At 42.7% G+C, this 206636-nt stretch overlaps 1 protein-coding gene across 1 annotated transcript; it reads right to left on the reverse strand.

Annotated features, from left to right (window-relative positions):
• Window positions 1-26743: 26743 nt before the first annotated feature.
• On the reverse strand, window positions 26744-156494 carry LOC109865239 (arginyl-tRNA--protein transferase 1-like). Its single transcript, XM_020453349.1, has 6 exons — window positions 156441-156494; window positions 143214-143395; window positions 136327-136426; window positions 70732-70874; window positions 28633-28897; window positions 26744-26785 (listed from the first exon to the last, which is right to left on the reverse strand). The coding sequence occupies exons 1-6, from the start codon at window positions 156492-156494 to the stop codon at window positions 26744-26746; spliced, it is 786 nt and encodes a 261-aa protein (XP_020308938.1).
• Window positions 156495-206636: the final 50142 nt, after the last annotated feature.

Genomic DNA, 206636 nt, shown 5'->3' on the forward strand with positions numbered 1-206636 from the left:
AACCCCAAACAGCAAGCAATACAGATGTAGAAGCACGGTGGCTAGGAAAAACTCCCTAGAAAGGCAGGAACCTAGGAAGAAACATAGAGAGGAACCAGTCTTTGAGGGGTGGCCAGTCCTCTTCTGATCAGGGTTACATAGCCTCAGGCAGAACAGTTGAAACTGGAGGAGCAGCACAACCCGGTGGACTGGGGACAGCAAGGAGTCATCAGGCCAGGTAGTCCTTAGGCATGGTCCCAGGGCTCAGGTGCCCTGGGAGGGGAGGGAGAGAGAAAGAATTAGAGGGAGCATACTTAAATTCACACAGGACACCGGATAAGACAGGAGTAATACTCCAGATTTAACAGACTGGCCCTAGCCCCCTGACACATAAACTATTGCAGCATAAATACTGTAGGCTGAGACAGAAGGGGTCGGGACACACTGTGGCGACGCCCGACAATACCCACGGACAGGGCCAACCAGGCAGGATATAACTCCACCCACTTTGCCAAAGAAGATCTCCACCATGGCACGAACCCGAGGAGGTTGCCAAACCTAACAGGAAGATCACATCAGTGGCTCAACCTACTCAAGTGACGCACCCATTCTAGGGACGGCATGGAAGAGCACCAGTAAGCCAGTGACTCAACCCCCATAATAGGGTTAGAGGCAGAGAATCCCCGTGGAGAGAGGGGAACCGGCCAGGCAGAGACAGCAATGGCGGTTCTTCGCTACAGTGCCTTTCCATTCCCCGTCCACACTCCTGGGCCAGACTACACTCAATCATAGGACTTACTGAAGAAATTATTCTTCAATAAAGACTTAAAGGTCAAGACTGAGTCTGCATCTCTCACATGGATAAGCAGACCATTCGATAAAAATGGAGCTCTATAGGAGAAAGCCCTGCCTCCAGCTGTTTGCTTAGAAATTATAGGGACAATAAGGCCTGCATCTTGTGACCATATTACTCAAGTGCTAGCCTCGTAAAGATAGGTAGGAGCAAGCCCATGTATTGCTTTGTAGGTTAGCAGTAAAACCTTGAAATCAGCCCTTGCCTTAACAGAAATACAGTGTAGAGAGGCTAGCACTTGAGTAATATGATCAAATTCTTTGGTTCTAGTCAAGATTCTAGTAACCGTGTTTAGCACAAACTGAAGTTTATTTAGTGCTTTATCCGGGTAGCTGGAAAGTAGAGCATTGCAGTAGTCTAATCTAGAAGTGAAAAAGCATGGATGAACTTTTCTGCATAATTTTTGTACAGAAAGCTTCAGATTTTTGCAGTGTTACATAGATAGAAAAAAGCTGTCCTTGAAATAGTCTTGATATGTTCGTCTAAAGCGAGATCAGGGTCCAGAGTAACGCCGAGGTCCTTCACAGTTTTAATTTTAGACGACTGTACAATCATCAAGATTAATTGTCAGATTCAACATAAGACCTCTTTGTTTCTTGGGACCTAGAACTAGCATCTCTGTTTTGTCCGAGTTAAAAGTAAAACATTTGCTCCACTTCCACTTCCTTATGTCTGAAACACAGGTTTCCAGGGAGAGCAATTTTGGGGCTTCAACATTTTTAATCGAAAAGTACAGCTGTATATCGTCCACATAGCAGTGAAGTTAACATTATGTTATCGAATGACATCACCAGAGGCAAAATATATAGTGAAAACAATAGTGGTCCAAAAACAGAACCTTGAGGAACACCGAAACATACAATTGATTTGCGAGAGGACAAACCATCCACAGAGACAAACTGATATCCTTCTGACAGATACGATCTAAACCAGGACAGAACTTGACCAATTTGGGTTTCCAAAATAATGTGGTGATTGACTTTGACTAGGCCATTCCAAAACTTAAAATGTTTAGCATTTTAGCCATTTTCATTTAGACTTGATTATGTGTTTTGGATCATTGTCTTGCTGCATGACACAGCTGCGCTTCAGCTTCAGTTCACAGACGGATGGCCTGACATTCTCCTGTAGAATTCTCTGATACAGAGCAGAATTTAAGGTTCCTTCTATTAAGACAAGTCATCCAGGTCCTGAGGCAGAAAAGCATCCCAAACCATCACACTACCACCACAATGCTTGACCGTTGGTATAAGGTTCTTACTGTGGAATGCAGTGCTTGGTTTTCGCCAGGCATAATGGGACCCATTCGACATGGTACAGTGGGTTGCGGTTGGCGATGGAGAACACAGAGCCACCACATCTGACCAGCAGTGAGGAGTGGGGTTACAGGAAGGACAAAGATGAAATGTTGACTTAGTTTACACAGTTCCATGACTCTCATGAATTAACAAGGTCAGTTGATCTCACCCTCCATATGCAAAGCGTTTTTGTGATGGTCCCTAAACATGCCACAGGGACATGGTAACGTCATCCACCACATACCAAACCCTCTAGAGAGAGACACATATCTCATGCATGTTTACAGGCCTCCTGGGCCATATACAGTGTTCCTCACTGAATTCCCTGAATTCCTATCGGACCTTGTATTCATAGCAGATAATATTCTAATCTTTGGTGACTTTAATATTCACATGGAAAAGTCCACAGACCCACTCCAAAAGGCTTTCGGAGCCATCATCGACTCAGTGGGTTTTGTCCAACATGTCTCTGGACCCACTCACTGTCACAGTCATACGCTGGACCTAGTTTTGTCCCATGGAATAAATGTTGTGGATCTTAATGTTTTTCCTCATAATCCTGGACTATCGGACCACCATTTTATTACGTTTGCAATTGCAACAAATAATCTGCTCAGACCCCAACCAAGGAACATCAAAAGTCGTGCTATAAATTCACAGACTACACAAAGATTCCTTGATGTCCTTCCAGATTCCCTCTGTCTACCCAAGGACACCAGAGGACAAAAATCAGTTAACCACCTAACTGAGGAACTCAATTTAACCTTGCGCAATACCCTAGATGCAGTTGCACCCCTAAAAACTAAAAACATTTCTCATAAGAAACTAGCTCCCTGGTACACAGAAAATACCCGAGCTCTGAAGCAAGCTTCCAGAAAATTGGAACGGAAATGGCGCCACACCAAACTGGAAGTCTTCCGACTAGCTTGGAAAGACAGTACCGTGCAGTACCGAAGAGCCCTTACTGCTGCTCGATCATCCTATTTTTCAAACTTAATTGAGGAAAATAAGAACAATCCGAAATTCCTTTTTGATACTGTCGCAAAGCTAACTAAAAAGCAGCATTCCCCAAGAGAGGATGACTTTCACTTTAGCAGTGATAAATTCATGAACTTCTTTGAGGAAAAGATTATGATTATTAGAAAGCAAATTACGGACTCCTCTTTAAATCTGCGTATTCCTTCAAAGCTCAGTTGTCCTGAGTCTGCACAACTCTCCCAGGACCTAGGATCAAGAGAGACGCTCAAGTGTTTTAGTAATATATCTCTTGACACAATGATGAAAATAATCATGGCCTCTCAACCTTCAAGCTGCATACTGGACCCTATTCCAACTAAACTACTGAAAGAGCTGCTTCCTGTGCTTGGCCCTCCTATGTTGAACATAATAAACGGATCTCTATCCACCGGAAGTGTACCAAAATCACTAAAAGTGGCAGTAATAAAGCCTCTCTTGAAAAAGCCAAACCTTGATCCAGAAAATATAAAAAACTATCGGCCTATATCGAATCTTCCATTCCGCTCAAAAATTTTAGAAAAGGCTGTTGCGCAGCAACTTACTGCCTTCCTGAAGACAAACAATGTATACGAAATGCTTCAGTCTGGTTTTAGACCCCATCATAGCACTGAGACGGCACTTGTGAAGGTGGTAAATGACATTTTAATGGCATCGGACCGAGGCTCTGCATCTGTCCTCGTGCTCCTAGACCTTAGTGCTGCTTTTGATACCATCGATCACCACATTCTTTTGGAGAGATTGGAAACCCAAATTGGTCTACACGGACAAGTTCTGGCCTGGTTTAGATCTTATCTGTCGGAAAGATATCAGTTTCCGTTTAGGACCACTATTGTTTTCACTATATATTTTACCTCTTGGGGATGTTATTCGAAAACATAATGTTAACTTTCACTGCTATGCAGATGACACACAGCTGTACATTTCAATGAAACATGGTGAAGCCCCAAAATTGCCCTTGCTAGAAGCATGTGTTTCAGACATAAGGAAGTGGATGGCTGCAAACCTTCTACTTTTAAACTCGGACAAAACAGAGATGCTTGTTCTAGGTCCCAAGAAACAAAGAGATCTTCTGTTGAATCTGACAATTAATCTTAATGGTTGTACAGCCTGGCCGGTTCCCCTCTTTCCACTGGGATTCTATGCCTCTAACCCTATTACAGGGGCTGAGTCACTGGCTTACTGGGGCCCTCTCATGCCGTCCCTGGAAGGGGTGCGTCACCTGAGTGGGTTGATTCACTGATGTGGTCATCCTGTCTGGGTTGGCGCCCCCCCTTGGGTTGTGCCATGGCGGAGATCTTTGTGGGCTATACTCGGCCCTGTCTCAGGATGGTAAGTTGGTGGTTGAAGATATCCCTCTAGTGGTGTGGGGGCTGTGCTTTGGCAAAGTGGGTGGGGTTATATCCTTCCTGTTTGGCCCTGTCCGGGGGTGTCCTCGGATGGGGCCACAGTGTCTCCTGACCCCTCCTGTCTCAGCCTCCAGTATTTATGTGTCAGGGGGCTAGGGTCAGTTTGTTATATCTGGAGTACTTCTCCTGTCCTATTCGGTGTCCTATGTGAATCTAAGTGTGCGTTCTCTAATTCTCTCCTTCTCTCTCTCGGAGGACCTGAGCCCTAGGACCATGCCCCAGGATTACCTGACATGATGACTCCTTGCTGTCCCCAGTCCACCTGGCCGTGCTGCTGCTCCAGTTTCAACTGTTCTGCCTTCTTATTATTCGAACATGCTGATCATTTATGAACATTTGAACATCTTGGCCATGTTCTGTTTTAATCTCCACCCGGCACAGCCAGAAGAGGACTGGCCACCCCACATATGCTCTCTCTAATTCTCTCTTTTTTTTCTCTCTCTCGGAGGACCTGAGCCCTAGGACCATGCCCCAGGACTACCTGACATGATGACTCCTTGCTGTCCCCAGTCCATCTGACTGTGCTGCTGCTCCAGTTTCAACTGTTCTGCCTCATTATTATACGACCATGCTGGTCATTTATGAACATTTGAACATCTTGGCCATGTTCTGTTATAATCTCCACCCGGCACAGCCAGAAGAGGACTGGCAACCCCACATAGCCTGGTTCCTCTCTAGGTTTCTTCCTAGGTTTTGGCCTTTCTAGGGAGTTTTTTCTAGCCACCGTGCTTCTACACCTGCATTGCTTGCTGTTTGGGGTTTTAGGCTGGGTTTCTGTACAGCACTTTGAGATATCAGCTGATGTACGAAGGGCTATATGAATACATTTGATTTGATTTGATTTTGATTTGATTTGATGAGGTAGGTAAAATGGGGGGGCTATTTACCGATAGACTATGTACAGCTGCAGCGATCGGTTAGCTGCTCAGATAGCAGATGTTTGAAGTTGGTGAGGGAGATAAAAGTCTCCAACTTCAGCGATTTTTGCAATTCGTTCCAGTCACAGGCAGCAGAGAACTGGAACGAAAGGCGGCCAAATGAGGTGTTGGCTTTAGGGATGATCAGTGAGATACACCTGCTGGAGGGGGTGCTACGGGTGGGTGTTACCATCGTGACCAGTGAACTGAGATAAGGCAGAGCTTTACCTAGCATGGACTTGTAGATGACCTGGAGCCAGCGGGTCTGGCGACGAATATGTAGCAAGGGCCAGCCGACTAGACAGGTCACAGTGGTGGGTGGTATAAGGTGCTTTAGTAACAAAATGGATGGCACTGTGATAAACTGCATCCAGTTTGCTGAGTAGAGTATTGGAAGCTATTTTGTAGATGACATCGCCGAAGTTGAGGATCGTTAGGATAGTCAGTTTTACTTGGGTAAATTTGGCGGCATGAGTGAAGGAGGCTTTGTTGCGGAATAGAAAGCCGAGTCTAGATTTGATTTTAGATTGGAGATGTTTGATATGAGTCTAGCCAGACACCTAGGTACTTATAGATGTCTACTTATTCTAGGTCGGAAGCATCCATGGTGGTGATGCTAGTCGGGTGCAGGCAGCGAACGGTTGAAAAGCATGCATTTGGTTTTACTAGCGTTTAAGATCAGTTGGAGGCCACGGAAGGAGTGTTGTATGGCGTTGAAGCTCGTTTGGAGATTAGATAGCACAGTGTCCAAGGAAGTGCCGGAAGTATACAGAATGGTGACGTCTGCGTAGAGGTGGATCAGGCAATCGCCCACAGCAAGAGCAACACCATTGATATATACAGAGAAAAGAGTCGGCCCGAGAATTGAACCCTGTGGCACTCCCATAGAGACTGCCAGAGGACCGGACAACATGCCCTCCGATTTAACACACTGAACTCTGTCTGCAAAGTAGTTGGTGAACCAGGCAAGGCAGTCATTAGAAAAACCGAGGCTACTGAGTCTGCCGATAAGAATATGGTGATTGACAGAGTCGAAAGCCTTGGCCAGGTCGATGAAGACGGCTGCACAGTACTGTCTTTTATCGATGGTGGTTATGATATCGTTTAATACCTTGAGCGTGGCTGAGGTGCACCCGTGACCGGCTCGGAAACCAGATTGCACAGCGAGAATGTACGGTGGGATTCGAGATGGTCAGTGACCTATTTGTTGACTTAGATAGGCAGGGCAGGATGGATATAGGTCTGTAACAGTTTAGGTCCAGGGTCTCCCCCTTTGAAGAGGGGGCCGAGAGACTGAAAAACAGCTTCTATCTCAAGGCCATCAGACTGTTAAACAGCCACCACTAACATTGAGTGGCTGCTGCCAACATATTGACTCCACTCCAGCCACTTTAATCATGGAAATTGATGTAAAAAATGTATCACTAGCCACTTTAAACAATGCCACTTAATATAATGTTTACATACCCTACATTACTCATCTCATATGTATATGTATATACTGTACTCTGTCATCTACTGCATCTTGCCATCTTTATGTAATACATGTATTACTAGCCACTTTAAACTATGCCACTTTATGTTTATATTCCCTACATTACTCATCTCATATGTATATACTGTACTCTATACCATCTGCATCTTGCCTATGCCATTCTGTACCATCACTCATTCATATATCTTTATGTACATATTCTTTATCCCTTTACACTTGTGTGTATAAGGTAGTAGTTGTGGAATTGTTAGGTTATATTACTCGTTGGTTATTGCTGCATTGTCGGAACGAGAATCACAAGCATTTCGCTACACTCGCATTAACATCTGCTAAGCAAATAACAAATAACATTTGATTTGATTTGATAAGTCTGTGACCCCTTTATAAATACCTGGATTTCTGCATTAATTGGTCAGGAGGAATTTTGGACCATTCCTCTTTACAAAACTGTTTCAGTTCAGCAATATTTTTGGGGTGTCTGGAGTGAACTGCTTTCTTGAGGTCATGCCACAGCCTGTCAATCAGGTTGAGGTCAGAACTGACTGGGCCACTCCAGAAGGCGTATTTTCTTCTGTTGAAGCCATTCTGATTTACTTTTGTGTTTTGGGTCGTTGTCCTGTTGCATCACCCAACTTCTGTTGAGCTTCAATTGGTGGACAGATAGCCTAACATTCTCCTGCAAAATGTCTTGATAAACTTAGGAATTCATTTTTCCGTTGATGTTAGCAAGCTGTCCATGCCCTGAGGCAGCAAAGCAGCCCCAAACCATGAAGCTCCCTCCACCATACTTTACAGTTAGAATGAGGTTTTGATGTTGGTGTGCTGTGACTTTTTTTCTCCACACAGTGTTGTGTGTTCCCTCCAAACAATCCAACTGTAGTTTCATCTGTCCACAGAATATTTTGCCAGTAGCGCTGTGGAACATCGAGGTGCACTTTTGCAAACTTTGTTTGGACAGCAGTGGCTTCTTCCATGGTGTCCTCCCATGAACACAATTCTTGTTTTACATATCGTAGACTCATCAATAGAGATGTTAGCACATTCCAGAGTACTCTGTAAGTCTTTAGCTGACACTAGGATTCTTCTTAACCTCATTGAGTATTCTGTGCTGTGCTCTTGCAGTCATCTTTGCAGGACGGCCACTCCTAGGAAGAGTAGCAACAGTGCTCAACTTTCTCCATTGAAAGACAATTTGTCTTAGTGTGAACTGATGAACATCAAGGCTTTTAGAGATACTTTTGTAACCCTTTCCAGCTTTATGCAAGTCAACAATTCTTAATCTTAGGTCTTCTGAGATCTCTTTTGTTCGAGGCATGGTTTACATCAAGCAATGCTTCTTGTGAATAGCAAACTCAAATTTTGTGAGTGTTTTTTATAGGGCAAGGCAGCTCCGACCAACATCTCCAATCGTGTCTCATTGATTGGACTCCAGGTTAGCTGACTCCAATTACCTCCAATTAGGTTCACATACTTTTTCCAGCCTACACTGTGAATGTTTAAATTCAATGTAGACAACAAAAATAAAATAATTGGTGTGTTATTAGTTTAAGCACACTAGTTTAAGCACACTATGTTTGTCTATTGTTGTGACTTAGATGAAGATCAGATCAAATTTGAAGAGCAATTTATACAGAAATCCAGGTAATTCCAAAGGGTTCAAATACTTTTTCTTACCACTAAGTATTCAGACTCTTTGAGATGAGACTCAAAATTGAGCTCAGGTGCATACTGTTTCCATTGATCATCCTTGAGATGTTTCTACAACTTGACATGATTTGGAAAGGCACACACCTGTCTATATAAGGTCCCACAGTTGACAGTGCATGTCAGAACAAAAATCAAGACAGGAAGGTCGAAGGAATTGTCCGTAGAGCTCCGAGACAGGATTGTGTCGAGGTACAGATCTGGGGAAGGGTACCACAACATTTCTGCAGCATTGAAGATCCCCAAGAATACAGTGGCCTCCAAATTTCTTGAATGAAAGAAGTTTGCAACTGACCAAACTGATCAGTCGGGAGGGAGGTGACCAAGAACCCTATGGTCACTCTGACAGAGCTCTAGAGTTCCTCTGTGGAGATGGGAGAACCTTCTAGAAGGACAACCATCTCTGCAGCACTACACCAAACAGGCCTTTTTGGTAGTGGCCAGAAAGAAGCCGCTACTCAGTAAAAGACACAACAGCCCACTTGGAGTTTGCCAAAAGACAGCTAAAGACTCTCAGACTATGAGAAACAAGATTCTCTGGCCTCAATGACAAGCGTCACATCTGGACGAAACCTGGCACCTTCCCTATGGTGAAGCATGGTGGTGGCAGCATCATGCTGTGGGGATATTTTTCTGCGGCAGGGACTAGGAGACTAGTAAGGATCGAGGCAAAGATTAACCGAGAAAAGTACAGAGAGATCCTTGATAAAAACCTGCTCCAGAATGCTCAGGACCTTAGACTGGGGCGAAGGTTCACCTTCTAACAGGACAACGATCCTAAGCATACAGCCAAGACAACGCTGGAGTGGCATCGGGATAAGTCTCTGAATGTCCTTGAGTGGCCCAGCCAGAGCCCAGACTTGAACCCGATCCAACATCTCTGGAGAGACCTGAAAATAGCTGTGCAGCAACGCTCCCCATCCCACCTGACAGAGCTTGAGAGGCTCTGTAGAAAGGATTGGGAGAAACTCCACAAATACAGGCATGCCAAGCTTGTAGCGTCATACCCAGGAAGACTTGAGGCTTTAATCGCTGCCAAAGGTGCTTCAACAAAGTACTGTGTAAATGGTCTGAATACTTATATCAATTAGATTTTTTTTTCTTGCAAAATCGGTTTTGCTTTGTCATTATGTGGTATTGTGTGGATTGATGAGGGGGGAAAAACAATGTAATACATTTTAGAATAAGGCTGTAATGTAACAAAGTCTGTAAAAAGTCAAGGGGTCTGAATACTTTCCAAATGCACCGTATGCCAATTGGTTATTAAAGGGGCCATCTGCTGGTTCAAACAACGACAAAGCCACCATCCTGCCACTGATTTGGTAAAAAGATGAGGAATTGAGGCGGGAAAATGGACCTAAAAAAATGGACCTAAAAAAATCTAAAATGTATAAATGTCTCAAGAACATAGCACACCTGTCCTACTGTTCTACTTTACCAGGACTACATTCCAAACTATTTGAGTAGCAATTGAATTACACATGTTCATATCAAAGCAATGGAACATAAAACATTAAGTTTTGTCATACATTTGGAATTTCAATTTCTATAGGAAATATATATCTTAAAGCTGATATACTGTACCATAATTACACTGTATCTCTAACTTTCATTAATTTGATTCCATAAAGCCATACTGTAATGGATAAACATAAATCACATAGGAGTCAGTCTACCAGTATGGGAAAAGCACCAGGTTTAGTAATTACTGTTGGCAGTGAAAGTCAAGGAGAGACACCTTGTAAATGAATCCCTGAGAACAGCCACTTTCACATTGACCGACTCTCTCTCTCTCCCTTCCTCTACCCCTCTACCTCCCTTTCCCCTCTGGCCTCCCTGCAGTTAAGGTTGCGAGAGCACCACTCCCCCTCACTCATCCCTCCCCTTCCTCAACCCTCCTCCCCCTGGTCAGGACCCACCGAGTGAGAGCTGTCACTCCTCCAGTGTGTCAGAGTAATTTACTGTGACAACAAACAACTGGCCACACCACAGAACAGCCCATGATGCTTCACATCAAACTGAGAGAGAGGTGCTGATGGTGTGTGTGTTTGTGTGTGTGTGTCTGCGTGTGTGTGTGTCTGTGTGCGCTTGTGCATGTGCGTTCAGTCAGGAGGAATGGAAGAAATGGGAAGAAAAAGGAAAGGGCAGAAAGAGTAGAGGTAAAGGGACAAAGGAAGGGGAAGGCTATTGCACCTGAACATACCCTGTATCTATTTTAGTAATAATAAAAAACTCACTTTGATATTTTCCATTCCAATTTAGTGTTCCCAGTTGCACTGCACCGCTTGGCCGTGCTCTGTGTTATAAATAGGGGCTCCAGAGTAGTGCAGCGATCTAAGGCACTACATCTCAGTGCTTGAGGCAACACTACAGACACCCTGGTTCAAATCCAGACTGTATCACAACTGGATGTGATTGGGAGTCCCATAAGGCGGCGCACAATTGGCCCAGTGTCGTCTGGGTTTGGCTGTTGTAGGCTGTCATTGTAAATAAGATATTTTTCTTAACTGACTTGCCTAGTTAATTAAAGGTTAAATAACTCGTGGAATAGAGAGTGTGGGAGGGTCACAGTTTAGAGTTCTACCTGCTTGTTTTTAGTCAAAGTGAGGCTCAAAGTAAAAGTGTCTCCATATCTCTCCATCCCTAAAACATGTACAGGAGGGAAAAGGAACAGAAAGGGAAGCCAAGTAAAGTTATTTAAAACCTCTTTTGGCGCATGAACCGCTAGCGGGACACCTACGACAACACCCAGTGAAATTGCAGATTGCGAAATTCAAAAAATAGAAATCGTAATATTAAACATTCATGGAAATACTAGTGTCATACATCATTTAAAAGCTTAAATTCTTGTTAATCCAACCGCATTGTCAGATTTTACAAAGGCTTTATGGCGAAAGCATATCATGTGATTATCTGAGGACAAGGCCCACACCAAAATACTTTTTCAACCAGCACAGGCGTCACAAAATCCCAAATAGCGATTAAACAAATCACTTACCTTTGAAGATCTTCCTCTGTTTTTAATCCCAAGGGTTCCAGCTACACAATGAATGTTCATTTTGTTCGATGAAGTCCTTCTTTATATCCCAAAAAGTCTGTTTAGTTGGCTCCAATGATCTCAGTAATCCACTCTTTCAACATGCATACAAATGAATCCAAAAAGTTACCAGTAAAGTTTGTCCAAACATGTCAAACGATGTTTCTAATTAATCCTCAGGTACTCTAATATCTAAATAACCAATAATATGTAAGACGGAGAATAGTATGTTCGATAGGGAAGATAATTAACGAAGAGCGCACACCTCATTCACGCACCAACAGGACTACATCTCTAATGAGAGACACCTTGTAGTTTTTCCAACTACTTGCTTATTTTTCAAGAAAAAAGCCTGAAACCCTTAATAAAGACTGTTCACATCTAGTGGAAGCCATAGGAACTGCAAGCTGGGTCCTATCTATTTGTATATCCCGCAAGCATTGAAATGTACTGTGACCTCAAACATTTTTGGGGGATTTTCCTCTGGTTTTTGACAGCAATATCAGTTCTGTTATACTCACAGACATTATTTTAACAGTTTTAGAAACCTCCATGTGTTTTTTATCCAATGCTACCAAGTACAGTGCCTTGCGAAAGTATTCGTCCCCATTGAACTTTGCGACCTTTTGCCACATTTCAGGCTTCAAACATAAAGATATAAACTGTATTTTTTTGTGAAGAATCAACAACAAGTGGGACACAATCATGAAGTGGAACGACATTTATTGGATATTTCAAACTTTTTTAACAAATCAAAAACTGAAAAATTGGGCGTGCAAAATTATTCAGCCCCTTTACTTTCAGTGCAGCAAACTCTCTCCAGAAGTTCAGTGAGGATCTCTGAATGATCCAATGTTGACCTAAATTACTAAAGATGATAAATACAATCCACCTGTGTGTAATCAAGTCTCCGTATAAATGCACCTGCACTGTGATAGTCTCAGAGGTCCGTTAAAAGCGCAGAGAGCATCATGAAGAACAAGGAACACACCAGGCAGGTCCGAGATACTGTTGTGAAGAAGTTTAAAGCCGGATTTGGATACAAAAAGATTTCCCAAGCTTTAAACATCCCAAGGAGCACTGTGCAAGCGATAATATTGAAATGGAAGGAGTATCAGACCACTGCAAATCTACCAAGACCTGGCCATCCCTCTAAACTTTCAGCTCATACAAGGAGAAGACTGATCAGAGATGCAGCCAAGAGGCCCATGATCACTCTGGATGAACTGCAGAGATCTACAGCTGAGGTGGGAGACTCTGTCCATAGGACAACAATCAGTCGTATATTGCACAAATCTGGCCTTTCTGGAAGAGTGTCAAGAAGAAAGCCATTTCTTAAAGATATCCATAAAAAGTGTCGTTTAAAGTTTGCCACAAGCCACCTGGGAGACACACCAAACATGTGGAAGAAGGTGCTCTGGTCAGATGAAACCAAAATTGAACTTTTTGGCAACAATGCAAAACGTTATGTTTGGCGTAAAAGCAACACAGCTCATCACCCTGAACACACCATCTCCACTGTCAAACATGGTGGTGGCAGCAACATGGTTTGGGCCTGCTTTTCTTCAGCAGGGACAGGGAAGATGGTTCAAATTGATGGGAAGATGGATGGAGCCAAATACAGGACCATTCTGGAAGAAAACCTGATGGAGTCTGCAAAAGACCTGAGACTGGGACGGAGATTTGTCTTCCAACAAGACAATGATCCAAAACATAAAGCAAAATCTACAATGGAATGGTTCAAAAATAAACATATCCAGGTGTTAGAATGGCCAAGTCAAAGTCCAGACCTGAATCCAATCGAGAATCTGTGGAAAGAACTGAAAACTGCTGTTCACAAATGCTCTCCATCCAACCTCACTGAGCTCGAGCTGTTTTGCAAGGAGGAATGGGAAAAAAATTCAGTCTCTCGATGTGCAAAACTGATAGAGACATACCCCAAGCGACTTACAGCTGTAATCGCAGCAAAAGGTGGCGCTACAAAGTATTAACTTAAGGGGGCTGAATAATTTTGCACGCCCAATTTTTCAGTTTTTGATTTCTTAAAAAAGTTTGAAATATCCAATAAATGTCATTCCACTTCATGATGGTGTCCCACTTGTTGTTGATTCTTCACAAAAAAATACAGTTTTATATCTTTATGTTTGAAGCCTGAAATGTGGCAAAAGGTCGCAAAGTTCAAGGGGGCCGAATACTTTCGCAAGGCACTGTATATATATACCATCAGTGAGCTAATAAAGCCACATACAAACTTGGTCTCTTTTTTCTTTCTTGAGTAAGTCAGCTCCAAAATGCAGGTGTTTCAGCCTAGCTCAGTGCTTTATGTGGTGGTGGGGCAGCCAGCGGAAAATACGGAGCGTAGGGGTTGGTAATGTTCTCTAGTTGCGCCGTGATTGGCTCAGTTGTCTGTCACTGATGGGAACACTACGTCACTGCAAAATTTAAGGGTAAAGCTCGAAAATTCAAGCCCCTTGCGTGCTGCTATAGAGTTACATTAGAAGTGCCCATCCAAGAAGGTCATTGGCCACAGATAAAATTACTTCAAATCACGTTATATCTACAGTAGCTTTGATTGGACTGATCATGTCAACATCATACTTTCAAAATCTTAGCTAGCATGAATCAAGTCGACAATCTGACAATCTGACAATCCTTTTCGATTCTTGTCCATAAATTCTAGATAAAACGCATCGGTGCTCATCGGCCATTGGACATAATCATTACACAAGTTGGAAATTGCAAATCAACAATGAGTGGTTTGGAAGGAATCAGTGGCTAACTGCAAGCACTGCAAACCAATCACTAGCCTGCTATTCAGTGGAGTTGGTGTGTGGTCCCAAGTCTGGGTCTTCTTAGGGCTAGGTCCCTTTATCCTCAATTTCCGCCTGAATGACGTGCCCAAAGTAAACTGCCTGTTGCTCAGGCCCTGAAGCCAGGATATGCATATAATTGGTACCATTGGAAAGAAAACACTGAAGTTTGTAGAAATGTTAAAATAATGTAGGAGACTATAGCACAATAGATATGGCAGGAGAAAATCCAAAGAAAAATCAACCAGAATTTTTTTGTTGAGAGAGACCATCCTCTTACAATGATCATACTGGAAATGAGCTCCCTGGATGCAATTCCTATGGCTTCCACAGGGTGTCAGCAGTCTGTTCAAGGTTTCAGGCCTGTAATTTTAAAAACGAATAAGAATTAACAGATTTAGTAGGACACCGTCTTGGAAATGTGTGTTTGTGCGCTCCATGAAATCGGTTTCCTATTGATATACTGCTTTCCGTAAGAAATATTATAGTTTGATTACATTTGAAGGTATCTGAGGAGTATTTAGAAACTTAATTTGACTTGTTGAAACAAAGTTTTGGGGAGATTTTCGGATTCCTTTCTATGCATGTTGAACGAGTGAATTACTCAAATCGATGGCTCCAACTAAACTGACTTTTTGGGATATAAAGAAGGATTTTATCTAACAAAACGACACTACATGTTATAGCTGGGACCCTTTGGATGACAAATCAGAGGAAGATTTTCAAAAGTAAGCGAATATTTAATCGCTATTTGTGAATTTATGAAACCTGTGCCGGTGGAAAAATATTTTCATGTGGGGCGCCGTCCTCAAACAATCACATGGCATGTTTTCACTGTAATAGCTAATGTAAATCGGACAGTGCAGTTAGATTTAAAAAAAAAAATATCTTTCAACCGAGGGTCTCTATTCTATTAGCTTAAAATGATAAACATTCAACATTGGAAATGTTGTCAATCTAGCATAACTTCTGCATGCTCAAAACAATTGGAAACTTGGAAATCTGACTGCAGTGCGTTCAAAACAACTGGGAATGAGCTCCAAGTGTAATAAACACGATAGGAGATGAGAGCTGGTTTCAAGTGCAGAGTGCAGCAGGTGTTTATTGGAAGGTGTTTATTGGAAGGGACCATAGGAGGAGGCAGGTAGCTGGGTAGGTCCAAAATGGCAACAGTACAGGCAGGGAAAAGGCAAAAGGCGTCGTGGGTGGGGCAAGCGAAGTGAAGGACAGGAAAACAGGAAAAAAGCGCCAAAGCTCCAAAAGAAGTGTCTCAAAACAAACAATACCTCATGGTGATGGGTTGCAAGGTACTGAACTAAATAGTTTGGGATGATGACATCCAGGTGTGTGAACAGATGGTTAGATACCCGGTGATTGGGATCTGGAGAGTGAGCTGGAAAGTGGACTGCGTTCCGGGGATCTAAGTGTTTGGGAGTGTGAGTTGGATGCAGACGTTACACTGAGTGGGAAAATACGTTTGAACAGTCATCCAACTCGGAATTGCAAATCGGGATCTCAGGCCTCTTTCTAAAGCTCCAACCTGAAGATCACTGACGTCATCATGATTTGACCATGTTCCCAATTAATCCAGAGAATGCCAGACTTTGATGACAAAATTTGGCCACGAAAGACTGAAGTGCCACCTTCCTGTTCAAGTGAGCACAGCACAATAAGGTGAGTCCAAAAATGCATTGTATGCTGGTGCAAAAATAATGTAATATGCAAGGGAGAATACTTGGTGTACAGGGAGAATACTGTAACAACGGCCCGTGTTCTGAATTCTGTCGCTGTGCTGAACAAATAGTTATATTGACTATGTCCATTCTAGATCGCTCATTTAATGTCTTAATCAAAATTACGCATGGCCTCTTATCCGCTCGTCTTCCCCTTTTGCCATAGTTTGTACATCTCAATTGTCAGTAGAAACCACATTAGCTTAAGCTTCTCAGCCATATCGGCTATGTTTTTTTTAAAGGCAGTAAATGAGGATTAATTAACTGTTTAGCTGCCAGACAAGGCTCCGCTGATAGCCAGGTGTAGCGGTGGTAAGGTGATGGGACTCTGCTGTTGAGTTTTTTTCACCATTATAGTGCAATTAATGTATTGTTTAGTGTGGTGTTGTTTAGTGGCTTTGCTGGCATGCATATACAGTACCAGTCAAAAGTTTGGACACATTGATGGGATGGCGTATCGTTGAAGAACGCTGTTGTAGCCATGCTGGTTAACTGTGTCTTGAATTCTAAATAAATCACTGACAGTGACAGCAGCAGGGTTACAGGACCCCCTCCACAGGACCCCCTCCCCAGCACCCCCTCCTCCATGCTTCATGGTGGGAACCACAAATGCGGTGATCATCTGTTCACTTACTCTGCGTCTCACAAAGACACGGCCGTTGGAGCCAAAAATGTTGGACTCATCAGACCAAAGGACAGATTTCCACCAGTCTAATGTCAATTTCTCGTGTTTCTTGGCCCTAGCAAGTTTCTTATTATTATTGGTGTCCTTTAGTAGTGGTTTCTTTGCAGCAATTTGACCATGAATGCCTGATTCACACAGTCTCCTATGAACAGTTGATGTAGAGATGTGTCAGTTACTTAAACTCTGTGAAGCATTTATTTGGAGTGCAATCTCAGGCTGGCAACTTTAATAAACGTATCCTCTGCAGCAGAGGTAACTGGGTGTTCCTTTCCTGTGGCAGTCCTCATGAGAGCCAGTTTCATCATAACGCTTGCTGGTTTTTGCTACTGCACTTGTTCCGCATTGACTGACCTTCATGTCTTAAAGTAATGATGGACTGTCCTTTCTCTTTGTTCATTTGAGCTGTTCTTACCATAATATGGACTTGGTTTTTTACCAAATAGGGCTATCTTCTGTATACCACCCCTACTTTGACACAGCACAACTGATTGGCTCAAACGCATAAAGGAAAGAAATTCCACAAAATAATTCTTAACAATGCACATCTGTTAATTGAAATGCAATCCAGGTGACTATCTCATGAAGCTGGTTAAGAGAATGCCAAGAGTGTGTGAAGTTGTCATCAAGGCAAAGGGTGGCCACTTTGAAGAATCTCAAATATAAACTATATTTTGATTTGTTGAACACGTTTTTGATTACTACATTATTCCATATGTGTTGTTTCATATTTTTTATGTCTTCACTATTATTCTATAATGTAGAAAATAGAAACAATTAAGAAAAACCCTTGAATGAGTAGGTGTGTCCAAATTTTGGACAGGTACTGCATACTGTAAATATATATTTTTTGTTTGCCCCACCAAGATTTACATGCTAAAATTGCCACTGAGAGCCTAACTGGCATGCATAAGCAGCGTGTGAGTTTAAAGTTTTGGCAAGATTTTTACCGTAAAAATGCACCTTTCTAATAAAAGCATTACATGCATAATCATATTTGCTGTCACTTTTGATAATTGTGTTTTTCCGCAAATGGAGCATTCTGTCACGCCCTGACCTTAGAGAGCCTTTTTATTTCTCTATTTGGTTAGGTCGGGGTGTGATTTGGGTGGGCATTCTATTTTTTCTATTTCTTTGTTGGCCGGGTATGTTTCTCAATCAGAGGCAGCTGTCTTTGTCTCTGATTGGGGATCATACTTAGGCAGCCTTTTTCCCACCTTAGTTTGTGGGATCTTGTTTTTGTGTAGTGCCTGTGAGCACTCCAGTCGTTACGTCTCGTTTGCTGTTGATTGTTTTTGTTGGTGAGTTTCATTTTAATAAACATGTGGAACTCTATGCACGCTGTGCCTTGGTCCGCTCATTTCAACTAACGTGACACATTCGCACTTACCCCCATGGCCTACTGCCATGTGCGCATTGCTGCGCTTATAATGTGAAGAAATAGCCTAATAGTTTATCAACATTTTAAGTTAAACGTTCTGATCTGTTGCGTCAGCCACATTGCGTAAAAACTTTTTTTTGATGCTCGTGGTTGTATTAATTTGGGATCTATCCCACAACTGTCCCAAACTATGTTTGGAATATACATTTCTCGCACAGAATGGAATAGGTTGACTTTTGTACTATGGGGGATAGTATATTGACATAGGCTAGTGCTTGTAGTCTAAATCAATTGTAGTCTTCATACAATAAAATAAAATGAACTGTAGCCCAAAGAAATTTGGCAGCCAGATCAGGACCTAACATAACTCAGCCTACAAGCCACTGATGCAGACCTTTGGAACATCTACATTTTAAAAAGTCTAATAAATCCATGTAATATAGCCTACACCTTCTCAATAAATCCATTATTTATTTTAGACAGGTGTAAAGAAGTTCTATTTAAGAAGAACAGAATAGCATATTATATGTGTGGGAGCCAGGAGATGTGTTTACCTTAATTAACAGTGAATTACCATGAGACCGACAGTTATTTGCTTGTGACTCCCACAGCCCTGACTGTAAACAATAACCAGATTGAGGTGTGGATTCACTCACGTGTCGCATGAGCAGCCAGGCAGGGAATGTTTTTATCTACCTTAACATCCCTTGAACGAAAACACTGATAGGACAAACTTTTTACCAATTTTCTGACCAGAAATCTCTCAGGAATTACCAAACATTGACCAAACGTGGGGGTGGTGTTCACAGGGCACAAAGTCATCCTCTGATTGCGCTTGTTGTCACTGTGGTCTCCGGTGGTGAAATAGAACGTGTATAATGTGCACTGTGTATTTTCAGAAATCCTATCGATTACAACTGAACTCCTCTGGAGTTAAAGAAAAGAAGGATATTCCAGGACTGATGATGCTACTGCATACTGTATGTGCCAAGGTCAATAGAATGAACGCACATTATATTTTCACTACAATGTCTTGCAATGTGTTCTTTGTGTCTGTTCCCATTGGTTACCGATATGTACTTAATGACTTTAATATCCCCATTTGAAATGTTGTTTTATGGCTGTAAAGTTGTTTATTAATAGGATGTGTAAGTTGTTGGCTTATTGGAGGGGTTTTGCATGTTACGCGTGTGTGTGTGTGTGTGTGTGTGAGTGAGTGAGTGAGTGAGTAGCTTCCATCTGGGTATCAGACAGGCTGGCTGATGGGTAAGGTGACCCTGTGGTGTGGAGGTCTGTCAGGGGTTGTGGGGCCATGTGTCCACCGGGGGGGGGGGTCCTGGTGGGCTCTGCAGTCCGTGATCATGAAGACTGTTACCCTCAACCTCCCATCCCAGACACTTGCATTTAAACATACAGACATACATAAGTAGATACAAACACACACACTCACGCATGGAGGATGACCATTATCTTTTCAACCTCAAATTTCAAAAGAACCTGAACTGCACCACAATCTAACTTTACATCAGACACAACATGATCAATCCCCCTTTATTACTGTGGAGAATACTAGAAGTCTCCACGCTGTACTTTTGGAAGTGGAACGATCAATGTGAAACTTTCATAAGGCTGATGTAGTTGAGGCATAGAGCCCCCACAGTGGAGCTGTCATAATACCCATAAAACCTAGCGGTCAAACAGGGAAAAGGTTCCAATCGTTTTTCCACCATTCAGTTTTCCCAAAGGGGATTTTAGAAACATTTAAAATAAGGGCTGTGTTTTGTGTAGTCTTACCCTGGTGTGACATTTTGATAACCATGTAAATCTCTCTTGGCCAAGGTGACTTTTCTTAATATATTCGACTCTATTTACTCTCAGATTCGAAAATGCTAATCAGTATCAAAGTAGACATCATGCAAAACTACAAATCCGTGCAAGCTCCTGCACGTCATCTCTAGCTGACATCTTTGTTAACAGTTATTGTGTCAATAAAAAACTTGCACAAGACAGTTCACAGAATTATCAATTTAATTAAATGTAACCAATTTATTAATTCCTACATTTAGCTAACATTAGATAGTTAATCCATAGATTCTTACCTTTGCCTCGATTCGGCAGTCTCATCCAGATCATCATGGCATTTGTAGTTCTTTATGGTAGCCACATTAGCAGCTAATTAGCGTTTCATTTTTGGGGGTAAGTACAGGGGAATATATTGATAAAAGTCACCTTGTTCTAGAAGGATTTACACCGTTATCAAAACGTTGCGCCAAGGTAAACCCAACTTGAAACTTAAGTGTTTCTAAAACCCCTATGGGAAAAAAATGAATGGTGGAAAAATGTTTGGAACCATTTCCCTGTTTGACCGCTAGGTGCGCTAGGTGTGATGTTACTTGTTTACTTTCTTGAACTCTGTTTCTGATAACTTTGTTATTGATGAGCATCATGATATAAAGTCCATATAAATTCCAATCCCACCAAGCAAGTGAAGTAAATTAAGCAAGTGAGACAATTTAACATGTTATAGAAATCAAAAGGGAAGACTTATTTAAGAATATCGGTCCAGCTTTAAATGACATTCAGCTTATAAAGGCTTAATAAAGGCTTCAAAGCCTTCATAATGCCTTCATAGGCACTACATAAATGTGTTACAAAGTATCTATAACCGTACGTCATGCTTTATAAAGGGTTCATAAATGTGCCATAACTGTATGACATAATCACCAATGTCAAATGTGCCATAACCCACTATGTCAAAAATGATATAAACATGTGCTTTATAAAGGGTGACATGTTGGGTCGAATGATTGGAATACGCTCTAAAGTGAAGTCATGTTAGTCACATTACACCTAATTGTCACATCCTGATCTGTTTCACCTGTCCTTGTGATTGTCTCCACCCCGTTCAGGTGTTGCTGATTTTCCCCAGTGTATTTATCCCTGTGTTTCCTATCTCTCTGTGCCAGCTCGTCTTGTATGTTTCCAAGTCATCCAGCGTTTTTCCTGTTCTCCTGCTTTTTGCATTTCTCCTTTTTATAATCCTCCCGGTTTTGACCTTTGCCTGGTTCTGAACTTTGTACCCGCCTGCTGTACCATCCTGCCTGCCTTGACCACGAGCCTGTCTGCCACTCTGTACCTCCTGGACTTGGATCTGGTTTTGACCTTTTCCCTGTCCACGACCATTCTCTTGCCTACTCCTTTTGGTTTATTAAACATTGTAAAACTCCAACCATCTGCCTCCTGTGTCTGTATCAGGGTCTTTCCTTGTGTCATGATAGTACCAACTGGCCATGACAGACCCAGCAGACTTGGACCAGCTCCGCCACGCTGTCTCCCTGAAGGGAGCCACCATTAGGAGACATGAGGAGTTGTTACAGGGCCTTTTGAAAGGGCTCAGGTCCTTGACGGAATGCCACGACCATGGGTTAAAGGCTATTACGGAGCAAATCAGGGAGTTAGCTCAGCCTGCCACCTCTGAAAAACCCCAATCACCCAGTAATTTTTCCCTATCTGTGGTGAGTTTGTACAGCCGGCTCCCCGAGAACCCCGCTTACCTCCTCCGGAGCGATATTCAGGGAATCTTGGTACCTGGCAGGGTTTTCTTTCTCGCATATTTATGAGGTACATCCATCTTCGTTTCCTTCAGAAAAATTGAAGATTGCGTATATTATTATGCTAATGTAAGGAAGGGCGCTCTCCTGGGCTACGGCAGTTTGGGTGCAACAATCTGCCATTTGTGGTCATCTGGAGGAATTCATGGCAGAAATGAGAAAGGTATTTGAGTCTCCGGTATCCGGGAGAAAGGAGGCCAGTAAACTGCTTGACTTACGCGGTGTCACGTTCGTGTGTATGTCATCTAACACTTAACTAGCTACTTCAAACTCATTTAAATGACAATAAATCAAGGTTAACTTACTTGTTTTTCGCTGTCCGGTGGCATCACAATTGGGCATTTGATTTGCAATCTCATCATATGATCAGCATCTCATCAGCAACACTAAAGAAGTACTTCCGGGTTACAGAATTTATAACATTTTCAAAATAAAAGCCCCACGTAATAGTATAAAAGTGTCAATAAATTGTATTTATTCATGAAATATGAAAAAATATTTCCTAAACATTAGCAATGATTCATATTTATTCATATTTAACTCACATTTGCATTAAATGGCTGCGCCCATTGCCTGAAAAATAACTTAGTTTGGCCACTTCAGCATATTACAAATCTTCGATGTACTTAGTGCAGTGTATACACGAACTGGAGCACATGACTTGACAAGTCGTTTACAGTTTTTGACAAATCAACAAAGCAAATAAATGTTGATCACCACGCCAAATAAAGCCTAACTGTAGAGCGAAAGCTAAACAGGGTTGCCAGATATGGTTTTAACCATCTTGGATGGGTTTGTGCTGAGGTTAATTTAATTTGTGGGGGGGGTTTCAAGTCCATGAGGGGTAGAAATGAGGGAAGGTATTGTTACGGAATATGATGCAGGAAATATTACTATGATGGGGGATTTATCAATAAATGAGGGGCAAACACATGAGAAATTTACAAGCTAAATAAAAATAAAGCCCCTTCAAGCTGGCAATCCTGAGGTACCATAGTTACAATCTGATGCCGTGTTCAAACAACTGGTCATTTCAGAACTGGGAACTCAGAAATCTCAGACCTCCGACTTCAGTGCGTTCAAGACAACTGAAAACTCTGGGGGAAAAAAGAGCTCCAACTGGGAAAGATTGTTTTGAATGGTCATCCAACTCAAAATTCCAACTCACCAACTCGGGCCTCTTTCTAGAGCCTTGACTTTCCGACCTGAAGATCGCAGATGTCATGAGCTGACCTGGTATTTTTCAGAGTTCACTGTTGTCTTGAAAGCACCATAAGTCAGTCGAGTGAACCATCCATCCATTCACTTTGTTTTGTTATAACATCTTTGGTCTGACAGACGCTTACATGACAACCAGAATGCATTATATGATGTCAACGAACATGGCACCACACATAGTTGGCAAATAGCTCATCATAATCAGTACAACCTCCAAAAAAGTATTTTACACACATATGTGTCCATTACAATCTCTGCAAGAATCAGAAGGCATGATTTGTTACCAGTACTTGAAAACATGAATAAAACCGTAAATACATTATGCTCCATACATAGACTCCATATGGTATGCTACAGTAGAAGCAATACCACATACAGAAAATAAGGAACTTACTTTGATAGGAACGCGCACACGTCCAAAGTTATTATTTGTAAGGAAAACCAGAAAGAAGGAAACGCGGGCGCCAGCCAGAAAATGTGCCAGGGGTAAAAAGTTAGTGCAAGGCCTGTTCTGATGGAGATGCACAAATGTCTGCATATTTGATCTGGGAAACATTGGGGAAGTGGGCTTGGGCTCTTGTCGAAGAGAGAAGTTTGTCTGGGCAGTAGTAAAGCCTCAAACATGTCCGGAAAAGTGAAATGGGCTACTATGTGAATTAATGAGGGGGCTTAGTTCAAACTGAAAATAAAACTTGTAAAAAAATCATTTGAATTTGACAAGTTGAAATTCTATAATTATTAGGCAGCGTGCCTTGGTTTGAGGGCAGCGTGTGTTTACTGTCCAGTTGCGTAACAATCACATTTTGTAACAGTGAGAGCATTCTGACATCATGCGTATAAAAAAACTCACGCTGGGACGACCGTTAAGAGAGATTTTGACTCGCATGTGAAAAAGTTCAAATCAAATAGCAAAATGATCCTTGGTATGACCTTCTTAAAACAATTCCATATAGCTTAGTAGAACCCCCCCCCCCCCCCCTCCCCAGCATAGACAGGGCTTAGACTGTTTAGTGTAAAATTTAAGGGGATAAATATCAAATCAAATCAAATCAAATTTATTTATATAGCCCTTCGTACATCAGCTGATATCTCAAAGTGCTGTACAGAAACCCAGCCTAAAACCCCAAACAGCAAGCAATGCAGGTGTAGAAGCACGTCTTTGTCTTTATTAATTAATTAAGACTGTACTGTCTAAGGACACACACTGCTATCAAAACATATCAGGAGAAAGCATGGACATTTTATAGGAAAAAAATTAAACATGAATGTGGCTGCACAAATACATGTCTTTGTTAAATCTATCAGATATAGGAAACTTCAGAACAAACTTCCTCTTGATTTTTTTTTTGGGGGGGGACTATCTGTTGTTCCCTGTAGGGAATCTGTAAATCAATGCATTTGTATGGGCGAATAGCAGTAAGGCCGCCCCCCGGCTTAGACAGGGCTTAGACTCTTATGGGTTAAAGGACAGTAGAGAGAGCAGGATGAGGAACGAGTGGCAGCCAGGGGGGAAAATGACTCAGCCTACACTCAGCATGGGCTTGTGATATGCGATCATGAGAGATCTTTCCATATCTGCTTTATCAGTAGCGAGTGTGTGTGTTTGTGTGTTTTCTTAGCGAGCACCACTTCCTCCTGATTCAGCACATACCTGCCGCCAACTCGGGACCTCTGCCTTGCTAGCACACGTGACCGCCCTCCTGAAACGGCGCCACGCTAAAAGCTAGCTATTCGCTGGTGAAAGTGGAGACACTTGGCTGAGGAGTAAGTTTCACACATCCCCATGTACTACACGTGTGTGTTTGTGCGTGTTAAAGAATATACTATATGGGGAATGTACTCTCCCTCTCTCTTTCTCTCATCCAGCTCTCCCTTCTCTTGGATTGAGCCTGTTCAGGTCGTAAAAGGGGCCCAGAAAGAGGAGGACGTCGAACCCAGACACCAAGACGGACCCCTGGCCTCCCCCTCCACCGGCTAGACTCCAGACTGCAGACACCCCTGCATGGACCAGCACAAACCAGACACAGACAATACCAGAGCAGCTCACTTTCACAGCTTTGATTTACGGAGTTATATAGAGGCCAGAGGTCACCTTCATATAAGACTGCCCATTCTCATAACCTCACTGCCCAACACTTTAACCATGTAAAAATGTCAATGTAATGTAATGCAACCCCAGTCACTTGCTCAAAACAGTCCACTCTATGGGGAACAAAACATATATCTTTATAGAGTGAGTCATGTCCCACTTAGTCCTTCAGAGAATCTTGGTTATCCTTTGGTTTACCATGATTCTACCTTACCCTCATAAGAACGATTAACTCTTACTGACCATAGAGATATACACTGAGTATACCAAACATTAGGAATACCTTCCTAGTATTCTAGGGTAGTGTAATAGTTGTGTTACAGTGTGTAAAGCCAATTTAAGTAAGTTGTGGGCCATTCTGGATCAGATCAAGCTTACTTTACTGTTAAGACAGAGTAAGGTTTGTTTGAAGCCTGTTGTGGGATAAAAGGGAGGTATGTAAACTGTGGATTAGGGTCATTTTGTAGAGGGATATAACCCCCAGAATGAGATTGGAATTTGGTTTTGGAATTTGGTTTTGGACAGGCATACCTGCACATGCTAATATGTCTGCATATCAAATGAGCACCCTATATTCCCTACACAATGCACTACTTTGACATAATACAGGTAAAACCCTGTCGGCGATTCTCCATCCCTCTCTCCCTACATCCCTCTTTCCTTCTCACGCCCATTCCTCTTGCTAACTCCCCTTCTCTCTCTCTCCATCACTATCTATTCTGTCTGTCTCTGGGTGCCTCAGCTGAGTAGCTCAGTTGCTGCAATGATACATGATCTGGTTTTCAATGCTAGAACAGTGCTGCTAGTTAGAGGGGGAAGGAAGAAACACTGTGCTATGGTATGGGAACTCATACCATAGCACAGACAGACAGCTATCTACAAGCCCAGGATCCACCATAGAGAGAGAATACATTTTCTTCCTTATAATGTATACCCTCCCCCCAAGTAGACTTTCTTCAACACACCACCATCTCCCTCCTCCAACTCATCCTTGATCTTCTCCCCATTTCTGGGACCCAGAGCCACCCTGTAACCCCGCAGCCCCCTTCCCATCCCGCCCTCTGCATCCCATAGCCCCCTGTATCCTTCCCCTCTCCTCATTCTACAACCCAAAGCCATGCTGTACGCCCTTTCCTTCCACCCCCCTTCTGCACCCCAAAGTCACCCTGCACACCCATCCCAACCCCCTCTTCTGCACCCCTTTGCCCCCCTCCTCCTCAGTGCCATGTTCTCTCCGTTCATCTGCCAGTGTCCTTCCTGTCTGTGGGGCCAATGAGGTCAGCAGTTTGATAAACACATAAAGCAGCCATGCTACACCATGAAGGCCCCTGATGGCCCCTGGTGGCCCATGACACTAGTTCCCACAGCCGGCCTGTCTGTCACTCCAACTGACTGACAACAGTCACCCTCTTCACACCCCTCCCACCCCTTCATCCCCATCCCTGCCCCCCACCCTGGACAGTTGACAATCCGTTAGAGAAGGGATGGGCGTCTCTTTCTCTCCCTCTCTAACTCACTCTCGATCTTCTCCCCCTTTCTGGCCCCCAGAGCCACCCTGAAGAGCCAAAAAAGAGCCAAAAAGAAATCAGATAATTCTGGATCCTATTTTAACATCAAAATATCAATCATGCATTTCCTGGATATGTTAGATGAAATAGCTTACTTTGTGAATCATAGGCTCACATCTCAGTTGTCCTACTTGGTACTGGAATTTAAAAAAATGTAAAGTAGGCCTACCTGTCCATACAAAATGTATATATTGTTGTATTTGTTGTTGTTGTTGAGCAAAGTAGTTACATTTATCACAATATCACTTTTTCTCCATAACGCCCAGCTCTAACACCTCCCCCCAAAATGACTTATGGTAATTGTTCGCTGATTTATCATTGTCACAAAAAATGGGTAGATTTATTACGATATGTTTTTTTGTCCATATCACCCATCTCTACCCTGATGCCACCCTTCCACTTGCAAAATGACACAGATGCTCCTGTGAAGCCAGAGCCCTATACTACGAATCAGGTTTGAGGAGTTAGCGAAGTAACTTTGGTCAACTCTGAATTCAACTCGGGATAACAGGTACCACAAAAGTGGTTAAACTTTTAGCCAGGTACCTTTCTATGGCAACCAATCCTTCAGAACTAATTTGCTCCAGGGCAGGCTAACTCAGGGCTAACTCCATTTATCCTGAAGGAAGTGTCTGAGCTGCGAGTTGAGGACCAATTAAATCAGATTCAAGTCAAATGTTTTATTTGTCACATGCGCCGAATACAAGCCCTTAACCAACAATGCAGCTTTAAGAAAATAAAGTTAAGAAAATATTTACTAAATAAACTAAAGTAAAGAATATCAATGTAAATAGTCCGGGTGGCCATTTTGATTAATTGTTCAGTAGTCTTATGGCTTGGGGGTAGAAGCTGTTAAGGAGCCTTTTGGACCTAGACTTGGCGCTCCGGTACCGCGTGCCACGCGGCAGCAGAGAGAACAGTCTATGACTTGGGTGACTGTAGTCTTTGACCATTTTTTGGTCCTTCCTCTGACACTGCCTAATATACAGGTCCTGGATGGCAGGAAGATTGGCCCCAGTGATGTACTGGGCTGTACGCACTACCCTCTCTAGCGTCTTACGGTCGGATGCTGAGCAGTGAGCTGTTACCATACCAGGAGGTGATGATTTCTGATTTCGGCACAAATTAAAATGTGGCAATGACACAACCATGGATTGATGTTTCAGCATTGTCTCAATGAAGAGTTCGGCATTCGACTAGCCTCGTGCAACATGCACGTGCAGTTACAAGCCTGCTAGAGTTAGCGACATGCACGCACAGTTACAAGTCTGCTAGAGTTGGCGGCAGGCGGACAAGCAATATCCACCGTCATAGTACGGATGAAGCCTGCGCTGGAATGTGAAGTTAACTGAAGCTGGCTAGCTTTAGAAAACGCTGAGTAAATCTAGCTTCCTTTGTAATATATCCCTCTGGCAAGGTCCACCCAGTATTGTGGAACCATAGAAAAGTATTTTCTGGGTGACATCCTGGGTATGGAAAAATTATGAATGTATCCCTTCAAACTGTCTGTCAGCCCTGTGTAGTCACTCACTTCACAGCAGCAGGGAAATTGATTTAGTCACGCTCAGTCAGGCTGTTTCTCAATTCTTATTTCTGCAATTCCTCACATCCAGGCGAGGGCCTGTTTATCAACCATATTAAAGGAGAAGGTCCCTCCACTCTGACCTTCATTTCCAATAGGTTTTGAGAAGGAGGTGAGGAGAGAGGATACTAGGAATTGAGGAAAGATTCATTGAGAAACTGCCTTTACTTCCCCTTCCTCCTCAAGGTTGAAGGTCAGTATAGCACTACTCATTAAGGCCATTCCCAGCTCTTCCCCACTTTCCATCCTCACCTCCAGGCCCACGGCACCACGACCCTGGCTCCCAGAACCAAGATCCTGGGCCTCACAGCAAGAAGAGGCAAGGTCTGGCTCCAGACACCCATCTCCACCTCCAGGCCTATTGCACCACAGCCTCATCTCGCCCGTGTCCCAGCCGAAAGATGAGGCCTGGTCCTGGGACTCCCAGCCAGCTGAGGCAGGGCCCGGCTCCAGACAGCCATCAGGGTAATGCACTGACGCTATTGTGAAGGCCAGAACCTTGAGGAGCTGCATTAAACTGAGGAGAATTAGGAGTAAATTTAGGAGGAGAAGAGAAGGCGGTTTGACAGGAGATGAGATAATGTAAAGGAGGGCGATAGCTTCAAAAACACAAACTCATGTTCTCTGGGTGGAAAATTGAAATTTTATTGGAAAATCTTGGGTTGGTTATCTTGGTTATTTTGGCTATAAGCAGTTTGGGGGTTTTATTATCTTATAATGTATGTTTCTTTGCCATGACAGGCACATATGCATTTTAATCAGTAGTTAGATGTAATGGCTGTTGGAAGGAGAGGACCAAGGTGCAGCGTGGTATGTGTTCATACTTTTATTTGAACTGAACACTGAATAACAAAGAGAACGAACTAAACCGAAACAGTTCGGGCTGGTGCAGACACAAAAACAGAAAACAACTTGCCACAAGACACAGGTGGGAAAAGGCTACCTAAGTATGGTTCTCAATCAGAGACAACGATAGACAGCTGCCTCTGATTGAGAACCAAAACCGGCCAAATACACAGAAATAGAAACATAGAAAACAAAAACATAGAATGCCCACCCCAACTCACGCCCTGACCAAACCAAAATAGAGACATAAAAAGGATCTCTAAGGTCAGGGCGTGACATTAGAACTATATCACTTTTCCTCGTCAATGATGACAGATGGATTCCAGCGTTATGAATTAACAACAATAAATGCTAGTCTAACGCAGGACGCATGGGTTGGAAAAGCGAACCAAATGTCTCAGTGTCTGTGTTGCAAATGGCATCACTCTCCCCCTTTCATTTCCTGTCTCTTGAGGTAATTTAAAGGCAATTCTAATTCACTTACAGAACTGCGGTGCGGTGTAGAGGGGAACTGTTTGGGGGTTTGAGTAAAGCTGCTGGTGTTTTAAGTGCGCCACAAAAAAATCACTGACAAATGTTGGGTTAACATTTACAAGGCACACTGTTGGCCAAAAGCTGAAAAAAATATAAAAAATAAGAATAATATACAAAACCCTGATCTGCAGTATTGTGGGAAAGGAAGACGTTTCGGGTCTTGTCGCTTATCATTATGATGATTTCTAGACGAACGGGGAATTCTAAGGGAATGTGGTGCGTTAGTATGGCACCATTGTGGTCTGGGGCCTTACAGTTAACAGGAGAGGAGAGATGGGCTCTTACAGCACAAACCAATGGAACTAAAACCCCAGTGCAACTCAATATTAGGAAGGTGTTCACTCAGTGTATAAGGAAAGGAGAATGACACAATGGTCTACTACTATCATACCGGCAGTAATTTACATAATGGGCTATTCATAATAAGAAAAAGTAGTACATTATGTGTAGGGAATATGGTGGAGACTCGCTGTTCCCTCTGCTGTGTGTGTATGTGTGTGTGTGTGTGTGTGTCCATATTATGGTAGACCCACTTGTTCGGTTACACCCAAACGCTCACTGCTTGGGCTCGCAGAATGACCAGTCTGGATTCTACTACTTTGCCTACTCTACAGTATGCACGGCTACTACAGTCTAGATTAAGTAAAATGGCAAAGCTAGTACTGTACTTGGGGAGTTTTCCTGCACATACGTTTTTAATTTAACCACTGTTTTGGTTCCATTGGTTTGTGCTGTAAGAGCCCATCTCTCCTCTCCTGTTTACTGTTAAGCCCCAGACCGCAATGGGATCATACTAACGTACCACATTCCCTTAGAATTCCCTGTTCATCTAGAAATCATCATAATAAGCGACAAGAACCGAAACGGCTTCCTTTCCCGTAAATCTTCAGATCGGGTTTTTGTTATTCTTAATGTTTTAGCTTTTTTTCAGCTTTTGGCTAACAGTGAGCTCGTAAATGTTAACCCAACATTTGCCCAGGATTTTTTGTGGCGCACTTAAAACACTAGCAGCTTTACTCAAACCCCCAAACACAGTCCACCTCTGCACTGCACCGCAGTTCTGTTACGGGCTTGTACAATTGCCTTTAAATTACCCCAGAGACAGAAAATGAAAGAGAGGGGGAGAGCAAGAGAGGGGGATAAATAGAGAGAGGGGGAACGACAGAGAGGGAGAGAGAAAGGAAGGAGAGAGGAAGATAATGAGAGAAGGAAAGAAAGAGTGAAGGAAGAGAGGGAAAGGAAGGCTTTGGGGTTGTTTCTGCACTTCTGAGGATTCCTGGATAATGATCGGGCTGTAACCATACAGGCTGCATTCCGCCAAATGAAACAAGGGCACCTGCCAGCTCCAACTATGTTTATTTTGTCATATCCCTTTTTTTCACTTGTGACATGAAAAAAAGCCATAAATACAGAATCTGCATTTAATTTGCATGACAGACCACTATATATTTCCCTCTCTTCTTGTCTGCTCGTCCCTCTATTTCTGCACATTCAGCATGTCAGCTGGCCAAGACAGGGATTTGTGGCTGGTGTTGCTCACTCACCAGCGGAGGGGAATATTTTCGGAGAAACTGCTCTTGCCAACAGCTTTTTGTGATGCTGCAGCCTCATACACTGACCTGAGCAATCAGCTGCTGAACCTACACACAAAGACTTATTCACTCATGCTGCAGTCATTGTTTAGTAGCAACCCCTGTTCCAAAATTGCCCCCTGAAGCGTCTAGAAATGCAGTCAGTCACTGAAATGAAGGAAGGCCCTATGTCCTTAACAGAAGAGAAAACTATGTGGGAGCAATCATCAATCTTTCCAAAATGGCTTCCACCCACGGTATTGGACTCAAGTAGCTGGCAGTACTACATTTTCTTTTCACTGTAATTGTAACCCTCATATCGGTAAGCATTGTAGAAAAAGACAAGATAGGAGGTGGAATCAAAGCAGGTAGGACAGAGAGTTGTTGGTATGAGGCCTCTGGGCTGGGTTAGGTCTGTGTGTGATGGGCTTTGCTTTGGAATAACCAGTAATAAGCTTCTGGAAGAGGCCTTAAGCCTGTCACCTCACGCACACACTGCGAACCCAGAATGGACAGGGGAGACGGGGGAGAAAAAGTAGTCATGTCTCCTCCTAATCAAGTCTCAGAGCCACTGATGGGCCTTGGTCCAAGAACCACACTGGCTGGAGGCCGGAGGAAAAACAGAGGGGAGAGTAATCTAGGCTGCATGCCGACAGGGATTTCTAGGTTTACTGAATCTCCCATTATGTCTGAAATGTGGTTGGGAGGAGTCTCCATTTTGGGAGTGAAGATGGGAGTTAAAAAATGCTGCCCCATATTTGTTTGGATTTACAGGTGCCAAGTTGTAAACATAACTCTCCACATGAACCACACCTAGGAACCTATTTGAGGTGTAATCAGTGGGCATATACAGTATTCTGTATGTGCTTGTTGGGTGTTACTATACCAGCATAGCCCACTAATTACTAAACACTTAAGGTAGCTAGGCCCCATGAACCATGTTTCCCTCCCTGTTCAGTCAGTAATTAACTGAAATCATGGTAACTTCTACTATTATTATACAAACAAGGAGTGATGATGTTACTATTCACTGCCCAAAGTGAACTGGCTTCTGTTGGGATCCATTTCGTGGTGGTCTTGGATGAGGCCCTTGGATATGGGCATGGTGCCATCAATCAATCAATCAAATGTTTTTAGAAAGCGCTCTTTACATCAGCAGATGTCACAAAGTGCTATACAGAAACCCAGTCTAAAACCCCAAACAGCAAGCAATGCAGATGTAGAAGCACAGTGGCTAGGAAAAACTCCCTAGAAAGGCAGGAACCTAGGAAGAAACCTAGAGAAGAACCAGGCTCTGAGGGGTGGCCAGTCCTCTTCTGGCTGTGCAAGGTGATTATAAGAGTAAATGGCCATTTAAGGCCAGATTGTTCTTCAAGATGTTCAAACGTTCATAGATGACCAGCAGGGACAAATAATAAGCAATGGTTGTAGAGGGTGCAACCGGTCAGTACCTCAGGAGTAAATGTCAGTTGGCTTTTCATAGACGAGCATTCAGAGGTCGAGACAGCAGGTGCGGTAGAGAGAGAAAGAGAGAGAGTTGAAAACAGCAGGTCCAGGATAAGGTAGCACGTCCGGTGAACAGGTCAGGGTTCCCTAGCCGCAGGCAGAACAGTTGAAACTGGAGCAGCAGCATGACCAGGTGGACTGGGTACTGCCAGGAGTCATTAGGTCAGGTAGTCCCGAGGCATGAGGGAACATATTTAAATTCACACAGGACACCAGATAAGACAGGAGAATTACACCAGATATAACAGACTGACCCTAGCCCCCCGGCACATAGACTATTGCTGCATAGATACTGGAGACTGAGATGGGTGGGTCGGGGGACACTGTGGCCCCGTCCGACGATACCCCCAGACAGGACAACCAGGCAGAATATAACCACACCCACCTTGCCAAAGCACAGACCCCACACCACTAGAGGGATATCAACAGATCACCAACTTACTACCCTGAGACAAGGCTGAGTATAGCCCACAAATATCTCCTCCACCGCACAAGCCCCAGCTGTCCCCCTGTCCACTCGCACATGCCAGGCAGACAGGCCATTACCACACCCTCTCCAGTTGCTGAGGGCCAGGGCATTGGGGCGCCTAATGGGCGTTAGCCAGAAATGAAAATATTTATCTTGCTAAGCATTTCTGCAAATGGTTAATTGCCCCATCTCTGGGTGATAATCAACTGGGTGCAAGTGGTACAGTCTTGTGCACCAGAGAGAGGATGTGAAAAGGAGAGGACACAGAGACGAGAGAGAGAACGAGAAAGACAGAGAGAGAGAGAGAGAGAGAGAGAGAGAGGTAGAATAATTAGTATCACAAAGGATCAAATATTCTGCTCACTAACCCCTTCACCTCTGTGTTTGTGAATTAGAGAACTCAAACAGAGGGTAGCCCATCACATGTCAGGGACCAAAATGCATTTCAAATGTGAATGTCATATTATCAAATAAATAATTTAAAAAACACATACAAAACCCAAAACAATTTGAGAAAAGTAAGTGAAAAGTTGGGCACAATAACATATAAATGTAGCTTGGGCCCAAGCTTAGATCCACCTGCTAAACAAATTATGCCCATGGCTTGCACACTCTCTCTTGTGAACTCTGAGCCAATGATTACTGGTCTTTTGCATTCCTATAAATGTCGGACTAGAGCCGAGAAACGGTGCATGAAACATTTCTGATATTTCGCAAATGTGTGGCTAATTAGGAATGGCAGTACACATCTGTGGGATTCTCTAAGTGGGAAAGAACTAGTGGGGTGAGGGAGAGAGAGAAAAGGGGGAGGGAGTATCATAGAATAGGTTTATTACATAGGAAATATGATTATATCATTCAATATGCCAACATGTCTTTTGATAGGTATATTAGGGGTTAGTAAACTCAACACCTTCATAATGTTCATCATGTTGTGAATCCTAAAGTTGTTGAACACAATGTGCCAAAAACCACAAGCACCAATGACATGTAATTTGGCCACTATAGATGCATTTCATTCTCACAGTCACTCCCTGACCTTAGAGAGCCGTTTTATTTCTCTATTTGGTTAGGTCAGGGTGTGATGTGGGGTGGGCAATTCTATGTTTTGTTTTTCTATGATTTTGTATTTCTATGTTTTGGTCGGGTATGGTTCTCAATCAAGGACAGCTGTCTATCGTTGTCTCTGAATGGGAACCACACTTAGGTAGTCCTTTTCCCTCCTTTCTTTGTGGGAAGTTAACTTTGGTTGTGGCACATAGCCCTTGAGCGTCACGATTGTTTTTGCATTGTTTTTGTCAGCGTCAGCCTAATAAAAAGGAATATGTACGCTTACCAAGCTGCGCTTTGGTCTTCTTCCAGCAACGGCCGTGACACTCACTCACTTTCTTGGATGGAAATGTATACTGCACATGTGATTATAGTTCCACTATAATTAAGGTAGATGTTATAATGACATAATGATATAGAAAGGTTAGATAAACTGTACATTTTCTGGTGATTTTGATTTGAGTTAACAAAACACATGTTATTTTATTTTTTATTTACTCTTAATTTAACTAGGCAAGTCAGTTATTTACAATGAAAGCCTACCAAAAGGCCACCAACGGGGACGGGGGCCTGGGATTAAAATAAATACAATATAAATATAGGGCAAAACACACATCACAACAAGAGAGACAACACAACACTACATAAAGAGTGACCTAAAACAACAAGATAGCAAAGCAGCAACACATGACAACACAACATGGTAGCAGCACAAAACATGGTACAAATATTATTTGGCATAGACAACAGCACAAATGGCAAGAAGGTAGAGACAACAATAGCAGCCACAACTGTCAGTAAGTGTCCATGATTGAGTCTTTGAATTAATTGATTATTTTTTGAGTTTCAATTTACAAAAGGGAAATACTGTAAAATTACTTAAGTGAAACATAATCTGTAGAACAATAGCTGCCTCTTGGAAAAACTGTCTATTAAATTATTATGGGCTATTAGTGGGAAAAATGTTAGCTATATTGGATAGATATGAAAGCCATCTGAATTTACCACATTAGATAAGGTGTCAATAAAGCAGAAAATTGAAAGAATGAGGGCTGAGGTACGTCTTTAGTAGACAAACTAAATGTACTTGACTGAAGAGTTGTACACTTGTTGCTTTTTACAATGAAGGTAATGATCTAAAAGTGTACATCCACAGGACCCTTGCTAAACAACTGAGCTTGAAATGCATAAAAACAGAGTCTCGCTGCATAAATAAGGAGACTACACAGTAACACTGTTTCCAACAAAACTTCACAAAACAAAGAAAAACACCATTAAGTGGTTTCCCATAGAAAAACAGTCCTCTGAATCACTCAGTGTGCTGCTAAAAGTTAACATGCCCTGCCGGGCCCGTGTAAACCTGGGCAAACTGTAAATATAGCAGTTTTTATATTCTTAATTATACAGACATTTTTCTGTTCTGTTCCCTGGGCCAGCTCCCCCTCAGACCCAGCAGGGTACCGCAGTAATGCCAAGCACTCCCTCTACAACAACAGCCGCATTTACTAGTCCAAGATTTGGAAGCTCTTCAAATATAGACTCCTATTTCTGCAAATATATTTTCTCTGCAAAAGTATGGAGGGGGAAGGAAGAGAAAGAAACAGCATGAGGAAAATTAAAGGAGGTTCGGCCTGACAAAAAAATGTAGATTCTTTAGAGGAGACAGCATACATATTTGAAAGACGGGTAGTTGGTGACCCCATCTCCCCCACCTTAAAACTCAGTCCATTCACTCTGTCCCATTAGTATTATAATGCCACTGGGAATATGTATGGACTGCCCGGAGAAAGAGGTGTGCTGCCCTGTGCCAGAGGGAAGGAGAAAAGAAGAGTGAGGAGAGGGAGGGGTAAGTAGAAAGTAGTGTGGTCGAGAGCTATAAGAAGGAGAGAGAAAGGCAAAGGAGAGGGAGAAAGAGAGGGATAAACATACAGGGGGGACGCGGAGAGGGATTTCTAAATAGGGGGCTCCGGGATACGTATAAGGAGACCATTTTACAGCCAGGGAGGCATTGTCTGTGTCGCCATGCCAACCGAGTGGCAGTCTTACTAAGCCATGAGGCTCTCTCCATCAGAAAGTTGTTTATTTTCCCTAGTTCTTTTTCTACATTAGTTTCATGGTTTTACAGCGCACTGATTAAGGAGCTGGGCGATTTTCATACAGTTACAATCTTAACCAACGTTCACTACACAGAAGAGAACTAGCCATGTGTCTAGTTACAGTACATTTTCTCATCAATAAACCTTGCTCTGTCTGGGGAACTAAGGCAATGATTGCTTTAGCAAGCTGCTGCTTTTTACAAAGATAGCCTAAAAACACTTAAGGACAGTTTTTCTTACATTAAGCTTAGCCCTGGACTAAAATGTTACTTGAATAGACATTCTCTACTGAGCATGCTTTTTAGTAGATGAGTAGGCTTATTCTGAGTGCAGGAAACCAGGGAGAGGCCAATTTTTTTTCCGAACATAATATTAAAATCTAACACTGATATTGATAAACGTGATAGCTAGCTACCACCATGTCAAAGCGCATTTTCCATGCTTCTGTAATCACTCTGACAAATCACTTAAACATTGTCCCATTAAGTGACAATGCAAGAGATGCCGGTGTTTGGAGGATATATTGGCACAGGTGTTGTTATGCATTATCACTTTTATACAATGGGTTACCAACATATTCAAATAATGATTGACATATTTCATTAAAAACATTATTTTGATGAATGTATTCATCATCCAGTCAAAAGTTTGGACACACCTACTCATTCAAGGGGTTTTCTTTATTTTTACTATTTTCCACATTGTAGAATAATAGTGAAGACATCAAAACTATGAAATAACACATATGGAATCATGTAGGAACCAAAAAGGGTTAAAGAAATATATATTTTATTTTTGAGATTCTTCAAAGTAGTCACCTTTTGCCTTGATGACAACTTTGCACACTCTTGGTATTCTCTCAACCAGCTTCACCTGGAATGCTTTTCCAAAAGTCTTGAAGGAGTTCCCACATATGCTGAGCACTTGTTGGCTGCTTTTCCTTCACTCTGTGGTCCAACTCATTCCAAACAATCTTAATTGGGTTGAGGTCGGGTGATTGTGGAAGCCAGGTCATCTGATGCAGCACTCCATCAACTCTCCTTATTGGTCAAATAGCTGTGAATGCTGTGTTGCTGTGGTAGACATGCTAGTTAAGTGTACCTTGAATTCTAAATAAATCACTGACAGTGTCACCAGCAAAGCACCCCCACACCAACACACCTCCTCCTCCATGCTTCACGGTGGGAACTACACATGTGGAGATCATCCGTTCACCTACTCTAGGTCTATCAAAGACAGGGTCGCTGGAACCAAAAATCTCAAATTTGGACTCATTAGACGAAAGGAGAGATTTCCACAATGGTCTAATGTCCGTTGCTCGTGTTTCTTGGCCCATGCAAGTCTCTTCTTCTTATTGGTGTCCTTTAGTAGTGGTTTCTTTGCAGCAATTCCACCATGAATGCCTGATTCACGCAGTCTCCTCTGAACAGTTGATGTTGAGATGTGTTTGTCACTTGAACTCTGTGAAGCATTTATTTGGGCTGCAGTTTCTGAGGTTGATAACTCTAATGAACTTGGTGTGTCCAAACTTTTGACTGGTACTATAGTCCCGACACAAATCTAAGGTTGCTGGAGATGCCACCCAGTCATTAATTTTTTTGTTACGTATCTATGGACGTGACCCAGTCGTTTGTTCTAAATTTCCATTGACATACTGGCTGGCAACGTTCTTATCCCTTGTTTTCTAGCTAGACAACTTTGGCTAACTTACAGATACTAAAAAAGTGCAGCCAGAATAACAGCAAAGTAGCTGCATTTGCATAAGCTGTTTTCTCGTGACATTTATTTGGATACATGGATGCACATAAGAGGCACGATTTTGCCTGGCTTAGAAAATGTGCTCACTTGTCAGGACACTGTTGTTCAGAGAAGCTAACCAACAACACAGCTACTGTAACACAATCACTTCAAACTGAAGCTGGAAAGACTGCAAATTACCTGCGTTTCATTTGACCTTTTTTCAATGTATATTATTTTGTATATATCCGTAAAAATGATGCCAACTGATTCATGATTTTGACTGGCTGAGAAACGCTGCCTGTCTGTCTCATCCAGACTCGTTCATTACTATGGGACAGCAGGAGATCAAATTTGAATATTGAAACAATGTTACAAATGTCGGAGATACAAATCTTCGCTGTTGAAAACAAAATGTTAGTCCAAAAGAAATGTGAAATAATGTCTAGATGGTTTTTATAGTGGAGATCATGTTTATAAATTGCCTGGCTGGGCTGATGAGACAATGGATTGCACAGTCAGATGGAACAGAGTAAATAGGCATTTTAACATCATCGACCAGCTGGAATGTGGTTTTTAACCAATCAGCATTCAGGATTAGACTCACCCGTTTTATAATTATGTACAATACAGCCACTCATCATGTCATGTACCCTAGAGAGACAGATAGAGGCAGCGAGCTCCGGAGTCCGCGAGCTCTGAGGATGCTGATAGTGGTGTGTTGAATCTGTGTGACAGAGCCCCAGTGGGAGTGGGCGCCCTCCTGTCCCTCTGTTAATCCCCAGCAGAAAGGGCCTGCATTTTGGCTGTGATACGCTTAATCCAGGGGCCTTGTTCACAAAGGAGCCCAGCACTTCCTCTGACATGGGAGCTTCCGCTGGGTGGCTGGGGCTGGTGTGGGTTGCCAGTACAAACATGCTGCAAGCATGAACCCAACACGTCCACAGAGGCCGGGATTGAACAAACACTGTCTACATATGCGCAGGCAGGTACTGTACGCACAGACAGACAAACACGGAGCCAACCACACACACGCATGCATGTATACACGACAGACACACACTTGTGCATTCATACTGTCCTAATGTGGGAGCCAATCAAAACATGCAACAAGCTGCACACATACATGAGGGCCAGAGAGAGTGAAGACAATACACACACACACACTGATTACTTACTAGATACTGCCCCCAGAAAGCCTGAATAGACTAAGATAAACTCAGAGGACAGAAAGAGAAAGAGAAAGAGGGGGAATAAGACCAAACAGTATAGTGACCGTGATACTGTTTACAAACATTATCTCTGTGTGCCATTTGCGATGCCATCAGTGAAAAGACAGCTTTTCTTTAGCCAACTATACAGATGTTCCATGGAATTTCCAGGTTGACTTTCATACTGTGTACACAGTGTGTGGGTAGGTGCATGTGTTAAAGGACCTTACTGGTGGATGACGCGCTCTCCTGCTATCCCACGGCTGACCTCTAAGATGCTTTTGTGACCACTCAAATGTCAACTTTTATTTTGAAAAGACAAATCCCTATTCTAAACTACAACTAGGCCATAAAAACAAAGATAAAAATATAAAAAAGTATGCTGGCTCTTTATTCTACTTAGAAATAAACAATGCTAGCAGGAATAAGGCTATGTAACTCTCATAGTGTCATGCCCTGACCTTAGTTATTTTTGTTTTCTTTATTATTTTGGTTAGGTCAGGGTGTGACGAGGGTGGTATGTGTGTTTTTGTCTTGTCTAGGTTTTTTTGTATATCTATGGGGTTTTGGTTTGTCTAGGCAAATGAAGGTCTATGGTGGCATGAATTGGTTCCTGGATTGGTTCCCAATCAGAGGCAGCTGTTTATCATTGTCTCTGATTGGGGATCCTATTTAGGTTGCCATTTTGATGTTGAGGGTTATTGTTGATGTGTAGTTGCATGTCAGCATTCGGTTTATCGTAGCGTCACGGTCGTTTTGTTAGTTTAAGTGTTCTTCGTTAATTAAAGAAGAATGTATTCTTATCACGCTGCGCCTTTATTTCATACAGTATGAAATAAATATAAACACAAAATAAACATATCATTCTATTTGATGCAGGGAGAAGAAAGACCAAACTTGGAATATGGGAAACCCCCAGGTCTGTATAATGTATAGATTTCCTTGTCCCCCCACCCTCCGATTTCCTTCCCATCTTATTTCATGCCTAAACACAACTATCAGTCCCAAACTTGCAGAAGAGAGAAGGGAGCGGGATAACCCAAACACAGGAGCCCTGCAGACCTGCATACAGCAGCAGCAATGTTCAGCTAGGCCTTTTGACTTTCTTGATAGCATGGTCTGTCTGGAAGTCAGTCAGCAATGGGTCAGGCCCAGCACGGGGCTCTTAGACAAGATAGACAGAGAATCACTGGAATTGACTTAGGAGATAATAAGTTATGTGATTAAATGTATTATGTAAAATGAGATCCATATTGAGGTTATTGACCCAGATAGAGGTTATAGGTTTTATAAAAACATCTATGTCTGTAGACAGGTTATCTATAGTGCACCCTATGGCAGGACAGGATAAATTGTAGGTGGTCCAAATATACGAGTAACTGCCTTAACTCCAATTACTTTCCATTCAACCCCTGCCGGTCAAACAGACATTGAAATACCTTACAATCTTTTCCAACTCATATACTTTCCTCAAAAGATAATCGGTGCGGCAGGTAGCCTAGTGGTTAGGGCGTTGGACTAGTAACCAAAAGGTTGCAAGATTGAATCCCCAAGCTGACAAGGTAAAAATCTGTCATTCTGCCCCTGAACAAGGCAGTTCATTCACCCACTGTTCCTAGGCAGTCATTGAAAATAAGAATTTGTTCTTAACTGACTTGCCTGGTTAAATACATTTTTAAAAGACTGAACCATAATTAGAAAAGTTATAGAGGAGGTTGTCTTTCTGTGTTATGTGGATTTAACAGAAAATGGTGGAATTTAGACAGACGGGGAGGCCCCCGCATCGTCGTGTTGGCATTGGCCCTCGTGGTCCAACCAGGACTAACTCATGGCAGGTCCAGGAGTGTGAGTCTGTGTCTTGGACAGAGAAACACACATGCACACACAGACAGAGAGACACACACACACATGGGATGGGGTATTGAGGGAGGGAGGGATGTGGGTAAGCGTGGCTAATGTGGGACAGGAACACTTGGTCCAATATGGCTACAGTCAGCGCCAGTGTTCCCTTCCTGGATAATTATCCTGTCACTCTATCCTACTTCCCAACAACACAGTCTGTGTGTGTGTTCCAAATAGCACCTTATTCTCTTTACTGAGTGGTTGTGGATCCAACTTTTTCCAGATCTTTAGTGCACTGGACTAAAGATCCGGAAGCTTCTGGCATGTGCAGATGACATCCTGTTCATGTGTATATTCCCTACTTAACACGCAGCGAACAGGCTTCTCAGTCGAATGGTGCTTGTTTAATCAAAGCTTAATCAATGTCTGCAAGACCACATAATGATAGTATTCTACATAACAGAACCTAATATAATAGCATAGTATAACTTTACTGTGACAAAATCACCACTGCATTTTTCTCTCATGTGGCCAAAACTCAACAGCACACCCCACTAGGCAAAATACACAGGTAGGCTATGCTACAGTTTATCTGCTCTAAAATTCACTCACTGAGCATCATTCAAAACAACACTTTAGGCTACCTCGAAACAATAATGTACAACTCAAGAAGATCTAAATGAATATCTCCATGAAAATGGTTGGTATGCAGATGCAGCATGGTTTTTTCACCAAGAATTATCATTCACGATTGAATGTGGGGGTGTTTTTGTCTTAGTAACTTTATACTATGCTATATTTGGTTCTGTTACTTAGAATAGTAACATTATTTGATCTTGCAGACATTGATTCACCTTTGATGTAACTTTATTAAATTAGCACCATTCGCCTGAGTAGCCTGTTCTCTACACGTAAAATTAAGAATATAATATACACATGCGCAGAATGCCAGAAGTTTTGGGATCTTTAGTCCGGCAGACTAAAGATCCTGAAAAAGTCGGATCCACAGCCACGACCTCCTCTTTATAGTGCACTTGTCACGCCCTGACCTTAGAGAGACGTTTTATTTCTCTATTTGGTTAGGTCAGGGTGTGATGTGGGGTGGGCATTCTATGTCTTGTTTTCTAGGTTTCTTTATTTCTATGTTTTGGCTGGGTATGGTTCTCAATCAGGGACAGCTGTCTATCATTGTCTCTGATTGGGAATCATACTTAGGTAGCCCTTTTTCCCCTCCTTTCAGTGTGGGTAGTTAACTTTGTTAGAGGCATCGGAGCCCTGTTAAGCTTCACGGTGGTTTTGTATTGTTTTTGTTGGCGATCTTCTAATAAAAAGGAATATGTACGCTCACCACGCTGCACCTTGGTCCGCTTCTTACGACGTCTGTGACAGCACTACTTTTGACCAGGGCCAATAGGGTAGTAGGGTTTTGTTAGGAGAGATGAGTTTGTAGCCTTGTTCCAGATCTGTTTGTTGTCTTGTCAACTCCAACAGATATGGGACCATGCTAGGTTTTTCACCTTTTGTTTTAGTGGGAAAGGTGATTGTTTTTCAGGCTTGGCTGCAGACAGGGTGGCTGAAACAGCCTCTGGAAAACTCTGTGGAGACCACAACAGCCAGAGCTGAGCAGGCCTGCTAGACAGATCGATATTGTCCAGGATCCAACTCACGACTGTGGTTCTGTGGTTACAACACAACTGTTCTGTGTGTGTATGTCTCTGTGTGTGCACGCGTGTCTGTGTGTGTGTGTATTACTCCAAGGCTGACTGAAGCTCCTGTGTGAATAGGAAGGCCACCCAGCCGTTGCTCAGGTTTAAAGATACAACAGAAATGATCAACTGTCCCAGCAGCAGGAATGACAGGAACCCATCTGCCTTCTGAATGTTCACTTCGATCAGACCTGCAGGCTGAGTGTGTTGGCCCTGTCTGTGCATCCTCCTGCCTGAGATAGCTCAGACCTGGGTAGTGTTCACTAGGCACCAAACAGAAAAAAAGACTGATTCTGGGAGCGAATTTCTGGACTCGTCCAATAACACCACACGTTTTTTAATTTTTTTATTGCAAAAATGTTTATAACATTGTGCCTTAATGAACACAACCCTGGCCCAGTGTTAGCCTAGGGCCTAACTCAGACCTGGAGGCTAGCCTGCTGACGTGGGTCTGGCCTGCCTCTGCTTTGGCCTGGCTTGGAGCTGCTAGGCTGGCTGCAGTTGACACGCTTTTGGAAGGCTAGAGGCCATTTGCATTCATGTTCTGCCAGCTCACATATCTGACACCTGTCGTCTGGCCCAAATCAAACAATCCCCGACTACATCAGAGTGTGCGTGTGTGTTAGTTTTATACAGTGTCAGTCTGTGCAAATTTACACTTCTATTTGTGTTTGGGAATGAGGTTGAATTCACAGTGTGTGCTTTGGAATGGATTGTGTGTGTGTGTGTGTCTGTCTGTCCATTCAAGGAAATGCCCCTAAAACCCCATTCTCACGGTTCCTTGCAGGCTAGTCTGTAACATTATTCTCTCATGTAGCACATGGGGATGTGTGAAACTTACTCCTTAGTCTTAAATGTCCCGCTTGCGTCACATCATTAGCTAGCTTTTGAGGTGGCGCAATCGGCTAAGATGCTTGAGGAGGGCGGCCACGTGTGTTTTGTGTGGCAGAGGTCCCAAGTTCGCGGGCACGTATGAGCCGAATCGGGAGGAAGTGGTACTTGCTAAGCAAGCAGTGTGACATCCTTTACACTTCGAAAGACAAACTAATATAAGAAATGCAATACTTAATTTATTTTAAACCAAATAATAGTATCAATAAAAGAAGCTCAAATAAAGCTATACAAATCAGTGACCGAAAAAACGAGCATACCATGCACACAGAAATGTTTGCTTCACAGGATACAACCAGACCATGTTAATTTCAGTGTGGTTTGTGACCTGGCATGTATGAGCCCAATCCACATAGGAGTGAAGCAGCAGCTTTCAGATTCACCTTAACTTCACTGATTCTAGATCAGTACATACTGTAGTCAGTATATAGCAGTGAGGATTGGCAGCTAATATCCTCCCTATCTGATCTCAAATCAGTACTGTGGACAACCATGCCGTGTTGGGTTGGGAGGCCCTGCTGTAACATAAGGTGATGGCTACTGCTGCTTCAGTGTGGAAAGAGTGAAAGTCAAACATCATGAAATCAAAATTACACTGAAATTAATCTTCCCTGTAATCAAGACTTCCGAGTCTTAATCAACGGTATTGATACTTCACAACTAAATAAAGAACAAATGTTGTTAAACTGAAACCTTTCGTATTATGGCTAAAATTGACATTATCAAACATGATTCAGATATAATAGCATCGACCAGGCCGGCAGGTGAGTGCAATATACTTGAGTGCGCTGTGTGTTGTAGAGCTAAGCTTTGTGAGGCTATTGTAGAGTGAAGCAACGGATAACACTTACAAAGACAGCGGGACAGACAGAGACACATGAGTCGTATTCATAAGGGCAGTCCATCGCCAAAACCTTTTGCAATGGAAAATGAAAACGAGCGCTTCCTATTTGACAAGTCCCTTTCTGTTTCACTCCGTTTTCTTCCGTTTGGTGCCTAATGAATATGTCCCTAGACAGACACATTGCTGGTAGGTGTATTTTGTTGCAAAGTGGATCACAGTGCTGGTGGCGCCCCCGGTGGGTTACGCCCGCTATAGCAGGCTCCTCTATCGTCGTTGGAGCCCTTCCGTTTTTGGGCATAGGTGGCGTAGGGCAAGACTGTCCGTACAAGCACCAGAGCATGACCCAGGTCCTTCAGTACTTGTGTGTGTGTGTGTGTGTGTGTGTGTGTGTGTGTGTGTGTGTGTGTGTGTGTGTGTGTGTGTGTGTGTGTGTGTGTGTGTGTGACTGACTGACTGACCTTTATACACTATTTATAAAGTATGACATACTCTTATAGATTTGTGAAGCATTTATGTCGTGCTTATGAAGATTTTATGTATGCTATAAAAATGATTTCTAAGTTTCTTTAAAGTGGGACTGGAACATTCTGTAACGCTACATCCTTATGAACAGGCTCAAACCAATCACAAGACATAGCCAAATGCAGACACACAACACACTCGTTTCAGAGAACTGGGCCTTTGACTTCGCTGCCTTCTCTCATACACCTCTGTTGGCATGGACAGGTTGTTAGACCATGGTCAATCATTCCAGGAATCCAGGAACCATCACACCAAGAGCATACATAACACCCAGTTCCCCATACTCCTAAACCTGGAGACACAGAGGCACGTTGGTCTGAGTTTGGGTTGTTTACAATGCCTCGCTCCTGGCAGGAGTCTCATTAGGTGCTCAGTCATAAGGCTGCTAGTGAGTTCCCCGAAGACCATTGAGGAAAGTACTATTTTGAAAAGTAATAACTTTCGAAGGGCTAAAAATGGTCCTCGGAGAGTTGAGTGGAAAAAAGGGTGAAGAGGTTGGTAATTCCTGCCAGTTAACGCACAGCAGTGCCAACAGTCAGAAAGGAGGCACAGGGCATTGGGGAATATCATGTCACCTGGGTTTACCTTTCTACACACGCATTAAGGGCCATATTGTGACTTCAGAGACATGAAATACAACTAGATCCAGAATTTCAAGAGGTCCAAGAACAGTGACTTGAGGAACCCCTTGACTATTTTTCCCCCTTTGCAAGTACCCCATTGACATCAATGAATGATATACGCAAAATGTCTAATTGTGCACGCTTACTGTATCTATAGGAATCAGGCCGATACTGTACAACCCTCACACTTTGAGGGCCTAAATCCGTCTATCAATCAGTAGACCACCAATGGCCATTTCACTATCAAGTTGTGGTGTAGACTGACCATTCAGCCACATGTACTGTAGCACCAGCCAGAAGGAGGGAGACAAACACGGATTCCACACAGGTGGTGCAGCCCCGTAGCAACACATGAGTGAAGCAGGAGAGTTATGATTGCAATTAACAGATGAAAAAAACTACCCACCACCCTCTTCATTACTTTACTCTCCCAGCTAGAGATAGGCCAATGTGGTGCCCAGGTGACTGAATTTCTCAAACTATCCACCCAACTATGCGCCACTAAAGCCCATCTCTGTTGTCCAGCTGAAGAGTTATGAGACAGAGGGAGATGGACAAACAGAGAGATGTAAAATACTACTATCATACAGTCGTGGGTTAAAATATTGGCACCCTGCACTTTTCTAAGTAACTCACAATATTTCCTAAAAATAATTTGAAATTGCCAAAGTATTTGTTCTCCACAAATCTTTATTACACAACCTTTGTTTTTTTTTTATATATCCATTTCAAATCAGAAAATTAACAGAAATGGGAATGACATTATTACGGACTTAATATTAGGTAGCATAACCTTTGGTCAAAATAACTGCAATCAAGCTCTTCCAAAATCTATCAATGAGCTTCCTGCATCTCTGTACTGGCAGTTTGGCCCACTCCCCTTGTGCAAACTGCTCCAGTTCTCCCATATTTGAAGGGTACCTTCTCATAACTGCTGTTTTCAGATCTCTCCTGAAGTTTTCAATGGGATTTACTGTAGATCTGGACTCATTGCTGGCCACTTCAGAACAGTCCAGCGTTTTGCCTTGAACCATTCCTGGGCACTTTTTAAAGTGTGTTTGGGGTCATTGTCCTGCTGGAAGACCCATGACCTTCGACGGAGACACAGCTTTCCAACACTGAGTCCAACATTGCGCTCCAAAATGAAGTGCACCAGGCCCTCCTGCAGCAAAGCACCCCCACAACGTAATGCTGCCACCCCGGTGCCTCACGGTTGGGATGGTGTTCTTCGGCTCGCAAGCCTCCCCCTTTTTCCTCGAAACATAACAATGGTCATTATGGCCAAACAGTTCTATTTTTGTTTCATCAGACCAGAGGTAATTTCTCCAAAAAGTATGATCTTTGTCTCTTTGTGCAGTTGCAAACCGTAGTCTGGCTTTCAGGTTATGTCGATATAGGACTCGTTTTACTGTGGATATCGATACTTTTGTACTTGTTTGCTCCAGCATCTTCACAAGGTCCTTTGCTGTTGTTCTGGGATTGATTTGCACTTTTCGCACCAAAGTACATTCATCTCTTGGAGAAAGAACGCATCTCTTTCCTGAGCGATATGACGGCTGCGTGGTCTAAGGGTGTTTATACTTGCGTACTATTGTTTGTACACATAAACTTGGTACCTTCTGGTATTTGGAAATTGCTCCCAAGAATGAACCAGACTTGTGGGGGTCTGAGTTTACTTGAGTTACCTGAGTTTGAAGGTAGGCCTTGAAATACATCCACAGGTACACCTCCAATTGACTCACATTATGTCAATTAGCCTATCAGATGCTTCTAAAGCCATGGTATCATTTTCTGGAATTTTCCAAGCTGTTTAAAGGCACAGTCAACTTAGTGTATGCAAACTTCTGACCCACTGTAATTGTGATACAGTGAATTCTAAGTGAAATAATCTGTCTGTAAACAATTGTTGGAAAAATTACTTGTGTCATTCACAAAGTAGATGTCCTAACTGACTTACCAAAACCATAGGTTGTTAATTAACAATACTTTTGTGGAGTGGTTGAAAAACCATTGTTAAACCAAGTTTTAATGACTCCAATCTAAGTAAGTGTATGTAAACTTCCAACATCAACTGTGTGTGGATACCAAAATAATTTCAAATTTCAACAGTTTTTTGGAAGAAAAAAGTGAGAGGGTGCTAATATTTTTGGCCATGACTGTATATAGTCTTGGCATGTCATGACTTTTGATAACCTGCCCACTTACTTTTCCACTTGTAGGGCATTAGTGTGATCTAGATACAGAGCCCTAACAATCCTTTAAATTCATTGACAGTCCATGATAAATATTATCAAAGGAGTGGAGAAGGGAGGGTGCCTAATGGCCACTCTGAATGCTTTTTGACTTCTGTCAACATGTGTTTCTTCCACAGCTCAGCACATGTTATTCAATAATATTTCCACTGGGTCATTAGGGAGGCACTGGAATTAGCTCTTGGGCTCCCAATTTCTATTTATTTTGCTCTCCCTCTTATATTTAGAGTGAGACATTGAATTCACAGTTTTGCTTCATGTTTTATTTAAACACTTGGTTTTCCTCTCAGTTTAAAAAAAATCTCCTCTAAAATGCTGATTTGTTGAAATCTACTACATCATCTTCAACTTTTAAAGAAAAAAAAAATCTGCAATATCTCACTAATATGTGTGCCTGTGGCTTCACAAGAGTAAATAAGTTATGTAACATTTTCATATTCACATTAACTCCCAAAATGAGACAAAGACGCTCATGTTTGGGATGACTGACTGAGGACACAATGCAATCAATCTATCTATTGGTACTACATTGATATTGATTACTGCATTGTTTGGTTTAGAGCTAGCAAGAAAGGCATTTCACTGTACTTGTGCACATGACATTAAAGCTGGAAACATATCTGAGCCTGTATTTAAAAAGGGCCTCAGAGTAGGAGTGCTGATGTAGGATCAGTTTTTTAGATCATATTGAGTCAGATTACAGTGGGTTCGGAAAATTATTGACAGCTTTGATAAAGAAGAGCAAAAATGACTGTATAAAATAAATTATTTCCCTATTTTTTGAGCATACAATATAGCTCAGTATTTTAATTATTTATTTTGTGCAGTCATTTTTGCTCATCTTTATTAAGGGTGTCAATCATTTCGGGCCCCACTTTATAGGGACATGGTGGGGACTTGATCCTAGATCAGCACTTTTTTTTTTAAACGGGTCCTGGCATTGAGGACAGGATGGAGCTCTATGGCACTGTTAGCAAAATGCTATCTGGCATTGAAAAGCGGATGGAGCTCTGTTAGTGATTTTAGCGGGGACACTGTGTGACATTCCTGTGCCTGTCTATCACAGTGTTGACAGCAGAATGGAGTTATTTTGCCAGAGGAAAGCAGAGACGAGAGAGAATACTAAACAGTGTCTTTGCCCCAATTGACATCCTATTCCCTATATAGTGCCTTACTTTTGACCAGAGCCCTATCAAAGATGGTGCACCATGTTGGGAATAGGATGCCATTTTGGACTCAGACAGCCAGTCATAAACAGAGCTGGAGGATAGAGGCAGAGGCTTTTAGCTGCCGAATTAACCTTGCCAATAACACTGAGCAGAGCTGTCACAAGAGAGAGGAGACCAGGTCTCTCTTTCTCTCTCGCTCTTCCCATCTGTCAGACAATCCAAACATCCGCTCCTCTTATAAACATCTCTCTCTCTCTCTCTCTCTCTCTCTCTCTCTCTCTCTCTCTCTCTCTCTCTCTCTCTCTCTCTCTCTCTCTCTCTCTCTCTCTCTCTCTCTCTCTCTCTCTCTCTCTCTCTCTCTCTCTCTCTCTCTCTCTCTCTCTCTCTCTCTCTCTCTCTCTCTCTCTCTCTCTCTCTCTCTCTCTCTCTTTCTTTCTTTCTTTCGGGCTCCTGCCTGCTGAGCTGCCAAACACCCTCGGTCCGTCCGGGCCACCGGACGTCCACTGCCAGGGGAGTGAAGGAAAGCTGCTTCCAGGTCAGGGGTATAGAGGGGAGAGTAGTGTCTCTGGAGTGAGAGGGTCAGGACGAGATGAGGTGTTCTGGGACTTTTGACACTCTGACACTCAAACACACGCTTTCAATAAACAGCACAAATTAAAGCCCAGCAAGACCACAGACACTCTGCTGAGAGAGAGGAGTGTTTGTGTGCTGGTCTGCGGCACTTAAAATAATACTTTGGGATTGTGTCAGTGAAGCCCTTTATCTACTTCCCCAGAGTCAGATGAACTCGTGGATACCATTTTTATGCCTCTGCGTCCAGTATGGAAGTTTGAGGTAATTTTGTGAGCCAATGCTAACTAGCATTAGCACAATACTATGGTAACAGCTAGAATGCTAGCTGTTACCATAGACTTAAAGTCATTGCGCTAATGCTACTTAGCAATTGCGCTAAGGCTAGTTAGCAGCTTCCTTCCAACAGCACGTAGAGACCAAATTTTTTTGAATCTGGAGAAGTAGTAGCAGTATCCATTTAAGGGTCCCACACTCTAACAAGGGTTTATCCTGTAGAGAGGGTAATTTTCCTATGTCCCTGTCAAGCAAACAGAGATTATGACAGTGTATGCATGCGAGTGAGAGAGAGAGAGTGAGAGTGAGAGTGAGAGAACGCTCATGTGTGTGAGCCCAGTGTTTAAAACATGCCTGAGGTCAGGGAGAGAAAAACCCAGGTTCTCTGTGCGGTCGGTTTCAACACATCGGCATAAACTTTTAGATTAGTACTTCACACACACTTCATTAAGACAGGGCCTACAGCCTGCACATCCTGACAACCAGAGATCCCCCAGCAGCTCTCCTTTACCCCACACAGAGCAAGGCTTTAATCTCAGAGGGACATCAGGGAATGCTGTGTTTTTGTTTTTACAGAGAATTGCCTTACAGACGATACACCAGACTCTGCAATTCAACCAGACGGCTTTACCATTTTCCATATGGATTGAGCAGTGGCTTCTGGTAGGAGTAGGGGGTAAGGGTGTAATGGCACATGTATTCCTACCGAACTGTTTGGTTTGGTCCGCACTGTGAATCCGAATGAATACATACAAAAAATAATATGCCTCGAGTAAATCGGAACATTTCGGGCTATTCCATTAAAACTAGGGCTGTGACTGTAATTTAATAACTGTGTAACTGACGGTTATAGATGAAGACCATCATGATATGGAAAATATGAATCTCTCTTCCTCACTTTTCATGTCTCTCTACCTCCCTCACTCTCACTTCTCATCTCCCTCTCTCCAGCTCCCTCCCTCTCTCACTGCCGCTCTTAAGACACCAACACTCCTTTCTCTCTACCTACCTCACTTTTCCTCTCAATCTTTCAATGCCTCCCCGCTCACTCTCCTGTGTCCCTTTCCCGCATTTCACCTCCCTCTCTCCACCAAATCACCTACCCTCCTCTCGAGAGAGTAGACCTTTCCCTTTTTAAACTAACGGTCCTATGCACTGCTGACAGTGTCTCTTCCATTACACCCTCCATACACATCCACTGTTCACACACAAACACGGAAAAGCATACACTTACATACCCACGGGGAATGCCCCTGCATGCACTCACACACACACACACACACACACACACACACACACACACACACACACACACACACACACACCTGCCAAGATCAACGCTACCACTTGCCCCTACTTACAGTCCCCCCTCTCTGAAGACCTTCAACAAAGAAACTTGACAAACAGTACACTGTTCGCTTTCTCTTCATATTCGGGTAAGATGAAAAATGAAGGCATGACAATGTTGCAAAAGCCCTGCACTTTTAAAATGGCCGTGTTCCTATGGAATTGCCCATGTTTTGAGCACCTCCATTAGGTAAAATAAATTTGTTATTTTCGTAAAAAATAAGGGAGTGTTGTCAAACTATCATGTTTTTTCTTTGGGGAGAGTTATGTTTTTTTATTGGGCACAGGGTTCACATTCACTCTTTTGCAGGTTTTACTAAAAGTATATAATTTCTTCCATCCTAGCCAAATTTCCTCATCTGCTTGCATGCGCCTGCCCTACACAGTGCCATCGGTATTCAGACCCCTTGACTTTTTCCACATTTTGTTACGTTACAGCCATAACCTAAAATGTAGAAACATCAGCAGTGTACACACAATACCCCCTAATGACAAAGCGAAAACAGGTTATAATTGTTTTGCAAATGTATTAAAAATAAAAAACAGAAATACCTTACAAAAGTATAGATACCATTTGCTATGAGACTCAAAATTGAGCTCGGGTGCATAATATGCCCATTGATCATCCTTGAGATGTTCTCCAACTTGATTGGAGGCCACCTGTGGTCAATTCAGTTGATTGGACATGATTTGGAAATGCACACACCTGTCTATATAAGGTCCCACAGTTGACAGTGCATGTCAGAGCAAAAACCAAACCATGAGGTCGAAGGAATTGTCTGTAGAGCTCCGAGACAGGATTGTGTCGAGGCACAGATCTGGAGAAGGGGTACTAACGGATTTCTGCAGCATTGAAGGTCCCCAAGAACACAGTGGCCTCCATCATTCTTCAATTGAAGAAGATTGGAACCACCAAACTGAGCAATCGAGGGAGAAGGGCCTCTATGGAGAGGAGAGAATCTTCTAGAAGGACAGTCATCTCTGCAGCACTCGACCAATCTGGACTTTATGGTAGAGTTGCCAGACAGAAGCCACTCCTCAGTAAAAGGCACATGACAGCCTGCTTGGAGTTTGCCAAATGGCACCTAAACAAGATTGTCTGGTCTGATGAAACCAAGATTTAACTATTTGGTCTGAATGCCAAGTATCCCATCTGGAGGAAACCTGGCACCATCCCTATATTGGTCACATACACAAGCATGGTGGTGGCAGTATCATGCTGTGGGGATGTTTTTTAGAGGCAGGGACTGGGAGACTAGTAAGGATTGAGGCAAAGATGAACGGAACAAAGTGCAGAGTGATCCTTGATGAAGTCCTGAGCCCTCTGGGGCAGATTCTCAGACTGGGGTGAAGATTAACCTTCCAACATGACAACAACCATAAGCACACAACCAAGACCAAGCAGGAGTGGCTTCGGGACAAATGTGAATGTCCTTGAGTGGCTCAGCCAGAGCCCGGACTTGAACCCAATCGAACATCTCTGGATAGACCTGAAAATATCTGTGTAGCAACACTCCCCATCCAACCTGATAGAGCTTGAGAGGATCTGCAGAGAAGAATGGGAGAAACTCCCCAAATACAGGTGTGCCAAGCTTGTAGCATCATTCCCAAGAAGACACGAGGCTGTAATTGCTACCAAAGGTGATTCAACAAAGTAGAGTAAAAGGGTCTGAATGCTTATGTAAAACATTTCTTACAACCTGATTTTGCTTTGATATTATAGTATTGTGTGTAGAATGATGAGTTTAAAAAGATTTAATCCATTTTAGAATAACCTACATTTCTGAAGGCACTGTATCAAGATGTTTTGGTACTTCCCTTATGCACTGCTTTCCGTGTGCAAACTTTTACTATACCACAGGTCTGTATAGTCTAATGGTCTATACTGCACTATATCACTCTATTCATAGTGACAATAGTGGTAGGTGGATATTTCGTCATACCACACAAAAACTTTCAAAGATGGGTAAATGTTTAATATGAATCGACAAGAACAAATAGGAATAGCTGATAGGCAGCAGAGGCCACCATCATTGAGCATGAACGAACAGTGAAGACAGACGCACAGCTCAAAAATCTCCACTGTTGATCTTGTTCAAATCAAATCAAATGTATTTATATAGCCCTTCGTACATCAGCTGATATCTCAAAGTGCTGTACAAAAACCCAGCCCAAAACCCTAAACAGCAAGCAATGCAGGTGTAGAAGCACGGTGGCTAACAAAAACTCCCTAGAAAGGCCAAAACCTAGGAAGAAACCTAGAGAGGAAACAGGCTATGAGGGCTCTACCCTTAACCTTGTTCTGAACACCTCCAAATCAAAGGTCATGTGGTTTGGTCATGCCTCTTCCCACAGGTATTATTACTACCTCTGAGGGTTTAGAGCTTGAGGTAGTCACTGCATACAAGTACTTTAGAGTATGGCTAGACGGTGCACTGTCCTTCTCTCAGCACATATCAAAGCTGCAGGCTAAAGTTAAATCTAGACTTGGTTTCCTCTATCGTAATCACTCTTCACCCCAGCTGCCAAACTAATCCTGATTCAGATGACCATGCTAGATTACGGAGACATAATCTATAGATCGGCAGGTAAGGGTGCTCTTGAGCGGCTAGATGTTCTTTACCATTCGGCCATCAGATTTGCCACCATTGCTCCTTATAGGACTCATCACTGCACTCTATACTCTGTAAACTGGTCATCTGTGTATACCCGTCGCAAAACCCACTGGTTTATGCTTATTTATAAAACCCTCTTAGGCCTCACTCCTCCCTATCTGAGATATCTACTGCAGCCCTCATTCTCCACATACAACACCCGTTCTGCCAGTCACATTCTGTTAAAGGTCCCCAAAGCGCACACATCCCTGGGTCGCTCCTCTTTTGATTTTGCTGTAGCTAGCGACTGGAACGAGCTGCAACAAACACTCAAAATGGACAGTTTTATCTCAATCTCTTCATTCAAAGACCATGGACACTCTTACTGACAGTTGTGGCTGCTTTGTATGATGCATTGTTGTCTCTACCTTCTTGACCTTTGTGCTGTTGACTTTGCCCAGTAATGTTTCTACCATGTTTTTTTGCTGCTTTCATGTTGTGTTGCTACCATGTTGTTGTCATGTTGTGTTGCTACCATTCTGTGTTGTCATGTGTTGCTGCCTTGTTATTGCCTTAGGTCTCTCTTTATATAGTGTTGTGATGTGTGTATTGTCTTATATTTATGTTGTTTTTATTTTTTTAATCCCAGGCCCCTGTCCCAGCAGGGAGCCTTTTGCCTTTTGGTAGGCCGTCATTGTAAATAAGAATTTGTTCTTAACTGACTTGCCTAGTTAAATAAAGGTTAAATCTTTTTTAATTATAAAATAAACTAGCCTACAACACCACAATGCAATGAATAATTGCATTATTGTTTTTAAGTGAGTACAGCCTACTCTTGGCTGAACTTCACAAGGTGGTGAAAGTGCACAGTGATAAGGTTGATTCTTCTTTCAATAAATATTAAGGGTCTTATTCTGGTGACAATGATTGATGCTTGGCTGCCATTTGACAAATGAAATATTGCACTTTTGTCCATAATAATCTTATCATGTAGTAGGCTATACCTGCACTGTATCTGCAAGTTATTGTCTGGAGGGCACGTGCCAATACCAGAATGGGCACAATACCAGAGCGGGACTCTAACCCGGAAGCTTACATGAAATCCCGCTATGCCCTCTGACGAACCATCAAACAAGGCAAAGCGTAAATACAAAGTGTCAATACAAAGTATCAGGACTAAGATTGAATCGTACTACACCGGCTCCGACGTTAGTCGGATGTGGCAGGGCTTGCAAACTATTACAGACCACAAAGGGAAGCACAACCACAAGCTGCCCAATGATACAAGCCTACTAGACGAGCTAAATTACTTTTATGCTCGCGTCGAGGCAAGTAACACTGAAGCATGCATGAGATCATCAGCTGTTCTGGACGACTGTGTGATCACGCTGATGTGAGTAAGATCTTTAGGTCAACATTTACAAGGCCACAGGGTCAGACACATTACCAGGACATGTACTCCGAGCATGCGTTGTGTCTTCACTGACATTTTCAACCTGTCCCTGACTTGAGTCTGTAATACCAACATGTTTCAAGCAGACCACTATAGTCCCTGTGCCCAAGAACACGAAATGACTACCAACCCGTAGCACTCACGTCTGTAGCCATGAAGTGCTTTGAAAGGCTGGTCATGGCTCAAATCAACACCATTATCCCAGAAACCCTAGACCTACTCCAACTTGCATACCGCCCCCAACAGATCCACAGATGATGCAATCTCTATTGCACTCCACACTGCCCACCTGGACAAAATGAACACCTATGTGAGAATGCTATTCATCAAAGCTCATCAGTAAGCTAAGGACTCTGGGACTAGACACCTCCCTCTGCAACTGGATCCTGGACTTCCTGACAGGCCGCCCCAGGTGGTAAGGGTAGGTAACAATGCATCCGCCACGCTGATCCTCAACATGGGGGCCCCTCAGGGGTGCATGCTCAATCTCCTCCTGTACTCCCTGTTCACTCATGACTGCATGGCCAGGCACAACTCCAAATTACACAACAGTGGTAGGTCTGATAACCAACAACAATGAGACAGTGTATAGGGAGGAGGTCAGAGACCTCGCCGTGTGGTTTGGCATGGATCCTCACATCCTCAAAATGTTCTATAGCTGCACCAGAGAGCATCCTGGTTGCATCACTGCCTGGTATGGCAACTGCTTGGCCTCCGACCGCAAGGCACTACAGAGGATCCTCTCTGTAGTGTAAATATTGTCAAAGATTCCAGCCACCCTAGTCATAGACTGTTCTCTCTGCTACCGCACGGCAAGCGGTACCGGAGCGAAGGCTTCTTAACATCTTCTACCCCCTAGACATAAGACTCCTTAACAGCTAATCAAAGGGCTACCCAGACCTCTCTTTCACGCTGCTGCTACTCTCTGTTTATTATCTATGCATAGTCACTTTAACTCTACCTACATGTACATATTACCTCAATTACCTTGATTAACCGGTGCCCCCGCACACTGACTCTGTACCGGTACCCCCTGTATATAGCCTCGCTGCTGTTTAATTATTTGTTACTGTAATTTTACATTTTTTACCTAACACTTTTTCTATTAGATTTTTTAAACTTTCTACAGGACAATGACCCAAAACACACCTCCAGGCAGCGTTTTGTTGGCATTTACATATGTCCCCATTACCAGTAAAACATAATCAAAACCTATTTCCTTCACTTACTTGCTGTGCTGTTTCGTTGCTCATTTGTTCAGTCATTTCATTCTCAACCAGGATTGCTATGGAACGCCGTTTGGTTCTTTGCGTATCAAAAAAGATACATGTCAAATAACACTATTTGACGTGTCAAATAACACAACCTAATCTGTTTCAGTAGCTTTAGTTAGCTAGCTAACTATTTAGCTATGAGTCATCTAAAATAACTCTAATTTATAAGACAGTTCTTATTTGATTAATGGTGGTAGGACTCATCTATGTGTGGCTAGCTACAATAAGGATTAGCCACATTCCACTATTGTGCTTAATCCTTATTGTGGCTAGCTTCACAACACATAAACCGGTCCGGTCGAGCATCACTAGCCAGATGAAGCTAGATGGCTGATTATAACATTAGCTTTGGGCAACAGGGTAAAGTAGCTAGCTGGCTATTTATTTTCATGAACTGAAATTGTGTTCCATGGTGTTTTATCACTCCCGGAGACTCTGTGCCACCAGAGACTCTGGGTTCGAGCCCAGGCTCTGTCGCAGCCGGCCGCGACCGGGAGGTCCATGGGGCGACGCACAATTGACCTAGCATCGTCCGGGTTAGGGAGGGTTTAGCCGGAAGGGATATCCTTGTCTCATCGTGCACTAGCGACTCCTGTGGCGGATCGGACACAGTGCCCGCTGACCAGGTTACTAGGTGCACGGTGTTCCTCCAACACATTGGTGCAGCTGGCTTCCGGGTTGGATGCGCGCTGTGTTAAGAAGTAGGAGCGGCTTGGTTGGGTTGTGTTTCGGAGGACGCATGGCTCTCGACCCTCGTCTCTCCCGAGCCTGTACGGGAGTTGTAGCGATGAGACAAGATAGTAACTACTAACAATTGGATACCACAAAATTGGGGAGAAAAAGGGGGGAAAAAGAAAGAAAAAAAAGAATGCTGTGTTGCATGTGTAGCGCAAAATTTTACATGGTGTAATTACGTCATGTACCTACGTTATATAGGTATGCATGACAGCTTTGACATCGGTTTTTAACGTTGGCGTTAAACTAGACATCGGGCCGATACCAATGTTGACATTTTTAGCTAATATCGTCCTATTCAGATATGCTCACCAATATATCGTCCATCCCTAATTATTATTCATTATTTATAACCTTGTCAAAGTCTTGACTATATTTCCTATTGTAGTGACCGCAATTTCCAGTCGATTTCTCAGCCAAACGTGAAGAACAAACGGAGGTATTTCGAAAAAAGGAACATTTGCTATATAACTGGGAGTCTCATGAGTGAAAACATCTGAAGCTCATCAAATGTAAACAATTTTATTTGATTGCTTTTCTGATTTTCGTGACCAGGTTGCCTGCTGCTAGCTAGTCATAATGCTATGCTAGGCTATCGATAAACTTACACAAATGCTTGTCTTGCTTTGGCTGTAAAGCATATTTTCAAAATCTGAGATGACAGGGTGATTAACAAAAGGCTAAGATGTTTTTCAATATATTTCACTTGTGATTTTCAATATTTTCTAGTAATATTTATGTCCGTTGTGCTATGCTAATTAGTGTCAGTTGATGATTACGCTCCCGGACCCAGGATGGGTAGTATCAAGAGGTTTTAAGTCCAGTCCAACGTACATGTGAGTATGTGCAACAACATGGTAGGCCCTACTTTGCTGAACTTCCATTTGAAGTAAAGACACAAGAGCTTAGTGTTAACCCAGCTACATGCCACAATCAAGAAAGTAGCAAACAACAGAGCATGAGCAGAGGCTCTCTGTTCAAAAGAAAGGAACAACAGCATGGTGGAAATGGAAAACAAGCCCACTTCCAGTCACACACACAGAACCTCCCTGAGTCACAAGTGGCACCAGACCTCATCAAGTACCTCCTACGCCGTGAGATGGTGAGTTTCGGACTCCTGAAGTTTGACGATCGCCCTGAAAATTATTGGGCATGGAAAGCATTCTTTCTCAATGCGACCAGAGACTTGAATTTATCAGCCAGGGAAGAGTTAGATCTAATTACCAAGTGGCTAGGGGCAGAGTTGTCTGTGCAAGCAAAGAGAACTAGATCTGTCCATATTTTCAATGCAACAGCAGGGCTTAACATGGTCTGGCAACGACTAGAAGAGTGCTATGGTACACCCGAAGTGATCAAGAAAATGGATAGCACAGGGATCCAAATACAAGGAGGACTATCGTGTAGCATTCCCACCATTCTCGTTCTTCTCGAGATCCATCAGGAACGAGGCGAAAATGAGAAATTACACCAGTTTCACCCTCTACACCTCAGCTACCCAGGTATCTACGAAAAGTGAGAAACCTGCAAGGTACAGCAGCAAGACACCTGGTGACTGTATACAAAACAGACATGTCATCTGAGCCCTCAGACCACCAAAACAAACCTAGTAAGACAAAGGTTGAATGCCCTGACCATCACTGCTCAATACATAACAAGCCTCATCCTCTTTAAAAGTGTTGTGGGTTTAGATACAAAACTCTAGATGAGCGCAAATCATATCTCAAAGAGAATGGCATTTGTTTTCGATGTTGTGGGTCAACTCAGCACAGAGCTAAAGACTGTAAGGTGTAAATGAAGTGCTCTGAGTGTGACAGCGACAGACATCTTGATGCTCTGCATCCAGGCCCAGCCCCTTCAAATACAGACACCGCTACAGCAGAAAAAGAGCATGGCGGGGTGCAAGGTGACGATGCTCTTATATCTGTCACCTCAAAGTGTACCGAGATCTGTGGTGAGGCAGTCAATCCAAGATCATGTTAAAAAATATGCTGAGTCAAAGCTTATCCAGCTGGGAAAAGAGAGAAAGCTATCAAAATGTATGTAGTGCTTGATGAACAGAGTAACAAATCTCTGGCCAAGACAGAGTTTTTAAATCTCTTCAACATCAATGACAACTCTTCTCCATACACCATAAAGATCTTCAGGCAGGAGAGCCGTCAACTTCATGTTGGAGTCTATAGATGGACACATGCAGCTCACTCTCCCTACTCTGATAGAGTGTGATATGATGCTAGAAGATAGGATGGAGATTCCCTCCCCCGACATTGCGTAGTATCATCCCCATCTACAACCAGTGATGGACAAAATTCCAGCTGTGGACCCAGACACTCCCATCCTCCTGCTCTTAGGACGAGACATCTTAAGGGTACACAAGATACGAGAGCAAATCAATGGGCCCCACGACACTCCTTATGCACAGCGACTCGACCTCGGGTGGGTCATCGTGGGTGAGGTCTGTCTGGGAACGGCTCATCGACCAGCCAGTCTTAATGTGTTCAGGACAAACATACTTCAAAATGATCGCACATCCTATCTGAGCCCTTGCCCTGACATCATCCAGGTGAAAGAGAACTACAACAGCGTAGCTCAGAAATGCATCTCCCTCTACAGTGCACTCGAGAGATCCAAGCACAACTGAACACAGACAGCCTGGGATGTTCCGTGTTCGACAAAACACAAGACGATGATGAACCAGCACCGTCAGTGGAGGACAATGCCTTCTTGGTCATTATGGATGAACAGGTTTTCCAGGATGATGGAAACAACTGGGTGGCTCCACTACCCTTTCTCCCCACTAGACGTCACCTTCCTAATAACAGGGAGCAGGCCATGAACTGTCTTACATCACTTCGCAGGACTTTAGACAAAAGTCTGACATGAAGCGTCATTTTATTGACTTCATGCAAAAGATGCGACCAAGTCGAACCTTCTCCACCACTAGAGGGAGACAAAGAACGCTGGTATCTGCCAATATTTGGTGTTTACGATCCACAAAAGCCTGAACAAATAAGAGTAGTGTTTGACTCCAGTGCTAAGTTTCAAGGTGTGTCACTTAACGACGTCCTGCTCAATGGTCCAGAGTTAAACAACACACTCTTGGGCGTCCTAATGAGCTTCCGCAAGGATGGAATTGCACGTGACGATCACAGAGTTTACTTAAGGTTTCTCTGGTATGAAGACAACAACCCAGATAGAAACATAAATGAGTACCGGATGAAAGTCCATGTATTTGGGAACAGCCCTTCACCAGCCGTAGCCATATACTGTATGAGACGAGCAGCTCTACAGGGTGAGAAGGAACATGGGTCAGAACCTAAGCAATATGTAGTGAGGAACATCTACGTCGATGATGGTCTGACATCAGTAGCTACTACAGTAGCAATACAACACAAGCAATGTTGGCGGAGTCCAACATGAAACTACACAAGATTGCATCCAATAGCAAAACAGTTATGGAAGCCTTCCATATGGAGGACCGTGCTAAAGACTTAAAAGATCTGGACGTCGGAGTGGATCCTCTCCCCTTTCAACGGAGCCTGGGACTTCCCTGGAACCTGGAAACATACAGCTTCTCATTTCAGGTGTCACACAATGAGAAGCCTTTTACACGGAGAGGCATCCTGTCCATAGTGAATAGTCTTTATGACCCCCTTGGGGTCGTGGCTCCAATAACAATGCAAGGTAAAGCCTTAATCAGAGAACTCTCTTCTGATCAGAGTGAGTGGGATGTCCCCCTACCCACAGAATTAGAAGAGGAATGGAAAATGTGGAAGGAATCTTTGATGGAGTTGGAACATATGTATATTCAGAGGACCTACATCCCAGCCTCCATGTCTACCACTCAAAGAAGAGAATTGCACATCTTCTCGGATGCCTCTACAGTAGCCATAGGAGCGGTAGCCTAAGGTCAATGCCATGTTGGATTTGTCATGGGGAAATCAAAATTGGCCCCTTGACCGGCCATGACTATCACACGCCTAGAACTGTGTGCGGCTGTGCTAGCTGTTGAGATGTATGAACTGATCAGAGTTCTGATCAGTTGTCTTATTGAAAGACAGTCAGGCACACAGAAATGACTGGCCAGTCGGGCTTGTGGTCAAAACCTTTCCCAGTACTGACAAAAAGGTTAGGAAGGTAGAACAAAAAATTGTCAAGTAAGGAGCTGCTAAGCTGTTTCTGAGACCAATTTCAGAGATAGTTCTTCTTCTTTCTGAAGCATCCTAGAGACAAAAGATGAGAATAAAAAGCACATTATTTGTTTATACATGTTTTATTTCATAGTGGCACAATTTCATTATACCAGGCGGGGAGTGTGCTGCCATCCTGTTAGAAGGTAACAGATTATTTTATTATGATGGTTAAGATCGATTTTCATTGTGTTCCATGGTGTTTATAGCCCCCTAGTGGAGCTTTCTGGTACTTAGAAAGACTGTACGAAAACAGGAAGTAGAGAATTTGTTCTGCATGCATAGAAGCAACTAAAAACCATACTTTCCAAATGCACTGTATATTTCTTAACAACAAACCATGGGTGACCAAATAATTGAAAGTGGTGCTTTTAACAAGATGAAACAGTACTATACATACTGTATCCAGACAGCTGCCAGAGCCAATTCCCAGGGCCCCACCTGATCAAATATGCTGACAATACTGCTTTGGTCAGTCTTCTTGAAGGGGATGAGACGGAGCACAGAACGGCTCTGAATGATTTTACTCTCTGGTGTGAGCCATCCCATCGAATATTGAATACATCAAAAACTAAGGACATGGTGATTGACTTTTGAAGGAACACTACCATGCACACACCATCACTGATAAAGGTGAGCCCATTGAAATAGTGGAGTACAAATACTTTGGGCTAGTCATTGATAACAAGCTGTCCTGGGATCGGTGTACTGACACTATTTTTAAGAAAGGCCAATCAGAGAATGTATTTCCTATGGAAACTTCACTTTTTTTATGTTGATCTAACCATCAAGGTTCTCTTTTATAAATCATGAATTGAGAGCATTCTGTCCTACTGCTTGACCTGCTGGTTTGGGAATATCAAGGTTGCACAGAAAAATATGTTGGGCAAGATAGTCAGGGCAGCAACAGCAAGAACTGACCTGAGTAGAGCCCTCCATAAGGTGAATAAAATAGTCCACCCTGAATTCCAGCTCCTTCCCTCTGGTCGCAGGTACAGACTACCTAAGGTAAAAAAAATAGGGCTAAGGAGTCTTTTATTTCGAATGCCATTCTGCAACTTCAAATGTTGGACTAATTGCACTTACCCTGCCTATTTGTTTGTAAATATCCTTTGCTATTTATTTGACATGTTTTGTTTTATGACTACTGCAAGATTAATTGCCTCTGAGGACATTAAAAGTTTTCTGAATCTGAATCATATAGTGGACACAAGCCTATAGGTCTATGCATGAAATGCCCTGATGCATTCAGTGCTTAAATCTCAGACAGCTGAACCATGAGGTTCAATTGTTGTTTTAGGAAAGTAGCCTAAAAATATCATATAAAGTTTTGCATATGTTACAGATTGAAACACAAGGAATAGTGTTTTTGTAATTTGTTATAGGCCATTTTTAAGAACGAGTAAATGTGGCTCATTTGGTCAATATCCCTTGCTTAATGATGGCGCTGCCTGAGCCAAGTTTAATCTGAATCTAAATAAAAATATTCCCGGTCACGTTGTCGAGCACCAAATTTTCCTAATGGAAACCCTGAAATGTGCATATTGTTTTTATGCAGATTTGATAATGTTCACATTAAAATCTGTCACTAATTGGATGGAAACCTATAGGCACCCTAAAGTTCAGTGGCACTTTGATTATGTCTGCACATCATGGTTCACCAGTAGCCCCAAGCATCTAAAGAATAAGCTACAGACTAGGGTTGAATATTTTCCTTGTGTTTTACAAATGTTCCATCCAGAGAATAATCACTTGTCTCCCGGGAAACCCGGCATTCGAAATGTACACTATGTATACAAAAGTATTGGACACCCTTTCAAATGAGTGGATTCAGCTCTTTCAGCCACATCACTTGCTGGCAGGTGTATAAAATTGTGCACACGGCCATGCAATCTCCATAGACAAACATTGGCAGTAGAATGGCCTTACTGAAGAGCTCAGTGAATTTCAATGTGGCACTGTCATCGGATGCCACCTTTCCAACAAGTCAGTTCGTCAAATTTCGGTCTGGCTAGAGCTGCCCCCGTCAAATGTAAGTGCTGTTGTTTTGAACGTCTAGGAGCAACAGCTCAGCCGCGAAGTGGCAGGACACACAAGTGCACAGAATGGGACCGCCGAGTGCTGAAGCGCGTAAAAATCGTCTGTCCTTGGATGCAACACTCCCTACAGATTTCCAAACTGCCAAACAACGTAGCACAATAGCTGTTCGTTGGGAGTTTCATAAAATGGGTTTCCATGACCGAGCAGCCACACACAAGACTAAGATTACAAAGCGCAATGCCAAGCGACGACTTGAGTGGTGTAAAGCTCGCCGCCATTGGACTCTGGAGCAGCGGAAATGCGTTCTCTGGAGTGATGAATCACGCTTCACCATCTGGCAGTCCGATGGACAAATCTGGGTTTGGCAGAATAATGATCTGGGGCTGTTTTTCGTGGTTTGGGCTAGGCCCCTTAGTTCTTAATGCTACAGAATAAAATGACATTCTAGACGATTCTGTGCTTCCAACTTTGTGGCAACAGTTTGGGGAAGGCCCATTCCTGTTTCAGCATGACAATGCCCCCGTGCACAAAGTGAGTTTCACACAAAAATGGTTTGTTAAGATTGGTGTAGAAGAACGTGACTGTCCTGCACAGAGCCCTGTCCTCAACTCCATCACGCATCTTTGGGATAATTTGGAAAGCAGACTGCGAGCCAGGCCTAATCGCCCAACATCAGTACCCAACCTCACTAATGCTCTTGCGGCTGAATGGAAACAAGTCCCCGCAGAAAATGTTAGACAAGCAGGTGTCCACTTACTTCTGGTAATGGAGTGTACAGTTGAAGTTGGAAGTTTACATACACCTTAGCCAAATACATTTAAACTCAGTTTTTCACAATTGCTGAAATGAAATCCTAGTAAAAATGCCATGTCTTAGGTCAGTTAGGGTCACCACTCTATTCTAAGAATGTGAAATAAGAATAATAGTAGAGAATAATAGTAGAGAGAAGGATTTATTTCAGCTTTTATTTCTTTCATCAAATTCCCAGTGGGTCAGAAATTTAGATACACTCAATTAGAATTTGGTAGCATTGCCTTAAAATTGTTGAACTTGGGACAAATGTTTGAGGTAGCCTTCCACAAGCTTCCCACAGTAAGTTGGGTGAACTTTGGCCCATTCCTCCTGACAGAGCTGGTGTAACTGAGTGAGGTTTGTAGGCCTCCTTGCTCGCACATGCTTTTTCAGTTCTGCCCACATATTTTCTATAAGGTTGAGGTCAGGGCTTTGTGATGGCCATTCTAATACCTTGACTTTGTTGTCCTTAAGCCATTTTGCCACAACTTTGGAATTATGCTTGGGGTCATTGTCCATTTGGAAGACCCATTTGCGACCAAGCTTTAACTTCCTGACTGATTTCTTGAGATGTTGCTTCAATTTATCCACATAATTTTCCTTTCCTCATAATGCCATCTATTTTGTGAAGTGCACCCATCCCTCCTGCAGAAAAGAACCCCCACAACATGATGCTGCCACCCCTGTGTTTCACGGTTGGGATGGTGGTCTTCAGCTTGCAAGCCTCCCCCTTTTTCCTCCAAACATAATGATGTTCATTATGGCCAAACAGTTGTATTTTTGTTTAATCAGACCAGAGGACATTTCTCCAAAAAGTACGATCTTTGTCCCCATGTGCAGTTGCAAACCGTAGTCTGGCTTTTTTATGGCGGTTTTGGAGCAGTGGCTTCTTCCTTGCTGAGCAACCTTGTTTTACTGTGGATATAGATACTTTTGTACCTGTTTCCTCCAGCATCTTCAAAAGGTCCTTTGCTGTTGTTCTGGGATTGATTTTCACTTTTCACAACAAAGTACGTTCATCTCTAGGAGACAGAGATGGACCAGCAAAGGACCTTGTGAAGATGCTGGTGCGGCAAGTAACTTACTGGTTAGAGCATTGAACTTGTAACCGAAATGTTGCAAGATTGAATCCCTGAGCTGACAAGGTAAAAATCTGTCATTCTGCCCCTGAACAAGGCAGTTAACCCACAAGGCTGTCAAGAATTTGTTCTTAACTGACTTGCCTAGTTAAATAAAGGTACAAAAATAACAAAACAGAACGTGTCTCCTTCCTGAGCGGTATGACGACTGCGTGGTCCCATGGTGTTTATACTTGTGCGCTATTGTTTGTACACATGAACATTGTACCTTTAGGCACTTGGAAATTGCTCCCAGGGATGAACCAGACTTGTGGAGGTCCACAATTGTTTTTCTGAATCTGATTTCTTTAGATTTTCCCATGATGTCAAGCAAAGAGGCACTGAGTTTGAAGGTAGGCCTTGCAATACATCCACATGTACACCTCCAATTGACTCGAATTATGTCAATTAGCCTATCAGAAGCTTCTAAAGCAATGGCATCATTTTCTGGAATGTTCCTGTTTAAAGGCACAGTCAACTTAGTGTATGTAAACTTCTGACCCACTGGAATTGTGATACAGTGAGTTATAAGTGAAATAATCTGTCTGTAAACAATTGTTGGAAAAATTAATTGTGTTAGGCACAAAGTAGATGTCCTAACCGACTTGCCAAAACTATAGTTTGTTAACAAGAAATGTGTGGAGTGTTTGAAAAACAAGTTTTAATGACTCCAACCTAAGTGTATGTAAACTATCGACTTCAACTGTATCTAATGAAGGTAGTTTACAATATATGTGGCAATATAATTCCACCAAAGGGCATCAGATTTTAACAGGTTAACAACGATTTTCTCTTTCTCTTCGCTTGCAGGCTACTATACACACAGGAGACAAAGACTCAAACTCAAAGATCTGCTAGCTGTACAGATTAACATCTCACCTGTATTTTTGTTTCCTTAGCCAGATCAGTGAGTAGAGTTGAGATTCTCATAGACACAGCCAGGCTCATCATGAAAGAGCTAAACGGCTTTGGAGAGGATTACTATAGCCACTGCAGTGGGGGTAAGTGTGTGTGCTGATATAGAACTCTAACAACTCAGAGGAGAGTAGAGAACTGCACAGTCAGCAGAGCAGGACATAGATTGGAGAGGGAGAGAGAGGGGACTGTGTGTGTGTGAGAGAGAGAAAGAGTACTTTTAAGTACCCCACTAGCCAGTTACCTGCAATGAACCCTCTCTCTCCTTCTCCTCCTCTCCAACCGCTCTCTTCCATCCGTGGCGCCTCCTGGTCGGCCCAGCTTTTATCACTGATATCATTATTCTGGAAATAATAACACTGAGGCTGCATCCCAAATGTCACCCTTTTCCCTACATAGTGCAATACTTCTTACCAGGGACCCAGGTCAGGGTGCCATTTGGGACGCAGCCCTGAGTCCTCATTAATGACAGTGTCAGCTCTCAGACCACAGTGGAGCCAGTTGAGCTAGCACACAAACTGACCTGGGTTCAGGGACCGCTCTGTGTCTGGAGCCATCCCAGAGGTTTCAACATACTGCACTATCAGACTCAGATCAGTTCGGTTCACACACGGTTCATCCGAGCACATACGCATCCAAAACAGCTTGAAAAATGTTTAATTTCTTTTTTTTAAGTAGGACCAATGTGGTAGGCTGCATTACCACGGGATATCCATGTGATCTGCGGGTCCTGACAGAGATTACTGTGTGGTCAGAAGGTGGGAGCAGGTGGTGAGACAGACAACTTTGGGATTATTTGGAAACTAAATCTTTCTGCTTTGCATGCATTAGCTTACTACCTATTGTATTAAAAGCACCTCTTTCTCGCATTATTCACACACTCAGCATTCGCAACTTCAAGTTCAGTAGCCTACCTCTCCTAGTTGTAAATGCGAGATCAAGTGGCCTATATGCTTGCACTGCAAATGGTCCAGCTCCTAAAGGTAGGCTTCATCCTATATGCAAAACCTAAAGAGCAAGTGTCCGCACATTGTTTTTTGCTCCTTCAAGTTCAGTAGCCTTTGGCCTACCTCTCCTCTTGGGCATGCCAGATCAGGGGCGCGTGCATGTGGTCTCAATTAAATAGAGTAGTCTATATGCATGGGTGGAGAAGTACGGGACAGGTATCTTTCCAAGGAAATGAACTTCTAGATTGCCTGGAAATAAATATTGATCACCCATATCTCTGTCTGAAAATCATTCCGCTCCTAAAAGGTAGCCTATCTGCAAAACACAGCTCAAGAGAAAGTGCAGGTGTCTGCTCTCTCTCCAACTCTGCTCTCTTCAAACAATGTCTATCCTAATCAAATCAAAATAAAATGTATTTGTCACATAGACATGGTTAGCAGATGTTAATGCGAGTGTAGCGAAATGCTTGTGCTTCTAGTTCCGACAATGCAGTAATAACCAACGAGTAATCTAACCTAACAATTCCAAAACTACTACCTTATACACACAAGAGTAAAGGGATAAAGAATATGTACATAAAGATAGGAATGAGTGATGGTACAGAACGGCATAGGCAAGATGCAGTAGATGGTATCGAGTACAGTATATACATATGAGTAATGTAGGGTATGTAAACAAAGTGGCATAGTTAAAGTGGCTAGTGATACATGTATTACATAAAGATGCATTAGATGATATAGAGTACAGTATATGTATGTATTTATATATATATATATATATATATATATATATATATATATATATGTGAGATGAGTAATGTAGGGTATGTAAACATTATATTAAGTAGCATTGTTAAAACTGGCTAGTGATACACAGTGGGGCAAAAAGTATTTAGTCAGCCACCAATTGTGCAAGTTCTCCCACTTAACAAGATGAGAGAGTTCCTGTAATTTTCATCATAGGTACACTTCAACGATGACAGACAAAATGAGAAAAAAAATCCAGAAAATGAGATTGTAGGATTTTTAATGAATTTATTTGCAAATTATGGTGGAAAATACGTATTTGGTCACCTACAAACAAGCAAGATTTCTGGCTCTCACAGACCTGTAACTTCTTCTTTAAGAGGCTCCTCTGTCCTCCACTCGTTACCTGTATTAATGGCACCTGTTTGAACTTGTTATCAGTATAAAAGACACCTGTCCACAACCTCAAACAGTCACATTCCAAACTCCACTATGGCCAAGACCAAAGAGCTGTCAAAGGACACCAGAAACAACATTGTAGACCTGCACCAGGCTGGGAAGACTGAATCTGCAATAGGTAAGCAGGTTGGTTTGAAGAAATCCACTGTGGGAGCAATTATTAGGAAATGGAAGACATACAAGACCACTGATAATCTCCCTCGATCTGGGGCTCCACGCAAGATCTCACTCCGTGGGGTCAAGATGATCACAAGAACGGTGAGCAAAAATCCCAGAACCACACAGGGGGACCTAGTGAATGACCTGCAGAGAGCTGGGACCAAAGTAACAAAGCCTACCATCAGTAACACACTACGCCGCCAGGGACTCATATCCTGCAGTGCCAGATGTGTCCCCCTGCTTAAACCAGTACATGTCCAGGCCCGTCTGAAGTTTGCTAGAGTGCATTTGGATGATCCAGAAGAAGATTGGGAGAATGTCATATGGTCAGATGAAACCAAAACATACCTTTTTGGTAAAAACTCAACTCGTTGTGTTTGGAGGACAAAGATTGTTGAGTTGCATCCAAAGAACACCATACCTACTGTGAAGCGAATGGGGCCATGTATTGTGAGATTTTGAGTGAAAACCTCCTTCCATCAGCAAGGGCATTGAAGATGAAACGTGGCTGGGTCTTTCAGCATGACAATGATCCCAAACACACTGCCCGGGCAACGAAGGAGTGGCTTCGTAAGAAGCATTTCAAAGGTCCTGGAGTGGCCTAGCCAGTCTCCAGATCTCAACCCCATAGAAAATGTTTGGAGGGAATTGAAAGTCCGTGTTGCCCAGCAACAGCCCCTAAACATCACTGCTCTAGAGGAGATCTGCATGGAGGAATGAGCCAAAATACCAGCAACAGTGTGTGAAAACCTTGTGAAGACTTACAGAAAACATTTGACCTCCGTCATTGCCAACAAAGGGTTTATAACAAAGTATTGAGAAACTTTTGTTATTGACCAAATACTTATTTTCCACCATAATTTGCAAATAAATTCATTAAAACTCCTACAATGTGATTTTCTGGAATTTGTTTTCTCATTTTGTCTGTCATAGTTGAAGTGTACCTATGATGAAAATTACAGGCCTCTCTCATCTTTTTAAGTGGGAGAATTTTCACAATTGGTGGCTGACTAAATACTTTTTTTGCCCCACTGAGCCGTTGAATTGCGACTCTACTTTGACTCTATACTGGCGCTTAGCTTGTTTCATTGCCTTGCGGAAGGAATAGCTACACTGTTTCCGGTCACCTTTCCCTGGTTAAAAGAAGTGGTTCGAGCTTTCAGTTTCACGTGAATGCTGCCATCAATCCACGGTTTCTGGTTTGGGAATGTTTTAATCGTTGCTATGGGTACGACATCGTTAATGCACTTTCTAATGAACTCGCTCACCGAATCAGCGTATTCGTCAATGTTGTTGTTTGACGCAATACGGAACATATCCCAATCCACATGATCAAAGCAGTCTTGAAGCATGGAATCAGATTGGTCGGACCAGCGTTGAACAGACCTGAGCGCGGGAGCTTCTTGTTTTAGTTTCTGTCTGTAGGCAGAAACCAATAGCCTAATATAATGGGCCAAGTGAAAAGCTCTGGTAATTTAACACATTTCTTAGGTCGTTTTTACGCATTTTGATATTGCCTATAGGGCACAAAATAGCTGGGGGGCCTGAGTGAAAAAGTTTGGGAACACGTGGGCTAAGGGGATGATTGGATGAGTGGGTTGTCAGTTTTCAGTGTGCGGAATACAACATTGTCCAATGGGAATTGGAAATGTGCTTTTTATTATGTCTTATGATATTCCCAACCCCAACCAGTTGTAGAGGTCTTAGTGCGTTGCTTACGGGCACAACGGCATTTTCCCCCGGGCATCCGAATCAACAACCCTCCGATTACTGTCCCAGTCCCACTTCTCTAATCTTGAGGCTATTGCCGACCAAGAATGACTGATAGGTCAGTGTGCTGATTGCTGTAGGTTAGTGTTCCTAGTGTACAGTAGGGAGCTGTGTTCATTACCTGCGTCAGGTTCCTGGTTGAAGCGGGTGTAGTGGGTCTTCTCCAGGCTTGGGATGCAGCTCTCTATGGGCACAAAGACATACGTCTCTGGGCACAGGAGGTCTGAAGGCTGGTACTGCCCCTGGAGAGAGAGAGAGGGGTTGTTATTTTATCATATATAACATAATCCTGCAGCAAATTCAGGGGGCGTATTCGGGAGGTGGTCCGACCAGTACTGGAACCCGGGTGCAGCAAACATCAACCCAACACCAATTTAATACGCTACTCCAAGAGGTTGACACAATATTTTGAGTAATATTTAGAGATCATGGGGAAATTCCGATTAAGAAGAAAAGGCTGAAGTCTGAGTCTGGTGTAGAGGAAAAGGCTGAAGTCTGAGTCTGGTGTAGAGGAAAAGGCTGAAGTCTGAGTCTGGTGTAGAGGAAAAGGCTGAAGTCTGAGTCTGGTGTAGAGGAAAAGGCTGAAGTCTGAGTCTGGTGTAGAGGAAAAGGCTGAAGTCTGAGTCTGGTGTAGAGGAAAAGGCTGAAGTCTGAGTCTGGTGTAGAGGAAAAGGCTGAAGTCTGAGTCTGGTGTAGAGGAAAAGGCTGAAGTCTGAGTCTGGTGTAGAGGAAAAGGCTGAAGTCTGAGTCTGGTGTAGAGGAAAAGGCTGAAGTCTGAGTCTGGTGTAGAGGAAAAGGCTGAAGTCTGAGTCTGGTGTAGAGGAAAAGGCTGAAGAGAAAGAAAGAGGGAAAAGAGTAGAATGCAGCAGCAGATACTTGGCCTTTTATCAGAGGCCTGGAGTCGATCACAGGGCTCCAAACAAACACAGATTACACTATAAACAAGCAGGCGCCTCCAACAGGCCTTCTACACCGTCTCACACACACACACACACACACTTACATAAACACACAGGCTCACAAACACACACATGAACAAAACACACACTCATGCCCAAACACACGGACACTGATAAACACACAAACAAAAGATGATGCAATAAACAAGCAGGCGCCTACAAGAGGGCTTCTGCACCATCTTAAACACTCATGAACACACACACATTCCCACAAATGTTCTCGCACACACACACACACACACACACACACACACACACACACACACACACACACACACACACACACACACACACACACACACACACACACACACACACACACTTGGGTGAGGACGAGGGGCTCTCTCTCACAATAATAAAACCTATTTTGCTATACCATCACTGACTGTGACTTGTCTGTCAGTGGGCCTGCATGGAAACTATGCAGCGTGTTTTCACAAGCAGAATGCCATGAGAACAGACTTGTCTTATCACTGCTCGCAATTATTATTATTTTTTATAATCTAAGAAGGGTGGGGCCATTGGGGTCCTGCCCTGGCGGCTGCTTGTCTATACGGTACCCTTGGTCCGGGTTTGGGGACAGGGTAAGGCCATGGACAGGACCAGGGTCATATTCATAAGGGCACATTGTAGCAAAACGTTTTGCAATGGAAAATGAAAACAAGTTCAAGTAGTCGCTCCCTGTTTCAGTGTTTTCTTCCATTTGGTGCCAAATGTATACGACCCTGGACATGACACACAAACACAATGGGGACAAACAGAGTCACCAGGGCCAGCTGCAAGGGACGTTTTCGTGAGTTGACTTGAGCCGGTGCCAACAGATTAGTTGCAGTAGACACACACACACACAATGCATTTTTCTGCTTTCCCCTACACCCACTGACGTTCCCCGACTGTCAACAGTCACCGACACACTGTCACACTTCACCACGACTAGTCTATGGGTTCCCTCATTACTGCTCAGCAAAAGCACACCTCCACATGTTTCTCTCACACCTGCACACACACACATATGCATGTGCACGCACACAAACGCACACCAGTGTGCACACAGACACACACTGTGCTGGACCTCTTGTGAACAGCCGTGGGCACGGATGAATGAAGGGACACAAGGAGGGAGAAATGGAGAGGGATGTAGGTGGAGGGACTAGGCCACAGTTACACTCTGTACCACCAGAATACTTCTTAAGCAGGCAGAGTGAAGTGAGCCAACTTGTAAGGGCAGGCTTCTCTCTCTCCGTACTCTCCTATACCATGACAAGAAACAGATACAGGACGACGGAATTTGGAATTTAGGCATTAAAAACGTCCATGTGTGTGTTCCAAATGGCACCCTATACCCTATATATTTCACCACTTTTGACCAAGGCCCATAAGGGTTCTGGTGAAAAGTAGTGGACTATATGGGGAATGGGGTACCATTTGGGACGGGTCCCATATTAGATTATTTGGGCCTATTTTTATGTCCCGATCCAAACTTTAGCCCAGAATAACATCTCTGTGCCTTTAAAGATTTCCATGGTGATGGTATAAAAGTTTAAAGATGTAGAGAGAGGGTCTATATAACCACAATGAGAGACAGAGGAGGGCCTGGGCCAATGTTCCCTCTTGTTTTTTTTGGCACACAGCAAATTTTAGGTTTGCTGAGCGCAAACTTGAATGTTGTGTAAATTCTGTGCAACTTCCGGTGCGCGTTTACTGTGAACACTGAGGCTGTACACATTAAGTTACAATTTTAACAGTGGCCAAATAGGCTACTATGGCTATTTGATCATAATGTAGGCCTACCAGAGTAGCCTACCATCAAAAAATGTAGAAAATACATCTCATAAAATTTTAACATGGAAATAGCTATTGAAATAGATGTTCTAGCTGTGCTATAGTCTACAGTAGCAGCCAATGTGTGGTGTTCGATGTAGGCCTACATTCCATAAGCCTTTTAAAACATGCAGAGCTCGATATTAACCTGTTTAGCTACTTGTCCTTCAGAAAAGGCTGTGACTGAAAATGTTGTATTGTGTTGTTTGATGCAAGAAACCACTTTACAAAATACAATTCATTATTATTCTCATATTAATTTTTACATATAATCAGACAATGTATTGTCTTTGTCTGCCTATTATCTTAGCTTATTCAAGCCTGTCTCAAAATACAACACACCCCTTCAAAAAAATATTTACCTGACTTTTCAATGATGGCTAAAAATGTACACATTTTGTGCTCTTGTAAGAAGCAAATCAGTCCCCCATTGCTGACCAGAAATTAGCTACAACTTACTAACTAGGTACATACAGCTTTGATCTCAAAACAAGCACATCTACTCGAGACTGCTCGTGCCTGTCAATGCAATAGCATCCTCCTCCGATGTACTCTGCCTAAAACAAAATGGCAGACTAAGTCTGGCATAATTACATTTGTTTCGATATGTTGCATTGAAAGGGACAAATATTAATGTTGATTCGATCACAATTCCCAAAGTAGAGGGAAACAATGATACTATAAACCAGTGGTCACCAACCAGTCGATCACGATCTACTGGTCGATCTCCAAGGCATTCCTAGTCAATCTCCAAACATTTCTGTAAAAACCCAATGATAAAGCATTTGCGTTCCTATTTTTTTCGTCTTGCGCTGTTGGCGGTAGGTCTCCCTGCACGGTGGGTAGGCAAAGTGTTCCCATTTTTTCCAGGCCCGGAGAGTAAATCAAGTGCACTATAGGCCTACCACTGGCCAATCGGATGCATTGGCAGGGCAATTCAAGCAAAGCCCATAATGTATTGTGCCTATAGCCTGCTGCCCAAACCTCATTGCTAAAGTATTGTTTTTAAACAGTTAATGTTGCATAGGCTTACGTTTTTTAAGTGATGTTAAAAAGAATCTGCGGGGTAGATCTGGGCTTGAATTTACACTCAGAAAGGGATTTTCACTCAAAGGATTGGTGACCTCTAGTGTAAACTAACATGGCAAATTAGTCAAGTTGAGCAAAGCTCAATCTTGTGCATCTCTGCACATGCTGGCATTTCTTTTGCGCGGCAGTCCTGGGGGAGCTGCGCGTCCGTGCGCCGCTTAGAGAGAACATTGGTCAGGGCACAGTCAGAGAACTCAGCACTCCTACAAAAAGGAAGACAAGACGGGAGTGGGAGAGGAGGGACAGAACCCAAAATATGAAAGGACACAGCGATTAGTGGTCTGGAACGGGTGAGAGGAAAGTGATTAGAGAAAGAATAGGAGGAAGGAGGAGGGCGAGAAATCTGGCTGGCCACTATTTGTGTGTCTGTTCCCTTTCCTTATTGAACTGGGACCCGTTTCCCAAAAGCATCTTAAGGCTAAGTTCATCGGTCTGTCTCTTCTCTTTTCTCACTCTCTTTCCCCATTCCCTCATGCTTCTCTTTCCTCACTGTGTTTTCTAACACTCTCCCTGTTTTTGTCCTTTCTTTCTCTCCCTTTCTGTCTCCCTCCCTCCCTCTCGCCTCCTTCACTCTCTTTCTCAATCACTCCCTTCATCGTCATTGTCCTCTCTCTTCTCTCTAGTTTCACAATTACTTCTACAGCCAGTGGACCTGTGGACAATAACAGGAATAGGGTGCCCTTTGTGATACAGCCATCGTCATGTTTTCTGTTGTCCCCTCACCTTATCTGTCTCTTATTTATCTAACAACAGCTGTCAATATCTATACTGATACCAATAACAGTGTGTTGGAAGAGCCTTGGGAAAGAAGAGCAAAGAACATAAATGCACATCATGGAGAGAAAAGAGAGAGAAAATGTTTTTATTCATATAAATCAAATGGTGTCATGCTGCTAGCGCAGGAGGTTATAATCAGAGTACCAGAAGTACTAGCGCAGGAGGTTATAATCAGAGTACCAGAAGTACTAGCGCAGGAGGTTATAATCAGAGTACCAGAAGTACTAGCGCAGGAGGTTATAATCAGAGTACCAGAAGTACTAGCGCAGGAGGTTATAATCAGAGTACCAGAAGTACTAGCGCAGGAGGTTATAATCAGAGTACCAGAAGTACTAGCGCAGGAGGTTATAATCAGAGTACCAGAAGTACTAGCGCAGGAGGTTATAATCAGAGTACCAGAAGTACTAGCGCAGGAGGTTATAATCAGAGTACCAGAAGTACTAGCGCAGGAGGTTATAATCAGAGTACCAGAAGTACTAGCGCAGGAGGTTATAATCAGAGTACCAGAAGTACTAGCGCAGGAGGTTATAATCAGAGTACCAGAAGTACTAGCGCAGGAGGTTATAATCAGAGTACCAGAAGTACTAGCGCAGGAGGTTATAATCAGAGTACCAGAAGTACTAGTGCTGGACGGGAAGCCAGGTGATAACGGGCTAACTGAGTCGCGTTCATTCTGTACCAAATGGGGGAAAAAAAGACTGACACAGGGAGGGAGTACCTGGAAATGTTCTGTTGCAAAACGTTCTCCATTACTAATGAACGCGGCCTTGGTCTGTGACGGAGCGTGAAAAGGTCTACCCCTTTACGGATAGAGGTCGTGTCTGGTCAGGGCTACTGATAGTGAGAGAAACCAACAACTAAAAAGCCCCGTTTGTTTTTTTTGTATTCTCTACCCTCATTTGCTACCCTCTCCTCCTCCTCAGAATGCACAAGGCTGCTTGCTTCCCACACAATTCCATCCATCCATCTCCATCCCCTCCTCCCTCCCTTGCCTGCCACGCGCACTCCTTCAGACAGATATGGAGATGATGCTGACGATTGACGGCCTCTGCAAGGCTCATTAACTTCACCACAGAGAAACAAAGAAAAGCGAGAAAGAGATTGATAAAGAGTGAGATTGTGTTAGTGTGTTAGAGCGCAAGAGAAATAGGGTGAAAGAAAAAAGGAGAGCGTGCAGAGGAGACATGGACAAACTTCACAGCACTCGAGCAGCGCCAGCTGATGTCAGGAGTGTAAGGAGAGGGGAAGGGAAGGGAGAGAGGAGGGATAGAGAAAGGGAAAGAGCGAAATGGAAAGAGGGAAGGGGTGAGAATTAGATGCAGATGAGTGCAGGGACGGTATTTAACGTCACGAGACATAAGTTGAGCTGATGGAAGTGATAGGAGAGCTCACAGTGCCGGCATGACTGGGCCCTACCCCTACATGGAAAGAGAGATGAAAAGACAGAGAGTGGGGTGATACAGAAGGGAGAGGTTAGCTGACAGAGGAGGGAAGGAGGGAGAGACAGGAGAAGGATAGAAACTAAGAGGCAGATTCAATAAAACTGTCAGTGAAGGAACACGGATTCAAAAAGACACCCCATAATTTACATTCAATTGACTTTACTTTTGTTCTCACCCAGTAAATGTTTCCTCTATTTGTGCAATGTAATTTAACTTAAGTGCAGGTTTGACTGAATTCTGGAGGGGAATGGTAAGTGGTTGGAAAGATGCAGGGGAGACTGTCCAAAACACTTTCCACTTAACACATACACACACAGCTCCTAAATTACACACACATACAGAAACATGCGCCCACACCAATTCACACGCATTAAACATTACAGAATTAGCAAACTCACCAACATTATCATGTCTCTCTTTTCTTCTCCTCTGCAGAAAAAAACTGCTGTTTGAGTGCGTTTAGTGCATTGAGAAAGGAACATAGACATAGCTTTGGTATGTGGAGACAGTTCCATTGTATAGTAAGCCATGTAGAGAAAGACTGAGGCAGGCAGGCAGGCAGGCAGGTAGATCTAGCCCAAGGCTGTAGCTATAGCATATCTCAGGTTGTGTTGTTGTAAAGTTGGATTAACCCGTTTTTATGGATCTGGATCTTATTGTAACCACTGGTGGTGGGGTACAGAGTTACTATGGGATTCAAGGCATATAGGGTTGTATTCTATTGAGTTTTACGGTTAAAAGTCTTCCCAATGCAGAGTTGTGGATGCCTACTGTGTACCAGTAAAGTAGAGGTACAGTGGGAGGAGCCAGGGCGGCTCCATGTTTCAGTGAGAGGGGTTCCCTGTTCCCCCTCGTTTTACACCCACATCTGGTTCTTATTTCCTGCTCATATCTCCCATTGAGGTTTCAGCCACCCTCCCCCAGTACAGGGATAGTTGGGGAAGGGGTTGTAGAAGTGTGTGTGTGAAACATTATGTGACCACTTCCAACTCCAGGCTCTCGGGGTCTGTTGTAGATAACAGTAGGGTAGAGTGGGTTAAGTTGAGCAATATTTAACTTTCAGGATCACTCCGTCAAGGGTAATATATAATTATTTCTAACAAAGACATCTACAAACACAACATGTCCAAAAGAATGTGGACACCTGCTTGTCAAACATCTCATTACAAAATTATGGGCATTAATATGGAGTTAGTCCCCCCTTTGCTGCTATAACAGCCTCCACTCTTCTGGGAAGTCTTTCCACTAGATGCTGGAACATTTCTTCTGGGACTTGCTTCCATTCAGTCACAAGCATTAGTGAGGTCGGGCGATTAGGCCAAACCATTTCTGTATGGACCTCGCTCTGTGCACAGGAACGTTGTTAAGCTGAAACAGGAAAGGGTCTACCCCAAACTGTTGCCACAAAGTTGGAAGCACAATTGTCTAGAATGTCAATGTATGCTGTAGTGTTAAGATTTCCCTTCATTGGAACTAAGGGGCCTAGGCTGAACCATGAAAAACTAAGGGGCCTAGCCTGAACCATTATTTCTCATCCACCAAACTTTACAGTTGGCACTATTCATTGGGGCAGGTAGGGTTCTCCTGGCATCCGCCAAACCCAGACTAATCTGTCGGACTGACAGACGGTGAAGTTTGGTTCATCACTCCAGAGAAAGAGTTTGCACTGCTCCAGATTCCAATGGCGGTGAACTTTACACCACTCAAGCCGATGCTTGGCATTGTGAATGGTGATCTTAGGCTTGTGTGCGGCTGCTCCGCCATGGAAACCCATTTCATAAAGCTCTCTACTAACAATTATTGTGCTGACGTTGCTTCCAGAGGCAGTTTGGAACTCGGTTGTGAGTATTGCAACGGAGACCAGAAGGATTTTTACGTGTTATGCTCTTCAGCAGTCCTGTTCTGTGAGCTTGTATGGCTTACCACTTCACAGCTGGGCTGTTGTTGCTCCTAGACGTTTCCACTTCACAATAAGAGCACTTATAATTGACCGGCAGCTCTAGCAGGGCAGAAATTTGACAAACCGACTTTTTGGAAAGGTGGCATCCTATTACGGTGTATGCTCGGTTTTATACAACTGTCAGCAACAGGTTAGGCTGAAATGGCCAAAACTACTTTGAAAGGGTGTCCACATACTTTTGGCGATTTAGTGTATATTTCAGGATGTCATGTATCCCTGGAAAAAAAAATCTGAATGATATAGTTTACAAATGATATAGTTTACAAAAAATAGCTTCTCCAAAAAAAGTGGTCTCTTGGCACAACTTATGGGTTGAGTTGAGCTGTGAACAAATGTCTGTACTGAATTAAATTTAACCTCTACCTTTTAAAAACCACATCCTTCTTTATTTCCCGAACACAATCACAATCGCTTTTTTGACTTTTAATAATTTTAAGCAAATTTTTACACAGGCTTAACAACTAACAAAATCTTTGTACTTTTTTGTAACACTTTTAACATAGGCCAGGCCCTGTTTCCTCATATCCCAGCGATAATGCCTTGCATTAGGCCTGGGAAGAAAACATTTACATTTACTCAACTTTCCATTGGCTCAACTAACCACAAGGAAAACATTTTGACTATATAAGCCCACACAGCGACAGTGCCTTGCAAAAGTATTCATCCCCCTTGGTGTTTTTCCTATTTTTTTGCATTACAACAGTAATTTAAATGGATTTTATGTAATGGACATACACAAAATAGTCCAAATTGGTGAAGTTAAATGAAAACATAACATCTAAAATGTTAAAAAAATAAAAAAAGAAGTTGTGCGTGCATATGTATTCACCCCCTTTGCTATGAAGTCCCTAATAAGATCTTGTGCTACCAATTACCTTCAGAAGTCACAGAATTAGTTAAATAAAGTCCACCTGTGCGCAATCTAAGTGTCACATGATCTGTCACATGACCTCAGTATATATACACCTGTTCTGAAAGGTACCAGAGTCTGCAACACCACTAAGCAAGTGGCACCACCAAGCAAGTGGCACCACCAAGCAAGTGGCACCACCAGGCAAGTGGCACCATGAAGACCAAGGAGCTCTCCAAACAGGCCAGGGACAAAGTTGTGGAGAAGTACAGATCAGGGATGGGTTATTAAAAAAAATCTGAAACTTTGAAAAATTGAAAGAATAAGGCACCACAACAAACCTGCCAAGAGAAGGCCGGCCACCAAAACTTAAAGACCAGGCTTTGGGCCAAGTCTATGAATGTCCCTGAGTGGCCCAGCCAGAGCCCAGACTTGAACATCTCTGGAGAAGGCTGAAAATAGAAGAATGGGAGAAACTCCCCAAATACAGGTGTGCCAATCTTGTAGCGTACCTAAGAAGACTTGAGGCTGTAATAGCTGTCAAAGGTTCTTCAACAAAGTACTGAGTAAAGGGTCTGAAAACTATTTTATTTATTTTTAAAAATATATAAAAACAGTTTTTGCTTTGACATTACGGGGTATTGTGTGTAGACTGATGAGGGAAAAAAAGTCTAACGTAACAAAATGTGGAAAAAGTCATTTAGGTCTGAATGCATGTTGAAGGGGGTGTGTCTACCATCATTCACTTCTGGAAGTGTACTCGAAAGACGAGTGAATCATACCTCACCTCATTGTGTTATAACATCTTTGTTCTGACAGACGTTTACGTGACACCCAGAATGCATTGTACAATGTCCATAACCATGGCGCCACACATAGCTGGTAAATAGCTTAGCATTTGCTCATCATAATCAGTACAATCTTCAAAAACGTATTTTACACACATCATGTGTCCATTACAAACCAATGAAAGAATCGGAATGCATGATTTGTCACCAGAACATGAAAACGTGAATAAAACAGTAAATACGTAGAAACCACAACACAATATACAGAAAATAAGGCACTTACTTTGATTGAAACACACACGTCCAAAGTTATTATTTGTAAGGATAACATCAATGAAGGCAATGCCGGAAAAAAGTTTGTGGTATACTGCGCAAATGTCTGCATAATTGATCTTGGGAAACACTGCTCAGGCTCTCATTGAAGAGAGAAGTTTGTACTGTTCAGTAAAGCCTCAAACATAAATTGTACGCAACAGTGAAATGGGCTACTCTATGTGAATTAATGAGGAGGCGCAACACACCTCAATTCAAACTGTTCGAAAATAAAACTTGTTAGAAAATAATTTAAAATACACAAGTTGAAATAGAGCCTATAGATAATTGCCAGGCAATGTGTGTCTTGGTTTGAAGGCAGTACGGGGTAACTGTCCTGTTGCGTAACAATCACATTTTGGAACAGTGAGTGCATTTTGACATCACGCATTTAAACAAAGGATTTTATGCTAGGAGGACCGTTATTTGGAACTCACACATGAAAAGGTTAAACATGCACACATTCACATTCTCACAGGCAAGTGTGTAGCCCAAAATCTGTTTGGAAGCTGTTCTGACTTCAGACAAGTCCCAAGACACTCATGAGGGACTTAGAGCAGCATAGTGTTTGTGACAGTCTCATCATTCCATAGAGAGCTAATAGTTTGAATGCCAAACTGTTCGGACGCTACAGACAATTTTGTCAGTAGACCCATTTTCGGGATGACCCATGGCCAGACAAGCACCACTCTAGCTCTGTCACCTTTCACAGTAAATACGGAAGTGCGACATCGGCCAATGCAGTGGATTCTGATGCATCCAATGCAAAAAACAGGTATCTCTAGCTTAAACTGATAGATTGGAGATTTTTTATTATGCTAATATGATTTCCACGGGGGCGCGGGCATCGACTCTAGGGGGATAAAATTGGACAAGCTTCAACACACGTTGTGCTTCCGTGAGACTGTATAGCCTGCATGAGGGCTCCGGCAATGGCTGACGTAGTACCCTGTATTCCGTAACAAAACGTTGGGGCACTCATCACAGTAATGTTTTTTGTGGAGCACCACGGCTGCTCGGGGTTACTTCCTTATCGGAGGAGCATGCAAGCCCCGCTTTCTCTACTCCTTCCAACTCCAGGAATTGAAAATAGTAATGGGGTTGCCATAGCGCCGTATCAACGCTATTACGTTTAATTCACCGGAAGTTATGCATGCTAGCTGATGCGTTAGCCAGGAGGCTCTTTAGTCTAAGCTAGGTTAGCAAGCCATTTTGATCACAGGATAGTCTGTTTACAATAACAAATTGACTTAACACTACGTATACTTAACAAGATAGCTACCCAAGCAACTCAAGCTAGTAGTAGTTAGCTTGCCTCAGCGAGTTAGCTAACCTGGCTAGCATGCTATGCAGCACTTGTTAACTAGCCATGGTCTGCGAAGAGAGGCAAGCGGTGCTTTAACCAAGGCAGACACAGGGATACCCACAGAACCTGTTTGCCCTCTCTCTTCGAGTAGTTTCCAGTAACTGGCAACAAGAGCCGGGAGGCATTTGTCCAGACCAATGACACAAACCATCTTTTTGTGCCGCAACTGAGACTCAGTCGAGGTACGGGCACTCGGGAGAGGAAGTCACTATCGGAAACGCCAAGCCCCCTAAAGAAGGCTACACGATTGTCAAGAGAACATGCACTGCGGACTACTAGGGGGAACAGTGCCAGCCGTCCACTAGTCTCGCACACAAACTGATTCGAGCGAAGGCAGCCTGAGGATGCACCGAGCCATACAAGGCAACATATGTGAGTATCTTTTAATTTATTGGGTCATGCAAACCCAAACCCGGCTTGTTAGCATTTGTTGTTTTGGTCGCGTTATCCAGCTTACTTATTGCTATAGCCAGGCCGAACAATTAGAAGAATTAGGAATTGTTTGTGATTAAAAAACTTAGGAGAACCATACAAACTTCAGGACTCAACGTCCAGTGGGTGAGCACACTGTCCCACTAAGGGACAGTTTAGTTGGTGCAATTTAAGACAGTCTTGTGGTCCAATTGTTTGTTTTAGTAGTGTGAATCGTTCCTGTTCACACCGAGGTAAAGAGCGGCATAATTGAAGGAATTAATTATTACCTGTTAGGTCTGGGGCTTCCAACAAGGCACAGAATTCATTGGCTTTGTCAGGCATGACTGCAGATCCTTCAAGCGAAGTCATGAGAGTACGACTCCCCCTTAGTCTGTTGTACCGTTGTTACTGACTGAAAGGGAACACACACTCGACCCACCACCACCACACACTCCCCAAAACACAAGCAAAATAATACAGTGAACAACTCTTTGTTGTATGCTCACACTGCTATGCTTTATCTTGGCCAGGTCGCAGTTGCAAATGAGAACTTGTTCTCAACTAGCCTACCTGGTTAAATAAAGGTGAAATAAAAAATTAATTAAAAAAATGTCGGAACACACAAATACAAACTCTGTCTGGTATAAGTCAGTGGTGTGTCAGTTGGCCCTGGACAAGTCTGGTGTCAGGCGACCCTGGACATGTCTGGGTCTGTGTATGGGGGAGATTTACACTAAACCTAGCTGTTTAAACACTGGAGGCCCACGAGGCCTTTTCACCCCACTCAACACTTTACCACAGGACAACCTTCAAATAAATAAAACAAGACCGCCCCACTCCTCTTGGCTCCACCCGGCTCCGTGTCAGGGCTCCATAGATGACAGGTTCATGACGAGAAAATATTTTTGCAGGATCACATCTTGACAGAGCCCAACAGACCGAGGGCAATGAGCGGCTTTATGGGCATCAAGACTCACAGGGCACTTTTATCTCCCCATCAACTCTCCAAGTCTTTAAAGGCAAGGAGGCGGCACAGACTGCTACAAACATATAACCCCAGCCATTGCCCCGTAATAGATATCCCCAACCTCAGCCATTGCCCCTGACATAAGGCCCCAGCCCCCGAAATAAAGTCCCAGTCTTCTCCATCTCCACAGGTCCTTAATGGGCAGGGAAACGATAGACACAAACATATACTGCCCCAGTCCCAGCCACAGACACACAGCCCCAGCCCTCTTTATGTGAGTGAGTATCACTAGCCTGTGTTATGGCCCCAACTTCTGCCAGCAGTGATTATCAGTTTTCTGGAATCCCCTCCTCTCCCTAAAAAGCTTGCTTGTTTCATAGAATTCAGACAGAGAGGTGCAAAAATAAACCAGTCCAAGTTTATGGCAAGGCAAACACCTATGGCTGCCAGTCTGGCTCTTCTCAGAGTCACATCAGGTCCAAACTCTCCCTTTCTTTAACCCCTGCGACCCTCACACCCCTTCTCCCTCTCTCTATCCCTCCATCCACGGTCAGTAAAAGTCATTGAGTCAATCATTTGACATGGCCCTGTGAACCCTAACCCCTGGCCCATCAACCCTGTCAGCGCCCCCTGGCAGAATGAATTATCCCCAGAACGCAGCACCACACCATGGCTGTTAAGGATTTGTTAAAAACACGAGCAAAATAATACAGTGAACAAAAATATAAAAGCAACAATTTCAAAGATTTTATTGAGTTACAGTTCATAAAAGGAATTCAGTCAATTAAAATTTTAATCTATGGATTTCAGTCAAATCAGGAAATCAGTCAATTGAAATGCATTCATTAGGCCCTAACCTATGGATTTCACTACTGGGAACACAGATATACAGTGGGGCAAAAAAGTATTTAGTCAGCCACCAATTGTGCAAGTTCTCCCACTTAAAAATATGAGAGAGGCCTGTAATTTTCATCATAGGTACACTTCAACTTTGACAGACAAAATGAGAAAAAATTTCCTGAAAATCACATTGTAGGATTTTTAATGAATTTATTTGCAAATTATGGTGGAAAATAAGTCTTTGGTCACCTAAAAACAAGCAAGATTTCTGGCTCTCACAGACCTGTAACTTCTTCTTTACTTCACTCGTTACCTGTATTAATGGCACCTGTTTGAACTTGTTATCAATATAAAAGACACCTGTCCACAACCTCAAACAGTCACACTCCAAACTCCACTATGGCCAAGACCAAAGAGCTGTCAAAGGACACCAGAAACAAAATTGTAGACCTGCACCAGGCTGGGAAGACTGAATCTGCAATAGGTAAGCAGCTTGGTTTGAAGAAATCAACTGTGGGAAATGGAAGACATACAAGACCACTGATAATCTCCCTCGATCTGGGGCTCCACGCAAGATCTCACTCCGTGGGGTCAAGATGATCACAAGAACGGTGAGCAAAAATCCCAGAACCACACAGGGGGACCTAGTGAATGACCTGTAGAGAGCTGGGACCAAAGTAACAAAACCTACCATCAGTAACACACTACGCCGCCAGAGACTCAAATCCTGCAGTGCCAGACGTGTCCCCCTGCTTAAGCCAGTACATGTCCAGGCCCGTCTGAAGTTTGCTAGAGAGCATTTGGATGATCCAGAAGAAGATTGGGAGAATGTCATATGGTCAGATGAAACCAAAATATACCTTTTTGGTAAAAAGTTGCATCCAGAGAACACCATACCTACTGTGAAGCATGGGGGTGGAAACATCATGCTTTGGGGCTGTTTTTCTGCAAAGGGACCAGAACGACTGATCAGTGTAAAGGAAAGAATGAATGGGGCCATGTATCATGAGATTTTGAGTGAAAACCTCCTCCATCAGCAAGGGCATTGAAGATGAAACGTGGCTGGGTCTTTCAGCATGACAATGATCCCAAACACACCGCCCGGGCAACAAAGGAGTGGCTTCGTAAGAAGCATTTCACGGTCCTGGAGTGGCCTAGCCAGTCTCCAGATCTCAACAACATAGAAAATCTTTGGAGGGAGTTGAAAGTCTGTGTTGCCCAGCAACAGCCCCAAAACATCACTGCTCTAGAGGAGATCTGCATGGAGGAATGGGTCAAAATACCAGCAACAGTGTGTGAAAACCTTGTGAAGACTTACAGAAAACGTTTGACCTCTGTCATTGCCAACAAAGGGTACATAACAAAGTATTGAGATAAACTTGTGTTATTGACCAAATACTTATTTTACACCATAATTTGCAAATAAATTCATTAAATTCATTTACCTATGATGAAAATTACAGGACTCTCTCACCTTTTTAAGTGGGAGAACATGCATAATTGGTGGCTGACTAAATACTTTTTTGCCCCACTGTACATCTGATGGTCACAGATACCTTATTAAACAAAAAGTTAAGGGCATGGATCAGAAAACCAGTCAGTATCTGGTGTGACCACCATTTGCCTCATGCAGCGCGACACAGCTCCTTCGCATAGAGTTGATCAGGCTGTTGATTGTGGAATGTTGTCCCACTCCTCTTCAATGGCTGTGTGAAGTTGCAGGATATTGGCGGGAATTGGAACATGCTGTCCTACATCAGCAATCCGCTCGCCCACACAACGCCATACACGCTGTCTGACGTCTACCCAGGACAGTTGAAACCGTGATTCATGAGTGAAGAGCACAATTACCCATTGTGCCAGTGGCCATCGAAGGTGAGCAATCTGAAGTCGGTTATGACGCCAAACTGCAATCAGGTCAAGACCCTGGTGAGGACAACGAAGCACGCAAATGAGCATCCCTGAGACGGTTTCTGATAGTTTGTGCAGAAATTCTTCAGCTGTCCGGGTGGATGGTCTCAGACGATCCCACAAGTGAAGCCAGATGTGGGTTGGTGTGGTTACACATGGTCTGCAGTTGTGAGGCCGGTTCGCCGTCCTGCAAAATTCTCTAAAACATCCTTGGAGGCGGCTTATGGTAGAGAAATGAACATTACATTCTCTGTCAACAGCTCTGGTAGACATTCTTGCAGTGAGCATGCCAATTGCATGCTCCCTCAACTTGAGACATCGGTGGCATTGTGTTGTGTGACAAAATCCACCATACCCTAGTCACTGTAACGTGCTGCAACAGACAATGCCAGTACAGTTTGGCTTGGGCCGGTTTGATACACTACATATACAAAAGTATGTGGACACCCCTTACAATTTGGTGAATTCGTCTATTTCAGCCACACCCGTTGCTGACAGGTGTATAAAATCGAGCACAGCCATGCAATCTCCATATACAAATATTGGCAGTAGAATGGCCTTACTGTAGAGCTAAGTGACATTCAACATGGCATCGTCATAGGATGCCACATTTCCGACAAGTCAGTCTGTCAAATTTCTGCCGTGCTAGAGCTGAACCGGTCAACTGTGAACCGGTCAACTGTGCTGTTATGGAAACGTCTAGGAGCAACAACGACTCAGTGGTAGGCCACACAAGCTCACATAACAGGGTCGCTGAGTGCTGAAGCGTGCAAAAAATAATATGTTCCAAACTGCCTCTAGACGCAACGGCAGCACAATAACTATTTGTTGGGAGCTTCGTGAAATGGGTTTCCATGGTTGAGCACACAAGCGTAAGATCATCATGTGCAATGCCAAGCATCGGCTGGAGTGGTGTATAGCTTGCCAAATCTGGGTTTGGTGAATGCCAGGAGAACGCTACCTGCCACAATGCATAGTGTCAACTGTAAAGTTCGGTGGAGGAAGAAAAATGGTCTGAGGCTGTTTTTCATGGTTCGCGCTAGGCCACTTAGTTCCAGTGAAGGGAAATCTTAACACTACAGCATACAATGATATTCTACACGACTCTGTGCTTCCAACTTCATAGCAATCGTTTGGGGAAGGCCATTTCATTCTTCTGTTGAATCTGACAATTAATCTTAATGGTTGTACAGTCGTCTCAAATAAAACTGTGAAGGACCTCGGCGTTACTCTGGACCCTGATCTCTCTTTTGAAGAACATATCAAGACCATTTCGAGGACAGCTTTTTTCCATCTACGTAACATTGCAAAAATCAGAAACTTTCTGTCCAAAAATGATGCAGAAAAATGTATCCATGCTTTTGTCACTTCTAGGTTAGACTACTGCAATGCTCTATTTTCCGGCTACCCGGATAAAGCACTAAATAAACTTCAGTTAGTGCTAAATACGGCTGCTAGAATCCTGACTAGAACCAAAAAATTTGATCATATTACTCCAGTGCTAGCCTCTCTACACTGGCTTCCTGTCAAAGCAAGGGCTGATTTCAAGGTTTTACTGCTAACCTACAAAGCATTACATGGGCTTGCTCCTACCTATCTCTCTGATTTGGTCCTGCCGTACATACCTACACGTACGCTACGGTCACAAGACGCAGGCCTCCTAATTGTCCCTAGAATTTCTAAGCAAACAGCTGGAGGCAGGGCTTTCTCCTATAGAGCTCCATTTTTATGGAACGGTCTGCCTACCCATGTCAGAGACGCAAACTCGGTCTCAACCTTTAAGTCTTTACTGAAGACTCATCTCTTCAGTGGGTCATATGATTGAGTGTAGTCTGGCCCAGGAGTGGGAAGGTGAACGGAAAGGCTCTGGAGCAACGAACCGCCCTTGCTGTCTCTGCCTGGCCGGTTCCCCTCTTTCCACTGGGATTCTCTGCCTCTAACCCTATTACAGGGGCTGAGTCACTGGCTTGCTGGGGCTCTCTCATGCCGTCCCTGGAGGGGGTGCGTCACCTGAGTGGGTTGATTCACTGTTGTGGTCAACCTTTTCTGGGTTGGCGCCCCCCCCCTTCGGTTGTGCCGTGGCGGAGATCTTTGTGGGCTATACTCAGCCTTGTCTCAGGATGGTAAGTTGGTGGTTGAAGATATCCCTCTAGTGGTGTGGGGGCTGTGCTTTGGCAAAGTGGGTGGGGTTATATCCTTCCTGTTTGGCCCTGTCCGGGGGTGTCCTCGGATGGGGCCACAGTGTCTCCTGACCCCTCCTGTCTCAGCCTCCAGTATTTATGCTGCAGTAGTTTATGTGTCGGGGGGCTGGGGTCAGTTTGTTATATCTGGAGTACTTCTCCTGTCCTATTCGGTGTCCTGTGTGAATCTAAGTGTGCGTTCTCTAATTCTCTCCTTCTCTCTTTCTTTCTCTCTCTCGGAGGACCTGAGCCCTAGGACCATGCCCCAGGACTACCTGACATGATGACTCCTTGCTGTCCCCAGTCCACCTGGCCATGCTGCTGTTCCAGTTTCAACTGACCTGAGCCCTAGGACCATGCCCCAGGACTACCTGACATGATGACTCCTTGCTGTCCCCAGTCCACCTGGCCATGCTGCTGCTCCAGTTTCAACTTCCACCTGACTGTGCTGCTGCTCCAGTTTCAACTGTTCTGCCTTATTATTATTCGACCATGCTGGTAATTTATGAACATTTGAACATCTTGGCCATGTTCTGTTATAATCTCCACCCGGCACAGCCAGAAGAGGACTGGCCACCCCACATAGCCTGGTTCCTCTCTAGGTTTCTTCCTAGGTATTGGCCTTTCTAGGGAGTTTTTCCTAACCTGCATTGCTTGCTGTTTGGGGTTTTAGGCTGGGTTTCTGTACAGCACTTTGAGATATCAGCTGATGTACGAAGGGCTATATAAATAAATTTGATTTGATTTGATTTGATTTCCTGTTTCAGCATGACAATACCCCGGTGCACATAGCGAGTTCCATATAGAAATGGTTTGTCAAGATCGGTGTGGAAGAACTTAACTGGCCTGCACAAAGCCCTGACCTCAACCCCATTGAACACCTTTGGGATGAATTGGAATGCAGTCTGCGAGCCAAGTAATAAATAGATAATTAAATAAAGGTGTAATAAAAATAAAAAGGATTGTGTAACAGCGTTCTTCGTTTGTTGAAAGAGAGTCGGACCGAAATGCAGCGTGGTGGTTACTCATGTCTTTAATGAAAACTAATGACGATACATGAAAAACTATTAAATACGAAAACAACAAACGGAACGTGAAACCTAATACAGCCTATCTGGTGAACACTACACAAAGACAGGAACAATCACCCACGAAATACAAAGCGAAACCCAGGCTATCTAAATACGGTTCCCAATCAGAGACAACGAGAATCACCTGACTCTGATTCAGAAACGCCTCAGGCAGCCAAACCTATGCAACACCCCTACTCAGCCGTAATCAGCCGTAATCCCAATAATAATGCTCCCAGGCAGACTAAATAACTTTTTTGCCCGCTTTGAGGACAATACAGTGCCACTGACACGGCCTGCAACGAAAACATGCGGTCTCTCCTTCACTGCAGCCGAAGTGAGTAAGACATTTAGACGTGTTAACCCTTGCAAGGCTGCAGGCCCAGACGGCATCCCCAGCCGCGCCCTCAGAGCATGCGCAGACCAGCTGGCCGGTGTGTTTACGGACATATTCAATCAATCCCTATACCAGTCTGCTGTTCCCACATGCTTCAAGAGGGCCACCATTGTTCCTGTTCCCAAGAAAGCTAAGGTAACTGAGCTAAACGACTACCGCCCCGTAACACCGTAACACCCCGTAACACATCCGTCATCATGAAGTGCTTTGAGAGACTAGTCAAGGACCATATCACCTCCACCCTACCTGACACCCTTGACCCACTCCAATTTGCTTACCGCCCAAATAGGTCCACAGACGATGCAATCTCAACCACACTGCACACTGCCCTAACCCATCTGGACAAGAGGAATACCTATGTGAGAATGCTGTTCATCGACTACAGCTCGGCATTCAACACCATAGTACCCTCCAAGCTCGTCATCAAGCTCGAGACCCTGGGTCTCGACCCCGCCCTGTGCAACTGGGTACTGACGGGCCGCCCCCAGGTGGTGAGGGTAGGCAACAACATCTCCTCCCCGCTGATCCTCAACACTGGGGCCCCACAAGGGTGCGTTCTGAGCCCTCTCCTGTACTCCCTGTTCACCCACGACTGCGTGGCCATGCACGCCTCCAACTCAATCATCAAGTTTGCGGACGACACAACAGTGGTAGGCTTGATTACCAATAACGACGAGACGGCCTACAGGGAGGAGATGAGGGCCCTCGGAGTGTGGTGTCAGGAAAATAACCTCATACTCAACGTCAACAAAACTAAGGAAATGATTGTGGACTTCAGGAAACAGCAGAGGGAACACCCCCCCCATCCACATCGATGGAACAGTAGTGGAGAGGGTAGCAAGTTTTAAGTTCCTCGGCATACACATCACAGACAAACTGAATTGGTCCACTCACACAGACAGCATCGTGAGGAAGGCGCAGCAGCGCCTCTTCAGGCTGAAGAAATTCGGCTTGTCACCAAAAGCACTCACAAACTTCTACAGATGCACAATCGAGAGCATCCTGGCGGGCTGTATCACCGCCTGGTATGGCAACTGCACCGCCCTCAAACGTAAGGCTCTCCAGAGGGTAGTGAGGTCTGCACAACGCATCACCGGGGGCAAACTACCTGCCCTCCAGGACACCTACACCACCCGATGCTACAGGAAGGCCATAAAGATCATCAAGGACATCAACCACCCGAGCCACTGCCTGTTCACCCCGCTGTCATCCAGAAGGCGAGGTCAGTACAGGTGCATCAAAGCTGGGACCGAGAGACTGAAAAACAGCTTCTATCTCAAGGCCATCAGACTGTTAAACAGCCACCACTAACATTGAGTGGCTACTGCCAACACACTGTCAATGACACTGACTCTACTCCAGCCACTTTAATAATGGGAATTGATGGGAAATGATGTAAATATATCACTAGCCACTTTAAACAATGCTACCTTATATAATGTTACTTACCCTACATTATTCATCTCATATGCATACGTAGATACTGTACTCTATATCATCGACTGCATCCTTATGTAATACATGTATCACTAGCCACTTTAACTACGCCACTTGGTTTACATACTCATCTCATATGTATATACTGTACTCGATATCATCTACTGTATCTTGCCTATGCTGCTCTGTACCATCACTCATTCATATATCCTTATGTACATATTCTTTATCCCCTTACACTGTGTATAAGACAGTAGTTTTTTTGGAATTGTTAGTTAGATTACTTGTTCGTTATTACTGCATTGTTGGAACTAGAAGCACAAGCATTTCGCTACACTCGCATTAACATCTGCTAACCATGTGTATGTGACAAATAAAATTTGATTTGATTTGATTAATACAAAACCCCAATACGAACCACAACATATAAACCCATGTCACACCCTGGCCTGACCAAACATATAACGAAAACACAAAATACTATGACCAAGGCGTGACAGATTGTGTACTAAAAACGTGAATATGTTTTTGCAGAGCATACAACCATGCCGACTACCATCCGTGGAGATTTTTTTTATGAAAAAAAATTCAAAAGAGAAAAGTGGTGCGTGCATATGTATTCACCCCTTTGCTGTAAAGCCCCTAATAACATCTGGTGCTACCAATTACCTTCAGAAGTCACATAATTAGTTAAATCTAAGTCTCACATGATCTGTCACATGATCTCAGTATATATATTCCTGTTCTGAATGGTCCCAGAGTCTGCAACACCACTAAGCAAGGGGCACCACCAAGGAAGCGACACCATGAAGACCAAGGAGCTCTCCAAACAGGTCAGGGACAAAGTTGTAGAGAAGTAACAATCAGGGTTGGTTATAAAAAAAATATCAGAAACTTTGAATATCCCACGGAGCACCATTAACTTATTGTATATAGGGGGCAGTATTTAAATTTTTGGATGAAAAACGTTCCCGTTTTAAACAAGATATTTTGTCACGAAAAGATGCTAGACTATGCATATAATTGACAGCTTTGGAAAGAAAACACTCTGACGTTTCCAAAACTGCAAAGATATTGTCTGTGAGTGCCACAGAACTGATGTTACAGGCGAAACCCAGATAAAAATCCAATCAGGAAGTGCCGCATTTTTTGAAACCACCTCATGCCAATGACTCCTTATATGGCTGTGAAGGAGCTAGGAGTCAGCTTATGTTTTCCCCAAGGTGTCTGCAGCATTGTGACGTCTTTTTAGGCATTTCCATTGGAGAATGGCTGTAAGAGACCATATAGGGCGAGTGGACGCATGGTGTCTCTCGGAGAAAACCTTGCGTAAAATACTGAGGTAGCCATTTTTCCAATAGTTTCTTATGAGAAATCAACTGCCTCCACGGATATATTATCGAATACATATGTTAAAAACACCTTGAGGATGGATCCTAAACAACGTTTGCCGTGTTTCTTTCGATATTATGGAGCAAATTTTTTAAAAAGTTTGGCGTTATAGTTTAAGTATTTTTGTTCGATTTCTCAGCCAAGCAGGATGAACAAACGTGACGTTTTTCGCTTTTTTCGCGTTTTTTGTTTTTCGCGTTTTCGGAAAAAATGAACATTTGCTATCTAACTGGGAGTCTCCTGAGTGAAAGCATCTGAAGTTCTTCAAAGGTAAATGATTTAATTTGGTTGCTTTTCTTATTTTTGTGAAAATGTTGCCTGCTGCCAGCGCAGCCTAGCATAGCATTATGCCATGCTAAACTTATACAAATGCTTGTCTATCGTTGGCTGTAAACGCATATTTTGAAAATCTGAGATGACAGTGTTGTTAACAAAAGGCTAAGCTTGTGTTTGAATATATTTATTTCATTTCATTTGCGATTTTCATGAATAGGAAAAGTTGCGTTATGGTAATGCACTTGAGGCTATGATTGCGCTCCCGGATACGGGATTGCTCGTCGCTAGAGGTTAAATCCATTATTAAAAAATTGAAAGAATATCGCATCACAACAAACCTGCCAAGAGAGGGCCGGCCACCAAAACTTAAAGAACAGGCAAGGAAGACATTGATCAGAGAGGCAACAAAGAGACCAAAGATAACCCTGAAGGAGCTGCAAAGTTCCACAGCGAAGATTGGAGTATCTGTCCATAGAACCACTTTAAGCCGTACAATCCACAGAGCAGGGCTTTACAGAAGAGGGGCCAGAAAAAAAGCCATTGCTTAAAGAAAAAAATAAGCAAACACATTTGGTGTTCGCCAAAATGCATGTTGGAGACTCTCCAAGCATATGGAAGAAGGTACTCTGGTCAGATGAGACTAAAATGTAGCTTTTTGGAAAAGGAAAAATGCCTTTCGCAAACCCAACACCTGTCATCACCCTGAGAATCCCATCCCCACAGTGAAGCATTGTGGTGGCAGAATCATGCTTTGGGGATGTTTTTCGTCAGCAGGGACTGGGAAACTGGTCAGAATTGAAGGAATGATGGATGGCGCTAAATACAGGGAAATTCTTGAGGGAAACCTATTTCAGTCTTCCAGAGATTTGAGACTGGGAAGGAGGTTCACCTTCCAGCAGGACAATTACCCTAAGCACACTGCTAAAGCAACACTCGAGTGGTTTAAGAGGAAACATTTAAATGTCTTGGAATGGCCTAGTCAAAGCACAGACCTCAATCCAATTGAGAATCTGTGGTATGACTTAAAGATTGCTGTACACCAGCGGAACCCATCCAACTTGAAGTAGCTGGAGAAGTTTTTCCTTGAAGAATGAGCAAAAATCCCAGTGGCTAGATCTGCCAAGCTTATAGAGACAATACCACAAGAGACTTAGGGTGGCTCTACAAAGTATTGACTTTGGGGGGGTGAATAGTTATGCATGCTCAAGTTCAGTTTTTTTGTCTTATTTCTTGTTTGTTTCACAATAAAAAATATTTTGCGTCTTCAAAGTGGTAGGCATGCTGTGTAAATCAAACGATACAACCCCCACAAAATCTATTTTAATTCCAGGTTGTAAGGCAACAAAATAGAAAAAATGCCAAGGGGGTGAATACTTTCGCAAGCCACTGTATGTAATTATTGGCGGAGAGTCACGTCATATTTTTCGGCATACTCTTTGCCTACCGTAGGTGACATGAGTCTCACTAGTATTTTTTATTTTCACCAAATCTTCGTTTGGGTATTGGTTAGACTACAATTATACAATCAAGGTATAGAAATGTTATGCACTTAGTGTAACCTTTTATTTAACTAGGCAAGTCAGTTAGGAACAAATTCTTATTACAGGGACAGCCTACTCCTTCCTCCCCATTGGGGAATTGAATCCCAGTCTCCCGCATGTCCGCACAACACAGGATTCTTTAGCTGAATAGCCCAGTACTGTCACCTACTCCTAACTGTCATGTTGTACAGCACCATATATTCCATTCCATCCTTATTTATTTTAGAAGTATATTGAAGTTAGAAGAAATAGGAACTGAAGAAATAACTATTTCAGCATTGTTTGCACTGCTATGAAACAGGCATGGGGACTGGTCTTGTTAAATCAATGATATTTTTATTTTCACTAATCTCCATTTGGGTATTGGTTAAACTACAATTAGGGTGGGGAAATATTATGCCCCTTTGATATTAATTTAGGATCCTCCAATCCTCTTATGCTCTTAGTACTGTAGCCTACTCCCGACCATCACGTTGTACAGCGTCATATTTTCCGTTCCATCCTAACGGAAACCCTGAGGGTTTCGTTTTTCATTTTTCTTGGAATAGGAACACCATAATATTAATCAAATCAATTAAGCAATTAAAAAAAAAATCAATCCCATATACTATGTTTTACAAAAAAAGTTTTACATTTTCTAGTGATGCCAATATTGAAGACTATCAAATGCTTCTCAAAGATGCCCTCTGGTGGTCAAACTAGCACTAACTTGCATTAATGGTAAAAATGTCTGACAATTAAATAGCGTGCCATAGAATTATGCAGTAGCCCGCAAGGTGTGCTGCAGTATGACGCAACTTTTAAAGGAAGAACCACTGTACCTGTATTTGACATTGTATTATTTTGCAGAACACTAGACGGTTACATTTTATTTTTGGCAGTGAAACGAGGCTACTCAGGCAAGAAAACACATATAGCCCTGTTGGAAAATATAAATGTACTGTTTGAAAATGTGAAGACCTTTTTCTATAAAAAAAAATGTTTTAGATGGGAATCACATTTTTATTTGGCGTACCTGCGACGGCATTGCGCGTATCCCCGTTCCCCAATTCTGGAATACCTTGTGGTGAAATCTGCACGGAGCCTTCACCGTGCACTGCCACTTTAAGAGCGCATGAGGAGTAAGGAAGGAGGAAATAAAGAGAGCTCATTCAGCTCTTTGGGGAGGGGCTCTTGGGTGGCGCGACCGTTTGATTGTGTGTGCTGTTTTGTTTGTTTGTTTTGTTTGTTTTCAGCGTTTGTAGTTTATAAAGTATTTAACTCAATCATCGGTGTGATTTTGTTTGTTTTGTTTGTTTTGTTTGTTTTCAGCGTTTGTAGTTTATAAAGTATTTAACTCAATCATCGGTGTGATCGCTTTAGATCGTGGTTGTTTTTGTTTGAGACCGCGCCCGTTATGGATCGCATGGATTAGTAGCAACATTGTTGCGAAGCTTTAACATACAAACCATCGGACAGTCAGACAGTACACCGGCAGGCCTAAAGACCACAGCTAAGATTTCTCTTTTTCTCTCTCTTTCTCTTCCCTCTCGTTCCAGTGCTTTACCCTGCAACAGGCTCTCTATTTTTCAAATGCACTTCCCATTGAAGTTCATTAGAGCTGGAGTATTATTGCCCTGCCAGAAGTATTTTGATGGACATTTTAGTTAAAAGGGAGGTTGCTTGCAAGTTGTGTATTGTTATGTGAACTGTATTGAGGTGAGGTGTACTAATGACATGTGGCCGAGAAGACGGTGGACATTTTTAAGGCCTTTGTTGTGTCGATGAACACCCCCCACATTCATACCCTTTGCACTCATCCACTAGAAAATAATACAGATTATTGCAAATCCTCTGTTGATGACTGGGTTCGTTCTTGTATGAAGTTGCTGTTGAATTGCTCTGCCATTATTAGTATTAGTATTATTGTATGAGGTATTCTTGTTGGGGTTACCCCTGTGCTGTGATGTGGGTTTTATATGGTGTGTATTCTCTTTTCTCTCCACTGGCTATCTGGTAAACAGGCTACACTCTAGGCAGTCTCTTCTGCTGATGTGTGTGGGTCTGGTAGTGGTACTCTCTCTATTCTACTCTTTTCCTTTCGGCATGGTTAATACCTGCCTGGCACCCGAACAACATTTTTCTTTACCCCTCTCGAATAAATACCGCTACAGAATTGGCGCCCGAACAGGGACTTGAAGAGAAACACTCATGACACCATCCACACAAGTTGAATCATGTCTTTTGTTGGAACCCCATACTGTGTCAATGTGGACACACCTGATGGTAATCATGTTCGGGATTCTTTCATTGTGGAAGGACTCGATGAACTAATGGAGTTGGATAGAACTGACCCTAATCCCCAGGTTTCTGTCTCACCTATAACATCTCCACCATTACCCTCCCCTCAAACCCTTCCGGTTACCCTGTCCAGAGAGACTGGAAGAGGTGTCTCTGTGATCACTGGACAACTGGAACATCAATGGACACACACCAATCATAGTTTGACAATGCAGGAGAATGCCATTCGCAAACTCAGTGAATTTGTGGAGGCTCATCAGACAAATGTGCAGCGGAGGTTGGATTACCTTCCCTGTCAAATGGAGGAAAACCAACAACAAATTGTTCAGAGACAGAAATATTTACAAGATTCTCTGAAGCAGGATATTCAAGGAAAACTGCACCGGTTCAAAACACAAGTTGAAACTAACCATCATCAAGTCATAATCTTTCTTGAGGAGGAACAAAAACAGAGAGCAGAAGAGTCAGCCTCTGTTGTGAAGGGAGTGTGTTCTTATCTGAAGGAAGTTATGGAGGACATGAAGAACTCTCTCACAGGGGAACTACAATTTTTGATTGAACAGACTCAAAAGGACACCGTTAATGAGATGGAAAAAGCACAGAAGGCCACAGACCTTCAACTGGAAGAGCCGCACCAGGAGGTAATGCAGTGCTTTTCCCTTCTGGACAAATCTTCTGCACCTCCCTCAGGTTTTACCTCTGCCACTGGCTTGGCCAGTAAGGGAATAGGAACAGGTAGTACTACAAAAAAAACTGAAGATACTGTTAAACAACAGAACTCCCGCTGCCACTGTCATGCCTCCCTCCCTATCAAACTACTTTTCCCCACTTTTGGCAGCCCAGAAGATGATGTTGATCCACTGTTTTTCTTATCTAAGTGTAATGATTTTCTTTCCATCCGGCCCCTTACTGACTTGGAGGTTCTTGCCACCCTCCACAGTGGTCTCCATGGTACAGCAAGAGACTGGTGGGAGATAGCCCGTGAACATTTGTCAACCTGGGAGGAGTTTAAAAAAATATTCCTCTTAGCCTTCCTCTCAGAGGACTATGGGGATGAACTGGCGGAACGTGTTCGTAACAGAGTCCAGGGTGAAGCAGAGCCAATACGGGACTTTGCCTTCTCCTATCGAGTTCTATGTAGGAGATGGAAGGCTGACATTACTGAGCAGGAGATGGTCAAACTCCTTTAGAACATGGTTCCCCGCCTTGCTAGTCAACTTCGAGAACGTGTGCAAAATGTGGATGATCTGGTGCATCTTGGGACTCAGTTTGAGAAGGACTGGAAGCACCACCTCCAAACTAAAAACCCTGTTCCCTCATCCCAGTATACCCATAACTCTCCTGGGGCTAAACCGTCTCAGATATTTGTACCCAAGATCCAGGACAAATGTCCAGTTGTGTGTTGGAGGTGTAAAGTCCAACATCCTCCAGATTCTTGCCCGCTCCATGTCCAGCGTCAGGATTCAGGAAAAGGTCAGAAAGGACCGAAGACTGATAGTCTAGACAGGTGTGGTGGCTTGCATACAATTGGGTCAGCCTTAATGCCCACCATGAAGCCTTTAGACAGCACAGCTAGCGGTCTTATTCCTATTCCGCAACAACTATTGGTTCCTCTGACTGTTAGGAACTGGAGAGGGAAGGCCATAATCGACACAGGGGCATCTTACACCATGATGCAAGAGGCCCTGTGGCAGAACATGGCATTACCTCATGAGGAGCTACGAACATGGGAGGAGGGACCATTGTACTTGGCCAATGGAGAACCTACCACCCCCTTGGGCTGGATTAGTATAATAATAAAACTGCATGGTGAGACTATTAACCTTCCTGTGGCAATTCTTGCAGATTCAAGCCTTGCATTTGCTGTAGTTCTTGGCCTAGACTTCCTGTTCTTCAGTGGAATGACCATCTCTATGTCCGAACCCTCCTATCGGCTACACTCTGACTATTCCCAGCCTCATCCATTTCAACCTGGTAATGCACTGATTTCAGGTTGGAGCCTGCTACATTATGCAGAGTCCGGACAAGGTCAAGTCAGAGACAGAGAAAATATAAAGAGACAAAGACAAAAACATGTTCCACCAGTGAAGTCTGAGAACCCAACTATCACCCTGATTACCGCCGTACCCCCCCCCCCTTATATCCGAGAGCAAAAGCAAACCCGATGCTGATTTCTACATCAAACAAGCGGTAGAACAGGTATGTGTGTCGGATGATGAAAGGTGGCAGCTCTCCCAGATGTTGGACATGAACAGTGAGGTCTGTACTCTTACACTCGGCCGTACAACCGTCTTCAAACACAAAATCTATACCCGGCATGAGGTCCCCATTAAGCAGCGTCCTTACAGGCTGTCCCCCACCAAACTGGAAATTCTCAATGAACAGCTCAAAAGCATGTTTGAGAATGGAATTGTAGAACCTTCTTTTTCTGGATGGGCTTCTCCGGTTGTCTTGATTCCTAAGAAAGATGGTGGATATCGATTCTGTGTGGACTACAGGAAGCAGAATGCCATAACAGAAAGCGATGCCTACCCTCTACCGAACATAAATGACATACTGGAATCTCTGGCAGGAGCATCCATCTTTAGTAATCTGGATCTGAACAGTGGCTATTGGCAGGTGTCAATTGATCCCGCTAGTCAGGACAAGACTGCCTTTGTAACCCCTGCTGGTTTGTGCTCCTTCAAAGTCATGCCTTTTGGTTTGAAGAATGCTCCAGCAACCTTCCAATGGTTGGAGACTGTCCTGGGAGATTTGAGGGGTAGAAATTGTCTTGTGTATCTGGATGACATCATAATCTACTCCTCCTCTGTCGCGGATAATCTGCAAGACATTCAGTCCGTCTTTGACAGACTTAAGGCTGCAGGTTTGACCTTGAACTTGAAGAAGTGTCGTTTCTGTCTGCCAGAACTCAAGTTCCTTGGTCATGTGGTTAATGCTGAAGGTTGCACCCGTCCAGGAATTCCCAATTCCCACATCCCTCAAGGCTGTTCAGCGGTTTCTGGGTATGGCTGGATGGTACCACAGGTTTGTGCCTGATTTTTCAAAGGTAGCCGAACCCCTCAACCACCTTAAGAAGAAAGGTGTGAAATTCCAATGGACCCCTGCATGCCAAGGTCCATTTGAAGCACTCAAAAACAGTCAAATTACTCCTCCAGTGCTTGGACATCCTAACCTGAATGCTCATTTCATTGTGTACACGGATGCAAGTCAAACAGGACTTGGAGCAGTCTTGGCTCAACAAACAGGACTTGGAACAGAAGAAGTTCTTGCCTATGCAAGGCACCCTTAATTCAGCCGAGAGCAATTATTCAACGACTGAAAGGGAGTGCCTCGCTGTAGTCTGGGCTTTGGAGAAATGGAGCTACTACTTGGAGGCAAAGATCTTCACCGTTGTCACAGACCATGTTGCTCTGCAGTGGGTTCTGGCATCAGGTAAGACCAACAGCCGTCTTATTCGCTGGTCTATCAGACTGCAGAAGTTTGACTTCATCATTGAGTATCGCAAAGGAAAACTGAACGTTGTACCAGATGCCCTTTCTCGGATTACAGAGACTGCCAATGTTTGTCCTCCCTTGTGCAGTACTTATACTACCGCTAAATGTCTGGATGCTTCCTTTCCTCTGGATGATGAGAGTGTATGGAGAGCACAGCAGAAGGATGCTGCTATCATGGCGATCCACAAGAGTCTGTCTGAAGAAGACTCCAAGAGTCGCTTCAGTGATAAGTATAGCATAATTCAGGATAAAGTGTATCGAAAAGCTCCAAGAGGAGATGGAAGAGGAGATACTTCCGGCGCCGACAGAGATGGCCGCTTAGCTTCGCGTTCCTAGGAAACTATGCAGTTTTTAGTTTTTTTACGTGTTATTTCTTACATTAGTACCCCAGGTCATCTTAGGTTTCATTACATACAGTCGAGAAGAACTACTGAATATTTGAGCAGCGTCAACTCACCATCAGTACGACCAAGAATATGACTTTTTCGAAGCGGATCCTGTGTTCTGCCTTTCACCCAGGACAACGGAATGGATCCCAGCCGGCGACGCAAAAAAAACTACTTCGTAAAAGAAGGAAACGTAGCGGTCTTCTGGTCAGACTCAGGAGACGGGCACATCATGCACCACTCCCCAGTATACTTCTCGCCAATGTCCAGTCTCTTGACAACAAGGTTGATGAAATACGAGCAAGGGTAGCATTCCAGAGGGACATCAGAGACTGTAACGTTCTTTGCTTCATGGAAACATGGCTCACTGGAGAGACGCTATCGGAGTCATTGCAGCCAGTTCACCTGATTTGGAATTCCTCACAATCAAATGTCGACCGCATTATCTACCAAGGGAATTCTCTTCGATTATAATCACAGCCGTTTATATTCCCCCCGAAGCAGACACATCGATGGCTCTGAACTAACTTAATTTGACTCTTTGCAAACTGGAATCCATACATCCTGAGGCTGCATTCATTGTAGCTGGGGATTTTAACAAGGCTAATCTGAAAACAAGACTCCCTAAATTGTATCAGCATATCGATTGCGCAACCAGGGCTGGCAAAACCTTGGATCACTGCTATTCTAACTTCCGCGACGCATATAAGTCCCTGCCCCGCCCTCCTTTCGGAAAAGCTGACCACGACTCCATTTTGTTGATCCCTGCCTACAGACAGAAACTAAAACAAGGAGCTCCCACGCTGAGGTCTGTTCAACGCTGGTCCGACCAATCTGATTCCACACTCCAAGACTGCTTCCATCACGTGGACTGGGATATGTTTCGTATTGCGTCAGACAACAACATTGACGAATACGCTGATTCAGTGTCGAGTTCATTAGAATGTGCGTTGAAGATGTCGTTCCCATAGCAATGATTAAAACATTCCCAAACCAGAAACCGTGGATTGATGGCAGCATTCGCGTGAAACTGAAAGCGCGAACCACTGCTTTTAATCAGGGCAAGGTGACCGGAAACATGACCGAATACAAACAGTGTAGCTATTCCCGCCACAAGGCAATCAAACAAGCTAAGCGTCAGTATAGAGACAAAGTAGAATCTCAATTCAACGGCTCAGACACAAGAGGTATGTGGCAGTGTCTACAGTCAATCACGGAGTACAAAAAGAAAACCAGCCCCGTCACGGACCAGGATGACTTGCTCCCAGGCAGACTAAATAACTTTTTTGCCCGCTTTGAGGACAATACAGTGCCATTGACACGGCTTGCAACCAAAACATGCGGCCTCTCCTTCACTGCAGCCGAGGTGAGTAAAACATTTAAACGTGTTAACCCTCGCAAAGCTGCAGGCCCAGACGGCATCCCCAGCCGCGCCCTCAGAGCATGAGCAGACCAGCTGGCTTGTGTGTTTACGGACATATTCAATCAATCCCTATCCCAGTCTGCTGTTCCCACATGCTTCAAGAGGGCCACCATTGTTCCTGTTCCCAAGAAAGCTAAGGTAACTGAGCTAAACGACTACCGCCCGTAGCACTCACTTCCGTCATCATGAAGTGCATGGAGAGACTAGTCAAGGACCATATCACCTCCACCCTACCTGACACCCTAGACCCACTCCAAATTGCTTACCGCCCAAATAGGTCCACAGACGATGCAATCTCAACCACACTGCACACTGCCCTAACCCATCTGGACAAGAGGAATACCTATGTGAGAATGCTGTTCATCGACTACAGCTCGGCATTTAACACCATAGTACCCTCCAAGCTCGTCATCAAGCTCGAGACCCTGGGTCTCGACCCCGCCCTGTGCAACTGGGTACTGGACTTCCTGACAGGCCGCCCCCAGGTGGTGAGGGTAGGCAACAACATCTCCACCCCGCTGATCCTCAACACTGGGGCCCCACAAGGGTGCGTTCTGAGCCCTCTCCTGTACTCCCTGTTCACCCACGACTGCGTGGCCACGCACGCCTCCAACTCAATCATCAAGTTTGCGGACGACACAACAGTGGTAGGCTTGATTACCAACAACGACGAGACGGCCTACAGGGAGGAGGTGAGGGCCCTCGGAGTGTGGTGTCAGGAAAATAACCTCACACTCAACATCACAAAACTAAGGAGATGATTGTGGACTTCAGGAAACAGCAGAGGGAACACCCCCCTATCCACATCGATGGAACAGTAGTGGAGAGGGTAGCAAGTTTTAAGTTCCTCGGCATACACATCACAGACAAACTGAATTGGTCCACCCACACAGACAGCATCGTGAAGAAGGCGCAGGAGCACCTCTTCAACCTCAGGAGGCTGAAGAAATTCGGCTTGTCACCAAAAGCACTCACAAACTTCTACAGATGCACAATCGAGAGCATCCTGGCGGGCTGTATCACCACCTGGTACGGCAACTGCTCCGCCCACAACCGTAAGGCTCTCCAGAGGGTTGTGAGGTCTACACAATGCATCACCGGGGGCAAACTACCTGCCCTCCAGGACACCTACACCACCCGATGTTACAGGAAGGCCATAAAGATCATCATGGACAACAACCACCCGAGCCACTGCCTGTTCACCCCGCTATCATCCAGAAGGCGAGGTCAGTACAGGTGCATCAAAGCTGGGACCGAGAGACTGAAAAACAGCTTCTATCTCAAGGCCATCAGACTGTTAAACAGCCACCACTAACATTGAGTGTCTGCTGCCAACACACTGACTCAACTCCAGCCACTTTAATAATGGGAATTGATGGGAAATTATGTAAAATATATCACTAGCCACTTTAAACAATGCTACCTAATATAATGTTTACATACCCTACATTATTCATCTCATAGGTATACGTATATACTGTACTCTATTTTTTATGTAATACATGTATCACTAGCCACTAACTATGCCACTTTGTTTACATACTCATCTCATATGTATATACTGTACTCGATACCATCTACTGTATCTTGCCTATGCCGCCCTGTACCATCACTCATTCATATATCTTTATGTACATATTCTTTATCCCCTTACACTTGTGTGTATAAGACAGTAGTTTTGGAATTGTTAGTTAGATTACTTGTTGGTTATTACTGCATTGTCGGAACTAGAAGCACAAGCATTTCGCTACACTCGCATTAACATCTGCTAACCATGTGTATGTGACAAATACAATTTGATTTGATTTGAAATCACAGCACCCATTATCGCGTCTTCATTCCCTCTACATTGAGTGACCAGATAATCCAAGCTTAACATGCCAATCCCATGAGTGGCCATCTTGGAGTTTTTAAAACTTATCGAAGACTACAAGAGGTGGTTTACTGGCCAGGCATGTGTGTTGATACCTGGAAGTTTGTACAGCAGTGTGAAGTCTGCCAGAAATAGAAACGAGACATTGGCAGACCTGCCGGGAAAATGCAGCAGACCGTGGTGAACCATCCAAATGAAATGTTGGGAATTGACATCATGGGACCTTTTCTTCCCAGCCGGGGGACACGGAATGAATTTTTATTGGTGGTAGTGGACTACTACACACACTGGGTGGAGTTGTTTCCCCTCCGTAAAGCCACTGCATCAGCCATTGCTCTAATTCTGAGAAGAGAGGTCTTTACCAGATTCGGGATTCCAGACCAAATCCTCTCTGACCGAGGTCCGCAGTTCATATCAGGAATCTACAAAGAGCTCTGTACCTACTGGGGTTGAATTGCCAAGTTGACCACAGCCTATCATCCTCAGACCAACCTGACCGAGAGGGTAAACCGAACCCTGAAGGGGATGATTGCTTCATTCGTGGGGGATCAGCACACAAGATGGGATCAGCATCTTCCAGAATTTCGCTTTGCACTGAGCTCTGCCGTGCAGGAGACTTCTGGGGTCACTCCCGCCGAACTCCACCTGGGAAGACCACTAAAAGGTCCGATGGACAGGGTCTTGCAAATTTGAATGTTTCACCTGACTGCCCAGCCCTTTGATGCCGTACAACACCACCACACCTTGCTAGCCAGAGTGGAGGCCAGCAAAACCAAAGCCAAACAACGACAGCTGAGAAACTATGACAAACATAGACGAGACGTGTGTTTTCCACCCCAGTCTCGTGTCTGGGTACGTTCACATCAACTGTCAAAGGCATCTATGAAGTTCACTGCCAAGCTAGCTTCGCGATGGAAAGGTCCATACCGTGTAGTGCAGCAGTTGGGACCAGTGAACTACTTGGTCTGTTTGGAGGACACTGGGGAAGATGTCAGGACAGTGCATGTTGTTGACCTAAAGCCCTGCTACCCTACGGCAGAAGAGCTGGATCGCAGGCAAAAGCAACACCTGCAGGACCTCTTCGTGGAGGACTCTGATGAGGACTTCCCTGGTTTTGTGTAGCAGGAACATGAACCTATCAAAGCCTGCATCCTCTCTGTTTCTACAGGCATTGTTTTTTCATGGGGGGAGGAGTGTGGCGAAATCTATACGGAGCCTTCACCGTGCACTGCCACTTTAAGAGCGCATGAGCAGTAAGGAAGGAGGAAATAAAGAGAGCTCATTCAGCTCTTTGGGGAGGGGCTCTTGGGTGGCGCGACAGTTTGATCGTGTGTGCTGTGCTGCAGAAGTTTTGTTTGTTTTCAGCGTTTGTAGTTTATAAAGTATTTAACTCAATCATCGGTGTGATCGCTTTAGATCGTGGTTGTTTTTGTTTGGGACCGTGCCCGTTATGGATCGCATGGATTAGTAGCAACATTGGTGCGAAGCTTTAACATACAAACCAACAAACCATCGGACAGTCAGACAGTACACCGGCAGGCCTGAAGACCACAGCTAAGATTTCTCTTTTTCTCTCTCTTTCTCTTCCCTCTTGTTCCAGTGCTTTACCCTGCAACAGACTCTCTATTTTTCAAATGCACTTCCCATTGAAGTTCATTAGAGCTGGAGTATTATTGCCCTGCCAGAAGTATTTTGATGGACATTTTAGTTAAAAGGGAGGTTGCTTGCAAGTTGTGTATTGTTATGTGAACTGTATTGAGGTGAGGTGTACTAATGACATGTGGCCGAGAAGACGGTGGACATTTTTAAGGCCTTTGTTGTGTCGATGAACACCCCCCACATTCATACCCTTTGCACTCATCCACTAGAAAATAATACAGATTATTGCAAATCCTCTGTTGATGACTGGGTTCGTTCTTGTATGAAGTTGCTGTTGAATTGCTCTGCCATTATTAGTATTAGTATTATTGTATGAGGTATTCTTGTTGGGGTTACCCCTGTGCTGTGATGTGGGTTTTATATGGTGTGTATTCTCTTTTCTCTCCACTGGCTATCTGGTAAACAGGCTACACTCTAGGCAGTCTCTTCTGCTGATGTGTGTGGGTCTGGTAGTGGTACTCTCTCTATTCTACTCTTTTCCTTTCGGCATGGTTAATACCTGCCTGGCGCCCGAACAAAATCTTTCTTTACCCCTCTCAAATAAATACCGCTACAACCTGATCTAGTGGAAAGCCTTCCCAGAAGAGTGGAATAGCAGCACAGGGGGGCACCAACACCATATTAATGCCCATGATTTTTAAAAGAGATGTTCGATGAGTCGGTGTCAACATACGTTTGGTCATAGCACAGTCGTCATTGCGGTATTTAAGAGAGAACGCACGCATACACCACAATAATTAAAGAAAACAGATCCTAAACAAATAGAACACACTATAAAAATCACTCAGCTGCACAATAGAGAAAGAATAATATGACTTTCCAAACAACAGTGGGGAGGTAGGTAGCCTAGTGGTTAGAGCATTGGGCAACTAAACTTAAGGTTGCTGGATCGAATCCCCGAGCTGACAATCTGTTGTTCTGCTCCTGAACAAGGCAGTTAACCCACTGTTCCCTGTAAATAAGAATTTATTCTTAACTGAAAATAATATTATTCATTTGGACAATATGCAATGGTCAAAAAATATACACATCATAAACTTACCCCTCAAAAAGCCTTTGACTGGCTACCTATAAATTCCTCAACACTGTCACTCTTAATCTGAGCAAAGAGGTGCACATCTAAGTGACACATAGAATGTGAGGTCCCACACATGGCTAGAAAGAGTGAATAACAACGAATGAGTAGGACAAGCTGAGTCCTGCGAGTCACACTACTAAGCTGAGCATGTTGCTACCTGCCACTGAATACCTTGAGGTTTACACAGAAAGAGATTGAAGGGGAGGAAAACACACACAGTGGAGGACAGAGGAGCAGGAAGGACTAAAAAAAGAGAGAACCGACTGGACTGTTCATTCTAGCGATTGGAGATAAAATAATGAACAGTACAAGTGAAAGACCCGCAAACGAAGACAAATATGCTGAACAAAAATATAAATGCAACATTCAACGATTTTACAGATTTACAGTTCATATTAAGAAATCAGTCAATTGAAATGAATTCATTAGGCCCTAATCTATGGATTTCACATGAATCAGAATGAGATTTTCCCCACAAAAAGGGCTTTATTACAGACCTCAAACGTTGTTTTAGAGAATTTGGCAGTATGTCCAACTGGCCTCACAACCGCAGACCACGTGCAACCGCGCCAGCACAGGACCTTCACATCCGGTTTCTTCAACTGCGGGATCGTCTGAGATCTACCACCCTGACAGCTGATGAAACTGTGGGTTTGCATAACCGATGCATTTCTACACAAACTGTCAGAAACCGTCTCAGGGAAGCTCATCTGCGTGCTTGTCGTCCTCACCAGGATCTTGACCTGACTGCAGTTCGGCATCGTAACCGACTTCAGTGGGAAAATGCACAGCTTCAATGGCCACTATAGCACACTGGAGAAGAACTGTTCTAGTTAGATGGCAGACAGCTTATATGGTGTTGTGTGGGCGAGCACTTTGCTGATGTTGACATTGTGAACAGAGTGCCCCAAGGTGGTGGTGGGGTTCTGTGGTATGGGCAGGCATAAGCTATGGACAATGAACACAATTGCATTTTATCGATGGCAATTTGAATGCACAGAGATTCTGTGACGCAATCCTGAGGCCCATTGTCGTGCCATTCATCCGCCGCCATCACCTCATATTTCAGCATGGTAATGCATGTCACAAGGATTTGCAAACAATTCCCGAAAGCTTAAAAAGTCCCAGTTTTTCGGTGGCCTGTATACTTACCAGACATGTCACCCATTGAGCATGTTTGGGATGGTCTGGATCGACGTGTACGACAGTGTGTTCCAGTACTTGCCAATATCCAGTAACTTTGCACAACCATTGAAGAGGAGTGGGACAACATTCCACAGGCCACAATCAACAGTCGGATCAACTCTATGCGAAGTAGATGTGACGCACTGCATGAGGCAGCACCCTTATTTCTTTTGTAAGGTACCTCTGACCAACAGATTGTATATCTGTATTCCCAGTCATGTGAAATCCATAGATCAAGGCCTAATACATTTATTTAAATTGGCTTTTTTCCTTATATGAACTGTAACTAAGTCAAATCCTTCAAATTGTTGCATGTTGCGTTTACTTTATGTTCAGTGTACATATGTGAGTGTATTGTAAGGAAATGAGGATGAACGAACGAGGCAGTTTGTCATATCTTGTTGATATCATGGAAACCTTAGCCACGGTGCAGGTGTCTTACCCTCAGGCTACAACTCATAAATAAAACATTAGCTAATCCAGTACCATCATGACTTCTAGAGTTCTACTGGACCACACTGTCTGTCTGTACTGGGTCTGAAGTTCAAATGTATGCAGATGATACAGTGATATATGTGCATGCAAAGAGCAAACAACAAGCTGCACAAGAACTCACTACTGTAATGGTCCAGGTTACAAAGTGGCTCAGTGACTCGTGTTTGCATCTCAATGTGAAAAAAACTGTTTGCATGTTCTTCACAAAGAGGGCAACAGATGCTACTGAGCCAGATGTCTATGTGTCAGGGGAGAAGCTCCAGGTGGTATCCGATTTTAAGTACCTTGGCATCATACTTGATTCCAACCTCTCTTTTAAAAAGCATGTGAAAAAAGGTCATTCAAATAACCAAATTCAACCTAGCTAATTTCCGATTTATACGAAATTGTTTGACTATAGAGGTAGCAAAACTGTACTTCAAATCTATGATACTCCCCCACTTAACATACTGCTTGACTAGTTGGGCCCAAGCTTGCTGTACAACATTAAAACCTATTCAGTCTGTTGACAAACAGGCTCTCAAAGTGCTTGATAGGAAGCCCCATAGCCATCATCATTGTCACATCCTTAGAAAGCATGAGCTCTTGAGTTGGGAAAATCTTGTACAATACACCGACGCATGTCTTGTATTCAAGATCCTTAATGGCCTGGCTCCCCCTCCACTCAATATTTTTGTTAAACAGAAAACCCAGCAGATCCACAAGGTCTGCCATGAGAGGTGACTGTATAGTTCCCCTAAGGAAAAGCACCTTTAGTAAATCTGCATTCTCTGTGAGAGCTTCCCATGTCTGGAATACACTGCCATCAGACACACATAACTGCACCACATATCACACTTTCACAAAATGCTTGAAGACATGGCTAAAGGTCAATCAGATTTGTGAACATGGTCCCTAGCTGTGTGTTGCCGCTCTCCATGTTGTCTGTTGTCTGTAGCTTGTGAGGTGTGGAAACACTTTGTTGCTTTTATGAATTTTGACTTGCTGCTTTTTGTTCTATGCTGCTCTGTCTGTATGCTACGTCTTGCTTGTCCTATGTTGCTCTGTCTGTATGCTATGTCTTGCTTGTCCTATGTTGCTATGTCTTGCTTGTTCTATGTTGCTATTGTCTATATTGTAATTGTTTTTAATAACCTGCCCAGGGACTGCGGTTGAAAATTAGCCGGCTGGCTAAAACCGGCACTTTTACTGAAATGTTGATTAATGTGCTTATTACTGTCCCTGTAAAAATAAAAAATAAACTCAAACACCAGTTTTACAGATTCTACTCAATTAACTAAAAAATAATAATAATACTGTATCATGTAAATTGTACTTATATCCTGTATTATATTCCATGTTTGTACATTTATTTTCCAAAAGGTTTGAGAACTTTAAACAATGTCATAGCAATTTAAAATCCCAGGGGGTACAGTCATACAAGGTGATTTAAATGTAAATTCCCCAAAACATTACACATTTTCAGACTTAATACAAAAGTGTTGCGTTTCTACTTAACATGCACACACACCAAGGCAACATGGAGGATAAATTGTTCTCAACTAGTGATTGTTGATGGCTTGTTCTTTGTCTGTGTTTTTACTAGATTTAAGAATTGAGCCTAATGGGACTGAGGAGATAGCTACAGCTGTTGCAAAAAAAACTGGCTGTCAACAACCACCAAAAGCAACAAATATTCCTTACTTATTTTCATCGTCTTCTCTCCTTTTCTCACTTGGCAACTGTTTTGTCACTCTTTACTCTCCATTTCACTAAACTCACTCACTCTTTCTGTGGAAACTTTAATGTTTTCCTGGGCTCAGTTTGAGACATTCTTTCAGAGAGAATAATAACAACAAGAGTAAGAGCCACTTTATGTAACTCTCTCACTACCTCCCTCGCCCCTGGGCACCGGTGTGTGCGTATATGTGTGTGTGTGTGTGTGTGTGTGTCTTTCCCCGTCTATGTTTCCATGTATGTGTTAGTACAGTGCATTCGGAAAGTATTCAGACCCCTTGACTTTTTTCACATTTTGTTACTTTTTTTCACCTCATCAATCTACATACAATACCCTATAATGACAAACCGAATACAGGTTTAGACATTTGTTTGTTTATTTGTTTAGTATTCAGACCATTTGCTATGAGCTCAGGTGCATCCTGTTTCCATTGATCATCCTTGAGATGCTTCTACGACTTGGCAGTACACCTGAGGTAAAGTCAATTGATTGGACATGATTTGGAAAGGCACACACCAAGCCATGAGGTTGAAGGAATTGTCCGTAGAGCTCCGAAAAGGATTATGTCGAGGCACAGAGCTGGGGAAGGGTCCCAAAACATTTCTGCAACATTAAAGGTCCCCAAAACCACAGTGGCCCCGATCATTCTTAAATGAAAGAAGTTTGTAACCACCAAAACTCTTCCTAGAGCTGGTCGCTTGGCCAAACTGAGCAATCGGGGGAGAGGGGCATTGGTTGGGGAGGTGTCCAAGAACCTGATGGTCACTCTGAGAGAGCTCCAGAGTTTCTCTGTTGAGATGGGCGAACCTTCCAGAAGGACAACCATCTCTGCAGCACTCCACCAATCAGGCCTTCATTGTAGAGTGGCCAGACGGAAGCCACATGACAGCCCGCTTGGAGTTTGCCAAAAGGTACCTAAAGGTACCTAAACAAGATTCTCTGATCTGATGAAACCAAGATTGAACTCCTTGGCCTGAATGCCAAGCGTCACGTCTGGAGGAAAGCTGGTACCATCCCTACGGTGAAGCATGGTGGTGGCAGCATCATGCTGTGAGGATGTTTTCAGTGGCAGGAACTGGGAGACTAGTCAGGATCGAGGGAAAGATGAACAGAGCAAAGTACAGAGAAATCCTTGATTAAAACCTTCTCCAGAGCGCTCAGGACCTCAGACTGGGGCAAATGTTCACCTTCCAACAGGTGAACAACATCCGACAATGACCCTAAGCACACAGCCAAGACCATGCAGGAGTGGCTCGGGACGAGTGTCTGAATGTCCTTGATTGGCCCAGCCAGGGTCCGGACTTGAACCCGATCGAACATCTCTGGAAAGACCTGAAAGTAGCTGTGCAGTGATGCTCATATCCAACCTGACAGAGCTTGAGAAGAATGGGCAAAAACTCCCCAAATACAGGTGTGCCAAGCTTGTAGCATTATATCTAAGAAAACTTGAGACTGTAATCGCTGAAAAGTTGCATCAACAAAGTACTGAGTAAAGGATTTGAATACTTATGTAAATGTGCTATTTCCATTTTTTGTGTATTCTGTGTCAATTGATGAGGGAACAAAAACTATTTCATCCATTTTAGAATAAGGCTGTAACGTAACAAAATGTGGAAAAAGTCAAGGGGTCTGAATACGTTCCAAATACACTGCATGTTACGTTAAAGGGGCCTTGAAAACAAAAGCTCTGTCAGTTCTTATAAGCCCAGGTCTGGTCGAAACTAACTTATGCCAAGTAACCAACTGCCTCATTTTTGTACTTTAACTATTACCGGCAGGGTAGCCTAGTGGTTAGAGCATTGGACTAGTAACCAGAAGGTTGCAAGTTCAAACCCCTGAGCTGACAAGGTACAAATCTGTTGTTCTGCCCTTGAACAGGCAGTTAACCCACTAGGCTGTCATTGAAAATAAGAATTTGTTCTTAACTGACTTGCCTAGTTAAATAAAGGTAAAATAAATAAATGACCATCACGAAATGTTTGCTTGCTTAGTCAATCTTTAAAAATAACTTCCACATCTCAAAAGAAATGGAAAATCATAAAAACACAGACCAGTATTTTTAGATCTCTAGTCTGTACAAAATAAACCAATAGCTGCAAATTAAATTGTATGTAGGTTGGTTGTGCAAGATTTTTGGTGCCAGATGGAAGGAGAGAGCAGGGACAGAGAGACAGAGTGTTGAGGGAGAAAGAGCAGTGAGCAGAGAAACCGGGAGAAAGACTTGTTTATGTTTTACAACTTAAGATATAAAACATGTCTACACGAATCAGTAAAAACTGATTTATGCTAATTAATAAAGTTGTGGATCTTTACTAATTGCCACATTGAGAGTATTTACGATGCCAGACTTTATGAGCAGTCAGTCGGTGTGTTTGAGGCTCCTCCTTTCTGAGAGCACAGACAATCTGTTGAACCACTGTAGAAAAAAGACAGGGTGAAATACCCCTGAGGTACCACTAGTGGTACCCTTCCACAGACTTCTCAGGATTATAGTAACTGTTTGGCTATACAGCTTTAATAGACCACTCTGGGACCAGGCTATCTGGAATGAAATTTGTCTAAGGAATTGTTTACCATCACTGGTTATTGGATAGAGCATAGGTCTTGGTAAGAGAGATGGTGAGAGAGGAGAGATGGCTTTTCAACATCTAGGCCACGTGTCAAATTCATTCCACGGAGGGCCGTGTCTGCGGGTTTTCGCTCCTCCCTTGTACTTAGATTGATGAATTAAGGTCACTAATTAGTAAAGAACTCCCTTCACCTGGTTGTCTAGGTCTTAATTGAAAGAAAAAAAGAAAAATCCGCAGAGACTAGGCCCTCCATGGAAATTAGTTTGACACCCCTGATCTAGGCTTATAATAATAATTGGTTGAATTCATAGAGCGCTTTTCCAGAACCCAAAGTGCTTTACATAGTAAAGGTGCTAGGAAATTATGATTAAAATGACTGAACAAATCATTTTAAATGGAACTGTAACTAAGTAAACTTATACTCTGTTTTATTATATCTGATTAACAATATGAGTTCATAAGAAGGGATTGTGTGACACGGACAAGGAGTAATAAGTTAATGAACACCATTCCAACTAGGAAGAAATGAATGGGTTGTGGACTGTTAAAACATAAGGTCGTTAGCCTGTGGTTGACCCTACAGAAACTTAGCTCTGGGGTTTTTAGATAAGGCAGTGAGTGCATTCCTAGGTTTTCTGTTAATTAAAACTGTCAGTTCAGTGGTGATCGATAATGTTGAGGGGTCAAAAGTTATCTGGGAGTCTGTTAGTAAGTTAGAATGAACTTTTCACCTTACTTTGTCCCGGTCGAGAGGAGGGGATTCTGTTAAAGCAATGAAATGACGTCATGATCTGTATATAAACTGCTGCACGTGATTAAGTGGGAGCGCGCTCCGAGAATAAATTCTATTACCTATTATTGAAAGACTGGTTTGCGTCTATTTTATACAAACAAGAAATCTTAGAAATTCTCATAAAATAGAGGTTAATAACCTCTTAGGGATATAGAGACGCTAGCGTCTCTTGTGGCCAATAGCCTGGGGAAATGCAGAGCGCCAAATTCAAATAGTACTTGATAAAACTCTAACTTTCATTAAATCACACATGCAGGGTACTCAATCAAAGCTACACTCGTTGTGAATCCAGCCAACATGTCAGATTTTAAAAATGCTTTTCGGCGAAAGCATGAGAAGCTATTATCTGATAGCATGCACCCCCCCCCCGAACCACCTGAATGAGATGTAAACAAAATAATTAGCGTAGCCGGCGCTACACAAAACGCTGAAATAAAATATAAAACATGCATTACCTTTGATGAGCTTCTTTGTTGGCACTCCAATATGTCCCATAAACATCACAATTGGTCCTTTTTTTTCGATTAATTCCATCCATGTATACCCAAAATGTCCATTTATAAAGCCTGTCTGATCCAGAAAAAAACAGCTTTCCAAAACGCAACGTCATTACAAAACATTTCAAAAGTTGCCTATAAACTTTGCCAAAATATTTCAAACTACTTTTGTAATCCAACTTTAGGTATTTGTAAACGTTAATAATCGATCAAATTGTTGACGTGCCGATCTGTATTCAATAGCAGCAAGTCAACAATACATACACGAGTGCCTCTTCTTCATTTCACCAAAGATTAACTTCAACCCAATTCCAAAGACTGGTGACATCCTGTGGAAGTTGTAGGAACTGTAAACTGGGCGCTATCTAATTTCCCTTGACATAGACAATACCAGAGGGATTTAAAAAAAAATCTGAACAGTTTTTCCTTGGGTTTTGCCTGCTACACAAGTTCTGGTATGGTCACAGACATGATTGAACCAGTTTTAGAAACTTCAGAGTGTTGTCTATCCACACATACTAATCATATGCATATACTATATTCCTGGCATGAGTAGCAGGACGTTGAAATTTTGCACGCTTTTTATCAAAAAGTAGAAATAATGCCTCCTATTAAGGGCTTTCAATTGATGAAAGCACATTGGCATAATTAAATTACAGTAACAATTGGTCCTTCGAGTGGATTCCACAAACTTCTCTGTCGTCCGAAGGGAAAAGCCGAAAACCGTGCACGGACGAGGCTGGACTCGTTATTTAAAGTCCTGGCCTCCAGCAGAGGTTTAATAATAACAGGCCGGTATATATATATCTTAGGTCGACAGAGAAGGTGACGGAATCGAACCGGCATTGCTTTTCCCAGTCTACAGGACGAAGGTAAATAGTCTTTATTCTCGAATTTGGGAGGAATTATTTAAGATATTTTTGATTGAAGGTGCTAAAGGAGTTTGGATTTAATCAATGATAGTTGCTTGAATATTTTGAATAAATACAATGGGTTTCTACTTTGTGTGTAACCAAAATCGATAGGAAGGAAGCAAACGAGTCTGAAATGACTCGTGGTAAGGTGCACTACCGAAAGTAAACTAGGACTTAATAAATCTTGGCCTTGCAAGCCGAAAGAATTTTTAACGGTGAGATATAGTAAGTATTGTTAGATGGGACGGTCATTCTGTACAAATAGGATAGCCATTAATTCAAAAAACATACCTAAATAAAGTTAACCTAGTAGTCTATCTGTATATGAAAAGTAGCAGATAGATGTATTGAAACAGGTGAGGATAAATTAGGCTTGGTGAGAAGGCAGGGCAATTCTAGGCGAACATAATAACTGAACCCATTCAATACTGAAAGAGATTCATATCTAAGGGGAGGATAGGGAAGCCAATTCTAGAGTAGTGAGATATGAGATATTAACATTGAAAGTCCCAAGGAACAATAGTTTATAATGAGCTTATAATTGTATACGGGTGAAATGTAATGTCCAATCAAAAGTCATCTAAAGATGGGGTTTCCAGAAAGGAGAATACATACTGATTATCATTAAAGAGACACACACATAGACAGACAGAAAAGCAACAAAAGTAACTAAGTAACGGTAAATAGCAGATTCATAGAAAACACGCACATAGATAAGTGATTAAATACCATAGCTACTAGTAACGGTAAGGTTTGAAGTTGGGTAGAAATTCTTCAAAGGAGGTGACGGAACTAACGGGAGACAAGAGTTATGAAGTCGAGAAAAGTGGATAAGGTGAGTCAAAAGAAAAAGCGAAAATGTTTTAATTGTAACGAAATTGGACATTTCGCCCAGGAGTCTAACAAATACAGACAACTGTAAAATGGGTCTATTTGCGGAGAATCTCAGTCAGTTCCATAGCGTTGGTGGTATAGTGGTGAGTGTAGCAGTCTTATAAACTGCAGTCCAGGGTTTGGTTCCCAGCTGAGGCGTAAACTAAAAAATATATATATATCTGAGTTTTTGGTTGTAATTAAACTAATTGTTTTGCAGAGAAAGTTATAGTCACTAGTATTGGTATAAGATATAAACTGAACATTTTAAATAGTTTGTTTGGTTCAAATTGAAAGACTAATTCATTCAACTTAAAATAAGGACGACGCGAATTTTGATGCAAGACGATGTCTGTTCACTAAATGATCTGTTTGAATAATGTATTGGGAATAGAGTCGTAATTAAAATGCTAAATCAAAGACGAGACAGTAACTTAAATCAAATGAATTCTGAATAATAACGGGGAAACAATTACGATAGATTTGTGCCCATCGAAATGTTCTTATAAATTTAGCGAATTGGGAGATGAGAGATGTTGATTGATGTTGTAAATTCTAATTCAGGATTCAACAGATGTGATAATTTAGGTTTGGTTTATCGAACCCGAAATACTGTTGCTGCAGACAGCCAGCAATTATTTACAATTAATTGAAAATCGTTGCGAATTGGGTCGAGGTTGAGCGCTTGTTGATGACATGCCTCGCAAGGCACTTTTGTCGCCACGGAAATGATGTCGTGACTGGGGGTAACGGAGAAAATTGTTTGTGTCTTTTAGAAGGAAAATGCGTACATTATTGTTTTGAGTCACTTTTCAAAAGGTGATACATTTTTTCATTTTTAAAATGAGTATGTAAGTCGTCAGGAAAGATGCTAAAAACTAGCAGCTGATTCGCTAGGTGGGCATCATTAATTTGTGGCGTTTATTTGGACTGTATTAGGCTATGAGAAAGGGAGATTGAATGTCTGAATCGTAAAACATAGTGATAATGGATTCTGATGGTTATTGATTCCTGGTTTGATTGTTTATGTAACACCAGTGAATTTGAGCATCCATTATGTGGAACAATGTTAGGGTATTAATGTTGAAAAGCAACCTCTATAGTAAAACATAATTGCATATGTTTCGGGAAACTAGCTAGGTTGAATTTGGTTATTTGAGCTTTTCCCCTGATACGTAGACATCTGTAACAGGGGTAAGTTGTTTTTTCTTGAGAAACACGCAGATGATGTTTGGTTTTATTGAGATGTAAACGTGAGTCTCTGAGTAATTCTGTCATCTGAAGCATTATCGTAGTGAGCTTTTGTATAGTTTTTTTGCTGATAAAAGTGGTTTGTTTATTTGGTTACTGATGATTGTTTATTCTAGGAGTTGATTTAACTTAATTAAGCATTTGTTCTGGTGTGTTTAAGTAGGATTCTTTATACCGGGACGGATTAAAGTTATCTAAAATATGTGATTTGAAGGAGCCAAGGGAAAATGCATTTCGATTTTTATTAAATATCTGGGATTAAATTACGGATTTCTTACACTGAGAAATGTATGACATTTGCAGCAGAGGGAAAAAGTAATACATTGGATAATAATGTTATCAGGTTAATTGTATCTAAGGGTAGCATGATCATTTAAGTAAACATATACATAGACGTTGTTTAAAACTTATGATTAATGATTTGAGTCAAAGGGGAATTATCATTAGGTTTAGTTTATAGTTCACTTTTGAGTTTCTGAATCAAAGTAGCATAGTGAATGCTAGTTAGGCGTGTTGTGTTCTTCTGGGAAAATTGATGTTTAGGTGTCTCACTTTTAGATGTTTCCTGGGATTATAATCTTGGGGAGAATGAGGCCATAAACGACCAAATTGAAAAAGGCCTGGAAGTTTTGATTAATTATTAAGGTTTGCAAATATATACACATAAACATTTGTTAGGACTATTTGTTTTAGTGCAAAGGTATTTTAAAGAGGCATGCTCACATATGGAACTTTATGAGTTTTTATTTTATGAGTTTTAATTACACAAGTGATTTTTTATTTATTTTAAGGATAAAGGGTTCTTTAATATGTCTAATGTAGTATGGAACATGACTATAAAAGGGTGGTATGACCTATTTACCTTATCATGGCTATCTTTTGAGGTCTGATCAGCCTCAGGGGAGAGTCATTTGTATAATGAATGTGGTCATTTGGGTTAATAGTTAAGGTAAATTAATTATAATGGAGTTTTGGTTAGGGGTTTAGAATTATTGTTTGAATCACTGAAGAGAAAGTGTTTCAGGATTCTGATTTACAACATTAGCTGTGAAGTTTTTGAATGGGCTATTATTGATTTGGTATTATAACAGAGAAAAAAAATCATATTTATCATTGAGAATAAATAGGGGAAGATAAGATACATTGAGGTTTGGATAGGAGATATATTAAGCCAAGGGCAGGGAATTACATAGAAAAAGTTTCAGTTCTTAGGGGTGATAAATTACTGTAGATAAGGTATTCCACACTTTGCAACATATATTCAATTCATGTTATTGTCAAATAGAATACTGAGGGTCCCTGAAGGAAAGAGCTTGTTAGAATAGGAAGGATTTTGATATGGTTGGCATTTGTTTTGACTTTGTTTGACTATTAGGAGGTTTTTTAAATAGTATTAAATTTAACAGGAATATAGGACATCTGTGATGATTTAGGATTATTGTTAGGATTAAGATAGATTGAACCTCTTGCTCCTACCTGAGACGCAGACGTCCCAACTAGACATCAGGAAATGCAAATGCGCTACGCTACATGCTAATAGCACTCGTTAAAACTCAAACGTTCATTAAAATACACATGCAGGGTATCAAATTAAAGCTACACTCGTTGTGAATCCAGGCCACAAGTCAGATTTTTAAAATGCTTTTCGGCGAAAGCATGAGAAGCTATTATCTGATAGCATGTAACACCCCAAAAGACCCACAGGGGACGTAAACAAAATAATTAGCATAGTCGGCGCTACACAAAACGCACAAATAAAATATAAAACATTCATTACCTTTGACCATCTTCTTTGTTGGCACTCCTAGATGTCCCATAAACATCACTATTGGGTCTTTTTTTCGATTAAATCGGTCCACATATAGCCTAGATATCGATCTATGAAGACTGCGTGATCCAGGAAAAAAGCGTTTTATAACGTAACGTAATTTTTTTAAATTAAAAAAGTTGATGATAAACTTTCACAAAACACTTTGAAATACCTTTGTAATGCAACTTTAGGTATTAGTAAACGTTAATAAGTGATCAAATTCATCACAAGGCGATGTATTTTCTATAGCTGTGCCTCTGGAAATGATGTCCGGATAAATCTCCACCAAAATATCCGGTCGGAGACCGGAAGAAATGTGATGCCTCGTGTCCGTTTGACAAAGAAACAATTCGTAGGCAAATGACAAGACTGTTGACATCGTGTGGAAGCTGTAGGTACTGCAACCTCTGCTCCATTTAATGTGGTTCACGTTTAACAATGGGTTGAAGTGGCGCATGGATACATTTTCCCATTTTCAGTGATCAGATTTTCCTGCGCTTTTCGATGAAACGCAAGTTCTGTTATAGCCACAGTCGTGATTTAACCAGTTTTATAAACGTCTGAGTGTTTTCTATCCACACATACTAATCATATGCATATACTATATTCCTGGCATGAGTAGCAGGGCGCTGAAATGTTGTGCGATTTTTAACAGAATGTTCGAAAAAGTAGGGGGTAGGAGTAACAGGTTTAAGGAAATGTAAGGACTTTAGAGAAAAGCCACTCATAGACATGTTTTTTCTAAAATCAATGATTTTAGATAAAGTCAAACAGTTAGAAGCTTAGTGGTATTTGAGAGATATGAGAGAAAAGGGTTACGGTTTAAATCGGTAAATATATATATTTAAGAAAATATATAAGTAGCACAGATAGTTCTTAAAGTAGATAAGGAACTTGACAGAGAATTGGTACAGGATTGACATGAATGGACGCCCAAGGAAGAATTGGACATGTGGAAAACTAAAGGGGCTCCTACATGATGATGTCAGACATAAGGATAATTTACTAATCTTACCTAAGTCATTGATTAATAAGAGTAGGCAAGGTTGTTACCTGGGCAGAGCCAGGTAACAAAGGGGGGATGGGTAAATTGTGTTCTAGGATAGGATGTGACCTACGGGATAATTAACTGATTAAAAAATTAAATAATTTGCTAACAAGTAGGTATAGAAGTTAAAGATATAATCAGATAAAACAAATGAGAAACTGTTTGTTAACCAACCCTGTATGTCCAAGATTTTATGCACTACAGGTGAATTACAGGTGAAGTCACTCAATCCATTCCCTGAGGCCTGTTGGGGGGACCAATCCAAGGACTCCTGGTGACAGCTAGCTGAAAGAACTACCGGATTCATATCACACTGCGGGAGGGTAAGACACTCTGACACTGTTGAACAATAACAGAGTTCGAGAGGAGAACTGGAATTAACAGAATTCTGGGGGCCATCTCTCAAATGAAAAATACCTTACCTGTCCTTTCCTCACTGTTCTTGTTCATAGAAGTGAAAATGTGTCTGACTCTTGCTAATGATGTGTTTTCTGGAAGAGGGTGGGGCTTTATAGGTGAGCTGTCCATCCTAAGCTGTATGGTTGGAGACCTTATTCCTACACCATGAACCCGAGAAGGCCAGAGGGTAATATTGACATAATTAACCAAGCATAAGAGATCACTTGATCTGGACAAACAGGAAGTGAGAGTAGGATAGGGAGGGATGTCTCAGTGGAGTTCTATGTAGACCAAGTGGTGTCCCTGACTCCTTGGCAGTTCAGGACTAAGAGTAGCTATGTAAGGGAATACCCCCCCTGAAATGGACAAAAATGAATGGGAAAACATTGGCAATGGACAAACCATATACACGGTGTCCAATACCACCCAATTCGGCGTTGATTCGTGAAAAGTTGATTGCAAATGCCATATGGCAAATGCCAGTTGTAAACACTTTAAAAATCCAACAGGTGGCGAGTGCGCTCCACCTTGGTTTTTCATATTGGAAATGTAACCCAAGTCAACATCCAAAAGCAAAATTTTGAAAAAATGATTTTTTTGTCAAAAACTTATCACCCCTTAAAAAAGTGCTTTCTGGACCGTTTTTCGAAACGGTATATGTTTTGGAATATGTTTTGTCCATTTGCAATATGATTTCATAGGAAGTCAAAAGTCAAAAGTAAAAAATGTCAAAATTTTGTCAAAAACTTCACACACCCTACCTGTTAAGGCTATGGCAGAATACTGCCCCCGTTGGAGGAATGCGTGCCCATAGTAAACTGACAAAAAATCTGTAAAAAATTGCTAATATATGCATATAATAAATATTATTGAATAGAAAACACTCTAAAGCTTCTAAAACCGTTCAAATTATGTCTCTATGTAAAGCAGAACTCACAGGGCAGCCATTCTTCCAAACTCTTTCTGTCAGCAGAAAAGTTGGCCCAACTTTGACGTCATCGCCCCCACCCTTCCCAACCAGCTACAGATCTGGAAACAGTTTCTATCTCTTCAGCGCGATGTCCTCTTTCAATGGGGCGCTTCATTGTGAAGATTGCGCGCTCCCTCACCCTTTGGCGGGACGAAACCCTCCGGTCACGCAATAATACGTGCGCGCCTCTGCCATTTTCTCCCTTTGTTCCAAGATCCATCAAACGATATAGGCTTCTCCTTTCAAGCTAAGGATTTTTATATATGATTAAAACATGTTTTAGCTCGAATCTGAACTTAGTTTGACCAGTTTAGTCGACATATAATATGTAATTTTAGTAGATTTTTGAGTGCTTTTCAGCCGAAATTAGTCTCGTTTGATAACCCAAAGACACACATTTGAAAGGCAAACGCTGGTTTTGGTAAGTATGACTTCTTCCACGACTTCTGATCGAACAACGGCAAAGGTAAGGGAATATTTATGTGGTTATTATGTGTTTCTGTGGACTCCGAAATAGCGAAGCCATATTGCTAATCTGTGAGCGCCGTCTCATATTATTGACAAGTGAACGAATTCTGTAACGTTAAAAATAAATGTAACACAGCTGTTTTATTAAGAAGAAGTGTATCTTTCTAACTATATGTAGAACATGTATATTTAGTCAACATTTATGATGTGTATTTCTGTTATCTGGCAGAGTTATCATAATTTCTCCGGACATTGTTGTAGCATTTTTTGACCATGACGTTCAATGTAAACTGTGATTTATGGATATAAATTGCATATTATTGAAAAAAACATAAATGTACTGTATAACATGTCCTATTCCTGTCATCTGATGAAGATTTTCAAAAGGTTAGTGAATTATTTTTCTTTTAATCCTGCTTTTGTGATTGCATCTATTGTTCTACAAAATGGCTATGTAAATTAGCCTATCTTTTGGTGGTGGTTTGACATAAATATGTGCTATGTTTTCGCCGTAAAACACTTTAGAAATCTGACTTGGTGGCTAGATGAACAAGGTGTTTATCTTTCATTTGAGCTATTGGACTTGTTAATGTGTGGAGGTTAAATATTTCTAAGAATATTTTTGCGTTCTGTGCGCCACTGTGTCAGTTGAGCAGTGGGGGATGGTACCCCTAGAGGTACGTGTGGGGCCATGTATTAAAGTGCTTTCTGGACCGTTTTTCAAAATTCTTTCGAATTTTGTGTCAGTTACACACGAATAAGAACTGTATCAACATACTTTAGCCGTATTTTATTATCATATTTTTTTTTTTTACTTGTGCATAAGGAATATGATTTGTCCATTTGCAATATGATTTCATAGGAAGTCAAAAGTCACTTTTTTTGGGGCCAAATGCCATAAGAAATTTGACATGCTCAAAAATCCTGCAGAAATGCAAAATTGACTGGCCAGATGAAATCGGGATGGCCGGGCAGTGATAGTTGTTCCTTTCCATCACTCGTTGTGTTGATTTCATCATGTCCATTTGGTGATGTTTTTTCACTATAGAATCATATTGCAAATGCACGTGCATTTGCAATATGTTTCAATGGGCATTTACCATCACGAATTTGGCATGCTCAAAAATCATGCAGAAATGCAAAATTGACTGGCCTGATGAACACAGGATGGCCTGGCAGTGATAGTTGCTCCTTTCCATCGCTCGTTGTGTTGACTTCATTATGTCCATTTGTTTATGTTTTCTCACGTTTGATAAGTCACTGTGCATTTGCAATATGGTTCAATGGGCATTTACCATCACGAATTTGTCATGCTATAAAAATCCTGCAGGAATGCGAAATTGACTGGCCCGATGAACTCGTGATGGCTGGGCAGTGATTCTGGTTCATCTCAATCGCTCGTTAGGGTTGATTTCAGTATGTCACTTTGGTGATGGTACCTCACTGTTTAAACATATTGCAAATGGACAAGAGTCACCAGCAAGTCACCGTCCATTAGTCAATTAGATATCATTCTGACACCAAACTGATACAAACTGACACCAAACCCACTTTTTCCAACTCGTTTAGTAGCCAACTATCACATACTTCAGAGCTGGCCCAAAATTCACAACTCCTTCGGTTCAAACCATAAAAAAAACATAAAACACGTAGTTACGTTCTAGCTGCGTGTCCAATTCTGATGTTATGTGTAGGCCTAGCTGAGGCGACCCCGAATCCCACGTTTCGGCTCGATAGGTCATTTGGTGTCCGAGCAAAACCCTAATTGATGCTGAAAATCCACTTTTTTCCATGACTTGCTACGGGGTCCTTGAATGAGCTATCGGACAGAAACGTTGGGGTCTGTCTATATGGGCCGAGACGGTCGCAATGCACCTAGTCTTGCGACTCTGGGACATTTCTAAATGTCGTCATTTTCGTGATGCAAAAATGAATTGAAGTCATTGCAAATGTACGAGGCTGTTTCTCGGTGCGAGAACCTTCTAGAGCCACCTAACTCACCACGCACTATCGACCTGAGGTCTAGAACAGGTTTCTAAAGTTTCGGAACTCTAGGTCTGATGGTTCTTTAAAAATTCCAACAAGGTTAACTAATGCATGTCTCTACGCACCCCAATACGTCCCTCCTTCCAAGCTGTGTGTGTGTGTGATTTAGTTTTCCTTTGAAATTTTATGGGAAAAATTACTGATTTACAGTTCATGGGGGTTGCCTAATCACATATATGAAGTTTTGGAAAGATCTGACTTTTTTAACCCCTCGAAACAGCCCATGAGACACCAATTATGGCACTTCCGGTTGGCACAGGAAACTATACGTCAACACACATCCTCATTGGGGTATGCTTTTACAGAATCCTGAGTTTTAAGTCTTTACCATAAAAACTGACTGATTTACACAGGGTTGAATGCACTATGTCTATCAAACTGCAGGCAGGGTATGGATATACACTTTTAGGGTGATTTTAACCTTTTCCGGTTGGTCCAGGAAGCTTAGAATCGACACAGGTAGACCTCATAGTGTCCTGATGGACTGTCATCGAAGACAGGTTCATAAGGAATTCATAACCCACATAGGCCTCAGGTTGAATTTAGAGGAGCAGGCAATGTATTCCTATGGGGAGAGATGTCATTGTAATCTGTGAGATCAAAAAACCCTGTTTTACTGTTAAGGGTTAATGCCACACGATCAAGGCTTGCACGGATCGGGAGGACCTTAGGAACGTACCTGAGGTCGAATTGTGTTTCTCACCCTAACGGTTCTCTCACTGTCACCCAAAAGCAAATGACATTGTGGGGCAGGCTTCATTTTGGGCCTATTTTTCGAATGGTCGCTGCGCTTAGACCGAGCGAGCTACAGTCAAGCGGGATATCTCGTTGAACTCGGCACGGCCTAGGGATTATGGAAATGCCATTGCCTGCTCTCTGTGTCTTTAAGCACCGCACTTTGTCACTCCATCCTTGCTGTGTGTGTGTGTGAGAGCTTTGCTTTGACATCTGTTGGGAGAAATGACTGATTTACAGTTCAGGAGGGTTACCTAGTCACACATATGATTTTTTTTAAATATGTGACTTTTTTAACCCTTCAAAACAGACAGTGTGACCCAATTAAAGGCACTTCCGGTTGGCACAGGAAGCTATAAATAAACTCATATCCTGATTGGGGTATGCCTTTACAGAATCCTGAGTTTTAAGTCTTTACGTTAAGAACTGAGTTATTTACGGAGGGTTTAGTGAGTGTGTTATTTCAGAAAATCATAGAAAATCACAGAAATCTCGCAGAGCTCCGCAGCACACTTTAAAAAGATTTGTATGAACACCCTGCAACTGGATCTGTAACTGTTGAAAAAAAACATTTTGGACCTTTAATCCCAGAGAAATGGCCATAACTCAAAAACCGTTGAGGCCTAGACGCCATCTTGTTCGGGGCCAACTCCACATTATGCCAAACCTACGCTCACCAAGTTTTGGCTTTGAAATATTTTCCGTTTTGGAGATAAGGCCCCGTCGTGATTCGTGATGTTTTGTCCAATTGCAATATGATTGCTTATACCCTCTTGTGCGATTTTCCGGGACAGTGGAAAAATGACCAAATTTTGATTATTTTATAAAACGGAAACCGAATGTCAGAGAAAGTTCATTTGATGACTTCCCGGTAGGTCCGGCTACATAAATCTACATACCCAGCATGGAAGGAGATGGTGTGTAGTGAAAGTAAGGGTTTCAGTTGATAACCTAGTGCATTCCAGGTAGAAAAAGTTAGAGCAGCTGATTACTCTATAGTCAGCAGAATACAAGCAGAGTCCCTGACAAAGCAGATACTGACTGTGGAGTTGTCCAGAGCCAAGAGCCAGTGTGGATAGTTCAGAAATCGAATTATTCACGTAAGGGAACAGCCTGTATGGTAAAGCTATTCATGGAAGCAGGAAAGCCAGATAATAAGTTGTATGGATTTGCACTATTTATATCCACATGTTTATATCCACATATCCACACATCTGAGCTTCCTACTTTTACAGAGGCAACGGGAGACTGTTTATTGTTTGATTCAGTATAGTACTCTTGAGAAATACAGTGCCTTGTGAAAGTATTCGGCCCCCTTGAACTTTGCGACCTTTTGCCACATTTCAGGCTTCAAACATAAAGATATAAAACTGTATTTTTTTGTGACGAATCAACAACAAGTGGGACACAATCATGAAGTGGAACGACATTTATTGGATATATTTTTTAACATTTCAAAAACTGAAAAATTGGGCGTGCAAAATTATTCAGCCCCCTTAAGTTAATACTTTGTAGCGCCACCTTTTGCTGCGATTACAGCTGTAAGTCGCTTGGGGTATGTCTCTATCAGACTTCCTATGACATCACATTGCAAATGGACAAAACATATGCCTTATGGATAAGTAAAAAAAAAATTATGATAATCAACTATGCCAAAAGTATGTTCATACAGTTCAGTACAGAACATGTGTAATTGACAAGAAATCGAAAGAATTTCGTAAAATGTAAAATTGTGCTTCTAACCCTAATGATTTGATTTCAAATAGAGATTGACATATGTGACCAACCGGCTCAAATCGGTTGGTATTTCTCTATCGCTTACCTTTGATCTTCGGATGTTTTCACTCACGAGACTCCCAGTTACACATTAAATGTTCCTTTTGTTCCATAAAGATTATTTTTATATAAAAAATACCTCCATTTGTTTGGCGCGTTATGTTCAGAAATCCACAGGCTCGAGCGGTCACGAGAACGCAGACGTAAATTCCAAATAGTATCCATAATGTCCACAGAAACATGTCAAACGTTTTTTATAATCAATCCTCAGGTTTTTAAAATATATAATCAATAATATATCAACCGACACTGTATCTTTTTCAGTACGAGAGGGAGAGTCAATGGCTGCCCCACTGTGTTGCGCGAGCAAAACTCATGGGAACACCCAGCTATCCACCGACGCGATGTTGTCTTTCTCGCTCATTTTTCTAAATAAAAGCCTGAAACGATGTCTAAAGACTGTTGACACCTGGAGGAAGCGATAGGAAAAGGTATCTGGTTGATATCACTTTAAATGGACCGAAGGCAGGCTATGGAACATGGAGCTCTCAAAATAGAAGCCACTTCCTGGTTTGATTTTCCTCAGGTTTCGCCTGCAATCCTTCCACCTCACAGAATTTGAGGTGTGAACAAATTTCATGTTCCAGAGAAAGTGTAAAAGATCGGTGAAGAATCCAGCTACAAACTGGTCCGTTTGTCACAACTTGGGAAGCTCGAGAGACGCTGTGGCCACATTACCATAATGCTGTTTATATAATAGCCCCAGATATAAGGTTTACATCTAATTGTTGTATAAGATGGATGAGTGACTATGATACTGTTTACACAATTTTACAATGTGATTTTGGACTGTTTAAAACCTGTTAAGGCTATGGCAGAATACTGCCCCCTTCGGAGGAATGCGTGCCCATAGTAAACTGACAAAAAATCTGTAAAAAATGGCTAATATATGCATATAATAAATATTATTGAATAGAAAACACTCTAAAGCTTCTAAAACCGTTCAAATTATGTCTCTATGTAGAGCAGAACTCACAGGGCAGCCATTCTTCCAAACTCTTTCTGTCAGCAGAAAAGTTGGCCCAACTTTGACGTCATCGCCCCCACCCTTCCCAACCAGCTACAGATCTGGGAACAGTTCCTATCTCTTCAGCACGATGTCCTCTTTCAATGGGGCGCTCCATTGTGAAGATTGCGCGCTCCCTCACCCTTTGGCGGGAAGAAACCCTCGGGTCACACAATAATACGTGCGCGCCTCTGCCTTTTTCTCTCTCTGTTCCAAGATCCACCAAACGATATAGGCTTGTCCTTTCGGGCTAAGGATTTTTATGTATGATTTATAACATGTTTTAGCTCGAATCTGAACTTAGTTTGACCAGTTTAGTCGACATATAATATGTAATTTGGAAGTTTTGATGCGCAACCCATAGAATTTTGAGTGCATTTCAGCCGAAATTAGTCGCGTTTGATAACCCAAAGACACACATTTGAAAGGCAAACGCTGGTTTTGATAAGTATGACTTCTTCCACGACTTCTGATCGAACAACGGCAAAGGTAAGGGAATATTTATGTGGTTATTATGTGTTTCTGTGGACTCCGAAATAGCGAAGCCATATTGCTAATCTGTGAGCGCCGTCTCATATTATTGACAAGTGAACGAATTCTGTAACGTTAAAAATAAATGTAACACAGCTGTTTTATCAAGAAGAAGTGTATCTTTCTAACTATATGTAGAACATGTATATTTAGTCAACGTTTATGATGTGTATTTCTGTTATCTGGCAGAGTTATCATAATTTCTCCGGACATTGTAGTAGCAGTTTTTGAACATGACGTTCAATGTAAACCGTGATTTATGGATATAAATTGCATATTATTGAAAAAAACATAAATGTACTGTATAACATGTCCTATTCCTGTCATCTGATGAAGATTTTCAAAAGGTTAGTGAATTATTTTTCTTTTAATCCTGCTTTTGTGATTGCATCTATTGTTCTACAAAATGGCTATGTAAATTAGCCTATCTTTTGGTGGTGGTTTGACATAAATATGTGCTATGTTTTCGCCGTAAAACATTTTAGAAATCTGACTTGCTGGCTAGATGAACAAGGTGTTTATCTTTCATTTGAGCTATTGGACTTGTTAATGTGTGGAGGTTAAATATTTCAAAGAATTATTTTTGCGTTCTGTGCGCCACTGTGTCAGTTGAGCAGTGGGGGATGGTACCCCTAGAGGTACGTGTGGGGCCATGTAGTAACAGTCCAAACAGGAAAACTCAAAAAGGAAATTGGATTTGAACTAAATCAGAGGACCGCCCCTGAGCCCAGTTAGGGTCAGACATCCTGGGACAGTCCTCTTCTGCCATTCCGAATAAAACTTTGAGAAATGATCACTAGACCATGTTTTTCTCCATTAGGAGGGGAACAAAGGTTGCAGACCATTGCTGAATCTTTTTACCATACCACGTGGATAAACTCTTAGACTATCGATACTGACAGAATAAGAACAAGTCTTTGATATTAATTACTAGTCTGCAGCTAGGAATTCGGTATCATTGAACGCGAAGAGCGAAAACCACCGAAACATCCATTCTATAACGAATGTCACTTTGAACTATCCCCTCTAACCAAGAGAGAGAGAGAGAGACGAACAATTCTACGAAAGACAAACTTTTCACCAGCGATCAAGACGACACACTGAGCGTAAATATATGTATTGATTGCAATTGTTCCCGAATGAGTGAGCGTTCATATGTAAAGGATTAGCATTATAATTGTTATAATTATCACTCTGTAGTGACTTCTTAGTCGACCCCCCTCATTTCCCCTTTGTCTAACAAGCCGCCATGCCGGTTCGGCCCACTAGGGCACATTTTCCTATCATTACATTTACCTTTGTTTGTTTATTTATACATTTCTGTGAATTACTTAGTTAGTAATAAATACATTATTTAAGACAATTGATGTATGGATGACTCATAGTGAAGACTGGGTTCGTGCAGATAACCAACCATTTACGACGTTTGGAATGAGACTAACATGAGGTAAAGTAAATCATTCATTAATTCGAAGACTAATTGATCAGATACAATATCTGAAAAGTTATTTTAGAAAATGATAACTTTGTAATCTGAATATTTTTCCTTGGTGCCCCTATTTCATAGTTAATTAGTTACGTGATTAATCAGTTGATCGCATAGTAACTAATTACAGAGAATCTTTGATTAAAAACGATCAGTCTTCAGTTAATGATAGTAAAGACACGACATTGTCATTATTACAAATATATTTTTTTAAATCGGCCGATTAATCGGTATCGACGTTTTTGGTCCTCCAATAATCGGTATCGGTATCGGCGTTGAAAAATCATAATCGGTCGACCTCTAACCCGTAGTATAAATCAGCCTTTAGTCTTGAAATGTTTGGTTGTTTAGTACATGGCCTCACACGTGAATCCTTAAAGATAAGGGTGGGGCTAAGGCTTAAGAGGGTGTGAACGATGCTGAATGGGTATAGACCAAGAAGTGCTCTCCAGTAGATTTACCAAAAATATTCAGGGCCAATTTTCTCAAAATGTAGGTGACAAGTTTATCAACTTTTAAGTTAGAATTACATTCTTATTGTTCTTCAACTGTAGTGTATGATATACAATTTTGTTGCTCTGAATCTGTACTTTTATCCAATGTAAAAAACACCATTTGAAATTTTGCTACATAAGACCGACTCGAGCTGGTCGGTCACAAATGTGCTCTCTTGCCAGGACACTATTTGTTCATCAGAGCTAGCCAACAACACAGCTAACACAAACTTCAAACTGATGTTGGAAAGACTGCAAACTAGCTGCGTTTTTGTTTCGTTTTACCTCTTTTTGCCAGCTGATTTATAATTCTGTCAAGCTGAGAAAAGCGGTCTGCCTTGCCCCGACTCATTCACAATTTCGATATTGAAAGAATGTTGCAAATGACAGAGCAAGGTTTATACAAATCTCCGCTGTTGAAAACAAAATGCAAAATGCAAAATTGGAGATAATGTCTAGATGCTTTTTAGTGGAGATCAAGTTTATAAATTGCCTGAGCCAGTGGATACACAACGCAAGCACATTGTCCTTCCGGCACTTCTGACAGGGACATCTTGTGACCAAAACAAATCTCACAAACGGCATCTGCACATTAAATGGGCTAGTTTGGTGACTTATGCAAATAAACCCGTAATGGGAAACTGTGGGAATGTATTTTGAGTGTGTGTTTCGAGTGTGTGTGACAATGTGGGAACTGGGCAACCTTGTCACCCCAGCTCCGTCACTCCCTGGGGTAAAATAGGGCGAGGTAAATAAGGTAGTGAATGCCCCCCTCCCCAAAAATCAAATAGATTGGGCAAGAAGGGGAGGGGCAGGAAAATGTAGTAACAGACGCGACTGACACAAAAGTGTATTTGGGATTCTACGCTTACAACCCCGCAGATGAACCCAAACACACACACAGCGCAGATGCGCAAACACACACACTCACACACACACACCAACAATGCTACTGTATGTAAAATAGTGTGCTATAGCTTGGAAACTAAATACATTTGACTCAATGTCAAACATAATGATGTTTGTTTCCAACATTAAAACCTCTTAAGGCTAAGTGAGACGCCTGCAACAGGAAATGCAAATGCGCAACGCCAAATGCGAATAGTACTCGCTAAAACTCAAACTTTCATTAAAACACACATGCAGGGTACTCAATTAAAGCTACACTCGTTGTGAATCTAGCCAACATGTCAGATTTTTTAAATGCTTTTCGGCGCTACACAAATGCAGAAATAAAATATAAAACATTCATTACTTTGACAAGCTTCTTTGTTTGCACTCCTATATGTCCCATAAACATCACAATTGGGTATTTTTTTAAATGAAATCCATCCATGTATACCCAAAATGTCCATTTACGAAGCCCGTCTGATCCAGGAAAAAGCAGCTTTCCAAAACGCAACGTCATTTTTTAAAATTAAAAAAGTTGCCGATTAAACTTTGACAAAACACTTCAAACTACTTTTGTAAACCAACTTTCGGTATTAGTAAACATTAATAATCGATCAAATTGATCACGGGGCGATCTGTATTCAATAGCAGCAAGTCTTGAAATCATGGTCCATATTCTCTCTTTCAAAACTTCCTGCTGTGTACTCGATGACAGGAAGTGCCTATTTCTCATTTCACTAAGGATTAACTTCAACCCAATTGCCAGTACTGGCGACATTGTGTGGAAGCTGTAGGCATTGTAAACTGGTCGCTATCTATTTTCCCTTGCCATAGACAATATAGGCAACTGGCGGAAGGATATTTTTTATTTTTTTGGTGAACAGTTTTCCTTGGGCTTTTGCCTGCTCCACACGTTCTGTTATAGTCACAGACATGATTTAACTAGTTTTACAAACTTCAGAGTGTTTTCTATTCACACATACTAATCATATGCATGTACTATATTCCTGGCATGAGTAGCAGGACATTGAAATTTTGCGCGATTTTTAACAAAACGTTGAAAAAAAAGACCCGATCTTTAAGAGGTTTTTTAAGGCTGTTTTCCTAAATAAGTTAAATCCACATAGTGTTCTGTTTCCTTGCCACGATACTAAAGATACTGGTATTGTCCAGGCCCTAATGTGTGCCCTAATGTGTGTGTCTCACACATACTATTCCTCATGTTGCTGAGTTACAGTAGCCATCTCCACTGACCTTTCCCTCAACCGCTAATGGCTCTAGCAGCCCAGTCTGCTCTCCCCTACTTGCTCCTTTTCCCTCTCTCCATCCCTCACTCCCCCTATCTGCACTGAGCCAGTCCATCACTTTTATTTAAATTATTTGCTTCCCTCCCTCAATTCCTCCCTCCCTTTACTGTATATGTATCAGTTGTTCTGGTCTAATCGATTCCCTGTCTGTCTCGCTGTATGTGTGTGTGTCTGCCAACACACTGCACCCTGCCTCTGTAGCACGCACACACCTGTTTTAGCGCTTAGCCCCTCGCTGCTGGAATCACATGGCTTTACCAATGGAATGGCTGACATGATGTTCTGTTCATGTTCCAGAGATGTCCTGGCCAGGCCTTGAATCCACAACCCTCTGATTATTGGTTTAAGTTGAATGCCAACCTAGGCAAGTATGTTTCTACCTCAACTGGGAGTTGTGAGGCATAGGGCTTCTACAGTGGATGTCTTAAGTTAAAGTGCAGTAGCAACTCTGCACACAGAGTGAGAATAGTAACAGCACAGAGTGAGAACACACAGCTCTCATATAAGTAATGGGCTGTTGTTACACATTGTATGGACAAGAGCAAAGCTATATATAAATATGGCTCTGGCCCAGAGCCTTGCTCCTCAGTTAAGGAGCTCACTGAAAGACAGAGGAGTAGAGAATAAAGCTAAATGCTCCAGCTTCTGGCCTTTCAGTCAGACGCCTGGGGTCAGTGTAGCAAGGAGGGGGAAATATAAAAAGAAGTGGAGTGAAAATGAGAGGAAAAAAGAGAACCAGGGTACTAGTTGTGACTTCTCTCTCCCCGTTGAGGCCCTTGCACCTAGAATAACACAGAGGAGGGAGAGACTAAGGAAAGGAGGGAGAGGAAGAAAAAGGAGAGGAGGAAGAGCTCTCCAAGAGGCCAGAATAGGGCTTTCAGGAACATGTCCGTCTGAATGTACTGGGGTTTTAGTGAGAGAAACAGATCGCTGTAGCGACCGGCCAGAGAGGTAAGGAGGGGGCGGAGTGGAGTCTAGGGGGGCATCAAGACCTTCCACAGGTGTCTCCATTCCCCTTTGGCGCGTTTTTCCCGACACGGACAGACACCGCTCCCAAATAGAAAACTATATGAATATATACAAAAATATATGTTATATCATTTCTCGACATACACTACCAGTCAAAAGTTTTACAACACCTACTCATTTAAGTTAAAAAAAAAGTTTTTTTACTGTTTTCTAAATTGTAGAAAAATAGTAAAGACATCAAAACTATGAAATATCACATATGGAATCATGTAGTAACCAAAAAAGTGTTAAACAAATCAAAATACAGTTTATATTTGAGATTCTTCAAATAGCCAACTTTTGCCTTTACAGCTTTGCACACTCTTGGCATTCTCTCAACCAGCTTCAACTGGAATGCTTTTCCAACAGTATTGAAGGAGTTCCCACATATGCTGAGCACTTGTTGGCTGCTTTTCCTCCACTCTGCGGTCCGACTCATCGCAAACCATCTCAATTTGGTTGAGGTCGGGGGATTGTGGAGGCAGCTCATCTGATGCAGCACGCCATCACTCTCCTTCTTGGTAAATTAGCCCTTCACAATCTGGAGGTGTGTTGGGTCATTGTCCTTTTGGGGGAGTTTCTCCCATTTCTCTCTGCATATCTTCTCAAGCTCTGCCAGGTTGGGTGGGGAGCGTTGCTGCACAGCTATTTTCAGGGCTCTCCAGAGATGTTCGATCAGGTTCCTGTCCGGGCTCTGGCTGGGCCACTCAAGGACATTGTCCCGAAGACTTGTCCCGAAGCCACTGCTGCTTTGTCTTGGATGTGTGCTTAGGGTCGTTGCCCTGTTAGAAGGTGAACCTTCACCCCAGTGTGAGGTCCTGAGCACTCTGGAGCAGGTTTTCATCAAGGATTTCTCTGTACTTTGTTCCGTTCATCTTTCCCTCGATCCTGACAAGTCTCCCAGGCCCTACCGTTGGAAAACATCCCCACAGCAGGATCCTGCCACCACGCTTCACCATAGGAATGGTACCAGGTTTCCTCCAGATGTGATGCTTGGTATTCAGGCCAAAGAGTTAAATATTCATCAGACCAGAGAATCTTGTTTTTCATGGTCTGAGTGTCCTTTAGGTGCATTTTGTCAAACTTCAAACGGGCTGTCATGTGCATTTTATTGAAGAGTAGCTTCCGTCTGGCCAATACCATAAAGGCCTGATCGGTAGAGTGCTGCAGAGATGGTTGTCCTTCTGGAAGGTTCTCCCATCTCCACAGTGGAACTCTGGAGCTCTGTCAGAGTGACAATAGGGTTCTTGGTCACCTCCCTGACCAATTCCCTTCACCCCCGATTGCTCAGTTTGGCCAGGGGACCAGCTCAAGGAAGAGTCTTGGTGGTTATAAACTTCTTCCATTTAAGAATGATGAAGGCCACTGTGTTCTTGGGGATCTTCAATTCTGCAGAATGTTTGGGGTATTGTTCCCCAGATCTGTGACTCAACAAAATCCTGTCTCGGAGCTCTACGGACAATTCCTTCGACCTCATGGATTGGTTTATGCTCTGACATGCACTGTCAACTGTGGGATCTTACATAGACAGGTGTGTGCCTTTCCAAATCATGTCCAATCAATTGAATTTACTACAGGTGGACTCCAATCAAGTTGTTGAAACATCTCAAGGATGATCAATGAAAACAGGATGGACCTGAGCTCAATTTCGAGTCGAAAAGGGTCGGTTTTCGCTCTGTCATTATGTGGCAGTGTGTGTACATTGATGATTTTTAAAAATGTATTCGTCAATTTTAGAATAAGGCTGTAACTTAACAAAATGTGGAAAAAGTGAAGGGGTCTGAATACTTTTCGAATGCACTGTTCATAAGTACTAACACCCCTGAGTCAATACATGTTAGAATCACCTTTGGCAGTGATTACAGCTTCTATTCTTTCTGGTTAAGTCTAAGAGCTTGGTACGATATTTGAACAATCTTCTTTTCAAAATTCTTCAAGCTCTGTCAAGTTGGTTCTTGATCATTGCTAGACAGCAATTTCCAAGTCTTGCCATAGATTTTCAAGCAGATTTATGTCAAAACTGTCCCTTGGTAAGCAACACCGGTGTATATTTGCCCTTGTGTTGTAGGTTATTGCCCTGCTGAAAGGTGTATTTGTCTCCCAGTGTCTAGTGGAAAGCAGATTGAACCAGGTGTTCTTCTAGGATTTTGCCTGTGCTTAGCTCCATCCGTTTCTTGAAAAACTCATGTTGGATTTGACGCAAACATAATGCTTTGCATTTATGCCAAAAACTGCATTTCTTTGCCGTGTTCTCTTTAGTGCTTTGTTGCATACAGGATGCATGTTTTGGAATATTTTTATTCTGTTATATTTGTAATCTTCTTTTCACTCTGTCATTTAGGTCATTATCGTGGAGTAACTACAATGTTGTTGACCTATCCTCATTTTCTCCCATCACAGCCATTGAACTCTGTAGTCGTTTTAAAATCACCATTGGCCTAATGGTGACATCACTGAGCAGTTGCCTTCCTGTCCTGCAGCTCAGCTCAGAAGGACGACTAGCTTTGTTGTGACTGGGTGGTTTAATACATCATTCAATGAATAATTATTAACTTGACCATGTTTAAACATATATTTAATGTCTGATTTGTTATTGTTACCCATCTACCAAACACGGCCTTTCTTTATGAGGCTTTCTAGTCTTTTTAGTTGAATCTGTGCTTGAAATTCAATACTTGACTGAGGGACTTTACAGATGTTACCTCGACTAACCTGTGCACTGGCATATTGACTCTGTACGGGTACCCCCCGTATATAGCCACACTACTGTTATTTTACTGCTGCTCTTTAATGATTTGTTACCTTTATTTTTTATTGATCTATTTTTTACTTAACACTTATTTTTCTTAAAACTGGTTGGTTAAGGGTTAAGGACTTGTAAGTAAGCGTATCACTATAATTAATGTCTACCTACACCTGTTGTATTCGGCGCATGTGACAAATACAATTTGATTTGATTTGTATGTATGGGGGACAAAAATCATGTCAATCCCTATTATTTCACACAGTCCATGTAACTTATTATGTGATTTGTTAAGCCAATCTTTTACTCCTAAACTAATTTAGGCTTGTGTAGACAAATGGGGTGAATACTTTATGCAATGGCTATATAGATTCTTTACATTTTGTAATAGTATGTAAACATTTGTAAAATGTTCTCTTCACTTTAACATTTGAGTATTTTGTGTAGATCCATGACAAAAAAAAATCACAATGATACCCCTGTACATTCATGCAGATGTATTCTCTCCTGCTTTGGATAAGTCACGGGGACAGGGTTGGGTAAGGTGGTGTAGGACATAGAGTAGAACAGAGTGGAGTAGAGCATAGCAGAGTATAGGATCGAACTTCATTAGATGACAAAGGAAACGTGTTGTACCTTGTATCGCATCTTGGGGCAGGAGTGGATATAGAAGCTCAGGTAGTAGTAGCACAGCTTGGGGGACACTTTCTGGAGATGCCCGGTGAAGGTGACCTCCCTGGAGAAAAGAGAGATGTTTAAACAGATACAATATTGGCTAACATCATTCTATTTTCAGAGGATAAATTTAAGTTTCTCACAGAAATTGACAGTTTATTATCTACTGCATTGTATTCTGTGAGTTTAGTACAAGCAGTCAGAGTGGACAGGGCCCCTGGGGTGCCATTTGGGAAGCAGCCAATGACTATATTAAAGAATGCAGTTAGTTTCTCCAGTGTTCACATTTCATTGGTCAAAAACATTGCCTTGCCTTCCAAAGCCATTGAAATATTGAGAGTGGGAAGGTAGACAATAAGGCAAAGGAGCATGTTTACAAAGACTAAATCATTGGGAGATTATTATACAACATCCCCTAATACAGTAAATGTCTTTCTTTCTTTATTTACTTTATCGTTCTTTCCTTAATTGCATCCTTTTATTTTAAGCCTATTTTCCTCCCTCGCTTTCTCTCTCGCTTCTATTTCCTTCCCTTTTCCATAACTAAATTCCACTCCTTTTCTCCACCTTTTGTTTCACTCTTCCTTCCATCCCTCTTTCTTTCACCCTCTTAAATGAAGAGTGAGAGCTTCTTTTCTTCCACTTTTCTCAAGAGCGGAAAAAAAAGTTAAATAAAATAGATGCACTGGGAAATAAAAAGGGGGGGTGCACAAAGAGACCCAAACAGACTGAAAGAAGAATATAAAAGTCTAGGGGGGGATGAGAAGGTGAAAAGGGGGGTGGGGGGTGACGAGAGAAAGGGGGCTAGGAGAGAGGTGCGAGAAGGTCAGCCGGTTAGCTGCCAGGTTCCTGGGTTCCCATCCCCTCACCACAAAGGCTGACCGGGGGTTGAATGGGGAGGATCAGGAGAGGTAAGGGGCCCGTTCACAAAAAGTGCCCCCCTCCCCGCCCCCCCTAACCCCCGTGGCAGCAGCTTGAGCCCGCCATTATCCCCTCTTCAGGGATCTGACACTCCAAAACAAGCCAATTATCTAGGCCCCTGCTTCTCTCTCTCTCTCTCTACACAGAGCCCTGCTACATATTAATGCACACTGCAGTGCTGCGCTTCAGCTCAGACTGAGAACCTAACTGTGTAGGGCTAAGCACAAACGCACACAAATGTTCACCCACCCACGCACATGCACTCATGCAAACACTCAGTCCAGAGAGACTTTAACCCATAAATAAACAAACAAAGCCCAGACCTAGACACACACAACAAGTTATTTTTTACAAAACCAAATTAAACATAATCACACACTTTCACTAATACAGTCACACACATGTACTCACACACACACTTGTGTATGCACACACATGCCCACACACAAAATCACCCCAATGCCGGACACCAGCTGCCTTTTGGACAACAGTGCCTCAGGAACAATGTCCACTCCTCCAATCCCTCTTTATCCCCCATCCCCCTCCCCCTTCTTCTTGGTGCCTCTCATCAGGGGAACCTCTCAACATCCCCCTCTCCTGTTGATAACACAGAATCACACCTGAACACATTCCCCATGGAACACCCCAAGACCTCAACACACACACACTATCCCTTCTATATACCCCCCCCCCCCCCCCCCCCCTCCCCACACGCACACACTTCAGAATGTACGGCGCAGAGTCGAAAAGTTTCTTTTTTGACAGAGGAAGTCTTATGAAGTGAAATAAAACAACTAGGATGTGGTGTATGTAAACAACATGGACTTTTTTTTCTCCATAGCACTGGTCTGCTTTTCCAGGGACTCCTTAAGGCTATAAAATCAAATCACATTTTATTGGTCACATACACGTTTAGCAGATGTTATTGCGGGTATAGCGGAATGCTTGTGCTTCTATATGTCCGACAGTGCAAGTATGTCCGACAGTAACAAGTCATATCTAACAATTTCACAACATAAACCAAATACACACAAATCTAAGTAAAGAATGGAGTTAGTATATACATATATGGACGAACAATGTCAGAGCGGCATGTACTAAGATACAGTAGAATAATATAGAATACAGTATATACAGTGCCTTGCGAAAGTATTCGGCCCCCTTGAACTTTGCGACCTTTTGCCACATTTCAGGCTTCAAACATAAAGATATAAAACTGTATTTTTTTGTGAAGAATCAACAACAAGTGGAACACAATCATGAAGTGGAACGACATTTATTGGATATTTCAAACTTTTTTAACAAATCAAAAACTGAAAAATTGGGCGTGCAAAATTATTCAGCCCCCTTAAGTTAATACTTTGTAGCGCCACCTTTTGCTGCGATTACAGCTGTAAGTCGCTTGGGGTATGTCTCTATCAGTTTTGCACATCGAGAGACTGACATTTTTTCCCATTCCTCCTTGCAAAACAGCTCGAGCTCAGTGAGGTTGGATGGAGAGCATTTGTGAACAGCAGTTTTCAGTTCTTTCCACAGATTCTCGATTGGATTCAGGTCTGGACTTTGACTTGGCCATTCTAACACCTGGATATGTTTATTTTTGAACCATTCCATTGTAGATTTTGCTTTATGTTTTGGATCATTGTCTTGTTGGAAGACAAATCTCCGTCCCAGTCTCAGGTCTTTTGCAGACTCCATCAGGTTTTCTTCCAGAATGGTCCTGTATTTGGCTCCATCCATCTTCCCATCAATTTTAACCATCTTCCCTGTCCCTGCTGAAGAAAAGCAGGCCCAAACCATGATGCTGCCACCACCATGTTTGACAGTGGGGATGATGTGTTCAGGGTGATGAGCTGTGTTGCTTTTACGCCAAACATAACGTTTTGCATTGTTGCCAAAAAGTTCAATTTTGGTTTCATCTGACCAGAGCACCTTCTTCCACATGTTTGGTGTGTCTCCCAGGTGGCTTGTGGCAAACTTTAAACGACACTTTTTATGGATATCTTTAAGAAATGGCTTTCTTCTTGCCACTCTTCCATAAAGGCCAGATTTGTGCAATATACAACTGATTGTTGTCCTATGGACAGAGTCTCCCACCTCAGCTGTAGATCTCTGCAGTTCATCCAGAGTGATCATGGGCCTCTTGCCTGCATCTCTGATCAGTCTTCTCCTCGTATGAGCTGAAAGTTTAGAGGGACGGCCAGGTCTTGGTAGATTTGCAGTGGTCTGATACTCCTTCCATTTCAATATTATCGCTTGCACAGTGCTCCTTGGGATGTTTAAAGCTTGGGAAATCTTTTTGTATCCAAATCCGGCTTTAAACTTCTTCACAACAGTATCTTGGACCTGCCTGGTGTGTTCCTTGTTCTTCATGATGCTCTCTGCGCTTTTAACTGACCTCTGAGACTATCACAGTGCAGGTGCATTTATACGGAGACTTCATTACACACAGTTGAATTTTATTTATCATCATTAGTCATTTAGGTCAACATTGGATCATTCAGAGTTCCTCACTGATCTTCTGGAGAGAGTTTGCTGCACTGAAAGTAAAGGGGCTGAATAATTTTGCACGCCCAATGTTTCATTTTTTGATTTGTTAAAAAAGTTTGAAATATCCAATAAATGTCGTTCCACTTCATGATTGTGTCCCACTTGTTGTGATTCTTCACAAAAAAATACAGTTTTATATCTTTATGTTTGAAGCCTGAAATGTGGCAAAAGGTCGCAAAGTTCAAGGGGGCCGAATACTTTCGCAAGGCACTGTACATACGAGATGAGCAATGCAAGATGTGTAAACTTTAAAGAGACTAAGATACAGTAGAATAGTATAGAATACAGTACGTACACTACCGTTTAAAAGTTTGGAGTCACTTAGAAAAGTTCATTTTTTGTCCATTAAAATAACATTGAATTGATCAGAAATACAGTGAAGAAATTGTTAATGTTGTAATGTTGTGGCTGGAAACGGTTGATTTTTAATGGAATATCTACATAGGCGTACAGATGCCCATTATCAGCAACCATCACTCTTGTGTTCCAATGGCACGTTGTGTTTGCGAATCCAAGTTTATCATTTTAAAAGGATAATTGATAATTAGAAAGCCCTTTTGCAATTATGTTAGCACAGCTGAAAACTGTTGTTCCAATTAAAGAAGCAATAAAACTGGCCTTCCTTAGACTAGTTGAGTATCTGGAGCATCAGCATTTGTGGGTTTGATTACAGGCTCACAATGGCCAGAAACAAAGCACTTTCTTCTGAAACTTGTCAGTCTATTCTTGTTCTGAGAAATTAAGGCTATCCAATGCGAGAAATTGCCATGAAACTGAAGATCTCGTACAACGCTCTGTACTATCCCCTTTACAGATCAGGGCAAACAGGCTCTAACCAGAATAGAAAGAGGAGTGGGAGGCCCCGGTGCACAACTGAGCAAGAGGACAAGTACATTAGAGTGTTTGAGAAAGTCCTCAACTGGCTGCTTCATTAAATAGTACCCACAAAACACCGGTCTCAATGTCAACAGTGAAGAGGCGACTCCGGGATGCTGGCCTTCTAGGCAGAGTTCCTCTGTCCAGTGTCTGTGTTCTTTTGCCCATCTTAATCTTTTCTTTTTATTGGCCAGTCTGAGATATGGCTTTTTCTTAGCAACTCTGCCTAGAAGGCTGTGTGATGACATGCACAAATTAATGAGTGATTGATTGATGTACTGTATATTTAAGTAGGTCTTCATGCCAATAAGTAAGTTACGCTAAAACAGCTACAGTACGAACTGCATTTTCGTTTTTCTTGGAATATAAATATCATAATATTCATAAAATTAATGAAGCTACATTTCTAAAAAGCAATCCCATCTAATCTGTTCTATTCAAGGCTCCCATTGACGCTTAAGCCTACATCTCCATGTCATTTCAATAACTTAGCTTCTCAAAGATGCCTTCTGGTGGGCAAACTAGCACTAACTACCATTGGTGGCAACAATGGCTGACACTTAAATAACATGCCATAGAATTTTGCGGCAGCCCGCAACCTAGTCAGCTGTGCTGCGGTATGACGCAACTTTTAAAGGAAGAACCACTGTATGCAGAAATAGTTTTTAAAAGCTTTCTCACATTATTGGGTTACACTTTACAGGAAGCGGCAGATGTGTGTGTGCAGTGAGAGAGTGTGTGTGCTTCCGTGTGTGTGTGTTTGTGTGTGTGGGTGAGTGAGTGAGTGCACAAACTGCATCATGACAGACTAGAGGAGTATTTAGCTACCTAGTCAGGTATTACCTCAAGAGAGCGATAGACTGAGAAACAGAGAGAGAGAAGGGTAAATGGGGAAGAAGGAGAAAAGAGGGAATAAATAAGAGAAATGGGGATCAGGGATGATGAGGAAAAACATATGAGCGAGAGAGTGGGTGAGAAGGGAAAGAGAGAGAGAGTGGTAACATCCACAAAGCTGTGAATGATCAGAAAGATAAGGCAAGAAAGGCCTTCTATGCCATCAAAAGGAACATAAAATTCAACATACCAATTAGGATCTGGCTAAAAAAATACCTGAATCAGTTATAGAACCCATTCCACTAAGGTTGTGAGGTCTTGGGTACGCTCACCAACCAAGAATTCAACAAAGAAATGGGACAAACACCCAATTGAGAGACTGCATGCAGAATTCTGCAAAAATATCCTCTGTGTACAACGTAAAACACCAAATAATGCAGGCAGAGCAGAATTAGTCCGATACCCACTAATGATCAAAATCCAGAAACGAGACGTTAAATTTTGCAACTACCTAAAAGGAAGCGATTCCCAAACCTTCCATAACATAGCCATCACCTACAGAGCGATGCACCTGGAGAAGAGTCCCCTAAGCAAGCTGGTCCTGGGGCTCTGTTCACAAACACAGACTACACAGAGCCCCAGGACAGCAACACAATTAGACCCAACCAAATCATGAGAAAAAATATATATAATTACTTGACACATTGGAAAGAATCAACAAAAATAATGAGCAAACTAGAATGCTATTTGGCCCTAAACAGATCACTGCACCTGTACATAGCCCATCTATAAATAGCCCAAACAATTACCTCATCCCCTACTGTATTTATTTATTTATTTTGCTCCCTTGCACCCCAATATTACTACTTTGCACATTCACCTACTGCAAATCTACAATTCCAGTGTTTTTAATTGCTATATTGTATTTACTTCGCCATCGTGGCCTTTTTTATTGCCTTTACCTCCCTCATCTCACCTCATTTGCTCACATTGTATATAGACTTGTTTTTGTACTGTATTATTGACTGTATGTTTGTTTTACTCCATGTGTAACTCTGTGTTGTTGTATGTGTCGAACTGCTTTGCTTTATCTTGGCCAGGTCGCAGTTGTAAATGAGAACTTGTTCTCAACTTGCCTACCTGGTTAAACAAAGGTAAAATTAAAATAAAAACAGAGTACACAGTGACAGGATACCTGACCACCGCGACTGACCAAAACTTAAGGAAAACTTTCAGTATGTACAGATTCAGTGAGCATAGCCTTGCTATTGATACCACAGTGTGCAATCACAGCAGCAAGATTTGTGACCTGTTGCCTCAAGAAAAGGGCAACCAGTGAAGAACAAACACCATTGTAAATACAACCCATATTTATATTTTTTCTTTTCAGTTTTGTACTTTAACTATTTGCACATCGTATATAGCCATAATATGACATTTGAAATGTCTCTACTCCTTTGGAATGTTTGTGAGAGTAATGTTTACTGTTGATTTGTATTGTTTACTTCTCTTTTGTTTATCTATTTCACTTGCTTAGGCAATGTGAACATGTCTCCCAATAACAGAAAGAAACAAGGAGAGGAGTGACAAATCAGGCAGAAAGGGAAGAGAGAGCTGGGTAAAAAAGAAAAGAGCACTGCCAGATGTGGAGCTAGATCCCCACTGACTTGAGTGCAGAGTAGGAGCCCAGCGATAGAGAGGCGAAGTCGGGGTGGTAGTACAGGTAGACGGAGGACACGCAAGTGGGCAGGATGTCCACTACCCCAACTGCCACAATGCGGCCGTCCAGCCAGTATTGCTGGTGGAAGGAACTGTGGCCCACCTCTGGACCGTCCGTAGGCGTCTCCGCCTGGTGTGTGGGAGAGAGAGGGGGATGGATGGAGGGAGACAGATTAAGAGAGAGGAAGGGGGGAGAGAGAGATGGATGGAAGTTATATATCAAATAAAAATAAGATGTAAATAACAGTGAAATACTTACTTACAGACCCTTCCTAACAATTCAGAATACAATAAAAACAATAGGGGAAAAAATAGTAGCACAAGGAATAAATACACAATTATCAATGATAGCTTGACTACATACTTGGGGTACCAGTGATGATTCGATGTGCAGGGTTACAAGGAAATTGAGGTAGATCTGTATATATAGGTAGGGGTAAAGTGACTAGGCAACAAGAAACAGCTCATTCGGAAAGTATTCAGAAAGTTACAGCCTTATTCAAAAATGGATTCAATAAAACATTTTCCTCAATCCACACACAGTACAGAGTGACAAAGCGAAAACAGGTTATAACATTTTGCAAATGTATCAAAAATAAAAATCTGAAATACCTTATTATTTAGACACTTTGCTATGAGACTTGAAATTGAGCTCAGGTGCATCCTGTTTCCAATGATCATCCTTGAAATCTTTCTACGACTTGGAGTCCACCTGTGGTAAATTAAATTGATTGGACGTGATTTGGAAAGGCAAACAACTGTCTATATAAGATCCCAAAGTTGACAGTGCATGCCAGAGCAAAAACCAAGTCATGAGGTTGAAGGAATTGTCTGTAGAGCACCGAGACAGGATTGTGTCGAGGTACAGAATCTGGGGAAGGGTACCAAAATATGTCTGCAGCATTGAAGGTTCCCAAGAATACAGTGGCCTCCATCTTTCTTAAATGGAAGAAGTTTGGAACCACCAAGACCCTTCCTAGAGCTGGCCGCCGAGAAGGTCCTTGGTCGGGGGGGTGACCAAGAACTCAATGGTCACTGACAGAGCACCAGAGTTCCTCTGTGGAGATGGGAGAACCTTCCAGAAGGAAAACCATCTCTGCAGCATTCCACCAATTAGGCCTTTATGGTAGAGTGGCCAGATGGAAGCCACTCCTCAGTAAAAGTCACATGACAGCCCGCTTGTAGTTTGTCAAAAGGCACCTAAAGGACTAACTATGAGAAACAAGATTCTCTGGTTCGATGAAACCAAGACTGGACACTTTTGCCTGAATGCCAAGCGTCACATCTGGAGGAAACCTGGCACCCTCCCTACGGTGAAGCATGGTGGTGGCAGCATCATGCTGTGGGGATGTTCTTCAGTAACAGGGACTGGGAGACTTGTCAGGATTGAGGGAAAGATGAACGGAGCAAAGTACAGCGCTCAGGACCTCAGACTGTGCCGATGGTTCACCTTCCAACAGAACAATGACCCTAAAGCACACAGCCAAGACAACGCAGGAGTGCCTTCGGGACAAGTCTCTGAATGTCCTTGAGTGGCCCAGCCAGAGCCCGGACTTGAACCCGATCGAACATCTCTTGAGAGACCTGAAAATAGCTGTGCAGAGACATTCCCCATCCAACTTCGCAGAGCTTGAGAGGATCTGCAGAGAAGAATGGGAGAAACTCCTCAAATACAGGTGTGCCAAGCTTGTAGCGTCATACCCAAGAAGGCTCAAGGCTGTAATCGCTGCCATAGGTGCTTCAACAAAATTAAAGGGTCTGAATACTTATGTTAAATGTGAGTTTAATATTTTTATACATTTCCACAAATTTCAAAAAATGTGTTTTTGCTTTGTCATTACGGAGTATTGTGTGTAAGGCTGTAACGTAACAAAAAGTGGAAAGAGTCAAGGGGTCTGAATACTTTCTGAATAGACAGTAGCAGCAGCATATGTGATGAATGTGGAAGTGTGTATGTGGCGAATGTGTGCCTGTGTGGACATATGTGTGGGTAGAGACCAGTTCAGGTGCATAGTCAAAAAGAGTTAATGCCAAAAGATAGTCCAGGTAGCTATCTGATTAACTATTTAGCAGTCTTATGGTTTGGAGGTTGAAGCTGTTCAGGAGCCTTTTGGTCCCAGACCTCACGCTCACGTACCATTTGCCGTGCGGTTGCAGTATGAGTTCGGTGGCTGGAGTCTTCAAATTTTTTTATGGCATTTCTCTTACACCGCCTTGTATAGAGGTCCTGGATGGCAGGGAGCTTGACCCCAGTGATGTACTACCCTCTATAAGTGCCTTGCAATCGGATGAAGAGCAGTTGCCATACCAAGGGGTGATGCAGTCAGTGAAGATGCTCTCAATTGTGCAGGTGTTTCACTTTGAGGATCTGAGGGCCCAAGGCAAAAAATAATTCAGCCTTTTGAGTGGGAAGAGGCGTTGTCGTGTCCTCTTTACGACTGTGTTGGTGTGTGAGGGCCATTATAGGTCCTTCGAAATGTGGAGGAACATGAAGCTCCACTACAGCCCTGTCTATGTGAATCGGGCCATGTTCGGCCCTCCATTTCCTGTAGTCCACAATAAGCTCCTTTCTCTTGCCCACGTTGAGGGAGAGGTTGTTGTCCTGGCACCACACTGCCAGGTCTCTCACCTCCTCCCTATAGGCTCTCTCATCGTCGTTGGTGATCAGGCCCACCACCGTCCTGTCATCAACAAACTTGATGGTGTACGGCCCAGTACATCACTGGGGCCAAGCTTCCTGCCATCCATGTCCTCTATACCAGGCAGTGTCAGAGGAAGGCCCTAAAAAGCTTCTACCCCCAAGCCTCCTGACTCCTGAACACCTAATCAAATGGCTCCCCAGACTATTTGCATTTCCCCCCCATTTTACGCCACTGCTACTCTCTGTTGTTATCTATGCATAGTCACATTTAAAACTCTAGCTACTGTACATGTACATATACCTCTACTAACCGGAGGGGACTAAGCACGCACTCCTGAGGGCCCGACAGGAAGTCCAGGATCCAGTTGCAGAGGGAGGTATTCAGTCCCAGGGACATTAGCTTAGTGATGAGCTTGTTGGGAACTATGGTGTTGAAGGCTAAGATGCAGTCTATGAACAGCATTATCACGTAGGTGTTCCTTTTGTCCAGGTGGGAAACGACGGTGTGGAGTGCAATAGTGATTGCATCATCTATGAATCTGTTAGGGCCGTATGCAAATTGGAGTGGGTCTAGGGTTTCTGGGCAGGTGATGTTGATGTGAGCCATGACCAGCCTTTCAAAGTATTTCATGGCTACAGATGTGAGAGCTACGGGGCGGTAGTCATTTAGACAGGTTACCTTTGCATACTTTGGCACAGGGACTATGGTGGTCTGCTTGAAACATGTAGGTATTACAGACTGGGTCAGGAAGAAATGTTGAAAATGTCCGTGTAGATAATTGCTAGCCTCTCAGTGAATGTTCTGAATATGCAACCTGGTAATCCTTCTTGTGAATCTTTATTTTAGCCCCTTTATCTCCCCAATTTCGTCACATCCAAATTGGTAGTTACAGTCTCGCCCGGCCCGCCACAGGAGTTGCTAGAGCGCGATGGGACAAGGACATCCCGGCTGGCCAAACCCTCCCCTAACCAGGACGACGTTGGGCAATTGTGTGTCGCCTCATGGATCTCCCGGTCGAAGGCCGGCTGCGACACAACCTGGTATCGAACCAGGATCTGTAGTAACGCAGCTAGCACTGCGATGCTGTGCCTTAGACTGCTGCACCACTCGGGAGACCCTCCTTGTGAATTTTTATCTGTTTAAAGGACTCACATCGGTTACGGAGAGCGTGAACACAGTCGCCTGGAAGAGTTGGTGCTCTAACGCATGGTTCAGTGTTGCTTTCCTCGAAGCGAGCATGGAAGGCATTTAGCTCATCTGGTAGGCTCGCGTCAGTGGGCGGCTCTTGGCTGGGTTTCCCTTTTTAATCTGTGATAGTTTGCAAGCCCTACCACAGTGAGGATTTGTAGTGGAGTTCGATCCGCATCCTGTATTGACGCTTTGCTTGTTTAATGTTTCGTCGGAGGGCATAGCAGGATTTCTTATAATCGTCCTGCTCCTTGAAAGCAGCAGCTCTAGCCTTTTAGCATATGTACAAACTGCAAAAATGTAATTGATCAAGTGAGAAAATGGTATGAATCCCTTCCGTCAATGCATTAGCAGGCCTGTTCTCTCACTCTATTTCTCACACACACACACACACACACACACACACACACACACACACACACACACACACACACACACACACACACACGACCAGGCTATTACCCAGGGCCCACACGTGTACTATGCACAGGGGTGTACAGTAGCCCCATCCGCTAATGGCTCCCAAATGTGGACAGGGATGGGGGGGGGGGTCTGTGTGTCTTTAAAAAAAATACCCTGCATGAACAAAATTCTTCTTGCGAGGATATGGAATGTGGTCAAGCTTTCTCCTGTGTGTGTGTGTGTGTGTGTGTGTGTGATACAACTCTCATTTAATACATAACAGATTTTTTTTTCACCCATCTGCACACTGGGTTTTTCTTTCAACTGGCTTAACTGCTTTATATCACACAGACATCATACATCTAGTGGGGCTGGGGCATATTAAACCTGGGGGGGATCGAACACCACTCCCCAGTATACTTATCGCCAATGTCCAGTCTCTTGACAACAAGGTTGATGAAATCCGAGCAAGGGTAGCATTCCAGAGGGACATCAGAGACTGTAACGTTCTTTGCTTCACGGAAACATGGCTCACTGGAGAGACGCTATCGGAGTCGGTGCAGCCAGCTGGTTTCGCCACGCATCGCGCGGACAGAAACAAACAACTTTCTGGTAAGAAAAGGGGCGGGGGCGTATTCCTTATGGCTAACGAGACGTGGTGTGGTCACAAAAGCATACAGGAACTCAAGTCCTTCTGTTCACTCGATTTGGAATTCATCACAATCAAATGTCGACCGCATTATCTACCAAGGGAATTCTCTTCGATTATAATCACAGCCGTATATATTCCCCCCCAAGCAGACACATCGATGGCTCTGAACGAACTTTATTTGACTCTTTGCAAACTGGAATCCATACATCCTGAGGCTGCATTCATTGTAGCTGGGGATTTTAACAAGGCTAATCTGAAAACAAGACTCCCTAAATTTAATCAGCATATCGACTGGGCAACCAGGGCTGGCAAAACCTTTGATCACTGCTATTCTAACTTCCGCGACGCATATAAGGCCCTGCACCGCCCTCCTTTCGGAAAAGCTGACCACGACTCCATTTTGTTGATCCCTGCCTACAGACAGAAACTAAAACAAGAAGTTCCCAAGCTGAGGTCTGTTCAACGCTGGTCTGACCAATCTGATTCCACACTCCAAGACTGCTTCCATCACGTGGACTGGGATATGTTTCGTATTGCGTCAGACAACAACATTGACGAATACGCTGATTCGGTGTGCGAGTTCATTAGAACGTGCGTTGAAGATGTCGTTCCCATAGCAATGATTAAAACATTCCCAAACCAGAAACCGTGGATTGATGGCAGCATTCGCGTGAAACTGAAAGCGCGAACCACTGCTTTTAATCAGGGCAAGGTGACCGGTAACATGACCGAATACAAACAGTGTAGCTATTAGAATCGCAATTCAACGGCTCAGACACGAGGTATGTGGCAGGGTCTACAGTCAATCACGGATTACAAAAAGAAAACCAGCCCCGTCACGGACCAGGATGTCTTGCTCCCAGGCAGACTAAATAACTTTTTTGCCCGCTTTGAGGACAATACAGTGCCACTGACACGGCCTGCAACCAAAACATGCAACCTCTCCTTCACTGCAGCCGAGGTGAGTAAAACATTTAAACGTGTTAACCCTCGCAAGGCTGAAGGCCCAGACGGCATCCCCAGCCGCGCCCTCAGAGCATGAGCAGACCAGCTGGCTGGTGTGTTTACGGACATATTCAATCAATCCCTATCCCAGTCTGCTGTTCCCACATGCTTCAAGAGGGCCACCATTGTTCCTGTTCCCAAGAAAGCTAAGGTAACTGAGCTAAACGACTACCGCCCCGTAGCACTCACTTCCGTCATCATGAAGTGCTTTGAGAGACTAGTCAAGGACCATATCACCTCCACCCTACCTGACACCCTAGACCCACTCCAATTTGCTTACCGCCCAAATAGGTCCACAGACGATGCAATCTCAACCACACTGCACACTGCCCTAACCCATCTGGACAAGAGGAATACCTATGTGAGAATGCTGTTCATCGACTACAGCTCGGCATTTAACACCCTCCAAGCTCGTCATCAAGCTCGAGACCCTGGGTCTCGACCCTGTCCTGTGCAACTGGGTACTGGACTTCCTGACGGGCCGCCCCCAGGTGGTGAGGGTAGGCAACAACATCTCCACCCCTGCTGATCCTCAACACTGGGGCCCCACAAGGGTGCGTTCTGAGCCCTCTCCTGTACTCCCTGTTCACCCACGACTGCGTGGCCAAGCACGCCTCCAACTCAATCATCAAGTTTGCGGACGACACAACAGTGGTAGGCTTGATTACCAACAACGACGAGACGGCCTACAGGGAGGAGGTGAGGGCCCTCGGAGTGTGGTGTCAGGAAAATAACCTCACACTCAACGTCAACAAAACTAAGGAGATGATTGTGGACTTCAGGAAACAGCAGAGGGAACACCCCCCTTTCCACATCGATGGAACAGTAATGGAGAGGGTAGCAAGTTTTAAGTTCCTCGGCATACACATCACAGACAACTGAATTGGTCCACCCACACAGACAGCATCGTGAAGAAGGCACATGAGCGCCTCTTCAACCTCAGGAGGATGGAGAAATTCGGCTTGTCACCAAAAGCACTCACAAACTTCTACAGATGCACAATCGAGAGCATCCTGGCGGGCTGTATCACCGCCTGGTACGGCAACTGCTCCGCCCACAACCGTAAGGCTCTCCAGAGGGTAGTGAGGTCTGCACAACGCATCACCGGGGGCAAACTACCTGCCCTCCAGGACACCTACACCACCCGATGTTACAGGAAGGCCATAAAGATCATCAAGGACATCAACCACCCGAGCCACTGCCTGTTCACCCCGCTTTCATCCAGAAGGCGAGGTCAATACAGGTGCATCAAAGCTGGGACAGAGAGACTGAAAAACAGCTTCTATCTCAAGGCCATCAGACTGTTAAACAGCCACCACTAACATTGAGTGGCTGCTGCCAACACACTGACTCAACTCCAGCCACTTTAATAATGGGAATTGATGGGAAATTATGTCAAATATATCACTAGCCACTTTAAACAATGCTACCTAATATAATGTTTACATACCCTACATTATTCATATCATATGTATACGTATATACTGTACTCTATATCATCTACTGCATCTTTATGTAATACATGTATCACTAGCCACTTTAACTATGCCACTTTGCTTACATACTCATCTCATATGTATATACTGTACCCGATACCATCTACTGTATCTTGCCTATGCCGCTCTGTACCATCACTCATTCATATATCTTTATGTACATATTCTTTATCCCCTTACACTTGTGTGTATAAGACAGTAGTTTTGGAATTGTTAGTTAGATTACTTGTTGGTTATTACTGCATTGTCGGAACTAGAAGCACAAGCATTTCGCTACACTCGCATTAACATCTGCTAACCATGTGTATGTGACAAATAAAATTTGATTTGATTTGATGTCTGTCCCGCGCTCCAGCAGGTGTATCTCACTGATCATCCCTAAAGCAAACACCTCATTTGGCCGCCTTTCGTTCCAGTACTCTGCTGCCTGTGACTGGAACGAATTGCAAAAATCGCTGAAGTTGGAGACTTTTATCTCCCTCACCAACTTCAAACATCAGCTATCTGAGCAGCTAACCGATCGCTGCAGCTGTACATAGTCTATTGGTAATAGCCCACCCATTTTCACCTACTTCATCCCCATACTGTTTTTATTTATTTACTTTTCTGCTCTTTTGCACACCAATATCTCTACCTGTACATGACCATCTGATCATTTATCACTCCAGTGTTAATCTGCAAAATTGTTATTATTCGCCTACCTCCTCATGCCTTTTGCACACATTGTATATAGACTCCCCCTTTGTTTTCTACTGTGTTATTGACTTGTAAATTGTTTACTCCATGTGTAACTCTGTGTTGTCTGCTCACACTGCTATGCTTTATCTTGGCCAGGTCGCAGTTGCAAATGAGAACTTGTTCTCAACTAGCCTACCTGGTTAAATAAAGGTTAAATAAAAATATAAAAAGTCCCCACGGCCCATCTGAGCCCTGTTAGGCCCGTCAAACATGGCCCTCATTATCACAACCCCGGGAGAACTGCCAATCTAACCATCCAACAGCCTGAAAACCCCATAATGCCGCTTGGCCACTGCCCAGCACCAACTGACACAATTGAACCTGTCTACATATTAAACCCCCTCTCCCCAATCCTCTCCACCCACACTTGGACCTGTGGGGCCCCCACCACCCCGTTGCTACCAGACCCAGAGGGACACCACTACTGAGCTCCACATTCCTCCCATACTCCTCAGTGGAGCTGTTCTATGTGGAGCTGGCAAAAAACAAAGGCTGTCGCTCCAGCTCTGGGCTGCTTTGTTACTAAACACTTGCTGATTACCTGGGTGACACGATGGCGCATTGGAGATGGGGAGAGGGGTATCCATTCACTGTGTGGGCTAAAAGGTGGCTGTTTTGTGTGTGTGTGTGTGGTGAACAGAGATTAGAATGAGAGAAGACTAGCATTGTGCAGACATTAGTGTTGAGGCCTTTGAATGACTGGCAGGTGGAAGAGAGGGAGGCTGGGGGTAAAATGGAGAGTGTTTAGCTCGGAGAACAGCGTTAGAATTGGAAGGTCTGGTTGATGGCTGTACTAGCTACCTCTGGGGCCTCTAGCTGAGTAAGTGGGAGGCATACAGCCTGTTACTTTCTTGGCACAGGCTCTTGCCACAAACACTGGAGGCTTTGTCAGAGCCCAGTGTCATTTAGAATTTAGTAAGAAGTGAGAGCGTGAGTCTCCATACAGTATGTGTGTGAGGACTTTTTCTTACCCCCTCTGAGTGTGTCTGAGTAAGTCTGTCAGTGAATGGTTGAGTCTGTGTATTTACTCTTGGTATGTGTGCATGCTCATTAGGGCTGTCCCAGACTAAAGAAAATCTTGGTCGGCCGAGAGTCATCCTGTTCTTCGACCAATTGGTTGGTCGGAATGTTTAAACTTATTTTCCATATATAGACACACACCCTATGTGTTTTAATAAAATTAACTACATATGCACTGAGCTTGTCGAATGCTTTCAGCACACTGTTTGATTAAATCATTAAGACACACAAATGACTCAAGAAAGAGCCCAATGGTCACACTGTGTTAAAGAAAATGACAGCCAGTGCTTGTGTGACTGGCGCACGTTGTCTCGCTCTCCATCCTACTGCAGCGAAAAGGCACCACAGCACAGAAAATGTTTATTGAGCTGTCTGCGCTGAAGCTGCAACATAATTTCAGCAATTTTGTTTCTGACTGAAAAGTTCTGTTACTGAAATCCTTAATTTGTTTAGGAAAAACATTCCCTTTCCCCTCAACCCTTGCTCTCTTTACGTGAACCACGTAAGCATTGCATGCACGTGACCAATAGGGCCTGACCTATAGCCCATCATAATCACATCAATAAATTGGTTATTACAAACTCAGAACACAGTAACACGTGACAGAAAAATGGATGTGGAGAAAGTGAAAAAGAAACTCGAAACGGGCGATTGTTTATTGGTTGCTCAGGAGGGAAAGGGGAATTCAGATCTGTGGAAAACATTTTACTTAGTTGTTGAAACGACTGACATCAAGTAGGGTATAGGAACAAGCGGTGAGTCAGTATTATGTATGCTAAACAGTTGCTGTTAGATTACAATATAATACTTTTTTCTGACCACTAAACAAATAAGTGTACCAGGGAGTCTGTTCTAACAAAACAAAAATATATATAAAGCTTTATTACAGCAGACTAAAAACAGTTGCATGCATTTGTGAATTGATATGTATCTATTGTTTAGGCTAATTATTCAATGCGCCCTTTGTTATTTAATTTTAAAATGCTTCAAAGCATTAATGTCTCACATGCTGTGTGATGGGATGAACAAATAAATGAATGATTGATACAGTAGCCTATATATTGAAATATAGGCCCGAGTAAATTACGGTATTAAGACTAAACAGGACGCGCTCTTAGGCCTACAGCTTCATGGTGGTTATACAAAGCAACTATACAAAGCCTACTAATGATAACGACATTACTTATTATTATGATGATCATATTAATAATTGTAATAACAAGGAGATCAAGAAAAAGGAGGGTATAGGAGCGAGAGCTGTGTGTATATTATCAGTGAAAAAACAGGTGCTGTTAGATTACACTTACAAACAGGCAGAAGAATATTGTAAACACTAAATCAATTCTAAGTAATACCAGCCTGTTCTAGAGAATTTGTTTTATAAAGGCTTTATTACAGCATAGCAAAGATTAAATACAGCCACATCTGTGAAATGGCTCAATTTCAATATGCTGGTTAACTTTGTTATTATGCACATAGCAACAGGCTCCAATTCTATGGCGCACTGAACCGCGGGCAGCAACTGTATCCAACGCAGGAGAAAACGCATTTGTAATGAAATAATATTAGATTAATTAGTGTTGCACCATTATTTTGAAATAATATAACCAATGGATTAGTTCACTGTACTGAGACCAGTGTGACTCAGACAGGTGCCATGTGCACAATGAAAAAATCATGTTTTTGCGAAGGCCCGATTTAAGAAATCTCAGTAGGCCAAAAGCCTGTAGAACAAACAATCGACCAGTCGACTAAATAGGGTCAGCCCTAACGCTCATACACGTGTGTGTGTGCGCGCGCTTGTGTGTTTATGCAGCAGGGACCTGTTAGAGGCAAATCTTGCCTCACTCTGCATGTCAACTCCCAGAACAGCATAATGGCTGTGTCCTTGCCACTGTGACAACAACCGAGACATTCAACACGGCTAAATGCTAAACTGCATCTGATTCCTCAAAAGAGGCCTAAATCACTTTTAGATGGGACCCCAAACTCTCCCTTTCCTCTTCTCCCCCTCGCTCTCGCCTCTCCTCTCTAGGTCTAGTGGGGAGTAAAACTGTGATGGCTCAATTCAATTAATCACGTTTTGCAGTATTGATCCAGTAGCCTTTTTTACTTATGGTCAAACAAAATCTCAGATGGGGTACCGTATAAAAACCTACAACTACTACCAGGTAGACTCCCCTCACAGGTATACTTTGACTTTTCGGAATAATGTAAGTGTGGGTTTGCGTTGGGTGACGTTTGTAAGCAAATGTGCCAGCCCTAACCATAGCGGCAGTGGAGTCATCCAAACCTAAATGTCTGCATTGCTCACTGTACCACAGGTTTGGTGAGCCAACACGCATACACACACACACACACACACACACACACATACACACGCATACACACACACACACACACACACACACACACACACACACACACACACACACACACACACACACACACACACACACACACATGGTAATGGAGGTACTCTTAGGTAGGGGTGTATTGCACTGTTCAGAGCTGAGCTGCATCCCAAACACCATATTGTTTGTTTGTGTAGAGCTCTAGTTTTGACCAATTCCTATAGTATGTGTGCAGTGAACTATATAAACTCAGCAACAAAAAAAATGTCCTCGCACTGTCAACTGCGTTTATTTTCAGCAAACTTAACATGTGTAAATATTTGTATGAACATAACAAGATTTAACAACTGAGACAAAGTGAACAAGTTCCACAGACATATGCCCAACATAAGTGGAATAATGTGTCCCTGAATAAAGGGGAGTCAAAATCAAAAGTAACAGTCAGCAGCTGGTGTGGCCACTAGCTGCATGAAGTACTGCAGTGCATCTCCTCCTCATGGTCTGCACCAGATTTGCCAGTTCTTGCTGTGTTTTTCTATTTCTTTGTTGGCTGGGTATGGTTCCCAATCAGTGGCAGCTGTCTATTGTTGTCTCTGATTGGGATCATACTTAGGCAGCCTTTTTCCACCTTTAGTTTGTGGGATCTTGATTTTGTATAGTTACTGTTTAGCCTGCAGAACATTTTGTTTGTTTATATTTTGTTGTTTTGTTGGTGTTCATCAAATAAAGATGTACGCTTACCACGCAGCACCTTGGTCCAATCCATCTCTAATCGATCGTGACAGAAGATCCCACCACCAAAGGACCAAGCAGCGTGGCCAGCAGGAGCAGGGATCCTGGGCCCGGGAGAAAAGGGAGTGGAGGACATGATGGACATGGGAGGAGTTTATGGCAGGAGACAAGACCCTGCCATGGAAGCAGGCAGAGGCAGCGAAGGAGGATCAACAACGACAACCAGGACGGAAGCACTGGCGGGGGCACACGGAGTGGTTCGCGGAGCCGAGGGGTGAACCAGAGCCAGTCAGGGAGTTGAGTGAGGAACTCGATGAAAGATTCCGGAGAGAGGTGTGGGTGTTGAGAGCGCTGCAGAGTGGGCGTGCTGAGGAGCGTGACACCAGTGTCATATGCACCAGTTTCACACATCTGGCGTCCAGTGCGCCTCCTCAGTTCGGTATGTCCTGTGTCTCCTCCATGCACTCGCCCTGAGGTGTGTGCAACCTTTCCGGTACAATGTGTGTCGGTTCTACGCACCTTGTCTCCAGTGTGCCTTCACAGCCCAGTGCGTCCTGTGCCAGCGCCCCGCACTTGCTGGGCTAAATTGAACATCCAGCCAGGACGGGTTGTGCCAGCTCTACGCTCCAGACCTCCAGTGCGCCTCCACGGTCCAGTATATCCTGTGCCTGCTCCATGCACCCGGACTCCAGTTATGATCTATGGCTCGGAGCCTCCAGTGATGATCCATGGCCCGGAGCCTCCAGTGATGATCCATGGCCAGGAGCCTCCAGGGATGATCCATGGCCCAAAGCCTCCATCGACGGTCTGCGGTCCAGAGCCTCCATCGACGGTCTGCGGTCCAGTGCCTCCAGCGACACTCTGCGGTCCAGAGCCTCTTGCGACGGTCTGCAGTCCAGAGCCTCCAGCCGGGGTTCCCAGTCCAGAGCCTCCAGCGACGATCTACGGTCCGGTTCCTCCGGCAACGATCCACCGTCCGAAGCCTCCGGTGACGATCCATAGTCCGGTTTTTCGGAAGCGAGCATAAAAGGCATTTAGCTCCTCTGGTAGGCTCACGTCACTGAGCAGCTCACAGCTGGGTTTCCCTTTGTCATCCCTTATAGTTTGCAAGCTCTGCCACATCCGACTAGCATCAGAGCTGGTGTAGTAGGATTTAATCTTAGTCCTGTATTTGCGCTTTGCCTGTTTGATGTTTCGTCTGAGGGCATTGTTGGATTTCTCACAAGGGTCCGGATTAGTGTCCCGCTCCTTGAAAGCGGCAGCTTTATCTTTTACCTCAGTGTAGATTGTGATTGTAAGCAATGGCTTCTGGTTTGGATAGGTGACTGTTTGGACGACGTCGTGGATGCACTTATTGATGAAGCCGGTGAAAGAAGTGGTATACAGTGCCTTGCGAAAGTATTCGGCCCCCTTGAACTTTGCGACCTTTTGCCACGTTTCAGGCTTCAAACATAAAGATATAAAACTGTATTTTTTTGTGAAGAATAAACAACAAGTGGGACACAATCATGAAGTGGAATGACATTTATTGGATATTTAAATATTTTTTAACAAGTCAAAAACAGAAAAATTGGGCGTGCAAAATTATTCAGCCCCTTTACTTTCAGTGCAGCAAACTCTCTCCAGAAGTTCAGTGAGGATATCTGAATGATCCAATGTTGACCTAAATGACTAATGATGATAAATACAATCCACCTGTGTGTAATCAAGTCTCCGTATAAATGCACCTTTACTGTGATAGTCTCAGAGGTCCGTTAAAAGCGCAGAGAGCATCATGAAGAACAAGGAACACACCAGGCAGGTCCGAGATACTGTTGTGAAGAAGTTTAAAGCCGGATTTGGATACAAAAAGATTTCCCAAGCTTTAAACATCCCAAGGAGCACTGTGCAAGCGATAATATTGAAATGGAAGGAGTATCAGACCACTGCAAATCTACCAAGACCTGGCCGTCCCTCTAAACCTTCAGCTCATACAAGGAGAAGACTGATCAGAGATGCAGCCAAGAGGCCCATGATCACTCTGGATGAACTGCAGAGATCTACATCTGAGGTGGGAGACTCTGTCCATAGGACAACAATCAGTCGTATATTGCACAAATCTGGCCTTTATGGAAGAGTGGCAAGAAGAAAGCCATTTCTTAAAGATATCCATAAAAAGTGTCGTTTAAAGTTTGCCACAAGCCACCTGGGAGACACACCAAACATGTGGAAGAAGGTGCTCTGGTCAGATGAAACAAAAATTGAACTTTTTGGCAACAATGCAAAACGTTATGTTTGGCGGAAAAGCAACACAGCTCATCACCCTGAACACACCATCCCCACTGTCAAACATGGTGGTGGCAGCATCATGGTTTGGGCCTGCTTTTCTTCAGCAGGGACAGGGAAGATGGTTAAAATTGATGGGAAGATGGATGGAGCCAAATACAGGACCATTCTGGAAGAAAACCTGATGGAGTCTGCAAAAGACCTGAGACTGGGACGGAGATTTGTCTTCCAACAAGACAATGATCCAAAACATAAAGCAAAATCTACAATGGAATGGTTCAAAAATAAACATATCCAGGTGTTAGAATGGCCAAGTCAAAGTCCAGACTTGAATCCAATCGAGAATCTGTGGAAAGAACTGAAAACTGCTGTTCACAAATGCTCTCCATCCAACCTCACTGAGCTCGAGCTGTTTTGCAAGGAGGAATGGGAAAAAAATTCAGTCTCTCGATGTGCAAAACTGATAGAGACATACCCCAAGCGACTTACAGCTGTAATCGCAGCAAAAGGTGGCGCTACAAAATATTAACTTAAGGGGGCTGAATAATTTTGCACGCCCAATTTTTCAGTTTTTGATTTGTTCAAAAAGTTTGAAATATCCAATAAATGTCGTTCCACTTCATGATTGTGTCCCACTTGTTGTTGATTCTTCACAAAAAATTCAGTTTTATATCTTTATGTTTGAAGCCTGAAATGTGGCAAAAGGTCGCAAAGTTCAAGGGGGCCGAATACTTTCGCAAGGCACTGTACTTCAATGTCATTGGATGAATCCCTGAACATATTCCAGTCTGTGCTAGGAAAACAGTCTTGCAGCAAAGCATCCTCGTCACCTGACCACTTCCGTATTGAGCGAGTCACTGGTACTTCCTGCTTTAGTCCCATCCCATCTGTAATTGCCCTGACCTTAACAGTTCCAGTGAATTTCTTGATCTCAACAGATGGCCTGCTCTGTGTAATCTAATCATGTTTGGTCCTTGTATCTTGTTTTTAAATCGCTGTGGAGGGTTGGAACGAGTCCCCTTGAGTGTCTTGGACCCATTCATACTGTACAGCCATAGACCGCAGCGATTCAGCATTCATGAAATCAGCCATTTAGTCACTCTCGACTTTCTTACGACTAGCTAGTGCAAGACTTTTAGTATGGCTCATGAGACTACCCTTCTCATGGCTTGTGCAGTGGGCACGAGAACCGTCTGTTTCTCTCAAGGATGCCTACCACATTACATCTGTACTAGTATCAGCCTCAACACACACAAACGTAGACACACAGCAGACACACACGGCAGAGTAGCAGCTTCACTATCCCTTGGTACAGCCGGAATACAGGAGTGGATCAAGGCCTGGTGTTCAGTACCGTCACATACAGACCACAATCTGGACACCACATTTTCCTCTTCTCCATTTCAACTCTCCCACCAACCCTCCCTCGAAGAGAAGCTAAATAAAACCCCTCCAAAAATAAACAATACCCGCTTCCTGAGTCCATCCCCCAGAGTCCCTAGTCCAGCTGGAGGGCTCTAGCAGAGAAAGTACAAGGGACTAGTGGGTGTGTATGCGCACACGCGTGGCTGCATGTGTGCTTGTACCAACACACGGACTACATGTGTTACTACATTTAACCATTTGAATCTGTATTCATGTATGATGCTTCTAATAATAACTAGGTCAGGAATGTGTAATATAATAACATGCGGGCTTGCATTCATTTGTATTCAAAGCTAGCTACTACTGTACTTACACTATTCCAGCTACCCACTATTGTTGCACGGTATACCAAAACAAATTTTCGATACTGGAACATGAAAAACGGTTGGGTACTAGAATTTTTGTTACTTTCGGTACTTCTGTCAAATGTGTCTCACATGTTCTACTGATTGAGAGAGGATCAAATCTGTCTATCAGCGCAGCCGATTTCCCCTCATAATAGCATGAGAGGACCCACTGTTCATGCCTCTTGCCTGCCTGTACCATTTACTTTTTGTTAGCTTCAGCCTGCCATGAGGAATCACAGAAGTCACTGGGAGTCTGGGCTGCATCACTATTTATGCTGCACAGAAGTTAAACACAGTTGAATAATGCAACCCGGCATTTAGAAATGTTGAAACGGTTCCCAAAACAATGTCCTGTACTAGAATACTACAATACAAGATAGCATCCAGCTTTGTAGGCTATCGGGAACTTGCCTTCCTAGCTTACAGCTGAAGCCAACATCAATTCACTACCTTAGTACCTTGTTTATGATACAAACCATTACGCAAAATATTGTTTGTTACAAAGCTGATAGTCACCCAACACTTTATTCATTCACTTAGACTCCCCCGCCTCACGTCTCTCCCAGTCAAGATCTTTGCTTGAGCCTGGAAATGACTGTCTGAATGACTTCATGGGTCTTAGAGACAGCGCACACTTTTATATCAATACAATAAGTCCCCAAAAAAGGTAAACAGATTGTTTTTCAGCTATAGCCTCGGGAAAATCTGTCAAAACAAGCTCATTAACTCAATGCATGTACACACTCCTATTGAATATGTATTCACCTGGGTTGTGAATAAACCTTGATTTACCCAGTTTATCAATAGCGAATTACCATTCAAATAAATTATTACCATTGTGTTATGTATATGTAGTTACACTGAACAAAAATATAAACGCAATTTTTTTTGTTTTTACTGAGTTACAGTTCATAAAAGGAAATCAGTCACTTTAAATGTCAGCGATGCTCTATTTGCTGGACATCACACTCATCCATAACTGAGACTAAGGCTGTTTTCACACTTGGTTGCTTTCATACAATATTTTGAACTGAGTGTGGTTCTATCTGGACTATTTGCATAGTTGGATAAGGGCTTGTAAGCAAGCATTTCCCTGTAAGGTATATACCTGTTGTATACATGTCCTTCGCATAGAGTTGATCAGGCTGTTGATTGTGGAATGTTGTCCCAATTCTCTTCAATGGCTGTGCGAAGTTGCAGGAAATTGGCAGGAACTGGAACATGCTGTTGTACATGTTGATCCAGAGCATTCCAAACATGCTCAATGGGTGACATGTCTGTTGAGTATGGAGGCCATGGAAGAACTGGGACATTTTCAGAGAGAAATAAAGAGAGAGAATTAGAGAGAGCATACTTAAATTCACACAGGACACCAGATAAGACAGGAGAAATACTCCAGATATAACAGAATGACCCTAGCCCCCGACACATAAACTACTGCAGCATAAATACTGGAGGCTGAGACAGGAGGGGTCGTGAGACACTGTGGGCACCATCCGACGAAACCCCCGGGCAGGGCCAAACAGGCAGGATATAACCCCACCCACTTTGCCAAAGCACAGCCCCCACACCACTAGAGGGATATCTTCAACCACCAATTTACCATCCTGAGACAAGCCCAAGTATAGCCCACAAAGATCTCCGCCACGGCACAACCCAAGGGGGGAGCCAACCCAGACAGGAAGATCACGTCAGTGACTCAACCCACTCAAGTGACACACCCTCCTAGGGATGGCATGGTAGAGCACCAGTAAGCCAGTGACTCAGCCCCTGAAATAGGGTTAGAGGCAGATAATCCCAGTTGCACAGACAGCAAGGGCGGTTCATCGTTCCAGTGCCTTTCCGTTCACCTTCATACTCCTGGGCCAGACTACACTCAATCATAGGACCTACTGAAGAGATGAGACTTCAATAAAGACTTAAAGGTTGAGACCGAGTCTGCGTGTCTCACGTGGGTAGGCACACCATTCCATAAAAATGGAGCTCTATAGGAGAAAGCCCTGTCTCCAGCTGTTTGCTTAGAAATTCTAGGGACAATTAGGAGGCCTGCGTCTTGTGACCGTAGCGTACGTGTAGGTATGTACAGCCGGACCAAATCGGAAAGATAGGTAGGAGCAGCCCATGTAATGCTTTGTAGGTTAGCAGTGTAGAGAGGCTAGCACTGGAGTAATATGATCACATTTTTTGGTTCTGGTCAAGATTCAAGCAGCCGTGTTTAGCACTAACTGAAGTTTTATTTAGTGCTTTATCCAGGTAGCCGGATAGTAGAGCATTGCAATAGTCTAACTTAGACGTGTGAAAAGCATGGATACATTTTTCAGCATAATTTTTGGACAGAAAGTTTCTGATTTTTGCAATATTACGTAAATGGAAAAAAGCTGTCCTTGAAACAGTCTTGATATGTTTGTCAAAAGAGAGATCAGGGTCCAGAGTAACGCCAAGGTCCTTCAGTTTTATTGGAGATGACTGTACAACCATCAAGATTAATTGTCAGATTCAACAGAAGATCTCTTTGTTTCTTGGGACCTAGAACAAGCATCTCTGTTTTGTCCGAGTTTAAAAGTAGAACATTTGCAGCCATTCGCTTCCTTATGTCTGAAACACATGCTTCTAGCGAGGGCAATTTTGGGGCTTCACCATGTTTCATCGAAATGTACAGCTGTGTGTCATTCGCATAGCAGTGAAAGTTAACATTATGTTTCCAAATGACATAACCAAGAGGTAAAATATATAGTGAAAACAATAGTGGTCCTAAAACGGAACCTTGAGGAACACCGAAATTTACAGTTGATTTGTCAGAGGACAAACCATCTTTGTCAGGTAAAACCAGGTAATTTACCACCTTTACAAGTGCAGCTGGGGTCTAAAACCAGACTGAAGCGTATCGTATACATTGTTTGTCTTCATGAAGGCAGTATAGGTTAGCATATATATATAATATATCTTTTTTTTTCACCCCCCTTTCTCCCAAATTTTGTGGTATCCAATTGTTAGTAATTACTATCTTGTCTCATCACTACAACTCCCGTACGGGCTCGGGAGAGACGAAGGTCGAAAGCCATGCGTCCTCTGAAACACAACCCAACCAAGCCGCACTGCTTCTTAATACAGCGCACATTCAACCCGGAAGCCAGCCGCACCAATGTGCCGGAGAAAAGCGCCCGGGCCGCCACAGGAGTCACTGGTGTGTGATGAGACAAGGATATCCCTACCGGCCAAACCCTCCCTAACCCGGACGACGCTAGGCCGATTGTGCATCGCCTCACGGACCTCCCGGTCGAGGCCAGGGTGCAACAGAGCCTGGGCGCAAACCCAGAGTCTCTGGTGGCACAGCTAGCGCTGCGATGCAGTGTCCTAGACCACTGCACCACCCGGGAGAACTGCTTTTCAAATTTTTGAGAGGAATGGGAGTTTCGATATATGCTGATAGTTTTTATTTTATTTTTCTGGGTCAAGGTTTGGCTTTTTCAAGAGAGGTTTTATTACTGCCACTTTTAGTGAGTTTGGTACATATCCGGTTGGATAGAGAGCCATTTATTATGTTCAACATTGGAGGGCCAAGCACAGGAAGCAGCTCTTTCAGTAGATTAGTTGGATTAGGGTCCAGTATTCAGCTTGAAGGTTTAGAGGCCATGATTCTTTTTCATCATTGTATCAAGAGATGTAGTACTAAAATGCTTGAGTGTCTCCCTTGATCCTAGGTCCTGGCACAGTTGTGCAGACTCGGGACAACTGAGCTTTGGAGGAATACACAGATTTAAAGAGGAGTCCTTAATTTGCTTTCTAATGATCACGATCTTTTCCTCAAAGAAGTTCATGAATTTATCACTGCTAAAGTGAAAGTCACCCTCTCTTAGGGAATGCTGCTTTTCCATGTTTTCCACTTTTCCATGTGAATATTAAAGTCACCAAAAATTAGAATATTACCTGCCATGACTACAAGGTCCGATAGGAATTCAGGGAACTCAGTGAGGAACGCTGTATATGGCCCAGGAGGCCTGTAAACAGTAGCTATAAAAAGTGATTGAGTAGGCTGCATAGATTTCATGACTAGAAGCTCAAAAGACGAAAACGTCAGTTTTTTTTAATTTAAATTGTAAATTGATTGTAAAAATGTAAATTGAAATGTACTATCATAAATGTTAGCAACACCTCCACCTTTGCGGGATACGCAGGGGATATGGTCACTAGTGCAACCAGGAGGTGAGGCCTCATTTAACACAGTAAATTCATCAGGCTTAAACCATGTTTCTGTCAGGCCAATCTCATCAAGATTATAATCAGAGATTAGTTCATTGACTATAACTGCCTTTGAAGTGAGGGATCTAACATTAAGTAGCCCTATTTTTAGATGTGAGGTATCACGATCTCTTTCAATAATGGCAGGAATGGAGGAGGTATTTATCCGAGTGAGATTGCTAAAGCGAACACCGCCATGTTTAGTTTTGCCCAACCTAGGTTGAGGCACAGACACGTTCACAATGGGGTTAGCTGAGCTGACTACACTGACTGTGCTAGTGGCAGACTCCACTAAGCTGTCAGGCTGGCTAACAGCCTGCTGCCTGGCCTGCACCCTACCTCATGGTGGAGCTAGGGGAGTTAGAGCCCTGTCTATGTTGGTAGATAAGATGAGAGCACCCCTCCATCTAGGATGGAGTCCGTCACTCCTAACAGGCCAAGCTTGGTCCTGTTTGTGGGTGAGTCCCAGAAAGAGGGCCAATTATCTACAAATTCTATCTTTTGGGAGGGGCAGAAAACAGTTTTCAACCAGCGATTGAGTTGTGAAACTTTGCTGTAGAGCTCATCACTCCCCCTAACTGGGAGGGGGCCAGAGACAATTACTCGATGCCGACACATCTTTCTAGCTGATTTACACGCTGAAGCTATGTTGCACTTGGTGACCTCTGACTGTTCATCCTAACATCGTTGGTGCCGACGTGGATAACAATAATGTCGTACTTGAGTAAAAGTAAAGATACCTAATAGAAAATGACTCAAGTAAAAGTAAAATTCTACTTGAGTCAAAGTATACTTAAGTATACAAGTAAAAGTATCAATAATTTCAAATTCCTTATATTAAGCAAACCAGGTGGCACCATTTTCTTGTTTTTTTTTATTTATGGAAAGCCAAGGGCACACGCCAACTCTCAGACATAATTTACAAACAAAGCATGTGTATTTATTGAGTCCGCCAGATCAGAGGCAGTAGGAATGACCAGGGATGTTTGGTTGATAAGTGCGTGAATTGGACTATTTCCCTGTCCTGCTAAGCATTCAAAATGTAACTTTGAGTGCTTTTGGGTGTAAAGAAAAATGTACAATATTTTCTTAATGTAGTGAAGTAAAAGTACAGTAGTCAAAAATATAAATAGTAAAGTACAGATACACACCAAAAAACTACTTAAGTAGTGCTTTACACCACTGTCCAACCGTTTGACTGGTACTGTATGTATTTAGACTGTTCGGATATACCCAAAAAATATAATGATATTATTTGAATAGTGAAAATATTTTAAATGCACATCCCTAACATATAGGACTTTGCTGCTGTCGCTTTCTGTTCTCTGTCATCTTCCCAACTGTTAACGACGATGACGTAGTGGTGGAGTCAACTTCAAAATAATGGATTCATCAACTCCTTGTAGTGTCAAGATTTGATTCCTCTAAATGAGATTCCTCTAGGAATCGACTCCTAAGATTCACTATTTTTGGAACGGAGGAGACCGATTAGATGCCATACTACCGAGAACACAAACACTCACATCTTTCATAGCGAGCGAGCGAGCGAGCGAGGGACAGAGAGAGGGGGAGGGGCACATTATAGGCAGGTCGGCCACGAGGCAGACAGAGTATGAACCATACATTAGGCCTATCTATCGGCAATCAAAAGCTGTATCTCACAATGGAATGCTGTATCTCGCAATTTCTTTGCTTGCAGATTGACTTTTCCGATTTGAGTGGGCTTGGCTTTAACGAAGCGTTTGACCTTTTTCTTCGCAAACTCTGTATCAGAGTCTATAGACAAAGCCCAGGGGGCTTGTTTCTTGATCAAGCGGGCCCCGGATTGGGTCTTGAATGAGAGCGGGAGAAATTAGAACATTAACGTCCTTGCTATGGGTGTTAATTCCTGCTGACCTGGTGTCCGGTATTTCCCCGTCTAGTCCTTGTGACTTATCTTTTACCCTTTTCTCAAATTGTTCTCGCTTTACTTCTTCCCGTAGTGGAACTTCTGGAGAACATTGGTCTATGTTTTGATCATCCTTCACCCCTTTGTTACCCTTGTGCTCTGACACTTTTTGTGTGTTGGGTGCAGGAACGTAGCGAACAGGTTGATTGTAGCGGTAGTTATGTTGATGGCGACGTACTTTACAGTTATTTTGACAGCTGAGGTTATTGGAATCAAGGTTACGTGGTAGAAACTGCATCATCTCTCAATGCTCCCATACCTGATAATGAACCCTCTAATTGGAGTGAGTGCTCCTGGTCAAACTTCAAAACCGAGTGGTCAGGGCTCTTAGCGTTGTGAACGTGGGAGGCAGGGCCCAAGTAGGTAATGAAGGTAGGATCATGTTCGACAGGAACATTTGTTTAAAGGTAACAGGTCTTCCATGCCTGTTTCAGTGAGTAGGCCAAAGTAAGCTGAACGAAGCCTATGATAGTAAGCTTGTGGGTGTTCGTTCTAAGCTTGTTTGACGGTGTTAGCCAGTGAGCTATCGTGTTTGCAAGTCGCAGAACCACTGAATTCTAATTTCAAAGCTGTGGCAAGTTTAGGGTAGTCGTTTAGCACGTGTTGTTGTTGTAGACAAATGAACCTTGTCACGTGTCTATTCGACGTTCGCGTCAACAGGTAAACCCTGTCAGAAACCTTAGCGTTCAGGTAGCTATCCAATGCGTCCTCTATGTCAGCTAGGAACGCCTCAGTATCGTTTGGCTGACCTGGAACGGGGTCAAAGGTGGGGAAATTCTTGATGAGTTTGTCAAGGTATTGGGGCCGAAAGGCCAAGAGGAGAAGCCAAGCCTTGTTGTTGTTGGCCAAGAGGTGCAATATTTACTCAGTTCCGAATGGCCAATAGGAGAAGACTGAGGGACACTTAATGGGGGCAAGGTCTGAAACCTATCGTCTTTACTCCTGTGAGTACAGGGCTCCGGTTGCTTGGATTGGTAGTCACACTGTAGACTTCCTCCAGATGGTACCTAAGGGTGGTATTCTTGCCTAGTCCACTTGCCTAGTTAAATAAAGGTTCAAATAAATAAATGATACTTTTCTTGTCATGAAATGCATTAAAAAGCCCTAAAATGTCAAGTTTCTTTGAATCAAAAACACTATTGTAAGCACATTGTCTAAATGAAGAGGTACAAACCTCTTTCTTCCCCAATCCCACTGGTATGGAGGTAAAACAGGATAACTGGCACAATCCAGATGGTACAGTAACTACCCATCCTTATATTCACCCGTAGCCTCATACATACCACTATCAATACCCCAACCTGGCAACTCCATCCCCCCAAAAATCTATCAACAAATCTGACAACACAACAAACAGATGTCAGTGTTGTATGGAACTCCGTTTGGGTCCTAAAGCACGTGGTCAAAATGCTATCTTTTTAATGCTACGTGTGTAACGTAAACAAGTGCAGGGGCTAAATTAACATGTGCATGAGCTAAATTAACATCTTCATGCGCTAAATGAACGCCTATACGTGTAAAATAAGCACTTGCAAATGTGCTTGCAGGTGGTCCAACATGTGCTAAATAAACTGCAGTCCTGCACAGTCAAATTAACGCCTACAGCTGCTAAATATACACCTACACACGCTAACTTAACACGTTCTTTAATATGCCAATTTCCCTAGCTCCTCCTTTCAACCAGATTTCACAGTTTGAAGGAACTTCCCTTTCCATGGCATTGCAAGCAGAGTATGAACCTTTACAAGGTAACGGTTTTGTCTTTGAAAATTGTTGTTACTGAATCATCAAGTTTATCAGGTAGTTTACAGTGGAAGGATCTGTTTCTCATTCCTGGCTATAAAATTCAGCTAACATTAATCTAGCACCAGCATCAGCAGTGCTTAGCATAAGCTAAGTCAGATACTTGCTAGCTGTTTTAGCTAATGTCGGTAGCCTCGAACCCCGGGATATCATACTGTATAGTTAGCCTCAAACTGCCCGGTCATACTGCTAGCTGCAGTGAACGGAGTTGTCTTGTGTTTAATTAAAAGCCCTGCTGAAAAAACATGGCAACTATAACAGCCACGGAAACACATTGGACTATGTTAATACTATCAAGGTAAATTACATACTAGCAAGATTGTTGCATGAATGTAGGGCCAGGCATACATAGATTAGACAACGGAGATGCTCAAAATCCTGGTAGTTCTCGATTTTTGGACTATTGTCTTTATTTTGCTTTATCATTGACTTAAGGAAGACAAGCTACCTAAGTGTGACTTATCGGCTAGCACTGAAGCAGGGCATGTTTTTGAGTTACATTTTTTAGCAAAACAACAGCTGAAGGTAGGCAACTTCTTCAGCCTGACTGGCTGTCATTTCAATGCTATCGTTAGCAGCGCTAGCTCACGATTAGTATGAAGACACTGAAAAGGTCATGTAAAGCCAATTTGGCTTAGTGACAACCTTGTAAACCCTTTGCTAACATCTACATGTCAGCTTTCGAACAGTAGACTTTAATGTGCACGTTCACTTTTTTTAAATATTTATATTCCATCAAAGCTTATTAGGGTAAAATAACAACTTCAGGCATATACCCTGTACTGTATAGTACTGCTTCAAAGGAATAGGGTTCCGATTCCTTCCGCTTTATTTTCACATAATTGTGTCTTGCAGAAGGGAACCATGAAGAGGAGCTTGGAGTGGGCAAGGGGGAGGCTGATAAAGCAGCAGAGGAGACCTGATTCATCAATTATTTCTGGTGATTCTCACCTGGTTGGCATGCACAACACAACAAGGTATGCAACATTAAGCCCAATCAAATATCCAATGTTATTAAAACATGTATCCCAATTTACAGTCAAGCAACGTTTGTCAGTTGTGTGCCAATGTTATGAACTACAAACAATCTATGGTTCTTGGAGTCAATTAATCAATTACATATTATTTTACAACTGTGCCAGTAAAGATGACAAAAAAAGTAATCTGCTCTTATGGTTCCGTTTATATTTTTTGACACTTCAATCCGACACTCTTGTTAATGTTTGAAGTCAGGCAAAACGTCTTCAGACACCGTAGGACGGAGAGCCGCCGGTTGGCATTTTTGACTGCAGTGTCTGTGTGGGTGTACCAGGAAAGGAAGTTAGATGTTAGGTCCCCATGATATCGAAGCTTCTTACCATCTCCACTGCAGTCAATATCGATTTTAAAAACTGGAAAATAGATATTGTGTAGCACATAGTAGCAAAGATTTCACTGGACCAACTCCAGTCTGTCTATTGTCCCAACAAATGTCAATTATACATGTTTACATACATCAGAGTGCATTTTCTTTTATAGCTCTGCTTTCAACACCATCTTGACCCACAAACTGGTTAGCTGACTCAGGGCTCTGGGTGTAAACCCTGTAAAAACTAATTAGAATTTTTTACATTATCACAAGAATGTGTATCCCCAGAATGGACCCAACACCTGAACATGCTGACGACACTACCATGGTACACCTGATCACCAGTGATCATGAGTACATGAAGGAGCTGTGGGACCTGACATAATGGTAATAGGACAACAGACTCAGTGTAAGCAAAACAAAGTCGATGGTGATACTTGACCATTCTTCCATCTACTGTACATTGACATGGAGATGATCAGCAGCTTCAAGTTCCTGGGCACCCTTATGTCTCTTTCTGCCCTCAGTCACTTCACTCAAAAAGTCCCACTAGTGCTTCTCCACTACCCTCATCAACTTGTTGCATCACGACCTATGTACCAACTACAGTGTCTGTTTTTATTGCCATAACACATGTAAATTAAATGTCCATATTTACTGTAACATTGTAACATAGTCCCTTGACATACATTACTTAACTACTTTGCATAATGCTCAGTTTACCCACACTAAGAAATCATACATTTATTTAAAATATTAAAGCTGCATTATGTATTATTGTGTCCAATTGATTCTGGTTAGTTGTAATGTTTTTGAAAACTTTCACTACACTACTTTTTTGCTGATAGACAATCCTGTCGGAAACTTTCATATCGATCCTTTTGGGACACATCACCAATTAACATTGACTACAGTATTCCGAACTTAATCGGTAGTCATGCAATAAACATTTGAGATAATTCTCCTTAAATGAATTCCCTTTAAATCAAATGAAATTGTATTTGTCACATGTGCCGAATACAACCTTACAGTTTGTGCTAACTGGATCTTAGATTGTCCCAAAACACTGTTTATTGAACGAATTAGCAAAACAATAAAACTGATTATCACTACCCTTAAAAAAGATTGACTGCCAACAAAAGGAAACCAAATCCATGTGGGAAAGTATTCACGAACAACAACAACCTTAATATTTTTTTTAAAACTTTGTGCAAACAGTAACATAACATCCATCACAGTATAAAAATACGTACCTTCTCCAACTTCTCTCTGAAGTCATATTCTGCAATTTCTTTCAGTTCTGGTACTGGAGGTTGTAAGCCACACACCTCTGCATAGCCTCTCTGAAAATATGTGTGGCTCAACACCCCCATGTACCAGACAGACAGCAATCATGCGGCCCACCTGCTTGTATACGCCATCATAGATTGCTGTCACACAGAAGGCAAACAGTAAATGAAGGACACATTACATAACATACAAAAATCAAATGTCTTACTCAAGTCATATATTGCCATAAACAAATGTGTCTTTGTTGGTGTAAAAGTGTAACTCACCTTGAGAGTTGCATTAAAGGCATTTTTGCCAATCAGGTCCCTCAAATATTGCAGAGAAATGGATGACACATTAGCAGCCGGAGAAATTCTTGAGGGACCACCCTCATCAGCTGCCCCTTTTCTGTCAGCATCCCTAAAAACCTAGTCTAATTTTACCTCCGGATTAAAGCGGGCTGTTTTAAAGTCTATCATAATACAATCATAAACGTTGTCCCTCATCACGTTCATTTGGTTGGCATCTTATTTACTTCAGCAGTGTTTGGAGGTCAACACTAAAAAAGAGACACTCAGAATAACAAAGTTTAGATACTTCCCACAATTCACCTGTAATAACAAGACATTGAACTATTTACAGGGATGACTTACTCATTGTCATCACCAACGCCAACAGAAGAGTGTGGTGAAGGTGGAAGATAAGCCTCAGGGAGTGGTATAGGTGGAGGGGGGCCACAAGAAGTGGTGCAGAAGATGGGGGGGGCACAGGAATAGGTGCTGCCACAAGTGTAGCCTCATTTGTAGGCTTATATTTTTTCAAAAACATGGAGAAAGCAATAAAGCTGTCAAGCATGAGGTGATTGCGTTCTGAAAATGATTTACAGAAAGAAAATGTAGCTGCATGCATCACTCACTATAGAATGTAATCTCACTATAGAATGTAATCTCACTATAGAATGTAATCTCACTATAGAATGTAATCTCACTATAGAATGTAATCTCACTATAGAATGTAATCTCACTATAGAATGTAATCTCACTATAGAATGTAATCTCACTATAGAATGTAATCTCACTATAGAATGTAATCTCACTATAGAATGTAATCTCACTATAGAATGTAATCTCACTATAGAATGTAATCTCACTATAGAATGTAATCTCACTATAGAATGTAATCCATGTGTAGGCCAAGAAGACATTTTAAGGATGAATGTATTTTTTAAATAATATTTTCAATATGTATTACATTCAACAAGCAGACAGTGTTGTTTTCTCCTCCATGGTCCGCCCTAACTCTGGAGGGAACGGCATATCTGGAGACAGCATTTCACACTCCACTAGTGATGGGCACTTTTGAATGTATGTAAACAAAGTGCATATAAATCTAACCATGCAAAACGAATACAATCTGAAAAGCATAAATTAATATTGCACCATATCGAAGAAAAATAAATAACATTTGCAAAACTGCAGTATCCCACAAATTGCAAATAAATGTAAAAAAGAAGGATGCTATTACACATGTGCATTTAGAGTGTAACTATTTTTTTTTATGTATAAACCATATAAATGGAACAATTCAAAACAAATACAATCTGAACAACATAATATAATATTTCACCATATGAAATAAAAATAAATAACAATGTGCAAAACTGCAGCATCCCACTTAAAACATTAAACTGGTCCCTCTTTTCTCTCTGTTCTTTATTGCCATGTTATAACCAGCAGCACACAGCAATGCTGACCATATTTTGCTTTTATGAGAGATTTGCATTCAGAAATGCAAGATACCTCACTTACGAGGGGCTGATTTCTTCTTTTGATTTCTTCTTTCGAGGAGCGGTTTCTTCTCTCAGTAATTATTTGTCCCATTTTCGAGAAGTCCCTCTCAGTGGGAACGGATGTGGCCACTATGCAGTCTCCCTGTCATGACTTTAGTAAGCCGTGGATAGACAGAGGCCTTGTTCTTCCACCAGCTCAAAGGATCTACAGATCTTTCAGAACAAATGTGTGCAAGCTTGAGCATTTAGGCCTATATCATTTTATTTCTTTTTTCTTTTTTTGAATTCGTTCATTCTATTCATTAAAACATTTTGATTATTCATATCTAAATTTTTAAAAACATTTTATAAATATATTCGGCTCTTCTGATATGCGACTTGTTCTCGAACGACCCATCACTATACTCCACGTTTCGCTCTTTACTGACCGTCTTTTGAACCATGATGATGTAGCGCATTTCTCTGCCTCATATTTCTGTACAACTGAAATAAATACCCTGTGGCAATTTGAATGAACATTCCAAAACACATATTATGAAGACATGCTCACAAAAACAGCCCCTTCTCTGTCTGTCTGTTGTAATGTAGCGGATATTGCAGTTGCACGAGGACGCAGTACCTACACTTTGGAATAAAACAATCAGCGTTTTGTGTGATGATGTAGACTCATCTTTGTAGTTGCAGTCATATTGTAGTTCCTGGAAAAAAATAACACTACTTGACTGTTTGCCTCCCGAGGGGCTTAGACAATGTTTGCATTGATGATGAAAAAAATAACATTCAGTCACTAATTTGTCTGTCTTGTTGCATTCTACTTCTGGTCATCTGAACGTTCTAGACAGACGAGTGTGTATCCGGACTGGTGAAAAGTATCGCCCAGTGCCATAGTTATGCCATATACTGTAGGTCCTGGATGGCAGGAAGCTTGGCCCCAGTGATGTGCTTGGCCCCAGTGATGTACTTGGCCTTGCAGTGCCTTGCAAAAGTATTCATCCCCCTTGGCCTATTTTGTTGCATTACAACCTGTAATTTAAATGCATTTTTATTTGGATTTCATGTAATGGACATACACAAAAGAGTCCAAATTGGTGAAGTGAAATGAAGAAATGGCCTGGGGTGGTAGTGGTTTGTAGGGGAGAAGGACAGACAATGGGGGAAGCCAAACAATAATTGGAGAGATGTTAGACAACGCCACACAAGCAGTTTAGCGCTATAAAAAGGTTATGCTGAAGCAGTTCAGACTCCCAGTTCAAAGTTATGTTGATGAGCTTTTCTGTTTAGATGCTTGGTTCAGAGTTTTGAGCTCAGTCATGCTAATCGAGATTCCAACCATAAAATGAACAACCACCCAGAACTAAGGATTATGGGAGTCTGAGTCCAGCTGTGGTTCCTGCCTGGAGATAAGGGGTCCAGGGATCCCGAAGATGAGACAAGTGCACTGCCCCCACGTCACTGTTAACGGCGAAACCTCAGAGAGAATGACAGGGGGCTAGAGATTGAATAGAGTGCAAAATATTAAACATCCACATTCACTCACATTTAGACAGGGATCTACACACACATTTACTTTCATATAGATCCAGATATGGAGACAATAGCGATGTGAGATTTACAAAGAGAAAATCAGGCTGAGGTATAGCTGTGAGAGATACAGAATGTCTGGTGAGAACCACGGAGTGGAGACAATCCTCCAAGTGTGTCAAGTGCCATCATGGTCTAAAACATAAAACTAATGCGAACACTGAATTTTAAGCTCTAGAGTAGTGGATACTTCAGTCCAACAACTGCGACCGGTTGGGATGAAATTATAGTTTGGGGTTGGAATAAAAAAAATCTAACTAGCAGAAGTGTTGGAAGGAGTGATGGATGGAGGAACCTGACGTCCCCCGTATCCAAACAGCAAGAGGCTGTATCGCAAATGGCATTCCCTACATAGTGCACTTGTTTTGAAGTGGTTGGGCCCTCGTGAAAAGGGTAAATGTTCTCTCCATTTCCCATCTGTATCATCTTAGTTGCCTGATGACAGAGTGCACAAACATTGGTCAGAGATACTTCTCTTACATTGGAGACAGACTGGTTATACTATTTAGCAAGCTCCAGACAACGACTACATCTGGTGGTTCAAGATGTTTACCCCATGTTGACGAGGTGCACCTGATGAGGTTATGTGGTTTGTTTTTATATCAATGAAGCTAAAGACACATTTCCACATTGTGTGAATGATCAACACAATAAACAGCGTGCAGAAGTAATGCTGTGGCTGGGAGTCATCCAAGTTATTTCAAATTCTGTTTTCTGTTACCTCAACCACAGGCATTCGTGCTACATCCAAGCAGTGAAGTGAATAAAGGAGGGTATGTTTGTGTCCATCTCCATGGAACAAATAGGGTAAATAAAAACCACAAGTGTTTTTAGTCATCAAAACAGCATTTAAAGACCTTACCTGGGTTGCTTTCCGGAAAATCAAAGTGATCACTCTACACAAAGATAACCCCTGCGTTTGAGTGTGTAATGTGTGTGTGCGCGTGCACGTATGTGTATGACAGGGTTTATGTTAGCCGTAATTGCCGGCTTTTGGCCAATTAAATACATTAAAAGTCGATAAAATTGTAGCCAGCCAAATTGTCCGGAGTTGCATATCATACATCCCAATTTCAGCACCATTCTCTCACTCCTTGCGAGCTTCCTTACCTGCATGCGCCTACTGCTGAGGAGAGCGAGAGAAGGTTTGGCTACTGTTGTTTGCGAAGTTGGGAGCCTTTTTTCATTGAAGTAAAATGAAAGTAGGAGAGTATGCCAATAGTGAAAAGCCTACAAGGGGAATGTCCTTCGTATGGACAAGCTTTAATATTGTAGTGGACAAAGATGAGAAGAACTTTGGCGCGGACAATTGCAGGCTACTGTGTAACTTGCTATTCAGGTAGAATGCGATTTTGGAACTTTTTTTTTTTTTTTTCATATTAATAATAATTTGTTTTATGATTATTATTTACATCATCATCACTCTTATTGCAGGCCTATTTATTAATATTAATCTAAACCAGTTCTTTAAAAATGCAAAAGGTGTTTTGTTTCATTCTGTTGAGATATTTGTAGGCTAAATTTGATCTGTTTTTTAATGTTGAGCTCTGTATTTAGTTTACAATGGGTTATAAGTAGGCCTGTTATATCATTAACCTACTGCTGTCATTTATTGGGTACAGTAGGCTTTAGCCTTTCTTGGTAATTGCTGAAATATGTGACCGACCGGCTCGATATTATGTAGCAAAATTTTGTATTTTATTTTTTACATTGGACAAAAGTAGAGCGCCAGAGTTAGAAAATGGTATATCATATACTAGAGTTGAGGAACAATTAGAAAGTATTTCTCCTTTGAAAGTTGAAAAACCTTTTGGTAATCCTACTGGAGAGCTTTTCTTTGTCTACACCCATTCAGCATTGTTCACACCCTCTTAAGCCTTAGCCCCACCCATCTCTTTAAGGATACACATGAGGCCATGTAAACAGAGTGAGTACGGAAGTGTACTAAACAAACAAAGATTTAAAGACTAAAAGGTAGGTTTGTACTAGGTCTATCAACATATCTGTATACAGTTGTCGCAGGTACATCACAAATATTCTATTGTCGTCCGACATCAACTTGTCGTTGTCGTGATGAAAAAGTATGAAACACAAAAACTACAGGCTGGATGACATCATGGTTTTCCAACGTAGCATAACTGGGGTATTTTAACACCAATAAACCAATAAACCCATTTTGTACATGTCAATCTAGCAAACCAGGCAACTAAAGTACATACAGTTGAAGTCGGAAGTTTAGATACACCTTAGCCAAATACATTTAAACTCAGTTTTTCACAATTCCTGACATTTAATCCCCATAAAAATTAGGATCACCACTGTAATTTAAGAATGTTAAATAATAGTAGAGGGAATGATTTATTTCAGCTTTTGTTTCTTTCATTACATTCCCAGTGGGTCAGAAGTTTACATAGACTCAATTAGTATTTGGTAGCGTTGCCTTTAAATTGTTTAATTGTTTAAGTACAATCTTTGTCCCCATGTGCAGTTGCAAACAGTAGTCTGTCTTTTTATGGCGGTTTTGGAGCAGTGGCTTCTTTCTTGCTGAGCGGCCTTTCAGATTATGCCGATGTAGGACAAGTCTTACTGTGGATATAGATACTTTTGTACCTGTTTCTTCCAGCATCTTCACAAGGTCCTTTGCTGTTGTTCTGGGATTGATTTGCACTTTTCGCACCAAAGTACGTTCATCTCTAGGAGACAGAACGCGTCTCCTTCCTGAGCGGTATGACGGCTGCGTGGTCCCATGGTTTTTATACTTGCATACTATTGTTTGTACAGATGAACGTGGTACCTTCAGGGGTTTGGAAATTGTTCCCAAGGATGAACCAGACTTGTGTAGGTCCACAATTTTCTTTCTGAGGTCTTAGCTGATTTCTTTTGATTTTTCCATGATGTCAAGCAAAGAGGTACTGAGTTTGAAGGTGGGCCTTGAAATACATCCACAGGTACACATCCAATTGACTCAAATGATGTCAATTAGCCTATCAGAAGCTTGTAAAGCCATGACATCATTTTATGGAATTTTCCAAGCTGTTTAAAGGCACAGTCAACTTAGTGTATGTAAACTTCTGACCTACTGGAATTGTGATACAGTGAATTATAAGTGAAATAACCTGTCTGTAAACAATTGTTGGAAAACTGACTTGTGTCATGCACAAAGTAGATGTCCTAACCGACTTGCCAAAACTATAGTTTGTTAACAAGAAATGTGTGTAGTGGTTGAAAAACCTAAATGTAGGTAAACTTCCCGGCTTCAACAGGAGCTGAGAAAATGCCTCTTAAAAGAAAGATTGAAGCCTGTGGAAGTCATCAGACTCTTACACGGTTCTTTAAAAGGGCCAGTGCAGTCAAACGAACCTGTTTCCTTAATTAATTCTAGAACAGCTGATGAAACTAACACTGTAAAAGTTGTCAATAGAGATAAAGCATAAATAGCGCAGACTGACACAATTCTCTATTCTACATGACAGGAAGTACTATCTGTTCTACACAATATACTTCTATTGGATTCTGAGCTATCTGTGATGTTATATCATCCCGAACAGTCCCCTGCTAAAGTGTTAGCACACTGACTGGAAGTCCATGAGTAAAGCTAGTTAGCATTGATTCATAAAACTACCTCTAACTTCCTTCATACTAGACACAAAAATGGTATCCACGAGTTCATTGGACTCTGGGGAAGTAGATAAAGGGCCTTTAACCAAAACTGACATCACTCTAGACTCTACTAACCTCAGCAAAAGTGAAGATGGTTCAATATTTTATACTGGAAAGGGACGTTTATTTTTCTTTCCCAGGGCCTTGGTCAAAAGTAGTGCACTATAAATAGAATAGAGTGCCATTTGGGACGTAACCTGCCTGCAGTAGAACCCTGAGTCAAAAGTTCATTTCCATCTCTTATAAACAATGCTGAGCTCTGCGCAATGGTTTTAATGTGATTAGTTGGGGTAACCTGACCCAATATGTGCTGTCACACTGTCATTTGGTTGAGTTTGTGTTGTGAAGCACAGCATTTTCCACTCCAGCTACACCATCCTCCCCACAGGCATGCATGGTGAAGTCACTGGTTCAGGAAGAGGCCTCTCTCTGGTTGGGTCTGAAGGTAGTTCCTTTGGAAGTGGACAGCAGTAAAGCAGTATGGAGGAAACTCACCTAAATCCATTGGAAGGCTAAGTGGAGCCATCACTGTATTACTTACAATTATATAGTTCCCTCAGATCTGTAGACTCTCGCTCTCTTACCTCGAAATGGGGCAGAGGACTATCGGGCAAGGATTCGTTGACGAACTTCTCCAGAGCTTTGGGTTGGCTTAGCTGGACGGGCGTGGCGGGGTTAGAAGCCGAACTGGACAGGTTTATCTCAAAGACTCAATCATGTAAACTCTTACTGACAGTTGTGGCTGCTTTGCGTGATATATTATTGTCTCTACCTTCTTGCCCTTGGTTCTGTTGTCTGTACGCAATAATGCTTGCACCATGTTTTGTTCTGCTACCATGTTGTGCTGCTGCCATGTTGTGTTGCTACTATGTTGTTGCCATGTTGCTACCATCCTGTGTTGTCATGTTGTGTTACTACCATAATATGTTGGTGTCTTAGGTCTTTCTTCATGTAGTGTTGTGTTGTCTCTCTTGTCATGATGTGTGTTTTGTCCTATATATACTACCGTTCAAAAGTTAGGGGTCACTTAGAAATGTCCTTGTTTTCCATGAAATTATTTGCAAAATGAATAGGAAATATAGTCAAGACGTTGACAAGGTTTGAAAATAATGATTTTTAATTGAAATAACAATTGTGTCCTTCAAACTTTGTCCTTCAAACTTTGCAGAAATTACAGCCTTGCAGGCCTTTGGCATTCTAGGTGTCAATTTGTTGAGATAATCTGAACAGATTTTACCCCATGCTTCCTGAAGCATCTCCAACAAGTTGGATTGGCTTGATGGACACTTCTTACGTGCCATATGGTCAAGCTGCTCCCACAACAGCTCAATAGGGTTGAGATCCGGTGACTGTGCTGGCCACTCCATTATAGACAGAATACCAGCTGACTGTTTCTTCCCTAAATAGTTCTTGCATAGTTTTTTATTTATTTATTTATTTTATTTAACCTTTATTTAACCAGGTAGGCTAGTTGAGAACAAGTTCTCATTTGCAACTGCGACCTGGCCAAGATAAAGCATAGCAGTGTGAGCAGACAACAAAGAGTTACACATGGAGTAAACAATTAACAAGTCAATAACACAGTAGAAAACAAAGGGGGAGTCTATATACAATGTGTGCAAAAGGCATGAGGAGGTAGGCAAATAATTACAATTTTGCAGATTAACACTGGAGTGATGAATGATCAGATGGTCATGTACAGGTAGAGATATTGGTGTGCAAAAGAGCAGAAAAGTAAATAAATAAAAACAGTATGGGGATGAGGTAGGTGAAGAAGGGTGGGCTATTTACCAATAGACTATGTACAGCTGCAGCGATCGGTTAGCTGCTCAGATAGCTGATGTTTGAAGTTGGTGAGGGAGATAAAAGTCTCCAACTTCAGCGATTTTTGCAATTCGTTCCAGTCACAGGCAGCAGAGTACTGGAACGAAAGGCGGCCGAATGAGGTGTTGGCTTTAGGGATGATCAGTGAGATACACCTGCTGGAGCGCGTGCTACGGATGGGTGTTGCCATCGTGACCAGTGAGCTGAGATAAGGCGGAGCTTTACCTAGCATGGACTTGTAGATGACCTGGAGCCAGTGGGTCTGGCGATGAGTATGTAGCGAGGGCCAGCCGACTAGAGCATACAAGTCGCAATGGTGGGTGGTATAAGGTGAGTTAGTGACAAAACAGATGGCACTGTGATAAACTGCATCCAGTTTGCTGAGTAGAGTGTTGGAAGCCATTTTGTAGATGACATCGCCGAAGTCGAGGATCGGTAGGATAGTCAGTTTTACTAGGGTAAGCTTGGCGACGTGAGTGAAGGAGGCTTTGTTGCGGAATAGAAAGCCGACTCTTGATTTGATTTTCGATTGGAGATGTTTGATATGAGTCTGGAAGGAGAGTTTGCAGTCTAGCCAGACACCTAGGTACTTATAGACGTCCACATATTCTAGGTCGGAACCATCCAGGGTGGTGATGCTAGTCGGGCATGTGGGTGCAGGCAGCGACCGGTTGAAAAGCATGCATTTGGTTTTACTAGCGTTTAAGAGCAGTTGGAGGCCACGGAAGGAGTGTTGTATGGCATTGAAGCTTGTTTGGAGGTTAGATAGCACAGTGTCCAAAGACGGGCCGAAAGTATATAGAATGGTGTCGTCTGCGTAGAGGTGGATCAGGGAATCGCCCGCAGCAAGAGCAGTTTGGAGCTGTGCTTTGGGTCATTGTCCTGTTGTAGTAGGAAATTGGCTCCAATTAAGTGCCGTCTACAACCCTGTAGTATGGTGGTGGTATGGTATGGTATGGTATGGTATGGCGTTGCATGGTATGGCGATGGTATGGCCATGGTATGGCGTTGCAAAATGGAGTGATCACCTTCCTTCTTCAAGATCACCCTGTACAAATATCCCACTTTGCCACCACCAAAGCACCCCCAGACCATCACATTGCTTCCACCACACTTGACAGATGGTGTCAAGCATTCCTCCAGCATCTTTTCATTTTTTCTGCGTCTCACGAATGTTCTTCTTTGTGATCCGAACACCTCAAACTTCGATTCGTCTGTCCGTAACACTTTTTTTTTACAATCTTCCTCTGTCCAGTGTCTGTGTTCTTTTGCCCATCTTAATCTTTTCTTTTTATTGGCCAGTCTGAGACATGGCTTTTTCTTTGCTATTCTGCCTAGAAGGCCAGCATCCCGGAGTCGCCTCTTCACTGTTGATTGAGACTGGTGTTTTGCGGGTACTATTTAATGAAGCTGCCAGTTGAGGACTTGTGAGGCGTCTGTTTCTAGACACTCTAATGTACTTGTCCTCTTGCTCAGTTGTGCACCGGAGTCTCCCTTTCTTTCTATTCTGGTTAAAGACAGTTTGCACTGTTTTGTGAAGGGAATAGTACACAGCGTTGTATGAGATCTTCAGTTTCTTGGCAATTTCTCGCATGGAATAGCCTTCATTTCTCAGAACAAGAATAGATTGATGAGTTTCAGAAGAAAGGTCTGGGCATTTTGAGCCTGTAATCGAACCCACAAATGCTGATGACCAACTAGTCTAAAGAAGACCAGTTTTATTGCTTGTTTAATCAGAACAACAGTTTTCAGCTGTGCTAACATCATTGCAAAGGGGTTTTCTAATGATCAATTAGCCTTTTGAAATGATTAACTTGGATTAGCTAACACAATGTGCCATTGGAACACAGGAGTGATGGTTGTTGATAATGGGCCTCTGTACACCTACGTAGATATTGCATTAAAAAAATCTGTCTTTCCAGGTACAATAGTAATTTACAACATTAACAATGTCTACACTGTATTTCTGGTCAGTTTGATGTTATTTTAATGGACAATTGTTTTTATTTTCTTTCAAAAATAAGGACATTTTAAAGTGACCCCAAACATTTGAATGTTAGTGTATATTTGTATTTGTATTTATTATTTAATCCCAGCCCCCGTCCCCGCAGGAGGCCTTTTGCCTTTTGGTAGGCCGTTATTGTAAATAAGAGTTTGTTCTTAACTGACTTGCCTAGTTAAATAACATAAATAAATTCACACCAAAAACAGAGCTACATGGAAATCCTTTTCTTTTCCCCTTCATATATTTTTACTCCATGTGTAACTCTGTGTCGTTGTATCTGTCGAACTGCTTTGCTTTGTCTTGGCCAGGTCGCAATTGTAAATGAGAACTTGTTCTCAACTTGCCTACCTGGTTAAATAAAGGTCAAATAAAAAAATAAAAAAATATTCAATACTGTTTACATGACATCACAGCTCTAAAACCTATAAAACAACATGCATTATATTTGTTGACTGCAAGTTATTCAGGGCTTTTTGTGAACACTTGGTTTCAAATTATAGAGTATTAAAAGGGCCAGTTCAGTCAGAATTCTGTTTTTCCTGTTTTATATATCATATTATACAATGGGTGAGTCTAATCCTGAATGCTGATTGGTTAAAACCCCATTCCATCCGGTGTCTATTCCACAAGTTACCACCGGCTAAATATATATAGTTGAAATGCCTATTTACTCTGTTCCATTTTACTGCGCAATCCACTGTCTCATCAACCCTGCCAGGAAATGTATAAACTTGATTCCCCACTATAAAAAGCATCTAGACATTATCTCCCATTTCTTTTAGACTAGCATTTGGTTTTCAACAGCAGAGTTTTGTATAACCCTTGCTGTCTGTCTCTCCGACCTTTTCAATTTTGAATTGTGATCTCCACAGTCCCATATAAAGTGAATGTGTCTGAACGACACTGACAGCAAATTGAGCTGGTTGTCATAGCAACATACCAAAACTTTTCAGTTGACTGGCTAAATCAATACTTTGTTGCGAAAACTAAAATGGATGAGTGGAATATTTATTTTGATCTTTTTTTTGGCGGCATGACTATGGATGAATGGGAAAAAGAGATGGCAATAATACCCAGGCATGCAGATTTAGAGGATACCGCATTGAATGACAGAGAAAAGCTGCAACGAAAAAAACACAGTTAAGAATACAAACTGGGCTGTGAGTTGCTTCAAGGGCTGGCTAGCAGAGAAGAAAAAAGTTGTTGACTTCAAAACTGTCACTAAGGAAGAGTTTAAAATCCTTCTCCGACAGTTTTATGGAAATGTGCGAAGGGGGAGCAGTACAGCATAAGTAGCTACCTGGCACTCCGTAGTGGGCTCAACCGGTTTCTAAATGACCCACCTATCGGTCACAGCTGGTGCCTTATGGAGGACACTGAATTTCCCACCACAAATCATGTATTTCTAGGCAACATCAAACTGCTAAGGCGGCAAGGAAAATATATCACAAACAGCCACCCTCCCATCCCCAATAAGGACATGGCCCAGCTCCAAAACTCCCAGGCTCTGAATCTCAGTACACCAAGGGGTCTGGTCCAGAAAGTGTGGTTTGATCTCCAGTTTACACATAGGTCAAGGAGGAAAACAGGGGAACAGACCACTAAAGCCCAACTCATTCCTTGTAAAAACAGACGAGAATGGTCTACGGTATGTTGTTCATAGCCTGTTTGTGTTATTTCTAAGTTGCCCGCGTAAATAGGCTACTGGAAAACAATAATATAACAACGCTTTCTCTCAGATACACCACTCTCACATATAACGAGGCTATGAAGAATCATCTGGACCAAAGGGAGAGTGGCAGAGAGTCAAAGAGGGGATTCATGTTCGAGCAGCCAGGGAACCCACTATGCCCAGTGATGTCACTGGAAATATCTATTGAAATGCCTGGAGAACGCCCTTGCCTTTTATCTCCCCCCAAGGAGAGAATCGGGGACTCGATCTGGTACACATCAGAGCCAATGGGTGTGAACTATCTGGCAGCACTTCTACCCAAGATCTGGGTAGAAGATCAGGGCAGCTGGAACAACTACATAAACAAATCACAGCATCAGGACCACGACAGTCCAGAAACTGGCCAATGCTGGTTTAGAAGCGAGGGAGATTATGTCAGTGAGTGGGCATCAGTGCGAAGGTTCTCTCCATAGCTTCTGGCATCCGTCACTGACAGACAGAAAATGCTGGAGCAACATCCTGGCAGAAAACAAAGCGAACACTGCAGCACCATCAACACCCAAAAGGCTGAAGCAAGGCAGCAGAAGTAGTAGCACAGACTCCAACAGATATTTAAACCAATGCACAATCCAGGGGAATGTACAGATAAATGTGACATATAATAAGTCTCTATAGCTATGTCAGCTGTGATGGATAACAAAGAGAGTGTATGGATTGATTTATCAATATCAGCTCAAATGAATGTCATGGACATGTCATGCACATTTTCTCTGCCAGGCAAAGTCACGCATCATAAGCTCATTGTTATGGATATATTGAAATAAATCTAACTAGAAAACAGCTTAAACAAGTGCAAATGCAGCTATTTTGCTGATATTCTGGCTGCACTTTTTAAACGCGACTGTAAATTAGTCGTAGTTAGCTAGCTAGCAAGCAAGGAGTAAGAACGTTGCCAGTCAGTATGGGAATGGAACATTTAGAAGGAACGACTGGGTCGCGTCTATAGAAGCAGAACAAAAAGAACGAACAACTGGGTCGCGTCCCTAGTAACCCTAGATTTGTCTTGGGACTATATAATCAAATCAAATCAAATCAAATTTATTTATATAGCCCTTCGTACATCAGCTGATATCTCAAAGTGCTGTACAGAAACCCAGCCTAAAACCCCAAACAGCAAGCAATGCAGGTGGAGAAGCACAGTGGCTAGGAAAAACTCCCTAGAAAGGCCAATACCTAGGAAGAAACCTAGAGAGGAACCAGGCTATGTGGGGTGGCCAGTCCTCTTCTGGCTGTGCCGGGTGGAGATTATAACAGAACATGGTCAAGATGTTCAATGTTCATAAATGACCAGCATGGTCGAATAATAATAAGGCAGAACAGTTGAAACTAGAGCAGCAGCACAGTCAGGTGGAAGTTGAAACTGGAGCAGCAGCATGGCCAGGTAGACTGGGGACAGCAAGGAGTCATCATGTCAGGTAGTCCTGGGGCATGGTCCTAGGGCTCAGGTCAGTTGAAACTGGAACAGCAGCATGGCCAGGTGGACTGGGGACAGCAAGGAGTCATCATGTCAGGTAGTCCTGGGGCATGGTCCTAGGGCTCAGGTCCTCCGAGAGAGAGAAAGAAAGAGAGAAGGAGAGAATTAGAGAACGCACACTTAGATTCACACAGGACACCGAATAGGACAGGAGAAGTACTCCAGATATAACAAACTGACCCCAGCCCCCCGACACATAAACTACTGCAGCATAAATACTGGAGGCTGAGACAGGAGGGGTCAGGAGACACTGTGGCCCCATCCGAGGACACCCCCGGACAGGGCCAAACAGGAAGGATATAACCCCACCCACTTTGCCAAAGCACAGCCCCCACACCACTAGAGGGATATCTTCAACCACCAACTTACCATCCTGAGACAAGGCTGAGTATAGCCCACAAAGATCTCCGCCACGGCACAACCCAAGGGGGGGGGGGCGCCAACCCAGACAGGATGACCACAACAGTGAATCAACCCACTCAGGTGACGCACCCCCTCCAGGGACAGCATGAGAGAGCCCCAGCAAGCCAGTGACTCAGCCCCTGTAATAGGGTTAGAGGCAGAGAATCCCAGTGGAAAGAGGGGAACCGGCCAGGCAGAGACAGCAAGGGCGGTTCGTTGCTCCAGAGCCTTTCCGTTCACCTTCCCACTCCTGGGCCAGACTACACTCAATCATATGACCCACTGAAGAGATGAGTCTTCAGTAAAGACTTAAAGGTTGAGACCGAGTTTGCGTCTCTGACATGGGTAGGCAGACCGTTCCATAAAAATGGAGCTCTATAGGAGAAAGCCCTGCCTCCAGCTGTTTGCTTAGAAATTCTAGGGACAATTAGGAGGCCTGCGTCTTGTGACCGTAGCGTACGTATAGGTATGTACGGCAGGACCAAATCAGAGAGATAGGTAGGAGCAAGCCCATGTAATGCTTTGTAGGTTAGCAGTAAAACCTTGAAATCAGCCCTTGCTTTGACAGGAAGCCAGTGTAGAGAGGCTAGCACTGGAGTAATATGATCAAATTTTTTGGTTCTAGTCAGGATTCTAGCAGCCGTATTTAGCACTAACTGAAGTTTATTTAGTGCTTTATCCGGGTAGCCGGAAAATAGAGCATTGCAGTAGTCTAACCTAGAAGTGACAAAAGCATGGATTAATTTTTCTGCATCATTTTTGGACAGAAAGTTTCTGATTTTTGCAATGTTACGTAGATGGAAAAAAGCTGTCCTCGAAATGGTCTTGATATGTTCTTCAAAAGAGAGATCAGGGTCCAGAGTAACGCCGAGGTCCTTCACAGTTTTATTTGAGACGACTGTACAACCATTAAGATTAATTGTCAGATTCAACAGAAGATCTCTTTGTTTCTTGGGACCTAGAACAAGCATCTCTGTTTTGTCCGAGTTTAATAGTAGAAAGTTTGCAGCCATCCACTTCCTTATGTCTGAAACACATGCTTCTAGCGAGGGCAATTTTGGGGCTTCACCATGTTTCATTGAAATGTACAGCTGTGTGTCATCCGCATAGCAGTGAAAGTTTACATTATGTTTTCACATTATGTTTACATTATGTTATGTTTACATTATGTTTTTACATTATATATTGTGGAATGATGAAATAGTACGAATACAATCAAAATCAAATGTAATGAAAATATGTCGATCATTATTTGAATATGTTGGTAACCCATTGTATAAAATTGATAATGCCAGAGAAGCCAGTGTTTGTTGGATGTATTTGCATGGTTTGCCGGCCCTCGATACAGCAAACAAAAACCGGCTTCTCGGGCATTATCACTTAATTGTACAACAGTGTAAAAGTGTGAATTTCGATCAGTGCCATTTCCTGATAGTTGCTGGTTGGAAATATTATCTACACAGGACCTTCCATTCAGAAAGGTTTGCATGGGCGGGAGTTTCGGCTTTCTATGGTGACATCACAATGCGGTAAATTGGTTAATAATTACCAGACCAGTAACAAAAGAGAGTCCCAAACCACTCTGCCAATAACAGCTAGTTTTCAGCTTTCCCCACTCCCCAACAGTCGTAGCAACATTTTTACTTGAGAAATAGTTTTGCTGAAAAGCCATTTTAAATGGAAATCTATTACAGTAAGGTACTTCTATGTCATCCAGAAATGATTTGATATAAAAACAGCTTCATTGGGCCTGTTTGTTTGTTATTGTATGGTGTGGGTGTTGGATGGTTTGGACTACAGGTTCAGATGGGAAAAAGCAGCGCTCAGCTCCCCAGCATGTAAATAGCTGATCCACATCAGAGTACTGGCAGAGGGGTGTGCGTGTGTTGCTGACAGCAGAGAGAGCACATTATAACCACAGGAGCAGCTCTTACAGAGAAAAACATACAGACCAGGCTGATGCGTCTATAGAGCTCTTTCAGACAGGAGTAAGGTAAAGAAATGTAAGGAAATTGATCAATAAAGCATTCTTCTTGTAGACTGTAAGCATTTAGCTTATGTCTGTAATTTTGCACAAAGATTGTTCTAAAACCATTATTTGGTCAACAGTAACCTATGCACTATGTTGATTCATGCTATGAAGGTATCTGCCTGTCCCCGTTTCGCTGTAGGCTGCCTCTACCCACTGTGTGCACAGAGGATGGAGAGATGCATTCTAAGAAACACAAGCATATGACCGTTGCTCAAAATGCTATTGTAGGAAAAATACAGTTTTCAAAGCATGTTGTTCTGATGTTGTTGTAGTTACAGACAGTCACAGGTTTCTGTGAATATATCATGTATTTATCGCCTCTTAATATTTAGTTAATGGTACCAATTTACAATTGGAGTAGACTGTGTAGTATGGTTGATGCCCCTGCGGAGCGGAGCCGAAAAGTTTGAAACGTTTGAGGAACATTGGCCGAAATTTACTGACAGATTAATAAATTAGGCGTCAGGAGTGGCACAGCAGTCTAAGGCACTGCATTGCAGTACTAGAGGCGTAACTACAGACCCGGGTAGGATCACAGGCTTTGTCGCAGCCGGCCGCGACCGGGAGACCCATGAAGCAGTGCACATTTGGACCAGCATCGTCCGGGTTAGGGGAGAGTTTGGCCAGCCGGGATGTCCTTGTCCAAACGCGCTCTAGGGACTACATGTGGCAGGCCGGGCACATGCACGCTGACGTCGGTCACCAGTTGGACAGTGTTTCCTCTAACACATTGGTGCGGCTGGCTTCTGAGTTAAGCGAGCAGTGTTTAAAGAAGCAGTGCGGCCTGGCAGGCTCATATTTCGGAGGACACACGGCTCTCTGCCTCTCCCGAGGCCGTACGGGAGTTTCAGCAATGGGACAATACTGTAACTACCAATTGGATATGACAAAAAAGGGGTAAAAAAAAATCTATTAAATATTTTACAAATTATCCCCGAACTGAGACGTTCTCAAGAGGTGGTCTGAGTTCAGTTCGCTTGAATTCCTCAGTCCGGTTCCCGTTTTTAGGGCAATGTAAACACAAAGCTCCCCAGGTTCGCTTGTCATTATTCTCACACGACACACTAGATGACTACAACACTGTTTCCCCTGCCATAATCCCTCACATTGGTGCCACAAAAGAGAAGATGATGTGCAGGTTCATGGAAAACAATGTGTGCTGTTTTTGGATGTCGATTATTCGTTTGCAATATGTTGTCTATAGGCTGAGGACTTCATATGCTGCTTATTTAATTGTGGGGTTTGAATAGTGTGAGAAGACACCAACATATCTGGTGAGAATCACAACATAGAGAACAAAATCAATCCTAGCTCAAAAACCCCCTAAGGTCGGTGCGGAAAACAAATTAGCATAATAAACAAATCCCTACAAATATCTGTCAGTTTAAGCTAGAGATGTTTTTTTTGTTGCTTTGGATGTGTTGCAATCCACCGTATCTACCTGTATCGCACATTTCCCCATCTGAGCACGGTTTGACAAAATTGTATGTAGCTTCTGAACGGTTTGCCTACAAACTATTGTATGACACCTCTATGGAAAGATGGAAAGATGGAATTTTCTCACGAACACGATGGTGTTCTCCGTTTTGCCTTACGACCCCCACAAGCATCTGGGGACTCGTCTGAAGTCAGTCCAGCCGATCTGCCAACTTTTGTCTGTAGTGTTGAACAGTAATGTCGAACAGTTTGGGCTGCACACTAATATGACCCATCAATGGAAAGGTGAGACTCATGAATACATGCATGTTTCTACTCCCACAGCCCTCAAGACTCGTCTGAAGGTCCCCAAACCAGTTGAAAAAACTTTATAGAAGTATACTGTATATGGAGACAGTTTAGTGCAAAACGTAAGGGGTTCAATACAGATAAAAAATACATATATAATGTTTCCTGCTCTTTCTTATATCACTCAGAGAAAGGACAGACACTTCAGAAAAAACTTCTGTTTTTGGGACTTTCTGTTCCATGTACTGAATCTGTTATTCAATGCATTTGTATGGGCTAATAGCAGAAAGGCCAATATTTTTTTCCCCCTTCTAACTATATATATATATATATATTTGATACTTCAAGGTTTCTTAAAATTCCAAATAAAGTAGCAAAATGATCCTTGGTACGACCTCTTTAAAACAATTCCATAGTAGAACCCCCCCCCCCCCCCACCCCCTCACCACGTTAGACAGGGCTTCGACTCTTATGGGTTAAAGGGGCAGTAGCCTACATTGGGTGTACAATTTTAAATTACAGAATTATTTAATCTTCAAGTATTCTTCTGGTATTTATTCTGTTACCAATAATGTTTACATGTTAATGGTATATTCTGATAACATGTATTGTCTCATCTTAACAAAATGCAGTCTATTAGCTTCCAAAATGTAAGTACATTTATAGTTGAGTCATTTAGCAGACACGCTTATCCAGAGCGAGTGCATACAGTCGGAAGTTCACATACAGCTTAGCCAAAAACATTTAAACTCAGTTTTTCACAATTCCTGACATTTAATCCTAGTAAAAACTCCCCGTCTTAGGTCAGTAAGGATCACCACTTTATTTTAAGAATGTGAAATGTCAGAATAATAGTAGAGAGAATGATTGATTTATTTCAGCTTTGATTTCTTTCATCACATTCCCAGTGGGTCAGATGTTTACATACACTCAATTAGTATTTGGTAGCATTGCCTTTAAATGGTTTATCCTGGGTCAAACGTTTCGGGCAGCTTTCCACAAGCTTCCCATAATAAGTTGGGTGAATATTGGCCCATTCCTCCTGACAGAGCTGGTGTAACTGAGTCAGGTTTGTAGGCCTCCTTGCTTGCACACGCTTTTTCAGTTCTGCCCACAAATTGTTTATGGGATTGAGGTCAGGTCTTTGTGATGGCCACTCCAATACCTTAACTTTGTTGTCCTTAAGCCATTTTGCCGACAACTTTGGAAGTATGCTTGAGGTTATTGTCCATTTGGAAGACCAATTGCGACCAAGCTTTAACTTCCTGACTGATGTCTTGAGATGTTGCTTCAACATATCCACATAATTTTCTGTCCTCATGATACCATCTATTTTGTGAAGTGCACCAGTCCCTCCTACAGAAAAGCACCCCCACAACATGATGCTGCCACCCCCATGCCTCCCCCTTTTTCCTCCAAACATAATGATTGTCATTATGGCCAAACAGTTCTATTTTTGTTTCATCAGACCAGAGGACATTTCTCCAAAAAGAAATGTCCTCTTTGTATCCAAATCTGGCTTTAAACTTCTTCACAACAGTATCTCGGACCTGCCTGGTGTGTTCCTTGTTCTTCATGATGCTCTCTGCGCTTTTAACGGATCTCTGAGACTATCACAGTGCAGGTGCATTTATACGGAGACTTGATTACACACAGGTGGATTGTATTTATCATCATTAGTCATTTAGGTCAACATTGGATCATTCAGAGATCCTCACTGAACTTCTGGAGAGAGTTTGCTGCACTGAAAGTAAAGGGGCTGAATAATTTTGCACGCCCAATTTTTCAGTTTTTGATTTGTTAAAAAAGTTTGAAATATCCAATAAATGTCGTTCCACTTCATGATTGTGTCCCACTTGTTGTTGATTCTTCACAAAAAAATACAGTTTTATATCTTTATGTTTGAAGCCTGAAATGTGGCAAAAGGTCGCAAAGTTCAAGGGGGCCGAATACTTTCGCAAGGCACTGTATATAGCTGTTCAATAACATGTTCTGATGCAATGGCTTGTCCTGCACTTTATAAGAGGGAATTGAGTTAATGTTGGAGAAAGATCTTGGTTCCTTTCTAAACATAGCAATGTGACTGCAAAGAGGACTCCAACCTGAAAGGTGAAGTGAACTTAGTCCTCATTCAAAGGCAAGGGTAGTGTGAATACAAAGGGAACCAAGTTATTTTCCCTTTTTTTAACCTCAGTTCATTTGAAAGAGGACTGAGATCGGTTCTTTTAGAGGACTATACAAAACATTCACATTGTTATTGTGCACCTGTATCCCATGTTTTTTAAACTTTCTAACAGTACTAAGCATGTGTTTGTAGGACTTAACATTTGAAAATCAAAATGTATCTAATGAAGGTACTTTACAGTTTGTGACCAACCGGCTCAAATCGTTCTTATGTAGCAATATTTGAAATTGTGTTTTTTTTACATTGGATAAAAGTAGAGACTCAGGGCTACAAAATAAACTGCATTTTTGAGGAACAATGGGAAAGTAATTCTGCTTTGAAAGTTGATAAACCTTTAAACTCACTTTTGAGAAAATGGCCTTTGAATGATTTGGTACCGAGTGAAGAGCTCTTCTTTGTCTACACCCACTCAGCATCATTCACACCCTCTTAAGCTTTAGCCACACCCATCTCATTTCGTTCTCAGCGCATTCAGAGTGCACACTTGACGCTTTGGCTGATGAGATGGGATAACAGCTCTCTCATGAAAACAGTCTAACCAGCTCTGCTGGCAACAACTTCATTACGCTTTTTTTGCCAACGTTTACTGACACCAGCAATATTCAATGGCTGTTTTGCGTTTGTAAATTCATCAGTTATTTCACGCTCTGGCATACTCAGACTCAAATTTATAAACTCACCCAAAATGGTTACTAGTATGGTGGAGTCTTTTGTTAAACCTTTCACACGTACCATCACACGGGTGTGATCATTCTACAGTGGTCCCTGTAGCGTACGATCACACCCGTGTTATTTAGAACGGCCAGTTTAGAATGACGCAACAATCAGCATTTGAGCTGGCCACACTTTTTTCAGAAACATTTTGCACAAACACAGTCCTTACAAAGTTATGTCCAGAATGTGAGCGGTTTATTTTTGGATGCAATGTTCAGACATTCACAGAAATATCTACAGCATAACACAATCATCCAAACCAGAAAAATGTAGGCTACATTTGTCCTAGCCCTAACTGAGGAAAGATTGATGTAAAACAAGTGGTCATATTTGTATAACTCTCTCTGACAAACTACAATATGAATTAGCTGTCACGCCCTGATCTTAGTTATCTTTGTTTTCTTTATTATTTTGGTTAGGTCAGGGTGTGACAAGGGGTGGTTTGTTGTGTTTTTGTCCTGTCTAGGGTTTTTGTATGTTTATGGGGTTGTTTACTAGTCTAGGTGTTTTGTATGTCTATGGTTGCCTAGATTGGTTCTCAAAAGGAGGCAGCTGTTTATCGTTGTCTCTGATTGGGAACCATATTTAGGCAGCCATATTCCTTGGGTAATTCGTGGGTGATTGTCTATGTGATGTTGCATGTTTGCACACAGTGTTGACAGCGGTCACAGTCATTTTGTTTGTTTGTTTGTTTGTTTGTTTGTTTGTTTGTTTAGTATACTTTGTCTTACATTAAAAGTATGTATTCACAACTTTGGTCTCCTCACTCCAGCGATTGTGACAGAATAACCCAACAACCAAGGACCAAGCAGCGTGGTACCCAGGAGCAGCGGGTTCAAGACTCCTGGACTTGGGAGGAGATCTTTGATGGCAAGGGACACTGGGTACAGATGGGAGAATATCGCCGCCCCAAGGCCGAGCTGGAGTCAACGAAAGCCGAGAGGCGGTGGTATGAGGAGGCAGCACGGCAGCGCGGCTGGGACGAGAGGCAGCCCCAAATATTTATTGGGGGGGGGGAACATGGGGAGTGTGGCTAAGTCAGGTAGGAGACCTGAGCCAACTCCCCGTGCTTACCGTGGAGAGAGTTGGACCGGGCAGGCACAGTGTTATGCCGTGAGGCGCACGGTGTCCCCGGTGCGCAGGCATAGCCCGGTGCGTTACATCTCAGTGCCTCGTATCGGCCGGGCTAGAGTGGGCATCGAGCCAGGTGCCATGAAGCCTGCTCAGCGCATCTGGTCTCCAGTGCATCTCCTCGGGCCGGGGTACATGGCACCAGCCCTATGCATGGTGTCGCCGGTTTGCCAGCACAGTCCAGTGTGGTCTATTCCACCTCGCCGCACTGGCCTGGCTACGGGGACTATCCAGCCAGGTAGGTTTGTGCAGGCTCGGTGCTCGAGAACTCCAGTGCACCGCCTCCACGGTCTGGTCTATCTGGTGCCTCCTCCATGCACCAGGCCTCCGGTGGCAGCCCCCCGCACCAGGCTGTCTCTCCGTCTCCTCCCTACACGTGCTCCCGCCTGTCCGGCGCTGCCAGAGTCTCCCGCCTGTCCATAGGCGCCACTCACTCCAGTGGTGTCCTCTTGTCCGGGGTCGGTGTTGAGGGTTCCTGCTCCAGAGACATTACGTAAGGGGGCCGAGTCAGAAGTGGAGCGGGATCCACGTCCCTCACCGGAACCGCCACCACGGAGTAATGCCCACCCAGACCCTCCCGTATCGGTTTAGGTTGGCGGCCGGGAGTCCGCACCTTTGGGGGGGGTACTGTCACACCCTGACCTTAGTTATCTTTGTTTTCTTTATTATTTTGGTTAGGTCAGGGTGTGACATAAACTCCCACTCAGAGCCATTCAATTTTGTTTATGCATGTAGCTATTGAGATAAGCTGTTGCATTAGCAATGTCTTTCAAAAGGAGACAACTCACAAATGTGGAAATTCTGGAGATTTTTTAAAATTCTGACAATGAGTCTGAGTATGAAAGTCAGGAATCAGATTCTGACTGTGAGGAGATGCCCCTCAACCTCGTAGCCATTGAGAACCCTGAATCTGAGGATCCCTTGTCCACTGACGAAGTCCCAGGTCTCTTTGAAGATGCTGGTGGTGATGGAGGCAGACCGACAGTGGATGGAAGTACAGGAGTTCTGTCGTAGCTGGAAGTCCGCCAGCCATTTCATTCCTCCTGGCCCTGCTGTTTGCTTTGATGAGTCCCAGTCTGGAGTGTAACACCCCTTTTCATTTCCAACTGAGGCAGAGGGCTTCACAGAGCTAATAGAAGACTGTAGCTAGCTACATAGGCACGATTGAATATAACACCATAAAGGTTATGAAATGAGTAATGTTACCTTGCGTGCCCGCGGTTTTAAGGAATACACACAAATATATCATGCTCAATACATATAGTGAGCTACAGTAGAAACGGCATAACACAACATACAGAAACTATTATAACGTAATAAGGCACTTACTTTGATAGAAATGCAGCCTGGATTTGAACACGAGAGTCACATCTCTAGAATTGAGATGCTGTGTCTTTGACCACTGCGCCACTTGGGAGTCATAAGGCCAGGGTGGTTTCAAAATACAACACAAGCTAATACTTCTCTGACACAATTAGCATTGTTTAACAGAGCTAATAAAAGAATGTAGCTAGCGACAAAAGCACGATTGAATATAACACCATAAAGGTTATGAAATGAGTAACCGTTACCTCACGTGTCCGCGGTTGTAAGGAATATACACAAATATATTATGCTCCATGCAGACAGTAAGCTACAATAGAGCACTTTGATAGAAACACACATTATTATTAGTAACTAAAACAACAATGACTGCGATGCGGGCAACAGATGGAAAATGTGAATACCTCCTGTCAAATCCTGTTCTGACGGGAGATGCGCAAATGTCTGCAGACTTGAACTGCACAAACAATTGGGAAGTGTTTGAGGAATTTTGTCCAGGTTAGAAATGTCTCAAAAATGTATTGTCCGCAAAAGCAAAAATGACCATTTTTATGTGGATGAATGAGGAGGCGGAACACTCCTCAAATCAAACTGTTCTTGGACAATACAAACTTGTTAGAAAATCATTTGAAATTTGAAATTGAAACAGCCTATAAATAAAAACAGGCTAAATGGCTTGGTTTGAGGGCAGTGCGGTGAAAATGTACTGTTGCATAACAATCACATTCTGGAATGGAGAGAACATTAAAAAAACTCACACTGGGTGACCGTTAGAGAAATTTGGAACTCACACATGAAAAGACATGTAGCTAGCTAGCTAGCTAGGTAAACACTGAACCTAGCTAGGTAAACAACGTGTAAGATCATACACATCACGTAACTTCCACTAGCAAGCCAGCTAACGTTAGTTAGTTAAACAACAATGAACATAGTGCCAAATCATGTCATTATTACCCTGCATGAATCTGCTGGGAGCTAATCAACCAGGTTCAATGTAAGATAGCTAACATTAGGTTCTAACTAACCAAGCAAACGGCTCTGGGATACGAATAATATCATAAACATAACGTTAGCTAGGGAGCCAGCCAGCTAACGTCAGCTAGCTAGCTAGCTAGCTAACAGTACTCTTTAGCTTAAGAAATGTAGCTAGCTAGGTAAAAAATGAACCTACATAAACAATGTGTAAGTTCATACATGTCACGTAATGTTAGCTAGCGAGCCAGCCAGCTAACGTTAGCTAGTTAAACAACAATGAACATAGTGCCAACTCATGACGTTACTAAGCCTTGCATGAATCTGCTAGTAGTGGTAGCTAACCAAGCTCTAACTTGCTAAACAAATGGCTCTGAGATATGAATAATCTCATACACGTAACATAAGCTAACAGTACACTTTAGCTTGAAATGAAACTACTTTCTGACAAAATTTGAAATGTGTGATATCTGAAAATGTAGCTAGCTAGACTATCTTGCCCATATCCATCAACATGCATGATGGATGCCTCTCCCTGTCACGGATGACATGCCATGGTTGCCCTTAGTTTGAAGATGTAATCAGGAGACAGGTGTTTTCTCCATCTCTTTAGCTATCATATTCTAATTCCACTGATTATCAAAACTCGATCCTCCAGAAAGTAGAGGTGTACACGATACAATAAAAAAGGTAGTGTTCGACAGGATTACCAACACAGACTGACCAGCTCAAATAGACAGGAGCCTTCTACATGGTAGACCAATCCGAACTCTTCTCTCGGCATGTCCAGCCCACTCATTATCTCAGCCAATTATGGCTAGTGGGAAGGTTTGCTGACTTTTTCTGTGGCTTAACCAACTAGGCTCTAATTTAACAATTGTATTCATATTTACAGATGGCATACCAGTTTGTTATTAAGACACATGAAAGTTCACATGTTCGAGAAGGCATTTCTGCCCCAAAAAAACATTTGGATAAAAAAAAGGTAAGTTTAAGTTCAAATGGCTCTCCTGTGAAGTAGTGACCCGCAACATACGAACAGGTTAATGTCGGACCATGGTGGGTGGGTGTGGTTCGAGGGAGAGAGAGAATCACTGTCTGTATTATGTCAGTGTGTTTCTGTATTTATATGACTTTATGCTACTTAAAGAAAAGTGTGTGTGGCTGGGGAGGTAGGACAGGCTGAGTGCTATTGATTTTATGAAGTGTTAACTGCTGGAGTGGGAATATCTGTCTTCCACAGGAACAGCTGTGTCAGTTTTTTCTTTACAACGGCTGCCTGCTCTGTCCTCGTAACTCTTTGTGTGTGTAAGGTAGAATACCTATCTGCATGTATTTGTGTATGACTGCTAGAGAGAGGGGTGAATGGTCTAGAGACGTGTATCTGTATGTGAGAGAGGGAAAGTATGAATGATAGAGTAGAGGCTTTGTGTGTGTGTGTGTGCGCGTGTGACTTTTAGAGGAGGTGCATGATTTACAGAGGTGTGTGTGTGTCAATGTGTCCATGGTAGAGAACACGTAAATGATGGAGTGCGTGGTTGAATGTTTCCATAATGGTGTGGACAGGACAGGCTGATCATGGACGAGTACATGTGTTTGTGGATCAGTCAAACAGTGTTCAATTTGAACATAGACCAGACCATGGGCCTGGACTGCTCTGTGACCGCTTTATCTTGCCCTGACCATGTTTAGTTTATACTCATTTGGAGGGGAACCATTTGATCTGCTCTCTGTTTATATCTCCTCCTCGGAAACGTTCACTCTCTTCAAAGTCACCTTGAAAGACTAACAGGAAACGAAGAGAATGTGAGGATATACAGGGGAAGGAGGTAATACTCTCTCGTCATCAACTAGGCACTTCATATCCTCTGTCTGTCTCTGTCTCTCTCTGTGTGTGTGTAATCTAGGAGCAGACAGACTCATTCGATTGAGAATATCAATGCATTTGAATTGGGAATATTAATGCTTCTTTGGTGCTTCTTTGGTTAGTAATCTGCTGTCAATCTCTCTTTAATGATGCATAATTGAATCTGATTGGCTCATCCATAATCAACACAGTACCTTGGTGTCTACTGTCTAGACACTATCACTCAACCCACCCAATAGCATTAGCACCCAGAACACTGCAAATTAACCGTGATTGAGGGATTTATCTATATACTATTTTAGGGCCTGATTCAAAGTTAAGGGTGAGCTACTCAGACCTTTCGCTGACGATGTCGATATGCTCTATCATTCATATGTTCCCTCTCTGACACACGTCTCATGCAGATCTCAAGTCAAAATCAAGCCCATACAGACACTGACAGGAATGTACTGTATGTGGAGACATTAGTTAGTGTAGGTTTACATTAAAAGCTGAGGATCGTTTCCCCCAGTGTCACACCGTAGCAAAACGTTTTGCAACTGAAAACGAAAACAAGCTTTCTGATTGGACTAGTTCAAGTAGTCCCTCCTTGTTTCAGTCAGTTTTTTTCAGTTTGTTCATTTTGATGTCTAGTGAATATGTTCCTGGCACTTCTTGGCTCAGTGTTGCCTTGTCCTGATCGGTCTCCGTAGTCGCCACTAAAACGTTCACAGAGCGAGAGAGAAAAAGAAAGAGTGTTTTCAGTGGCGGCTGGCAACGGGACAGGCAGGAAATGGCCCTCGTTTCCTTATTGCTTCAAACAGGACGTGGGCGTGTAAACTGTTGACATGGGATGCCCAGTGCACTGGAGAGGCTGCCAGGAGGGGAGGGGAAGGGATGGAGTTACTGGAGCTGCATTGTGTAATATATGTGTGTCTGTGTGTGCGTGCGTCAACAGAGTAGTGTGTCTTTTTGTTTATGTCCCCTGTCATTTAACTGTAGTTGCAACAGACTGGAAATGTAGGAAAATACTATGCATGCATACAAGGAACAGACATTTTTCATGAAGAGCTTAACAAACTTTAGTTTTGGCAAGTCGGTTAGGACATCTACTAGACATCTACTAGTAATTTTTCCAACAATTGTTTACAGACAGATTATTTCACTTATAATTCACTGTCTCACAATTCCAGTGGGTCAGAAGTTTACATACCCTAAATTGACTGTGCCTTTAAACAGCTTGGAAAATTCCAGAAAATTATGTAATGGCTCTAGAAGCTTCTGATAGACTAATTGACATCATTGAGGTGTACCCGTGGATGTATTTCAAGGCCTACCTTCAAACGCAGTGCCTCTTTTCTTGACATCATGGGAAAGTCAAAAGAAATCAGCCAAGACCTCAGAAAAAGATTGTGGACCTCCACAAGTCTGGCTCATCCTTGTGAGCAATTTCCAAACGCCTGAAGGTACCACATTCATCTGTACAAACAATAGTACACAATTATAAACACTACGCAACCACGCAGCCGTCACACCGCTCTGAAATGAGACGCATTCTGTCTCCTAGAGATGAATGTACTTTGGTGCGAAAAGTGCAAAGAACAACAGCAAAGGACATTGTGAAGATGCTGGAGGAAACGTAGTAGGAAAAGTATCTATATCCACAGTAAAGCGAGTCCTATATCGACATAACTTGAAAGGCCACTCAGCAAGAAAGAAGCCACTGCTCCAAAACCGCCATAAAAAAGCCAGACTACAGTTTGCAATTGCACACGGGGACAAAGATCATACTTTTTGGAGAAATGTCCTCTGGTCTGATGAAACAAAAATAGAACTGTTTGGCCATAATGACCATCGTTATGTTTGGAGGAAAAAGGGGAAGGCTTGCAACCCGAAGAACACCATCCCAACCGTGAAGCACGGGGGTGGCAGCATCATGTTTTGGGGGTGCTTTGCTGCAGGAGGGCCTGGTGCACTACACAAAATAGATGGCGTCATGAGGAAAGGGAAATTGTGGATATATGGAAGCAACATCTCCAGACATCAGTCAGGATGTTACAGCTTGGTCGCAAATGGGTCTTCCAAATGGACAATGACCCCAAGCATACTTATAAAGTTGTGGCAAAATGGCTTAAGGACAACAAAGTTAAGGTATTGGAGTGGCCATCACAAAGCCCTGATCGCAATCCTATAGATAATTTGTGGGCAGACCTGAAAAAGTCTACAAACCTGACTCAGTTACACCAACTCTGTCAGGAGGAATGGGACAAAATTCACCCAAATTATTGTGGGAAGCTTGTGGGGGGCTTCCTGAAACGTTTGACCCAAGTTAAACAATTTAAAGACAATGCTACCGAATACTAATTGAGTGTATGTAAACTTCTGACCCACTCGGAATGTGATGAAAGAAATAAAAGCTGAAATAAACATTTCACATTCTTAAAATAGAGTGGTGATCCTAACGGACCTAAGACAGGGAATTCTTACTAGGATTAAATGTCAGGAATTGTGAAAAACTGAGTTTAAATGTATTTGGCTAAAGTGTATGTAAACTTCCGACTTCAACTGTATGTATTAATTTGTGACGCTATCCTTGATATGATCCTGCTATTGTCACATGCATCTATCTATCCAATGTTATCATGATTTGTTATAAGGGATATTATACTATATTACAGGAAGTATTATTAAAGAGATGCTTTACATTGAAATACAGATAGAGATGTAGTACTCCCAGAGTTAATGATCCAAGGTCAGTTTTGTATTTCGCCTCCTGATGATTGATGACTAACTGTGTTAGAATAAAACAACAAAGATGAATCATGCTCTCTATCCACCTGTCTCTCGTCTGCAGGTATGTTTTGATGTGAGAGAGGAAGCCAGTCCTGTCATCGCCACCTCACCTGCTCTTAATATAGCCTTCGGGCCGACTGGAAGTCCAAGGCTGGTTAGGAGACACCACTAGAAAAACTATGTAATTGTGATGAACTGAGAGAATTTTAGGGAACACTGTAATTCATTAATCATATGCTGTTTTCCCTGCTCCTCTGTTTTACCTCCTTCCTTTTCTGTCTTCTGCACCACTCTCCCCACCTCCTCTTTCTTATTTTATTATAATGCACACCATATGTGCTGTGAAGTACATATTTTACTTGCAATTATAATATTACACTTATAATATTTATAATGCATGTATTATGTATTTATAACACCTGGATAATGAATTTTCAATATAGCGTTTCACATTCTCCACTGTTTCAAATGAAGTATATCATTGGAAAACTACACCTATCCTGCATCCTCAGATTAATGCAGATGAAGGAAGTTAGATATGCATAGGTGTATTTCTGTGTATATGAATTACAAATCAGCCTTTACTTAAATCATGTTGCTAGTCTATTGCATAGTTACAATATGTAATCATTGATGTCCCTGGAGCAGTAGACACTGTTGAAGTGTATAATTGGAATACATACATGCAGACACAGCATCATTCAAAGGATGGAGTTTGATACACCTGGTATTGGATATGACTGACAAAGAATGTCTCACAGAGATTCATACCTGAACCACACCTTTATTTGCCAAGGAAGAGTACATGATCAGTGAATAAATTCAATATACAAGCTACAATGTGGGGATCTCATGCGTGGTAATAACTAGAGTACATGTACAGTGGGGAGAACAAGTATTTGATATACTGCCGATTTTGCAGGTATTCCTACTTACACAAGCATGTAGAGGTCTGTAATTTTTATCATAGGTACACTTCAACTGTGAGAGACGGAATCTAAAACAAAAATCCAGAAAATCACATTGTATGATTTTTAAGTAATTAATTTGCATTTTATTGCATGACATAAGTATTTGATCACCTACCAACCAGTAAGAATTCCGGCTCTCACAGACCTGTTAGTTTTTCTTTAAGAAGCCCTCCTGTTCTCCACTCATTACCTGTATTAACTGCACCTGTTTGAACTCGTTACCTGTATAAAAGACACCTGTCCACACACTCAATCAAACAGACTCCAACCTCTCCACAATGGCCAAGACAAGAGAGCTGTGTAAGGACATCCGGGATAAAATTGCAGACCTGCACAAGGCTGGGATGGGCTACAGGACAATAGGCAAGCAGCTTGGTGAGAAGGCAACAATTGTTGCCGGAATCATTGGAAAATGGAAGAAGTTCAAGATGATGGTCAATCACCCTCGGTCTGGTGCTCCATGCAAGATCTCACCTCGTGGGGCATCAATGATAATGAGGAAGGTGAGGGATCAGCCCAGAACTACACGGCAGGACCTGGTCAATGACCTGAAGAGAGCTGGGACCACAGTCTCAAAGAAAACCATTAGTAACACACTACGCCGTCATGGATTAAACTACTGCAGCGCACGCAAGGTCCCCCTGCTCAAGCCAGCGCATGTCTATGCCCGTCTGAAGTTTGCCAATGACCATCTGGATGATCCAGAGGAGGAATGGGAGAAGGTCATGTGGTCTGATGAGACAAAAATATAGCTTTTTGGTCTAAACTCCACTCGCTGTGTTTGGAGGAAGAAGAAGAATGAGTACAACCCCAAGATCACAATCCCAACTGTGAAGCATGGAGGTGGAAACATCCTTCTTTGTGGATGCTTTTCTGCAAAGGGGACAGGACGACTGCACCGTATTGAGGGGAGGATGAATGGGGCCATGTATCGCGAGATCTTGGCCAACAACCTCCTTCCCTCAGTAAGAGCATTGAAGATTGGTCGTGGCTGGGTCTTCCAGCATGACAACAACCCGAAACACACAGCCAGGGCATCTCAAGGTCCTGGAGTGGCTTAGCCAGTCACCAGACCTGAACCCAACAGAAAATCTTTGGAGGGAGCTGAAAGTCCGTATTGCCCAGCGACAGCCCCGAAACCTGAAGGATCTGGAGAAGGTCTGTATGGAGGAGTAGGCCAAAATCCCTGCTGCAGTGTGTGCAAACCTGGTCAAGAACTACAGGACACGTATGATTTCTGTCATTTCAAAAAAAGGTTTATCTACCAAATATTAAGTTCTGCTTTTCTGATGTATCAAATACTTATATCATGCAATAAAATGCTAATTAATTACTTAAAAATCATACAATGTGATTTTCTGGATTTCTGTTTTAGATTCCGTCTCTCACAGTTGAAGTGTACCTATGATAAAAAATTACAGACCTCTACATGCTTTGTAAGTAGGAAAACCTGCAAAATCGGCAGTGTCAAATACTTGTTCTCCCCACTGTATATAGGACTTGCATCCTTGGCACAATAAAGTTATTATATTCTACGCAATCCACAGGCTTCATTAATGCCATTCAGACTTGAAGTCGACACAACTGAGGTTCATAGATAGGTTCTGAACTAATATTCATACCAAAAGTTTTAGGGTCCACACACAGATTGACTACATACTGTAGCTAGCTACACATCCATAGGTATACAGTTATTTTTTATCCTCCACTACACAATAAGCAAGTAAATAGTTAGCTATGTTACTTCAGCTGCATTGCAACAAGGCAAGCTTACAAAACTATACATTCAATTTGCAGTAAATGATTTCGCTAGCTATATTCTTTACATCCACTGTTTCACAAGACGACAGCCTGGTTTGCTGGTTTTCTCAGGAGTCCCTAAAACATTAAACAACACGAATTACAAATTCATTCATACTCATGTCATAACACTAGTTAGCTAGTCAGCTAACTTGCTAAATAGCGATTTTTGTATATTAACTTTATGACAAAAAATATGCACAATCTTTTGTCTCTACATTAACTAACATATTCCTCTCAGTTGTACATTTTTTTGCCTACTGTAGCTCTGGAAATGAATAATTCCCCCTACACAGTCTGACCCTTTGTCAGGTATACAACACCGGAGTCAATCTCTCCCTGCTATCTGGGTCGAAAAGGAAACGCGCACACCCTCTCAACGACAATACTGCCTTCTGCTCTTTGGTGTATAACGTAATTTGCTACACAAGTCCTGTAGACTGAATTCAACAGTAAAGCCTAATTTTGTCTTAGATTCCTTGCAAAGGGCTCCAATATGTTGTGACTTGACGAACATTAATCTGAAGACAGTTCGGTAATTAGATAAATAACCATGTTTAATTATTACCTGATTTTAAATGAATCATGTAACAATTAGGATTAGTTCATCCTAATTAACATTGGGATCTGGGGCACCATAAATGGTTCTTTAAAAATACTCTGAAAAGGTCTTTACCTATAACTAAACACTTATTAATCATAACCTCGTATCATATCATCATTCTGAACAGTTGTAACCTCCTTGCATCTGCAACCCCCTTTGCTATGAAACCCCTAAATAAGATCTGGTGCAACCAATTACCTCCAGAAGTCACATAATTAGTTAAATAAAGTCCACCTGTGTGTCAAGATCTCAGTTTATATATATATATCTTAGTATATATACACCTGTTCTGAAAGGCCCTAGATTCTACAACACCACTAAGCAAGGGGCACCACCAAGCAAGCGGCACTATGAAGACCAATGAGCTCTCCAAACAGGTCAGGGACACAGTTGTGGAGAAGTACAGATCAGGGTTGGGTTACAAAAATTATCAGAAACTTTAAACATCCCACGTAGCACCATTAAAAACATTATTTAAAAAATTTAAAGAATATGACACCACAACAAACCTGCCAAGAGATGGCCACCCACCAAAACTCACAGACCAGGCAAGGAGGGCATTAATCAGCGAGGCAACAAAGAGACCAAAGATAACCCTTCAGGAGCTGCAAAGCTCCAAAGCGGAGATTGGAGTATCTGTCCATAGGACCACTTTAAGCCGTACACTCCACAGAGCTGGGCTTTACGGAAGAGTGGCCAGAAAAAATAAGCAAACATGTTTGGTGTTCACCAAAAGGCATGTGGGAACTCCCCAAAAATATGGAAGAAGGTACTCTGGTCAGATGAGACGACAATGTAACTTTTTGGCAATCAAGGAAAACGCTATGTTTGGCGCAAACCCAACACCTCTCATCATGCCGGGAACAACATCCCCACAGTGAAGCATGGTGGTGGCAGCATCATGCTGTGGGGATGTTTTTCATCGGCAGGGACTGGGAAACTGGTCAGAATTGAAGGAATGATGCTAAATGCAGGGAAATTCTTGAGGGAAACCTGTTTCAGTCTTCCAGAGATTTGAGACTGGGACGGAGGTTCACTTTCCAGCAGGACAATGACCCTAAGCATACTGCTGAAGCAACACTTGAGTGGTGTAAGGGGAAACATTTAATGTCTTGGAATGGCCTAGTCAAAGCCCAGACCTCAATCCAATTGAGAATCTGTGGTATGACTTACAAGATTGATGTACACCAGCGGAACCCATCCAACTTGAAGGAGCTGGAGATGTTTTGCCTTGAAGAATGGACAACAATCCCTGTGGCTAGATGTGCCAAGCTTATTGAGACATACCCCAAGAGACTTGAAGCTGTAATTGCTGCAAAAGGTGGCTCTACAAAGTATTGACTTTGGGAGGGAGGGGTTGAATAGTTATGCATGCTCAAGTTTTCTGCTTTTTTGTCTTATTTCTTGTTTGCTTCACAATAAATAAATACAAATAAATAAATAAAAAATATTTTGCACCAAGACTTAAGGCTGCAAGTACAAACAACCAGACATTGTGACATAATTTACATACAAGCCATATTGCCCCATGTTACAGAACGCTGTGACAGAGAGCTAGAAGCCGGCAGCCTTCACAGAGGCAAATACCAGTGGTAGACATGTTGTGTAAATCAAATGATACAAACGGAAAAAGGAAAAAAGCCAAGGGGGTGAATACTTTCACAAGCCACTGTTTTTGCTACCTTCACTTTAACAACCTCTACCGTCACAACCTCTTTATGTTACCTCCACCCCCTTGTACACACACACACACACACACACACACACACACACACACACACACACACACACACACACACACACACACACACACACACACACACACACACACACACACACACACACACACACACACATACAGTCATGCAAATCCATGGGTTACATGTGGTTAGACCTGGAATGCATCTCAAATGGCACCCTATTCCCTATATAGTGCACTACGTTGATCATAACCTTATGGGCTCTGGCCAAAAGTAGTGCACTAAGTAGTGCCATTTTAAATGCAGCATGCCTCTTCCTTTGGGGAGCTCAATTCTAAATCCTCCCCATTTCCTCTCTGGCTGGACTTCCAGTGGGGGATTATTCTGAAAGGGGGAGGGAAACATGGCATAACAGTCTTCCTCATGTCTAATGTATGCGTTACACTAAGCGGTGACATGAACAGGGTCCTTGAGTGAGCATTTCACTGTTTGTCTACACTGGTTGTTTATGAAGCATGTGGCACATTACATTTGATTTGATCAGATCTGCACCCCTCGGCCTCGTCTACTTTACCGGGCTTTCCTGGTTCACTGTGTATCCAATGGCTTATATGAACGAGGATATGGGTCTATTTTTACTGAGTGTGAGAGTGACTGTCAATATCCCAAATGGCACCAAATATCCCAACTGGTAATGGATGCCGGAGGAGATGGCCGCTGTTTTACGGTCTCCTAACCAATTGTGCTATTATGTGTTTTTTTTGCGATATTTGTAAATAATTTTGTACATAATGTTTCTGCAGCAGTATCTTATGGCAGAAAAGAGCTTTTAGATATCAGGACAGCGATCGCTCACCTCGGATTAGACAAAGATTTTGTCAACAACAACAACAGCAGCAAGCAGGACTCACACGATATTCTCCAAACACCCCACAGGGCAGACATCCCAATTATTCGCGAAAGGAAGCGACGCAGAGGAAGAACCCGCAGAAGGCAACTAGGACCGTCAATATTACTCGCCAACGTGCAATCATTGGACAATAAACTAGACGAAGTTCGATCACTAATATCCTACCAACGGGACATCAAAAACTGTAATATCCTATGTTTCACGGAATCATGGCTGAATGACGACATGGATATTCAGCTAGCGGGACACACGCTGCACCGGCAGGATAGAACAGCACACTCCGGTAAGAGCAGGGGGGGGGGGGGGGGGGGGGTCTGTGCATATTTGTAAACAACAGCTGGTGCACGAAATCTAAGGAAGTCTCTAGGTTTTGCTATATATTATGATAAATTGCAGGCCCCACTACTTGCATAGAGAGTTCTCAGCTATACTTTTCGTGGCTGTTTATTTACCACCACAGACAGATGCCGGCACTAAGACCGCACTCAGCCAACTGTATAAGGAAATACGCAAACAGGAAACCACTCACCCAGAGGCGGCGCTCCTAGTGGCTGGAGACTTTAATGCAGGGAAACTTAAATCAGTTCTACCAAATCTCTATCAACATGTTAATGTGCAACCAGAGGGGAAAAAAATCTAGATCACCTGTACTCCACACACAGAGATGTGTACAGAGCTCTCCCTCGCCCTGCATTTGGTAAATCCGACAACAACTCTATCCTCCTTATTCCTGCTTACAAGCAAAAATGAAAGCAGGAAGCACCAGTGATTCGGTCTATAAAAAAATGGTCAGATGAAGCAGATGCTAAACTACAGGACTGTTTTGCTATCACAGACTGGAACATGTTCCGGGATTCTTCCGATGACATTGAGGAATACACCACATCAGTCACTGGCTTTATCAATAAGTGCATTGAGGACTTCTTCCTCACAGTGACTGTACGTACATACCCCAACCAGAAGCCATGGATTACAGCCAACATTCGCACTGAGCTAAAGGGTAGAGCTGCCACTTTAAAAGTGCGGGACTCTAACCCGGAAGCTTACAAGAAATCCCGCTGCCCTGCAACGAACCGTCAAACAGGCAGAGCGTCAATACAGGGCTAAGATTGAATCATACTACACCGGCTCCGATGCTTGTCGGATGTGGCAGGGCTTGCAAACTATTACAGGCTACAAAGGGAAGCACAGCTGCGAGCTGCCCAGTGTCACGAGCCTACTAGACGAGCTAAATCACTTCTATGCTCGCTTTGAGGCAAGCAACACTGAGGCATGCATGAGAGCATCAGCTGTTCCGGATGACTGTGTGATCATGCTCTCCGTAG

The sequence above is a fragment of the Oncorhynchus kisutch genome, linkage group LG20, assembly GCF_002021735.2.
Source record: "Oncorhynchus kisutch isolate 150728-3 linkage group LG20, Okis_V2, whole genome shotgun sequence".
Taxonomy (NCBI): domain Eukaryota; kingdom Metazoa; phylum Chordata; class Actinopteri; order Salmoniformes; family Salmonidae; genus Oncorhynchus; species Oncorhynchus kisutch.

What these genes read in the sequence shown, in the direction of transcription:
- LOC109865239 (XM_020453349.1), bottom strand. Translation starts at nt 156,494, where the DNA reads ATGGATCGTCACCGGAGGCTTCGGACGGTGGATCGTTGCCGGAGGAAC. An exon ending in GTTGCCGGAGGAACCGGACC is followed by an intron (nt 143,396 to 156,440) that starts GTAGATCGTCGC and finishes CCCACACACCAG; the next exon opens with GCGGAGACGCCTACGGACGG. An exon ending in GCCCCAAGATGCGATACAAG is followed by an intron (nt 70,875 to 136,326) that starts GTACAACACGTT and finishes CTCTCTCTCCAG; the next exon opens with GGGCAGTACCAGCCTTCAGA.